We start from the raw sequence: 288,358 nt of genomic DNA, 5'->3' as shown, positions 1-288,358 counted from the left end.
GTACAGAGTTGGAGTCCCAAACCTTCCTCAAAAGCTCATTTACAGTCACTCCAACCAGCCTACCCAAGGTTGCTCACCTTTCAGGAAATCTCGGCTAGAAAGGTTCAAGATTCATGGGTGAAAACGTATGTATCTTTCAATTATTTGTTCCTACTGCAATTCCTCAAGACTTAGGGAAAGGGACATTTCTTGCCAGTGTTTCCAGGGCTGTTGTTAAGAGAGCATTTTCAGTGGTTCCATCTCAGGAAGAAGGAAGAGTTTTCGATTCTCTGCTATTTGCTACTGGAGACTTATGTCCCTTGAGGAATAACAGATTCCCGAAGAGCCAAACTTTAACTGAGACCCTTGCTACTATAAAGTTTGTAGTTTGTCCAAGAGAGGCTAGCCTCTTTAGATTAAAGATGTTTATTTGCATGTGTCCATTGCTTTAGAACATCACAGATTTCTACAATTTTGTCTCTTAAAGGAGAAGGAAAGCTCCAAGACAGTTTATTGCCAACAGATTAGCCACAAAAGTGTGAGCTAAAATGCTATATTTATTCTTCAGAATGCTTTACCATACCTGAGTAAACAGCTCTAGATGCTGTCTCTGTTTGTTTAGGATAGAAGCTGCCATGTAAGCTTGGTGTGACATCACTTCCTGCCTGAGTCTCTTCCCTGCTCACTTACAGCTCTGAGCTCAGATTACAGCAGGGATGGGAGGGGAAGAGGAGAAAACTGAGCATGCTCAAGCCCTGCCCTGGAGGTTTATGCTGAAAACAGGAAGTCTGATACAGAAGCCCATGTGTACACAATAAAAGGAAAGAAATGCTGTGTTTCTTTTGACAGAGGACTCAGAGCAGCATTACTTTGAGGGTTTACTGCTGTATTTATATAGACCTTTCTGATAAAGCTTACTTAATTTTAGCCTTTCCTTCTCCTTTAAGACCAACATTACCAATTTTGCTGTCTTCGCATTGACCTTGCTACTTCTCCCAGAACTTTTACCTTAGTTCTTGTTGTGATAATAGTCAAGCTAAAGGGTAGGAGAACATAGAGTACCTTTACCTGGATGATTTACTTTAGGGGTGAGTGATCCAGCCACATCACCATCCATCTCATAAAAAGGAGGTTTTAGAGAAGTTTGGCTGGATCATAAGGGTAGCCAAAAGTCGGATGATACCATGCCAGAAAATGGCATACCTTGGAGCTCAAATTGACACCTGTCCTTCAGGTAACACAATTTTAGGAGAGGTCATTCACATCTGCAAAGTAATTCCTGATCATTCTGGACCTTCTGATTTCAACTATAAACTTGGTGAAATGGACCAAATGGAGGATGAGGTCTATTCAGTTATTTTCTCAGGCAGTAGGATCCTATAGCTTGAAACTGTCAATTCAGATCAACACAAGAGTGCAAGAGACATCTAGCCTGGTGAAAAGTACCCAGCAATCCCTGCAAGTAGTTTCCCCCCGGGAAACCATTTTGGATAGAGGTGTTCATAGATGCCTCAGGGGCAGGTAGAAGACCTTTTCCTAGATACTGACCAATATCCTGTAGCTCAGTGTGGTTCTCCTAGAGTCTGCAGTGAAGATCAGACAATGCAGTGGCTGCAGCTTATTTTAGAAATCAAGGGGAACAAGGAGCAAGTTCTTGCTCAAACAGACTGTCCCAATCATTGGATGGGTTTAGATCCACCTTCAAGATTTAACTGCTCTGTACATTCTAAGGAGTGCAATATCTTGAGGCAGATTATCTCAGCCAGCATTTATTGGGACTGTCCGGAGCTGAATATGATGGCGATAGATCTGAACTCCAAGCTTCAGATCTTCCTCTTCAGAGTCCCTTGCGTGGGACTGTGGCAGTGGATGCCTTCTCCCAGAGTTGGGAGGGTCTGTTTGCTTATATCTTTCCTCCAGTACGGATAATATTGAGAGTCCTGCAAAGGATCTTATTGTCAAGGATGGACATGATGACCATTCTTCCACTTGGCCCAGAAGAACTTGGTATCTACTCCCGAGAAGACTGTCAAGTATGTTTGTTACTACTTCCACAAACCAGAGGTCTCCTTCTCCAGGGCAGTTGGAAGCATCCAAACCCAATCACCAACTGATGGTGTGGAGGTTAAAAGGAGGATCCTAAGAGAGTATGAATGTTTTGATCAGGTCAAACCCTTATCAATGCCAGGAAATGCAATGCAAATTGTAAATATTATTAAGCATGGCAGATATTCTCTTACTGGGCTGTTGAGATGCATCTTAATCCATAACACCATCTGCGGTGGATATCCTGAAGTTTCTTAACATAGGGCTACAAAAGGGTCTGAGTCTCAGCACTCTGAAAGACCAAGTCTCTGCATTGTTGGTGATTTGGAGAAGAGGTGGTCGAGAGATCCATTAGTAGATACGTTTTTCCAATCAAAACTCAAAATTCGTCCACCGTTGAACTGGTCTATTTGTCCAAACTGGGGTCTTCCTCTTGATCGGAGATCCCTCTCTACTGCAGGACTGAGCATTTAGATCAAGTTCTTTGTGGTTGCTTACTACTAGTTAGCTGTGAAGTCAAACTTTTGACCTCAGCCCTTCGATAGATGCTCCTTACAGGATGTTACATGAGGAGAAAGTATTTCTCAGACTATAATCAGTATAAGTTGTTTCTAAGTTTCACAATAATTAACCAATTGTATTGCTGTCCTTGGAGCCTCCAGCATCCTCTCGGGATGAGGATTCAAATATAGATATAGTCTTACAATGTTTTGAGATTTATTCAGAAGAAGAGAAGACTTCAGGAAGTCTAGAATACTGTTTGCTGTGCCAGCAGGAAGGAAAAAAGGGGAACTTGCCTCCAAGTCTACTCTTCCTGGATAGTCAAGACCATATAAATGGCTTGTAAATAGCAGGGCAACTATTTGCCTAGGGGAGTAAGGTACATTAGACACTTGGTGTGGCAGCCTCATGGGCATCAGAGGTTACCCCTACTACGTTTCTTTTTAGATTCTACGGATTTGAGGTTATGCCCTTAACTCAGGTCCTGTTTGGACAGTTAGTTCTCTTATTTTTTAGCCTGTTGGGCCATATAAATTGAAGTACAATTATTCTCCCTCCCGTGTGGTTTAATTGCTTGGGTATGACCCATTAGTGAATTTTCATGTTGACTGGGGATGGCCAGGAAAAAAGAAAATTAATATCATACTTACCGGAATTTTCTTTTCCTGGCCATCCTCCCCGTCAACATGCCCTCCCTATGGTGGCTTTATAAATAGACTGATGTGAGCCAGGAGGGGGTGGGCTTTATGGGTTCTTAAAATTAACTATCTTCTGTCCAGGCTGGGAGTAGCAGGAGATTAACCCATTAGTGAATTTTCATGTTGACGGGGAGGATGGCCAGGAAAAGAAAATTTCAGTAAGTATGATATTCATTTTCTTTTATCTGGCTGCTTTAGGAATCAGTCGTGCACACATTGTTGATTCATTGCTCTTTGGAAAAAGAATCCCAGCTGGGGTTAAAAGAGTACGATACAGGAAATTTCTCCATTTAATTATGTGTTGCATAGTGAGGAAAAAGAAAAAAAAAAGAATTATTTAGTTAAGGTTTTTGGATAAATCTGACCTACCGAAGCTAAAAGATGCTGTTTTTGGAAAAAGGTAAATTTTCCATGCAGTTTTTTTTAACTACAATATACTTTTTTGAGCTTTGGAGGATTAATCAGCAGATGGCCTCATAATCCTACAGTATTAGGACGTTAAAAACACACAATGAATTATAAAGTATGCGAAGAAAGATAATATAGAGAACTTTGCATTAAGACTTTTGTCCTTGTGTAACCTCTGAGCCAAACCATACATTTTTCTGCCACAAACTGTGTAGTGTACCTATGTAATTGGAGAAACTTTTTTGACCTACTGTTTTTATTACTAATTATTTTTAACTTCAGTAGTCAAATAGATTTTGTTGTTAACTTTTTCCAAAGGAGATGCCAGTTCAAGCTTAACAGGCATGAAATAAGGCTTTACGGGTTTAGAATAAATATATTTCTTACCCAATGTCACTTGGTAATTAAATATTTTGAAGCTTTCATTATGCCTATGTTTGCTCAGCCAGTTTTTATGTAGGAAAGGCATTCTATCTGTGGTGCAGACCTTTTTGCCCTTAAAACTTTTTTTTCTGTTTTCATGTATGCAAATAGGAAAAGGGTTGTTGTCGTAAAAACAATTCACACAATTTTTCCTTGGTGTGTGAATTTAATGCACGTTTTGCAAAGTATTTAGAGACTCTTGCTCCAGAGGAAAAAAAGCCTGCATGTATTACATTTGCAGACTATATAATACAACTTTTTAAATTATTTGTGTTTTTTTTTTTTTAAATGAATGTCCCAACAGAATCTCAGAATCATTTCCTTGGTCTTACTGCTTGAACAAGTCTTAGCGGAAATATTTCTCGGGATTTTGGTTTCCAACAGATGGAGTGCCACCATTTTGGCTTTATCATACATTAGGTCAGGGTTGTAACTACAGAGGAAGCATGTGGTTGCAGGGGTATCCAGGAAGTACAAGGCCCCCTATGCGGCCCTAATTAATGAGCAATTTCAACATATATTGGTAAAACAGGTCAACCACTGGGTATGTTGGGGCCCTAAAATTAATTTGCTGTGGGCCCAGTAACATCTAGTTACACCACTGTATTAGGTGATCATTCAGCATCATTATATAAGCCTGTTGCTATAACTATGAGCCTTACCCAAATAATGTGCTCCAGATGAGACCTTAATTCCCAGGGGTTGAGCCTTCGCAACAGCATGGAGGCAGAGTATTGTGCAACTAAAACTTTATGCAATACACAAAGATTGGGTGCTAGAGTTTTTGCTACTTAAACAGAGAACTTATTTATTGAAGAGTGTAATCCACTAGGGACTTCACATAGAGATGAGCAGGAACATGGAACAACAGTGGATAAGCATATATACTTACAGCATCAATCGTTCGTATACAGTCAGACCCCACAGGGACGATAGCATAAACAGATTCTACGGCCTTTACACTAAGTGGAGCACACTCTAACACTTAGTCCCTACTTCTGGTCAATTGGTAGCCAGGATCATAATCCCGCTCACACTCTTTGGTGGAGTCTCAGCTGGCTATTAGCCTATCGTTTACTCCTAGAGTGACCTATAGTATTGCCACCTGGCCGGTATTTTACCGGCCTAGCTGGTAAAACACCAGCAAAGGCCGGGGGCCAGTATTACAAATTTACCGGCATTGTAGCTGCCGGTAAATTTGTAATACATCAAACAAATGCCCCTGGCCTGCATCCAGCCCAGTAAAAACGTACCTTTTTGCTGCTGGCTTGAGTCCAAACGCGCGCTTTGGCCCCACAACCTGCCTAGCCAATCACGTGCCATGGATCCACCCCCTTAATTGTCGCGACCCGCCCCTTTGCAGCCAGTTCCCTGCCCTTTTATACCCGCCCCCTCCAACAGCCGGTAGAGATTTTTTTGAAAGGTGGCAACCCTAGTGACCTATGAAAGTGTATTAGCCTATCCTCACTAGACCTGATCTTGTCTAGGTTCCACTACCTGCCTGCTCAAGTAAGGGATTAACAAAATAACAGAGTGCCATCTTGTGGATAAACCTGGGATATTTAGGGGTCATGCATTGAACCAGGAAATGGGGAATTACTCCCTTTCTTAAACTAAGTGTCCACTTGGTGCCCAATCCTTTGGGGAATGCAAAGTAAATGGGGATACATTTATCAGTACCCTACATTCCCATATCAATTTTATTTAATTCTTGTGTATTAAGTGCATAAAAAGCACAGTAGGATATTAGCCATATTATTGTTATGTATTTTACTTTTTTTCCCAAATGTATAATTTTGTTTTTTTTGTTGCAGGCATTATGTTTCTCTAGCATGCCTTCCTGTCAGGCCATCACAGGGACCATTTGTGTTGTGATAAACATAGAAATATGTCAGTGTAACTGCCATGGTGGAACGGATTCTTCTAGAAGTACTGTAGACAGCGCCGGATTTGTATTCTGGCGCCCCTAGGGCGCTCCATTCTAGCGCCCGTCCGCAGCACGACCGCACGGTCCTAGCATGCTGCTTTAACCATCTATTTTATATTGACATACATTCCTTACATTTAGGGGCATATTTACTATATGGTGTAAAAAAAAATGGCAGGATAATTCACCACACATCGCCAAGCTTCATTGTAAAAACAACGGCGTACATTTTTTAGTGTTTTTTTCTTAACGTGATTTCTGCCAGAAGCAATGTAAAATAATGGCGGCAAATATGGTGCTTGCATGGCATAGAATAAAATACACCTTGATAAATTCGCCATTTATTTTACACAGTTTTTACACTGCAAATTTCGTTTAACACAGCATAATAAATATGCCCCTTAGGCTCCCCCCAGCCCTGGCAGCTGAACTGACACTACACTATCAATCACACCCTAGTGCCATCCACTGATTTGTCTTAAAGGGGATGTAAAGGAAAAAAAATAAAGTCCCTTTTTTACTTTTTTTGATTAAATAGAAATCTATCTCCAATATGCTTTAATTAAAAGATGTGTACTGTGTAGCCTGTGTAGATATTTGTATCCACAGATGCAGTGCAATCTGCATATTCTGATTATTAATCAGTCTTGCTGTATCAGCTTCCATGGCAGATATTATCTGACTTGTGCTGTTTTGATAATTTATGACAATACCTAATTAACCTCCTGTCAGATACTTTGGGTTCTGAAACCCCCCCAATGCCAGAAAGGAATTTGCCTAAACGTCATGGCCATTGGCAATAAGCATTAAAAATGCAATACCTTACAATGCCTTAAAGTAATTTTCCTTTGGAGAAGCCTGGCCAATTTAATGGCATTAACTGTAGCACACACACAATAGTTGTAAGCTGAAAGTGTCTCATTTTGCAGTAATACAGCTACTGTAATGGGATTGTTCATCTTCCAACACTTTTTTCAGTTCAGTTAGTTTTAGATAATTCACTTTCTTTTTCCTACTTGTGACATGTTTTCTTTAATTGCAGTTTAAAATGTCACTTTTCACCTTCTTGTGTCTTTCTGAAGCAGCTCTGGGGGGGTCACAGACTGTTCTAAATGGATACATTTAGTTGATACATTTCTTATGTTTGTCCCTGCTGATCAGAATACCTGAGTTTCATTACAGGCAGCTGTTAGAATTGAAACAATAGTTGCTAATATTCCACAGATGCTGCTGAGAAATGTATCAACTAATGTAGAAAATTGTAACAGTTCAGAAGCTGCATCTGGATCACTGAGCTCTCAGACTGACACACCAGAGACAGGAACATTAAACTTTGGAAAAATTGTCATAAATAAAACATGGAAATCAACTGAAAAAATCTTTATTTCTGGTTAACAACGTGGACACACTTGACCTGAAAAAAAGTGTTTGCAAGGTGAACAAGCCCAAAAGTTTGTTTAGCATAAACTGTATATTTATTAAGCTAAAGTGGTTAAATAATTCTTGGATGCTTATAGCATCAGTTCTGTATATGAAATCACTTGTATGTCAGATTATGCAAGTATATATACCAGAGTTACACTGGAATTTAAGTGAATTGTGTATCTTATGAAAAAGTACAAACTACACTGGCAAGCGTGTTCCATAGACTCCGCTTTAAATGCAAATTGTTACTTTATAAATACATCACTTTTTTTATAAGGCAATCTCAGCACTGTAAATTGTAACACAGGAAATGTTATTTCCGCACCACTTTTACACTGATTTATAACTATGCCCTTATGGGTCATGTATACACAGCTGTTTGGCATTCAGCATATTCTGATAACAGTCACTTTAATCAGCCTTGCAGAGAACACTGTGGGTATGCTTACAACACTGAATAGAAAACTGGTGCAGTTCTTCATAAGTACCATCATATGCTGACACAGGTACATGTAGTTGACTATAGCAGCCACTCCGTTAACGTTGCACATATGTACATTCCCAGTGTTCCTCTACTTGTTAATAGACACAATTGAATAAAGCCATCAGAGAGCTCTATATTTCTGCTGCAGGTACTAACCATGCCAGTGGCAAAGTTTGCACCAAGTCTAGTAATACATAGCAACAACTAACAGGTGACCATGGGTTAACAGACCTGCTGCAAACTTTGTTACTTTTATTACAGGCAGTTTGCTGCACTCAACTTCTACACCTGATAGATGCATAGCATGTTTAGTAAATTAATGGGCAGAATGGTTAGGTCTCGGTTGAAATAAGAAGAGGATAATGTCTGTGGGACTCAATTGTCATTTACCCCTAATCAGTGCCAGGCCAAGTTACAAGGACGCCCCAGGCAACCAGTGCATGTTCCAACCCCCCAGTGTGCAAGCTTGCACCGTTGAGCAGCAGTAGGCAGACCAGGTGAGTCCAAGAAAGTGTTGAAACCACCAATTTCAGATCCTCCAGGGCCTGAACTAGGGGAGCACAGGCAGAAGAGGTACATGCCCAGTGCCCCTCACTGTTGCACCCTAGGCATGTGCTTCTTTTGCCCTAGTTCTGGCCCTGTCCATAATATTAGCAGATGGTAGAATAATAATCATACAGGTAACAAAATCATACAGGTTATCTAATAAAAGACTATCAAGTACAGCGCAGCTGTATTTCCCCAATGAATACAGCACTACCTGCATTCTGCAGTACCTTGTTTATAACAGGCTAGGGGTGGGATAAGGATAGGGTTGTCTTTTACAAACAAGATCTATGCTCTGTGCCTCTTGTTGGATTTTTCATCTGGCATGAGGTGCAAAGTGCAGCCAGTCCCCAGATGCTTTTTTGAATGAGCACTAAGGGACTTGCTTTGTCTCATAGTGCTCTTGTGTCTGGGGTCTCATTAAATCTGTATAATTTACCCAGTTGAAGTAACCTTTACAATCACTCAGCAGGAAGCAGTTACTAGTCATCTGTTTAAAAACAAACATGTAATAGGGTTATACATCTGGCCAAATTTCGTGCATTTATATTATAAATGGGGGTCAAAGTCAGCCCAATATTTTCCTATAAAGTGCTGAATATATAATCTGTCTAATGTTTGGGAAGGAGAAAAAGAATGTTAACTTTTTAGCAGCCTTGGGCCCACAAAAATGGGGCCAATCTGGTCTGCGGATCTCCAGATGGACAGCCGACTATGGATACCATTCAGTAAATATTACATAACATAGTAACATAGTAAGTTTGGTTGAAAAAAGACACTCATCCCTCAAGTTAAACCTTTTAAGTCCATATATAACCTGCCTAACTGCTAGTTGATCCAGAGGAATGCAATAAACCTCCATCTGAAGCCTCTCCAATTTGACTCAGAGGGGGAAAAATTCCTTCCTGACTCCAAGATGGCGATTGGACCTTCATAACCCTGTATTCCCTCACTTGCTAAAATGCCATCCAACCCCTTCTTAAAGCTATCTAATGTATCAGCCTGTACAACTGATTCAGGGAGAGAATTCCACATCTTCACAGCTCTCACTCTAAAAAACCCCTTCCGAATATATGCATGACTTTACATTTATCAACATTGAATCTCATTTGCCCAGATTGCCAGTTTGTCAAGATAATGAAATTAATTGGGCTGGATAGTTTTGTGTCATCTGCAAACACTGATACATTAATTACAATACTCTCCCCTAAGTCATTAATGAACAAGTTAAATAAAAGTGGAACCAATACCGAGCCCTGAGGGACTCCACTAAGAACCTTACTCCAAGTATAGAATGTCCCATTAACAACCACCCTCTGTACCCGATCTTGTAGCCAGTTTCCTATCCATGTGCAAACGACTTCATTAAGCCCAACAGACTTTAGTTTAAAAAGAAATCTTATATCTTTTAACAAAAAAGTAAAACTGCATTCTCCTTCCCAAGGACTTTTAGTACTTTGCTGAACAATTGTGTGGCTATTTGTCTAAATTGTATGGGAATATAAATGTTTTATTGTTCACTTGAAGTTAAGCTGAGTTTATCATGGGTTTCAACCAAAATTTTAACTGATACCCATCATTGTGGTTTTCTGATTTAAATGTTGTTGCTTTATTGTTTGTATACAAATATTACGAGATCTACAAAGACACAAAAATATGAAACTCCATGTAATGTAAAAGCTTGCGTTTGGACCTTGGTCAAGATATACATTTAAATTACAGTAAATACAGTAAAATACGGTAAATTAGAATGCTAAAGCTAAAGCTTTATATATATATATATATATATATATATATATATATTTACTGTGCTACACTTATGTATTGTGTATTTAATTAAAATGTTAACCATCTGGCATGTCATGTTGTTTTATTGAATTGTGTAAATGTAGTTCTAATTAGCACTTTAATGCGTTTCCTAGATGGACTGGGATAAGAATGCAGGCTAGGGAGTTATATTCATGAGAGGAAACTGTAACACAATACTCACAGCGCTAAATTTATACAAGCTCAGTGGAATAACAGTTATTCCATGTGGGACATCTGTACAACTTTCTTTCATTGTGTTTCACTTATATGAATAATATTTAAACCAGTTCACTAAATGATGACCGACCCACCCAAACAAAAAATATTATGTACCACAGGTATATTCTTACCCTTTTATGCTGTCTCTATGTTTTAAAGCTGTATCTTACTCCAGGCTGAATGATGACCCCATTCATGTACACAATATCAGCCAATCTGATTTTTCTGTTTTGAGCAGTCAGCTTAGTTGCACTAGAAACATCTGTGCAAAAAAAGTCAGGAGTGGGGGTACATATATTATTTGTATGCAAATCTGTTTTTCCTCAATTTATCCCTACAATACAAAATACATTTGTATTATTTGTTATTTCTGCTCAGCATTAGTAATTAGGGGCTTGCATTTTTTTTAACAAAAGTTATATAAACCAGCACATTCTTGGTATCAGGAGACACAGAATATGGATTAGACAATAGAAAATATGAAACACTTAATTGGATGAATTACTGGATGACATTTTGTGTCCTGTTTATGTATTCAGTTGTGGTGAAAAAAGTGACAAAGCAATGAATATTGAGTGAAAGAGGCTTCCTTTGCAGATCATGGTAAAAAGATGTAACCATGCATAATGGAAGCTGTGCTGGGGGTTGGTATAATTAAATGTGAAAACCCAATATTGGGCCTTGTGGGGTAATCCTGTTGTGTTCTTGCACACATATCTTACATACTAGTATAATACTGTATGTGAATGGCATACTGGAGTTGATATGTATATATGTAAGGACTTACCCTGGTGGTCCAGTGGTTTACCCGTTGGCATGTGGCGGTGCCTGCCATGCCTCCAACTGGGACTCCCACCGCATGCGTCTATTCCCCTCATGTGCCGGATTCCTCTAGGACACGAGCGGCATGCACTTCCAGTTTTTATAGGAGCATTCACACTGGTGTGATTACGTCGGCACGCAATGGCGCGAAATTCAAACCCTATTTAAAGGGAAATCAGTGTGCAGATCCTTGACCGTTGTTAGGTTCTATTAGTAAAATTCCTGGGTGTATATTCTTTGTGAATCCTAATTGTTCTCCTGTGTATTGACCCTTGCTTACCTACTCGACTATTCTGATCTCTCCAATCCTCACCCTAGCCTGCCTGATAACTCCGAAATCTCCAATCCTGCCCTTTTGCCTGTCCACTGAATATTCTACACTCTCCAACCCTGATTCCAGCCTGTCTGACTAATCTCTGCTTGTGCTGGCCCGACCTGCCTTTTCCAAGTGGCGTTCCTCCATCCTGGTGAGACGATCGTGCCCCTTTGCTCCCCCAGAACCTTTAGCTTTGCTCCTCTCTAAAATAAGACCTGGCGGCATCCAATTAGCTGAGGGCTGCTCCTGAGGTGAAAGGCGGTGGTTATAGGCAGAAGTGAGAGCCTAGACCAGGGAGCTTAGCTTGGGTTCTGGATTTAGGGTGCCCAGTGTTGGACTGAGATACCAAGGGCCCACCAGAAAACTTTAGGTTGAGGGCCCACTTTCCAAACTATTATACCTCCTCTCCTCACTCAACCTCTTTATTCTCCTAGTATCTTTTCTCATACATACTATACTATATTCTTCCATTATTAAACCTCTTTGTTCTCATAAAGAAATAGGAAATGAACATGAAATATGCCAAATGTTTAGAAGCAGGAGGACCCACTGACACCTGGGCCCCCTGAGAGTTTTCCTGGTATCCTTGTGGGCCAGTCCGACACTGAGGGTGCCGTTCGTGAAACATTATCCAGAGTTTTTATTAAGAAGGTTATTGTTATAGTTTTTGTAGGTGCTTTCCAACAAGTCATGATATTCTGACTGTCTGTATAGCAGACAATTATTCATCTGCTTCGCTATAAATGTTGGCATGATACTATAATCATATACTTTGTTTTATTTTTTCTACATCATGTGTCTTGCATAAGCAATTCAGCAGGGTTATGATCTAAAGAGAACAAACGGATTTCAGACCACTGGCTCTTTTTTTTATTATGGAACTGAGGTAGAATCACATAACTGTAGCAAATCATAGGGGCCTATACTAGTGATGTGGGGGTCAGGAAAAACTCAACCTGCACCCAACCCTAACTTGCAAAATCTTAACCCACATCCCACCCTTACCCTTAAAAATGTTGCCATTGTAAGAACCTTGTCCAAACATTACACACATTTTCTTGCTATATATACTACTTCTGTTTGCGCCTCTAGATACAAGACAGGGAATCTTTGGAGCAGAGGGGGGTGTACTTCCCCAACCCTAACCTGCAATGGTTGGCCAAATTTCAACCCTTATCTGATCCATGTATAACTATAGATTGACCATTATTTTTGATCATACTTTGATCATTAAGAAAGGCAAAATGTCTTTGTTTATGATTTTACAGGAAGCAATGATAATAACACGTCTGGAATTGCAAAGAAACATCACTTTTTGCTTATTAATAAATATACAGGTGTTTCCTTGATTTACCAAAATATGAAAAAGTGAAGTTTTGTTATGATGTATACTATCACAATATAGCCTGTTCAGTGTGCCATTAACTCATAAAGATAATGAAGGCTTCCTTTTCTTGCTATAGTTTGCGTGGTTTAGTGGAACATGTTCATGTGTTTCTTTTTCAAAACTCTTCAGATTTAATTTAAGGAAACTGCATGTTTGGTTTTAGCAGATGGTGTTTGTCATAAAATTGACATCAGATGATAAATATATTTCTATAAATAATATGGTTTGCATTACGTTATCTTTAAGTCATAGACAGGACATCACATAATGAACAGCTTACATAGTAAAATGTCCATAGGATTTCTGTAAGAATAAGCGATTTTATACAAAATGCATATAACCATATTATAACCATATAAATAGTAGCACAGTCAAAGGGAGCGTATCACTTTTGACTAATTTTACTAAACTTTTAACACTGCCACAGATAATGAATAATCTTGTTCCTAATGTGCTGGTATGCAATTTAAATGCATAGTGATTGGTTTACTATAGATATTTGCTAAATTTTACAAATATTAAACAAAACTATGCATGCCCTCAGATAGTAGCAAGAATAGTGGGAGTTCATCAAATTTGCATATTATTCAGCACTCTGGAGTGGTACTAGCCCTATGTGTATGAAACTGGGGTGTCTGTAAGGCCGGATTTACATATTGGGTGCCCCTAGGCCTACTGCCGTTCGTTGGCCCTGCCCCCCCCCTTTATTTGTGCAACTCAATGGGGATTGGCACATGGGAAATTTAAAAAATGATTGTATCTCCAGCGCATCCCCAGTGTTTTTGAACCAATGTGGGTGTGATTGGGCAGCATTCCGCCCCCTTAAAATCCTGCCGCCCTAGGTGGCCTTTCCACAAATCCGGGCCTGCATATCTGGCTTTATGCAGATGCTATAAAAGCCTTGGCAACCCTTATACACCCAAGGCGAAACATTATATACCAATATATTGTAGACTCTCTGCAGTACCGGGCCAGGTCTGTCAGTTGCCCCAGGCAACCCAGCTGGCTGTTGGTAACTTCGGTTCCTAGCCGCAGCTGTGCGCAACCAAGGACGCGCGTGCGCATTGGCGCGCAGCTGAGGGTGCGCGTGTGTGGTCGTGCACAAAGCACTGCGACTTCACAGAGCGCACCCACTTTTCAATGTGGTAACACTTGCCGGACTAGGGGTAGGCTGCATATAACGTAAGTGCCTGGTAAAACCATTAGGCAGGGGTGCAATGAGGGTGTGACCACAAAATACATTTAGACAAATACAAGAGTCCTCTGCACTCAACCCATTATCAATATATTTAAGACATAGACATTTTGTGCATACTGCTACTGAAAAATGCCTTACCCTTTAAACAAAACAGGGATTGTTTGTCCATACGCGATGACTTTGATGTACTTATCAACTTAAATATATTAAAAATATATGGACAAACAATCCCTGTTTTGTTTAAAGGGTAAGGCATTTGTTAGTAGCAGTATGCACAAAATGTCTCAATGTCTTAAATATATTGATAATGGGTTGAGTGCAGAGGACTCTTGTATTTGTCTATATGCTCCAGTAAAGGCAAAACTATTTGGCAGTTGAGATCTGATTAGTGACCTCCCTGGCTGTGTTTAAACCCCTATGCCTGAGCTGTATAGAGTTTCCATGCCTTGCCTTCATTTCTATATTCATGGTACAAAGCTTTCCCACACTTTTCTAGCCTACAAATTATTTTCTGAAGGGCCCTACTGTGTTCAGGGCAATGTGCAATTACCCCTGTTTGTCCCCACCACCTAAAGAGAACTTTGTTTGTGTGGAATTTCTGAAATACGTGATTATTTTGCAGTTATTTCCCAGAAATCTGTTTTATTTAGCATAGTGTCAATCAATTGGGCATTCTTCTGTTTTCTTTTGAAAAATGTGGGTTTAAAAATACTTTTGTTGCTGTTATGGGACAAATAGCAATCCCCCCCCCCACACACACACACAAAAACGTATGTGTTTTGAAAAATCTGTTCGGCTCCCATACATATGGACCCATGAATATTTCTATTGTACCAGGAGATCTTAGAGAATAATGATTAGGATTATGTTATTATGAAATATAGTTTTTTTACATATTGAAGAATATCTCAAAGGTGCACTTTTCTGTTAAAAAACTCAACTCACTGGGGGTTATTTACTAAACCTCTATATTTTTCTGGTCAAGTTATAAATAATGTACCCCTGTTGCAAAATACCAGGATATTAGAAGTCACTGAGGCCTCATGCCTTTATATGGTCACGAAACTCCTCTGTGACTTGTAATATCTTTATATTTAACAACAGGCACTATATTTTCCATTATGTTAACTCAGAAACCACAGCTGTATACTAATATCTCAATATCTGAAATAGCTCATATCTCAAACTCTCCTGATTTAAATTTTGGACACTTAGGGGCCGATTCACAAAGGATCGAACATCTAGGGTTAATTAACCCTCGATATTCGACTGGGAATTAAAATCCTTCGACTTTGAATATCGAAGTCGAAGGATTTTAGCGCAAATAGTGCGATCGAAGGATTATTCCTTCGATCGAACGATAAAATCCTTCGAATCGAACGATTCGAAGGATTTTAATCCAACGATCGAAGGATTTTCCTTCGACCAAAAAAACTTTGGAAAGCCTATGGGGACCTTCCCCATAGGCTAACGTTGACTTCGGTAGCTTTTAGATGGCGAACTAGGGGATCGAAGTTTTTTCTTAAAGAGACAGTACTTCGACTATCGAATGGTCGATTAGTCAAACGATTTTTAGTTTGGATATTTCGATTCAAAGTCGTAGTCGAAGGCTGAAGTAGCCTATTCGATGGTCGAAGTAGCCAAAAAAACACTTCGAAATTCGAAGTTTTTTTACTTCGAATCCTTCACTCGAAGTTAGTGAATTGGCCCCTTAAATGTGCATGAATGGGTAGCATTTTAAAGTAGTGGGTGGTATGTGAGTTACTGTTTGCTCTTTAGCTAAATGCCCATGTTTAAAAGGAACTATTCATTTGATTTGCGGTTCCTTTGTGATGATAAGAAAGTACTTTGTAGCTTTAATTAAACCATTTGCTTTCTATATAAATACCAAATAGTTTTTTTTATATAATCTTTTGAAAGATTTGTTAAAAAAACATATTTTGTGGAACTATATAGAACAATATTTTACAGGCCACCCTATATGAATGAACAAACAAACCGATGGCAATAAAAAGCAAGCTGCAGAAATCACTGTAACATTTAGTACGGGATGGACAATTCTTATACCCAGACTCCAATTTCCCCGTTGATCTTTAGAAACTGAACAAAGCAATTTTTCAGATGATAAATATACTACTATATTATATATTCTAATACATTGCAACTATACTGATCATATTTCTTTATCAATAAAAAAGAAAAAAAAAGTATTTGCAATTGTGTCTGATTTCTGCAGTGTTACTTTCTCCTTCGTAATTCTTTGATGTTTTTAACCTATCTTTCACAGAAACTGAACTTTGATTGACAAATAAAAGCAAAGACTTTTCATAGCTATGTATCTCAATGATATTAAATGTTTCACTCCAGGAACTGGGAAGTATTATTTATTTTGGCACATTTTAGGTTTAAAAAAGGCTTTCCACAGGTCTGAGCAGTGTGCCAAAGAACAGACCTATTTATTTCTGGGCTGTTCAATAATTGATGCAAGAGGTGATTGGGCAGTCTTTTTTAGCATTCATGTTGTTACCTTACCACAGGTTGAAGTGGCGTAGTAAAGGCGACAGAGTGCGAGACATTCATAGATTAAATAGGTGTTATATGCAAAAATGAATGCATTTTCACCAGCAGTATCTAGGCAGTCAGTTACTTTTGCGATGGACTCTGACAGTTTAGCTCGCATTAGCACATATTGACCATTTTGAGGCATTTCTGTGTGTGGAAGTTTTGTTTCCATTTCTTCATATTTTTATAAATTTTTTATATTTTAGTGGGTTTCTTGGCTCTGCTATGGCTAATATAGCACAGCTTCCTCTTTACTAACATGTGCCCTTGTATCTCTATGCTGCAGTTACAGGAATAGGTTTGAAGACCTTCTGTGAGACTATTGCACATTCTGTATGCAGGATCCTAAAGGCAGAACTAAAAATCTTTTTTTCCAGGAAGTACAGAAAGTCACATGACTACTACTATATATTACACCCCAACCACATTCCACCCCCAACTGCTTTACAACATATTGTATTGCAAAATTAAAATGTATCCTTTTAGCACCACAAGCCATCAAGTGACTGAATTAAATGTAAAATCTCTTACTGAACTGCAGCAAGACCAGGCATTCATTAGGAACCGGTTTATTATACATACCATATAAAAGGGCTGTTAGTACAATATTTGGTAACAGAGAATTCTAGAGATGTGGAGCTGAAGAAAGCTTTATGATTTAAGTTATAGAGGAATGGACATTACATTATTTTGCCCTACCTAGTCCTGCACTGAAAATAAGGTCAGAAAGTGGGTACCCTGGCAAAACAAGAGTGAAGAAATATTGTCTTCAGAAAAAGAGAAGACAAGGGCTCGCCAATTTAGTCTTATACAAATGAGCTTACCATAAACCCTATCTAATTATTATATTTCTACTGACTACAGGCTTTTTTTTATAGGCTTGTGGTTAAATGCTTTTAAGTAGTGTTGGTCCTCAGTTTGATTTCCATGTAGTCAGATTATTTATGGGGTTATAAGCAAAGTGCTCTTCCCATCTAGTAACCCATACCAACCGGTCAGCTGGTAGCAAACAAACATCTGGTTGCTATTGGTTGGTAGACATTGACAAATTTTGCACTTTTTATTACATTACATGGACATATCGATGAACATTCTATTGATTAGTTAAATTTCAGAAAACATATATTTATTATGAAAATATCAGTAAACCTTTCAAGCATTGTGATATACTAATTGGCAAATATGTAATCCAGCTGGAAATTGTGTCTGAATTATTTATCTTTATTACCATTTACTAACACTGGGCAAATTTGCACCAGGGATGCAACCCATAGCCACAATCAATGATCATCTCCAGCCAATCAACTGCAGGAAGAATAATGAAAAGCATTTTGCCACGGTTGGTTGGCATCTGAGTATCAGGGACCTGCCCCAGTTCTCAGGGCACCATTGAACCACAATTAAATAAATGTCCCATACTCATGAAAAATAAGATTAAAAAGTTTATTCCATCAGTATCATAATAAAAGTACATACATACTGACCCCATATGATCCACCTTATGCGTTTCATACCTTCCAGTACTTAATCATAGATATTTATGAACCAAAGGGGAGAAATAAATCAATACCTGATACAATCTCTGTTGTGAGTACTGGCTACAATCTTATTCTGTATTGATATTGATGAATTCTGTGGCACGTTTGAACAGATTTAGAACGTTATTATTCAAAAGCCACGTCTGTCCTCCAAAGTGTAACATTAGTACAGGGAATAAAAGAAACAAAAAAATTGAGAGTTTTGCAGGAATTACAATCAACCTGCTCATGGCTTCATATTAAAACACTTGAAGTATTTATAATCAAAAACTCCAAATGCTTTTATTCCCTGGGGAACAGTTGCCTCTTTTAAGTCATTTAAGTTTATTTCAAATATGTTTTCCATATAATGTGAATCACAATGCATTCCTTATGTACTTGATGTCAATGTGTTTTCGTTTTTCATTGTATTACTCTCACCTATTTATGGCTGATAGGGTTTGATAAGTTACATGTGTACTTTTTTTCCTTTTCCTCACTCCCTATCGTTTCAATTTGATTTTAAAGACCCCATGAGAGACCGCATCCTGAAATCATAATGGCAAAATCATTTTTCACTTGCTTTCCTTAAAGCAACATGACACCTAAATTAACAACAGCATTGGAATCCTAATATAAAGACACCCTAGGTTGTGCAGTTAGTTAGTACTAACCACAGATATGTCTTATGTGAGATGAACTATCTTTGCTCTCCGAGTGTCAGCAGGTTGACTTTCCCTTCTGTCCTGCCTCTGAGCTGACAGTCAGAATTAATTGGTGCATTAGATGGTGGTCTAAAGAGCTGAAGCGCTTTGTACCACCCTTAGCTGCCTGTGAGTAGATCAAACATGCATACTGTATAATATTAATGCTTTTGCACTGAGTTACAAGACCAGACATAAATCAAAGCTATCAGTTTGCAAAATCCGCAGTATAGGATAAATCAGCGAAAAAGGCAATTTCATGTGAAATAAAACACTCTGCAAAACGCAACTGCTGCTAAGAACTGACCAGTTTTACAGAATAATCTGCTGTTACTAGTGCTATAGGGCAGTAATAAATTAATCATTCACCATATTAACATTTTTTTCCAATCTGTACAGTTCTGGCACACTTTAGCTTTGCTGGACCTTCATCTAACAACAAATTATTATTTTTTTTTTTATTATTATGTCTTACTGAGCATGGTTGCAAATGGATATTTTAGATTTATTATTCCTGGTCATTAATAGTCCATTTTGAGAAGTATTCATTTACAGTTAATGTCCTGTATTATTGACTAATTTTATAGAAGATAACATAGTTCCTTTTGGCTCAAAGCACAGCACTCTAATGTAATGTTTCCCTTTACATGTAGCTGAAGAAAAGTAAAGATGGAGAATGAGTTATCATTATTATTATATTTGGCTAAAATTTGTGAGCTTTATGCCAGCCTATTGCTGTATGTAATACAGCGTATGGTGGTAAATTAGAATACATGGACCCATGCAAAATTGGTATATGCAGTGAAGCATTAAAGCCATGTTCACTTCCCCTCTATCAAAAGAATTTTAGTCACACAGAAATGAGAAGCCTCATTGAGTATTCCTAGGAAAAAATATTTACCTACACCAAAAGTTGAACAGCAGCTAGAAGGAAACATGTTTGACGGTAAAAGTTTCCGCACATATCTGTAACCATTAATGAATGAATTACAGTAGTTGTAAAAACAATTGGTTAGCTAGCCAATAAGATCGTTCAAGGGGTAGCAACAAAATCTGCCCATGTATGGCTAGCTTTACTCATGTTGCAATGCTCACCAGCATCTTGAAGCAATAAAAATGCCCATGTGTGGTTTATCCTACATATTAAAACTGACCAGATTCTAGACGTTTTGCCAAAAATGCAAGGCTGTATTTAGGTCTGGTGCATTAGTATTTCCTATAAATTATAGAGACAGCTCATGCACAGGTGTTTGGGATATTATGTGTTTGGGATATTTGGGTATGCATGACTCCACAGCCACTGCACCACGATGAATGATAAACCCCCTCAATGCCCCCCCCCCAACTCCAGCAGCGGATTTACAGTACAAGGCAAGACTTTGGTGGTGGCTGGGGAGAGTTTTTTAATTTTACTCTTAATCTATTAATCTAGTAAATAGGCACCAGAGGGCTGCCCCTACCACCCTAATCACAGACCCGTGGGATGCCTAAACTATGCTAAAGGTTAGACTGAGCACTAGCTTGTGTTAGGATGGTGGCTGGTATATAATTCTTTTAAATTCTTGCTCACAGCCCCCTAATTCATTGTAGCCTTAGCCTCTAAATTGCTAAAGTCACTGGCCTAACATAGTATAAATATTTCATGCTGCTTTACCAACAATTTTCTCATTATTTTAATGAGAGTAATTATTCTCCTGTGTTTTATGAGTGTTTTATAGCATTCCTCCTGCTTTAATATGACACGATGCACTCTTAGCAGCAGAATTGTTTCTTTATTAAACCCTTAACAGTGTGCAAAGAATAAACCTTCTGATTTTGTGACAAATGGTTTGAATAAAAGTCAACCTCCATTTATGCATATATTGATAATAATTATATGGCATCTCTTTTTTAGTGGAAATCTAGAACACTCTACATCTGTGGCATTCTAATTTTAGTGCTGTCTCCCAGAGTTTTTAATAGCATAACTACATAAATCTCATGCATACATCATTGGTGCAAGATGGCAATGCATTAGCGTCTAAGAGGCCACTCTTTCTCTAGTCTTATTATATAGAACATGTGTTTCCCAGAAGAAAAGACAATAAACATTCTTGTTCAGTACAAGTTGTACTGTACTGACTGTGGAGACTGCGCCAAATTGGCCAGTGTTTTAAATGGTTTTAGCCAAAAATCTCCTGACTTCACGGATAATTATATGTAATGTAATGTCACTACATTGTAAAGCAAGGCAAATATTTTAATTAAGACATTTTGATCTATGTGTTTGTTTACTTAAACTGTTAAGACTTAAACAGCTATTTACAGCCCGTAAACAGAGTCTGTTTATCGGAGTAATTTCCATATCTATTTTAGGACATTAGGGGGCAGATTTATCAAAAAGTGAACTTAGAACTTAATAAATAAAAACTCATACACATGCTATACATTCCTATGGGATTTTTAGAATCAAATTTATCAAATGGAGAGTTCTAAATAGAGAGTTCTAACTTCCAATAGGAATGCATGGCTACGTTTTTATTTATAAGCGCTTAATTCAAATTTTGATAAATCTGCCCTTTATTGCATCAGATATAAGGTAAAAATAATGCTAGCCTATATATGCCAACACCTTTATATAATGTAAGGAGTGCAGTGACAAAATACTGTAATAAAGTGCAGTATATTATAGTTTATAATTTAATGTTTATTTGAGTATTAGGATCACGGTTTTCTTAAGGATTCTGCCCCTGCTATGAGCCTACGATTTTCTATATTTTTATTTACCTGGGCTTACAAGGATAAGAGTAGAAATCTAGTTGCACTCATTACTATTGTCTTCAAGATAATGTGGATGTGGTAGACCGGGAAAATGTGCAGTGCCTTTAATTTTTTTTCAATTCTTTTTATTTGAATTCTGTCACAACCATACATATTCATTTGTGCAGTAGTACAGTTACATGTCACAAACTTTACAAGGATGCGTGAATAATAAATTAACTTTGAATATTACAAAAGATCTTGTTTGTGCATTCCCCCCCCCCCCCCCGGACACACACTTGAATGATATGTAGACAGATGTGGTAGGATGCAAGATAAATAAAGTCTAGAACTATGAGTGATGCAGCTTCTTTACACTTTCAGGTTCACTGTTACACCGGCCTAAGGTGGTTGTGAGGAACATATTTTTCTTTTAACATAAAACAATAACAACAGAAAAATAAGATAAACGAATTAGAATCAGATAAGCCAATTGTTTGCCATATCTATGGCTGTATAGGATATCCATTATTAACTGTGCAATAGTGGACTTTGGGAGGCAGCTGGTTTTGTCATTAGCTTGAGGTCACTGTAGTTAGGACCAGAGGGTTGGGGCCTCACAAGCTTATGGATCATACCATGTGGTATGGCGGAATGTAGAGACCTGATATCAGAGGGGAGACCTAAAATGTAGGTGGTCCAGGTGTCAAAGAATTTACTGTTTAGGTCCATTTTGCTTAGGGATGCTTCCAGCCATTCCATATGAAACAAAAAATGCAGTTTATTTGTCACTATGTCCATGGAAGGTGGGGTGGGAGATAGCCACCTCTGTAATATAGCTTTTCTGGTTGCTGCAGCTAGCCTTTCCGATAGGGCTTTATTGGCTTTGGATATTTGTTGTGTCCCTTTTAAGTATGCTCAATTCTACATTGGATTGGAATGTTTGGTTTGTTAGTGAGTGCCAATACCCATATACTTTTAACCAGAAGGCATTGATAATTGGACAAAAACATACACAGTGGATCAAGGAAGCCTCTGCCTCTGGTCATCTTAGGCATGTTGGACTGGCTAGTAGACCCATTTTGAACCTCCGTAGTGGGGTCAAGTAGGATTGGTCTAGGAGCTGTAAGGCCATGATCATTGCCTGGATTGTATTGTTCCCATAGAGTGGGAGTGGAGTTTGGTTATGTAGGGTATGGTAGCATTTGGAATAATACCGGACCACTTCCCAAAAGGGGTATCACCCCTTTTTTTAAATGTCTTTAACCTTGGGCCCACAACAAACGCTTTCCCCCAAACTTTGTGAAGATGACCTGTTTCACACACACATATCATGAATCTAAGCATTATTAAGGTTCACCATCAGACTTCCCTCTCTGCAATTCTGGTTTGCTAGAAGTTCATGAATCTGTTCTTGTGTAATCTGATTTTAATGTTATGCTACCTGGATTCAGCTAAACAAATGAACTTCACTTTCTTGGAGAACTTAGACTTTGGATCTAGCATTTTAACTGGTAGACATGAAACAAGCAGTCATGGAGACTTGCTCATAACAAGCTTGCACTCTAGACCCTATTGAAGAATATGTTCGAGAATAGATTAATATACAATAAACGTTGTTCAAAATTATATTGTGTAATAGATACATTTACAACTTAATACGTTCCACCCAAAAATATGTTTTGCCAGAAAGGAGTATAGGGATGATAATTTCCTTCTTGCCTAACAAACAAAAATGAGGTGTTTCACTCTAAAACCCCTAAAATCCATGAGCATTAAAACTATTTGAAGAAGAAAATGGGAGGTCACATAAACGTCTCTCGAAAATTGCTCCAGCTTTAAGAAGGATTTTAGGAATACATTGTTTGTATTTACCCACTAATCAGCTGTCAGGAAGAGATAAGTGGGCAGAAAGAAAGCCCACACCACTATGGGATCATCGGCTGACACCTGCTTAAGTGTTCCAACCTTGTACCAACTTCAGGAAAAAGGACAAAGGGAAGACATGTACCTAGAAATAAACAGCCAAAGGCAGTTAACGGAGCTGAGGTATGAAAGAAAATAATTAAATAGACAAAGAAAATATGATATTCTGTACACTAGGGTGGAGGTAGGGAAGTCTTGTAACATGGCACAACATTCATATCATCCTGATTTGTTCCAAGTGGGAGTTCATTAATCACACTCTGTATTTGTCACACTAGTATATTATTCTCACATACTGTACATCTCTATAACATTTGTGTCATGTCTCTCTCAAAATCTATATATATATATATATATATATATATATATATATATATATATATATATATATATATATATATATATATATATATATATATATATATATATATATATATATATATATATATATATATATATATATATCTTTTATCTGCACTCACCTTATCTTCAGTCAAGGGCTGGGTGCTATTGATGTGCGGTGTCAGGGTTTTCCTGACCCACACCCGATCCTAACCCGCCCTGCTGCAGCCCGCGCCCGCCCGTACCCGCGCTTCCGGGGTTCTTTTATAGACCCGCGCCGACCTGCCTCGCCGATGACGTCACAATGACGTCACACAAGGGGCGGGCGAGCAGACACAAGACTATAAAACCGGAACCCAGAAGTCGGATGCCGGCATTTGAAGGGGCGGGCCGCACATCACTACTGGGTGCTCACCATTCATCTCACAGTTCCATAGCAGAAAGCACTCACGGCAAATCGGTAGCTTCAAACGCTGTAGTAAAAAAAAGGCTTTATTTGTCCATTATATCAACGCGTTTCGATCTGCAGGAGATCATCATCAGGATCTATCTATCTATCTATCTATCTATCAATCTATCTATATTTTTGCTGTTCTAAGCACTATTAGATAGATAGATTTATAATCTATCTATCTAATAGTGCTTAGAACAGCAAAAATTGCATACACTATATGCTGTATAAGAGAAAGAAATATTTCCCCCTTGGCTACAAAATAGTTTAAAGAACAATGACGGACTTTACCTGGTTCCTAGCTCTGTTATGGATGGATACAAGAGAGGAATATCAGCACAACATGTGCAGCAGGAACACATGTAGAACTGAAGTAACACAACAGATGGTGATTTATGTCATAGCAGAAGGCAACAGGTAATGTCTCAAGATTTTGTTAAATCATATTACAAATGATGCTTTCTTCTCTATTTAAGGACATTTTTACTCTTGATATTTCAGCCTTACACTTAGACGTGATAACATCTTTATGATGATTACTAAAACACATACTTAAAGTTAAATTACCAGGAAAAGGTTACAGTATTGTGAAGAAACCATTATGTACCATTATGTAAAGGGAGGTGAAACTAAGTAGGAACTACATTTTCAAAATTGTATATGAATTATTATTTTTTTGTATAATTCAGCAGATGCAACCAAATACAAGATAATGACCAGTTTACACTGAAGGAATATATTCTTGTGTTACTTGAATTAAAAAGTGGTTCTTGCAAATATAACATGTAGGGGCAAATTTACTTAGCTCGAGTGAAGGAATAGAATAAAAAATACTTTGAATTTCGAAGGATTTTTTTGGCTACTTCGACCATCGGATTGGCTATTCCGACCTTCGACTTCGAATCGATTCGAACTAAAAATCGTTCGACCATTCGATAGTCGAAGTACTGTCTTTTTAAAAAAAACTTTGACCACCTACTTCGCCACCTAAAACCTACCGAGCACCAATGTTAGCCTATGGGGAAGGTCCCCATATGCTTTCCTACCAATTTGGGATTGAAGGAAAATCGTTCTATCGATGGATTAAAATCCTTCGAATCATTCGAAATTTTCCTTTGATTGTACTAAATGCGGTAAATCCTTCGACTTTGAAGTCGAAGGATTTTACGTCGACGGTCGAATATCGAGGGTTAATTAACTCTCGATATTCAACCAATAGTAAATGCGCCCCATACTGTACATTACTACTAGAAAATTGTAATATTGAATGGGTCCTTTATTATACCTTTAAAAATAGAAATGCAGTTATCATCCAGATATACTGTTACACTTTTTCATATGAAGGTGACCAGATGGATTGAATCTGGGGCATGTCTTATGTATGTGTAACATTATTTACATAGAGCTACTATGTCCAGCAGTGCACATAATCCTGAATTATGTACAGCAGACACAAACCATTTCAGGGTTAGCCACTGAAATAGCTAATGGTTTGTTCACATATGCACAAAAAATGTTGGCATATCCCCAGAATGCTGTTGCCATGTTAAATTCCCAGGATCCCTTGACAGCCTTGGACTACATAGTGATGATTTGCAGGGCAACAGCTGGAGAAGTTACCATACTGTACATTGTAGGTGTGTCTCAGACTATTAGGGAACATAGTATTTAAAGCTATAGCAATTGCTGTTTATGACCTCTGTCATGCAGCATCTTTAATACATTTCCCATTGATTTTATGCTATTATTTATAGAACGGAGAAGCACAATATGAATGAGTCTGGCATGGATGCTTATGACAATTGAAATGATTATCTGTGGGTGAGCAAGGTTGCAAGTGACCCCCATTTGAAATCTGGCGGCAAATAATTCACAAATAATAAAAAAGAAAAAAAATGAAGGTCGATTGAAAAGTTGAATTAACGATTCTATAACATACTAAAAGTTAACTAAAAGGTGAACCACTCATTTAACTGTGTCAAATGACAAAACATGCTTTTGGGTGCCTTTCATCAGGTATCATTTTAGGCAGGTCCCTGAAATATTTTTAGACAATTCAAAGACACGGACTTCATCTGTTTGGCACCATTATCAGGTTTTTCATGAACCAATAAACCTCCAATAAGAAAGCCACAGATATACATGAAGAAAATATACTACTATACTACTATACTAGTAGGGATCTGCTCATAATCAAAGCCAAGACCTCAGCATGAAATGCAACAATGTTACCCGCAGTATCACTGTGCCCATGTAAAAATGCCTTTATAAAACCACAGTTTGCAGTGAATTTATTCTGCATGAAAAAAGATAATAACCGAAGGGCCCTGTAAATTATTCGTTTTATATTGAAAAATCTAAGACTCTCTGGTGCCCAAGATATGCAATTGTTTAGGCATAAGACTATTTAGAATACACTTGAACAATAAATAAAAGTAATAAACACACTCCTGCCAATGCCCCTGATTTAACATTTGACTCCGAGGACAACATTCCTTGTAAGACTGAAATGGACCACACATACAATCATGGGCCTCAAGGGGTACAGACAGGAGGTCTTGCCAAAAGCATAGCAGACCCCATTATTGAGGGGTGGCTGGAAACAAAAATACAAAGGTCAATAAAACCTCCAAAAAATAGGAAATGTTAATAATTTTCTCGGGCTACATATTTAAATGAACCAAAGTGTATCCTTTTAAGATATATAACATTTGAACTAACAATTCGGAGAGTAGTTATATTTGTAGACATAAACCATTTAACTTACCAGTCATATGACTGACCCATCCCTGCTAAAGCTATGCATTCTTTTATAGACTTAGGGGCAGATTTATCAAAATGTGAGTTTAGAACTCACCACAGAAAAACGCACCCATTTTCTATTCGTTCCTATTCAATGAGTCAAAGTTAGAGTTCACTAGTTATATAAATTAATTCTAAAAAAAAGGTCACCCACTGAGTTGCATATTATGTTCTAATTACCCAAAAAACTGTCGGCGTGGAATTTCAGCTTCACTTGGCACATTTTTGAGCTAAGTAGAATATAGCAACAAATATTTCATATGTCTAAAATACCATACCTCCCAAATGTCCCGTTTTTCACAGGAAAGTCCTGGGGCAAGTCCTTTTGACCTTCGCCTTGCTTCTCCTCTCATCACTTCTGCCCATTTTCATCTACAAGACTTCTCTCTCGCCTCTGCTTTTCTCTGGAACCTTCTGCCTTAAGCTGTTTTTTTCCTTCCTTCCAAACTTTCAAATGCTCCTTAAAGACCCACCTGTTTAAAGAAGCTTATTCAATGTACCTTAATTAATTAATCAATCAATGCTGTATCATACATCACAAAATTGTTTCTATAAACCCTAACCTTTGTAAAACATCCATGTAGGCCCCTCTAATCCAATTCTACTCTGTAAACACTTGTTTGTTATTCCCCATTTGTTATAAACTAAGGTAAAGCACTGCATAACTTGTCAGATATATATATTATATATATATATATATATATATATATATATATATATATATATATATATATATAAATGATGATGATGATTTTGACAGCTCAACCCGCAGTCCCGGATTGTTACTGAAATGGCCCGACTTTCTCTTTTGATCTCCTGCACTGAACAGCCAGAAAAAGATACAAAGTTTCTTAAACTTAAATGGCTTTTGGAAAGCCCAGAATATGTGTCAGGTGCACTTCGATACTTTTGTAACAATTTAAGATAAGCAAAGAAACAATTGACTATTTAAGATAATCAGGTCTCTTGGAGAAACTGTGACTTGCAGTTTAAAGGTCAATTAACCTTTATTAGAAAAACTAATAACACATGAAAAACCACAAACTTTCATAACCTGCAAAATCTTGTAAAATAAACATGGTAATTAGGGGGTGTGGACACACAAATGGGCGTGGTCAAACAATATTTTTCTCCCTCTTTCTATTTACAAAATATTGGGAAGTATGAAAAACAGAGCCAAAGGATCCAGAGATGCCCCCTTGTCTTAAATTTGGGTTTTGCCAAAATTCTTACATTCCTCCATATGTTCATCCAGGTCATGGTATATCCAGTAGATGTAAATCTAGAGCAGCTGGACCTGCTGAGTAATCATTGAAGACACTTCACTACTCATCCGAGCAGCTTCTTCAGTTCAACTGACTGCTATGGGAAGTCATTGGTATATAAACTCTTCCAATAATCCAATCACAATGGTGCCGTGTAAAAATTAGAATCATTTGATTAAAATGGTGTCTATGGAAGATGGCTTTCCCATAATTCAGAGTTTCTGAAAAACAGATTCCATAACTGTATTATTTCCCAGCACTACAGTTTCCCCAGCTTTCTAAATTGTTTCTAAGGACAAAATAAAACCTTTTGCTCTGCATGATTGCATCCACTCCAGTATATTCATTTATTTCACTGATATAGTAAAACCTTGGAAAGATTTTTCACTTGTCATCCTTTGGGATTATTCTGTCTTTAATTGAACAGTGGAAAATCTTCTTGACTATGATCAGATGAAACAAACATTTTTTAAGTGATTCCAACCAATTTTACTTGCCAAAAGGAATCATATAAGATTTCATTCAGCTGCTGATGATGCAGCATGAAGTAAGAAACAACTGAAATGCTAATGTACTTTTTCCTGCAATAATAATAATGACATACAGAGATGCGTATTCACATTGCCCCCATCTTGTGATTTAAAGTGCTGAAATCATCCATTCTTGTCTGACGCACCTACAGCTTTGAAGTAGGGCAATGTGATAGAGTTATGTTTCTCATCAAATTCAGACCCAAGCCTAGGTCCTATTTAACAATCTTTACAACTTCATGTAATCCCTGCAGGGAATAAAAAATTGTTCTTTTGACTCCACATTGTCATTTCCTTAGAACAAATGTACATTGTTAATATTTATTTGCATCAAGTGTTTAAAGATATATAATTGGGCAAGACACATAATCAGCATCTGTAACTGCTCTACTCATGGCATGAACACATGCAGGCTGGTTGAAATTCATTACTGTTTTCTAATCTCATCCTCTCAGATAAACTATTGTGAGTTATGCCAAACTGTAAGTGTAAAGTGTATGTTTGTGCTTTACCAGGACTGGATAATTATAGGTTGGAGTTAGCACAGAAAATATAATTAAAAAACTGTATAGCATTACATTTTCGTTTGCACATATGCAGTACACATTTATATATACGTGTATATATATGAACGGACGTGCATTAAAAAAAAACGTGCACGATTGGTGGAGGGAGGGGTCTGGAGGGGGCCCTGGGACAGCAGCACCGGTGGGCCCCAAGGCCTTCCAGTCCGATCCTGTTTGCATCTATTCTGTATGCTCTGCCTGGGTTGGCAGCTCTTAAGCTCATTCAGAAGGGGTCTCTAGTGGGTGTCTACATGAACTCTACCTAGCGTGCATAACATTATGAAACACATGCTAGGGAATACCAAGTGCAGCAAGGTACAGAACAGCTCTATATGAAGATCTATACGAGCTACATCCGACATAGTTACATATTCATTTAGGTTAAAAAAGACCAGGAAGTTCAACCTCTCCAAATGTACCCCTGTTCCCATGTATCACATACATAACCTATCTATATACTCACATACAGTAAATATACTACATATACCAACACCTACACTAAACTAACTCTAGATTTTAAGATCAATCACCTAAGCTACTCTTAAAGGCAATATTAGAATCTGCCATCACAACATCACCTGGAAGGGCATTGCACAACCTCACTGTCCTCAGCATAAAGAACCACCTACATTGTTTCAAATGAAAGTTTATTTCCATAAGACTAAAGAGGTGGGTTCTCATTGTTTGATCCTTTCTAGGGGAAGAATAGATCTCCCCATGTCTGTCTATAATGTCCTCTAATGTATTTGTAATGAGTATTTCCCCTTGCAAGCACCTTTTCTCCAAATAAAACAACCCAAACCTCATCAGTGTTTCCCCATATTTTTTGAGGCTGAGATTGGGATGCCTTTTTGAATAGCAGAACCACATTAGCAATTTGCCAATCTCTTGGCACCATACCAGACCTCATGGAATCCTGCAAAATAAAGTAAAGAAGTTTGGCAATCACATAGCTAAGCTCTTTTAGTACACCTGGATGAATACCATTCGATCCTGGATCTTTGTTTACCTTAATATGTTCGAGTTTCTTTTGAATTTCCTCTTGAGTCACCCATGTATAAATTGTTACAGTATATTATTCGAATTAGGTCTAATAAAAATGAAGCCTTCATTAGCTTTTTCCTCAGCTGTGTACATGGAGGAAAACAGTTCAGAAGTAGTGATGGGCGGTTTTGCGCTGTTTTGCTTTGCCGAAAAATTTGCGAAATTCGCGAAACGGTGCCGGCGTCTCATTTTTGACGCCAGCGCCCGTTTTTGACGCCGCCGCCCGTTTTTGACGCCGCCGTCCGTTTTTCCCGACGCTGGCAAATTTTCGCGGGTGTTTCGCGCCTGCCGAATAAATTCGCCCATCACTATTCAGAAGCTCCGCTTTTTCCTTTTTGCAGTGTAGGAAAGGAACAAAGCCAATGTAGGTGTAATTGCAGAGTGCTGTTTATTGACAAGACATGTTTCGGGTGCAAACTTGATAATCCTACACTTGCAATCCGAGGCTTGTGATAAGAACAGATAAAGCTGGTGATCATGAATTGTATGGGTTACAAGACTTTAGAGAAGTCTGTGATTAAAAGTGCTTTGAAAAGATATAATAACTGTGGCAATGTTTTCATTTTTATCAGTCATCCTCCAAAACCATTATTGAGTGCTCTGGGAGCATCTATCTATATCCATTCTGATTTACTTGAGCATGGATGGGAAATTACATACATTAGGGCTTTTATAAGTTTTAGCTAGGTATAGCCCAAGGTACTGGGGATATGGCAGCTATATTGTCATTTGGCAGTTTCAAACCACACAAAACATAAAATTATTACCACTTTTTATCAAGACCACGATGGGGTATTAGGTCAGGTTTGCTGCATAGCACTTCTCTCCTTCCTTGGGTCTGAGTCTGTGGACCTCTTGCCATGTAGCTCCTTGTGGCAATGGTGGGGGTTGTTTTATGTCCTCCCAGTCTGGAATTGGAATCTCTGGAATCTCTACTGTCCTATGTCCTGAAGAATGTTGCCAATTTCTTATGGGGTTTTAATATTGTGGTTTTACCTTGTCCTTTGCTATCACTAAATTCATGAAAAGAAAAACCTAAAATGGCACCGCCAAACAGTTTAGATGTGGGTGCATTGATGGATTAGCTAATTTGGGAAAATAAAGTAAACAATTAAAGCTAGAACCATAAGGAGTACCTTTATTGGTAATAACTATGCAATGGCTTTCCTTCTCCTTAAAGGTCACCGCTCACCTCCTCCTGAAAGTCTGTTTTATGAGCTTCCTCAATATCTGGATCAGTTGTTCCAGATCCTTCTTTGTATGTTAGGAGCGCAGATGAGTTCTTAAATCCTAATCCTTGCTGGATGAGTCCCCTGCACCCCAGCTACTGTTAGGATATGAACTTTCCAGATGCCACCTCTTAAATATTTGGAAAATATAAAAAACAATTGTTTCCCATATCAAGGAAATGTTTTAATACCAACAGAATATCTTGTACGAGTTCGAGTTATCCATAAAAATAAATATTAATGTATTAGCTCACTTCTAGCCTGAAGTCCAGGATTAGATTTGAATAGAATGCCAATTTTCTCTCCTAGGTACATTTGATGGCCAATTAGGGTTATATTCTGAGGGGAAAATATAATAAATGTCTGTAGGGGTCTGGGGTTGCCACCTTTTTATCTCAGAGAATTCGGACAGGTGGTGGGTTGGATGAAGTCAGGATGATTTCAGTTCACTTTCAGCACTTGAACTGGGGAGGGGGTGAGTTTGTTATTGAACGTTTGTGTTCTCTAAACTAAAAAATGTAGGAGTGGGCTTTCTCATATGTTGGAGGCAGGGTGTTGCTGTACTAAACCTCTCAGATACAATTCAATAAATGGGTGGCAGTGGTTCTTTATTAACCTACCCAAGTCCTTAAGAATGCTCTGCATAAACTCACAATATTACCCATCAGGTTCCAATAACAGAATAATGGACTTACTTAGACACAGCATTGAGGCCTCTCAAATGGAATAAAATCAGCACAGCTTCAACCCCAAGATCTATACATTTGGACCCCTACTCTTGGGCAGTGCACCCAGGACTCTAGCCTTTAATAACCTCCTTGGTATAGCTTAGACTTCTCACTCGCTATCCTACACCTATCTATTGTATCCTGGTGTGATCTATGACAGAGAATGTCCTGACAACTAACTAGGCCTACTTATGCATGGGCTCCAAACATTTTCTCCCTGTCTTCCTGTCAGGGAGCCGGGAGCTCCCTCCAGGGAGGTTGTCTGGATCAAGGAGGAAGCCCTCTTGAGGGAACAAGGTCGCGGTATCCAAAGGGTTAAACGGAGAATAGTCAGGATCAGGCAAGAGTTCACAGGCAGGCAGAATACAATCAAAGTCCAAAGTCCAGGCAAAGGGTCAGGATACAAGGCAGGAACAATATTAGGCAATAAGGCACACAGGAAACCCAGGATATGCTTCAGGAAAGTAATCCTATTCTTGGGCGCCATTCTGGCGTCTAGTTGGAGTTTTTATTTTCAAATTTGGCGCCATTCTGACGTCATTGACGCTCTTGCGCCGACGTCGGCGCGCTGACGTCATCGCCCGGCGCCGCTACCCACGTGGCGGCCATGGGCGCCGCCATTTTGGGAGCGACGCCGGCGAAGATGGACGCGCCGCCCGGAGCTCCTGGGCCTGCTCCGGGCGGCGATCGTTACAGTACCCCCCCCTCACGGGGGGCCTCTGGACCACCAGGACTTGGCTTCTGGGGAAACTTGGAATGGAACTCCCTCACCAGACGAGGAGCGTGAACATCACGGTGTCCTTCCCAGGAGCATTCTTCAGGGCCAAAGCCCTTCCACTGAATGAGGTACTGAAGGGACCCTCTGGAGATTCTGGAGTCTAGGATTTTCTCCACCTCGTACTCGAGTTGACCCTCCACTGAGATGGCAGGAGGAGGAGACTGACCGCCAGAGAACCGGTTGGTGATGGCGGGTTTCACCAGAGACACGTGGAACACGTTGGGGATTCTCATCTCTGGTGGAAGCTGGAGTCTGACAGCCACAGGGTTGATTATCTCCAAGATGGGAAATGGTCCACGAATTTTGGACCCAACTTGGGAGATGGTATCTTCAACCGGATATTCCTGGAAGAGAGCCAGACATTATCACCCACCTTGTAGAGAGGAGAGGATCTTCGACGACGATCCGCGAAAGTCTTATGAACAAGAGCACTCTTCTCTAGGTTCAACTTGGTCGCAGCCCAAATAGCAGACATATGGGCTGCGGAGTCGTCAGCAGCCGGGACGTCAGATAGCACAAAGTCTTGGGGAAAAGCTTGAGGATGCTGACCATACACCGACATGAACGGAGACCTTCCTGTAGAGGAATGACAAGCATTATTATGAGCGAATTCCGCCCATGGGAGGAGATCAGACCAGTCATCCTGGCAGAGGGATACGTGGTTCCTCAGGAACTGCTCCAGGGCTTGGTTGACACGTTCAGCTGCCCCATTCGTTTGCGGGTGGTATGCAGATGAAAACTGAAGAACAATTCCCAGGTCTTTGCATAAGGAACGCCAGAACTTGGCAGTAAACTGGGTGCCTCTATCGGAGACGATCTCCACCGGGAAACCATGCAGGCGGAAGATGTACTGGATAAAAAGCTGGGACAACTCCACCGCAGAGGGCAACTTCTTCAGAGGGATGAAATGGGCCATTTTGGAGAAGCGATCAATAACAACCCAGATCACAGTATTCCCACCGGAGGGAGGAAGTTCGACAATAAAGTCCATAGAGAGGTGCGTCCATGGACGAGAGGGTACCGGCAAAGGCTGTAACAACCCACTGGGGCGGGAATGGCTAGGCTTAGAAGTGGCGCAGACATTACAAGCAGCCACAAAGTCCTTTACATCCTTGCGGATATCAGGCCACCAGACTAGGCGCCTCAAGAGTTCAAGGGTCTTAGCCGAACCAGGATGTCCAGCTTGCCTGGAGCAGTGGGTTTGTTGCAGGATGGCCAGGCGAAGTTCTGGAGGGACGAAGGCCATGCCAATCGGAGTATCTTGAGGAGCCGAGGACTGCCCAGCCAGAATCTGGTCGGCAAATTGGGGATACAGAGAGGCAATGATCTTGACTGGTGGAATGATTGGTTCCTGTCTCTCAGGGTCACGGTCCACCGGAGTGAAGCTACGAGACAAGGCGTCGGCCTTCAGATTTTTGGAACCTGGGCGATAAGTCAAAACAAAGTTAAATCGGGAAAAGAAAAGGGCCCACCTGGCTTGTCTGGGATTTAGCCTCTTGAGGGACTGTATGAACTCCAGATTCTTGTGATCAGTGAAAATCTGGACAGGAATTTCAGAACCCTCCAGGAGGTGACGCCATTCTTCAAGGGCAAGCTTGACTGCCAAGAGTTCTCGATTCCCGACGTCATAGTTCTGCTCTGCGGATGAGAACTTCTTGGAGAAAAACGCACAGGGGTGCAATTTTCCATCAGAGGAATGTCTCTGAGACAGGATAGCTCCGGCTCCGACTTCAGAAGCATCAACTTCGATGCAGAAGGGTAGGGCAGGATTGGGATGTCGAAGAACAGGAGCGGACGTGAAGGCCTCTTTCAAGGACTGAAAGGCTTCTATAGCAGATGGAGGCCACAGGCTGGGTTTACCCCCTTTTCGGATGAGGGCCAGGATAGGTGCAATGCGGGAAGAGAACCCCCGGATGAACTGTCGATAATAATTAGCAAATCCGATGAATCTCTGGATTGCTTTGGTACTCAGTGGGAGAGGCCACTCCTGGATGGCCGACACTTTCACGGGGTCCATCTCAAATCCCTCTGGAGAGATAATGTATCCTAGGAAGGGGATCTTGGATACCTCGAAAACACACTTCTCCAACTTGGCGAAGAGAGAGTTCTTCCTCAGACGAGAGAGTACCTCCTTCACCTGGGAGCGATGACTTTCAAGGTCCTTGGAAAAGATCAGGATGTCGTCCAAGTATACGACTACGAACCTTCCTAGGAGATCTCGGAACACATCATTCACAAACTCCTGGAAGACGGCAGGGGCATTGCATAGGCCGAAGGGCATAACGAGATATTCATAGTGCCCATCCCGAGTGTTGAATGCCGTCTTCCATTCGTCACCCTCCCGGATGCGAATGAGGTTGTAGGCCCCCGGAGATCCAACTTGGAGAAAATCTTGGCCCCTTTCAGCTGGTCAAAGAGCTCGGCAATCAGGGGCAGAGGGTATCTGTTTTTCACGGTGATCTTATTCAGACCCCGATAGTCTATACAAGGCCGAAGGCCTCCGTCCTTCTTCTCCACGAAGAAGAACCCAGCCCCTGCAGGAGAGGTAGAAGGGCGGATAAACCCCCGCTGGAGATTTTCTTGGATGTACTCCTTCATAGCGGTAGTCTCTGCAGGAGAGAGAGGGTAGGTGCGCCCTCTGGGGGGCATAGCTCCAGGCAGGAGTTCAACCGGACAGTCGTAGGAGCGATGTGGGGGAAGGAACTCTGCAGACTTTTTACAAAACACATCGGAAAATCCCTTGTAAGTGGAGGGCAAAGTCTTTAATTCCGCAGAGGAGACATTCACCTTCTCGAGGGGTTTTGGCGGAAGGCAATGTTGCAGGCAAAATAAACTCCAACGAGAGATCTGCCCAGTGGACCAGTCTATGGTGGGGTTATGCAGACGTAACCATGGAAGACCCAATATCACTGGAGTAGAAGGACAGGGGATGATGAAGAATGAAAGTTTTTCTTGATGCAGCGCCCCAACTTGTACAGATAGTTCCGCCGTGAACTTTGTGACGAATTCAAACTCCAGGGGTTTGTCATCTATGGCAGTAATTCGCAGGGGAGAAGACAATGGAAGCAGAGGAATCTTCATGCGTTCGGCAAAAAAGGCATCCATGAAATTGCCATCCGCTCCGGAGTCGAGGAAGGCCCTTTCGAAGATAGACTTACTTGCCAGGTGAATCTGCAAAGGAAGGAGAAGCCTGCGTGAATTTTCTTGATACTTCTCCAGAGAACCTCGAGTGATGCCCCCTACATAAGAAACCTGAGACATACCTCGGGGTACAAAACTCTTGGCTTTGGCAGGACAGGCGTTGGCAAAATGGGAATGCCCACCACAGTATAAACAGAGACCTGCCATACGTCTTCGGAGTCTTTCCTGCTCGGAGAGGCGAGTCTTTCCTACTTGCATGGGTTCCTCCGAGGGAGACGTCGACACATGGGTCACAGGAACAGCGGGTGTTTGCAGAATCGGCCTTTGAAAGCGAGGGGCCAACATGGGAGAAAATCGTCTACTGCGCTCTCTCTCCACCTGGTGCTCTCTGAGACGAGTGTCCACCTTAATGGATAGAGCGATCAACCCTTCCAGGGTGTCAGGAGTCTCTCTGGAGACGAGATCATCTTTGATGCGGATGGATAGGCCTTGGTAGTATACAGCCTTGTAAGCGTCATCACACCAGGAAGTCTCCGCCATCAGTGTTCGGAAGTCTATAGCATACTCATTGACACTGCGGCTTCCTTGCCGGAGCTGCAAGAGACGGGCAGGGGCTTTCGTAACCCGACCTGGAGCATCAAAGACTATACGAAAAGATTGGAGAAAGTCTTTAACATCAAAAGTCAGCGGGGAATTCTTCTCCCAAAGAGACGTTGCCCACTCCAGTGGCTTGCCTTCCAATCGAGACATCACATACCCCACCTTGGAACGCTCGCTTGGAAACTGTGTGGGTTGGAACTCAAATTGAATTTGGCATTGCGTGGCAAATCCCCTGCAGGCTTGTGGGTCCCCACTGAAACGAGGGGGAGGTGGAATGCGAGGCTCACCTGTCGGGTAGCTTGTGTTCGTGGGGGCTGCCGCCATGGGGGGATCCCCAGTAGGTGGAGCAGTGGAGGACGCAGAAGGCACTTGAGCCAGCAGGACATCGAGTGCTTGCCCAATGCGAACCTGCTGGTTTTCGTAGTCCTCCATGCGGGATGCCAGTCCGCGGAGCGCTCGTCCGACATGAGGTGTGGCTTCCTCAGAAGGATCCATGGCCCAAGAATAATGTCAGGGAGCCGGGAGCTCCCTCCAGGGAGGTTGTCTGGATCAAGGAGGAAGCCCTCTTGAGGGAACAAGGTCGCGGTATCCAAAGGGTTAAACGGAGAATAGTCAGGATCAGGCAAGAGTTCACAGGCAGGCAGAATACAATCAAAGTCCAAAGTCCAGGCAAAGGGTCAGGATACAAGGCAGGAACAATATTAGGCAATAAGGCACACAGGAAACCCAGGATATGCTTCAGGAAAGTAATCCTATTCTTGGGCGCCATTCTGGCGTCTAGTTGGAGTTTTTATTTTCAAATTTGGCGCCATTCTGACGTCATTGACGCTCTTGCGCCGACGTCGGCGCGCTGACGTCATCGCCCGGCGCCGCTACCCACGTGGCGGCCATGGGCGCCGCCATTTTGGGAGCGACGCCGGCGAAGATGGACGCGCCGCCCGGAGCTCCTGGGCCTGCTCCGGGCGGCGATCGTTACACTTCCCAGTTGAAATCCAGGAAAAAAGAGAGACAGTGCATATGTGTCTGCTCCCCTTATTATACAACAGAACAGTCCCTTCTCCTGGTCAGTTATAGAATTGCCAGGAGAATACTTTAAACCAGGAAATGGAAACTGCTTCCCATCTATTATTTAGGACCACATTTAGGTGCCCCAAAATTTATAAATAGGTTCCACTTAGCTGCCTGAATAAAGGGTAACTAAACCAGTCCCTACAAAAAGATGAAGAAAAAAGGCCAGCATGTCATTAATAAAGGGTAACTAAACCAGTCCCTACAAAAAGATGAAGAAAATAGGCCAGGATGTCGTTAGCTACTTATTTTAGAATGTTTATGGCTACTAGCATTAATGCTCCAGACAATTTAATAAGGTAAAATAGAAAGCACCGATACAATAAATGTACTGTAGTACAAAAGAAAACCATTAGAATTAATACTTAAAAAACAGACAAACATATGTCATAAAAGTGATAAGGGACCCAGCAAAGAATCTTCCAAATTGGACAATTAGCATATACTGTGATTATCAGTTAATATTGCCCTTTTACATATTATACTTTGAGACACCTTTCTGGAAATATGTCACTCATTGATCACCTGACAAGAAATAAAGCAGGTTCTAACTTTAGCAGGAAGACATGTGGGAGCAAAACAGCTCTGTCCATTATTTGGCTTTTGTAACCTAGCATGTATGTGTGCCATTGGTTTGCTAGATGACCAACTTTAGTACTTAGAATGGCAGGGTTTCCATATGGGATTATGCAGTGGCAAATACTACTAGAAAAGTATATTTTTCATAAAAAATACTTTATATTGAACAGTGTTTTACATATGGGATGATTTACAGTGTATGTAGATATATATTTTTATACAGACCTGCAAGTTTTAGAGCTATTGTTTATCTTTTAAACAAATTATTTTGAAAATTAATTATATCAGTTTTAATAGTCTGTGACCTAACTTTCAAAGAAAACAAAACCTGCAGGGGGGAACAGATTCTGCATTTTCTATCATTAAAAAGAGCATTGGTAATTCCTGACTTACTTCCAGAACATGTGTTTTTTGTAATGCTTTCATTTCTTTGTTAAAGTCAATTGAGTTTGAAGGCATTGGTTTCTACAGCAGACAAACTCTTCAGAGATTAATTGGCAGATTTATTATTATGAAATCCCTAAAGGATTCCCAGGTGGGAATCAGATTTGCTAAACACTTTTGTGACAGGAGAGTGTATATAATACCTATTTAAATTCTTCATTCAAACACCAATCTGTTCTATTTGGTATTCGAGCTCAGTGGCAGTACTGAACCCTAACATCCTACTGGATGAGATAGCTCATGGTAAATAAGACGAAACTCCAGCACACGAATGCTTAAGGGTTCATAACCCGTGTTTATTGTCAATGCCAAACAGGAAACAACGTTTCGGGGGCGTACCCCTTCGTCAGGTGAGCTGTGCAGACCCCACCTCCACCTTAAGTAGAGGGCAAACCAGTGTAGGTGTGCCTTTCAATCCCAAATCCAAGGTTAACCCCTAATTAACCACATAGTTTCAAAAAAATTAACATATCAATGTACAAATTAAATTAACAGAAATATCAGTCCACATTTTTGATTAGAGAGATATTAATACACGTATTTGGTCAAAAAGATGTCAAAAAAAGTCCATATCAATCATTGGAAAAATATCACACCTACACTGAAAGGCACACCTACACTGGTTTGCCCTCTACTTAAGGTGGAGGTGGGGTCTGCACAGCTCACCTGACGAAGGGGTACGCCCCCGAAACGTTGTTTCCTGTTTGGCATTGACAATAAACACGGGTTATGAACCCTTAAGCATTCGTGTGCTGGAGTTTCGTCTTATTGAGCATTTGTTGGAGGTGCCGTCCTCCTTTAAACCCCAAGCACCGGTGAGGATACTGAGAGACCAGGTGTGCTACTGCTTCTATTTTTCTTGAACTGTACTAACCTACGGCTGCAGTGTTTGCACCCTTAATTGTGTCTCCATCGCTATGTCATTTGCCGATATTTCCGCTTCTACAGACCAGCGTGCTGATACTTTCAGCTTCACTGAAGCGGAAAGAAGGAAGATTTTGAACGCCGCACAAGCGCTACCAACGCTAACACCAGCGGGAGACGTGGAGATTTTGCGTAACTTGGAAAAACTGAAAAGGAGAAAAGTATCATGGTCGCTACACTCGTCTACCCTGTCCGAATATGTGAAGTCACAGAGGATACCCCGAGGATTGCGCCTACGCTTGAAACCGGGCCTATTCCGGGAGGACAGAGATTTCGCTACGAGATGGGAAGGCATCCTAAACAGGTGCAGTCTCGACCTGATGACGCTTACCGTACAGCAGTTGCAGAATGGCCTACGAGAGACACGCCAGCAGATACACACGGTGGAGGAGGAATTCAAAGCCATCGCTTCCACAGCCGATTGCAGCACTACCCTGACGGAACTGCAGGTAAAAATAGATGCGCTTCAACAAGAGATTTTACAAACGAAGTTAAGAAAGTTCAGGAGGGATACAAGGGACTACGAGAGGGGAGAAGTCTATACCTGGAAAACGATGAGGAGGAGCCAAAACACAAAACAGCCGAGGCAAGCACGGGAGTCGGATGGATCCTCACAGCAGTCCTCAGACTCGGAATCTATCTCTGGCACTTCCACACAGGCTTCACCGGCTTTTTTAGGCCAACGCCAAGGCACCACAAAAGAACCAGGAGGGGCAAAAAAACATCAACCTGTCACCACGAGACAACAGAAATTAAGGTGAATAATGTCTTTAATTTATCTTCTTACGAACTGTCTGAGGCTGAATTAACAGTCCTCAATAAGGGACTTAATTTTGTTCCGGTTCATGTCAACGCACCATTTGACTTTACCATTGATTTTTATAAATTCATGCGCTCACTTAAGTTAAAGGCATATTTTTCAAACAAAGAAGAAAATGTTAGAATTGAAAATGTTAATTCGAAGTTGGCATGTAAATTGCAACAAAAAAGTACTTTTGTTCCCCCTGGCAACTACCCCTCACTCGATGCCTTTGAATTCCTTGTGAGAATGGATGTTGAAAAGTACCTGTTTAACAGTAAGAGCAGTAAGGTTAAATCTAACATTACCATGGCTGAGAAAAAAGCGTTAAGCAGTCTTCAGGAAAATGAGTCTATTGTAATTTGTAAAGCTGACAAGGGAGGAGGAGTTGTAATCTTGAATGAATGTGATTATACTAGCGAAGCACTCCGCCAGTTAAATAATGAATTTCATTATAAAAAGATTGATTTTGATCCTTCAATCCGTCTAAGGGATGAAATAAAGATCTTCCTATATTCTGCAGTTATGGAGGGAATTATTACTGATGAAACATATGAGTTACTTTTTCGCAATGAGGCTAAGATTCCACAAATCTATTTTTTACCAAAAATTCATAAGTCCCTTAACAAACCACCTGGGCGCCCAATAGTCAGCAATGTGGGTTCTGTGTTACAACCCCTAGCAATTTATATTGATATTGCATTGCAAGAAATTATTCCAACTTTGAAATACTGTGTACAGGATACAGGGGAATTCTTGCTACGTTTGGGTGAAATAACTATACCTACAGAGGATTTTCTTTTGTGTTCCCTGGATGTGTGTGATCTCTTCACGTCTATCCCACACAATGAGGGTGTTGAATGTGTACGTTCATATCTGAGCTTTACAAAAACACCTACACACCAAATCACCTTTATATGTTCTTTATTGGAGATGGTATTAACCAAAAATCACTTTTCTTTCCAGAAGAAGTTTTTTCTGCAAACACAAGGTTGCGCTATGGGTGCTAATATGTCACCAGCTTACGCTAACATTTTTATGGATTTTTTTGAAAACACATATATTTTTTCCAATCCAGAATTTTCCCCACATATTGTATCTTATTGGCGTTATGTGGATGATACCTTTTTCCTTTGGAAAGGTGGAGAGGAGAAACTGTTGGAGTTTCTTGTTTATTTGAACAGTGTACATGGCTCTTTGAAATTTACTTTGGAATATCACCCTAGTAATATACACTTTTTGGATGTCGATATCCATCGACTAGACAATGGTTTTTCAACATCAGTTTTTACCAAACCAACAGACCGTAATAATCTTTTAAGTCCGACCAGTTTTCACGCCCCGGGTCTTTTTAACGGTCTCCCAAAGAGCCAGTTAATGAGGGTAAGGAGAATTACATCTGATGATGAACTGTATACACACGAGTCTGATAAAATGATTGGGAAATTCACAACAAAAGGTTACGATAAGGATAACTTATTAAAAATACGGGAGGAGGTGGGTAAGATACCACGAGCTAGCTTACTGGTAAAACAGAAAAGAACACAGGATAGGGACAAACGTGTACCATTCATTTCTACCTACGATACTAATTCTAAGTATATAAGAAAAACCATCTTAAAACATTGGAAGTGTCTCAAAAACGATGTTAAATTTGGCAAGTTATTCAGCCTACCCCCAGTTTTTTCCTTTAAACGTGGTAGGAATGTGGGTGACATGATTAAGAAGAAAGGTACACCTACCCCTGTGGAGAATACATCTAAGGTGGGTACCTATCCCTGCCTTAATTGCGGGCATTGTACCGGCATTATTAAGGGCGATTACGTGGTACACCCCTTGAGTGGTACAAAACACAGCATTAAGGGTTTCCACACCTGCAACTCTCAGGGGGTAATATACTGTTTAAAGTGCCCATGCGGCTTGGCATACATTGGCCAAACAAGCAGACAAATTAAAATACGGTTGAATGAACACAAGGCGGCTATCAGGAATTATGAACCACAGAAGGAACCTATCAAAGGGATAGGTGAGAAAAAAAGAAAATTTGAAACATTTCTGTATAAACATTTTTTTGAAAAAGGTCACCGAGTGTCCCAATTAAGGTGGCAGGTCTTAGAAAGGGTTAAGGCACCTGATCACATCCTTAAACAAAAATTGGCACAACGTGAAACATTCTGGATCTGGTTATTGCAGACACAGGTTCCTAGAGGGTTAAACGAGGAGTTTAGTCTGGCTTGCTTCTTATAACTATTTACAAAGTTGCTAAATACGTTAGCTGCTAATTTTTTTCCTGTTTTCTTACAGATTCTCCTAAGTTGATTATTGTTTCGATACAAAGTATCTAAGGAAAGGTAATATCTAATCCTTCCTTATATAGCCGTATTTATAGAGCTTTTTGTACTTTTTATGTTGCTATTGAACTTTACCTCCCCTGAACATTGAACATTTTTCATTGGACTTTTTTCATTTTTCAGGATCAATATGTATACAGATAAGGATATTTTTCCAATGATTGATATGGACTTTTTTTTACATCTTTTTGACCAAATACGTGTATTAATATCTCTCTGATCAAAAATGTGGACTGATATTTCTGTTAATTTAATTTGTACATTGATATGTTAATTTTTTTGAAACTATGTGGTTAATTAGGGGTTAACCTTGGATTTGGGATTGAAAGGCACACCTACACTGGTTTGCCCTCTACTTAAGGTGGAGGTGGGGTCTGCACAGCTCACCTGACGAAGGGGTACGCCCCCGAAACGTTGTTTCCTGTTTGGCATTGACAATAAACACGGGTTATGAACCCTTAAGCATCCGTGTGCTGGAGTTTCGTCTTATTGAGCATTTGTTGGAGGTGCCGTCCTCCTTTAAACCCCAAGCACCGGTGAGGATACTGAGAGACCAGGTGTGCTACTGCTTCTATTTTTCTTGAACTATAGCTCATGGTAAATCTGATAGCATTGGTATTTTGTTACCAACAAGTAATACTAATCAGTTGCATTATAAATGTGCCTATGTGTTAAGTTTTTTTTAAAATCTTCCATTAAACTGGCAAACTGTGCCTTTACCATTCAGAGTTGTTGAAATTTAAAAATAAAGTTCAAATTGTATTAATTTATTTTTAGTGCATAGAGTGTTATGGACAATGTAAGAGGAAATTCAAAACGAGCTTAAAGGGAAGGGAGAGGAAGCCATGATTCAGTCCCATAGTTGAGTGTGTGAAGGTACAGTTTCAAGTGAGACATGGAGGACATTAAGGGGGTGATCTGAATTCAAATTTATTTTTCTGCAATTTAAATTTTTCACACTAAGGGGGGTATTTATCAAGGGTCAAATTTTGAGGGGTTAAAACCCTCGAAATTCGACCATTGAATAGAAATCCCTCGACTTTGAATATCGAAGTCGAGGGATTTTTACCATATTCGACCATATTCGATCGATTCGAATGATTTTTAGCAATCGATCGAAGGATTTCTAAAAAAAAAATGTAGAAAAGTGCTCTGGAAGGTCCCCATTGGCTAACATTGCACTTCGGTAGCTTTAATTTGGCGAAGTAGGAAGTCGATGTTTTTTTTAAAGAGACAGTACTTTGATTATCGAATGGTCAAATAGTGGAACGATTTTAACTTCGAATCGAAGTGTCGAATATATCATATTCGATGGTCGAAGTACCCAAAAATTTACTTCGAAATTCGAACTTTTTGATATTCATTGCCATTCACCATTCACTCGAGCCTAGTAAATCTGCCCCTAAAACTCCTAAATTCGAAATTTGCTTTCAAACTTTTGCATGCATGATATTTATTAAGCTTGAAAAATGGGATTTGAAAAGCTGCAGTATCTAAAATCTGCTGAGTCCATGGGAGCTGTCTATGGCAAATGTAACACAGTTTTTCAATGTAATTTATAAAAAATATCGACCCATTGAAAATGATAAAGGGAGTACAAACTTTGAGTTATTTTTTTCAAGATTTTATTCAATCAGATTTTTTATTATTTGGATTTTTTAATAAAAAGGCAAACCTTTGATTTTTAAAATGAGAGTTTATTAGAGAATAGAGTATATTTGAAGTAGAAAAAAACCTCATTATTCAAATTTTGATAAATAGGTCTTTCTGCTTTAAGAACTGATTTAGGGTGTCAGACCAGTCCATTTTAATAATTGCCCTGATTGCAGAAGTCTTTCCTTGTTTTGTCTTGCAAATAATAGTTTGAAAAGATCTAATGGGCTTTTTCCATGAATTACATATTCTGTTTGGCATACAGAATTTAAGCTAACTCTATCTTTTTCTGGACATGATGGTTTGTTTGCCTAAGGCAAAGTAGCATATTAACCATTTGTTCCTTAAATAATATGGTTCCAAACTGGCTCTTTCAGAAGCCTACTACTAAAAATAGTTTCAGGGAATTTAAAGCTTATGTATGTAACTAGGGTAAGCAAATCCTGATTTCTCATGGAAGATGTAAGGACGTGGGATGAATGTTATTAATTATTGCAAATTAAATGCACATGAGAATTCTTATACTCTTTTGATGGTGCTCTCTATACTGGCTGAAATATTTCTACCCTGCACATTAGCTTTAAATCTACCTGCCAAAATATTATGGTCACTGATAATGTCATGTAGTGTTGGCTTTTAAGATGCAACTCATATTGTTGACAATGATTGGGGAAAAAAGAAAAGCATGCCATAGCGATAATATAAAGGCATGGACTTACATAAAGTGTGTTCCATGTGTGGCAATTTTAACATTTTAAATGGGAGGGGCTGCATCTGGACTGGGAAGCAATGATGGCATTCTTGGGTGCAACCAGATCTATGATGGAATGATCCCATGTCAGATTAGGTAAAAATAAAGATTAGAATGAGTTTGGCTAAGAGTGCAATCTCATACAACGCCATTTATTTCTGGATCTCCGGAGTCTCACAGGAAAGACCAAGAAGTAAAACTACAATTTTATACAGAATTTTCTATTGTGAAAAGTGATTGTCATTTAGGCTCTCCCTTCCACAGTAAAGACTTTCATCCAGTTCAAATCACTCATTCAGACAGACTTACCTGAAGAGACAATCTCCCATGACTCTTCTGAATATTGAAGGAGATTGATTTTACTGTTGAAAATGAAAAGTGGAGGATTAAAGCAATTGTAGTGGATAATTCTTGCAGGGATTAGACATCTAAAAAGTGAAGGTTTATTAACATAACCATGTCCAGTTAACCGAGCATTGACAAGTTCCCTGGTGATATCCAGGTAGTTCATATTCCAGTGAAAAGCAAAACATTTGATCCACTTGGAAGGAATAGAAGGCTCTTGGTCCTATTTGAATATATTTTGATGAAAAATGTACTGTATTGATGTATTTATCTGCAAACACATTCATTAAAACTTCATAAGCTAGAAACTTTATTGGCCACTTTGTATTGCACTCTATTTTATACTATTACACATACTTGTAAAGGAGAATTCACCCCTAAAGTTAAAAACCCTACCCTACATGGACCCCCTCCCTCCTCCCCCCAGCCTAAGTGTTACCCCGGGCAAATGCCCCTAACGTTTTACTTACCCCTTGGTGCAGATTCAGGCAACGGAGTTCACGTGCGCCATCTTCTTCTCTTCGGTAATCTTCAGAATGAGACTGGCGTGACGGTGCATGCGCATTTGGAGCAATTTTCTGTTTCGTGACAACATTGAATAGTTGTTTTATTTATTGTGTTTTGGGACACCTCTTCTGTGGAGTATGTGGTATTCTGCAAATCATGGGTTCGGTGCATCCCATGAATGTATCTTCAAGTTCTTGTTAAATCTCATTTCACCATTTTATCGGTAGTGTTTTCTGATTCGTTCACCTTAAGGTTGGAGTTTTTTTGGTATCTAAAGACCACCCAGGTCTTGTATGAAATATTCAACATTTTTGAATTCTGCTTTTCCTGGGACACCTGATTTATCAGAGAGCAAAGTGATTTATTTGAAATCCAAGTTTAGAAACTTAACTCCCAAGGCCCAAACTGTTTATTCTTTCGCTTTCCCGGTATAATTAGTAATCTCTTGATCAAGAAATAGCTACTCAAACACATATGCACATGAATTATCTTGAACCTAATCTGTCCATCAAACGTTTTCATGTCTTGTCATTTTTGGGGCTTCTCATAAATATTTACTATAACAAGGTGCCTGAGGGGCCAGTTTTAAAGGAGACATATAGGATAAATGAAAAAACACTATTATTGTAGACAATTATGAGTAATATATGGTGTTGCTTTTACATGGTGCTAAAGATTAATATTATCTTTATTGCCCCTTTATTGGAGCTCCCTATAGATGTTCACTGGTCCCTGTCTGTGTTTCAAATGAGGGGTGGGCGTGTCCTAATGGTCCCTACCAGAAGCACAGTAGGAGGGGGACAGCCAATCAGAGCCCTGCAGTCACACAAGCACAGACAGGCTTCAGTTCCCTATCAGGTCCTGCTAGCTGCTGATTGGTTCCTATCCTACAGTGCAGTGAGCTGAGAGCGGCCGGCTCCTCTGCACAGCCTGGGAATTCAGGGAGCAGGAAGTGGAAGAGAAGGGAGGGATTATTAGCTTTTTTGCAGAAATATTCAATAAATCGGCCTTTTTTCAGCACAATTCTTCTATATCTAAATGAGTATAACACACTGGTACATTCTTATTTTTTACACAAAATGTCTCAGTTAAAAGTTCAGCCATATTCTGACTGACAATTCATTAATGTAGGTTCAGCAAGCTATTATTTAAGGGCAACGATAAAGCAATTTATGCAATTTGCCAGTTGCATGGCTACTCCTTTATGCATTTCCTTCTCATTCAACTGGTAAAAATAAACAATCACGTATCATTTTCAGGAAACAAATATCTGTCAAATAGCTGTCAAAAACTACTTTTTATAAAAGGACAGTTTCATCCTGAATGTGTTTGTATTTTTCCAGTTTCCTGAACATTTGAATATTCAATATTCAATTTCATTTTTGCAAAGCAGAACAACAAATGAATTCCGGAATGCAAAGGAGGGGTACTTTATGTTTCAGAGTTCTCAGGATTATCGTATACTGTACAGCAGTGCTATGTGGGAAGGTACATCAGGCATCTGCCTTTAAGGCACAATGGCAGAAAGACAGGGGCAGTCCCTTCTGTACCAGTATATATATATACATGGGTATATATATATATATATATATATATATATATATATATATATATATATTTATATATATATATATATATATATATAATATATATATATTTGCAATGGGCACAATACTTCTCATGAGTTTGGAATGTGTAAGTGTATTGTGCTGCAGAACTTAATACAAGGCAATTATTGTTGAGTTCCACCAGTAGACCAATATTCCTCTTCTGTTCTTGCATAAAATTCACTTTTTCCCCACCTCCACATTTTCTCCCAAGGGGGAGGGGTGCAGGTATCTGATCTATACAGTATAAATGGCTTTGATTGATCAGTTCCTTTATCACACATCTGGTGGACAAAATCACAAGTTGGTGCTGCAACTGCATTATTATGTGCAGGGCTCGTTGAAGTATTGACAAAATATGATGTTTGCTAGCTGAGGCTACCATGACCTTTGCTGATAGGTTTAATGCCTTTTAGGTTTGTCTCTACCTCCATTCACCCCAGCTCTGTGTTCCTTTTCACAGTAGAACATATGGGCATTTAAGAGGTATAGCAGTCCAAGGGAACTGCTTCAGGAGACTAGTTGAAAGGAATTAGACTGAAACAAGGTCCATTCTTCTTCGTCTACTAGGTATGACATCAGTAAAACAAACAGCAATCCATTAAAATGATTTATCTAAACTCTAATTTTATCTTGGTTATATTTTTTTTGGTAGATTTTCCAACTACCACTTCTATTATCATTTTTAGACTCGATCAGAATACATTGGGGCTTCAGAGTTTTCCTCTTAAAACTAATATTCTTGTTCTTCATTTTTGGCCTTCAAGGACCAATGATACTTCCACTATTATGGGAATTTGCTTTTATCATAGGCTGACTGGGGTAAGTGCCCCTCTGTATATTCTATAACTAAAGAATTGGTTGCCTGTCCATAAAGACAGCTGGAAAAGAAAATAACACAACAAAAGGACTAGCAAAATAATATTGCAGAATTAATACCACACCCAGGCTAGCTGATGGACAGTACAGCTGGGACTGGCTGCAATTCTAACATTTTCTGACCATTTTATATTACTGGCACTTTCCTCTTGATTTCCTACCAATATGTAATTTACGGCATATATTTCCCTGGAAATCTTACATCTGTAAAGTATAAACCATAAAGCCGGGGCCAAGTTCTTTACAAATTAGGATGTTTGACAGGAGTGGGTAAAGTTATGCTTTAATCTGTGACCTGTATCCTGACCATAAAACTGTTTAAAGAGGTTTTACATAGTGTTACTATTAAATAATATTGCTGTCACTTGGCCAAAAAAACAAAAAAAAATGCAAATATGAAAGATACTCTGATTGTAAACATATGGCCAGTGCCCTGTAGTTCTGTTTTTTTTTACTTAAAGTTGATGTATTGTTGTCAGTGTAGCATAACATTGAGATCATAATATTCCTAATGTGTGTGAGATTTCTTTATGTGGCATGATGTCAAACTGAAGAAAGACCAGTATAATACTGCCGGACATGCAGCATCTCTGTGGCTTCTTCTTTCATTAGTGGCCAATCCTGGCAATAAGTGTTGCAAGTGAGCAAATACCATTCCCTCTGGGGTTGGAAAATCCTGATGAAGTTGTATTTGGAGAACAGCATTGGGTTACACCTCCACCTTCATCCTGAACACCCAGGGGTCAATCCTGAAGTTTATAACTAGAACGGTAGAGTATATGATTTATATGCCTGATTTACTGTGTTAGTGCAAATGTATTGCCTCCTAAAGTAATACATATACAATGGAATGCCTTCTCCACTTGTCAATTATGCTGTAGAATCTGGATTGACATGATTTAAAAGTTCAACCTGCATCACCCTGTGCATTGGGAGACTGATTGTTCATCACATTTTATTTCATCCTCTGTGCCAGTAGTTCCCAAACGGTGGGGTTACCTGCCTCAAGTTATAGTGAGAATTTAGCTCTCCTATTAGATTCCCCTGAAAGCCAAGCTTGAAGCTCAGTTAGGGTGAGATCTGAGGCAAACGTTTATTTGCTTTCCTAAATATACTTGATAAGTTCCAATGATGGACACTGATTATTAATAGTACTGTTAAAGCAGGGGCATTCTAAAAACCATAGTACAACACACAAACATCACAGAAGCTAGTGAAAATGTGTTCTAAGTTCAAAACTTATACTGGTCATATGCTATTACTTTCTACTATTTACTACTAGTCTAGATGCATTCCTAAGCTTTTAGGGGTTCACGTTAACTAATGAATTCTGTACTAATAAAACAATACCTTGTACTGCATGGTAACTAAGCTGCATAAATCCATATTGGTGGCAAATAATCTTATTTGTTGAAATTTATACTGTAAGTAGCTTTAATGTATGGTGATTAAAATTGCACAACGAACCCTTAAAAGGAAACCCCAGGTCCTGGGGTGCTGATTTTGCATAGCAAATCTGTGGTGGTAACCTGCAACCAACAACAATACCATTTATGGCACTGCAAAAAAAGACGGATCTCTCAGATATTTCCAATAAAGAACTTCAAATAGAATGGAAATTGAGACATGTGAAGCTACGGCTTTTGCATTTCAATTTACACAGTCCGGCTGCATGCCATTGCAAGTTATAAGCGCACCTGCAATATGAACACACACCTCTGAGCTGTTAAATCTGATTATAAAAATGGTTTCATAAACCAATCGCTCAGAGGAAAGGGACAAATGCTTTTGAACATGCCGTCAACTCGGAGTTACAATTATGTACACAATACAGAGAAAATCTGGATTAACTCTCATGCTCCAGAAGAAACACCTGCACGGTGTGATTTTTCACATGAGATCACAGAATATTAAACGCTCTCTGTACAGAGCTCACAATTAATCCTGGGCTTGTTGAAGAACTTGCTGCTTTATGTAGAACGAGGCAAGTAGATTGAAAGACATTGTACATTACCCTGAACTCTTATGAACCAATGATATTATGGCTGTGTTGTATGGAATATATATTCCAATTGCTGTTTAACCGGAAACTGGAAAGCAGCATTGTATGACATGAAAATTATTTAATGGTCAAAAACATCTGTGGCTAGACAGAACTGGGCAAACTTTGTGCCTTTTATTAATTGACCTTGGAATTGTAAAGAAGATATATTCAGGGTTGGACTAGGCAGATGAGACAGGGGTAAAATCCTGGTGGACCTTGCCAAACAAAGACCCAGTCCCTGCTGGAATATATATATATAGTAACATAGTAACATAGTAAGTAAGGTTGAAAAAAACCACACTTCCATCAAGTTCAACCTTTTTTTTTTTTATCTGCCTAACTGCCAGTTGATCCAGAGGAAGGCAAAAAACCCATCTGAAGCCTCTCCAATTTGCCTCAGAGGGGGAAAAAAATCCTTCCTGACTCCAGAAAGGCAATCGGACTAGTCCCTGGATCAACTTGGACTATGAGCTATTTCTCATAACCCTGTATTCCCTCACTTGCTAAAAAGCAATCCAACCCCTTCTTAAAGCTATCTAATGTATAAGGGAGAGAATTCCACATCTTCACAGCTCTCACTGTAAAAAACCCCTTCCGAATATTTAGGCGGAACCTCTTTTCTTCTAATCGGAATGGGTGACCTTGTGTCAGCTGGAAAGACCTACTGGTAAATAAAGCATTAGAGAGATTGTTATATGATCCCCTTATATATTTATACATAGTCATCATATCACCCCTTAAGTGCCTCTTCTCCAGCGTGAACATCCCCAATTTGGCCAGTCTTTCCTCATAGCTAAGATTTTCCATTCCCTTTACCAGCTTAGTTGCCCTTCTCTGTACCCTCTCTAATACAATAATGTCCTGTTTGAGTGATGGAGACCAAAACTGTACGGCATATTCTAGATGGGGCCTTACAAGTGCTCTATACAGTGGAAGAATGACCCCCTCCTCCCTTGACTCTATGCCCCTTTTAATACAGCTCAAGACCTTATTTGCCCTTGATGCTGCCGACTGGCATTGCTTGCTACAGCCAAGTTTATCATCTACAAGGACTCCAAGGTCCTTTTCCATAATGGATTTGCCTAGTGCAGTCCCATTAAGGGTGTATATATATGTATATATATATATATATATATATATATATATATATATTTATTTACAGGGAACACATTTCTATGCTTATCCATTCTTTTTTATTAACAATTTATCCTTTATCCTGCTTTGGAATTTGCATCCAAAAGCTTCTGAGTTGGAATTTGAAAATTGTATTTAATTAGTATGTCCCATGATGAGAGCTAAAATAGCTACAGGTATGGGATATGTTATCCAGAAACCCGTTATCCGAAGAGCTCGAATTTAAACTAGGGCCATCTCCCATAGATTCTACTTTAAGCAAATAATTAAAATTTTGAAAAACAATATCCTTTTCTCTGTAATAATAAAACAATATATTGTACTTGATCCAAACTAAGATATAATTAAACCTTATTGGAGGCAGAACAATCCTATTGGGTTTAATGAATGTTTCAATTGTTCATTAGTAGGCTTAAGATATGGAGAACCAAATTACAGAAGTATCCCTTATCCAGAAAACCCAGGTACTGAGCAATTTGTGTCCCATATCTGTATTAGTAAAATGGAAATAATAGAAATATTGTTAGTACCAACCTCCACCAGCTTTAGTTACATAATATGGTTTTCCCACCATCATAAGGAATCTTTAAAAATATATCCCTCCCCCCTTTAACCTAACAATTTGGGAGCATCCAGAGGCTGAGAGGAAAAGAGCAGGGAATAAGCGCAGCACTCAATATTTTGGAAAATGAAAGGAAAAATGTCAACATTTCATCTGATCTGCGATAGGAGACATCAAAGTGAAAAAAATAATACAAAGATAGCAATTTAGTTCTGGAGGATAACAGAGTACATGCCAAGCTTAGTGTTCAGGCCAATGTGGCTCTGCTTCAAATGGAAAAAAGAAAAAAAGCTTTGAAATTCCCTCAATGTGTGGCCTAGCGCACGTCTGCAATGAATTGGAGCTCGTCTGCCTTTATTCATTTCAAAATGTTTTTCTGATGCTAAACGTGCGCTTTCTACATGACTGAATGCATTAAAAACCTCACATTTTGTACTTCTCACTATGGAAAGATGAGGGACACAGACTTCTAGTGTTTTTCATTATCCTCGTACATTTTTATTAGTGGAATTTTCTCGCATAAAAGCCGGTTGTTTCTTGTATCAAACAACTAGCCCCATTAGGAAATAAGGGTTTCCTGTTTTTCTTTGCCTAAATGCAGGACTACGGGCTGGAGAGAGGTTCATTCATGGGGACAAGCAGAACACCAGTGCCTGCCCAGGCCAGCCGCACACTTCCGCCCCCACCGTACGTGTATGCGTAACTGCGCCCAACCAAGTACTGCTGTCCTTTTATAAAAGCAGGAGTAGAGGTCTGAACAGTGGTGCACAGGCTTACAGGAATGTCAGGGAAATTCCCACTGGGCTCAGGTGTTAGTGGGCCCTCCTGTTGGCCTATTTCATGGATATTGCTGAATTCTGTATGGGGGACATAGAGGTTAAAGAGATGGAAAAACAGAGTGTAGTACTGTATGTAAAGCAAGGCACTAGGAAAATAAAGTGGTTGAGGAAAAATAATTGAGAGTGGGCTTGTGGTCTAAGGTTTTTTTGGTGGCCCCCTGACATCTAAATCTGACACTGGGTGTAAAAGTGTTACTATCAGACTGTGTGTGGCAATTGTTCAGGTCTGTAACATGGAACCTGGCATTCTCCAGTGAACCAGATGTTTGATTTCTTGAAATGAATGGATAGCTGCAATGTTCACATGTAATTTGCAGTTGTATCACTAGATGGCACCAACCCCTAATGTTTTAACAAGGACTCCCTTGGGAAGTTTACAAAGGGGAGGTTCCAAGCCTAATTTATATTAGATGGCTGCTAGAGAAGAATTCATCAGCTTCACTTTACATCAAGGTTCAGACTAGAAAGCCTTATGCTGTGGGCACACGGGCCGAAGGTTTCCGCTGCTCTCAGCTTGTGTACTTATTCAGGCTGAGAGAAGAGGATCTGCCCCAAGGCCCATCTTCATTGATTTGAACTGCTTCTGCTTGTACATGCTCACACGCAGCTGAGGTGGAGCCAAATACTCAAAAGCAGATGTTTTCTGGTATACCTCTGGTCAGCTATGTGTGAGTGTGTGAGCAAGTGGAGGCAGTTCAAATCAATGACAATGGGCCATGGACCCAATCCTTTTCTGAATGCCCACAGCCTAAGGCTTTCTAGACCCTTAGTGTTAAGTGAAGCCAAAGAATTCTTCTCTAGCAACCTAGTAAGCAAGCGCTTACCCAGACTTAGGTAGAGCAGGCAGTAAGTGGACGCACAGAACATTAGTAACAGGTTAGACTTTTAAGAGCTTGCCTAAAGTGATTTTAAGGTAGGACAGTCTGCACTGGCAGCCAAAAACATTGTGGGACAGTGTCCCAGTCTTTATGCCACAGTTAAGAAACAATGGGCTGAGGCTCAGGTAAGTCCCAGTAATCAGAGGAGCTGCCATTTGGGGACAGAACTGGAGTTATGTGGACCAGAAAACAAGAGACTGATAATGGGACTATGCACTTTTGGGTTGCTGTTTGGGCAGTGGCTAGGAGTCCAAGAGTCTTGGAAGTCACACTAGGGACTTAGCATGTATGGTGCAGTGTGCAAAAACCTGAAGGGTTGCTCCCTGAGGAGCAGTACTTAATACTGTTCAAGTGAGCAGTAACTGCGGCATTGTACATGGCATACATTATAACAGGGCTCCCACACCTCACAGCTCTCTGCTCTGCACCTTGTGTCGTAATTCATTGCCTCAGCTGTAATCTGTCCAAAAACCATGCGAGACCAAAGGGCCCAATTTTTTGCTACACCAATTCCATGTTACAGTACCTCTCCAGCTGCATGTTCCTTAATAAACCAATGCCACCTGGAAAGATGAAAGAATGACCATGTGCCAGTGCGGTTCCTGTGTAAAAGCTAAATTCAAAAGCCACATGGAGATACGGCAATAAAATATTCAATAAGTCTGTACAGTATATGATACCATTCATTTTGATTCACTTTTACAGTCTTTCATCTGGTTCTTTTATATATATATATATATATATATATACACACTGTATACCTAAAACAGGGGAAAGCACCACCTTTTGCTTCAATGTTTTCAATGTTGCTGCAATATACAGGTATGTGATTCATTTATCAGGAAACCTGTTCTTTGAATAACAGAAAAGATGTCTTCCAGAGACTCATCAAATAATCCAAATAGTACAAAAATGATTTCCCTTTTCTCTGTAATAATAAAACAGTACATTGTACTTGATCCAAACTAAGATATAATTAATCCTTATTGGAGGCAAAACCAGCCTATTGGGTTTAACTGACGTTTAAACAATTTTTTGTCCAGAGCAATAAAGTCACAAAACATCAAGGGCCCGTTTTTGGGTGATTCGAAAAATCTTTAAGAAATAGCTCCCAGAATAAATGTGATTGATTCAGTGTATACCTAGATCAAGATCTGCATTTCTTGGCTGCTCATGGATAAGTCCAACTATTTTATATATATATATATATATATACAAAGAGGGCACTACCACATAAGCAACTTGAACTCATTATAATGCCATATGGTTATTTTACTGGAATTTACGATTGTATGTTGTGTATGTTCTCTGCTCTGTTTAGCAGGTTTTAAGTAACAAAACATAAACTCCCTGAGATGTTTTTAGAGCAACTGAGAGTGATCTTTCTCACTATATCGTCTGCTTCTACTCGGACCCTCCCTATGCTGCTTATCTGCTGATATAAATCATATTAGTAGTGGAACACATGTAATTGATCAGAAGCTCCTATTACGGTCTGTAAATGGATCACACGAATAAACTCTTTAATGTCCAACATATGAGGATTTTGCTCTGCTTAAGAAGGTCCCTACTGTTTTATGTTTTAAAGATGAGCCAAAAATAAGCATGTTATATACAGTAAAGAACTCTGTATTCATTCTCATTCTGCCTTCTGTTAAGCCGACTCTAATTTATTCTTTATTTGGTCAATGGAATCTCACATACAACCATTGTCGTGATTTTGTTTTTTAACAAATACTTTTGTAAGATGCAATAAAAAGGCATTAAAAAGTTCCAAAAATAGCTTTATCTGGAAAAACAATGTACAATTATTAATATTGCACTTTTTATACAAGAAACCCTAATAAATATACACAAAAGTTATACATACATAACATTTTTAATAATAAAAATAATGTGGTGCATTGAAACAACGCACCCCTTGCTCAGTGAACCATTGGCAGAAAGAAGGCTGGATTGTGAGCACTGTGTAGAGACTTCTGAACATAAGAGTTAGCAGAAAAAAATGCAAGAATCGCTCATAAAGGAATTCTGATTGGCTGTTGGGCTTTGTGAGTAAGTGTGTAAATGGTAAGTAGCACTGCAAGCATGATGTGTTCTCCAGTGTGGTTAAGAACAAAGTGGGATAAGCAAAAAGCAGCACAGACCACTATTCCACACGAACAAGAACAATACCCAACTTAATAGCCCTCCCTCTCCACTTCCAAACCACAATTCTGGCCTAAAAACCAGGACTGTATCATTATCTCCCTTACGACATGGGGCTGGTTGTGGTCTCAAATCCTTTCATATAACCTTCTATAGACCCTACAATTATGCTATGATTGCCTAACAAGAAGCAACAGGGGGTGTGATCTAACAGTGCTGGTCCAGATGGTGTGGGGGCAGGGAGGTTTACTACAGTATGTACAAAGAGATACCATCAAACTATGGCAGTATAGGTATTCCCCTGCATGTGCAATAAAAGTTTAAGGGTATAGAGACCATTTACTATATATTTAGTCCCCAAAATGAAGGACAGTAATAAACCAAACAACGGGTGCGACATTTCTATGCCCTTCTCTGCAATGGTGCCAGATGCTTCTCTGGCTTTCTGGAGGAGACCTTTTCTGGTACAGGTTGTGCTGCCCTAAACCCGTCCACACTATTCCACCCTGTTTATTTCCAAGCTATCTTTTAATGACTATACTAATCAAATCCAATGGTAGTTAAGTGCTTACTAAGTTGGTCAATGTTCTGTGCCGCATTCTCCCAGTGCGTATAACTGTGTAATGTGGCAAATTTAGCTCAAGAAGCCGTTTATTAAAAGCACCCCAACGTGCATGTGGCACAGAGGGACTAAAAGATTTAATGAGCAAAATAATTTGTAGTGAAAGAATACAGCCCATGCATCGTGGGTATAAAAACTAACTTTTTAACTAAAGACTCATGAAATGGGGGAGCTAAAAATGCTGATTAAGTAAAGAAAAGCAGAGCTCTGAGTATAAAGGCGCAATTACAAGCCCTTTGTATTCACAGGACTTACTCTTACTAATCTCCTCCTGATTTGTACATAGTACATTATCAGGGCTTAACACACTCCTATTTATTTTTATTTACAAAAAAAAAAAGACAGCAAGCTTCAAAAGTCTGTGCTTTCTATTGTACAGAAAACTATGGCTGTCAAGGTGGATATAAAATGTGGGTGCTGAATGCAACTATTGTGTTCCCCAGTACCAACTGTAACACCAGACATGATACGCACTTTTAGACCCTAAAAAACTGGGGCATTTTGGGAAAACTTCCATTTTTCTAGCTGGCAATAGCCTTACAGTGAAGCATGGCCTTCATTAGTGACTAGTTCTGTTGCTACACCAAAGCTGTGCTACTGTAACATGACTGATTTATAAAGAATGACAACTTCAGATTTACACTTATTGAGTGGGAAAACCCCCTGATAGGTACTAAAGTAATTAAAACCCCCTATTCCCCACTGAATCATGATGTACAGGTAGCAAAGTGCGAAACAAACTTAAATAATTAAATGGGTGCCCGCTGTGTTACACTTTCTATTTCTTGGTAAACTGGATTTCCTTTCTCACTTTTCTTATTGTTTTGCCTTGCTTGCAAGTAAATCTTAAGCATAAAGTGCTTGTAGGGAAGAAAATGGTTGCAGCCAGTGGTAAATACTGGGTAATGGACCAATCGTCATTATGCAGAGTATGTTGGCAGTTTGTTACGTGTGCGATTCTCCTAGGGAAACACTTGTGCATACAGTCTAGGGCTGAGTCGTCATTAAGGTGCCGTGTTGGACATTGTGCATATAAAAGCCTTTCCGTGTCTTTTTGGTATGTGTCATACAGCGCAATAACTGTATATCATGATTTCACAGTCTGTCTTGCAGTTTATTGCGTATGAATCCACCCTGTGATTTGCTTTCTTTGGATCAGAAGTTAACAGCGATTAACACTTGTTACTTCTGTACCAATCTGCACAAAGAATTCCATTGCACAAATGGAAATTGGAGACGGCACAAGAAAAATGTAAAGAAAAAAACAAAACAAAAGCAATGAAACCAATAAAATGACATGTACATCCAAAATCTTGATTGGAGTCCAAAGTTGTCCATTGTGGGTTTTTTTTTACACATTGCTACATTCAGATTCCAACAAACTCCCTTTATTTGAACATGAAGCTCCGTGGGTTTCATACTGTTCATGAGCCAACTGGTTGTCTTCTTGCTTAGTTATTAAGCATTGTCATTGAGTGTTTGTTCCATTTCCAACTCGTGGCAAGCACGTGAATGATGTTGTCAGGTATTTACAGAGTTCAGTCTTCCAGCAGAAATGGAAGAGAATCATGTCAAGCCATTTAAAATGCTGACCAGAAAATAAATAGAATCACAGGAGCATTGTAGCGTTGCCGACCTGTTATCATTGTTCTTTTTCTATTCCCCTTGAGTAGAGTATAAGAAGAATTCCGCAAAAAATGTTATGCTTTCCCACAAGTCCCGCAACAGCGTGATCTGAACTGGGCAAGTTGGCAGAGTTTCAGCTGCTTCACCTTCTCACAGTACCTGGTGGTGTCTCTGCAGTCCACTACAAGAAAAAAAAGATAAAATAAGGGGCTATAAACATTCTGCAAGAACTTATTTGCATATCTTGTTAAAGTAGAACTAAACCCTAAAAATTAAAGGGATACTGTCATGGGAAAAAATTTTCTTTCAAAATGAATCAGTTAATAGTGTTGTTCCAGCAGAATTCTGCGCTGAAATCCATTTCTCAAAAGAGCAATCAGATTTTTTTATATTTAATTTTAAAATCTGACATGGGGCTAGACATTTTGTCAATTTCCCAGCTGCTCCAAGTCATGTGACGTGTGCCTGCACTTCAGGAGAGAAATGCTTTCTGGCAGGCTGCTGTTTTTCCTTCTCAATGTAACAATGTGACTCAGTGGGACAGGGTTTTTACTACTGAGTGTTGTTCTTAGATCTACCAGGCAGCTGTTATCTTGTGTTAAGGTGGCCATACATGGATAGATCCGCTCGTTTGGCGATGTCGCCAAACGAGCGGATCTCCCTCCGATATGCCCACCTTGAGGTGGGCAATATCGGGCAGATCCGATCGTGGGCCCTAGGGCCCAACGATTGGATCCTAGCATTCGGCAAACGGGCGGTCGGATCGCGGGACCGCATCAACGAACAGATGCAGCCGCGATCCGACGGGATTTTTAAACCCATCCGATCGAGATCTGGCCGACTTTCGGCCAGATCTCGATCGGGGAAGCCCGTTGGGGGCCCCCATACACGGGCCAATAAGCTGCCGGCACAGTATGTCGGCAGCTTTTATCGGCCCGTGTATGGCCACCTTTAGGGAGCTGCTATCTGGTTACCTTCCCATTGTTCTTTTGTTTGGCTGCTGGGGGTAAAAGGGAGGGGTGATATCACTTCAACTTGCAGTACAGCAGTAAAGAGTGATTGACGTTTATCAGAGCACAAGTCACATGACCAGGGGCAGCTGGGAAATTGACAATATGTCTAGCCCCATGTCAGATTTCAAAATTGAATATAAAACAATCTGTTTGCTCTTTTGAGAAATGGATTTCAGTACAGAATTCTGCTGGAGCAGCACTATTAAGTTTCACTATTAAGTTTCATCAATAGCAGCAATGATCCAGGACTTCAAAATTGTCACAGGGGGTCACCATCTTGGAAAGTGTCTGCGACACTCACATGCTCAGTGGGCTCTGAGCAGCTGTTGAGAAGCTAAGCTTAGGGGTCGTCACAAATTACCAAGCAGAAAATGAGGTTGGCCTGTAATATAAGATGATGCTACAGGGCTGATTATTAAATTCTGATGCTAGTTGCATCAGAAATGTTGTAAATAATGTACAACATTTCTAGCTACTTCTTTAGTTAGGCTTTAGTTCTCCTTTAAGTGTACTGCCAAATACTTCAATAAAAATCTACTGGAAATAGTAATAGAAGTACAATAGGAAAAACTGTAATTCCATACCATTTTCACAAGGAGTGATGTTGCAACGCTGCCAGTTAATTGGACGAGACCTCCAGGAGCACAGGTGATCCGGCACAGACTTGTTGGTCCGGTGGTGCATGCATTCCACGCGCCTGGACTGGAAACCATAGTTACCACATGTGGCTGTGCAAAGGGTCCAGGCTGACACCCGCCACTGTACACTGCACATATCTGCCCAGCAGTTCTGGGTATTTAGTGGCCTGGTAAGGGAAAAGGAAGAGAAGAGACATTCAAAGTAGATTGTGGAAGAATGGCCACAGAAAGTTAAAATCTACTTGTGACCTCCTTTAAACTTTTCAATGTGATGCTGCCTGGAATTCTCCCAACTACAGGAACATTGCAGTTACAATGGGGGGATGTTGCAGAGAAATACATAATTCCAATATTCCAAATAATAGTATTTTCAAATGTGACTTTTAGGGTTCAGAATTAGGAAAGCCGTACATTTAATGAGAGATAAACCCAATAGGCTGGTTATGCAATGTACTGTTTTATTATTACAGAGAAAAAGGTAATCATTTAGAGAAAAAAAAAATTGTTTGCTTAAAATGGGCTTGGAGATGGGCTTCCCGTAATGCTTTTCGAATAATGGATCCCGTACCTGTATAGAATGGGGTATTACAATGGAATGTCCCCTAATTTTTGATTAACTAGTAAGACATGTTTTGTTGGAGAAAATGTTCAGCTTGAGGGATGTGTTTTTTTCAAAGTCATCTATGTGTCTAACCATGACCACTGGTGTAATTATAGATGACACAGACCCTGGATCACTCAGTCTGTTTCCTCTATAGTTGTTAGAAATGCCCCCACTCTTCTACCTACTGCAGCTTTAGCAAGGGACGTGAGTGAGCAGGTAGTCTATACAGGTATACAGGTTGCGGTGTGCACCAGATTGTTTTTGCAGGAGGACATGGTGTGTTGTAGTCTGATCGAATGGCACTGCAGAATATGTCAATAGTTGTGAGTTGGATACGATTACCAGGGTGCTCACAAATACTGCCTGGAGACTTATTTACTAATACATTTTCTAGAGAGCATTATACAATTCTTTGAGATTAAAATAGTGGGTGTTGATCTGCATTTGAAAATACGGTATTTTTTACAGGGGGAACATGGGAAATGCATAGTTTCTTAAGCTGTTGGGCCACTTCCCAGCCACATGGGACCGGATAGAGGGACAGTCTGAGTAGTAAATGAAACAGGGTTAAATGTTTGGAGACTCATTTAATTATAGTAGTCTGCCTATTATAACAAAGTTTATGTAGATTTAATTAGTTTTACAGCGGAGCATTACCAGCTACTAGACACAAAAGGAAAGAACTCTGACAGTACAGAGTTATGTCAGTGATGGATTTGAACGATAGCCACAAAATGATACATATTTTAATATATATATATATATATATATATATATATATATATATATATATATATATATATATATATATATATATATATTTTTTTTTTTTTTTTAATTATAAAAAACATAAGGTAAGGTATTACCGTGGCAAAGCTTGGCACTGCTCAGGAGATACAACCGTCCCTTCCCTTGTTCTACAGAACACCTGTCTGTGTTGTAGAGCCATTCTGGGTCCAATGCAGGGGCCATGACACTGAATTTAAAAACGAAACCAAAACAATTAACGCAAACCATTAACCTTTAGTGTTAAAAATCCTGTGGGATGATCACATTTGCCTATGATAAGATTTAACTGAAGTCTTTTAGAAGGTTAGTGTATCTAGTATAGTGCAGGTAGGAAAGGTCGGCTGGTGGACTATGAATAGTTCTACTGTTTCACTGAGGATTAGTCTGACCCTGATACAGAAATGCAGGAACTACATTGCTTAGCATATCTCGTTGAGCCATATCAACACACACGGTTTTGCCGAGTGGAGCCGAGTAGTAGAGAATCTAAAAGGTTGGCTTGTATAAAGTACTAGTAGCTAGTGGCCAGATAGAGATGAAGCTCAGTGTAGAGCTAATGTGCTTCAGTTAGCTTTATACAAACACTTTGCCCAGGTTTTACAATTTCTTTAAGCTAATGTGTTGCAGGCTATAAGAATAATGCATCATATTTGCAAGGGAAGAAAAAAAAAAACAGATTCAACCAACATAGCAATCATTTCTATTTTTCCGGTCAATATCATAAATGAGCGATTACAGCTCTCATGGGATAGCATTCACCTATTTAAATGGAATGCTAGGCACTAGGAGGCCTCTACCATTACTCACAGTCTTGGAGGGCAATCAAACAGTTTTTTTTGCTGCTGCTGTTTATATAATTTAATATAGAAATTTTAATGTATGTAAATGTGCTGGTCTTAATTGTCTGTTGCTTTGTTCAATATTTTCTGAAGACAACTGTATCTTATATAATAGATCATCTAAAGAGCACAATTCTTAAGATTGAGATGAGAAAGCATTACTATTATGTTCTAGCAAAATCATTATTATTAACACCAACATATTCCCTACTGCTGTGCAATAACAGACTTATACAAAGATAAATACTGAATGATGGAATAAAAAAGAGCTGCTACAGACCAATATGGTCAGTCTATTGCTTTTAAACAAATAATGTACAAGAAAATACATATCCCACCTTCATTAGTTATGGTTGATATACTACCACAAAATATTGTATTTGCCTGGATCAACCCCCTGGAGTAAAGTCCTGTATCAGGTTGGGTACCCACAGAATACCCGCAAAGTGGTCGGATTTCTGGCAAAAAGTCCCCAATTCCTTGGCCGTGTGGGCAGTCTGCGGGTAACCCGGCTGGGTACCCAACAAAAGTGCAGGCTTGATCCCTCCCAACGTCCCCTGTGGTTCTTCAAGCTTTTACAATTTTTTGAGAAGATTTGTAGCCGAAGTGGTGTCACTTCTGGGAAAATGTGACGTCACTTCTGGTTTCCCAAGGTTAGTTGGTTTATTGTGGGCCGGGTAGCAGGAACATGCGGGTCAAATTGCAGAATGCGGATTTGGGTTGTGGGTAGGGGGTCAGGTAGGGGTTTCAAAAAATGGACCTGCACAAGACTCTACCCTGGAGTTATTATTATGGAGTCAAGACTCCAAATATTCAAATCCAACTAATAAAGCTATTCCCTCTCTACATCTATGAATGCACAAACCCTAAAAACTCCTTGTATTAATTATGTTAATTACTAGTCTAGTGTTTCTTGTCCTTGCCATAGTTGTGGCTTTTGCTTCTTTCATACAGTCACTCTATGCTGTCATCTATGTAAGCAGTGCTGCCCATAGACACATCCAGAGCACACGTTAATAGTGTTTAAAGCATAAATTCAGTAGGCTCCTTTCAAGTGCTCTAAGAGCCACTTAGGAAGCAATTGACATAAACACGGTTTTAATCTGAGAATGTGACACTTCAGCAACAGCTGTAGCACACGAGGCTTCCTGTGAAGTTTCTCACCCTCCTTTCAAACAGCTACAGATTTATAGTCACAACATGCGCTGCCACAGGACACATGGGAATTCCATCTTCTGTAGGCTGTATCAAACGCTGCACTATACAGTAGGGTCGCTAAAAGATGTTTCCATTAATCGTAAACATCATATTTTACTATATGTGAACAACAAAATATGTGTGTGACAGAAAGAGCTCAATAAAGAAAACCCTACAATCTGAACATTGGTATATTGTGTGGTATGGTGACAAAAAGGTCCCCAGTTTCCTGGGGAAAAGTGATTGATGGAATGTATGTTGGGCCACGGATTCTCAGATATTGTTACTGAGGTGAGACCAGTAGTGCTCTTAGCAGAGAAACACTATGTCTCTCTGCAAGGTTTTTGTAATTGATGATCCGGGACTGGTCTTACTGGGAACCCGCAAGAGTAGGGTGGGGCGGATTCTCAAATCCGTAGGCCAGGTTTTCAAGAGGCCCTAGGCCTATTTAGTACACCTGATGCTGAGCAGCAGTGCTGAATGTGTGTGAGACAAACTGCTGGTGTTGCTCAGCTTCAGGAGAGAAAGAAAAACATTTATTTTGTGAACCAGAAGGTTGGAGTTTTTCTGTTGAACTGCTGTGTTTCGGTTACCTTCCCCCTGCGATGGGAAATAAATGCAGCCGCTGGAAAATAAACGCGGGCAGGAAGCCCTTAAACCGATCCTGGTGTGTGAAGTCGCCTCTTTTGCAGCCTACCAGCGAGTGAACCCCCACAATTGTTAAAGACACAGAATTTGCCCCAAAGGTGTAATCAAAGATGGCCAATCAGTGGTTGGGGAATTGAGGTAGGGGGTTGGCTGTATATACACACACACTAAGATCACACAGTCCCAAGACAGGCCAGTGCTCTGAATGTGTACAATGGAACATCTGCATAGCATATGCTACAACACCACTCATCCGTGCTTCACTTAGCAAGTGTCACGATGCCTCTACTGTAAATCTCGTTGGCTCAAGAACACAAAAGACACTAAATAACAACAAACACAATGCTTCCCAGAGCCACAGGGCAAAGTTTATAACATAAAAGCCCTATTCGGTATAGGAAAACAAAGGAATATTTTTTATATTGCTTTTGTTTTCAATTATTCCTGTTCCCAGTCTTCTGCGTGTAATATTTAAAAGCTGGCCATGCCCATTCTGTGGCCACACTCTTGTCTCTGATTGTACTTTGAAAGTGAAAAGGGAAATATCCCTATTACAGAAATTCACTCGACTGTAGTGGATGTTGAGTAAATGTTTCACAAATAGTTTTCTGAATTGTTTATTCCGCTTGTTTATCTTTTTAGGATTTATTTGTGAGGTCTTCAACCTGATATTATTTTTCTAGCTGCAAACCACACACTCATGCTGTGAGTTGGTGACAGATTTCACCTAGTCTAACTGGCTGATTCCAGCACAAGCCTGCAGTTTGCAATGCTCTACTGAAATACATAAAAAAGGAAGTAAAAATGAAACCTACTTTTGAAAAGAATTAATATTAGTTACTAGTTAATACCAGTTAAGTGGATTGTGACAGTCCCCTTTTGCATATGAAGACTTGAGCTGCTGCCCCCAGAAATAACAGCCTCTGTATTCCTACATACATATATATATATATATAGCACAAAGCTGACTTACCAATATAGATAGACCTAGAAACTCCAGTGTTCCAGAGGGCTCATGAGCTATGTCACATAAGTAAACACAAACAGTGCAGTAATCTACTCAATGGTTTAAAAAAAGTGTTAAATTATTAGGGGTGTTATTCCCTGTGTTCCCCAGAGAATGATTATTCATAATAAAATGTTTTAAACTGGGCCAACAATATATTTCATGACTGTAAGCACTGTTGTAATAAAATTACCTACAATGTTGTAATGTCTGAGCCTGTCCCTTTTAGTAACTCCCAGGTACACTTGGGCTCAAATAAAAATACATTATACACCTGCTGGAAGCTGCTTTGTTCAGGCGTCCATCTTTATATATACAGGTATGGGACCTGTTATCCAGAATGCTCGGGACCTCGGGTAACGGATCTTTCCGTAATTTGGGTCTTCATGCCTTATGTCTACTAGAAATTAATTTAAACATTAAATAAACCCAATAGGCTGGTTTTGCTTCCAATAAGGATTAATTATATCTTAGTTGGGATCAAGTACAAGCTACTGTTTTATTATTACAGAGAAAAAGGAAATCATTTTTAAAAATTTGGATTACTTGGATAAAATGGAGTCTATGGGAGACAGACATTCCATAATTCGGAGCTTCCGGATAAGGGATCCTATACCTGTAGTAAGTAAAGGACACTAAGGGGGTTATTTATCAAAATCAGAAAATAGAGCATTTTCTGAAAACTACTGTGACCAAATACAGTTTTTTCCCCCTTATTTATACATTGTTCCAAAAACTTCGTGTGCGGGAAAAAACACGATAAAATCGTAAAGAAATCAGATTTGATGCCTGAAAAACACACAATCTTCGTATTATCCCAGCACAGATCAGGATATCTTCAGGACGTCTCTCATTGATTCTACATGTACTCGGCATGTCTGAGTTGGAGTACTTTTTTATTCCAACTTTAAACACCCTATGGGTTTAATATGGGTTTAATAATTTCTGAAAAATTTTGTTAGTTCTCATCTGAACTTTGGAATCTTTATAAAGACTGGTTTTAGCCACTGATACAATTTAAAGACCAGCTAACTAAAATGTGGAATACTCTTCACTGTGCTTTTTTGTTAATGTATTGCTAATCTATAGGTATCACCAACTTTAGATGATTTATTGTCCTAGAATCATTGTGTTGGTACAACTCATCATAAACATGATTTGCTGATAACACTTCTTACCTGTCCCCATGCGGATGTTGTCCATTCAACGCACAGCTGCCTACTACAGCTTTGACTGTCAACAGGTCGCTTAGAAGAGACAGTGCAGGCATCATTTGATACAGCGAGAGGGAGTCCCATACTTGTCAGTTTCTGGCAAGTGACACGACGGGTCTGAAAACCTCCACCACAGCTCTGTGAGCAAGATGACCAGGTTGTGACCATCCACCTAAAGAGTATAAAAATGAACGTGAAGCATACAATTTAGACTGACTAATGCTCAGCACTGTACACGTTTATTTGTAATACAACATGGGTTTGTGTTACACTCACAATGACCCCATTCATGACAAAGATTAAATTGATTGTGAGTACATGAACTTCAATAAACATTATTGGTTTACAGTTATAGGCTTTAAATTGCCATTAAATCCTTTGGTCAAGATTCCATTTGAGAATAAAATGTATCTTGTGGTCTATCACATGGAAAAGTGGATTTATATTATGGCACTGATACTGAAGACACTTCGAAGAATGATGTTGTTTCAAGTGGAAAGAAGAGAACATTAGTCCACTGGACCATTTTACAGTCAGCTGGCCAAAGATTCACATCTGTATCAACTAAAGCCTCAAGATGTGAAGATGAGAAAGGCACTTCGTGATGGATCAACACATCCAAGTCAGATCACACAGAGAACTTATATTATGCAGAAAAGCTCAGTTAAGTCACTGAATTCATCCCTTTTCCATTTCTATAGCACTCACATCTATTTTGTGTGGAGCTGTCCATGATGTTTTCACTATAAAGCACATGCTCTTGCAGCCAACATCAAAGTGTTTACAACTGAAATGAACATCGGATACAGTACAAATTTTATGTAAGTATTTGTGATATATATTTTTCCTAAAATGCTGGCAACCGCCCCCCCCCCATTCCCTTAGAGATGTGTTATCATGTCAGATTTATGGTTGAATGGAAGTTCAGCATTAATTGGGTGAGTCGTGCAAGACCACTGAGTATACGGTTATAAAGATCAGTATAAAATATTTGGCTTCAGAGTGTAAGAATGCTTGGCAAATTAACTTGTTCAGTAAATACATCACAAGCAGGAGGTTTTAATAACAGAGCACAGCTGAAAAAACAAGAATAACTACCTGCTAAATTACAGCAGGCTTCCAATGACAGAGCACAATAGTAATTGTGGTCACTGACCAAAGTGCAGAAGCACCTGGTACCACATAGGTGTTATAATAACCCTTGTGCTGTTCTTGGGTATGCTCATATACTAGGAGCAGTGCTGCAAGTGCTAAAACATTTATGTGGCCCCTACTTGTTGTATGTGCAACTGCACTCCATGTCTTGCACCGTTACTACTTGTTTTTTACATTTCTCACATTGCCATCTTTATTTGGAAACCAGCCCTATGCAATGTATAATGATTAAATAGCTGGGTTTCATTAAATGAATGTGCTTACAATTCCATTGCATCAGTTAGAAGTGCATAATAGTGGCGTGGTTGGGTTTACTGTTATTTTTCTACAATTATTGCGTTGATAGGCACCGTGTCCAACATATAGTAGGCAATAGTGTAAAACACAAATGGTCTCTCATTTCATTAGAATCAAACGACCAATTAGGTGGATTGGTGCAGTTTCAAAAGGCTCCCTCCTCTAAGCTCTTATTTGTTTCATATTGTCTTCACCATCTGTCCAGTGTACACCCTTTTCTATAGCAGTGGTTTCCATAGAACGTCGATGTTACAAGCAATGGTTTTAATCGATTCCTAGAACCCATATACATGGGTAGTTCTTTAACCAAGCGTGTAACAGAATTAAGAAAGCTGTAGTGGCTGATTTATGATTGTTTGGAATTGGATGCAATGAAAGAACCCAATTGGTACAAAAATATATATAAAAATGTTTTACATTTAAATGTTATGGTTAATGCACTGTAACGATCCATTCAGCAGAGCGGAGTTGTTACAAATCGTTAATACCTCCTTGTAATTGCACTGGGGATTAAAGATTCCAGAGAATTATTTTTAACTGTTCAAAAGCATTCACTATGGGGGCATTCAGACCACTAAATGAACTAGGGCAGTAATTCTAACTATTATCTCTTTGTTCATACCTAGGTAGGTCAGCAGCAAATTGCTGGGAACACAGGGCCAATTGCTAGTGCTTTGGATAACGCATTGGATTCAAATTCATTTTAACACCATCCCATGTTTGTATGTACTATGGAGAGCTAAACTTGTAGTAATAAAATAGTGACAGGGAAGCAGAGCAACTTGTCATGATTTTATATATGCGTTGCTCTCTCATCAAACACAAACAGAGGGAGGGAGATTACTGGCATGAAGGGACCTCCTGGCTTTTAATGCAGATTTGTGGTTTACACCCATCATTTTCAAAGCCCACAGTGCTCTGAAATCAACATCTGTGAAATTTGGTGCATACATTCCAGGATTTACAAAGCAGGAGGCTTTCCTATACCTAAGGAAGGGAATACAAATGGATAAATTCTTTCTGCTGAAATATTTCTGTCAGCACATTAAAAGGGCTGACATTAATCAGAAAAAGCTGGGCTCTGTATAGACACACGATCATATATACTATATGTAACAGACAGTGAGAGAGAGGAGACATGTGATATGGACACTATATGCCAATTAGTCTGAGACCAATTTAAAACAAGTCAAAAACATGCATATATGAAATATTGAACTTGACTTTGGAAATGCAAGGCCAAATTGCCATGACTACTGTCATTTGTGACTTTACAGTTGAAAGTGTGGAAGAAAATATCATTACAAAAATAATGTGGCAATAGGGTTGGGGTTGGGAAACTGCGCATGTCTAAATTTGGTGTAGGTTGTTCTGCGTAGGGGCATCCATGATGCTCTAATAAGGTAACCTTACCTAAACATTTTTAAAAACAGTTTCTCTAGTGTCCACAGTGTTATACTCGGCAAGATAATGTAAATCCTTACATTTGGAACTTAAGTGAAAACAACAAGTAAATATAAACTTCATCTCATGGGAATAAAAAACATTTTATGTATAATCAGAGCTGTTTATTTCTGAAAGACATTTATTTCATCGAGGCAGGGTGTAGGCCAATGATGTACTAGAGCTAAATGTCCACCAAAAATAACCCTGCATATAGAGAGACAGAATGCCGAGAGAGGGTATAGTGAAAAGTGATAGATACTGCAGAAATGATATAAAATTTTTAACAAATTCTATGTAGAAAGTTTTCAGGTTTCAGTAAAATTATTATTTCAGTACAATATCCCACTTGCAAGTCATGGCTGATACATGTACACACACTATTGATTTTGTTATTAAACACTCATTAGTAACTAATCTAAATAGCGATTTGCCAATATGGGATCAGGAAGTAATGCTGATATTCTATGTTTTTTTGGGATAAGTCTGTATAGGGTTTTGGAATTGTTGACCTTGACTTATGTCTTTTTTAAATCCAACATTGGAATTCAGGATCAGCAAAAAAAACTGATGTGCCACATGGAGGGTCAATGTGAAAAAATAGGAACGTAGAACTTTGTTTTTGTTGGGCTTTACTATTCAGCATAGGTTGGGGGCTGTGCCATGTTACATGGGTTATGCAGAGGAGGGGGATATGCAATATACCATTGCTATATGGTGCCATGCTACAAACCTTGCTGGGCAGTCTCTTCTGTTGCAGGCAGTGGGCTTTATGGTTGGTCTTGGCTTTTCATAGCAATAAGACGTGTTGACTTCTTCCTTGTTCAATACACACTTCAGCTGCGGATGTTGGATTCCACGGTTACCACATGATGCAGAACATGGTGAAAAACCAACAGTAGACCACTGGTACTCATGTGATGCTGTACAGAACACACAACACATATCATTATAGGAATTAAGAAAGAATTTAATACAAGCTTTACATTTATACTACATGAAACATTTTCATTATTACATTACTTGTCCTTTTACTTTGCTTCATTTCCAGTTAAGAAATACCATACATTTTGTAAACCAAGACAGCTAAACTGTTCTTACTTAAAGTTTAATTTTACCTTGAATGGAGAGAAAAGCTCTCTGAATTACTGATTCCGATGGATTCTTAATGATACATCTGTATTCGCCTTGGTGTTCCTTGCTTATGTTTATCAGTCGAAGAACCTGACCACTTTCTAAAACTTCATGCCTCAGCCATGCACTAGTGCCTAGAGGTTGATTCTCGTGGATCCAGGTGATGTTGGGGATTATGTGGCCTTTCAGTGGACATCCTGTAGAGATAAAAAGGGACAAATGTCATTAAAATTCAGTTCCAGTTGTGATATTTACTATCTCCAACTTAATTTATTTGCAAATGATTGAAAATCCTAGCCATGCTTTATAGTATAAGCAAGATAGATAAATGATGCATTTTAGGTTTAGAGTGATCATTAAGATTGAGTTGACCAGACATTTAGCAATTTTGGGTCTCCTTTTAGTTACATTATCAGTGAACCTTTGTTGAAAGTTCTACAGAAAATGTATCCAACAGACAACTAACAAGTGCTCAAAAGCTAAGGGCACAAAATTGCCCATCCAGGTCCTGCATTTTTGGGTTCAGGCTTAGTTCTGCATCTCTCAATGTATACAAAATCTGGTGCAAGTTACAGGGTGCAGCACTGTCAGATGCAAAAGAACACCTGCCATATGCACATAGTAAAAGAGTTCCTTCTGCCCCCTCTAGACTGTGCATCTGTGAAAATTGCAAAATAAGGGGTGGTCCAGGGTCTGCCCATTTGACCCCCCCCCCTCTATGTGCAAACCTGCAATGCTGTACACAGACTGAGATGCAACCATTTGTGATCCATTCTAAGGAAGCAATCATATCATATCAATATCAGATTATTATGTTTGCAGGGGTGTTTTACGATGAGCAAGAGTCATCCCGCTGCTCTGTTCTCTGTTCACTATCTTGTACCTTGGTGGGTGGGGATGCAAGTGTAGATAGCACTATTGCTTTCTACCTAAAAGAGTTGAACTTTCTGTTAATAAATGGGCAGTTAAGCACTTATTGGACTCGTTGTAGCTTTTTCATGGTAGAAGCGCCCTATTATGTTTGAGACCATGAATAATTGCTAATCAAAATGCCAGAAATAAATATAAATAGGCATATGGAGTTCTTGATTTTTTGCTGATGTTTACTCTGCTTTATGGTGAGAATTAAATCCTGTATAACCAGGCTGCTAACATATGTACTTGACATTTTTTACAATATATTACTGATTTTTGACCTTGTATATGAATGCGCCTCCGCTGAGTATTTATCCATAACGTAAAGCTCTCATCTTGTTTATATCAGATTCCCATGCTATGAGGCGTCAGCGAATTGGTGAGGGACACAAATTATTTGGGTGTGTTGCCTGACTAATATGATTTCTGGCAACTGATAATACCAATTTAATACCAACTAAAGCTCATAGCGCTATCTCACTTTCTCTGGGGCCCTCACTTGATGCTATGCCAGGGTGTAACTGGCAGATGTAAGCACTTTTAACTTATTTATATAAATGTGCTTAAATGGAGAAAAAACATATGAAATCTATTGTTATCATAAAATATCTAGATAAAGATTTCTTACTTACTTAGAAGATGGAATGCTACAGCAGATCATGAACATTGACAAATACTTTTGTAAATGCAAAATACATTGGTATAGAATGCTTAGCTCACACAAAACACACAAAATACATTTCATAGTGTTATTCAACGCTACCGTTGGATTGCTGTGTCTATCTGTAAAGCTATTTGTTTATATGATATATATATTATCACATCTATCTATCTATCTATCTATCTATCTATCTATCTATCTATCTATCTATCTATCTAATTGTATCTGTAGCTATTCCTGCATGTCTATATAAGCAGACAGCAATGTTTTGTAGAGCTAAAGCTTGCAGAAGTGTCACAAAGATGTTAAGTCTGACTTTAGAATCCCTGCTATGAAGATATATTTATGCAGAAAGAAGAGGCACACCATGTGGTTCTTAGCAAAACATGCAGTACAATTGTGCAAGATAATCCACTTGACCTGTAATCTCACTTCTCCCTGGGATACACTTGTCAGCATTCTGATGAATCGCAAACACACACACACATTTTTTAATTTACAATATTGTGTGCTGTACACAAAACAGAGAGATACAGGAAGTATATATGTTGGCTTGTTATGGTTAGTGACAGACTATAATACATAGGTAAGGGAAACCAAAGCAAGTTACATTCTAAGGTTTAATTAAAAAAATGGATATCCATTAAAAATGGCTCCTGGTAGAGGTGTTTCTCAGGTCCATCTTAAGTACTAGGTAAAAAAAAATGATCATGCTAGTGATCAATTGATCAAGTGGTTGTTAAACATGTAAGTGGCTGTATTGATTCTTTTAAAAACTATTCAGCTCCCCAATGGAAATACTGTCAACCTGTGTCCGTTGATTAAAATGACAGGTCTGCCATTTCTAGGAGGTGTAAATTGCCCCAAAGCAGTCATTTTCACTAGGGGCAGATCTATCAAAGTTTGAGATTTCTGGAAAAAACATTCCCATGAAAAAACAAATGGTAAAAGAAAAATCTGAGGAGAACAGCCTCATTGAAAATCAACAAACCAATGTGATTTTTGTTTGTGTGTGAATTTTCTTTTGCATCCAAACATGATCATGACTATTCTGTCTGCCTAGTGTGAGTTTTTTCTTAAATATGCTAGTGGTCGAGAATAAAAAACTGCAGCCGTAGAAAAAAAGTTGCATGAGTTTTTGTTCTCTACTTTTCCCTTGAACTTTAAAATTGATACATCTGCCTCCCCTTGCATTTCAGGTGGACTATAAATATACATTATTTATAAACAGTTATGCTGTGCACTGATTCTAGACCTTGTTCCATTGCTTCAAGTGAAAGAAAATTAGCTCCATGTTATTGCACATACAAAATTAGATATATCATGGCAGTTTCATCAACTCCATATCTATTTGCATAAATATGTGAACAGACGCAGACTCTGCAGTAGCCGTGGGGCTTAGGTGTGTAGAGGGCTCAGTGAGGCCCAAATTAATGAGCTATTTCAACATATCTTAGCCCTAAATTTAATCTAGTTACACCACTGTCTAGAAGCTGCTATATTGTTCACCAGCCTGATCACTTAAACTGACTTCTTAAAATAGATATTATAGAACCAGTAGGGGTTCATAAGAAGATAATACTATCATTCCTGGTTGACAAAAACAGTCTAGGACAGTGCTTTCCAACTTCTGTGTTACCAAAGACTGGAATTTTTCTGGTCAACATGGTAGAGGGCTGATAATGAAGACAGTGTTAGCCACTCCCTGTTTTAGGCCACACCCACTTTAGACCACACCCATGTTTCCACAAAACCACGTCAACATTAATAGCACACTAAAAAACCAAATGGTTGGAGCTCATTGCAGGGATATCACTCATATGTGAAAAGAGTTAAAAGTCATATTAAGTCCATATGCCTCCTCCCTGTGGATAACACAGTATCCCCAGCACATGATTAAACACCTTAGGGGCCCCTAACAATAATTTTCAAATGCTAACAAACCCTCAGAACAGATAACAGGCTTATGTTTCACAGGCAGAGCAGGGCACACACAGGAAGCATAGGGAAGGCAGAGCCTGACACACACTGGCACAGTATGGCACACACAGACATAGTTTGGCATACCCAAGGAGAATATGGCAGGCAGAGTATGGCACACACAGGGAGCATAGGGCAGGCAGGGCATGACACACAGAGGGAACATAGGGCAGGCAGAGTATGGCACACACAGTGAGCATGGGGCAGACAGTGTATGGCTCACACAGGGAATATAGGGCAGGCAGAGTATGTCACACACAGAGAACATAGGGCAGACTGAGTATGGCACACACAGGGAGCATGGGACAGGCAGAGCATGACACACACAGGGAGCATAGGGCAGGCAGAACATGACACACAAGGAGCATGGGGCAGGAAGAGCATGGCACACACAGGGAGCATAGGACAGGCAGAGCATGGCACACACAGGCAGCATGGGGCAGACAGCATATGACTCACACAGGGAGCATAGGGCAGACAGAGCATGATGCACACAGGGAGCATAGGGCAGGCAGAGTATGGCATTCACAGGGAGCATAGGGCAGAAGAGTGCAGGAGACAGGGAAACCCATCAGGACCATTCTAAAATGTACTACATACAGTGACACAGTGCTGGTGCACCATTAGCATTTTGAATAAAGTACAATGTGGGCAGTTTCAGTCTGGGTCCCAGGTGTGAACAGTACAGGGCTTTAGGATGTGAACAATAGAGGTTTTACATGTGTGAATAATACAGGGGATTACAGTTTGAATTTGAGGTTTAAACAATGCAGGGGCCAGTTAATCTCTGTAGTGATACCTATTCAATTTTACACAAAGTAAACAGACACAACAGGTAGACTTTCATGTGGAGGGCCACACAAGGGGGGTGCGGGCCTGGTCTAGGACATGGCAGCAGCGTTCGATACAACTTTACAAAATATAAAAAATAAAGCCCTGCAACACGAATAATAGTTTATCTCTTCTATTTTTTCTTTAGAGGTTTTTCTTTTTTTGCCCTAATACTGTTCTTCATCCATATTTTTCAAATATGACTGAGCTAAACTTTACCCAACAAAAGGGCCAATAATAAAAAGGTTATAATAAAATATGAGGCCACTAAGAGATATTACTTAAACTTTCCACATGAGGTATTCATTATTATTTCAATATGATGACACATGATTATTATGTCTTTCAAATAATGCTGTTTTCCATTTGTGCTTAAATAACTCAGTACATCTTGCTTATTATAAATTACTGTTCCTGAACTCTGGATTATTTTATTTCTATTTTAATCTTTAACTATCCTGTTACTGTATGAAACAATACTACATTATCGTTCCCTACTCTTTTAAGAAAGATTAATTAATCTGGGTTAGTAACAAATCATCAGAATATCGCGCATTTACTGACCAACAATAAATAGTGAGGCAACTATCTACCTAATATTTTTTATTGACCTCTTTGGTTACACAGATGAGTCTTTCTATAGAGCATATGTTATTTACTTCATTAACCCATTATCTTGCTGGGCAAATACCTACCATAATCATTACTCATATAGTGCTGCTACAATTATAGGAGCTATTATTTGTAAAACACCTTATCCAGAATCTATGAAATACTGCTATGCTGTTTCCCATCTTCATTTTTAATAATGTACTTTTTCCCTATGTATTTATGTAATTTAATGTTAATTTACATTTAAACCCCAAAAAAATCCTAATGCTGTTCTAATGGTTTTTTGAGCCCTAAATGAAATGATTTGCCTACAGCCAAAAGATGTTGACACAGGTTATTGCGTTACCAATTATAGTTTTGTTTTCATTAAAGTATTTTAAATCATCAAAGCACCCTAGTCTTCAATGATCACCACAATCAGGTTTATTTTTAAGGATTTTTGGGCATCCAATGCTTCAAGCCCCAAAGCCCCAATACCAGGTTCTGTCAGCCTGGAGGAACAGGGTATAAATATGTTATCACTTATTTATTATTACCATATACAGGTATGGGACCTGTTATCCAGAATGCTCAGGACCTGGGGTTTTCCGGATAATGGATCTTTCTGTAATTTGGGTCTTCATGCCTTAAGTCTACTAGAAATTCATTTAAACATTAAATAAACCCAATAGGCTGGCTTTTCTTCCAATAAGGATTAATTACATCTTAGTTGGGATCAAGTACAAGCTACTGTTTTATTATTACAGAGAAAAAGGAAATCGTTTTTAAAAATTTGGATCATTTGGATAAAATGGAGTCTATGGGAGACAGCAATTCCGTAATTCAGAGCTTTCTGGATATCGGGTTTCCGGATAAGGGATCCTATACCTGTATTTGTAAAGCACTAACATATTCTGCAGCACTGTAAAGCATTTAAGGTACTCCAACATATGACAACATTTCAAAAAGCCCTATTGACTTCCTGTATCTCAACCTTGTTGAACCCTGCAGAGACAAGTAAGAAGTGTATATTGTTCTTTCTACAGTATTTCACTCTTTGTGCAGATAATATTATGCTACATCATCAATATTTTTTCTATCCATTAGGTGGAAGCTAATTAGGTAATGTTTCACAATGGCTGGTTTAACACCTGGAATGGCTTTGCATTAAATTCATCTTTTTAACCAAGATAAGACTCATCAAGTATAGAGATATATCTATACATTTTCAATTACTCCCAGTAAGTTGTGATTTCCCAAAGAAAATTACTTTCAAGCACATTGACATTATATAAATAATCTTAGTATAATTATGTCCGAAGATATTACAGGCAAATCCACATATTATATAACTTAAGAAAATCACAAAACTTTTAAATTCCTTGTAAATTAGTGAGGTCACTGGAATGTGTTGTTATTAATTCCTAAGAATCCTTCAAATTTGCATGTGCTTTTTTCAACACCATGTGTCTACGCATCAACAGAACCACTTGGTATGAATATTTCGCAGAAAAACAAAAACTATGACTACAGGCAGTGAATGCACCTTAGATAGTGAAAAGAGGTCTAGCTCTGTAAGGAAGTATCCATGCTTAAATTGAATACTATAAATGGCAATGATTGATTATAAGGTCTTGTGTGACTCAGCTCCTAACATGAAATTAAAGAAACCAAGTTGGCTTTACCATCTCTTTTTAGTTTCAATTCCCACTATATATTTCAAATTGTGTATAGGATACCCATCTAATACTGCAATAAAAGTTATTAAGAACATCGCAATTGCTAAGTAGCCAATTTATGTGTGGTTTCTCTGTGACCAAATTAATATGGCAGAAGGAAACAAAATTTATGTTGAAAAAAAGTTCCAGATCATTGTAGAAGAAATAAACCCTGAGAAGAATAATTATGCTTAATTTTATGTCATTTTGAGTGGCAAAAATGGAACCACTTCTGGTTCACAGATGTTGCCCAGGCCACAAGAGAGTGTATTATCCAAGAACAAACAAGACCGATATAATGATAGCATTGATATTAATTGTCCCTAGAGAACCTATGTAAAAACATGATATTTTAATTTCCAGCATGCTGGATCTACTACAGTTTGGGACAGGTGTGTTAGGAGTGTTCCTTAGGCAGGATAAAGATCTAAAGAATTAGGACAAATTTGTTCCCCTCACATTTTTTTTTACACAAAACTAGAGTACTAAATGTGCATGGGACAAGCATTGACGATTCTGACCGAAATCTTGAATACGTCTCCACAAGGACACTGACTGGAATTTATAAACAAGCAGTGTATTTTTAAGAACAAAAACACACAATTATATTGCTTTGGATTGCTAACATTTCATTAATGTGTAATGCAGCTTAACTTTCCACGTTCAACAACATAACAACCCATAACTGTCAAATATCAAATTTCCTTCCTATACACACAGTCATGGGAGATCCCTGCAGAACTGGAGAATGCAAACCAAAAAGTTATCAATCACTGGAAGGACCACTGTCTTAGCCACTTAAGTAAATAAAGCTGTACCTATGTATACATACACGCATAAAACAACTGTGAACTCTAGTTATCAGATATGAAAATACAAGGTTTCATTTAAAAAACAAAATGTATGCTCCTTTACCAAATTATCATGAGGATTGTAAAACACCTAGTAAGGGTAAAACATATTTTAAAAATAGATTTAAGTATAAGGCCCCAATCCAAGACAAATAGTCTACATTAGGTCAAGCATTGGGTGTTTTTAGAAATAAATGAGCACATTTCAAATCAGTTGTCTCAGGCACAAAGAAGGTGGGACTGTTGGTCTAGCATAGCAGGCATTGAATGATGCAAAGTCTAATGGGGGTAAGTAATATGTTTCGTTAGAACAAAAGACCTGTGCAAGAGACGCTTGTGAACTTTTTGACTGATTACAGACCTCAACGACTTCATCACAAAGTTTGCGATCAAATAGCTTTTGCTTGCGCAGTGTATGTGATAAAGTCTCGCAATCACAAAGCGCGGTTTGCAACAAAACTTTTAAAGAAATGCCAGAACAGGTATTAACCTTTGCTTAGCGATAATGCACAATGTAATATTCACCAGCGGATGTATTTGCATTGCGAGCAGCACTAAACATCTGCAGAAATTCCATTTTAAATAACGCTTGCAATTTTTATTACATTCCCCCTTTAGCCTTTTATTATTAGCCCTTGATGTGACTGGAGTGAGATTAATGTTTTGGAAAGGAAGACTTCATTTAGTCTTGACAACTTTGAAAATTGTGTGTGCAGGTTCCAGCTTCGCTTAATTCAGGATACATTAAGATGTTAGGCATCCAGAGAACAGTAGCATTTTACCCAAGAAAAACAGATACTTTCATTAAAACCACCTCAACCAAGCTGCCAGAAAAAGTAACTCTTTTTACCAGCATGGCGCACAAGATTTCCACCTGAAATGGAAAAGTCTGTGTAATAATGACAGCAGTGTGCCATACCCAAAACATTAGCATGCATTAGTATAGGAGACAATACATGGCAATCATTCTACATTTTTATGTATTGGGTCTTGTACTCCACAAGTTAACTGGTAGGATTATAGGAAAACTCTAACTTAAGTCAATAGAGACTCTGTGGAGCACCTTGGAAGGGGTCATAGCAGCGCCCTTTCTAAGACAACTGGAAATTCGGCTTTCTAGTGCAACAGATTGCAACTGTGCACTCTGTACTATCGATGTGCCCACCTCAGACCCCCTCCTAGCCAGGAAAAGGTAAGCGCTGGGGGCTAAATTGCAGGTGCAATGAACTCTCTTGCACTAGAAATCCAAAATTTTCAGTTTAAAACCCAGAAATTCAGCTCTTAAAGGTACCGGGAGCAGCTTTTTTGCCTCTCCTGGTAACCTGGTCGCACCGCCACCTGAGATGAGTTTTTCAACTCACCCCATTGGTGTAGCACCCCTGGGTCATAGAAAATTCGCCCAGTTTGACTACTCAGCACTGTGAGTCAGGAACAAGACTATTACAGTTCTGTTTGTTTGGGTTCCCTTTTAAAATTTGTTCAGGGCCCTCTTAGGTCATAGAAAGCTTACAGATATATGGGAACATTGATGTTATTCAGAAACAGTTTCAAGAATGTCTAGGGCAACAAGTACTATTTACCCCAGATCTGACTCTTTAACAGACCAGACTACCCACATTTCACTATAACTGTGCTTCGGGCTACCACCCCACTTAGTTACTTTCAACTAGTTTTGTAACTATAAGAAATCACATCTATTCAGATATACTTAAACAAAACTGTGATTTCCCTGGAACAACACAGTGCCAGTGAGGACTTCCAATTAGTTTAAGACTTAGCTACAACTAAAAATAAGTTCAGCCAATATTGATGGGATTGTACAACTATGCTGAAATGTTGCATTCTTTGTGCAAGCCAGATGCTGGCAAAGGAACCTTGCCTATGGCTGCATGACACTACTGGTTGCAACTTTCCAGAACTACTGCCAAAAGTAGGGGAGTTAACAAGTCATTCTTTAAATCTCTTTCTGGCAGCTAGCTGTAACCTATAGCAGTCAATAATAATCTTTGACTTCGTTGGCAGTTTTAATTGATTGTGTTTGCCCCTATATCAGAAAAGAGTTGCAAAGAGAGAATGCGTTAAACGAAAGCAATACTTATTTTTAGCTTCTCTGTGCCCACTGGAAACCATATAAATAAACATCATGGCTGCTCTAGGCTTAGCACTTATTTGTACAGATGCACATTACTATCGTATCCCTTTAAAAAGCTGGTGATACATAGTAATATGTTTTTTGTTACTTTTTGTTCCTGTTGGATTTATGTTTAGCATTTCATGCAGAATACATGCTTCAGACACTCTTCCAGACAAAATCATTTAGTGTAATACAAAAGGGATTAGGAAACACATCTTTTCTTTTATCATTATATTCAGCGCATCATTTATAAATGCACCTTCTAGTGTTTCCAACTGTCTTTTAAAGTTTTTAATAGTCCGAAAAAATGAGGGTTGGCATTAGTTGTCATCCACGCTTGTTTGGTATTAACTACAGTTATGAACAACTTTAATACTGCTCCAGCAGATTGTTACATTACTTGATGTGTATCTGGAAAAAATATTTTCCTTAGCAGAATTTTTTTTTATAATTAGCAGTGTATGTACATGACTTTAGCCCCTGTGTTTCCCTGGTTTGTCACTTCTTCCCTACAAATATATCAGTGCTGCTACAAATAACTGTTGAGGTTTGGGAGCTTCAACAGGGCACGAACAGTAATTGAGCTTGAGGTTGAATCCAGAGAAATGTCTATATTCTTTGGCTTTTGGGAGAGATGTCCACAACTCAATGTAAGAATTAATTCTACATACTCTTTATTTATCAGTGGAAGCACTTGCATCAACATCCTGAAAGTGACATGGTCAGCACCATTTAGATAATGGTCTTAATGGTCTGGTCAATACTAGAGATGTCGCGAACTGTTCGCCGGCGAACTTGTTCGCGCGAACATCGGGTGTTCGCGCTCGCCGGAAGTTCGCGAACGTCGCGCGACGTTCGCCATTTTGGGTTCGCCATTGTTGGCGCTTTTTTTTGCCCTCTCACCCCAGACCAGCAGGTACATGGCAGCCAATCAGGAAGCTCTCCCCTGGACCACTCCCCTTCCCTATAAAAACCGAAGCCCTGCAGCGTTTTTTCACTCTGCCTGTGTGTGCTGAAGAGATAGTGTAGGGAGAGAGCTGCTGCCTGTTAGTGATTTCAGGGACAGTTGAAAGTTTGCTGGCTAGTAATCGTTTTGATACTGCTCTGTTATTGGAGGGACAGAAGTCTGCAGGGGTTTGAGGGACATTTAAGCTTAGGTAGCTTTGCTGGCTAGTAATCTACCTTCTACTGCAGTGCTCTGTATGTAGCTGCAGTGGGCAGCTGTCCTGCTTCTGATCTCATCTGCTGACTGCTGCAATAACAGTAGTCCTTGTAAGGACTGCTTTTATTTATTTTTTTGTTGTTTTACTACTACTACTACTACTACTACTATAAGAGCCCAGTGCTATTAGTCTAGCAGTGTTGGGGAGTGGGACTGGTGTGCTAATCTGCTGCTCCTAGTAGTTCAGCAGCACCAACTTTAATTTTTTTTTTTAATATTCATTTTTTTTTTATTTTACTTTTTTTATTTTACTACCGCTGTAGTAGTGTATAAGTTGACCTTTTAGGCATTATTTGCCCTGTAGGCATTATTTGCACACTGTTTTCTTCAACCCGCCATCGAGCTGTGTGACCTTGTTCACATTCTGTCTAAATATCCATAATATTACCGTCTCCAGAAAAAACACCGGAGTCACTTTTTTCAAGCAGCCATAATATATTTTACGTAATCCGTATCCACCGCTGTAGTAGTGTATACGTTGGCCTTGTAGGCATTATTTGCACACTGTTTTCTTCAACCCGCCATCGAGCTGTGTGACCTTGTTCCCATTCTGTCTAAATATCCATAATATTACCGTCTCCAGAAAAAACACCGGAGTCACTTTTTTCAAGCAGCATTCATATATTTTACGTAATCCGTATCCACCGCTGTAGTAGTGTATACGTTGGCCTTGTAGGCATTATTTGCACACTGTTTCTTCAACCCGCCATCGAGCTGTGTGACCTTGTTCCCATTCTGTCTAAATATCCATAATATTACCGTCTCCAGAAAAAACACCGGAGTCACTTTTTTCAAGCAGCATTCATATATTTTACGTAATCCGTATCCACCGCTGTAGTAGTGTATACGTTGGCCTTGTAGGCATTATTTGCACACTGTTTTCTTCAACCCGCCATCGAGCTGTGTGACCTTGTTCCCATTCTGTCTAAATATCCATAATATTACCGTCTCCAGAAAAAACACCGGAGTCACTTTTTTCAAGCAGCATTCATATATTTTACGTAATCCGTATCCACCGCTGTAGTAGTGTATACGTTGGCCTTGTAGGCATTATTTGCACACTGTTTTCTTCAACCCGCCATCGAGCTGTGTGACCTTGTTCACATTCTGTCTAAATATCCATAATATTACCGTCTCCAGAAAAAACACCGGAGTCACTTTTTTCAAGCAGCCATAATATATTTTACGTAATCCGTATCCACCGCTGTAGTAGTGTATACGTTGGCCTTGTAGGCATTATTTGCACACTGTTTTCTTCAACCCGCCATCGAGCTGTGTGACCTTGTTCACATTTTGTCTAAATATTGATAATATTATCGTCTCTAGAAAAACCACTTGAGTTACTTTTTTTCAAGCAGCATTCATATATTTTACGTAATCCGTATCCACCGCTGTAGTAGTGTATACGTTGACCTTGTAGGCATTATTTGCACAGTGTTTTCTTCAACCCGCCATCGAGCTGTGTGAGCTTGTTCACATTTTGTCTAAATATTGATAATATTATCGTCTCTAGAAAAACCACTTGAGTTACTTTTTTTCAAGCAGCATTCATATATTTTACGTAATCCGTATCCACCGCTGTAGTAGTGTATACGTTGACCTTGTAGGCATTATTTGCACACTGTTTTCTTCAACCCGCCATCGAGCTGTGTGACCTTGTTCACATTTTGTCTAAATATTGATAATATTATCGTCTCTAGAAAAACCACTTGAGTTACTTTTTTTCAAGCAGCATTCATATATTTTACATAATCCGTATCCACCGCTGTAGTAGTGTATACGTTGACTTTGTAGGCATTATTTGCACAGTGTTTTCTTCAACCCGCCATCTAGCTGTGTGTATTATCGTTTCCAGAAAAACCAACTGAGTTTTTGTTGTTGTTGTTGTTTTTTTAAAAATAATGCCAGGCAAAGGCAGGCCGCCACGCAGAGGCCGTGCTAGGGGCCGTGCTGCTATGCAATCCTGTGGCCCTAGCAAATTGCCCAGTTTTAAAAAGCCAATGACCCTGAACTCCCAAAATGCTGAAGAGGTAGTTGACTGGCTTACACAGCACACCCCATCCTCTACCGTTTCTAACTTTACCACAACATCCTCCTCATCCTCCACTGCTATGGCCACCCCACGTAACACTTCCTCCACCACCGGTGCCCCTTCTTCACTGGGGTCAGAGGAGTTATTTTCCAATGAGTTTCTTGAACTGAGTAATGCGCAACCATTATTGCCAGAAGAAGATGAAGGAGATGAGGACCTTACACCAGATTTAATTCTGGCAGAGAACACGATAGAGATGGACATAATGAGTGATGAGGAGGAGGTCCCCGCTGCTGCTTCCTTCTGTGATGTGTCAGAAGAAATTGATGCATCTGAGGAGAATGATGATGAGGAGATTGATGTTTTGTGGGTGCCTAGTAGAAGAGAGCAAGAGGAGGGTAGTTCAGATGGAGAGACGGAGAGTCAGAGAGGCAGTAGGAGAATAAGACTTAGAAGAAGCAGGGAGGACAGCCCGCAGGGATCAGTAGGGCAACAACATGTATCGGCACCTGTGTTCAGCCGGCCAACGCACCCGCCATTGCCGCCAATACCGCCAACTCCGCCAACTTCTACTGTTACCGCCAGATCGCACACTTCCAAAAAGTCAGCAGTGTGGGATTTTTTTAATGTGTGTGCCTCTGACAAAAGCATTGTAATTTGCAATGAGTGCAGTCAGAAACTGAGCCTTGGTAAGCCCAACAGCCACATAGGTACAACTTCTATGCGAAGGCACATGAGCGGCAAGCACAAAGCACTTTGGGAGCAACACCTCAAAGGCAACAGGCAAACTAAAAGCCACACTCCTTCTGGTCCAGCATCTTACTGCTCTACCTCTGCTCTCCTTGACCCGTCTGAACCACCCTCCACTCCGCCTTCCACCTTGACCACCTGTTCCCATTCCCAGTCATCTGCCACCAGCCAAGTTTCTGTGAAGGCCATGTTTGAGCGTAAGAAGCCAATGTCTGACTGTCACCCCCTTGCCCGGCGTCTGACAGCTGGCTTGTCTGCACTCTTAGCCCGCCAGCTTTTACCATACCAGCTGGTGGACTCTGAGGCCTTCCGCAAATTTGTAGCAATTGGGACACCGCAGTGGAAGGTACCCAGCCGCAATTTTTTTTCTAAAAAGGGAATACCACACCTGTACCAACATGTGCAGAGCCAAGTTACCGCATCTCTGTCACTTAGTGTTGGGCCAAAGGTCCATATGACTACTGACGCATGGTCCTCCAGGCATGGTCAGGGCAGGTATGTCACCTACACTGCCCACTGGGTGAACTTGGTAATGGCTGGGAAGCAGGGAATGGGTAGCTCAACAACAACAGTGGAGTTGGTGTCACCGCCACGGATTGCACGCGGTTCTGCCACCACCTCTACTCCTCCATCGCTCTCTACCTCGTCTTCTTCTTCTTCTTACTCTGCTGCTGGGTCCTCCTTCTCCTCCTCCACACCTGTGCACCCCCAGCTCCCCCTAGGCTATTCGACGTGCCAGGTACGCCGTTGTCACGCTGTCTTGGGGATGACGTGCCTGGAAAGCAAAAACCATACCGGATCTGTACTCCTGTCATCTCTGCAGTCACAGGCCGATCGGTGGCTGACCCCACACCAACTGCAGATCGGAAAAGTGGTGTGTGACAATGGAAGCAATCTGTTGGCAGCGTTGAGACTAGGCAATTTAACACATGTGCCCTGCATGGCACATGTGTTAAATTTAATAGTCCAACGTTTTGTCTCCAAGTACCCAGGATTCCAGGACGTTCTCACCCAGTCCAGAAAGGTGTCGGCCCATTTCAGACGTTCCTACACAGCCATGGCACGCCTTGCTGACATTCAGCAGCGCTACAACATGCCAGTCAGGCGTTTGATTTCTGACAGCCAGACTCGCTGGAATTCAACGCTCCTTATGTTGGAACGTCTGCTGCAACAACAAAGGGCCGTCAACGAGTACCTTTTTGAACTGGGTGGTAGGACTGGATCTGCACAGCTGGGGATTTTTTTCCCCCGTTACTGGGTGCTTATGCGCGATGCCTGCAGGCTCATGCGACCTTTTGAAGAGGTGACAAATATGGTCAGTCGCACCGAAGGCACCATCAGCGACCTAATACCCTTCGCTTTCTTCCTGGAGCGTGCCGTGCGACGAGTGACAGATGAGGCTGTAGACCAGCGTGACGAGGAGCTGGAAGCGCACGATTTCTGGTCGGAATCACCAGAACGAACCCAGGCACCTGCTGCAACGCAGGGAGAGGTGCCAGAAGTGGAGTCAGAGGAGGAAGGTGGCTTTGTGGAGGAGGAGGAGGAGGACCAACAGGAGCAGGCTTCCCAGGGGGCTAGTGGTGACCTTTTGGGGACCCCTGGTCTTGTACGTGGCTGGGGGAGGAGACCGTGGATGATGCAGTCCTTGATAATGAGGAAGCGGAGATGGATAGCTCTGCATCCAACCTTGTGAGAATGGGGTCTTTCATGCTGTCATGCCTGTTGAAGGACCCCCGTATCAAGAGGCTTAAGGAGAAGGACCTGTACTGGGTCGCAACGCTACTAGACCCTCGTACAAGCATAAAGTGTCAGAAATGTTACCAACATACCACAAGTCCGAAAAGATGCGGCATTTACAAACCAGCCTGCAAAACATGTTGTACAATGCTTTTAAGGGTGATGTCACTTCAGGAACTCATCAACATTCCAGGGGCAGAGGTGCCAGTAATCCTGCCACGAGCACACCTGCAAGGACAAAGCCCTTTGGCCAGTCTGTAACGTCAGACATGCAAATGTTTTTCTGTCCAAGGCAGCGCCACAACCCTTCTGGATCCACCCTCAAAGAACGCCTCGACCGGCAGGTAGCGGACTACCTGGCATTAACTGCAGATATCGACACTCTGAGGAGCGATGAACCCCTGGACTACTGGGTGCGCAGGCTTGATCTGTGGCCAGAGCTGTCACAATTTGCCATGAACCTCTTGTCTTGCCCAGCCTCAAGTGTGCTCTCAGAAAGGACCTTCAGTGCAGCAGGAGGGATTGTAACTGAGAAGAGAACTCGCCTAGGTCACAAAAGTGTCGATTACCTGACCTTTATTAAAATGAATGAGGGGTGGATCTCGGAGGGTTACTGCACGCCGGAAGACTTGTTCTGACTTCTATGCAGCTGTCCTTCTCTTCAAGCCTCATGACTCCACACACAGCTGTCCTTTAGCGTCCTCCTCCTCCCTCCGCCACCGTTACAAACTAGGGTGCAAACCCTACTGGTTTAATTTTTTCTGGCCTCTGTGCTTCAGTGGCTGCGACCAAAAAAAATGCCTATTTTCTGCATTTATATGACATAATTTTTCTGGCCTCTGTGCTTCAGTGGCTGCAACCAAAAAAATTTATATTTTCAGCATTTATATGGCATAATTTTTCTGTCAACTGTGCTTCAGTGGCTGCGACCAAAAAAATGCATATTTTCTGCATTTATATGGCATAATTTTCTGGCCTCTGTGCTTCAGTGGCTGCAACCAAAAAAATTACTATTTTCAGCATTTATATGGCATAATTTTTCTGGCAACTGTGCTTCAGTGGCTGCGACCAAAAAAATGCATATTTTCTGCATTTATATGGCATAATTTTTCTGGCCTCTGTGCTTCAGTGGCTGCAACCAAAAAATTTATATTTTCAGCATTTATATGGCATAATTTTTCTGTCAACTGTGCTTCAGTGGCTGCGACCAAAAAAATGCATATTTTCTGCATTTATATGGCATAATTTTTCTGGCCTCTGTGCTTCAGTGGCTGCAACCAAAAAAATTTATATTTTCAGCATTTATATGGCATAATTTTTCTGGCAACTGTGCTTCAGTGGCTGCGACCAAAAAAATGACTATTTTCAGCATTTATATGGCATATTTTTTCTGGCCTCTGTGCTTCAGTGGCTGTGGCCAAAAAAACTGGGCAAACAATGCCTACAAGGTCAACGACGTTGACCTTGTAGGCATTGTTTGCCCAGTTTTTTTGGCCACAGCCACTGAAGCACAGAGGCCAGAAAAAATATGCCATATAAATGCTGAAAATAGTCATTTTTTGCCATACGTTGACTCAACGTATATGGCAAAAATGACTATTTTCAGCATTTATGTGGCATATTTTTTCTGGCAACTGTGCTTCAGTGGCTGCAACCAAAAAAACTGGGCAAACAATGTCTACAAGGTCAACGTATGGCGAAAAATTACTATTTTCAGCATTTATATGGCATATTTTTTCTGGCAACTGTGCTTCAGTGGCTGCGTCCAAAAAAACTGGGCAAACAATGTCTACAAGGTCAACGTATGGCGAAAAATGACTATTTTCAGCATTTATATGGCATATTTTTTCTGGCAACTGTGCTTCAGTGGCTGCGTCCAAAAAAACTGGGCAAACAATGCCTACAAGGTCAACGTATGGCAGTTGTTTAAAGAGAACAGTAGATTACTAGCCAGCAAAGCTACCTAAGCTAAAATGTCCCTCAAATCCCTGCAGACTTCTGTCCCTCCAATACAGAGCAGTATCAAGCAGATTACTAGCCAGCAAACTTACTATCATCTGTCCCTGAAATCACTAACAGCTCTCCCCCTACACTATCTCTTCCAAGCACACACAGGCAGATTTTTCAGATACATTTTTGCCCTTGATCCCCCTCTGGCATGCCACTGTCCAGGTCGTTGCACCCTTTAAACAACTTTAAAATCATTTTTCTGGCCAGAAATGTCTTTTCTAGATGTTAAAGTTCGCCTTCCCATTGAAGTCTATGGGGTTCGCGAACCGTTCGCGAACCGCTCGCATTTTTGCGCAAGTTCGCGAATATGTTCGCGAACTTTTTTTCCGACGTTCGCTACATCCCTAGTCAATACAGTTTGGCCATTTGCAAATATATCCATCTCAACCATTTGTGCATTGACATCCGTCATTTACCATAAACATCAGACACACAACAAAGACTGAAAGACAGAAAGAAAGATGAAGAGATGGGGAGGCAAAAACAAAGAACAAATCAGAATACGAAATCCTTGCTTACTCTGAACTTTTCATGTGTTTACAAGCAAAAAAAATTCTAAAACCTTGATGTAGCCAAATATTTTGAACTTTACAAAGGATAGCTCCTGTTGGCTTCTACAGCAACTCAGCAGCTTTTTCGATGGCATAGTTTTACATTAGAGTTTTTCATGGTTTTTATGCTTATTAAATATCAAATATTTTGTGTTTTAAAGTTTTAAAGCCATTCTTCACATGAAAGATTTTTAAAGCTAAAAAGTTTGAAACAAAAAATAGGAACATTAATAAATTGGACGCATAAAGCTTGCTAACAATATTTTACAGGGGATAGTGCAAACAGATTTTTTTTTTGTAGAATATTGATTTCTCCTAGTCTCAACATAAACACTTCACCAACCAAAGTACTTTGCAACATATATACCTGATGTGTTATGGGTTAGTACAATTTAACCATGGGATTCTTTATTCTGTCGTCATTCTGCAGGAACTAAGTTAATACAAAGGGTTGGAAATACATTGACAAACCAATATATTGTATCTAAAATGGCCTTATGTTAAAATATTTGCTTTTTTCCTGTATAAAATAACAACTCACTGATTGATTTTTTAAATGGACCATTGGCTAAAAAATCCCCATAGAGACATTTGCTTGTCTCTTTTTAGACAAGTGAAACAAGTTGTTGATTCAATGCCAACACAAAATCATTAGGACAGACTAAAGTACAGAACAGCTTTTACTGTGCATGGAGCTAGGTGCACCATTAATAAACAGATGAGGTGCACGAAGAAGCTCACATGCAATAAAATCTCTTTGCCTGTGATTTATTAGATGTTCCCTAACATAGCAAATGGTTTGAAGTGTCCCATCTGCGGGTTTCATGCCAGAGAGGTGTAAACTGAAATCTAATCCTGAGCAGCATGCTATAAATCCATGAGAAACTGACACAGATGTCTGTCTCTTGCAAAAATAACAATACAACAAAAGCACAATAAGCTGAAGGAAAACATACCAAGATATGTTTTCTTTCAAGTCCAACCTCAAGCCTTCAAGGACTTTCCATTTACCTTTCAGGCTTTCATCTAAATTTGACTCTCACGGAAAGTTCCTCAGTAAGCCCTTTTTGGTGGAAAGACAGGCCTGAAGGCAGAAATTTTCTCAGAAGAGAAAAAAGCAGAGGCTAAAGTCTCATTACAGTTAAAAAAGGAGTCAACTAATAATGTAAGAATAATACAGATAGCCTACTGTATCAAAAATATTACTTTTTGCCCAAAAGTAACATGATAGAAATATACCCCAGTCCAGTATCCCTTATCAATCAGAAGCGATTTGCATGAGGCAAGGCGAATATTAAAGTAAGTGTCTGATTGGTTCCTGTAGACCAGTTTACCAGTTGTACAAAATGTTGTTTAGTAATATAATTGAAGTTGGAAAGTTTGTGCAAGGTCTAGTGACCCATATGAACAGACCAGATAATTTCTTTTAAACAGTTGACCAATGAATGCTACCTGAGGAGTGTTGTTATGGACTAGTTCTCGTGCACGCTTTACAACTTTTATTACTTTCATCCTTAAACATAATCAAGTTTTGCATCTTTATAAGCATTAGCAACAATATAAAATGTAATGTTTTTATAAATTGTGAAGAACACGGACAATAAATTATAGGTTTATATAACATGAGCTAACAGGTGCAATAATAGACACCCATTAAACCAGTGTGTAATTGGAAATTGTGTCTCTATATTTTTCTTTACAATCTCTTGCAACAAGGTGCCTTCTGTAGTGTGTTGCCCAAGGTGTTCACTACTAAGTCTACTGAATACCATGCAAGAACAACTTGCACCAAAATACACCCTATTTATCACTTGATGCAACTCTTTCTGCCTCTGGTATCAAGTGCAAAGCTGCAGTGCAACAGTCACAATTATTTCCGAGTTGTAGGCATTGTACTTTAAAAAATTGAGATTTACAATGAGCCTAATAATATTGCTCTTCAAATAAAATGACTGGAATCACCAGATTTTGGGACATACAGTATTACTTCATTTGATGATAAAACCGTATCTCCTAATTCAATTCCTAATTCCCCATGACTTCTACTGAGTTTTTATGAGATTTCTCATGAAACTGCATTTGGGTCTTTATTTTAAAAACCTATTTCAATTATGTACTGCCACTTACCTATAAAAGCGAGTCCTCCAAGATTTACCATGAGATTGTTTCCTGTAGGGGATGCCATGACAGATAGGGTGCCTGGCCCAAACTCAGCAAAAAGTGTTTGTAAACGTTCCACTCCATAATTTTTATTGTCTGAAAAAATTTGAGAAGTCTGGTGAGCTTCTATTTTGAGAAAAAAACAGATGCACATAAATAAACCTTACATGTGAAAAAATGTTTGCAATCACATTAAGGTCAAACTAGCCTGCCAGAGGATTTCATAGTGTCTCCCGGGCCTAGTGGATCCCAGCAAATGACAATTCTTAACATACAGTATAAGTGCGAGTTCCTCAATGTCAAGTTCTTTGGTGGTCAAGTTCTCTGCAGGTTCAGTCTTACACTAATCCACATGTCACACAACTGTTACTTACATAAGCTTCATACATGGTATAGGTAATGCAGACTGGAGGGACATTTGTGAACCAAGAGTAAAACTTGCCAGTTGCTCTGTGCCCTTACCAAGAACCTGTAGCTGAGTAGATTCTGCTACCTCCCCATGGACATTGACTGCCTTACAAGTGTAGAGCCCTTGGTCAGACTTTGTTACATTTCCAATGGCCAGAGATGCATCACTATGATGGGAAACAGAGTGGAGTCTGCTTTTATTTCTGTACCAAGAAACCTCAGCTTCAGGAAGACCTAAACACAAATGACATGGCACCTGCTCAGGGTCAATGACATAATATACAGTAAAGCAAAAGTGGCAGTAAAAAAGGATTGGTAAATCTTTTGATTTTGCAGACTTTAACCTATATACTTGAAAGCTGAACCCCAAAATGCATTTATACCATTACTATCAATGTAAGGTAGAAGTGTACTGTGCAAAATTATCCACATACAGGAATGGAATCCCTAAACTCCCTTATCCACAGAGCTCTAGCATATGGCAATACCATTTTCCTCATACTGTCCCATGTAATATAATTTTTAATTCTTATTCTATAATAACCCAACATTGACTTGTATTTGCTGTAAACTTAGCTAGCATGGAACTCTACCAGTGATCCCTCTAAGTACTTGTAGGTTATGTGTATCAAACTGACCATTGTTCTGCTTAAAAACTATGTGCAGCAAATTGGTTGGTTCTGAGCCAATACTTGACTATATGCGTGCATGCAAAATTGTCTATGCAGACAGGCTGCAAGACTGCAAAAGACAGCCAGGTACTAATATCAATATCAAATACATTTACAAATAACTTTAAAATAATTCTCATTCATAATGTACTTCTACAAAAAAACACTGATATTTTCTGCATAACTAGGACCCCATGCACCATCATACCCTAGAGCAGAGAGGCTATCACTGACCATAAACTGCACTTCAATTATTAAAATACACTGCAAATGTGAAGTCCATAAAAATTTTACATTCTTTACAAATAATAATGTTATAATGAGATCACAGCAGATGTTAGGATGAAAAAAAAAACTCTGTAAAATTGCATTTTAAGAGCAAAAATCTGCAGCTGCCGTTTATCAAAGCCTGTCAGCAGACTGTCTATTCTACTGTCTCTTGGCACGGACAGTAGGAGCCAAACGCCATATTTACACATCGCAACTCATCCTTCACTTTCTGGTTTATCCTCTGCTGTCTACAGGAAGCCCACAAGAAACCTTCATGTCTGCTTTTATTAAGCGTGTGCCAGGATAATCCCACCACTAACTGACCCATCTCGGGTAATCTCACTACAAGATTTCCCATGTAGATAAATCAGGAGCAACACGCTAATGTTTTATGTAAGCTCTGAAAGACTATACAGTATATAAATTTATATTTATAGCAATAGAGACTCAGCTTCACCTTGTTTATTTTAAAGATACTTTGTCACACAGATAAAACACAGAACAGCCTTAAAAGTTATTGATGTTAATCATAGTTTAATTGCATATTGGTCTATATTATGCATGAAACCCTCCCACTGTCACACAGTACGGCTGTATAGTACAGTATTGCTAATTGGGTATGATTTTTATTACAGGCCCCGGACAATAGCGTGTTACAGTGGGAAAACTATAATGAGGTTCTGCAAAATAGGGACTGACATCAATGTTCCTTTCCTAAAGATTCCCACCAAGCTGTCCTCCTACACAATCTGGGAAACATCACGCCAAGACAATCTCCTCAGACTTGTTTACTCACACTGTCCTGGTCTAGCTGTGTGGGTTCTGACCTGCTATAAAACTCTAGGCTAAAGTCAGAACTCATGACCCCTTTTATGCTAAGCTCCAAAACTATGTATTCATTTAGAGAACCTGTTAACAAATATATCTAGTATGTGAAATAACAAGGACAGTTTAAAACCTTGAATCCAAAATTGCAGTAGGCAGAATCTGTATTTTCTTCAAAAGATTTCCTTTTAATATAATAGATTAGCTAGTGATAACAACTTATTTAGCAATTACTTCTTAGACAGCTGTACATATTACTATCCAGACAAAAAAAAGAGATAAATCTATGAAAAACTCTCTAGTGAGAATTTTTTCTCTGCTGCATACAGTAAGTCATTTTTGAAAAAATCGCAACTTTGAATCCAAAATTCCCATAATCTCCTGACAGTGTCATAAATTACTAATATCATAAAACACAGAAATTGGCTCATAAGCAAACTATATAATGCTGGGTGAAAGCTTGGAATAATTATTATAATTATTATTATCTTTTATTTGTGTAGCACGGCCAATATATGCAACACTTTAATGATTGTGCTCAATAATTTATACCAGTATTTTACCGCAGCTTTTCTACACTAAGGCCTTTCTTGTGTATGTAGGTGGGGTATTTATGTTTGTCAAGCTTGTGCTTAGCCTAGCCTTTGCTGGTATGTTCCAGGCCATCCTACCTGCAGGAGCATAGGCATCTGTAAACTTTATAAAGCTGTTTATGTCAGTGTATCTATTGTTACATTCACAAATGTTAAGGCTTACCTGCAACTTGACAGTGGATGCTAACATTTGTTCCCTGAATAGTCTTCACCACACTGCCCACATCAACAGAGATGGAAGGAGATTCTGTGTTGATGACTACAGATTTAGAAGTTTTTATTAATGGTTTCCCTAGACAAGAAAATGTATTGGTTAATTTGAATTCACAGACAGGACAGGTAAGCAACAATGATATCAAACAATGGGCCAAATTCAATTCAATGAGAATACATTATGTGGTTTATCACGTGATAACTTATGGGCGAGATTTAAGAAACAAAATCCTTTATCCTAATTCAGTTCCACTTTTTTCCCCAATAGACTTGTGATATACAGTAAGATAAGTTTCTCTCACTGCATTGCATCTATGTAAAAAACCTGTTGAGTCAGGCAAAGCAGAATGTAAAGATACAGCAGCTTAATCAGTCACACAAAAAGCTGTATAATAAAAGTTATTTTTATGTTAAAAATGAAACCCAATTTTTTTTAACACACCCATAACTAGTATATACTTATTTAAAAGTTTCAGCTTTCAATCATATATTGTCGGCCCCTCTTCTATGCCTTAGAGGTGAGGCAGGCAATCACTTTCCATTCTGCACTTGCTAGATGTCACTGCTCTCTTCATATTGCCCCTCCCTCCTCACCATCTAATTGTGTAGCCAGTACAATTCCAATTCTGGAAGTTTGGCATGCGGCAACGTTTGCCTTAATAACACTTTTCATACAATGGCTGCTGCCTGCTTGCTGTGATTGTGAATTCCAAGACTAAACAAAACAAGATTTAAATAATTTATTTAGTATAAGTAAAGTTTATTTTGCTTGACTAACAACAACAAAAATAAGATTTGAATTATTTCTTAGGTCCCCTTCAATGATATCATTGAACCATGTGTCTGAACTTATAGAAATCCAACTGCCTCAATTTATAATCACAAAATCAGTGTTTAAGGGTCAGACCCTGTTCTCAAATAGTACATAGCACAGAACAATCACTTAAGCTCCATTAGTATAAGAACATCAAAGTAGTCTTTGTGCTCAAGGCCCATGCCCACCTAGTAGAGTATCACTGTGTCCTGTGTTAAGTGAAAGCATATACTGTATACAGAGACTCACTGAGTTATATTACTAGTCTGGGTGCAGCACCTCAGATCAGTCACTCATGGAAAGAGCTGACATTTATGGTATGTTTTATTTAGAAAATAAAGATGTCTTTTGCTAGAGAATATGCAGCAGCTGTTATGATACAGGAAGTCACTCTGAAATGTTACTCTGGGGTATACAGAGCCATTTAAGCAATCAACTGCAGCTTTTAGTGTAAACAATGTTTCCTCAATATGTCCCCATATTTAATTCCAATGGCACCCACATACACTTCACAAAATAGATTCAAAACTGGATTCCTAAATACATGGATAATGTAAAACACCCTGTAGTCCTCTCTAATGGCAAGATATAAATATCGCCATATCTCCCTGAGGGTTTCTGGTGAGTGGAGAAGATTTACATATTCCAACATCTCTTAGATAAGTAGAGAAGAGGTTTTCTCGTAATAAATACAACGACCTTGCAAAGTTATGTCTTTCCAAATTTGCATTTCACTTTGTAGCACATGCAAGGCCTCATTAACAGATGATGGGGCAGGATGCATTGTGTAAAACGTCATGTATTTTCATATTTCTTTTGCCCTGCCATCAACACCTGTGTGTGTGTAGGTCCTTGCACTCCAAAATGGAGCAGAAGGGCCTGTTCTTTCTGTATGAATACAGAGCTGCCTCTGTTTGCCATTGCTATATTCATGAAGTACAGGCTGGGGGAAGGCATGTATAACAATTGGTAAGGACCGGGCTGCCTTGTTCATCCCATGAGCTGCACTAAATTTCTAATCCAATGGGAAGTGCAAATTGCAAGTGCTTATTGAATGCAATTTTTCGTTCCCTACTTTGTTTTGGTGTTTTTTTGTGCTAAATCATGATTTACTATAAATTTAATTATCAGAGGGTAATTTTTTAAAAACTATGTAAAATGTAAATCATGATTTTATTGTCCTCCTCCTTATTAACTGGTCAAAGAGGTTAGCACATCAAACGTTTACCAAGATAAAAACAAAATAAATGCTGGAATAGTTTACAGGAACAGTACAATAATGGGTGAACAGTACAATAATGGGTAGCCACAATCACAGAATAATATATGTATGTTAGGTTACAGCAAGATGAGTGATGCAGTGCTGGTAAGCAGGATTCTCATTGGTAACTACATTTGGACCACCTATATTAGTGGTTAAGGGGGCACACTGGAACAGTTTTATGGATGGCTTACATCTGCTTTAAACAAGAAACAGGAACCACAAGTCATTGTTTCTAGGGCTTGGGGTGGTGAAAGGTTGAGCCGAGGATAGTTTATTAACATACCTGCTAGAGTGATCGCAATAGACACCGATGCATAACCCAGTGAGTTGGTTGCATTGCAGGTATAGAATCCAACATCTGCTTCAACTGGTTCCAAAATTTGCAGAGAGTCGTCGGATTTTAAAAGGATCCTGGTTGAGAGACACAGCACATTAATGGTTAAAAGGTTAACAAGTTAGCATGTTGCTTGCTAAATAAGTTATATTAATATAGCCCACTGACTCATTTTCTGCAAATAAAATATAGTTTTCTAATATTTATTGTCCCGCAGTTGATTATGAAAGTAAAATGTATTCTGCTCTTAAAATATTCCTTTTCTGTATATATGCATTTATGCACGAGAGGGAAGAACAGGTACATTCCTGATTCCATTGCCAGTACATGCCCACATGTATTGATGCCAGTGTTATAAAATATAATGAAGACCATAGTATAAAAATACACTGAATATCAGTAATATATAGTACACACAAAGATGGACAGGAATTCGTGTTCTATGAAAACATACACTACTTCTATTTTGATAAGAATCTCACCAGGCAGATCTGTTATGATCTAACATGGAGTCGATAACATGAGCAGCTAAATCAACTTTTTTGTTTGGAAATAGAGTAACATTTTTATTTCAATAATAACTATTCATGGCTGCGTGTAACTAGGCACGATAGGGGGTGAAATTTGGCACAGGATGTTCCACCAGACATACTGTTGGGGGATGGGGGGGCACTTAAAACTTGAAAACTCTGCTGGCCCCATATTTAGAAGTTCTGGTATAACATCATACACACACATACGGTAATAACTTTTTACATATAGCAAACTTACAATTTAGAGAAGAATACATTTCACTGCATCTTTTGTTTTAGAAAACAAATATTTTGGCCCCAATCAAAGTAAATATGTATATAAAAACAACTATTTATTTTGCTGAGTGACCAAATTATAGTATACTCTATTTCTATAATCCAGTCAAAAAATGACAAACAGGTTGATGTATGGGATTGGGAATCAATGCAATTTGGAGTAGTGTCTAGAGGGCAACCAGAAGACCAGTTAGGGTGAATTTGGGCAGAATGATTTTTGGCTCTTCCAGATACATCTGGAAGCCCACCTTAAAGAGATACTGACAACAGACATGAACCTTTTTTATATCTACAGTATCATAGCATTAGCTTTGAATGCTATTTATTATTTTGCCATAAAATTATTCATTTGTTTGATGCCTTTACAATGCCTTTCTAACCCCATTGTTCCTCTATGATGAGTCTGTTAGCATTAGAAACTCTAACTGACAGGCTGAGAAGGGACAGTCAGGTTGGCAAACCAGTCAGGTTTAGAATACTTCAACTAACAATTACTTATAAAAGCAGAACTATCAACGATAAACGATTAACATGACATATAGGTAACTTTTAATGTACATTCATATTTCAAAAAGATACTTTTTAGTGTCAGTATCACTTTAAGTCAGGAGATTTTGGGTATGTCTACATGGTACTAGTTTTTCTAGAAAATATGGCTGATAATGTTGTAATGAAGGCTTAATACATCAAATTCTGACTGCATCAAATTCTGACTGCTTGTGTTTTTGCCAAAGTTACCAAAAATCCTTACTGTTTTACTATTTGCACTATGCATAACTTGTAGGTATTTATATTATATATTTATAAATATTAAATTGGCCAAATCTTTGTATTGAAAGGCAAATGCACTACTTAACACTCAACTAATGCAAGTGGTTTATTAAGCTGGGAGGAGTTTATTGACAAAGACCAGTTACTATCTTTTATCATCAAAAGTGTGAGCTTCATTGCTTAAAATGTGCATTTAAGAGAGCTTTTTTTTCCTATGACATAAGTTTTTCCTCTTATTTCAAATGAATTATAAAAGCAAATCAATGCATGCAGAAACCCAGTAAATGAATCCACCCGGAGCTCTATTTATCCCCCCTACAGCATGAAGTAAGGTCTTAGCTGCCCCCTTTTTTTGTGATTTAGAAGTATGTCACTACTCAACATAATTATCTGTTCTTGTAACCTAAACATAGTGTAAAATGTTAGAAAAAAATATGGTGTTGCTCCATAATAATCATAATAAAGTTATTCTATTACATAACTATGCGATTGCCATTTGTTTCATGCTCAATTTCTTAACATAAATGTTTTTCATATAATCCAGGGCCGGCCATGCCCTGAAACGAGCTGAAGGGGGTCAATCTGTTTTCACTGATGATATTTCAATAGTTCCTGAATGTACCGTGCATAGATCTCTGACAGCGTAGGACTAAATAAATCATGACATCACAACTGCTTCAAAATGAATCCCAGACCTGATTTAAGGTCAAGTATTTGTATAGCTAATCCAATAAATTGTTTTTAGATAGCTAACTAACCTTAGGACTGTAATTTATAAAGAAAGGATGATTGAACACTCTATGGCAAGCTGCAAACTAAACTGGCTAGAAAGATTCTTATGCGTGCTCCTAATGGTATACACATATATCTATATATATGCAGACGCTTTTCAATAAATCACATGCCACCCTCCAACAGTGTGGGTCCAGAAAACTACTTAGGAACACTATTTGCACAATTTGTAGGATACAGATAAAGAACAAAATAAAAATAACAGACCCAACAGAGATAACACGTCTATGAATTCCAGCTACTGTGAAAATGGCAAATATTAAATACACTCGGCTAATGCTTCAATGATCGGATTTCCCTTGTGTTCTGTGCAGTATAGATTTACAGTGCATGCAAGGCTATCTGGAAGAAACCATTGGAATGCATATGTGACCATGAGGATATTTTTTTCCAGCTGCTCCAGCTTAATCTTATCTCACCATTTCCAGTTTTCATACAAAGACAAGTCCACATGAAAAACAGCTTATTGTCCCTTGTGCGCTATGAAGCCCAGTAATTTACAAAAAATTCTTCTAGAGATGCTCACGCAAACTACTATGATGGAAGTAAATGTAAAACAGATGAAAAGTCTGTACTATTGGTCGTCACTTATTCATACTATATTGAAAACAAAACATAGGATGAAAAGGATAAAAACAAGGTTCAGCCAGTAAACACAGCTTAGATTTCAAGGCCTTTTTTCTCACGCACAAGTGGATTATTTTGCCTGAGCATGACATCCCCCCTCCCAAAAAAAACAAAAAAAAACGGTATTTTGAAGGTCAACACAGAGACCATTGTGGAGTTACATAAAAGTTTCCTTGTGTTCAGTTAAAGGAAAACTAAAGCTTAACTAAAGATATAGGCTGGAAATATTGCACATTATGTTTTGGGTTTCTGTATCAGCCCACGGCAACTACAGCCCTTTAGCAGTAAATATCTTAAAAGATGCCCCAGTAGCCCCCCTACTTCTTTTTTGCTGATTCACTGCACATGCTCTGTGCTGCTGTCAGTTACTGAGCTTAGGGACCCATTCACAATATACAGTACACATAGAATAAAAATGTCACAATATAAGGCTGATTAGTAATTAATATAGATAATTACTACATGGCACCACAGAAACCAGTGCAATTAACATCGGAATTTAATAATCAGCTCTTTATCATCAGCTTATATTATGTACAGACAAACTTTCATGTTCTGCTTGATAATTTGTGACGACCCCTAAGCTTAGCTTCTCAACAGCTGCTCAGAGCCCACTGAGTGTCGCAGGAACTTTCCAAGATGGTGAACCCCTGTGACAAGTTTGAAGTCCTGGATCATTGCTGCTATTGACAAGCTGACACTTTAGGCTGGTGCAATAAGTTCAGTAATATATATATATATATATATATATATATATATATATATATATAGCAATTTTAGCAATTTTTTGTGGGTAATGAAAATACTGTATGTAAATAACTGAAAATTGAATTAGAAAACGTTAGCCTAAAGAAATTATTTAATAGTATGTTCATGCAATAAACAACCTTAAAAGTGTATAATAACAACCATGCAAATATATCAGTGTTAAAAGTGCATATGTGGTAAACTTACCGATTACTGTATTTTACTTCCTCTCCATTCTTTGCCCAGCTAATAACTGGCTTAGGGTTCCCACCTGCTTCACAATGAAGCAGGACGCTGAGTGTTCCACTAGCCAATGCAACCGTCTGTCCAATATGGGTGACAACCTCAGAAGCAGAAAACTGTTGAGCTGCTGATATTTTTCTTAAGATCACTGGCTTCCTGAGCATCTGCCGAGACTCATGAGATTCAGAGAGTTCTGCTTCCACTGATGAAGACCTCCATGAACTAGATAATCCAGAAACAGGTTTATAAAATGAATGTTCTGAGGTTCCCGGACCAATCTGTTTTAGTTCAGTTTTAAACACAGGGGATTCATGGTTTTCTGAATGGCTTCTCATGTCCTGAGTTAACTGTAACAGAATCTGCCTACTGAAATTATCCTGGAGTTCAATAGGTTGTTGAGATGATCGAATTATGTCATCTAAGCGCTTAAGTTCAGTGACAAAAGTATAGGGCAAAGAATGCTCAATAACATGGTCCTCCTCGGATGATATATTTCTCTCAAAAGATTCTTGATGTTCTGGTTGATCTGTGTTTCTGTCAGATAACACTTTTAATGCCAAGAGATGAGAAACAATACTATCATAAACACTGCTAGGATCTGTTATATGAACTTGTTTTTCAGTCTTACTTCTGTTAAAGAGATTTCCATTTTGTTGCTTCTCAGGCCGATGGTAAGCTTCATTTTTCCTCCCTTTTTTCGTAACTTCTTCTTCTCTAGTCCTGGAATGGGAAATAATCTTGTTGCTATCTCCAATGAGTTTAATGATAAAATGTTCTTGGCTAGGTCCTGCCATGCATGTATAAACGCCAGTGTCACTGGGCCTAAGATGATGTATTTTGATGTAGCCATGAGGTGCAACGGTAACATGCTCAGAGCTGATTAAGTGCTTTCCATCCTTTTCCCAAATGATTTGTGGCTTGCGAAACCTCCTCACAGGACACCGTAGCACAAGAGAAGTCTTGGGAAGTAGATAAGCATATCCACCCACAACAAACTGCAACTTCTTCTGTCTTTTGGTCTGGATGTACAGCTTCTTTAACCCTGTTATCTGGGGGCTGTGTTTCTGACCATGCTTGGGTCCTTCAAAACAAAATGGAATTGTGTTTGCATTAAGAAAGAAAGGGTAAATATATTGTAAGTAGAAAAGATTCATCCTTTGATTAAAAGGATGATACTACTGTATAATTTACAAAATGTCCACTGCTACTTTGTTTTGCTATCATAGTGCATTAAGTCCAATATAGACCTACAACATGAGCATGTCACACATATTGGTGTGACATCTTATAATGTGCAATATACATGGCACATTTAGTACCATAAATACAGACATGCATCATTTCATGTTGAAAACTAACTGCAGTAAGCAGATTTTTATATAAAGTGTCAATATTGGTATTTTGTGTGTATTATTTGAACTGCATTTTCAGTGCTGAAAATAATTATCCGAATACAGCTTGTGTGGTATGAATAAAAGGGAGCAAGGATTTTAACAGTTTATAGTGTTAAGCACTGATGCTGAGCAGTGTTGAGCACTAATACAGTGTACAACTGGTTATCAATAATCATTTGCTAAAAACTTTCCTTTCAGGAAAATCTTCATGAGAGTCTGGAAAGTTTGGATAAATGGGGATACTACTGAACTACAGGGAATGCCTTAGGATCCCCCAGTCAGTATTTAATTAATTCTCCCTTAATGGTGCTCTTATTCCAACATGGAAAATCTAAATTGCTGGAATGTACCATTTAGTGGAACACCTCCTGCACTGTACATAGCCTTCTATTTGTCTTCAAGAGATAAAAACACCCAGCACATTATGATATTGTTATTGGCTCCATATCGGTGGTGCTTATGTAGCCATTTCACCTGAATGAAAATCAGATGTCAAGCCAATAGTTTATAATTTTAGAAGATAAGAAGTATAAAACAGTAGAATTAATTACTTGTGCAAGTTGCTAATGAGCAAGGTCTGACCAAGAGATTGATAGATGGGCACATAGTAGTATTCCCTACAATGTATTCCCCAGTTTTCAGCTTCTTCCTACATATGGCATTTTGAATTTGTGTTCCCTCTCCACAGGTCACCGAGCACTAAAAATGAAAACGAAAAGCACAGTTTTAAAAAAACAAGCTGGATACATATCATTTTAATGGAATGCATTCTAGTATCATCTGGATGTTATTAGGTCATTCAAAATAAATATTTTATTTTTAAAGAATGGGACGATATATTGCCATAAGTGATGATTTACATATCAAGCACTTGTATAGAAATGGTGGCAGCACAGGAATAAACTTGCTTCATGAGAACTGCAGGGAATCTAATTTACAGGTCTATTTATCATGCTCCTAAATGGCCATAACAGAAACATCATATTATCTTACTTAGCTGCGCTGTAAAATGTCAGTTGTGTAGTTGGCGCATAAAGCAGAATTATATCAGTAGGAATAAATGTTATCTGACATCTCTGCTTTTTATCTCTCTGATTCCATTGGGTAATGACCTTATATTTCTGGCCATGCTCAACTTTTATATGACTATATTAGTTGGTAAATATAATAATCACAAATTGATAGGCAGAAAAAAAAGACATGCAAATATACCTGAGACCAGTCAGTTATATGCCACTCTGCTGGGCAATCTTCATTCTTGCAAAGCTCCTGAGATGGTGGTTTTAAAGAGGAGCAAAAGGTTTCTGGTAATTCTAAAATACTGCCATCAGAAAGTCGCTGCTTGCATAGAACCTCCCGTGTGTGAATGCCTCCGCCACACGTTTGGGAACACTGCAGGATATATAATAAGGGAGTATTTATATAGACATTTAATATGAACGTTACCGTGATGCAACAGAGACGTATACAGTAAACAATATTATCAGTAAATATGAAAAAAAAAGAAAATTCACTATATTGCTCATTTGTCTAATTTTTGTACCCTTAGGGGCAGATTTACATAGGGTCGATTATTGAGGGTTAATTAACCCTAGATGTTCGACTGCTGAATTGAAATCCTTCAACTTCGAATATCGAAGTCGAAGGATTTAGCGCTATTCCTACGATCGAAGGATCGAAGGAATAATCATTAGATCAAACGATTCGAAGGATTTCAATCCATCGATCGAAGGATTTTCCTTTGATCAGAAAATTGTTAGGAAGCCTATGGGGACCTTCCCCATAGGCTAACATTGGCCTCGGTAGGTTTTAGGTGGCGAACTAGGAGGTCGAAGTATTTTTTAAAGAGACAGTACTTCGACTATCGAATAGTCAAACGATTTTTACTTTGAATCGTTCGATTCGAAGTCGTAGTCGAAGGTCGAAGTAACCTATTCGATGGTCGAAGTAGCCATATTCGACCATTCGAAATTCAAAGTATTTTTTCTTCTAATCTTTCACTCGAGCTAAGTAAATGGGCCCCTTAATGTAAGAGTTATAAGAAACATGAGATTGGGAAATACAGTTTTGACTTGACTTAAAAGGGATACTACTTTGGTTACAACAGTTTTCCCAAACCATCAGTTGGGTGTACATTTAGGTAATCCTAATGGCAAAATATCAATTACATTCTTTCATAATAAGGAAGTTAGATAGAAATTTAGAAAGACTTTTTTTTATAAAATCCTAATTACAATCCCACTGGAATGCAGTTTTTTTTGTCCAGAGAACCATGGGGACATTAACTTGGCACTGGCAACCAAACTTATTGAAAAAAAAGCCACACCATGGCTTTTTAGTCAAACATCAATGCTTTCTGGCCATCATGGATAATACCTGATAAATAACATAAGGTGTGTTTTTGTAAAGTTTACATTGTATAGTTTTCATATTTGGAAAGAGTCATTTGGAATGACTATATCATCAAAGGGACCTCAGCCAAACTCGAGCATTTGTAATTACCTAAACAAGCTTAAGTAGGGTAAGCATAATGGCATGACAGTAAGACAAGCTCATTTCTACATGTGATATGTGCCAGTTACTGGATATGTACTAAAAGTTCTTTTTTGATCAGTAGTTAAATCTGCGTGCCATGTCTATTTTTCTGTCAAAAAAACAAACAAACAAATGGCAGAAAAATATAATAAAAATTCCTTATTACAAAGGAAATGAAAGCTATTTGAGATGGCTGGACTATTCTAAGAATACGTAAACCATTTTTCCATAATGTCACGGTCAGTACTATGATTTTGAGCAGATCCCGAAAATTAAACAAAATAAAAACACTTCAATGACTTGTTAATGTTTTTTTACAGAGAGGTCCTAGTCATGTATTATTTCAAAGTGAGATGATACTATAGAATTTGTTTTGGAGTTCAGCCAGCATGAAATTGATTCATACAACAGAGGATCATTTCCTATATAATAAAAAAAGCAACAATTGGCTTGCCAAGAAAATTTGACTTCTTATAATAACTGTTTTGTCGTAAAATGAAAACATTTTCATAACACTGGGATACAGCAGGGACTCTAATACACAGGCTACATTGCAGTTGCAGATACACATGTTCCTTCCTCTTATTTGCAGATAAGGGGTGGCAAGACTTTGTTAAACATCTGTTAGCATACCTTAAAATCATCTCTAATCCTGAAAAACGAAGATACTGACATGAAAGTCTGTGGGGTTCGAGATGGACTGGAGATATGGCAAAATCTAACTGTGCATGACATGGAATGGGGTGTGTGTGTGACTAAAATGGCTTCATTATAAATTTGTAATCAATCCAGCCATTGCTGTGTGTTGTTGCATTACTGAAACATTTTATTGTGAAGGGATGGTAAAAAGAATTAAGTTATATGCATATTTAAATATTTATTTCTAATACTATTGAGCATATCAAAACATGGCCTGCTAGCTGTACTCACACAGAATGAAATATCCAAATACTTCAACCAACATCTGTTGTCTATTTTATTGCACTACGATGGATGGATTTATAGGTAATAATAACTATTTTGCATCCAATGGGGTATATTAAAGATGTGATGAGATATTATTTATTGAAAAGTTGCTTTATTGAAGGTCTATATTTTTTTCCTGCTAAACAACTGCCATACCATGGCTAGCAGAGAGAACTTCACATGTTATTCCTGGTAGTGTGCAAGAGGGTTACGCCATTTAATTTCTCCTGCTTTGTTTAAATGTCTGGCACTGTATCCCACAATATAAAAGGCTGCTGAAAACAAGATAAACCCATTCTGCTGGCAAAGGGCCACAAAATAACAATCTTTAAATAAATACAGGTTTTAAATTTATATGGCTTCTTCTTTATCATCCTGAAGGCTATAAGCTTTGATTATAATAAAAACTCCTGTGCCAAGAAAAGAATGGCTTTTACATTCATCTAGGCTGTCTTTCCTCCTATTCATCCTCCCCTTTTTTTTACTAGGGGATGAAAATTTCATTTAGAACTCTTTGTAGTGAAATCAGTTAAAATGTGATCTTTCACCTGCTCATGGTGAAGGGATTGCAGTAACAAAAGACAAAAAAAAAGAAAAGAAAGAAAGACACAAGTGTGGATACTCTGCCTTTAAACCTATTCCACTTCTTGTAAAAGATTTATAGGAGCAATTGCAGCAAAATTAGTTATGAAAATAGATGGTTATACATGTGTTATAATGAAAGAGCATGAATAGATGGGAGGGTTTTGTGCCATGCAAAAGGATTCTCTCTACTGCATGCTCAGAATAATGAAGAACATATGTATTACTGAAGGGAAAGTAACAGTGGCTCCAAATACTTGACTTCTATTCTATGAAAATATATCAGCCATGGAAGCAATTATGTACACTATACTGTGAGGAGGTCACCGTGTGTCCCCAAACCTACAAAGCTCTAAAATAAAAATCAAATTCAGAGACGGTGCCAGTATTTTTGCCTTTATGCCATGCATTACAGTCACAGTCACTCAAGTACCCGAACACACAAATTAATTCTTAATATGTATATGAATACACATCAAAACTTATGCACACAACCATTCATGCACATTTATCTGTTTCGCATATATTTGTACCTAAGCATATAAGACAGATATTCGCATCACCTGCTTCCATTCTGAAGAATACCATGCCGGCGGACAATCAAAACGATTACAGGCCTGAACTAAGGTCGGCTTTGTTTGCCTGCAAAAATCATCTCCCAAGACTACTGTTTCATTTGTCTCTCTTGAAAGGAGATGAGAGCAAAATACATCTCTGGTTTGCAGGCCCACCCCACAGGTCAGACTGCAAGCACTCCAGTTTCCAATCTCCCACCTGTTAAAATAAAACAGAAACACACTGTAAATGATTGAATAGTGTTTGTGCATAGCAGTGGAATATATTTTATGACTCCAGCAACACTGTTAGCAATCATTTGGAATAAATCAAATAATAATAACCATAATACTATATTATATCAGTGGGTAACATTTACTATCAGCAGATTGATAGGCTGCTATGTGTTATTAGATGTGTACAAACTTGAGCCCTTTTATTACATTCCAAATCTATAATAATATGTTTTACTAACTACACCGTTATTTATTTTATTAGACACAAATGACATTTTTCGCAACTTCTTTGTATTGTGACTTCACAAATGCTTTTCATTTTTGTGACATCACCTGCTTTTAAATGATAAAAGACTTAGAAAGACTCATTAGAGTGCACCTGTATATACCGTATGTGAACAAGGATAATGTATATTTAAAAGACTTGTGTCATCTTATAGATCAGGGGACTCAGGTGGAATCTCATATCGGGGATGTTCAGCTTTTACCTTTCAAACTTTATCTAAAGCAATTAAGGATGCACCGAATCCAGGATTCGGTTCGGGATTCAGCTTTTTTCAGCAGGATTCAGATTCGGCTGAATCTTTCTGACAAGCTGAACCGAATCCTAATTTACATATGCAAATTAGGGAAGGGCAATAGCGTGACTTTTTGTCACAAAACAAGGAAGTAAAAAATGTTTTCCCCTTCCCACCCCTAATTTGCATATGCAAATTAGGATTCGGTTCGTTATTCGGCCGAATCTTTCGCAAAGGATTCGGGGATTTGGCCGAATCCAAAATAGTGTATTCGGTGCATCCCTAAAAGCAATTCCTCCAGTTAATTTGGGGGTGATTTCACAAGTCTTAATGAGGGCAGTTTTGACATCCCTGTTTTACATCAATAGAAACCTTAGTTAGTTTACATCGATTAGGAATTATTTAGCAACTATATACAGATGTGTCTAAATCACTTCTCACGCTATAGATAATTGCTTATGAAAAAATCTAACCTCCTCAATTTGACTATAATCTGTAAGATTAGTAAAGTCTACTTTTAGTATACATACTTTAATTTCTATACATTTGATCTGCACTAAATAGAATGCTGCTGCATTATATGAGCATTTCTAAATTGGAAATAGGAGAAAATAGTTTGTGAGAGAGAAAGAGATGATATTTCAAAATGTCAACCTTACACCACCCTTTAGCAGAGGCGTTAGCCCTTTGTAAAAGTTTTACTTATGTGACCCATAACATAAAATGATTTTTACACACTGCTTTACTCTGCTTTAACATCTACAGTATTTGCAGTGCTTCTGATGTTACCAACAGATCAACTTATGTGTATAAAAATTGATTCACAAGCCAGTTCTGGAAAGATTTTGACAAACAGAATTTATGTGCAGTGCATAGGAATGGAAAGGCTTTGTTACATAGAAATATGGTGCAACATTGCTCCTAACAGTAACCTAGCAAACTTGATTATAACAGTAGTAGAATGATTAAAGCCAAAAGTTATTATAGTTTACACAATTGTGCTTGGCCTGTGGGTTAGGATCCCATTAGTATACATTAGAAGATCAGCTTTGGCCAATGTCATTCTTTAATCAACCTCTCATTGGAGGAAATTCTCTATACTGTTGTAAATGTTGGTGGATGTTAATATCTGCAAAGAGGGCTCTAAACAAAACCGTAATCTGTAGATCTTTCAACTGGTAATAATAAAGTCTTTGAACACAAATGAACATCCAACAAATTATTAGAAGAAAAATTAGGCACCATAAAGATTTAGGCTTGAATTAAAATCTCCTGTTGTTTTGCAAGCAACTTCTAAAGTTCAATGTGTTCAATGTACAGTACTATAATGCTTACTGAAACCTCTTCCTTGTCCCTTGTCAGTGACGCTTTTACATACATTTACATTTCTCTTTTAAGCATCACTGTCCCTGTAAACACATGCTGGCAATAAGCAGGCTAAATTAGAGAAAATTGCAGCCAATTGTTCAAATGGATTACACCAATTTGGAAATGGAAAAAGCCTGACAGCACAAATGATCACAATATGATGAGAAAACCACTTAAAGTGAAAAGACAATTACTGGGACAAATTATTTCAAAACTACCTGGCAGTATACTACTTGTACTTCCCATATATGGAAGTATAAGGCATTTTGACACAACTACCTTAAATGGAAGTGGGTTTTATATGCAACTGACTGTGGGGAATTACAGGCTGTGCCCCTTGATCTAAGGCTTATTTTTAAATGGATAAGGGATACAATTCTACATCCGTGTGATCCCTGATCTGAGTTGAACCAACAGACCAGTGTAAAAATTGAGACTGGTACATTGGTGACATTGAGAAACTGTCCTACTGTGTACAAGGTGAATAGCAAAGATTGGATTGTTTCCATTTTAATCTTAATATGAAATTATAATAGAAGAACACTTTTTGGATAAAGTAAACCCTCTTTTTCAACTCGAAAAAAAGTTTTAAGTCATCATAGTATCCATCATGGGAAACCAAAATATAACTTCCTTTTTATGAAAGAGAGAAGCTATAAGGGCTACTATAAATACTCGTGTGCAGTTGTGGTCCCTGTAATTCCCCACAGTCAGATTCATATAAAACCCACTTTCATTTAAAGTAGTTGTGTCAAAATGCCTTATACTTCCATATATGGGTATGGGATCAGTTATCTAGAAAGCTTCGAATTATGGAAAGGCAATCATAGAGTCCATTTTATCCAAATTTTAAAAAATGCCTTTTTCTCTGTAATAATAAAACAGTACCTTGTACTTGATCCAAACTAAGATATAATTAATCCTTATTGAAGGTCGAAACAATCCTACTAATTCAGGTTTAGATCTTATTTCAGTAGACTTAAGGTATGAAGATCCAAATTATGGAAAGATTATTCCTTATCTGGAAAACCACAGGTGCAAAGCATTCTGGTCCCATACCTGTAGTTGTGCTTGCACCGCTCAGTTCTTCCTGGCTTCTGTTTCAATTCGAGAGCTGCGCTGCGTACTTGCATAATAAAATTCTTTAGCTACTACAAATTTACGAACAGTGCTGGTTTTAATGCAAGTTTTCTATGTGTCACATTAACTTCTACTTCTACAATCCTCCAGAAGAAGGGGATCACTGATATATTGTGCAAGTTCTCCTCCTGCTGCTTAGAGCTTCCTACGTCACTCACAGGAGAAAGGTTTCATACATACAGGAACCTATAAATATGTATGTATACCCCATAACAAATCCTACAGTGAAGCCTTATTTTTGTTAATATGCTGTTTGCATAAGATGTAAATACTTTCATATTTTGTAAAGACACCTTTTGCAGCAGCAGCAGTTTAGGTCTCTTGGGGTAAATGTAGCCATTTTTGCCTCTGTTCTGAAGTGACGTTGGCCTATTCTGCTGGCAGATTTTCTGCAGGTTGTTTAGGTTAGTCAGATGGTGCTTCTACTCCACAGAAGTGTACTGACAGGCCCTGCTTTTAATGGCAATGTTCTATAATATATCACAGAAAATCCTGTAACTGATGCACTTCCCAGGGGATGTAGGCCGTTTTGTTAGCTTTCTGGCATTAATAAAGGTAACCTGTTCTACAACGTAAGAGCAGGAACACGATGAATAATCAATACAGTGTGGATTTTAACAGTGGTGATCCAATCATACAGTAAGTAAACTGGTGCTCTGTATTCCCATAATGATATGCAGATGTGTGCTAGAAACCAGGGGATAAGACTCTGTAAAATCTGCTTGGTGATGTCTTCAAAGTTGTGTCTATAAAGATTTTATTGATTACAAAAAAGCCTTTAGCATGTATTAAGCAGAATCTGCTTTTACTAAAGTAATCCTGCTTCTATTATTGTACTGCCAGCAGTGTTAAAAATAGAACAAATGTGCATACAATTAAACATATGTAAAAAATCATGAATGTTCATTAATCTAAACAAACACTATTATGGCCACTTGTTTGTATTTCAAGTAGCTGAATATTAGGCATCCTGATTAAGGCTGTGATGCAGCTGTTGTTCTGCAGTATCTCAGCTGAAGTGACCACAGGTCAGTTCAAAAGTGGCTGTTCATGGATAATGTCTTATAGTCAAAACACTGCCTCAAAATGAATTACTGTCTTCCTTTGCACGGAATGAGCGGAATCAATTGTCCCTCGTAAAGAAGTTTATTGGAATATAGCAGATTTTCCACTTGGTGCTTTCCCATACTGAGTGCATTCATTCTGATTTTTATATTGTTAGAACCATTGCCCCTTTATAACATGGCAACAACTGCATAATCAAACAAATACATTGTATAGACCAAAGTTAGACTGACAAAAGCCAAACAAAGAGACTAATATTATGGGCCATTCACACAAATATTAGAGGTAGTAAGTGATATACGGTATTGGTGATGGAAATAAGTAAGGGATATTGTAAAATTTCCTAGAATGTAGAAGATTTTTGTGGTGCTCTGGCAGACCAGTCCAACCCTCTTATAGTACCATTATAAAATATCTGCTTTACATTAAATTGCTTCAAGCAATATCCTACATTGTTAGTAAAAGACATGTTCGACAACTTTGCTGTATTATAATTCAACTATAAAAGAAAAAACTTTCAGCTCAAATTACCATTAACCACTCTGCTTTCTCTCATCTACTTTCTATAAAAGTCTGGTGCTGTACCACCACAAGACCATAGATTTTCCACTGGCTAGTGGCAGTTGACATTGTAATGACAGCATTGTGGTTGCGCTTGTTAACATTAGAGCTGGGTTATGAGACAATGGCTAAATTGCTGTCTTATTGTGCCACTTAGCTAACAGTAAAGGCATTGTGCAAAGAGCCCACCATATAATTTGACAAAATTTACAAGGCAAATGGAAAAAAACAATTAAAGGAGAAGGAAAGGCTTGGTGCACTTGGGGGTGCTAAATGTTAGGCACCCCCAAGAGATGGTATTGACTTACCTGAAACCCCAGGTGGTGCTCCTATCAGCAGAAAACTGCACAGGCCCGGGGTTATACTAGTGAGCACCACAGAACGATCCACTTACGGCTTCTTCTTTCTTCAAATTTCCTGGGGCAAACACATGCGCATCTGACCAAAATAGCCGGCTTTTTAGTTAAAGATCTGCTGATAGGAGCACCAGCCCTGGGTTTCAGGTAAGTCAATACAATCACTTGGGGTTGCCTAAAATCTGGCACCACCAAGTGCACCAAGCATTTCCTTCTCCTTTAAGGAAGATGTATTATTATTATTATTATTAATATTAACTATCTTTCATGCAGGTAAACTTGAAGGTCACTAAAGGAATGAACTTCTAAAAATGTTTTTTAACTAAGCATTTAAGGACCTTCATACAGAACCTAGTGGTGTGGTTCCCATCTTGGACAGTCTATTCATATGAAGCGATGAAAGGAATTCAAGAATTTTTGTTTTGGGTTTACTATGAATAAGCTTTATGTTTCTGTGATGTATTAGACATTAATGAGAATTACCAAGCAGCAGTGTTGCATGTAGAAATAAAAATGAAAAGCATTTTTATGTGAACTTAAAGGAGAACTAAACCCTAAAAATGAATATGACTAACATGCCATATTCTATATACTGAACTTATTGCACCAGCCTCAAAATTGTGAGCTTCTCAATAGCAGCAATGATTCAGGACTTCAAACTTGTCACAGGGGGTCACCATCTTGGAAAGTGTCTGCAACACTCACAGGCTCTGAGCAGCTGTTGAGTCTTCAATTATCAAGCAGAAAATTAGGTTAGCTGTAATATAAGCTGATGCTACAGGGCTGATTATTAAATTCTGATGATAGTTGCACTGTGCTATCATGTAGTAATTATCTGTATTAATTACTAATCAGCCTTATATTGTGACATTTATATTCTATGTGTACTGAATATTTTGAGTCGGTCCCTAACCTCAGTAAGTGACAGCAGCACAGATCATGTGCATTGAATCAGCAGAAAAGAAGATGTGGAGCTACTGGGGCATCTTCAGAGCTAAAGGGCTGTGGTTGCCTTGGGCTGCTACAAAAGCCCAAAACAAAATATACAACATTTTTAGCCTACTTCATTAGTTAAACTTTAGTTATTCTTTAATATTTCATGAAAACAGAATACCTCACTTTTGCTGCAATATGTAAGCTCACCCGCCATATCAAGGCCCCTAATTATACACTAGCCTTTAGATGTACCAAATATTGTAATGCATTTAAACCTAAAAGAGCTGCATAGAATTTAAATTATATTGATGATGGCTTAACTCAGCAAAAAAGGTTGTAATCCAAAATAGGCTGTAGGATTCATTTACCAAGGTGTGTCAAAGTGACATTTTTTTGTCCATAATGAGAAAGAGAACTCATTTATGCCTGTGAACTATGCATCTCGATCAGAGCATAAGGGCTAGGGGTAAGGGCTTGGTGTTCGACTTTGCATCCCTTAGCACTCTTCAATTTTTGTACAGTCATTGATAGATCTGGGCCAAAAGAAGGAATGATGTATAATTCATGAAAAAAAAGCTAATTCTTTTCATTAGTGTACACACAGATAATCTCTAAAATATACATGAAGAAATCGAAATGTTTAGTTAGAGATATGGTTTTTTTACTAAAAATTATATATCCTTCATAATATAGTTCTTTTAAAGAGGCAGTATAAGTCCCATGTTCAACATATGATCAATGAATAGGGCTTGTGCTGAACATATTATATGGCTATTCTTTTAATCACAACAATTCTATTCATTTAAATCTTGTGGAACAAAGGGGTAAACTGTCTCTTTAAGTCAGAAGGTTTTGAACAAATGAATACTGCGATTCATACCAATATAAAAACATCCATTTATTCTCCAAGAGAAGAAGATAGAAATATATCTTCTGTTTCCATTTTTGTGACTGACATGCCATTCACTATTAGTACATTAGGTCATTCTCACATCCCTGTTCATCTCTATCCCCCCAAACAAAAATCAACAGGGAATGCCTAACTGAAAGCATTTGCCGGTACTTTAGAAGAGCTGCCATTCCAAAGGACTTTTATCACATTCCAAAGAATATAAGCTTTACCCATTTGTTAGGATGGATTGCTGGCAGTGACACACTGAAATAATAGCATAAGCATACTCAGTCTGACAGAAATTATGTGGTTAGAGTCACATAAATCTGGGCCAACATGAATCTTACACTTAGATCTTTATTTTTTCACTGAAAGGAATATACTGTACTGACACAATTACACTTGCTTGTTCAGAACTTGTCTATCTTATACGGTTGTGCAATGGTTAAACAGTCTGCTTAAGGTCTTGTGTATTTTCCAACTGTTAAGCTGATCACAGATGCCTAATATGGCCTTTTCTAAAAAAAACATGTAATTGTTGCTGGCACAGACAAATTATATCATGTATATTGTTGTAGGTATATGATCCAGTTATTATCACTCTACGCCACATACTCTGGGTTCTCTAAAGCTGTGGAAGTTTTACACTGCCTTCTACACTGGTCAAGGTATCCACCAGCTATACTGTCAGGTAAGAATTCTGACCACTACCTCCTACTACTAAAAACTTACGTACACTGGAACATGTTAGAGAAAATATCCAACAATGTACAGGAGCACAATTATTATAGTCAGGAAAGGTAAGTGTTTCAGAGAATACAAAAATCTTCTTGGGAAGGGAGACCATGGGACCTTCATTTGGTCAAAGTGAGGTGGATCTGTAATGGAGTTATAGAATTGAAATGTTTTTTAGAGATTGTTGTAAGGTGGGTAAATATGTATTATAGAATTAGTCTTGAAATAAGCAAGCAATCTACTGTTACATACTCAAAAAATTTTATGATTTGTTTTATTAATACCCATAAAATGGGTAGATCGTGACTGCTCAGTCTGCTTTTTTTTAATGAAGTGGAGGTATACTATAGGGGGCAAAAAACAATGTTTTTTGCACCAATCTGATCAGGCATGTTTGAACTGAGCCTAGGTGTATAATTCAGTATGTAAAGGACAGCGTCAATTTATCAATATGTGATTCATAGACAGATTTACTGAACACCAATCCCCCTTTCATCAGTTTGTTAGGCCAAGAACAGAATGCTTAAATAAATTGCAAGTGGCAACCTTATGGGCAGAGACACACTCTCAGATTCGAGGAGATTAGTTGCCCGGCGACAAATCTCCTCTTTTTCGGGGCAACAAATCTCCCCAAACTGCCTTCCTGCTGGCTAGAATGTTAAACGCCGGCGGGATTGCACTCGGATCAATACGTTTTCCAAAGTCGTCCGAAGTTTCAGGGCAGATACTCACCCCAAATCTGAGCGTGTGTCTCTGCCCTAAAGCAAAGCGGTCATTGACTTTCTGCTATTAATCACCTTCTCTGGAGTCTAAGAACTCCATTGCCCTACAAGTTAAGTTACAGAAAAAGATAAGAAAACAAGGAAAAGAGGAAAAATGGCTGAAAACTTAAAGGGGAACTCCACACAAACATAACTTAAGCTTTTTGAAAAGTAAACAATTTCAAGCAACTTATACATCAATTAAAAAATATGCAGACTTTTCATGATTTTTTAATGGTTTGGAACAGTTTCCTAAGCCTAGCCCCCTGCAGATCTGTCTGTCTGATACAAAGTAGCCATAGTCAGACAGCTCAGCAAAGTAGTCACTTTGCTGAGCTGTCTGACTATGGCTACTTTGTATCAGCAGTCATCAGTCCTTAGCCTGCGTCCTCCAAACCCCACAATTCCCCGCACACGTGATTTCAATAAGGAAAGGAACATCACAGTGCAATGCATTGTGGGTTATGTAGTTCCTGCATGCTGTCTGTAAGCTGTGGAGAAGTTGTTACAATTTGTAACATCAGTGTTTTAGTTCCTCCTTCCCTGCCAGGATATCAAATGATGCAGAAAGAGAAGAACTGTTAACCAGCTGGATTTCAGCATAGAAAATGGCATTTATTTATACTTTTTGAAGAAACAGGTAACTGTGATGGGTATATTAGGGGTTTCTGTGTTATGTGGGCCTCTTTATCAAATTTTGGTTTGGAAGCCAGAGTTCCCCTTTAAAACAAACAACACATCACAGGCAAAAGTTGTCACAGAGAAATAAATATATAATTTGCAATAAAATCTAAAAAAAAATATCAAAAGCATTACATCAAATTAAGATATAAAACAGCCAATATGAACATGTTAAAGTCCATGTAATAGCAGCTGCATCGGCCTAAATTTAAATGCAGCTTTCCCAAACAAATATAGAAATAATGCACATTGTCTTTAGATAATAAATATAATATGAAAAACTATACTCTATTGTCCTATATTGGCTGAGGAAAGCACATGTGTTAAACTTGCACCCTTGACCTAAACATGTGAATATATATTAATATCATTTTTTATTCATACAAGATGTGTATCTGTAGATATCCCCAAATGTAGCAGAGCATAACCGTAACGTCTTTTAGGATTGCAATGTTTTGTGGAACCCTAGGGATGATGTCTTCAAGTATTCTTTCATCTGCTTTATCTCATCATCAGCCCAATTAGCATGCTACAAATTTAAGAGCCCTGACTTTCTTGTGCCTTTTTCTCATCCAGGGTAAACATCTTAAGAAACTCTAACTGGCATTACCCCAGGACCAAGGAGGCGGCTCTCCATGCTATTCCTGAGTACAGAAGCCTTCGTACCCTGCTGTTCATTAATTATGGACTTCTGAAATTCCCTGCTCAACAAAAAAAGGAAAAAAAAAATCATTTGAAAAAATAAAATAAAAAAAAGTACACGAGAGAATAAAGCAGTAGAAAACGCCTGGCATTTCCTTCATTTCCAGCCATCTGGCTTTCATTTCACACATTATTTCCCCCTTCCTCCACTCACACATCTCACAAATTCTTTTCACACAGTAACCCACGCTGAGTGATTGAATTGCTTGTTCTTCTATTTCTGTATGCGGTGGATGTCTGTTTAAAAACACTTTCCAAATTCTGTTCCTATTTAAAGGGTATTTTTATAGGTTCTATTCTGCTGAGCAATAGTTTTTTAGTGTGTGCGCGTGTGTCAGCGCAAAAAAAAAAAAAAAAAAAAAAAAAGAGGACTGAAAAGTTGTACCATACTTTAAAGTGATATTTGTTTATGAATATACAGTAGTATAGTGAAAGTAGTACTTAGTAGTACTCTTAAGCCACGTCGTTTGTTTTAGGTTCTTCACTGCAGTCAATATATTTCAGACAGTGCTTAAGAATCCATCCACATCCTACCTGCTTAGATTATGCAGTGCTCTAAAATATAGGAAGGGAGAAGAAAGTCATTCACAGGCACGTTTCCCATTTCCAGTTGGAGCAGGTGCCAGAAGGATTTGTTACCTTCAAAATGCACTTAATCCCTGTGCACACTTTCAGTGCCAAACATGGCCTCATTAATCCATGAGTGATGATTCTTAACAGGAAAAGAATATCTTAATCACTTTCTTTTTTACATCACTGATTTCTCTCAGCAATCTTTATGGCTTAGAGACCTAAGTGAGGAGCCATACAAAATTGCACAAACACTATGCAAGTTACTATGCATACTTTTTTCACTTTGACTTTAAATGTCATCACATGTTTATAATAGAGTGTTAGGGCAGAGACACGTGGTCAGATTCGGGGAGATTATTCGCCCGGCGACAAACCTCCCCGAACTGCCTTTCCACCGGCTAGAATGAAAATCGCCGGCGGGATGGCACTCGGAGCCCTTTGTTTTTCAAAGTTGCCTCACGGCGGGAAGGCCGTTCGGGGAGATTAGTCGCCCCGAAGAAGAGGAGATTAGTCGCCCCGAAGAAGAGGAGATTTGTCACCGGGTGACTATCTCCTCAAATCTAACCGTGTGTCTCTGCCCTTAGCAATAAACACAAAAGATAAAAATGAACCTGACAAAGAGATCCCTGTCATTCTACCATGGTCTATTGTAATATAGTTGAGTACTTAAGAAGAAACAAATTCTTCTTTAAACCTTACAACAGGCCATCTATAGTAGCAGGCTGGTACATTACTAAGGGCAGGCAGATAATGTATTATCTTATCAAGACGTGATGAAATTATCATGTTTGTATAGCAAAAAAAAGAGGATTTGTAGTCATTTGCATTTGATCAATGAGTAATCCAAGAGCCAGTTGTAGGATAAACAAAAGCATTTTCATGGGTAAATACTATGTTATACAAGACTATATGATGTAATAAAGTCAGTAGAACAGCTATGGCTTGGTTGCCATTAAGAAGGAAACAATTAAAAGTGAAGGCTGAAATTTATAAAACATATCTAAGGTCTTCTCAGTGAATTGTAACTGTAGTGTGCCTTGAGTTTATACACCCTTTGGGTTTATATGCCCTTTGCCAACTGGGTGTGGCAGCATGAAAGAAATCCAGATAAAAAAATATGATGAAAAAATATGATGCTTTAGTTTTTAGTTTGATTTCTGGACAAAGTATAATCAGATGAAGTGTGATTCAGTTAATACTAAGTGTTTGCAGTTTTATTTCCATTATGATTACTGCCAGTGTATTCCACAGAGGTGTACAGCTGGAAAACAAAACATACCACAGCTGAAGTATGTAATAAATTGGAGCTGGGTATATTTTATTTAAAAACAGAGCAACTGTAGACATGTGCAAAGAATACTAGAAATCCATACAAGTACAAGGGAATATAGTTTAGGTGGTTTTTGCAATATGCAAATGATAATGCTAAAACAGCTCAACAGTGTGATGACTTGAAGAAGGAGAAATCACTTATGTCAGAGGTACCCAAAGGTAGCCCAAAATCTAGACCAGTAGAGCTTCAATTGGTGATCATCTGGAAAACAATGGTCCTCCATTGTTTTTTTCCCTGGTTAAATCTATTATTTTCTTAAATAAAAAATACTTAAGGAATGACTGATTAGAATTATAGATTCTTTCATAGACAAACTGAATTAAGTTGTAGAATGTCTTGAGAAAATTGATAGACATAGAGCATGCATTTGTGCAAATTTGAGAACCACTCAACAGAAATTGTAGCTTGAACTAAGGTTATTGACTTTTATGCTGGTCGCCCAGGGAACTGTAAGGATCAAATCCAAATTCTTAGCATGATCTGCACTGAATAGCCACATTAATGTCTAAGCTGCACTGTTATGATTATTCAACTAGCAGGATGAATAAATGAAGTGCACACAATTTAAAGATACAGAGCATGTGGCATCCTGGTCACCATAATGTCTTAGAGCTGATGGGAGAAGCATATTGTCTTGTTTGCTCTCACCAAATAATCAGCATCGCAATTTTGCACTTCATTAACTTATGTTGGTGGCATAACGATGGCTTCCAGCCTCTCATATACATTATAATTCAGCAATGAGCGTTTACAACTTGCTTCTGTGTTACTGTGTTCTTCATATGACTTGGACAGTGAATGCTAACATCAAAGTAAACAAAATACTACAAGGGAGAAAACCCTTGGAAGAAAGAAAACGTCATATTACCATTGAAGTCCGCTGTGAAACGCGTTACACAAAAGCCATGAATATCTTGTAAATGATATCCTTCTAAATGGTGACTAGTGATGTCATCAGTTATAAACGGTGAGTAGTGATGTCATTTTTGTCACATGACTCACTTGTCTATTATAATAAATAAATGACCCCTTGTTACATAATATGAGAATATTAGAAGTAACCTCACAGTTCCATGACCTGTATAAAATCACTCAGCCTTCGCCCTTGTGCTTTTATATGGTCATAGAACTCCTCTGTGATTTATAATATCCTTATATTTTACAATAGGGGGTACTTTATTCACTATATATTTATATATGTATAGTTTCTTATTTTTTTATTCTTATTAATGTTTAGCCTGCTGCAATGCTTGGCCGCATACATTGCTATCAAGTCCCCAGCCATTAAACACTGTACATTTATTATATGGAGAGCCCACAGTAGTGTCAATTGATAAATATAGAAAAAAAGGAACACATTTCATTTCTAATGAGTGAATATCTTAACACGTCCCTATAATGTAGAAAAAATGGAATACAACAATATATTTGTTAAATTAAAAATATATGATTTCAGTTACGGTTGAACAATTACTACTGTCAGCATTCACTAAGGATTTTAAGCCAAACATATAGAGAAATAAAGGTAACAATGAACTTACCTTGGGGGACAAGCCTCCATATTACAGGATTTCAAAAGAGGTGGCGGGCGCCTGGAGGCCACACACAGACTCTCGCCTACTGTCACCCTTGACTGTTTGTTTAGGCAAACCACTATGGCTTCTTGCAGGCCTACAAAAACATACAAGTCGTGATTAAAAATTCTGTAGACTTAAATTATCTACTACGGTATGTGTTCCATTTACCAATGGATTATGAGAGCAAATAAAACAAGTGGGATCATTTTAGCGCCAATCTGAGCACTTCAGTTAAAGCTGTGAAGGTGACCACAATAGTTAACTATGGCTGCTGTATATTAGACTAGAAATCTATTCAAGCTAAAGTAATAAATTGGCACAACTGTGAAACATAAATCCTTACAGTACTAATGCATCTCAAACTGCATGGCTTTTGCATTAACCTGGCACCACATAAATGATAACTACTGTGAGGGAGGGATAACGAGTAGGAAGCTCAAGGGTAAGTGCAAGATTCAATTTCTCCTCTGCTTTTGGCAGGCAGAAAACTTTAACTAAAGCCAAGTGGGGCTGAAATGAAAAGTGCTGGTGCCAACAAGACCCTAAAAACGTCACCAGATTACATAATGGGCAAATTTGGGTTAGGATAATTTAATGCAGAATAAAACTGTGTCTTGAGAAAAAATACATTTTGCAGGGTTCATATGTTTGGTTTTAATCAGCAGGATATATACTTACTTGGATTGGAAGACAGAACAAGGATCAGCTTTAACACTTGCTTAAAAGAACAGTAACACTAAAAAATGAAAGTGTTTTAAAGTAATGAAAACATAATGCAGTGTTGCCCTGCACTGGTAAAACTGCTGTGTTTGCTTCAGAAACACTACTATTGTTTATATAAATAAGTTGCTGTGTAGCAATGGGAGCAGCCATTCAAAGGAGAAAAGGCTCAGGTTGCACAGCAGATATCAGATAAGCTCTGTAGAACAGAATGGTGTTATCGGTTATCCACTATTTAACCTGTGTCATATAGCCTTTTTTCAATTTCCACCATTGCTGCAGCTTGTTTATATAAACTATAGTAGTGTTTTAAGCAAACAGATCAGTTAAAGGAACCCCACACAGACACAGGGAGATCATACAAACTATTTGCAGTGCCAAAGCTGAGATCAAAGTCTGGACCAATGATTTGACATATTTATCAAAGCAGATTAATATATCAGTTTGAAGGAACTTTGAGTAGTTGAACAACATTCAAGGGGTGTTAATAGTTTTGCAGCTCTAACACCCCTCTCCATGCAAGCATTACAGATTCGGACAACTTTTTTTCATGTTTGAAAGGGCTTTAAATCCCTGTGGCAATTTTATATCACACTTCAATCAGCATACTATTCGGCATATTTTCAAATAATTTGGGCAATGCAATTGTATTTGTGGAAATTTTATATCCACTCCTCTCCTACATAATGGTCTATGAAGAATATTATATTGTAAAATAAAGATTTGTGTGTGTATGTATATATATATATATATATATATATATATATATATATATATAATATCAAAACAGGGGGGTTGTGGGAGCACTCTAAAGGCTTTAAAGTATATATTTATAAGTATAATAAATGCTATTGCATATGTACCCAAATAGGGGTTATTTTGTTACAAAGTTATGATCATAAAATTGATAAGCCACCATACCACGTCAAGGTAAACCCCGAATGGCGGTCCCTAACTTGTTTTATTTTTTATGTGCATTTTAGCATTACCTGTAATCAATATCCATTGAACGCTGTTTTTTCACTGAGGGCTAAATCCTCCCCAGCCAGCAATCAGGCTTTTAAAGGAGAGATATTCCCAAAACAAACGCCCAATTTTAAAAGCATAGGAACACCACTAGTTTAAAGTACATATGCAATAGCATTTATTATACTTATATATATACTTTAAAGCCTTTAGAGTGCTCCCACAACCCCCCTGTTTTGATATTGTATATTTAGCCAGGAGCTGTGGCATAGCTTCAGTGGTTGTAGCACCCCATACCCCCCCTTTAAACTAGTGGTGTTCCTATGCTTTTAAAATTGGGCGTTTGTTTTGGGAATATCTCTCCTTTTAAAGCCTGATTGCTGGCTGGGGAGGATTTAGCCCTCAGTGAAAAAACAGCGTTCAATGGACATCGATTACAGGAAATGCTAAAATGCACATAAAATATATAACAAGTTAGGGACCGCCATTCGGGGTTTACCTTGACGTGGTATGGTGGCTTATCAGTTTTATGATCATAACTTTGTAACAAAATAACCCCTGTTTTGGGTACATATGCAATAGCATTTATTATACTTATATATATACTTTAAAGCCTTTAGAGTGCTCCCACAACCCCCCTGTTTTGATATTGTATATTTAGCCAGGAGCTGTGGCATAGCTTCAGTGGTTGTAGCACCCCATACCCCCCTTTAAACTAGTGGTGTTCCTATGCTTTTAAAATTGGGCGTTTGTTTTGGGAATATCTCTCCTTTAAAAGCCTGATTGCTGGCTGGGGAGGATTTAGCCCTCAGTGAAAAAACAGCGTTCAATGGACATCGATTACAGGAAATGCTAAAATGCACATAAAATATAAAACAAGTTAGGGACCGCCATTCGGGGTTTACCTTGACGTGGTATGGTGGCTTATCAATTTTATGATCATAACTTTGTAACAAAATAACCCCTGTTTTGGGTACATATGCAATAGCATTTATTATACTTATATATATACTTTAAAGCCTTTAGAGTGCTCCCACAACCCCCCTGTTTTGATATTGTATATTTAGCCAGGAGCTGTGGCATAGCTTCAGTGGTTGTAGCACCCCATACCCCCCCTTTAAACTAGTGGTGTTCCTATGCTTTTAAAATTGGGCGTTTGTTTTGGGAATATCTCTCCTTTAAAAGCCTGATTGCTGGCTGGGGAGGATTTAGCCCTCAGTGAAAAAACAGCGTTCAATGGACATCGATTACAGGAAATGCTAAAATGCACATAAATATAAAACAAGTTAGGGACCGCCATTCGGGGTTTACCTTGACGTGGTATGGTGGCTTATCAATTTTATGATCATAACTTTGTAACAAAATAACCCCTGTTTTGGGTACATATGCAATAGCATTTATTATACTTATATATATACTTTAAAGCCTTTAGAGTGCTCCCACAACCCCCCTGTTTTGATATTATATATATATATATATATAGATTTGCTCATAAGGATCCGCACACCAAAATTCTTTCATCAAAATTCAGTGCTTTATTCAGTACATAGATCCGACGTTTCGGCCCACATTAGGGCCTTTTTCAAGGCCTTGAAAAAGGCCCTAATGTGGGCCGAAACGTCGGATCTATGTACTGAATAAAGCACTGAATTTTGATGAAAGAATTTTGGTGTGCGGATCCTTATGAGCAAATCTATATATGAATTTTTGGACCCTGCACCCACAGGAATTACACTAAGTCCGGTCTACAGAGTGCGGTCGTTTCACACAGACTATATATATATATATATATATATATATATATATATATATATATATATATATATATGCATTTTTGTGCCTATAATGGCTACTATGATTGCTACAATCGATGCAATAAAATATTGTGGTTAAGTAAACGCAAGTGCTTTTCTTTCCTTCTTGTTTGCACACAAGCTCTTGAACTCTAATCTACACAAAACACCTTAATGCAATAAAGTTTTTACATATAATACACGTTTACTCATAATTTGTGCAGGATTTTCAAAAATTCTGATAGTTTTCATTTGAATATATGTTGTTTTTGGTAAGGCAGTTAAGAAATAATGACATTCCAGAAACTTGAAATGTGTCAAGACGATTCTTAATCTTTCCTACAATCACCTGGAGTAAATGTTTTTCAGTCACTGGACCACAGCTGTTCACAGTATTGTTCAGAAAACTTTTATCACAGTCATAAGCTGTGATAAAAATACAGATGGAGGACACTTAGTCTGTACCCCAGGCATGTAGGTGACAAAACATTTCTTTATCATTTCTGTTATAACTTGCACCAATGGTGTATTTTATAACATGCATTAAGTACTTATCAATTTTTTGTAACCCCTGAAAAAACTAGTTCAAAAATATAAACAATCAATTTTTCTTTTACAATTATATATTTAAATAAATACACTAAACACATTATTTTATATATACATTTTCTATGTATAAACTAAAAACAACAGTTAAACGATAAAGCTTGGCATTGCTTGCTGCATCACAGCCTTTCCTATCATAATAAGTGTTTCTTATTAATAATGTTTTTTATAGAAGTCGTCTGTTTTATGGATTTTCTTGGCATCAGGAGAGGAGCCATAATTTTACCAATTAAGTCACAACTAAAAGCTAAGCTGTTTTTATTAACTATACTGTTATATTAACTAGAAAAAAAAATTGTCTGCATTTTGAATGCTACCTTTGTCATTCAAAGACACAGTAGTCTGTAAGTTGAGAAATTGAATCCCTCGAAGCTATTTTGATCAAGGAAGTATTTACAGTGATTATGAGACCACCCAACTTGGTTTAGGACTTAATAACAAAAGCATCTCAATATAGTAAAATGTTATTAAAAATAAGGTTAGTTTTTTCCCTTTACTCTGATGAGGTTTAACTATTTTTGTACAAAAAAAAAGTGTACAAAGTAGAAAAATCCAGTTAGAAATATCAGTGACAAACAAATTCCTAAAACAAAAAAATAAATGGCAAAATATTAGGAATTGATGATCATGGGCATAAATAGTTCAAGCATGGCTGTATCCTTCTGATAAGAATGCATATATTTGCTTCTTTCTGGAATGTAGTTGTTCCAAGTTGACAAAGTGCTGTGATAAAGAACGTGTTCTATCTAAGACACAGCCAGACACAAACATACACAGACACAGCAGGGAATTATTGCTGCTGCTGTGTACATGATACTGTAAGTGATGTTGTATCATACCAGGATAACCACAGGTTATGCACATAATATAACACAAATAAAGATATAAAAATAGATAAAAATAAAATGATAATATGCACTTAATCTATAAGCACTCAATTTAAGATGAGCAAAGAAAGCAAAGAGTAATATGGCATCCCTTTCCTGCTGTATAATAGCATTTACATGTGATTATTACCTAAAAAAATAAATTGGTCCATTACCAAAGGCAGTTGTTCATTTCAAAAGCATATCCTTATGCCCTTTTACAAAGGTGAAAAGTAAATTTAAGGGATATTTCCTAATAGAATTGTATTGTTTTCTCCAGTGAAGGTTAATTGTATCTTAAGATCAAGGACAATGTACAGTGTTTTATTATTACAGAAAAAAAGAAAATTATTTCTAAAAATTAGAATTATTTATTTAAAAGGGACTCTATGGGAAATGGCCTTCATGCCATTTTGAGTTTTTTAGATAATGAGTTTTTGTATAAGGCATCCAATATCAGTATTAAAGGCATGATTGGTGATAATTAGTAGCCTGTTGTTGTCTCCATAACGTTTAAAATGTTGCTAGAGCCTTGTTGGTATGATGGATTAGTAAAAGTAAACGTTGAAAATGTATCTATGCTTTCTTCTCTGCCTCTTGACTAAGATAAAAGGTATTATCTATTCTTATCAGAAGGGGTCTTGCACTCTACCCTCCTGATGGGGTTATACGCCTTGAACCTCTGGCCTTGCATCTTGGATACTTGCGGAGTTGCGCCTCCTGGGTGGATCACTAGAAGTGCCTAAACTCATGGTGGAACCTCTGGGTGAGTGTTGAAGGCTAGAGACCTAAATCACTTTTTTAAAATCATATCTCTCGTACTTAACTTTTTACAATTTTTATATTTATTTTTCACTGAGACTTTTGTAGTGCAGTAGACACATTAGGGTTCTGCCCAAAAGACCAAAGGGGAGAGATGTGTGGTCAATCAGGCTCTTCTCTCCTTGCTCACTGCTCAAAGAAATCCTGCAGAAAGCTTCACCCTTACCCTTCTTAGCTTTGAGGGGAAGGAGGGTGTGAAGATGCGTGCCTCTTTTGTGACTTTTCACCAGGGGGTCAGTAATTAGAGCCCTCTCTAACTTCTGTAAAGAACCCTAGAATTCTGGAAAGCCTACTGGCCACAGGATGGGGGAAAAGACTTGGAGCCTTTCCCTTTTTTGCAACCTGCATGTGCACCTTGTATTGTTTTCACTTATGCACTGAGCACTTAGACTAGACTAGGTCTATAACTATGAACCAGGAATTTATTTTATATATATATATATATATATATATATATATATATATATATATATATATATATATATATATATATATATATATATATATATATATATGACTAACATGGGAAAATGACCATACTTCAAAAAGGATCAATTCACCCGAAGGCCATATCATATGAAATAAAAGTAATTTGGAAGCAAGACCCCAGAGTGCAGCAATTTCTAGGCCTTTAAATAGGTCATTAAATAGTTCTGATAAATAGTGATGGGCAAAAAATTCGCGAAACAGCGCCGGCGTCTCGTTTTTGACACCGGCGCCCGTTTTTGACACCGACGCCAGTTTTTCACGCCGGCGTCAATTTTTTTTTTTCGACGCCGGCAAACTTTCGCCAGTGAATTATTGCGTCCGTTTTGCAAATTTATTCGCCGGCGGCAAATCGCGCAAATTCGCCACGAATTCGCACCTGGCGAAAAAATTCGCCCATCACTACTGATAAAATAATGATCAGTTATAAAAGCTAGACACGCAGAGCATACCTATATGTAAGAAGGAAAAAAAGAATTATATCTTTCGAAAGAACTGCTTTTTGGCCCCTACTGTTCCAGACGAACTTTTATCAGTCTGCATTAAGCAGTAGTTGAATCTAACGTATTAACAGTTACTTTTCTTGAAAATATTTGTCAGACCCTAAAAAAAGGAAATTAAAAAGGAAAGGGGGGGGGGAGAAGGAAAGTACAGGGGTGCGTAAAGATATGAATCATGGCCAGTCTGACAAAACCTATATGGATCTTCAAGCTATAAGAAGGATCTTGCAATGTTTCTATCTAACAGAATAGCATAATTGTTACATGATATTTGATGACAGCAGTGGGAAATATTGCAACTAACAGCAGGCTAAATTACTAACTCATTCCGTCTGGTTGCTACCTCTGCAAGGTGAAAGGTTACATGTGAGAAGATCCAATTTCACCTCCTGAGAAAGTAAAAACAATACAATTACCTTGAATAGTCTCACTGCTTTGGCTATATTAACTACTAAAAGATGATTCAAGTAGAGCTCCACATGAGAACATATATTTGACTTCCATCCACCCTATCTGGAAAAACCGCTTGCAAGGTAGCAATCTTCCCAAAAATAAAAAACGAATACAACTCAGTTTATAAACCATCACATTTCACATACTTTTTTAAATTTGAGTATTGTTTCCTTTATGTCACTGAATGCAAAAAATGTATTTTGAAAGTAGTCCTTCTCTAAGTGAAATGATGTTGAGAAGATTCAAACAACAGACCTACAGTTTGGGTGTCCAGTTTTGTGAACTGGAGCAAACTTTGTCACCTGTTTTCACATGCATTTAAACTGCGAAGAATTTTGTTGGCCATTTGATCTATGAGCTGAATGTTGTATATATAATACCAGAGAACACCACAGCTTCATTGTAATCAGCTTGAAAAAGGAACTAAAATGTTCTGAAAGCTTGCTATAATAATATTAGTTAGCCAATAAAGGTATCACCTTTATATCACGTTTGTTATTTTTTATTTCAAAAGGGTTGTCCTGTAACTGCAAAGAGTAAATATCAATTTTAAAACAGAGTAGAGAAGAGTTTCTGTTCCTCAGTAGCTGTAGTATTTGTCTCTTTTTTCTATATTTTATGTTCTTTGGGAGCACTTTTACTCTATGGATAACTGTTAATTATTTTACCCAGAGAGAATTTACTGGACACTTATTTAAAAACAAGCATCATTATTGTAACATTATTAGTTGTGTAAGAGTTACTACAACTGGGCAACCTTTTCGACAATTTATAATACAGGCTTTATCTCAAGGTCCTCTTCCTCTTTTGTAGGTAGTGAACTTTGAGGACTCTATCACTCATCCCTCGGTCACCTCAGTACTGTCCATGGCCTTGATGTTTGTGCTTTGATTCTTACATGAGAATGCACAACCAACACTTTTTGTCTGCCCAGCAGTTAGAAAGGGGAGACGAGACTACTGACACCATAGGGGTCAAAGGACTAGAATGGAGTTAAAGTACAGAAGGGATGCCATAAATCTAATTTGGCCTCTGCTCATATTGCAGTCTTTTGACATAGTGTTGCAGCAGATACCTTTAATCGAGGAATTTTACTTAATATTACACTCTGTTGATTACTTTTCCCATTCACATTGATCTCTCTAGCACTATTCTCATGTTTTACAGAACCCTCACAGATGAGTATTTAAAGTATGCCTTAAAATCATTACACTTTCCAGGTAGTATAATTATTATAATAACTGCATTGGTGGTTCTTATCCTATGATGTTCATTGGGTTCTTCATCTGCTCAGTTCCATAGCTGCAAATGTATATGCTCTTTAGACTTCTGAATTGTACAGTAAATGCACAGAACATCTGTAGTGCCTGCTACTGTAACTTGCAAGGATGTACAACTTTAATTTGATGCTGAAAGATTCTCTTGGGATATAAAACTTACTTTTCAGGAACCAAAGAGGTGTCTGTGTATTAGTGTCTTACTTTTACATCTAGTATGCTAACAGAAGTGTGAGTACAGACAGAACATTCACACTTAAGCACATGTGAGGAGTGCATATTGCAAACACTGAATGGCAGACAATTCTTCCAAGGATTTGGAGCTTGTCAAATCAAAGGAAAAATGATTAACCTACCAAGAGAATGACATCAAAGATATCTCATAAAAAGTGGATTTTCAAAAGGGTTCAGTAACAGCCATTTTACAGACTTTGTGTCCCGTCTGGGAATACAACTTGCTGCCTTTCTAAATTAAACAAACTCTTATGGAAGACATACTGAGGAAGATGATCCTTCAAGAATACAAATCCAGTTTCCACGGTTGAATTTAAGACAGGGAATAGAGGTCCTTTACAAAATCCATAGGTCCACATCCAAGATGTACATTCCCTTTTAACCTCTTTATTGCTGGAGGCATTATTGTACTCTGTTATTTCAGCAAAATTGAATGATTTGTTAAATTTTATGCACAGGAAATGTGCTGCATTATCAACCAGAGACAGTAAAAAGCTCCTCGTCATTCTAGAAAGGCATTTATTTCATATCCGCTTTGCAATAAAGCAGTAATATGGCCTTTTTTTTAGTATAAATTACTCTCAGATTGATCACATCCTGACCAGGTTTGTGTAAAAGTGAACACCTTATGTTTTCCTATAATTTTTCATTATGTTGTATAGCATTCTACACCTGTCATATTCTTCCCATGCCATAATTTGTAATTGTTTTCTTAAAGGGATACTGTCATGGGGAAAAAAACATTTTTTTCAAAATGAACCAGTTAATAGTGCTGTTCCAGCAGAATTCTGCACTGAAATCCATTTCTCAAAAGAGCAAACAGATTTTTTTATATTTAATTTTGAAATCTGACATGGGACTAGACATTTTGTCAATTTCCCAGCTGCCCCTGGTCATGTGACTTGTGCCTGCACGTTAGGAGAGAAATGCTTTCTGGCAGGCTGCTGTTTTTCCATCTCAATGTAACTGAATGTGTCTCAGTGGGACATGGGTTTTTAATATTGAGTGTTGTTCTTAGATCTACGAGGCAGCTGTTATCTTGTGTTAGGGAGCTGTTATCTGGTTACCTTCCCATTGTTCTTTTGTTTGGCTGCTGGGGGGGAAGGGAGGGGGGTGATATCACTCCAACTTGCAGTACAGCAGTAAAGAGTGATTGAAGTTTAGCACAGCACAGGTCACATGACTTGGGGCAGCTGGGAAATTGGCAATATGTCTAGCCCCATGTCAGATTTCAAAATTGAATATAAAAAAAAATCTGTTTGCTCTTTTGAGAAATGGATTTCAGTGCAGAATTCTGCTGGAGTAGCACTATTAACTGATTCATTTTGAAATTTTTTTTTTTTCCCATGACAGTATCCCTTTATCCCTAGATGTTTTTAACAGTGTTGTAGATTTACATTAGCCAAGTTTCGAATAAAATTATACGCAACTGGACTTGTAGCTGTGTTGTAATTCTTAGTTGGGGCTTTTATAAATATCTGCATTATTCTGTGAATTGTATTTTCAGGCCCACATCAAAACTTTTTTTTTGTATACTAATTAATATCTTCGTGGCTGTATGAGGATAAGTATAAGGCAAATTACAATGGGAGCAATGTAATAAAAAGAGCAACGTTTGGCAAAGGTCTAGTAACTCATAGCATTTATTGAAAACAACTATCTGCTTTTATTGCTTACTAGATCTGTGCAAGTTTTGTGCATTTTACATTACCCAGAATAACTCCTAACCATAATAATCTCAAATGTCAGACTCTTACCTCCACCACAGGATTCTGAGCACTCTGTGAATCCTTCATACTCCCAGTCATAAAGTTCTTCAATATCCTTCAGTCCTCCATAATTCATCTCATCCTCATCGGGATTATAATCCATAGCTTCACCATTGCAAGGCCCACTGTAGCATGTTTGTTGTGTTATAGGTTTGGCTCCTTCACACTCTTCAAGTGGAAGATCAGCAATTGTCTGTGCAAATGTCAACAAAACCTGGCACTTCACCGTCCGATGCTGGATGCCTACTCCACAAGAAACACTGCATGGAGACCAAGGCTCCGGAATAAACCTGAAACACAGAATCAGTGGAAAATCGTATTATTCATTCTACTTTAAAAGCAGTACTAAAGAAAAGTTCAGGAGGTATTAGACCTTTGTAAGCATGGCTTCCTTGTTTGGATTTTTTTTCCCATCCATCTTCAACTAACTTTTGTATTAGTTTAGTACAACTCTTTTTGCTATCATGAGGGCACTGTGCTTATGTTAATATACTTTTAATGATACTCTTTAAACTACCACTTTAGACATTCCAGTATAGGATTTTGATTGCTCACTGTCACAGTCTTAAAGTAGGAGTTTGTCCATAATAAAATCTGTGAAATGCCTGACACCAGTCAAGAGCTGAAGTGGGTATAATGCTTTGCTTCCAATATTAAGATGCCATTTACACAACTAAAATGTTAAATTGCAGTATTGTCATGTACACCTCCCATTTCTGTATGATAGTGCCTTCTTATTATATGATACATGCTTAAAATATTAACCTTCTTTAGTTTATAAACAAGGTGCACATGTCTCAGATACTGTATTTTTGAAAAGACATACTAGTTCTCATGTGGAACAGCTGCTACTAATTTGGTGCAGAATTATGCTTCTGGGAAAAATGGCAATTGTGAGCATTTTAATATTATAATTACCATCTGTATATGTGTTGTGCTTAGACTACTATGCCTAGCTGCTAATACTTTGATCAATTCAAAAGGTTTGGATAAGGCTCAGCAGAACAATTTGGATTTTTCTGATCAGACAGTCACAAACTCTCAAGTAAGTGCATATAATCTATCAAGAAAGCACAATGGTGCCTGGAAATCAATCAACAAAGAAAGAATTAATACCAACGAGATGTGTTCACAATATAAATTGCTAAATGATTTTAGAAAACTCTATGGTACGGTAATTTAACGCTTGTATTACACATTGTAAATATTGCACTTCTTTTAGCCATGTTTTACTATGTTTCCTTAAACAATTCAGGCTGATTTGTCTGTTGTTAAACAATTAAGTGTGAAATATAAAGCACAGACAATTCCAGGTGCAAGAAAAAGTGATGTCAGACTTGCTCTGGACCATAGCTTACCATCAATAATGGTGCCAATCATCAGGTCAATTAACTGAAAATTACAGTTAAGGTTATGTCAAAGTTGGAGATGAGGGGGGCCATTGAAATGCAGGTAGATTGGGGAAACAATTAGTAACAAATGACTTAAATCATCCATGTTCAACATGAAGCCCCCAAAGCACAATTTAATTGAAACTCCCAGGGCCTTTAGTGCACAATGCAATTATATGTAGAGCAGGAGACACTGAATCTGAACCAGAACCAATTACAGAGGCAAGAATCTGTTAAAAAAATTTTATTTTTAAATAAAAATTATTTAATTTGAGAAAGTCATACTATTCGTTAACAAACCAATATTTGTGTATTCGTAATATTAGATCAAATAAAATGGAAATATGTTAACATTAGGGCGCATATTTATCAAGGGTCGAATTTCAAATTTGAAAAACTTTGCAATTCGACTTCAAAAAGACCAACTGAAATTTAGCCAACGTTTTTTTTTGGCCGAATAGGTTGGTTTTCAATTGATTAGGTCTGTATTTGGCTGAATTCAAATCGTACGAATTCGAAGTAATGCGCATTTTATCGATTTCAAATCAAAGTTTTCCCCCAAAAAATGTAGATTTTTCAAAGTCCACCAATTGACAGGTGGACAAATAGGTTCTAGGAGGTCCCCCATAGGCTAAAACAGCAATTCGGCAGGTTTTAGATGGCGAATGATTGCAGTCGAATTTTTCAAATTCTAATCGGATTTGGACTATTCAAAGTCGAAATACACAAAATATAAATAGAAATTCAAATTTTTTAAATTCGAAAATTCAACTCGACCTTTGATAAATCTGCCCCTAAGGGATACTTTTATAGCACAGGTGCTGCAATTACTGATAAAATTAGAAGTTTACAATATATGCTAATAGTTTTACACAATTAAAAAATATTTTCATAAATCTTTCACTAATCTTATTTTCTTTTATTTTTGAAATAATTCTGGGTAGATTTCTACAAAATCCATTTTTATAATATTATATAAACATTTCTTATATCTGTGACTTAAGCATATGTATCATGTAGTCATGTATCATTTAAACAATGGGAATGCAAATTTCTTACGACCATGACCAGAATTCTCTATTAAAGCTTGCATCTCACCCATAAAACCTTGACAGAAGTGCTACTCTGTGACAAAAAATGAAGAGATTATAACATTTTATTACAATTCTCTATGTAAACACAATTTTTTTGCAAAATAATGTTTTCAAAAGGTACATTTTTATATAAAAAAAATATTTTAATGTATTTTTTTCCAGAATGATGGTGCTTTTCAGGCAAAAATACACACTTTATGGGTCATTTACCATACCCTTGCAGATGCAAGAACACTTAGGGGTAGTGTAGGACTGGGACACCTAGGGCCCACCAGAGAACCTTATATCAAGGGCACCACAGCTAGACCCCCTAAAACCTTTTCTCCTTATTGAGAAAAACTTGGTACCCCATATTTAAGAGGTTTATTGTTCAAATGTAAGCAAATAATATAGCCTAGAATGCACTGTTTTTCCCACTTCCCAGTTCACTGAAGTTTATGAAATGTCCTGGTACCCAGGCAGGCCAGTCCGACACTGCTAAGGGGAGCAAGCAGGGCCGGGCGTCTATGCATCGGCTATCTACCCTAGTTCTGGGCCTGTGCAGAACAGAGTGCATAAGGGATGTGCAGAGTGCAAGGAGCACATCAAAGAATCAGGAGGCCCTGGCCTATCCCTAACTTGAGCATCTGAACAATGTCCACGTGAGGGGTGGGGGACACATACTTGCCTCCTCCCACATGCCCCTATTGGATTGAGCACTGTATAATGCAGCAGATACCACTCAATCCAAAGGGCAGGCCACAGAGCTCTGCTAATTCTTTAAATACCCACTGCTGTGTGCAAACCATGGCCTCTTGCAGCCTTGGGCATTGTAATTTACCTCTTTTACCTCTTGATGGCATTTAATTAAATTTCTGTTTGCACTTTGTCCTGTAGAAACATAAACTACCCATTGAACCTGATTAGCTTGTTACCATTAAGGATCAAGAAGAATTTGCCAGCTTGCCACATGATATATCTAAAAATAATAATCAGCATTTGAGTAGCCTGTCATCTGTATTTATCTAAAGAAAACATATGCCTTCGGCACTTGGCTGGTATTCACGTGTCTTCTTTTTATTAGGCTTAAGACGAACCCTACTGCTGACTGTAAAGCTTTAACAATCATGACAACCAAGGAAAGGGACGGTCAAATTTACATTGACTGGCACTAGCGTACATTGCTTGTCAGCAGTTTTTACTTTATTTATTTTAACTTTCATCATTTTTTATGTAGGTTTTAGAAATCTGTTGCTTTGTGTCAAACAGAAGGTCTGAGCAAGCAGTATTTCTAAGGTCAGGAATGCTAAAGTGAAAGATTGATTCAATTCACTGGTAACTTAAGAACTCCTAGGCACATATTACACCTTTTCTTCTCCCCTCATCTCTTCCCTTTTCCCATAAACTACTCGACTTAGTAAAATTGCTAATTTTACCTTCACCCTTGAAGAAAACTGAAACCTTGAAACTTCTAATCTCTTCCCTTTTATTTTACCTTGACATGATGTCTTGCTGCCAAGGATACCTTTCCAGGTCATAAAAAAAATACATTTTCAAATCAATCTTATCTTCAGCTCCATTAATCTCAGCTTTCACATCCTTAACTCAAACCTGTAGCTATTCCACAGCTTGCATAGCCTTCTACAGACTACTGACGTGTCAATTATTAGAGCATGACAACCAGGCTGAGAAATACCTTACTTGAGCCCACCAGTCCAAAACTATTTAAAGAGGGAAAAATAGGGCTATGCAATTTGTCCATTGAATGACACATAAACACACAGTTCTAAGCTCTCTTACATGCTTTATACATGTTAATTTTTCATATATAGGAATAAATGCCAGCTAACAATATTACAGTGCTCACACACACTCAGTAGACATCTATAGTTTAAAAACAAGTGCTGCTTCAACTAACTTTCACCAAACATATACAGTATAGGGAAGACACATTTACACAAACTGGTCTTCTGCAGGACCTCATATGAAGTTTGGCCAATCACAAAGTCATGCCTGTCATATGTATTATAATAATACTAACCATTGCAATAATGGCAAATGCCCTAGCATATACCAGAAGAGTTTAAGGGGCACATTTACTTAGCTCGAGTGAAGGATTAGAATGAAAAATACTTTGAGTTTCTAAGTATTTTTTTGGCTACTTCGACCATCGAATTGGCTACTTCGACCTTCGACCTCGACTCGAATGATTTGAACTAAAAATCGTTCGACTATTCGACCATTCGATAGTCGAAGCACTGTCTCTTTAAAAAAACTTCGACCACCTACTTCGCCACCTAAAACCTACCGAGAACCAATGTTAGCCTATGGGGAAGGTCCCCATAGGCTTTCCTAGCATTTTCTGATCGAAGGAAAATCGTTCGATTGATGGATTAAAATCCTTCAAATCGTTCAATTCGAAGGATTTAATCGTTTAATCGAACAATATTTCCTTCGACCGTTCGATCGAAGGATTTACGTTAAATCCTTCGACTTCGATATTCAAAGACGAAGGATTTAACTTCGATGGTCGAATATCGAGGGTTAATTAACCCTCGATGTTCGACCCATAGTAAATGTGCCCCTAAGTGTAACCTATTTCTTTTTTAAACATTTGTATTATTTTTTTTTTCATGTACAAGGACAATGCATCACAGGTATTACATGAATTGTGATTATCCATAAGCATTAGTAAATCTGTGTGCCTTGTAGATTTAGAAAATGGAGAAAAGAAAGAGAAATTGGAAAAAAGAAAAAGTAATAACTTCCTTCTAAAAACATAGTTAGAACATCTACAGGATAGAGCTAATGGGAGAGAGAGGGGCAATTGGGGACTGTTTTTAATCTGTCTTAACCTATATTATATCATGTATAGCTCCCTATAGGATCATCTATTGCCCAAAGGATGAACATCCACATGCTTGATTTGCTTTTGCAGCTCCTGGGTAGACCTCTGTTCAATGTGTTGGATAATTTTCTCAGTGTGCACTTTTAGAGTCCCCATATTTAAACACATCCCTACCTAACCCATGCGTCTTTTCAAACTGCTGACTAGTAAATGCTACCTGCTGATTTTTGCTGTGGGTTACTTTTCAAGTAGCAAACTTTAGACTGTTTATTACTGTACCCCAATGGGCCTATTTATCTTGCTGTGTAAAAAAAAACAGTGACAAAATACATCACACATCACCAGGGATCACTGTGTAAAATAACAGCATATTAATCAAGCTGTGTATTGAATTTCAGTGATTGCTGAATTCTCTTTAGAAACATATCAATATTAGGCTAATTTTTAATTTTATCTTCCATTTTGTTGTTCTAGAAAACTGAGGCGAAATAATTATTGTGGTTACTGCTTGTGTATAATACAATAGCAATAAGAACACATTTTCATAATTCTACAGTGAACTAATGTAAACCATAGTATTTCTTTTCAGTATTTCTTATTCATTTAAAATTGCAGTCATACTCATAAATATAAAATGATAGTGACTGAACAGGGGGGTTATAAACAGATTACAATGAAGTTATTTTGTATTCTTTCTTCAACTCCTTCTGCAGCAGTAGTACCCCAAGGAATGACTGACCATTACACAGAAAAGACTGAAGAAGCAGTGTTTAGGAAAGAATGAAGAGAGGAATGTGCTTCTGGGGCCATGGCCGTGAGGTATCATTGCATCATGACATTAGCATGTGTCACAATCTGTTTCTGAATAAAGTTGTAGACTGGGAAGATATACATACATACATACATATATACAAGCACATTGAATTTGAGTATAAGTGAGGTTAATATGGAAACAGGTTAGTTCACATAACTTAGTGCTAAAGTTTCCATCTTAAACTGACTGTTATGAGGCAATATATCACAGGAAATTCTGCTTTCTGTGGAATCTAATAACTTTGCAACATAACTCAGATCCCTCTCACCATGTATGATTTTGCAAGCTAGATAAAAACTGTGTGCTGCCTTGAAAACCCAGAACCAAATGTCTAGCTTTCAGTACTTAGAAGTGAAGGTTCAGTATACCAAAAATAAAGCTCAAGATTTTCTTGCACAGTCGATATACATTTTCACAACTGGACTTAATAAATCCCACAATGCCTAATTTACTGTGTAGAACAAAATGAAAAAAAAAAAAAGAAATTACACTAGGGTCTTTGTTTAGCTGCAGCCATAAAACATAACATGCAAACCCTGGATCATATGCCTATTCCTTGCTAATCTGTGTTATATGGGAAGCAGGGCCTAAGTAGTGCAGTAGCTAGGCACATGTGCTTCATTTGCAGTCTGATGCAATTTATATTAAGCAGCTCTACACAGCGATTCTATCCCACTGAAAGGAAAATTTATTTGTGTAAATTAAGATTTCAATATCTGCCCTGTAAGCTTTTGCTTAGGCAGAGCAGGGAATTCTGCAGATCAAAGCAGTAAATCGTACCCATTAATCACAGAGAAAGGGAAATAGTTATAGCCTCCATTTTAATAATGGAGTTTCTAGTTTCCCTGCAGAAACACTGTGGTTTCAGTGTTAAGTACTGTAGTGTAATTTGCTTTCAGTGACTTTCCCCAAAAGTTTCCCCAACAAATCAAATCACCACCTTCAAATCTGCTACAAATTTCTTTTTTTTTAAACTTCACATGAAGGGCAAGCTACATAAGACTGATTTACTACACATTCATGAGCCTTGCCCTAGCTGGTATTCAGTAAAGAGCCTGGAGCCTATTAAGCTACATTGTTTCATGTAAGTTTTCTCCCAGTAACAAATCAGATGATGAGTTAGTTATACTATTAATTAACTTGCTCCTACTGTTTTAAATAAATCTAAACTGCTCCAGCAAATTTATAGATAAAAACATGAGATATTCTATTTCCAAACTCCGATTGATTAGACTTTTAAAAAAAAGAAAATAAATCTGGCAGCTAAAAAACAATGCAAATTTCTGAACCCCAGGGGAAGATTGAACTAATGTAGTTTATCTGACTACGCACATGAGGTGCAAAACGATACATCTATATTGTCAATATTATATTTATAATAGAGTTTAAGGGGAAGTATAAATCCCTTAATTGTTAACAAAGCCTAATTCACCTACCAACAATATTGGCCATGTCTAACTATCCTTAGAGCAATAGAAAGTGCTTTTTGACTGTCACTTTGTATTCCATTTTCCTGAACTGCTGCTTGCCACCTCCATTATACATTAAGGAAAGTATGCGGCCTCTGACACAAATGGAAGAGTACTACTACTAAAGAAGAATATTCTGTACGGACATCCACATTCTTATATTCATGCTGTACTCATAGACTAAAAAGAAAGCAACTGTTAACATTTAAAGGAGAAGGAAACCTAGTTGGCACAAAAACCCTCCCCCCCTCCGGTGTGTTGCCCACCCTCCCTCCTCCCCACTGGGCAAATGCCCCTAACTTGTTACTTACCCTTCTGCGCAGGTCCAGTCTACGGAGTTCACTGACGCCATCTTCTTCCACGCAATCTTCTTCCTGCTTTGACCGGCGCATGCGCAGTAGGAGCATTTTGTCGGTACGATCTACTGCGCATGCGCCAAAGGTCACGAAGTGAAATTGGAAAACTTTGTGACTTTTGGCGCATGCGCAGTAGATCCGTTCCGGCGAAATGTTTCTACCGCGGATGCGCCAAAACGCCGGTCGAAGATCGTGTGGAAGAAGATGGTGCCTATGAACTCCGTGGACTGGACCTGCGCAGAAGGGTAAGTAACAAGTTAGGGGCATTTGCCCAGCGGGACAGGTAGGCCAGGGGGGAGGAGGGAGGGTGGGCAACACATGGGAGGGGGGGGAGGGTTTTTGCGCCGACTGGGTTTCCTTCTCCTTTAAGGGCATTTTAATCAAAGTTCTGTGTACCCTTAAAATCTGTACACTTACCTCTAATGTATATATTCTTTATTATTGTTTTTTTTTAAATAAAGAGAGGGAGGTAAAGGTTGTTGGTAACCGATTAAGTGTTAATTTGGCAATTGGCAGAAGCATTACTCATATTTTCACAAGTGTAGCGATGCCTGCAACCGGCTGTGAAACTTCCCGTAGACTTATACGGAAACTGGCTGTCTGCGCTGGTGCAGGTGGTATTTGAATGACCCTTAAGAGTGTACTTTTGGACCCAAAAACCATAAGTGGCAGGTATATCCTATAAAGTCAATGGCAGGTGGTCCGAGCAAGATATATTCATATGTTTAAAACTTTTATTTAAAAAATGTTTCTCATTGTATAATCTTCGCTGCTACCTATAGAGTAACCTTTGATTTCAACACCTGAATAAAAAATTGATGAAAGAACTAGTTACTATTATACTTACGAAGGTTCTTCTGATACTGCAGTCACTTCCTCCAGCTCTTGGGCTTGCTTATACCATGGCAACTTGGCTTCTACAGGTACTTTCTCTGCAATTTTAAGAAGAAGTGGATTAGGTGCATTTTAGGCAAGATATTGTTTGCACTTTGCACTATGGCCTTTCATGTACAGTCCAAGAGCTTTGAGTGGGGTGAAGTCTTATTGTAATTTTTTTTCTCTGATTGTAATAATCTTGGAGATGAAGAAGATTAGGGTCACCCTGTAGCCATTCATCACATTTGTTATGTCCACAATTTAAAATTTTAACTAAGCCAACTGCCAACTCAAATAGGCACGGCAACTCCTATATGAAGCTAAATCCACAGATCTTATTTTTTTCCAGTATACATCTGGCTTCTGTCTAAAGTAGCAGCAACTAAAATTTCCCATGCAATCTAACAAAGCACGTGTTAAAGAAATAAAGAACTTGGATGTTAAATATGTACTTGTTGTAATACTTCAGGAAATCTAGAAAAATAATCATGTCCCCCTGTTTTTTTCAAACAATAGGAGCTATAAGAGGGAAACATGATACAAGAGATGGTGTCTGTGAAGACAATCAAGTTCCGATGAATAAAACATCATGGTAGAGCTGTGTTATTTACATGGCTACTTGTTCTGTTCATGTTCTATGGAACACTCAGTACTTCCACACAGTGTTCAGTAAAGTTCCCCAGAAACAGTCTTATCAGTTCATCAGCATCAATGCCATGAGTTTCACATTTAACTGATGAAAAACAGGACAACGTTTGTCAAACACTCAGTCTTACCCTCCAATTCATTTAATTTTTCTTTCAATTGAATAAAAGTGTTTCATTGTTTCATTGGAACGTAAGGAACTGATACGCTAACAAAGGCAGCTGATCTTTATCTAGGGATATCAGAAAGCATTTTTTCTACAGTTTTCTTACACATGGACATTTTAGCCGGTACTGGACCTCTGATCTATTGGGATATTACAATGAATATAAAATATTCCCCATTACCTTCCCTCTCACTACATTCTGTTACTGTAACTAAGGCACAGGAGAAACACTGAATATGAATCTTGTAGAGAGCAAAATAGGGTTGATCAATACAAGTTGTAGTAAGGCCTACCATGAGCCCTGTGTCCATTTTTTATATCCAGTATTCATAATGGTCATTACTAAGAGACAGATGTTGGCTTTGCGCACATCGCAACATTTGCCAGGCGTAAATTCGCCTGGACAATGCTAATTCACGAAGATCCGAAGTTGCACACAGGGTACCGAACGCTTGCGAAGTTGCACTAGCGATAATACGATCAGCAGTTCGAAGTTACGCTAGCGTTGGCTAATTTGCATACATTGTGCAGTTAAAGTACAATGGACGTATATGTTGCAGCAAATACATTACACTACACAAGGCCGAAGTGTTATATTGCTCTACACATGTGCCCACTGTATAGTTTATGTGCCATATGTAAGGAAATGTAGGGGGAGCCGGGTACCCTAAAAAACATTTACGCACTTTTGCAGCCTATCACCATGATAAAAGGAAAAGACGCCAGCGTTTTTTGGGACTTAGAAAAATTTCCAATAAAATTTCAAGTAGTCCTATCTACTCCATTGCACTTTGCCTGGTCTGAGGTGGCGAAGGCAAGTCTGGTGATAGAGGTAACGGTCAGTAAAATCAAAAACTTTGAATTTGCATAGTAACGCTCTTTCGCCATAGCGTAAATTTGCCTGGCATTAGAGTGCGAAGTTGAGCCAGAGTCTATGTCCTTCGCTAGCAAAATTACGCCAGCGATCGTTAGTAAATCGTAAAGTGCCGAAATGATGTCACTTCGCCCTGTAAATTGTTTATACTTAATTAAGAGGGAATTGACCACTATGTGAAAAACATACGGAGACAACACAAAAAACCAAATTCAACATTTTTAATACAGTATACAGAATCCCCAATAAAATATTTGTCTGACTAGCAAACCAGATCCGAAGCCCAATCTGCATATTCAAATTTAAGAACAATTCCACCACCTATTACCTAAAAATTATTGTGTTTGGTTATCTGTAAAAAATCCTGAGATTAGTGATAATACTGAATTAAATCCTGGATTCAGTGAAATTCCTGCGATATACTCTACTGGTATTAATACGCCAAGTATAAGATTGAGTATAAGATTAATGCAGGAATCAAACCAATTTCTGTTATGGGTGATTTTTTCTATGCTCCTTTTCGAGATTATTTCATATTCCTCAAAATGAAAATGAATGTAGGGATTATTTGAGCAAAATGTTAAATTTTTGTATTTTTCACCTTCTATCATGTTCTATTTCTTATTATACACTTAACTATTCAGCACAGGATCTGTGAACAGGCTAAAATAATGCACGCTATACCATTCGTCTTCTTGCATTGATTTCAGTTATTGATATATAAACTAGAAGAATGCTATTTCTTCAGTTATAACTATATGTTGCAAAGGGAAAATTGTACCCACAAAAAAAAGAATTTTTTTTGATAGATAATTTTCTGTTACATTCCACGGTATCTCAGTAGACGTTGCTCAATAGAGGCAAATTAGGCACAAAGTAGAACATCACAGCAAGTTTTTTCTATCATATTTTTAAACTACCTTCCTACCTTTAGCCTTGTAGCAAGGTATGTGTACAGTACATTCTTCTTTGATGTGAGGCTTTGTTTTGGAACTGCACCCTCCTGTATGTATGCCTCTGTGATCAATACAGAGAACCACACGATACCTCAGTCCATGCCCACACGTAACAGTACACTGTAAAGTAGAATAAGACATTTGCATCATTCATGGGTCAACAATTACCTTCATTTAGAAAAGAGATACACATCAATGCTAGAGTAAGCAGAAAGACACATATACATTAAACAAATTACAAAGCTGCATTTTATTAAATATAAAGGCTTCAAATATTATTTTTACACTTTTGCAAATATATATTGAAATCTTGCTACCCATTAATATCTTAGCTGGAAGAAAGGGGGATGGATAGTAAAAGCAATTTTTTGACCACAATACCGATGCAGCAAACAATGAAAAACTACCTCTTTTCTTATCCATCCATCATACATTGTTAGGATCAATTTCCAAATGTTTAGGGTCTGGAAACAGTTCTCAGGTTTCCAAAGGCTGAAGGAAAATCACTCCAGAACAGCCAGATTTGTGTGGAATGTCTTAGTGAAGCTAAAAAGCTTTGTCATGTACCTTACAGCACCTGATCAAAAACAGGCAGGGACGCAAAAAAAAAACCCAAGTAGGATGAAGTCTGAAAAGATTGTAATAACTGAAGTCTTCTCCAAATTGAGCTGCATGAGAATAAGTATCGCATGCACAAGTTTTTATTTTTACATTAATACAGGTTTGGGTATTTAGTAAAGTATATTTTTTACTTTCCCTCTGGGTTTTTTAAAAGAAATTGCTATGAGGTTGCGAAAACCATTATACTCTGTTTCAGTTCCAGTTTTGTCCTGAATTCTATCATTTGATCAAGCTGAAAATTTGTCAATTTTATAGTGCCAGTTTTTTTTTTAATAATGGATGTAGTTTAGAATGGTTACCAAGAATAGTAAATACACAAAAATTGTTATAACATAAAATGGTCACAAAATTATTTTTTTACAAAGGAATTGTTCACTTTTTAAAAAACATCAAGTTTTATAGCATATCTCAATAACATCCTACATGTCACTTTGGGGCCAGAAACTTATTTTGGCAACTGCCAGTGCCCATTTTCACATGACCCTATCCTTCAAACCGTAACTTTAGACTTTACAATAAACACTTTTGTGAGGCGTTGTAAGCCTAATGCTTGGATCCTGGAACACTTCAAGTTCAGCTTACACTTCTGACATAAGCTGTACTAGCCATAGCATAATAGGGACAATTTTGAAACTGATTCTTGAGTTTACAAACAAAAATTTGCAATTTAGAAGGTTTTTTTTAAAAACCTTTTAATGAAAACAAACAGGGATGATATATTGGTATGCACACAGCTCACAGAGACTAACTGAACACCACCTTGCACAGCCCTATCCTTCTCTGGATAAATGAATATACGTTGTGCCACAGGCTTAACATTAAAAGGAACATTATTATTACATCTGACTAGATCACTTACACATCAATTCTAAATACAGCAATTCTAAAGCATCAGTGAATATATTTTTGAAAAATGTACTAACATTGAAATCACAGTAAATGAGTTGTGTTTTGATTTTTGAAATTAATTAAGTGGACCTCTATGGGAACAGGGATATGAGCAAATATGAGCTCCTTTGGTAGCACTGGGGAAATTTGCACCTGGGCGGTAACCCATGGGATTCAATCAAAGTGTTGCTTTCATGGTTCTAGCTATTGATAGATAGATAGATAGATAGATAGATAGATAGATAGATAGGCAGGCTATGTATCTGTCTTTAGAGACAAATTGTCATATTGATAAAACACTATATAAAAGTTAAAGCCTGGGTGCATACAGGATTAATTTTGTGCAAGCCCTCAGTGGAGTTGGAGTGTTTGACATTTTTTTTAGTTTATGTCCTATTACTGTATTTGTTTGTTCCTTTCATGCTGTGGGATCGATATTAGTGATGGGCGAATTTGCGCCGTTTCGCTTCGCCGAAAAAATTCGTGAATTTCGCGCGAAATTCGCGAAACGGCGAAAAATTCACGACGCCGGCGCCCGTTTTTGGCGCCGGTGTCCATTTTTGCCGCGAATTTTCGCGGCCGTTTCGTGAATTTATTCGCTGGCGGCGAAATGCGCAAATTCGCCGCGAATTCGCGCCTGGCGAATAAATTCGCCCATCACTAATCGATATAATAAATCATTAAAACACTGAATTCAACACAAATAAATTGCAATCCTCATATAGTCGTTGCTGCTCTTTTTTACATTACCACTGCTATGCTGAATTACACACATATATATTGTACTGGTGATGTACTTACCGGTGACCATTCCTGAGCCAGCCATTTAGGGCAATCAAAAATATTGCAAGGCTGTACAATAGGCATCTTTGGAGTATACATGCACTTCCACTCTTCCACAGAGCTTATCTGTCCGTGGATATCTTCCTCAACACAGGAAACTGTGCGACTCTGTATCCCCCCACCGCAGGAAGAAGAGCAGGCTGTCCAAGGAGTACTTTCCCACCTAAGCAGAAGAAGAAAATTAAGTTAAAGGGATACTGTCATGGGAAAAAAAATTTTTTCAAAATAAATCAGTTAATAGTGCTGCTACAGCAGAATTCTACACTGAAATCCATTTCTTAAAAGAGCAAACAGATTTTTTTATATTCAATTTTGAAATCTGACATGGGGCTAGACATATTGTCAATTTCACAGCTGCCCCAAGTCATGTGACTTGTGCTCTGATAAACTTCAATCACTCTTTACTGCTGTACTGCAAGTTAGAGTGATATCACCCCCTCCCTTCCCCCCCCCCAGCAGCCAAACAAAAGAACAATGGGAAGGAAACCAGATAGCAGCTCCCTAAGACAAGATAACAGCTGCCTGGTAGATCTAAGAACAGCACTCAATAGTAAAAATCCATGTCCCACTGAGACACATTCAGTTACATTGAGAAGGAAAAACAGCAGCCTGCCAAAAAGCATTTCTCTCCTAAAGTGCAGGCACAAGTCACATGACTGAGGGCAGCTGGGAAATTGACAAAATGTCTAGCCCCATGTCAGATTTCAAAATTGAATATAAAAAAATCTGTTTGCTCTTTTGAGAAATGGTTTTCAGTGCAGAATTCTGCTGGAGTAGCACTATTAACTGATGTGTTTTGAAAAAAACATGTTTTCCGATGACAGGATCCCTTTAATGAGTGACTGTATTGTAAGCACTCACTTATAAATTATATTGTGAATAAAGTATATTATAAGTTACAGAGGATTTTAATACAGGTCATGCACTTCGGAAGTATAACATAAGGATGTACTATAAACTAAAAAATATAAGGATATAGTGTTAACACATATTACTGGGTTCATTAAATAAAAGTTCCCTGATATTTGCATGTGTTTATCATTATTAGTGATGGGCGAATTTATTCGGCAGGCATGGCTTTCCGCACTTCGCCGACTGCGTTTTTTCTTTGCGAAACTGCTGCGAAAATTCACAGTGGAAAAATTAGCTGCAACAGAAAAAGTTGTCGCTCGTAATTATTTTGCCACCTACTGACTTTAATGCATTTGGACAAAAGAGTCGCGTGTGTAAAAATTGCCAGCCCGTGTCAACATTATTCAGATGCCCATTGACGTTAATGCCTTTGGACAGAAGAGTCGTGCGTATGAAAATTGCAATTGCATCAAAATTGACGTTGAGAGTTTTGCAGATTTTTTGACAAAGCAAAATGGGACAGATTCACTTATCACTAATCATTATATTCTACCTCTACATTGTTTTGCAATCCATGTTGCATAACATAAAGGAGGTTATTTCTAAGCTGTAAGGCTTCCAACCTTTATTGAAAGTTTATCAGAAATTGATCAGTATTGCTGGCCTAACACTGACTTTTCACACAACTCAAGACTTTTTAGGGTTGAACAGAATCAATTTTTGGTTTGATTTTAGTTGTTCAGTCAATCCCACAGGGTTATGGAAGATAGCTCATACTACAGGTTGATCCAGGGACTGGTCCGATTGCCTTTCTGGAGTCAGAAAGGAATTTTTTCCCCCTCTGAGGCAAATTGGAGAGGCCTCAGATGGGTTTTTTTGATGGACTTGAGTCTTTTTTCAAACTAATTTACTATGTTACAAAGACATTTGATTTAAGTACAACAAAAATATTTTAAGATAACAAATCTAAAATATTGATGATACAATATATAAGTGGTCCGATCCTGAATGATTAATAACAGTGTAAGGGGGAAATAAATATTATATGGGATTTAAATGACAGGAAAAAGGAGTCATAGATATGTCCTATGAATAAAGAAGGGGCTTTCACAAAAAGCTCCACTTTATTCTAGAACAAAAAAGATCACTTTTTGAGTTTGTTGATTAACTGTACAGTAGGGATTTCAGAAAGAGTATAGGGGTCTGAAACAGTTATGAATTACATATCCCAGCATCTATTGATAGCTTTCGGCTGCCTTTACATAAAGATTAAAATAAATCTTCTGCTATTCATAACTTGCTCTAAGACACAATAAGACCAGTATCTCCAGAATGTCATTATACAGGCGATAAATAAAGGCGTGCACACAAAAAGAAACACCACCACTGTAAAACGACTAAAGTATGAGCAAAAGGCACAATACACTTGGCTTTCAAATTCCAAGAAAGCTGCACAGGGACTTTTTACGCTTTAGATCATTATGGCAACCCTGACTTGAGACCTGTAAGATGAGATTTAAAACTAATATTTTCACACTCGCAAAAAGCCTGCTTGGAAGCTCGAGTTGTTAAAATAAGAGGGGGGAAAAATCATTTCAGGAGCTTGGAACAGTACAGGAATTATATTACTTTAAAAACGGTTCCTCATCTCAGGATCTAAAGGCCTGTGATTGTATCTAACTCCTTCTCAGCCACTGAAACATTCACCATTTCCATGCTTGTGTGCTAAACTTTCTCCCAGCAGACCACTGGTTACAGATTTAGCTGGGAAGGAGATGAAGTTAAACATGATGAACCAATTATTTGAAGTTTACAATGTAATCAAAATATAATGAACTAGCCACAGCAAACCAGTCCAGGGATATCTGTATGGAAACAAGTAACTCAAAGCATATTTTTACAGACTTCCCTTAATAGAATTATTAATTGGCACACTTAACAGATTGATACATTTATGAGATTTACAGTGGTTTCCCTGGTAAACAGGAGCGTAGTCATCCCATATATATTATATGTGTGGGATGTAAACTAGTTTTCAATGATTTTTTGCATGTGAACATTTTTGCAGATGTTAATCTTGTTGCTAAAACAGTTATGCAACAGCTGAAGCATCCAACATTGTCATATTGATTTTTATTCCATGTTAAACTGTATTAAATGCAGTAAAGAAGCCATTTATGACAAAAGTACTTAAATCATGAATTATTTTGTGTTGTTTGTAAAGTTTAAAGCAGTTGTTCACAAGAGTGATACTCTGAGACATTTTTCATTCGGTTTTCATTTTTTATTATTTATGGTTTTTGAGTTATTTAGATTTTAATTCAGAAGCCAGCTCGTCAATTTCCATCTCAAGCAATCTGGTTGCTAGGGTTGAAATTACTCTAGCAACCATGCACTGAATTAAATAAGAGACTGGAATATGAATAGGAGAGGGCCTAAATAGAAACATGAGTAAACAAATTAGCAATAATAATAAATCTTTAACTTTACACGGCATGTGTTTCAGATGGAGTCCCCATTTTAAAGCTGGAAAAAGTCAGAAGATGCAAAATAATTAAAAACTATAAATAATAATGGAGATCAATTGAAAAGTTGCTTAGAATTGCCCATTATATAACATGTTAAAAGTTACCATATAGGTTAACCACCCCTTTAAAGTAAGAACACAAGTTGAAGTACTGTATTTAGCAGTTAAAGGACAAGGAAAGGCTAGTTAAGAGTCATCCTCTTAAGAGTTATCCTCTGATAAATCAAGGCCTTAGGATTTACTTTCCACGCTTTGTTTAACTGACCTCTAGGCAGATTCGTGACTCATCATCATGACTGAATGTGAACACTCAAACATTCAGAAATGTGATAAAATGTAACACATTCCAGTAGTTTTGAGTAGAGGAACAGGCCGCATGGAAATAGGGCAGCATCAGCCATATTTCTGGCTTGTGGTTTTTAGATGGTCTGTCACTTAACATACCTTGGAAGTGGATGATAAAGGTCATAAGGCATAATCTGCTTGTATCCATCACTGTGAGGAGTGAAAAACAAATAAAATTAACTTTAAAATGCAACAAAAAATATGATATATGATAAATACGTTATAGAAATACATCCTTGTACTTAAACTTTTCTTTAAAAAAAGAGATATGTGGTGCTTATGGCAATCTTAAAACATCTATGAAAATATCAAAAAGTGCACAGTCTATTTTAAATACAGGATGTAACATAAATAGTGATGACATAATAGGGTTTGGCCAGGTCATAGCCAAATATCAAGGAGGTCTCTACATACGTAAGATAATTTTACTTGAAAAAGAGAGAACCTGAATCACTGTTTATGCCAGCACTATTTGCACAGTATGCACTTTAATATATACAGGTATGGGACCCGTTATCCAAAATGTTTGAGACTTCATTTTTTTCCAGATAGGGGATCTTTCCCTAATTTGGATCACCATACTTTAATTTTACTAAAAAAACATTTAACCATTAAATAAGACCAATAGGATTGTTTTGCCACCAATATGGATTCATGCAACTAAGTTACCATAAAGTACAAGGTTCATGTTTTACTATAGGTATGGGGCCCTCTTATCTTTCCTTAAGTTGGATCACCATACCTTAAGTTTACTTCTTAAATAATTTAAATATCAATTAAACTCAATAGGATTGTTTTGCTTCTAGCAAGGATTAATTATATTTTAGTTGGGATCAAGTACAAGCTACTGTTTCATTATTGCAGAGAAAAAGGGAATAATTTTATCAGAGATGGCCATCCTCTAATTTGGAGCTTTTTTGCATAATAGGTTTCCGGATAATGGATCCTATAGCTGTATTACACAGAAAAAGGAAATGTTAGTATAGACCTAACAAAGCTATTGATGACTAATTAATTTAATACTTTTTTAAAACTTAGTTAAAAAAAACTATAGTATACTATAATATAAGTATATGTCTACAAACATGTCTATCTATCCATCTGTCTATCTAGATATCTACTTATGTGTGCATGGGATCTTCTATCCATAAGTCGTTATCAATCCTGTTTCTCAGCAATAATAACATACGTGTCATGCAAGCAGGTGCAAATAGTAAAGGTGCAAGTGTGAAAGGAAAGGTTAGCACAAAAGGAAAAATAAATAACATTGCTCATGTTTTTCAGAAACTAAATGTACACATCAATTATTTGTGCTTTACCAAAAGCCACAAAGGCTGTCCGCTTATGGCTTCAATATCATCTAGCTCTGTTTAATCTGCATACAGCTCTGTACTCTGTACTGTAAGAAGCCAGTGGAGATAGCAAGAGGTGTGGTACAGTATAGAGACTACATTATACTGTAAACCTAATCAAAGGTATTGCATGAGATAAAGGTGATGACAGACTGAGAGGAAAGGCAGCCTGTAACATCCTGTAAATGCCGCCAGCAAAATGAACTAACATGAACTCTGAGATTAAATGGGAAAAATTTGTAATTCTTTTCCTGACCATAAGCATTTATCACTTTGGACTTGGTAAAGTCTACAAAGTAGGTCTTTCTCCACTGAGATGCAAAATAAACATAAACATGCGATTAGCATGATTTATAAATAATAATCATACTAAAAAACAACCTGATTGTAATAGTTTCTCCTTCCAGTCTTATCAAAGATGGATTAGGCCAGAAAAATGTCCCTGTGTACTGGCTAATGTTAAACCAGTTGTCAAAAGTCTGCCAACTGGAGATTGAGCAGCTTCCTAAATTCTTGCTAAAGGATCTATAGCCAAACAAAAGCCAGTGCTAAAGAAACAGCATTCAGAACAATTTGACAAGAATAGGGCCACTTCTTGCATGCTTTCAAAATATCTGTGCTGAGCACTAGCAGTTCCAATACATAACATTTAGGGGGTTATTTACTAAACCTCAATTTTTTTCTGGTCGAGGTATTTTGGGCAAAAACTTTTAGAGGGGAAAAAACTAGAATTTTCTGGGATTCCATATACCCCAAAACTGCTAAAAGTTCAAATCCAATCTGTCGAGGTCATGCAGAATACAATTTGAAGATATTGTGATCTGTGCTGGGTTTTGACCAATAATCAAAAAAATTTGGGCATTTCAGTCTACAACATGAAAAAAACAAGCGATCTGGGCGTCGAATCTGAAAAATTTATACAATTTGAGTTTTCTCTAAATGTTATTGAGTAATTTCCCGAACCTTATTTTTTTCAAGTTATTTATTGGTAAATGATAAAATCATGGATGGGAGTTTGGTCGAGCATGGTTTAATAATAATATGAGATAAATTTGAGTTTTAGTAAATAACCCCCTTAAAGTCCCATTTAGTGTAGTATTTTATGCTATGATCCCAGAAATTATTTGTTATATTAATACAACAGGTGCATAAACCTTTGCTTGTTTTGTCAATCGATGGCTGACATTGCCTTACTACTAATTCCATGAATTCTTTCTTAGTTTAGATAAACATTAAACTTTCATTAAAGCATCCAAACAAACTAACGGAAATTAGATCTTGAGAAATCCGTGTTTCGTAATCCGTCGACAACAGGGACACATTAAGGAAGTCCTTTCCTTAGGGACCTGCTTTTATTATTTGTCTTGTCCAATGCTGCACTACTGTTGAACAATGTTAAGCTCAGCATACATAATTAAAACTAAGGAAGTAGCCACTCAAAACAGATAGAGGTCAAAACAGGGAACTATTACAGAATTGCTGTCCATAATGACTAAACATTAAGGACATGATGGTTTGTTGAAACTGTCTCCTGTGGAACATTTACACTGTGCGATGGTTGGCGAGATTAACCTAAAACATACACAATTTGTCTGACCAATGCTGCATATGGGTGCAACTAAAAAGACATTTTTTGTCAGACCATCATGCAAGGATACCAGATAAGCTGGAATTGAGAAAAGCCATGCATCCCTTCGGTTATCCTTGAGGGAATTACACTCTGCATTTAGTATTTCACTGAACTGTCATGAAAGCATAAGCCTAAGTCCTAAGTCTAAGTTAGGCCTTTCTGTGGACATGTTATATGAATAAAGTCTTTTAACATTTTTAAACTTGGCCTGTACATTGGAGGTTCTGAATGCAAGTCCTGCTTTGTTTCCATGGTGTTCCGCTCCCCTTGGCTGAAGGTTTGAGGTATGGCACCAAAACCCAATGTTTGTACTTATGAGCTTTACGGGGGTTATTTATCAAAGCCTGAATTTATCTCAATATTTTCTGCTATAAACTCTGATCAAATCTGCTAGAGTTTTTCACACTTATTTATTAATAGTTTTCCAGAAAATTTGCTTTGCGGGAAAAAATTTCACAATTTTTTCTGATTTTTTCATCAGAATTTCATGATTTTTATGGAATTTTCACCCGAAAACTCGGAAAACTTCGGGGTATTGCACGTAACCCAGTGTACATCAAAAAAATCATTGGGACTTCTCCCATTGACTTATATGCAACCTCGACAGGTCTGAGATCCGGATTTTCAGATTCAGACTTTTCCATCCTCAGGGTTTAATAAATTCTGAAAAATTCATAATTTTTTTAAAAGTTCTATTTTATATATAAAAAAAAATTACAAATTTTGCGTGTTTTTTGCATTCTGAGTTTAGCACATTACCCCCTTAGTGTCCTAAATTGTATTCACAACATTTTTTTTGTTTTGCTTTATAACAGAAAACTAAATTCTAAGCAATGTCCCCATGTACATTCATTCAAAACTTTTATGTGCAAATGTACAGTCAACTGAAAACAGCATTTATTTGTCCCTTTTTGTTCTCTGGACTTCCACCTGAAACACTGAAGTAGAAATCAGAATTATTCCATGTTAGTTAATCAGCTGGCTTCTGTTACATTGTTTTAGGGATCAAAACTACTTTTGCAGAAAATGTGATCAGACACTGCTTTTTAAAGGAATTACATTTACAAATACATTCATAACAAAATAAATGTAATAATTACAAAATATTGTAGAAACTTTCCTTATGCAAGAAAACTGCTGCTTTGCCTATTCTATTTGCCTATTTCATAATAACTTAACAATTGTTGTTCCCCTACATCACCTTTGATGCAGGACTGTTTTAATACTTAAACCAATTGTTCAGTATTTTAGCCAAATCCATAGCAGAATTTTCCCCAAGGTCCTTTCTTCCTTTGATATGGTTTGCTGGACTGGGCTATTTTGCTCCCTGTTGGCATTTTGTAAAATTGGACAGCACTGAGCTAGAGTTTTTTTCTGGCATGATCAAATAACTCATAAGCCCATTTCAGAGAAAGGAAGACGCTAATGTAATTCTTAAAATCCCCATATTAGAATTGTATTCCCACTCATTGAACAAAGTCAAAAGGAAAGAAAAACAAATTAAGCATCCCTAATCAAGCAATTATTCATGCTGTTTAAGCACGCATGGTCCAGAAGAAAACATACAAGTTCATGGGCAGTTGTTGTCAAAGTAAATGAGATGCTTTAGGCAACTAGTGTTGATTGTTTGCTTTTTTATATTCCCAAACATCTGTAAGAGTTAATGGTTTGTGCACATCTCACTTAGGACTAATAACTTCAGTCATGAGAAAACTGAGAGGTTAGCTTCACTGGTCCCAGGCACTGTTATCCTTACAACAGCATTTTGCCCTAAGAAATCTGGGTATTCTAAGCAGCTTTTTTTATAACTAGTGGTGATAGCTGGTAGGTTATAAAAATAGAAAAATAAGGTACAAAATTCCAACGTGTGGTTTCTTTGGTGTTACAATTACACATGGAAGGTTTAAGCTTTTTAAAATGTTTTTTTTCAATAATGTTGGGAATTTGATACAAAAGCCAAACACACCTTCACTGTTGGAGCCTGTGAAGTGACTATTCTTTCCGTTCATGTTTTTCTTTCCTTTGAGTATGCATCCCAGAGTGTGGATGTTATTTTGTTACCACTATAAGCAACCAAATGCAGGAAATATCTGACATCTATGGTTATCTCCCTTTTTGAAGCATAGCAGGGAGCCAGATACTTAAATTAGGTCTACGTAAAAAGATGAATAGGCAGTCTATGCTTACAGATCTTATAGAGACACTACTTTGCTAAAATGATAATGGATGTTCTTATATTGGGGATACAATTGCTTTGTAAGATATTAACATACATCTGGTCTGACACAGCAAGGATGTACTACATCTTTATTGTTGGCTTTTAACATCATTTTGCATGGAGATATTTAGGGCATAACTCTTTCCTCTTTAGAACTTCAATTTACAAAATAAATTAGAAAAAAACCTGCATTCTTAATGGGATTGAACTAATGCCCCTGCATTCGTTCATCCGTCTTTTGCTCTCTTTCTTGTCTCCTTGCCCTCATCTTCTGTTCCTCGCTCATTTTCTTTGCTCATTTTCTTCCCTCCCTGACCAATTTATGTATCCTCAGAATGAAAGAACCAAAATACACCACCAATATTACGCAATATGGTGGAAAGTGGGGCCAAACTTGAGGTCAGTTATGCAGATGGGGGCATGCAACCAACAAAAAATATAAACACTTTTGTAATAAGAGGACAGAACTAAGAGAAAAGAAAGTCAAAATAAAGTCCAGCCCATATAAAATAACTTATGTACAACTTTAGCTAAGTAATAATAATAAAAAAGGAACATGGTTGTATGCTATAAGACAGAAATAGAACAATAACTGAAGCCCATTTTTTATTATATGGAAGAACATGAAAATGGAAAACATATTAACATTTTATTTGCAACTGCCACACCTTTCTTCCTACTTAAACAAATGCAACACTCAGGGGGCCCATTTACTAACAATAAAACAATTGAAACCACAAAAACCTTTGCCAGGTAAAAGTTATCGAGATCCTATATAAGTTAATGGAAGCTGGACTGATCCTATTGGACTGGTTTATATCAAATTTTTTTCCATTATAAATTGTCTGAAAATCTAAAATTTTTAGAGGTTGTAGAGGTATTCGTATTTTTTTTTTTTGATCGTTCAGCATAATTTTTGGTTCTTACTTTTTTTATTCAGAACTTTTAATAAATGTCATGATATTCATTGTTTCAGAGAAAGCGAGTTTAGTTGTGGTTTAATAAACCTCTTAAACCACTACAATGTGACCTTTGATAAATAGGCCTCCATTTGTGTGCTTGAGTCAGGCAATTTTACTTTATATAAAAGGAACAAATTAAATGTTCTCTCCAAGTTGGTAAATAAAAGAACAACCCATTTCACATATCTAACAGCAACGACATTGGTGCAATGGTTTGGGGCACTATCTATAAGAAGTTTGTATGTACACCCCTGTCGGCGTGGGTCCCCCTCCTTCTCCAGTTTCCGCCCACACTGCAAAACATACAGGTAACAGTAAGTTGACTGGTTCCTGATAAAATTGGCCATAGTGCACCAATGTTATAGTGACTTATAAGCTGCAATGGAGTTGATGTGATAATCTCTGTAAAGTTCTTTGCAATATATGGGTGCTAAACAAATAAAGAATAGCAATAATAATGTGCATGTCTTCATTTCTGAAATGTAGAATTCATACTATGCTACCTTATTTGTTCGGGCACATCATGCTTTTTTTACATGACAGAAAGAAACACATTGGCTGACCTTGCCAAACAGGGGTCCATATTGCACTCTTGGAGCTTTGGTTTTGGCTTGATGTTTTCAGGATAGTAGTTGCAGTACTGATCTGCTACTACACGCCCACTCCTTAGATCGTAACATTCAGCAGAAGTCAGCTGGTAACCTGCAATTAGAGTCTCTTTTACTTTCTCTTTCAAGAAAAACACCTTATATGTGTTTCTAAAGAAAATCACGCAACAATGAATTCCCAGTTTAATTTTAAAAGATACAGTGATTTCAGGGTGGATTAACATGCATGGAGTATCCAGATGTTGATATTGGAGCATTAGGGGGGGGTTATTAATTTAAAGGAAGATACACCCTGAAATGTAGGTGTGTCAGCACAACTAGACTAGTGGGTTTTTTTCATGGCTAAAGAGCCTATAAAACACACATCCAATCAAAAGGATAATGGAATAAGATTGTGTATTATATGAAAACCCCAAATGTTTAATTTCATAATTTCTAAATATAACTATACTGCAAAATGCTTGAAATCGATTAAAAACAAATGAAAAATTCTTACAGCCAGGGTTTAGTGAGTCATTGTTATTCCATATTAATTAACAACATTTTATAATTGTTAATAATTGTGTTTATTTGCTCACTTGGTAAATTGTGTCCAGGACAGTTCATATGAGATATATATATATATATATATAGTATGCAGACTTCTCAGTAGTGTAAATAACTTGCTCCATGTTAAAGTTACCCTAGTATGGTGGGCTGTAACTGCAGTAGGGAATTTAAGCTTTAGATTTCACAGGGCTGAAACTGATGCAAGTTATTAAAAATTCCCTCTGTAAAGTTTGCAGACAATGTTGGAGTTTAATAAAGAATAACAACAATCTTTATTTTACTTTCTTTGAATTTCTCCTGGTGTTCCATTCCAAAAGCATATCCACTTTATAAAGCATCTTAATAGCCTCAGAATAAAAAAAAATGGTATAAATGAATCAGTTTTTCTGAAATCCACATGTGTGTTATTAAATGGTAAATCTATTCCACCAAGAGCCAGCACCATATTAATGAGCAATTTCACTTAATACAGGGAAACTGGTGCAGCAGATATTTTCTGCTCCTCTGCTGCTTAGTAGAAAAAGCACACCAGTATCACTGGGCTTATTAAAGTTAAATTATTAGAATGTATTTTTTGTGACCTCTCTAGTATTACTTTTGCAATACTTCCACTCCTACGTAAATCAATTGTGTGCAATTTAATATTAATTTGAAAGCCCATTAGAAATACATCATTTTACTTACTATTTACTAATATCCCAGTTGATTGTGTAATATAATAGTAACATGAAAGCATACCACACATATTTTTGCATAACGCTACTTATTACTTTGCAGGCGTTGAAAGCATAGCACACATATTTTTTCAAATCATGACTTATTATTTTGCAGGATGTCATACTATTAATGTAAAAGTTTAATGTACCTACCTTTTGGCAAATACAAGGTCCTCTATACTCAACCCATTACCAGTATATTAAGGACATTGAGACATTTTGTGCCTTAAGCTACTAAAAAGTGCCTTACCATTTAAACAATGTGGTCACAGCCTCATTGCAATCCCCCCCCCTTAATGGTCTAAAAATTAGTGGTGAGCACAACTTTCCCTTGTTTGTACCTAACTGTTATAAAATAATTTGACATGTATATAATATGCACTGTATTATGTCTATTGTTTTTATAACTAGAAAGATATAGAGCAGATTATCAACCCCATATTGATCCCATGCATTGTGGAAAAATAAGCAGCTGTAGAAAATAATGTTATACGGGTATTAAATCTATAATCTATTGACATTGGGGTTACCTGATATAAGTTTGAACCCATGCATAAAAGCTACTAGCAAACTTTTAAACATGGGATAGTATTTTTGTATGGATTTATGCTAGCTTAATTATCATCAATTACGAGGCAATGTCTAATTAGTGTAGAGGAAAAGCAAATCCATAAAAAATGAGCAATTGCTTGTCTAAATAGATTATTTTGAAGATTTCTGGATATTGAGTTTTCAGATATTATATACCGTACCTATACTGGAATTTGTTTGGATGGAATGTATTCCTACTTTGCAGGAAAGTTAAAATCTAAACTTTATATTATAATTGAATTCTCACAAATCACACTAACTGAAAAGCCTCAGCCAATACGAATATCTTCCGTATATTGTGACAAAAGTACTTTTTCTATCAAAGAATTGTATTTATTTTTTATTAAAACAGTTCATAATACAACCTTTTTATTACCTCCTCCACATGAAGCTGAGCAGGGGAAAAAGTCTGTCTCTCTCCATCGATGTATAATGGGTTGGTAGAAAATGAACTGTACCACACTGTCGGCTGCTCCAGCGTAATGGACCTAAAAGAATAATGATTGGCAGTAAGAAGATGTTCACCTAAACTTTTTGAAATCTTGTAAATTTAATCTATTTAAGAAACTTTATCTGTATAACTTTATTGATATTTGATTAAATGCAGATGTAAGCCTTTGTACTTGTGAAACATGAAACCCAAGGCTCTAGAGGTGTTGCGTCAATAAAGTTATTTTGTTTTTAACATATTTTCCTGGTGACTTACATGTTTTTTTGAGTGCTCCATTTATATGTTGATAAATGCAAATGATTACCAAACCATTTATAATTTGCCATGGATTACCACCTCTCACTGGCCCTGATTAAATTAGGTGCAAGATTAAGGAGGGGTTAGGCAGTGTCGGACTGGCCCACAGGGATACCAGGAAAAATCCCGGTGGGCCAAGGTGTCAGTGGGCCCTCATGCTGCTAAACATTTGACCTATTTCATGGCCATTCCCTAGTTCTATGAGATCAAAGTGGCTAAATAGATGGAATAATAGATTATAGTATGTAAAGAAAAGGAGAATAGATGAGTGAGGAAAGTAAGAATAATAGTACTAAGAGTGGGCCCCTGGTCTAAGATTAATTGGTGGGCCCCTAGTCAAAGGTTTTTGGGTGGGCCCCTGGTGTCCCAGTCCGACACTGGGGTTAGGCATTTGACTGGTTGCATCCCTGTGTGTGAGAGAGAATGCAGCTCTTTATTGGTCATATTAGAGTGGTCTGACCGTGGACATTTTTAGCAATTAAAAATGGGAAAAGATGGCATATATGCCCAGGTTAGGAAGTAAGATAGAATACGATCAAAAGACAAAACAATACACATTAGGGACAGCAGTCTTTTTTTTTTTTAAAAAAAAGGGCAAGACAGCAGAATATGGCCCAATTCAATTGGGATCCCTCCCAAAAAAGGATTTTACTTTTATTTGTGCCATATTGTGAGGATTTTTTTTTGGTTTTCAGCATGAATAAATCATGACTGTGTTATATATTACATTGTATTTTATTTAAATAAAATCGTATTGTCTTTTTTTGCCAGCATGCGGCAATCTTCTTTTTTCTTTCATTATATTGCTGGCTATTTAAAAGCCAGTACAACCTCTAGTTTACTTAAACATAATTACTTTGTTTAACTAGAGGTCTTTGATTTCTGAATACACAGACAAACCAGGGAGGCCAAATTATTAACCTGCTCTCTTTTCCTTCCTTAAACAGATTTTCTCACTTCTCCACCTCCTACAATAACCAAACAGCCCAGCTGGGGAAGCATTTTATATACACTGCTCACATGATGTGAACATGTATATGTCACCACCCAGCTTGGCATTAGTGGCCTTCTCTAGGTGTAATGGGCCAAATATTTAGAACTGGAATCCCAGACTTATTTCTAAATGATTGGCAGCCTCTCTGAAAAGCAGTGGCAAGCCTGCATTAGAACCTGAAAGGCACAAATATCTGAGGAATGTGCAGAGCAAACATCTGCCAAATGTAACACTGAGCTTTTATTGCATAAAAATATATATCTATGTATCTGGAAGAGTGAAATTGCACTTTAATGTACAATTAGCTAAAGGCACTTATGATATCTTATCATAAACATGTTTAATACTCATTTGTCACTCTCATTACATAGTGACAGCAGACGCAAGATCGCCATTAATTCTAAATTAAGAACTATGTTTTGTGGTTCTGGTTGTTTCTGGTGGGAGTTATTTCAAGAGTAAGCAGTAGTGGTCTGTCCTTTCATACTTTACAGATAAAGAAATGTCACAGTTAACAGTTGAGAAACAATATCTACGGAAAACTCGTGTGGGTGGCTAAATATGTTTTCCAAGAATATTCTCTCTCTTTCAAGTAATCTTAGATTCTGAAATGTTTAAATATAAATAGATAAAAATGTCCACCTAGCAGGATCTCATTGTTGCATTCTTAGATTGTTGTACTGTCAACTGTTGATGGAAAGGTTAACCCCTAAAGGAATGACTGCATAGCTGTCACGACTGTAGTCTCACCGTAGATAAATTTGAGTGTCGGTGATGTGAGCCTTTATTATGCAAAAGGTATGTAATCCAGAATGTGGTATAATGAGAGCTACATTGCCATGTATTTAAGCAATTTATACAACATTCTCACATCAGGAACATGCAACACTAGACCAGTATTTTGGATACTTTCTTAATGTGGTAGTAACCAGATGACTGTTATTACTATGGTATTATGCACTGTAATACTACTACATACATAAGGCCTGTGTTGATTGACATATTAAGCATGTAACCCTTTAGCAAAGCAAGGCAAGTTGTGAAGGCAAATGAAATATATTTTAGGTAATGCATTCTGTTTTTCATTGATAGTCACAGTATTAAAAAAAAAGTAAAAAAGCTCAACACATGAATGTTAATAGATAGTATGGGACTCTATACTCTGAGAATTTTTCTTACAGAAATAAAGGATATGCATTTTTGCTGAAGACTGTTCTAATGTATGTCTGGAAGTGATGACAAGCATTATACAACATATAAATATTATCATCATTTCAATTCCCCTGCATGCTTTATTATTTCCAATCTTGGCAAGGCTTTGTATTCACCCCTGAACTTGTCCTTGTGCTCTCCCACAATGCCTAAGAGTCTCGTGCATAGAGGCTCTCACGTTACACTCACTGTTTAATATTCTCCAGCATTTCAAGCAGGAGAGTGAGACAAATTCTACTTCTTCTCTGGGGCGCTGAATTTCAATCAGCAATTAGATGACCTTTAGTGTAGCTCTCTGGAAATGGTTTCTAAAACCAGAGGAATAAAAAAAAGTTGGCTAACTGTGTGTGGGCAAGCAGAGTATTTGCATAAAAACTTGAAGACAAACTCTGAAAGGCTAGTATTTGCCGTCTTGATTTTTAAAATTTAAGGGGGAATGTTGTTAAAAGTCTCAAGCGTTATTTAAAATGGCGTCCTCTTTAATGTTTAGCACTGCTCACAATATAAAATCAGTTGCTGGCAAATATTACATTAGTGTTAAGCAAAGGTTTAGCATTAACACCTGCTCTGGAGTTAAGTTAAAAATGTTGTAGCTAAAAAGACTGTAATTACAAACACTGCGAATGTTTGCAAAACTTCGCAAACGTTGAAGTCGTTGAGGACTTTAGTCAAAAAGGATGCAAAAAAAGGTTGCTAAAGTTTGCACGCGTTTTTTTTTTTTTGCACAAGCGAAACATGTTATATTCCCCCATATATATTTTTTAAAAAGCCGGTTCGAGGTTGTCTGAAATAACTATTTTATTCTATGTAGGGATGGACCGAATCCACTATTTGAGGATTCAGCCAAATCCCAAAGCCTTTGTGAAAGGTCCAGCCTAATACAGAATCGGAACCCTAATTTGCATATGTAAATCAGGGAAAAGAGGGCAAAAGAGAACTGTGCACTGTATGTATGGTTAGAAATTTTATGACTTTTTTGCGTTTGGTTCGGATTCGGTGCATCCCTAATTCTATGATGTGCCTAAGTGTTTTCTCAGATGAACATGAGTTATGGCTTTATTTTCTGTTATCAAAGAACATGCTTTATATTCTCAACGTCCTTTGTATTGTGTTGTTTATTTCATTATTATACACAGCCATTTTCTTATTTATCATGGTTAAAAAACAAATATATTCAAGAGGACTGAGGAGGAGAAAATAATGTAAATAAAATGGTTCACTTCATTTATCATAGGGATCTGGAATATCTGAATTTTTAGCATTTATTGGACTATAAGCTCCAGAAACCTTTGGCTAATTACACAATGGTAATTTTCTCTGCTGGGGTAGAGAAAAGCCCATTCACTACTTTCCACATCTTGTATGCGTGTCTACTGATTTGGGTTCAGCTTGTAGGAGCAAATTTAGTGGATTTTGTTGAGAAAATGCATACTTTTCATGTTTATTCTATTTTTGTGATGCATTGAACTGGGATGTCAAGAAAGAACTGTCATCACAAGAAAAGGTGCAATGCTGGTTTAATTGGGCAACTCGCTAGGTGCCTAGTCAGTTCCCCATAACACTGCTCATTACATGAACCTACCATTTTTCATTTTTATGTGAATTTAGTTTCAAAGCTAAGGTGCAAAGTGATTTAACTATAACAACATGAACTCTATATATTATTTCCTGTCATTAGGTGGTCGCATTTTTTAATGAGTGGGCTTTTTCATCAAGCCAACCTGACTTGATGAATGATACATTGCATCTTTTAAATTTAGCATGTAATTATACTGAAGAGCTCTCATATATACAGAACATACATTTCTTGACCCCAGAAAAACCTTGGACTCTATACAAGACTTACAGCTACATGTCTAAAGCCAGCTGAAGGTCTTTATGACCTTTGCAAAAATGCTTTCTTTTTTATTGTGATTCCCAAATGTTGCTTTTTTTTCTTGTGGTTCTAATCGAACGTATATGTTTCCTACAGCAATATGTTTTAGATTACCTTAAACAATCCAAACAGCATAACTGTGCGGGAAACAACTCAGGTCTAAGTGCCAACTACTTTCCATAGCTGAACTACTGTACCTAGCAATTCTGTGGTTGAAGAACAACATGATGAATTAGGCTGTAGCTCTTGTTCTTTATCACATAAGGCACATATTGGTAACTGCTAAGGTTTCTTTGGCATTGAAAAGGCACTGCTTAAATTCCCAGGAGGCTGGAAACAATCTGCCTACCTAATCTTGAATGTGGACTGCTTTTTGTCCCTTTTCTTTTGCAAAGAACCCTCCAACAGCACAGTTCTCTCACGTTTTTTTTTCTCACAATTTTATTGCATAGGAAATCATCTAGGGCTCTTACTAAATTCTAGATTCATGTGTTGTATCCATTTAAAGCATGGAGGTTCAAGTATATGTCTTATTGGTACCTTCAAAGCTCAGAGAGTCATGAAACTCCAGAGCAGTTGTTAATACAACCTGAACAACATAAATGAGTACTGTAATTACAAATGTGTTTATTACAATTGCAAAAACAATCTCTTTCCAGTCTTTAAATGGGGGTCACTTAAACCAGCAGCCAAAAAAAGTGTTGCTGTGTGTGGCTACAATTTTATTGTCATTGTTACTTTTTAATACTTATCTTTCTTTTTAAACCCTCTCCATCATTCATCTTCCAGTCTCTCATTTAAACAACGGCATGGTTGCTAGGTTAAAGCACGCTTACAACCAGTTGCTCATACTCCACACTGAAGGGCTGCTGAACAAAAAGCTAAATAGCTCAAAAAACACAAAACTTTATAGGTTTACTACCCCTTTAGATTTAAATAGGTTTATTTGCAACTTACCTTTACAGAGAAGTCTGCAGAAAGAGGGCCGGCCATTCTTAGGATTTCTTTATCAGGAAACCTCTGAAAGTCTATACTAGTGTTATCCACAAGGAAGGAGCCAGTGTTACTGAGGCTATTCTCTCCTTTTACACCTTGCAATGTTTTGGTTTCTAAATCTGGAAATATAAAAGACACAGTGAGATAAAATCATAAAAGTGGGAAACACCTGATTAAGAATCAAAGTAAAAGGCTGTCTTTACTTGGGTTTCCATTTAAGACTGGTGAATAACAACAAAGTTATAAATAGTGTTTTATACTTTTAAAACCAATTTCACAGCAATTAACTTTAAACTTTAGAATGAAATCTTTGAAAATGTCTGTGTCCTACTAGCACAGTTATATAGGTTTGGGTACAAAATTCTGGTCATTGGCACCTCAAAAGGCCATCTTGGTTTTAGTTTCAAAAAGAGCTTGTGTTTAGGACCAGCTTAGCCAGGATCCAGAAAGCTATACATGCTGGCATTTGTGTTACAAATTCTACTTTCAGGTATATAATTAAGCCATCAGCTTTTTGCCATTAATTGTTTTCTTGTTTTTTTGCTTAACACTGCCATCTTATCTTATAATGAAAGCAAACTGGAGAAAAAATATTGTTACTATGAAACTGCTAATACTTATGTTCGAGGTTTTTGTCATGGGCCATGACTACCGACTACATGTTATTTGCTACATGTAAACTGGGGGAATATTTAGCCTTTGCCTTGCAGCTATCTGACAGACTCAAGTGATTACAAGGTGCTAATCCCCAGAAAATGTGCTATTCAAGAATGCCAAATGGGAATGAATGCATAAATCGAACAGCTGCCATTACAAAATTCAGTGTATTTAGATTCCATCCCTGCCAGAGAGGTTTGGTCCTTCTAGCAGAAATTCCACAACTCTCCCTCCCTTATGCCATCTGCCTGATTTAATTACTGCCCTCTTCTTCCTCTATTTGCAGGTAAATTTTTTGATAATTAATGGCTGCTCCTCTTAGGAAATTTTATTAATGCATATACATTGACTTACAGAAAAATATTGATTGACATCTTATAATGTTCCACACACAGTTCCATATGGCATTCAACCTTCTGCTGTCAAGTATATGATTTCCATTCTGCTTTACTCACACACCATTTCCTTCCTCACAGAGATCTGGCAGAAAAGTTACACTTTGTACCAATTGTGTGCTGAGAGGATTCCGTCCACCCCCCCAACACACATACACCAGTTTTGGTTCAAGTAAAAGAATTTCCCTCATGGAGTGCTCCGTTTATCTTTCAATAAATCTCTCTTCAAGTTTTTGAGACGTTTACTGTCACTAGCCAGAATATCTTGTGAAGTTTTTGTTTACGTTTCCAAAATGTTTCAAAATAAAATACCCCCATCAGTAATGCTGGGGGTTGTGTGTCCTGAGGGAATGGGATACCTGCTTGTATCTCGACCTCCAACATAGTTGTTCATAGATCTGGTTTCTACAGATCACAGTTTAAACAATGTGTTGTCAAATAATTTAGCGTGTTGGTTTTCCCTCACTTTAGAACAACAAAGCAGTGCCTTAAAGAATGTTCGCTTTTTTTTAACATATTCAAAATCTCTTTTCGGATCATATTAATAAAAATCTGCAATGCAATCCCACTGAGAAGTGCAGCTACCCATAGCAACCAATCAGCAAGTCATTTTGATTAGTCTACTACTTTTTTTAGCAAAAGATCTGTGGTTGATACGGGTAACTGACTGGTGCAAATTGGCCCTTATAATAGTAGCCTCACTTTTGGATAATGATTCTGTATATGAGTTCCAATATTTATAAATTTATAGTATGCACAATATACTGTAATGTTAATGATTGTATCTATCTGATGTCAGAGCTGAAATATTCCAGTATTATCTACATCAGGAGTTGTTGAATTTTTTTTAGTGCAAAGCCCTCTTGGAGGTTCAGCATTTAGAAAGGGCCCTTTACCTTATAACAAGTTTATAGAAAGGAAAATATAGCTGCATTAGACTTTTGGCTATAGTTCTAAGAAAACCTAGGGTGGCAAATAATATTTTAGGTACTCTCCCCAAATGTCTTCCCAACTGACCTTCAGATTGAGCAACTCACTTACCCAGGACTCCCCAGGGGAACAGCACTGGGAGTCACTGATCTAAAGTACACCAAGAATATAGAAAAAAACACCAAGTCCCACACAGTGTCCAAATAATAATGATCCCAAGTCTCCCAGTACCTTTCAGTGTCAGATAGAATGTTAAATACTTTTACTTACACAAGTGATCCGGCCCTTTCAGTACCAAACGGACATGTCTGCTTCCATAGGGGATAACGACCACAGTATCATCCGCTAACAAGGAAATCAAAATAGATATTACAATAGTGCTCACTCATCATTTAACTGTATCATTTTACAGTGCTCTGATTTCATATCACCCTCATTTAACGTTTTCTGAATTCTATCACAATGCACAGGGGAACCATTGAGCACTATCTTTCTCTTACTGCTCCATCTTGGCTGCTGTGATGGTATCTGAAGCTCAGGACTGCTGCTCTACAATCCATCAGTTTCCTTGCCAGGAATATGGTTTGTTTATTTTGTTTCCTCTCACTAAACTATGTATGTCCACAGTTAATAAATGTATATGTACTGTTTGTATATATAAAATATCATTATCTAAACTATGATGACAGAACTTGTACAGAACATAAACTCCATTTTATTCTGCTCTAAAAAAGATAAGAAAAGAAAAAAAAAAAAAACATGGCAAGTACAACTGCAAACACATTTAAGGCAAATGCATTGAGACCTGGTTATGGATATAAATGATATTACTTGTTCAACAACAGATGACAGTGACCAACTGAAAATGTAACCCACAGAAGATGGCGAAATGCAGGAAACTTCAAAGGCTACGGCTCGTTCAATGTTAAAAATATAAAAACTGCAGGCAGATATTATTTCGGATTAGCTCCCAAATCTCAAATGCTTTATCTCATTAAAGGGATGGTTTACCTTAAAGGTAACTTTTAGCATGTCATAGAATGTCCAATTCGAAACAACTTTTTAATTAGTCTTCATCCTTTATTATTTATAGTTTTTCAATTATTTGCCTTCTTCTTCTGACTCTTTCCAGCATTCAAAGGGGGATCACTGGCACCATTTAAAAAATGGAATGCTCTGCAAGGCAACTAATGTTTTGTTCTTGTTCAATGTATTGTTCTTTCTACTTTTTATTACTCGTCTTTCTATTCACGGCCTCCAGTGGCACAACTACCAGGGGAGCAGGGGGTGCGATTGGGCCCCCCGGCAGCTCGCGCACCACTGATTCCAGGCTAGTTAGGTTACTGAGGCCTCTCCTATTCATATTCCAGTCTCTTATTCAAATCAATGCATGGTAGCTAGGGTAATTTTGACCCTAGCAACCAAATTGGTGACATTGTAAACTGGAAAGCTGCTGAATAAAAAGCTAAATAACTCAAAAACCACAAATAATAAAAAAATGAAAACCAAGTGCATTTTGGTTTGGATTACATGCCACGCATAGTATTACAAAGGAAGAACAAACATTAGGTAATACATAACCTGTGAATGTCAAGCTTGCTCAGGATTCCTAAAGTCCAAGCTTAGTTATACAGGGACTGATGCAGAATTTTTGTCAATTATTATTTACTTAGAGGCAGAGTTATCAAGGGTCGAAGTTAAAATTCCAATTTTGAATCTAAAAATTTGAATTTTCGAGTTTATTTTAGTGTAATTCGACTAGGGAATTGTTAAAATTCGGTTAGAGTTTTTAAAAAAATTTAAATTTCAAATTTATCATGTTCTGGCCCTTTAAAAAATTGAATTCCACTATTCGCCACTTTAAACCTGCCAAATTGCTGTTTTAGCCTGTGCTCGCCCTTACTTATAGCGGTATAAACATATTGCTATCAATTATATGAGCATGACACTATTACTTTAAGAACCAATTATTCAATCACAAGAACCATAAAAAAACTATTCCTATAAAGGTCCCCATAGACGCGACGATTCTTCTTGCCGAACGACCGATTTTAGGGAAGTCCGACCAATCCTTCGAAATTATCGTGCGGTTAGTGGTATTCGAACGATCGTACATCTTAAGATTTTTCGGCCGACATCTGTCAGGAAATTGATCGGCCAGGTCAAAAAATATTTGTCGGTCCCAGTGCAATCTATCTATGTTTGCAGGGCCAAGCAGGCAGCTCCCCTTTGTTTTCCTGCCAAATTGGTCTTTTTAGTTGATGGTAAATTCGTACGATCGTACGATCGTTCCGAGAAGATCGTGGTCTCACGATCAGGATCTGATCTTTTAAAAATCTTTACATCTATGGCCAGCTTAAGTGTGTTCAGAGGCAAAGGAACAGTTACAGGCAGATTTCTGTAGTTAATGATGCTCACACATCTAGTATATAGCCTATGGCAGAATTCTAGAGCATTCTCAGTTTACACATACAAAAAAAAGAATGTGGTTAAAAATTTAAACATTTCTTTTTGCTGAGTTGGAAACACAGATTCTGATCACGTAAGGAAATGGCATAATTAAAAGCATCTTTTTCTAAAATACTCTGACACTGAAAGGTCAAAAAGCATCCTAAAAGAACCAGCGCTCTTGATTTCTGAGATAGTCAGTATGTGCACTTGTATTTACAAGGCTCCCAAATGAGTTCTGCTGGTTAGAAGTTTTGCAGGTTTCATGCACTCGTCCAAGACTGGCTTTAAACTTTTTACACTGCCCCTGATTGTAAGCCACTGCATTTGTCTTGAATTACGGAAACATAAAAACAGTGAGCTGTTTGCAGGGCTTATATGAGTCCCTATGTGAAACAGAAGCATGCCAGCCATTCACTCCATCTTGTATGGTGCACAGTGAGAAATAAGAGCTCATCAAATTTCCTTCCCCTTTTCCACTGTAACATTATGGGGCAAATTTATCAAAATGGGAGTTTAGAGCTTAATAAATAAAACTCAACCATGTTCTATTTATTCTTATGGGGTTTTTAGAAACGCATTTATCAATGCAATTCTAAAAATCCCATAGGAATGAAAAGAATGTGGGTGAGTTTTTTTATTTATTATACTCTAAACTCCCATTTTGATAAATTTGCTCCTTAGGGTCGAAGTGAATTTGAAGTCAATTTTCGAATTCAAAAACTTCGAATCTCGAAGTAATTTTTGGATACTTCAACCATTGAATAGACCAAATTTCGATTCGAATTGAAAAAAAATTTGAATCTTCGACCATTCGAAAATCTAAGTACTGTCTCTTTAAAAAAAACTTTGACTTTGACACTTCGCCACCTTAAACCTGCAGAATTGCTACGTTAGCCTATGGGGACCTCCTAGAACCTATAGCCAGTATTTGGCTAAGTATTTAGAAGTCAAAGTATTTTTTTTAAAAATCGTTCAAATCGAGCGATTTAATCGATCGAACAAACAATTTTTACTTTGATCGAAATGGCTGTTTTCGATCGAATAAATACTTTGACTATCGAAGTATCAAATTCGATGGTCGAATTTTGAAGTTTTTTAACTTCGAAATTCGACCATTAGTAAATGTGCCCCCTAGTGTTTGAGATCTAGTGCCAAATGCATACACATTCCAGGTCTGCAAAATTTGCTGATATAGTTTAACCAATTTAAGAATATATGTTTGCGTTTTAAGGGCAACCACATGGGAATGGCACATATCCTCCTGAGTAAGCATGGCGCACCACGTGAAACGTGTAGTGGAATTAATATTGTGGACTTTTAATGAACAATTAAAAAGCTATACTTCACTTTATGGTGTTCCTATCTTTGTTTTATCCGAGGTTACGAAGATTGAACTAACTGTGTTTGGACTATATACCTCTTAAATCTGATGAGTAGGTATTCTCTCCAGAGAGGTTTCTTATTACCTTTATTAGTGGGGTTACTGACACGGTGGATGTGTTTTTTGCACTTTTTACTTAGCACATACGTATCTGGATATTCTGCACCAGGAGTTTTATGTTTACGCTTCCCCACAGAATATATTTTCAAGCCTATGGGGCAAATTCACTAAAGCGCAAAGCGGCTAAAGCTAGCGCAAATTCGCCAGCGTGACGTCATTTTGTTACTTCGCCGATTTACTAAATTTGCTAGCGAAGTGGACCTACTCTAGCACTACTTCGCACCCTTACGTCAGGCAAAGTCGCGCTATGGTGAAGGGACATAACTACGCTAATTCACTAACTTGCGCATTTTACTGAATGTCACCTCTTGCGCCAGACTTGCCTTCGCCACCTCAGACCAGGCGAAGTGCAATTGAGTAGATATGGTTTGCTTAAAAAAAAAAGTTTAAATATTTTCTAAGTCCCAAAAAAATGCTGGCGTCTTTTCCTTTTTTTAAGGGTGATAAGCTGAAAAAGAATGTAAATTTTTTTGGGGGTACCCTCCTTCCCCCCTATATTTCCTAACATATGGCACCTAAACTATACAGTGAGCACACGTGTTATTTTTTGGGGCAAATTTTTTTTCAAAAATTGATTATACCCTGATGCTGCAAAAAGCCAGACCTTTACAGGTCATCAATAAGTCAATGGGAGTCTTATTGGAGATATCGCGGTTTGCACTGGGTTTAGCCCGATAAATTTGGGGTTTTCAGGCAAAACCCTAAAAACATGGAGAGATTCAGGAAAAAAGTCAGAAAAAATTGTATAATTCAGGTTTTCGCTCAGTTTTATCAGGTTTTTTCCCAATTCCCAGTCCAATGTATTGAAGTTATTTTATTAATAAAGAAGGCAAAATCTACATATGTACCAGTGGACAAGTCACTGTAATAAGTTAGTCATACTGAGGATAGTGTTTTCTGGAGTAGGTTTAGGAACCCCTGGTCAATCTGTACACAAAATTCTTCATTACAAAGTAAAATCACTTCATCTTTTATGAATTCAACTGAAAATAATTCTTGTGGGGGGGGGGGGCATTAAACAGCGGAAACCCTGAGCTGGTGGAAGACTGGAATCAGCTACATATCAGCATAAATCTAATGCCCCACACTTATTGAAGAAACTGTTTCTCAAAACAGTTATATAGTTTAACAAAACAACAGCTCTGAAATAACCATAAAATACATACAATAAAAATGATGATGGGTTTGGAATGGTCTTCAAAGAACTCAGTTCTGACAGTAACTGTAGGAAACAATGCAAAGGCAAGAACAGAGAATCCTGACTACAGGAAATGTTTAAAATATAGTATTTCTTCCAGTATTTGTATTTTAATAGTATTGACTAGCGTTTCCTAAAACTTTTGCAGATTCTATATTTACTGTTTTACATGAAATTATTTAAAAAAAGTATCAATCATTTATAACTCTTTGCACATCGACAAGGCATTTTTTCTATGCAGTAATTTCAGTTTTAGACAACAATAATGCATGTGAAAAATATATACTTTTGCCCACCAAAGAAAAAAATTACAGGTTATATAAATAGTCATTCTAGGGTCTATTTGAAATTATGAAATGGAAGCATCAACTAATATTGCCCATGCACACCTTAGAGTAAACTTGGGGTTGCAATGCAATACATTTTCAAGAGTGTCATCTAAATGTACAGTACTTATAAAATAATGAGTAAACACACACCTAAAACATTCTAAACCCATATAAATATAAACTATATGGCCAAAAGTATCTGGACACAAAGATATTGATATGAAGTTGGTCCTACCTTTTTTGCTATAACAGCCTCTACTCTTCTAGAAACACTTTCGATTTCATTTTGGAATCTTGTCGGCATGGCTTTCATTACCCAATTAGCTAATTAGCATTAGTGAGGATGCCAATACTGAAGAGAAATACAGCAACTTCCAGATTGGATCCCATTAAAAGTATCATTTATGAGTATTCATTAAAAAGGTATAAACATGATCAGCACCTGCTACTACCTTAGTGATGGGCACTGATATTGGGGGTCAGACCTCGCACAGGTGTTCAGTTGGGTTCATTTGGGGTCCTACTTCTCAAAAACCAGGCGGTGCAACAGGTAACTGTTTCATGAACAGGCAAATGTAGGTCTCCTGGCACTCTAGGAAATAACACAGGTTCACAGATATAAAAGTAAAAATAAACTTTTATTGGGAACAATTTAAATATCTCCAGAGGTCCTACAGATCCATACTCCGCAGGCACTTATCACTAAGTGCCTGCTGAGCATGAAACGCATAGGGCCTTGGGAGAGGTCTTTATTTTATTTTTTTCCAATGAAAGTTGTTTTTACTTTTATATCTGTGGCCCTGTGGATTTCCAAGAGTGCCTGTTCATTTTAGGTCCTAGCCCAAAGCATGGAAGACAGTGCCAGACCATTATTCCATCACTTTAAAAATACTATTGGTATTCAGGCAAGTTTACACTGAACCAGAGGACAAAAGCACTGACCTTTAGACCACTCCAACTGAGGCTTGCCATTGTACATGGCGATGTTAGGTTTGTTCCTGCCTGATCACCCATAAAAACCCTTCAATTGGCCTCACTCCCCCTGTCACTGCTTCACCCTAAGGAGTTATTTACTAGATTCAGTTATTCAGGTTAAGGCATGGAAAAAGAAGACGAGGCAATTGTAAAGCTTAGTTAACTTTAAAATACTTGAAGCCTAATGACTGTCAAACTTTCTAGCAAGCTTAATTAAAAACATAACATGGAGAACAACTGGCACAATTTAATAGTAAAGAAATCACATCTAAGTAAAAAGTAACTCCACTTCAGTAACAAAAACAACAAAAATTAAAGTAGACTCCATGGCAACATGCAAAAGATATTCTCGGACTTCTCAAGTAATCCTTATGGAGGGAAGGGGAAATAAGGTTTCAGTTTGTGGAGATCAGGACCATTCATTAGGTGTTTATCCGACAGCCTAATTATAAAAAAAATGCAATTCTGCTGCCCCCCTTTTAGGTAAAGTGATCTACTAAGTGACCACAACAAACCGTAACCATATAAAACAAATCAATAATGGAGAGATAATGTATCACCTATGAGACTAGTAATAGGAGCACATACAGTAGCAGTCCTATTTTTATTTCAGACAAATGGACCACTAACTTTTAAACTAAAAACCGAACATAAACTAAAAACCGAACAGTTTATCATATACCTCATGCCTTTTCCGTAACATAATAAGGCATAATAAAATATGAAAAGACTTCATATAGTACTTTGAAGCAAAGCCTTAAAAGGCAAGAAGAGAGTAGGTAGAATGCCAATGGAAGCCTCATATTCTATGTAAGGTGAGTGAGAAATAAGGGCTATGGGTTTAAATACATAGTTACAAAGATCTTACAGCCTATGAAAGGTACATAGCAGTTGGAGCTGACTTACTAAAATAGGTAATTAACTGCTTCAGTGGGGTTGCCCATAGTTTTGCTTACTTGCTGCTTTTGGAAACTCTTGCAGTTTAGCACTTATATCAGTACGCTAGCCCCACTGTCTTTATCACAACAGAAGTCAAACAATAGCTTTACTAATATTTCTAGGTGTGGTGGTGGTGATTTGTAAAAGCTTTGCTCCTTCTCACATTGCCTTGCAGAGGGGAAACACAACATACAGCTGTGTGGTTTAGCCATTCCTGTGGACAATCATTTTTTTACAAAGATTTTCTCATTACTGTTTTGTTAGTATACATCCTGTTACTTTTAAATATTTTGCTTGGCAAACAGCCTCCAGACAAATCTGACCCTGCGTTACAACTCATTTGAGAATAAAAGGCTAATTAAAACATACATATTATATGTAAGTTATTATCTTGCTAAAACCCAAGTAAAACTGAATGCAAACTCAGCAGAACTTGTCTGTTCACATCAAAACAATGCTTGTGGGAATGCAAACAGATGTGGGAGTCCATCGGCGCAAGCCCTTGGAAAGATTACTAGGAAAAATATTTGTGGCTAAACACACCTTGGATGGCAACAGTTTTCCTCAGTCACACTTCAGCAAAAATAAGTTGATTTAGAACACAATTACAGCCATATGGATACACAACACAGTTGCTTTTTAATGGCTAAAACACAAACCGCAAACCTAAGCAAATGAAAGGCTCCCTAAAAAAAGCCTACTACATTTATTCATCTTGCCCAGACTTCTAACCTAAAAATCTATTTGGTAAAGCACTATCATGGAAAATAAAACCATCCCACTTGTAGTATCAAACATGCCATCCTTAAGCTATATAATCTCAATGCCAGTTAGGCAGTCCTGTCTTACATTTTATTTTATGTGCTATGGCTCACAACCAATATACTGTACCCTCTAGGGAACATTGGCAGCGCACACAACAAGTAGTGGCATGAACAGCGCATTTTGTGTGCAAACATATAATTCTGTACTTTACTAATGTGTGAGGGCACAGGCCTTTAAGAATGGTGCACCAAAGATAACTTTTGAGCATAACGACTATAAGAACTGGCATTTTTATTCTCCATTTATTTCTCATTAAACTAGACTACATTTCCCAGATTGCTGTTTTCTATAATATACTGGAGAATGCTACGAGTTATAGGCCAGCAACACCTGGGCAGACAACAATGGCAATGAAAGGCTTATGTCATATCCCCTTTTAAATGTCATCCTAAAAAAGTATTCCAAACCCTATTTTATGATGTTAGTCAAGGAAAATAAACTTCACCTTCCCTACTTAATTATCTTGTTTCTTTTAGTTCTGGAATTCACAATCCCAGCAAGCAGGCAGTTGCCATTTTGTGGACACTGCTATTAAGGCAAGCATCATATAATGCCCAAATACCTTGTTTATGCTCCAGAATGCTGAACCTGAAGCACATGCACTGGATGTGAGGAGTGCACTGACATCTAGAAAGTGCAGAATTGAAAGTGATTAGCTCGCATAGAGGAGGGGCAGGCAATATACGATTGACAGCTAAGAGTTTTAAATGTGTTTATAACAAGTATGGATGCTTTAATAGTAAACATAAAGTAGGTTTCATGTTTAAAATTGAAAATTACTTTTATTGCATAGCTTTTTTATGTCTGGGTGACAGGTCCCCTTTAAGGGCACATAATAGTTCTATAACAAGCCTGCTATCAGAATAATAACTGCGCATGTGTAACTAGTTGATATAGGTTCTGCACTTTATAAGAGATGCACTCTGCCAAAGTAAATGTGTCCAAAATTATTTTTCTCAGTTCTATATCTGTAATATTTTACATTCCAGCTGTTGCTAAATTACAACTCCCATGATACCAGCCGACAGGATCCTGGGAACTGTAGTTCAGAAGCAATTAGTTTCCTTTCTATCAGAAACCTCTGATAGACATTAACCGTAATACAGCACTCCAGCTCATTAGTACAGTGTATGCAGTTATTACTAAATCCTCAAGAGTCACTTATAACACAAGGGAAAATGCAAAGCTGTAAATGTAAGATTTTGTAATCTGGAGCTAATAATCACGTAATCATGCTGCGTTAGAGGGACAGGATCTGACATGCAGTTTTATTCCATACTATTACAATGTTTTATTATTTCATAAAAAAGAGCAATTTTCCTAATAACATTTACAAAAAAATTGCAGAGGAGCAGGAAAATATGAACTCTCCAGTAAATAAAAACTCTCTAAATGTAGTTAGTCTCAGATGCCCATTTATCAAAGTTTATGAAAACTTGGGAGCTGGGGAATTGTAATTGCCAGCTGGCTGTATCACTGCTGTGTGTATTTCCTGGGAATTCCATTAATTATTGCTTGTACCTTAACTAATTGCCAACTGTATCCACCTGTGCAAACCTACAGGGCCAATTCATTCTTTGGGAAACAGCCAAGGAAATTAACAGGGCATGAATACTTTAAGTGCAGAGCACGTTAACTATACAGACATGTGAAAAATTAATTATCTTCATGCTGTCCTTAAATTGCTGCCTTTATTTTGAAGGTACCTAATGCACTAAGCCCCCCCCCGGTTAATAAAAGGTACAATATTTGCCCTGGCGCAGTAACCCAGAGTTGTTTGCTTTTAAATAGGTGACCAGTGAATGCTACCTGCTGATTGGTTTCTATAGGCGCTAGACCTGTAGCAAACTGTGCACCTTTTATTACATAACCCCTATTGAAGAGGCTTGGTCAATTTCAAAAGAAGCTAGTAGCAGAAAAGTAACACGTTTCTTTGTTTACGAAAATATTAAGTAGATATACATAAGGACATGTTCCTGAAAGCAATAACTAGGTCCATAGTCCCTGCACTGCAATACTGGTATATCAAACAACTAGTAAAAGAATACAACCCCCATCATCTGTCTGTCAGCTTAAGCAACAGAAAGTATGAGTTGTAAACCTACAGCAGCTGTAAGGGTATGGATTTCTTGTCTTTGAGATAACACAAGTAATTAAAAGACTGGTAGGTCTGGTATAATAACTTACGTTTATTTGAAGAAAGCTGAGATTTGTAAGTTCCTCGCACCAAACGGCAGGTAGACCCTTCTCCATTGCAGACACCACAGTTATCTTCCTTTGCCGTGCTTCCTAACTGGTGATCACAGCCAACAATCTGCCAATATATATATAAGAAGAAATTGGTTTCAGGAATTATAGCCATTTATTTTTAAGTTACATGCCATATCCAAAGGCTGTCCAACTACAGCATGGGTGCATTTTGTGTCTGAGCAATGATATCGAACCAAGTGTTCTACGTAAGTGGAATGTCTTTACCAGGATATGCTAAAATATATTCGGCTTGGATTTATTGAAAATCTCAAGTCTTACTTCATAGGCTTCCAGGGTAATATTACTGAACGCAGAACCAGTCCACAATAAAACAAGAAATGAATGCAAATAAAATGATGGATACATAAAACACACACAGCTGTGCCTTCCAGTGCACCATTAATGCTGCTGTAACACAAGGCCTGATCCTAGTATACATAAACCTAATGGCTACTGGGGACTTAGCACTGGCACTGTTATGAAAAATTACACTCCAGGCACTCGATTTCAAATAAAAAAATGAACAGCACAAATGAAAGGTTACTTATGATTTAATGCCGCTGAGATATGTATCAACTTATCTATGTCATGTGAAGAGTTCAAAAGGCAGACAGCCTAACTACAGAGCATGTATGTAGAGGGAGAATTCATTTTTAAAACTCACATTTAAGAAAAATGGTAACAACAAAATTTTTTTTTTTGAAACAGTGAGTTTTATTCTTCTACTGTGATTAAATGCAGAAAAATCACAAAGTCAGGGTCAGGTTTAACCTGCAAAATGTATCTATAGAAACAACTGCTCCATGGTTTGCATATGTTTGAGTTGTTGAACTCTGTTGAAATCTGATTATAATAACTAGGACATTGGGCAGGTAATTTATAAATCTCTGGAAATAGAAGAAACATTTGATCCATATGTTTGTACATTTGTTTTTATTACTACACGATGCCCAAATAGAGTTTGCACCAATCGTATTGAGCCAGCTGAGTCCCTGTTGTTCCCATGTGCTCTCAGTGGATATCATGTTACAAAATCCATCAACACACATCCAAGTGGATGATGCCTTGATACAAGCTCTTGACACATACTTGTGTGAGTGCAGGTGCAATGTTGTATCTAAACTACAACAGAGTGAGCTGATGTATGTGGAATAAGTGACATCACAATCATGATTCAAGCATTCTTTGTTGGATGTAAACCTTCCCAATAACATAAAAAGTTATTCTACACAAACCAAATTTGGAGTCTTGAGGTCATTTCCAGTAGAGGATTATTTCACCCCCCTGGACATTCTAGCCATTGTCAACGTAAAAGCCCCAGTTACAGCCTTGAACTGTTGATGTAATGCTGGGAGTTGCAATTAAATATCACCTACAGTGTCACAAGGTTAGACTAGGGTATGTGCTGGGTGTGTTACCACTGAATGAAACCATTGTAGTTCTCTACCAATAAATTTGTAAGGTTACGTTTTAGTGACGATTGGGCCTTCCCAGCGGGTGCAACGCAATACAATGCAGTTTAAACAAAAATGCTTGCACAAGGATCACTCCATTCTCTTTCCCTCTTTCACCTGTGTTTGTTGGTCTATTTCAAGGAACAAAAATCCAATTGTATGAATATACACTGACAGTCCGTACAACAATGTAAAAGCCAAACAGCAACTGTTGGTGGCACATTCCCGTGGGACATAAACATTTAGGTCTATGTGCGTACTTTCCCTGTGTTTGCATTCCCTGTTAATGTTTGTTTGGCTGCTATTTTGGGGGGATTGACCATTCCCTTATTTAGACGGAGCTTCACTTCTTTTAGAGTCAGGCAGTTTCAGACTTTAGGCTACTACTGTTCCTTGACTGACCCCAGCTAGAAATGATGAAGGAGGATGAGGCAGTGATGCAGGGGGGATGCTATTTTTTTTTTATTTTCCTCTCAGGGCTTAAAACTTTGCAAATGTTTGCTTATTATCATTCCTTTTAAGGAATGAGCAATTTATTTAATATGCTACCAAAGCATGTTCAATCAGCCTAATGCCAGTTTTGTGACAAACAAATACAGTTTACATAGAGGTTGAGCTTCTATTTGCCTTTTAAAACTCTATTTCTGTCAACAGCTACCATATAACGAGAATGGATAGTGAAATAAAATAGATAGAAAGATAGATAGAAAGATAAATAGACGATAGATAGATCTTGTGATTCAGTTTTTGCCACTATTATGCTCCAATTTTGTCATTTACAGACAAAACATAGATGCTAACGTTAATAGGACCCTTAGGGGGTTATGTAATATAAGTCAATTAGTTTGCCCAGGAGTAGAAACCCATAGCAACCAATCAGCAGGTAGGATTTACTGGTCACCTGTTTAAACCCATACATCTTATTGGTTGCTATGGGTTACTGCTCCTGGGAAAACTTGGGGCCTTTTATTACATATGGGGATCACTCTATCTGAAAAAGCACTTTTAGAAAAAATGATTTTGCCCCCTACCTATTAAAAGCAAACACACTGTAGAGCTAAACACTAAAGGGCTATGCAATGCTCACAATTTTACCATTCTTTCCCAACAATGCCAGGCATTTTGGTTGGTTGCTTTTACATGTTCATCTCTGGCAAGCAGCACAAGCTGACCACTAGCTACATGATTGTCAACAGGTAAACAAACCTCCAACAAGACCCTGTATTTTTTAACACTGTACAACATGGTTGGAAGGATTTGGGGTGTGCAAATCTGAATATGGCCTAAAACATCCTGATTTGTAAATAAACAATGCTGATAGATAAGGAGAGCTCAATGGCTGGATATGGGGCATCTCTTGAGTAGTGTGAGTAAGGTGGGACTCCTTTGGTCATAAAATATGTCAGTGGTCTTTTGTACACATTATTGTTAAAGGAACAGTAACACCAAAAATAAAAGTGTTTTAAAGTAATGAACAGTGATGAAACTGATGTGTTTGCTTCAGAAACACTACTATAGTTAATATAAACAAGCTTCTGAGTAGCAATGGTGGAAATTGAAAAAGGCTATGAGGCACAGGATAAATAGTGGCTATCAGATAGCATTATATTCTACAGAGCTTATCTGCTATCTGCTGTGTAACATGAGCCTTTTCTCCTTTGAATAGCTGCCCCCCCCCCATGGCTACACAGCAGCTTATTTATATAAACAATAGTAATTATTCAGTATTCATTATGTTGGGGAAGTACACATAATGTTTTTAACCTTTTTAGGGGTAGGGTCTGTTTCAGGAGAAAGGAATGGATTTGTTAACTGTGAATTAGCATTATCTTCACACACTACCCACATATTGTAATGCCTCTGGCACAGGACAAACACATGTATACATATTTTGCAAAAAAGAAAAATGGTTTAGCTAATGGATTTGTGATTTTTTTTTTTAAAAGAAAAAGCATCCATACTCATCTTATTGAATGAACTTTATATGTCACATTTATTTGATTAAAATAGCAAAACCTTGTAGGTAATGGCAAGCATTTCTGTGTTTCATTATTTTACAAATAAGTGGCACTGTCATTAAAATCTAGTTTTCTGAAAACAAACAAGATTGTAACAGCTAATCCTGTTTGGCCGAATTAATATTGTTCTTTGGCAGTATGGAGTCTATCATAGCTGAGGCCCTACATCTAGATGTTTTCATAGCTGAACACCTGGCAAGCCACGTTATATATTTAGAGTCTTCTGTGTTTTCTAAATACACAGGCTGAATGAGCCTCTGCTCATAATTTACACATTCTGCTTACAATAAAAAAAGGTAAAAAAAAAAGGAAATCACAACTGTTGCCTAGTTCCAACACATAGTGGGCTTTAAAGCACGCATTCCAGTACACTTCACTTGCAACTTATGTGAACTGAATAAAAATGAGCCCCAATTATAATCAGAGTTTCCTGAACAGATGTCTGGCTAAGGAACTAATTTATGAATTAGATGCTGTCCAAAACATTGCGGGGGCCAGTGGACCTCCTCGGGCCTAAAGGCCAGGATTTGACCCTGAATTTATCAAATAAAATCTATTGAAGACGAGAGGCCACCCACATACAATTATCACTTCTCATGCCAGAACATTTGCAAGGAAACAATATATTATCAAATAACACTTTGTAGGGATGCACACTGTTTCTGTAGCAGCAATATCTAAGATCATCTATACATCATTTTGGAAATTTTAGGAGAGACACGGTTTCCAGAGGATTACTTTTGCTTTTCAATTAACTACACTGAAATTACAAATTGTACTTGTATCCAAGTGATGCAAAAAAATAAAAAAAACTTCAATAAATGGAATTAATAAAATGTTAGTATAAAAGTAAAAAGTAACTTAACTAAGCTAAAATCTTCCAATGTTTCTCTATTAAAGGTTCTAGCATTCACAAATTCACACTCATGGATTAAAGCATGCTGGCAGATGTAGTCATGCATAATGCAACATTTGGGAAACAAGGACTTAACAACTCTGATATAAGATGTTTAGTGGGATAAGGCCATTGACATGTTAATCTATATGCATAAGCTGTTTTATTTATATAGCACCAACATAAAACACAGAAATTTACAATAAGCTTGCAATCTAATTTACCTACCAGAGGCAAACACAGGACCACGGCATCTGCCAGTATGTTTTCAGAGTGTGACCAGATAAAATCCATACAAACATGGGGTTACCACAGAAAATAGTTGGGGGTTGAACCCAAGACCCCAGTATGGTGAGACATAAATGTTGCATCAAAAACTGTTGGCAGTCGGCAAATGTTAGAAATGCACATCTACCATTTTATGATTGAATAATAAATCTTTAACAGTAAAATAGCCTTGATCGAGGACTGAATTCGTATATTTATTTTTATATATCTTCACCATTAAAATAGGTGAATCTACTGTTTAAATGGGACTGAGCAGAATAGACCAGGAAGATTAAATGTTATAATTTATTTACATAACGCTGACACATTTACAGAGTGCTTTACAGAGTATGTATTGTTATTTTCTATATTTCACCCCCTGAGATCAAAAATTATTTTACACGTTAGAAAATTCAATTCCAACTGGTATCACAGGTAGTAAAACCACAGAGAAACAATGGGCACATTTTCAGCAGAACAGAGCTTTGCCTTCAATAATCTACCAGCAATAGCCTGATCAAAGCTAGTTGCAGATTGGTTGCTTTAGTTTCCTAACTACATATTTGGCGACTCTTGGCTGAATAACTTGAGTTTGTATGTTAAGGATGCATTATATTAACAGTTTGAGACCGCCCCCCCCCCACCCTTTACATGTGGTTTTATCTATAGATATTACATTAAAAGTATGTACATTGTCACACTTAAAAGACATTATAATGTTATGAATAATCTGAGGCACTTTAAATGTATATCAGAGAATAGCTACAACAGCAACATCTCCCACAGTGACAATGACACCTCTTTCTTTACTTACAGTAGCAAAAAAAAAGATTTGACAGATGGCCAGTTCAAAGTATTTACATGACCCTAAGCATTTTAATGACTAAATGCACCTGTGTGGAAACACCTGCTTTTGATATTCTTCGGATGCCTCTTTTTCTCATCTGTTTCTTTTGTTATGGTTTGCAGTAGTTTGCCATTAATTATAATGAGTCCCATACAAATACAATGTTTGGAACAGGAATGATTTGATAGGATCATTTATTTTAGCTAAAGCACATGATTTCTAGACATTTGACTTTAAAGTCCTTACATGACCTAAAGAGCTAAAGATTGGATTTGCACTTTTTATTCTGTCTTTAGTATCTCCATACCAACTTTCTTGAGTCATAACATCCAAAAATGTTTTATTTTGTATAAAACTGTATAAAACAGCAGAACAGTGTTTGCCGTATTATGTGCATTCATGTACTACAGAAACCTCAAACATAACTGTTTACAAGGCAATCTTGTGTTTGTTTTATGGCACATTCCTTATATTGTGGTTTTTGCTTTGCATTTTGGTTATAATTTAAAAGCCAACAACAAAACTCAGTTTTGCTTGTTAAGCACTAAAGAGTACTGTGAGATTTATATGCCAAATAATGATAATGCTAACGGCATCTTGATTGCTGGAAAATTACGGAAAATCATTGAATAAGGCCATTTGTCCAACACACTGGAAATGCCCTGCAGCTTCAATAATACTAATAACAGTGATTGTTAAAGCACTGCGTATCTTGACAGCGCTATATAAATAAATGATGATGATATATACATATAAACTGACATTAATTCATTAAAAACCAAATAATAATATGAATGTGAACACGCTAAGAAAAGACGGGTGCTATCCTGTATATCAAGCAGAACAACTCTTTTAGTTCTGTAATAGCGCAAAAAATAAAGCAGGCCCCATATATATATATATATATATATATATATATATATATATATATATATATATATATATATATATATATATATATATATATATATATATACATACTTCAAAAGGATGTGTGCTGTTTAGCTTTGTAAACAATTTAAAACAATATTAGATCATTATATTTATGTATTAGGAAACCAAATATAGCTTTATGTTATTATTGTAAGGTTACCATGTTAATGTTTGCCTGGACAGCATCTTAGATAGATGAGGGTGGGGGGCCGGTGAGAGCTCTGATCCAACTGGCACAGGAGAACAGGTTTTTTTTCCTATTGAAACACATCTCAGAGTAAATTCTACTGTGAATTCACAAAGAATTACAAAAACCACAAGTTTTGCTGAGAAACTGCCCTGGCGAAAAAGTTCCCTTGTCCCTAACCATAACCAAAAGTATGAACAGAAATGTTATTGCTTATATTACTTCTATATGTTGAGATTAAGGGTTATTTATCAAAGGTTGAATTTTAGAGCTTTATGAGCTTTTTTTAGACTTCAAATGAACTTAAATGAACTTGAATGAACTCAAAACTCGAATGATTTATAATTTAAGAAAAAACTTGAAAGCAACAAACTCAAATCTGTGTAGTCGGGGTAAAAAACTCAAATTGATTGAGTTTTCAGTGGAAAAAAAACTCGAATCACAGGAACTGAACGAGTTTTGAGTGAAACCCACCAAAAAAAACTTCAAGGGACCTTTGCTATTGACTTCTACATGACCTCAACAGGTTTAGATGGTATTTTTGAATTCAAGCTATTTCTAGCTTCTGGGTATAATAAATCTCTAAAAATATGAGTTTTTTTCATCCAAAAGATACATTTTTGAATGAAAAATACCCTCGAAAACTCGAAAGAAGTGGCCTCTGGTGCGGTGATCCTCTTAATGGGAAAAAGGTCCACCGCTATCTGTTTAAAATGTCCTCTAATCATGTCCACTCACAAGCATCTTTTTTCCCCAGAGAGAACAACCCCAAACATAACAATCTACCGTCAAAATTTGTTTGTTGCATTTTTGTTAATTATAATTGTAATCTTCCATAAAGTACTGCTACTGGCTAGTAAATGAATTAAGCAACCATTGTTAATATTTATCATCTACTTTAGGCAACAGTTATATTTTGCATTTTAATCTGTATACATTAATATGACATAGGATACATTCTTGTACCAGTGTGTTTATAGACTAAGGGGCAAATTTACTACAGGGCGTATCTTCGCCTCTGAAGGCTCTGCCACACACTTTGTGCAACTTTATCAGACATTAATTTGCAGCGCATCCGCTTATTCATCAAAATGCAGGGTTACGACGACTGCTGGCAAAGTGGCACCAGCAAGCATTTCATAGCGAACTTTCGCTAGTGTTAGTTTCTGCCTAGTGAAACTTTGTCAACACACTTAGGACAATTTGAATAGGGTGGATACATGTAATTTATGTCATTATTAGTGATGTTGATGAAATTGCTTTTAGTGGCCACTTATTATTAAAAATGTCCAAGGAAGCAAACTAAAGACAATAGATCTTCTATTGTTCTAGATGTGAGCCCACCCTAAAACAAATGTGGCATGACCTTCAAATGGTTAAAAAAATGTAAATATATATATTTAACAGTTACAATTTTTAAACATTCATACTTTCATACTTATATCATGGATCAATAGCAGATTTGGCCCAAGGGAATTGCAATCTTTCTTCTTTTGGCTAGAAAATTAAAGCAACACTAAAATCCATTAGCCTTCGTAGAGAAGAGGGCACAACAGTGGTTATATGGCATTTTAACTTTTGTGCCAGATAATGCAAAACAAAAAAATACTTGTTACAGAACTAAAAATGGAGGGTAAAGCTTTCTACACAAAGTCAGCATGGAGCTTCTTTTAAAGATGACACAATGTTAAATTTGACATCTATTGATCTGACTGTATCTACAGTACAAAAGCCTGTTAAAAGTGCAAACATCTTGGATGTAGAACTGCTCCCCTTGACTTCCTCATCTGCATGATGCACTCTCCAACATGGTGCATAGGCAAGTGAAATTGCAATATGAGTGCTGACATAGTCTGTCCAACATGACAACAATGCCTATATGGTCATACAGTAAAAGTGCCCAAACAAATATGGGAGTCTATGTCCTGCTTAAAACTGCTTTTATCTCTATACTTTGGAGTAGTTCGCCATTGTTTCAGCTGTACAGTGCCCAGCACTCTCAGTTAAATAGACAGGCCTAAAGGTGGTCATAAACTATAAGATCCTCTCGGTTGGTTCCCAGTATGCCCACCAACACATGGCGATATCGGGTTAATCTGATCATTTTGCCATAGGGCCAAAAAAATCAGATTATAATGATGGCAATGGGCAACGACAGGTTGTATCAACTAGCCGATCAGGGAGACCCATCGGAAGACAATAGATCTTCTATTGTTCTAGATGTGAGCCCACCCTAAAACAAATGTGGCATGACCTTCAAATGGTTAAAAAAATGTAAATATATATATTTAACAGTTACAATTTTTAAATATTCATACTTTAAAATATGAAAAAACGCCAGCATTTTGTCTTTTTTATGACTTTTCTGCATACAGGATATGATGTAACTGACAAAAGATTGAGGAGGATGTAGCTTCATCTTATCAGTTTGCCAGGTATAACCCGGTAAAGCAGACTCTGGCAAAAGGGGTAACATACTAGAAAATTCACACTCTGAATTTGCAGAGAAATTATTGTTTGCCTGAAGGAAAATTTGCCTAATAAAAGGGTGTAAAATTTTGTTAGGGCTGAGTTATTTTGCTTTCAAATTGTCCTCTACGCCTGTTAGTAAATAGGCGATGTCCGCACGGATTGTCTTTCTGGCAAATTTTTGCAAGCGACGGCCACTTCACCCTTTAGTAAATTTGCCCGTATGCGTAGGCCAATGTATGAGGCCAAAATCAACCCTATAATTTTGGAGGCATAGATATAGGAATTCTGTATGCATAAATACAATAACTGCACTGGTTGTTTTAATGTGTATTGATTACAACTTTACCACTTTCATTCCCACATCTTTTTCCACTGAAATAAACAATGTGACATGGGACTGGTGATGAGCATTCCTTTTAGGTCATTGTGTTTCTACAAGGATAGCATTCTATGCCCCAAAACAGAAGAAATAACGCAAATGTACAATAAAAATTCTGCTAATTTGTATAACTAGATTAGGTGAAATAGAAGATGATTTCATTGAACCAGTCTTAATATTACAGGAAAAAGTGAGAGGTAAAATATAGCACCCTATTCCTCATATGCAATCACAAGTCCAGACAAAAAAGGTCCCTGTTCCATACTTCATAATGGTCTGCTAAGAATGGCTTTTGCTTCCTTATTCTATTGCAAGGTGACACTTGACTGAAGCTGCCAAAGAAGCTTTGCTTGATCAGTTATTCACAAGTTAAGTTAACTAAAGAAGCTTCAGTTATGGAGGAACGGAGACGGAGATCCCAAAGACACAGCATGGAACATGTTTTGTTTTTAATATTCACTCTCTCCCACTACGTCTCTTTGTTTAACCTGGCTCCTGCACTCACTCGCAACTCGCCTTGAAGAGGAAGAAGGAGGAAAAAGGAAAACACATTACCGATCCAAACGAAGCTCAAGGGGCCATTGCGGAAAGTGGTGGCGTAAGAGGTATAAGCCCCATTGGATTTAAAATAAGCAAAGGACAATGTTTGAGTATATTTCATACCCATAGCTCATGCAATAAAACTTTGATTAGACCAGAAGAATTTTTTTTCCTATAGAAAAGGGCCAGTGGTATTGGCTCAATACACAGAAATGATGCCAAAGGAAATGGAGCAGGAAGAAAAACAAACAACAATTCGGGGGTTTATTTCCATATTAAACAGTGGTTCAGAGCTCCAGGGAATCTCATTTCACAGGAATCAATGCCCAGATAATCTAGGAACTAGAGGGATGCTGACAGCCATACAAAATCTACAGAGGCAGGATGGCTGAAATCTATTCTAAATGGCATTTTTTTTTAAAAAAATGTGTTTAAAGTAAAACTGCAAGGAGTTTGTGTCTCAAAGTCATTTTCTTCCCTTGGTGATTAGGACTCCAACAGTGAACAAGTCCTGTTTTATAATAACATTTATTGGCTATCCAGTAATTTTGTCCATATTTTCCCTATGTTACGCGCACAATTACTTGAAATCTTAAAAAAAAGGGGATTCTTACAGATCCTTTTTACATGTAAAGGGAAAGCTATTTAGATATTGTGTTTCTTCTTTTGTACAACACTGACAATTAGTTGGAATTTCAACTGTGCTGCCATGCATCGTCCACAACTTAAACCTGTGTCTATGCAATTCTACATGACTGGTGCACGTGGAGCAGAATAAAAATACAAATTCAAATTACTGTATATAAATATATATATATATATATATATATATATATATATATATATATATATGCTAAGAAGCTATACAAACTCCAAAATTAATCATCATGACTTGTAATAAGTACTCTAACAAATGTTATTTTACTGATGATGATGTTGATCCCATTGGGTATAACAAAATTGCATGGTAATAAATGACATTATTCAGCTCTGAATAAAGGTAAATGTTTCTATGAGAAAAGCAGAACTTTTGTAAAGAAAGATTCATTGTCCAAGTTTGAACTTGGAAAAAAGAAAACCGTATTATTAATTTGATATTGTTGGCTTCTGAAGCGGAGTTTAAACTAAATAATTAATGTTTTATTCCAATACCATGAAAAATGCATAGTGGAATTTACTGCAAAAGCAACAACAATCGAAAAAAATTATAACCTTCAGAAATTAATAGTGTAGGCCACATTTTTATATAATGGATCAATAGCAGATTTGGCCCAAGGGAATTGCAATCTTTCTTCTTTTGGCTAGAAAATTAAAGCAACACTAAAAGCCATTAGCCTTCGTAGATAAGAGGGCACAACAGTGGTTATATGGCATTTTAACTTTTGTGCCAGATAATGTAAAACAAAAAAATACTTGTTACAGAACTAAAAATGGAGGGTAAAGCTTTCTACACAAAGTCAGCATGGAGCTTCTTTCAAAGATGACACAATGTTAAATTTGACATCTATTGATCTGACTGTATCTACAGTACAAAAGCCTGTTAAAAGTGCAAACATCTTGGATGTAGAACTGCTCCCCTTGACTTCCTCATCTGCATGATGCACTCTCCAACATGGTGCATAGGCAAGTGAAATTGCAATATGAGTGTTGACATAGTCTGTCCAACATGACAACAATGCCTATATGGTCATACAGTAAAAGTGCCCAAACAAATATGGGAGTGTATGTCCTGCTTAAAACTGCTTTTATCTTTATACTTTGGAGTAGTTCGCCATTGTTTCAGCTGCACAGTGCCCAGCACTCTCAGTTAAATAGACAGGCCTAAAGGTGGTCATAAACTATAAGATCCTCTCGTTTGGTTCCCAGTATGCCCACCAACACATGGCGATATCGGGTTAATCTGATCATTTGGCCATAGGGCCAAAAAATCAGATTATAATGATGGCAATGGGCAACGACGGGTTGTAGGACCGCATCAACTAGCCGATCAGGGAGACCCATCGGAAGCCTCCATACACAAGCAGACAAGCTTCCGAATCGGTCTAAAGGACCAATATCCCCATCTTTAATCTGCTGGTGTATGGCCACCTTAGGAACGGTTCATCTAAATTGGAAAAAAATTGTTTTTGAAATGTCATTCTGCTGGAAACCGGTGCTTGCTGATTGCAATCATTTGCTGAAAAATCAAGTGAGATTAGAAACTCACTCATTTCTTCATCAATTGATTGACCAACCATGAGATCTAAACTGCTAGCTATAAGTAGTAGTAATAGAAGTAGTAGTAGTGACCAATGTCTGTGCTTACATTATTGTCTATTAGAAGAAAAATACTTTAAAAGTGATGTAAAATATTATAAGATATAATAAGATAAAAGGTTTAGTTCCTATAAATGTAAATACAGTGATGCCTGCAGACATTTTCATCTTCATACTAAAGTTTTTGTTGTTCAGTGTACAGCACTAAAACTAAACTTAAATATGCCTAGCTATGGTTGGCTATATGTGTATAGAATATGTGTATAGAATATTCCTAATATTTCCACAAGCAGTTAGATGATCAGAGATTAAGCCCTTACTTTTCCCCAGTAGAATAAGAACATTAACACAATCTTATCAGCTGTAGAACAAGTCTGCATTCATACACTTATTAAACCATGGCAAAACAAACCCACACTGGCTCTGTGCCATGGCTCCCAAACGTTCTCTTGGACATAACATTTTACAATTTTCTTACACATGGTTTTATAAATGACCCTTTCTCTGGCTCCTCAAACTAAATAAATAATCAATCTTGCAGGCTCCTAATCTTTCCAAAATGTTATCCACCTCTGCTTTGAGCACACAATGGTCTTTGTCCTTGAAACATGTGGTGACTCCTGTTAAGAGCAAGCTGAATACCAGATCTTTGGATCCCACAACAATTTTGTTATTACAGGCAAAAATCAAAGGACTTATTTGCTTTTTCCCCCTGTATTCAAAGTGAAATGTTATTCTTATTTCTCAAACTAGTCACAAAATCTGCAATAAAGTCAAAGTTATGCTCCTACCTGGCACACACCACTGATGCACATATCCAGTGATTCGGTGTAACATCGGGTACCATCGAGAACTTTGGGTGCCAGTTCCACAACAAGAGCTGTACCCTTTGCTTGACACTTTAAGGAGCATGGGTTCTCTGGGTCATTGTGAACTGGAAGCCACTCACGATACTGCCCCTGATACTTGACATCATTATGAGCAGAGCACTGTTGAGCACGAAAATCTCCTGATTCTGCTGGACAATCCTTAGACAGAAAGTTAAAATGTTAAAAAATGATTGCTATTGTGACTATAACCAAAAGAAAGAAATCACTTAAAACACTTAATACACGCTACATCATATCAGCTGAAGGACCATTGTTTCTTCAAGAGGTGAAGACACTTTGCAGAGTTGATAATAAAATGCAAGAATGGATACAAGGAGAATATTTTGTTTTAAATGTGGCTTTTAGATGGTTCAAACATACATGGCTTTGAGAAGGTTCAAAGAAATAAGTATATAGATACACAAAAATCCATATTAAGTATCTCCATCTTTATAATAGGGGGTACATTATTCACTAGAATGTTCACCACTATGATATGATAAAAATATCCAACCTTTCTACAACTTCTGCACCAATGTGGCAGCAGGGTGAGGGATATGAAATGTATATTTTATTTTTAAACTGCTACCAGTCAATCCCAGGGTTAAGCATGATCCCAGTGTGATTTCAGCTATAGTACTTTTAATAGCCGAAGCATGTTACAGAAGTATATGAAAACTAACATTCTTACAGATGGTGAAGTCAGTGAATTTTATTATTGTCCTAATGACAACTTGCTAGCCTGGGCTAGCTATGCTGGATCAGTTATACACAAAAAATCAACCTTAGGATCACAGTTTGTAGATGATTTGGGGAAAACCGCTATATATTTTTATTTTGGAACAACCAACCTACTGGATCCCAATCAGTATTAGTGGCTAACTCCCTTTACACAACAACTCGCACTCCAATGATCAGTTAAAGGCGAAGTGCATAGGGCAGCTCTTTAATGTGATAAAGGAAGGTGGGCCTGGGGCACATCTTGTAAACAGAGCCTCTGACATAAATTTAGTATTTGTGAGTCATTAAGGAACATTATGTTGGAATAATATATTTGTCACAATAACCATGAAGAAGTAACCACAGTGTCTCCAAAGATGGTTACATTTGTTCACTTAGTCATGTATTAACTCATATTACTGTTTTTTATTATTAAGGGATACAATAATCTGTCATAAGAAGGAATTATTAAATGGTAGCAACTGAGAAAGCATATGGCAATTTATAACAACAAAATAATATATTGGAAAGATACATTAGAGGCGTAGGTGTCATCTTTAATACAATTCACTTATCTATCTTTGTGTGCTTCTGTGAAACAAATTAATGTATACAATGTTGTTGGTTCTGACAATGAGTCATTGCACCTCAGAATTTGCAGTGTTTTTGGCACCTGGAGACCCCCCAGGCTTTCAGTATTTCTGTACATGGACACAGGTGGATTAATGAGTGAATGATTCATTATGACACATGGACCCATGGTAATGGCATTCAGCTGTGTCTGTGCGAGTACATCCTGAAAACCTGCGCTCTTTGGGGATTCCAGAGGACTGGAGTTGAAGAAATCTGCACTAAAAACACTCTGAACGGAGCTTATTTGGCTTCTTAGAGGGAATACAACACTAACAATTTGCACCTTAAGCAAACTCATAAAGTTTCACAATCCATATAAAAATATTTATTCTTTAAAGCAATGGAAACATACAAATGGAACCATTTCACACTGAGGCAGAATGACCTTTACTGGATTGGATCTGTCAACCTGATCTCCATGAGTAACAAACAGACTAGGGTTTACCAAGGGACCTGAGGCTTAAAGATCATTTTGCTGTTCATTCCTGAAATATGCCATTTGAAGTCTCAGCGAAAAGTTAGGGGGTAGCAAATTATCAGAAGTATTTTAATATAATCATTCTTGGCATATTAATAACAGACAATAGTTTTCATATTTGCAAAATGGCATACGGCAGGCATCAAGCATGAAATGCATTACCCGATAAAAAAAATCAAATAAATTACTCTCACTTAAAGGAGAACTAAAGCTTAATTAAAGAAGTAGACTAGAAATGTTTTACATTATGTTTTGGGTTTTTATACCAGCACAAGGCAACCACAGCCCTTTAGCAGTAAAGATATGTGTCTCCAAATATACACCATTAACTCCCTATTTTCTTTTCTGCTGATTCACTGCACATGCTCTGTGCTGCTGCCAGTCACTGAGATTAGGGACCAACTCAAAATATTCTGTTTATTCAGAATAGAAACGTCATAATATAAGGCTGATTAGTAATTAAAAATAAATACAGATAATTACTACATGGAAGCACAGAAACCAGTGCAACTAGCATCAGAATGTAACAATCAGCCCTGTAGTATCAGAGTATATTACTGAAAAACCTAATTTTCTGCTTGATAATTTACAATGACCACTAACTTAGCTTCTCAACAGCTGCTCAGAGCACACTGAGCATGTGAGTGTCACAGACACTTTCCAAGATGGTGACCTCCTCTAACAAGTTTGAAGTCCTGGATCATTGCTGCTATTGACAAGCTGAAACTCTAGGCTGCTGCAACAAGTTCAGTAAATAAAATATGGCATTTTTAGCCATAACCATTTTTAGGGTTTAGTTCTCCTTTAAGATAAGTATATGGCTGCTGCAGAAACAGAGCACATTTACCAAAATCAATTACATCTACCTCACCGATATCTAATAATAGTGACTTTTATTTTCTCTGTATGTGGAATTGTTTGTTTTAAAAGTGTGGGGGATAAAGTAGTGATTTTCAGAGATTATGAATATCCGAGAAGGTCTAAGATTTATTATGCTTAAAATACATCTATTTGCTCGTATAAAACAGAAGTGGAGAAGTAATTCTTTCAATGCAGAGGCTAGAACTGTTGAATTGTCCTCAAAGTTTTTGTAAAAAGACACTTATTTGTGCAGTAGTTTTGTAGAGATTGTAGTTCTCCTATGCACAGGACATGTTTCCAAACATTCCCTATGGCTAATATAAATATTAAAATTGTCATGTGTTTATTAGGATAAATAGTCTTAGAAACTGGATCGATCATGGAATGAGATGAGCATTATACATTCAGTTGACCAAGAAGTTTGTCAAAAATGCAGAATGATGTACTGACATTTTAAGTGAAAAATAAAACTTACCACATTACTGCAGGTTCTGTACCTAATATTGCGACCTTCACAGCTTCTGCACAAGAAAGAAAAACTTTTTAAGGAAGGTATTGTTATATTTTCATGGCTATTAGGCTGTACACTAAAAGTGGCACATCACTATGGATAAAAAATTCAATTTAAAGTTTTTCCAAAACCTTATGCAAAGGAACAAAGAACAGAAGCTTTAAGTGTTCTGTAAAGCAGAAATCCAGAAGTGAAACTGAAAGATGTACACTATTATATTCCATGATAACCCATCTATTGCTTGCACAAATCTTTTTACCACTTTTGTTTTGAACTGCCAGTGGTAATGACTATGTTTAAACATATAAAAATAAGCCTCCTTATTAAATAGGCAGACCCAACAGGAACAACTTTCAGTTACATGCTGATGCAGTCCCCACCTGATGTCATTTTTGAAAACTTTCTAATAGATATCTGGCCAATCAAAAAACATATACACCATTACACACAGACCATTGTCGGTCCACCTGACTTGTGACCAGTCATATGCCAAATGTGCCGAATTGGTGCACAGTTTTGTTTTTAAAAAAAACAAACTTTCTACTGATATCAGAAACCACAAAACAGAGTTTTTATTAGACTACAGTTATGGGTTCCCACAACATTTTTTTACTAGTCCAATTTTTAGTCAACTTTTATTGACATCATCAAACAAAATATACCTTCGTAATCTTACCAAAAATTGTCTTGCTTTCTCGTTTTAAAATCAGAAAAAACATTTCCTGCAGTAAAGTCACATTATATGAAAGGAATCTCATTTCAGAAACAACTAAACTGCATCATAAAATATATTATTGTTGGTGTCTCTGTGCATTCCACATATGAGTATATATGTATTGTATATATACTGCACTGCTGGTAAATCCTTATCTAATTAAAAAGAGAAAGAAACAGGGCTAGCCGGCACTCAAAGTAATCCACAGGGCCACAAAAATAAAGTAAAAAATTATATTTATTAGTAGAAGTTAAAAATTATACATCTCCATGAGTGCTGGATAGCCCTGTTTTTTTCTGTTTGTACGTATTGGTTTGCCAGTCCCTGAAGCTGAGGGTCTGGGGCTGATGCACCTGGACCACTGGCTGTACTTTCTTAGCTCTTTATATTTATATTGAAGTACCTTATTTCTTTTTCTAGTTAAAAAGAGACACAAAGTAGCTTTCCTAGTTTCCCATTCAATGCCTTTGGTGTAGTACAGACGTGACTAGCCATCTCAAGACACTGAAAATAGAATGCTACCATGTTATCTAAAGATAAAGCTTACATTTTAAGGCATACTTTGAAAGCCCTAAGCCAAAGCATCTTCTCACTGCAAGTTCAATTACAGGATAACAGAGAAGAGCTTGAGAAATGAATTTGTGCTGCTCTACAGGGAGCAACACAAGTGCAAATGTGAAGTTTGGCACACCTTCTATTTCTTCTTAACTTGTGACATGTATTTTTTTTCTCCACCGCACCTTAAGCGCAAAGAGCTTTATCTCAGTTGATTTTGAAATCTCATAAGTCAACTGTTCAAGTTTAAAAATTAGCTTGCCAAAAATAACAAAAGCAGCCTACATGAAATCTATCAAACTGGATCTTCTGACAATGATACATGAATACTTTCTACTTGAAAAAAGGCACCGGATAAGAGAACAAATTCCCCACGCAGCTGGAATTCTGGTTTCAAGCCACAGTTGCAAGCACACTGTATACTAGACTAATATTAGATTAGGGTACTCATAAGCAACATAAAAGAAATAAACATGCTTTTATTAGGTGTAGCTGTAGCACACAGTGGGTTTTGGTTTTCAAAATGACTCCTTTACAACAACTAAGGAAACAGGAAGGATTAGATGCAGTATTTCAATGGGCTCTGAGTCGCTTTGAAAATATCTTTTTATGGTTATGGGAGTATTCAGGATAACTTCTCTCTGACATATACACCTAGCCTGTTTTGTCATACCACTTGTAGTGTAACCATACTCTGACACGATGACTATGAGATTTTTTTTTATCCAGAAACCCATTATGCAGAGAGCTCCAAATTACAGTAAGGGCATCTCCCATTTTATCCAAAAAAATAAAATCAAAATTTTTTTTAAAAGTTTTCTCTGTAATAATAAAACAGTACCTTGTACTTGATCCAAATGAAGATATAATTAATCCTTAATGGAGACCAAACCAGCCTATTGGTTTTATTTAATGTTTACATGATTTTCTAATAGACAAGGTATGAAGATCCAAATTACAGAAAGATCCGTTATCTGGAAAACCCCAGTTCCCAAGCATTCTGAATAACAGGTCCCATACCTGTACTAAAATTATGACATCATCAGTAAAGACAGTTGTTCTTTTGGAGGTCATATAAATGCCCATTAAGGGTTCTATCTGGCATGTGGGTCTTAAGCTGGCCATAGACGCAAAGATCCGATTGTACGAATCGTGGATTCGTACGATTTTCGGACCATGTGTGGAGAGTCCCGACATTTTTCGTCCGTCGGAGATCGGTCGTTTGCTTGATCGAACAGGTTAGAAAATTTCTGTCGCCTGCCGATAATATCTCTGCGTGTATTGCCGATCGTACGATTTTCAGTGGGAGACTGTCACTAGTGTTGTCAGACATAAGTATCGTACGATTGCTGTCAGGGGCAGAACATTGGGTGATCTGTTCTTATTTGATCGGAATGGTAAAGACTTTGATCTGAATGGTTAGTGGAGGGTCGGGAGATGGGAAAGTCCGATCGTACGTTGAATCGTACGATCGGATCTTTGCGTCTATGGCCAGCTTTAGGCTGGAGAGCCTAAATGTATTATATGCAGTGGACCCTGACTGCATTGACAACACATTCCTTGGTTCCCTGACTCACTAATAAACCAGAAACCATCTGCAGAAGGCAGCAGGATTGGCATACAGATATTCTTAAAGACACTTGTAAGTAATTCGGGGTACATGATGCTGGAGGAGTATCACTTTATTAACAAAAGTCCTTGAAAATGTTTAGAACGAATATATGACAAAACAATCAAAAAATTATTAAAATTACCAGCTTATTGCTAATTGTGTACATTTAGTTAGATAATAACCCAGAACAATGGTAAAGCAAACCAGCACAATATCCCAATCATTGTTGTAAATGAAGTACAGTATAGTATTATAAGACCTTATATATGTATGCACACTTACAACATTGGACTGGGGTGTCCCGGGTCTACCAAAAAACCTTCGACCTCTAGCCCACTTTCCAAAAAATTTTCCTCCATTGCTCACTCTACTCACTCACCACTTTAACCTCACTTTTAACACCCGCTTCCAGCCCATTCGGCAACTACCTGCTCCAAACAATCAGTTTTGCACAAAACAAACAAACACAAAAGCAAGGAATACAAATAATATATGGTACTGATATAATCTTTCCCATTTCTCTTTGTTTCTCACCAATTACATATGGTGCTTCCAGGAGAACTAAAGAAAAAATTAAACTTGAATAAAATATGTCACCAGAAAGCTTAACTAAAATCAGAAGAACATTATTTTGTTCATTTTGTTTTTGTTCTTTGTTATTTTGTTCATAAATCCCATACATGATAAATATGGACCCCATTAAATTAGTGCTCCTCTATGATCTACTTGTAAAAGGGCAGTTGTCTAGTAAAAATGAAGAGAACTATCTTTCATGGAAAATTAGTACATTGAATATGAATGAAAAATGCAATAATACAGGGTTCCTGATGAAAGACTTCTGTGTACTCTATTTCTGTTCCGCACCACAAAAACAACCTTTGGCAACAAAGTCTCCATTTGTGACACAAGCATACCTTTCCTGAATATTTTGGTGCCAGCATGGAATGTTGCTGTCTGCCTTTTGAATTTGAAAAAAGAATATGTAGGAAAGCTATGAATATTTATTGACAAGCTGCAGCCTGTACTTTTACTATTAAATAAAAAAAAGACCAACAAACTAATTGAAATATTATGTTTGAAATAAGTTCAATGATTGTGTAGAAACATTGAAATCCAGCCTGACAACTGCTCCTTATCAGTTTTAGCAGGGGGTATATACGATTTTAGATTAAACAACGTCTAGTTTGGGCAAAAAATATTCTTTTTTTTTTTTCAAAAGAAAAAGAATGACAACAGAATGATACAGATGTGACAATTCTTGTGTACTGAATGGGATGCACTGAGAATTATCCTCCAATTCATACTTGAATGTTAAATAAGTAATATATATATATATTATGTATCTGTATGTGTATATATATATATATATATATATATATATATATATATATATATATATATATATATATATATATACATATAGATAGACAGATAGACAGACAGACAGACAGACAGATAGACAGACAGATAGATATTAGATAGATAGATAAATTGTGCAAGAGTGTAAAAATGAATATGAAGAAAGAACGCACCTGCTGAATCCAAGGTCCTGCATTCACGCATACCATGGAATCAATATTTGTTCTATGAGTCTGGCGGAAACACTCTTTAGAGCCTACAGTTACTCCTACAGGAGACATTTACAGTTTTTTGTTGGGCCAAGCCTTCCAAATAACATTACCATATGTGGCTACCTGTTAAAATACTCGGGCGTAACTTGCCAAGCATCTCACCCTCAGATATATAAATGCAAATACTTCTGTAAAATGTAAAACCTTCATTTTACTTCAGTATTTTTGAGTTTTAACCCTGTACTTTATGTGAACTAAAAAAATGGAAAAACATAAAAAAGGCAAATAAAATGTGGAAGTAAGAAAAAGGAAGGAGGACACTAATGCATTCCCAAATATATATTCTGCACAGAGGGTCATAAAGATCCCCCAGTTTAATAGAACGATTTTCAGCCAACTGGATGCTTATGCACATGGCAAGGTTCCCTAGCAGTAATGTACAGCTGCACAAGAGCTGTCCTGCAAATGACTGCTGTATTTTTGTCAGACCTTTTTCTTCTACCTTGGACAGAATAACTCCCACACACACACACATTCACCAATAAATCTTTTAAGTATTTTAAGATATGATTTGGCAGGATGACATTCATTTTTACACTTTTCAACCATACACGCCCTCAGCTTCACCCTGTACTGAAGTTAATGTAGGATTTCCTCTAGGAAGCAAACCATGGTGGATTTTGACCTTTGAGCTTGCTCACTAAAACATCTGCAGACAGGGATTTCTCATTTGCTTTAATGCTTTTTTTTTATTAACATCCCTTTGCCATGTTCCTTTTAATGGTACATTTCATTTTGTTCTTTGCAAGTCCTTGAAATACAGAGTAACCGCTTAGCTTTTACACTTTTTCCCTCCTGTAAAAGAATGGAGTTCCTGCTTCTATCCATAAAACACAGAAATCGAAGTGCTGCAGGTTTCCTTCCTCCGTTTTGTTAGGCTTGGTAAATCATTTTAGAGCTAACGTTGCTGTAGATCACTGCAAAATTCTGGTTACTGCAGACTATTTGACTTCCATGCTATAAAAATCAACCGGACTTAAGGACACACCATAATTACATCATTGTGTGAGTACAGTAATTTTAATGTCAGCTACCATACGAGTTATGTTTCCAACACTAGACTGCAAAAATTACAGTAGGAAAATGAGACCTATGGGTTTCATATGTCTGTCTGCTTTATGGCTTCTAGCCTATATCTGTCCAGTTTGTTAAAATCATGTTCTATTCAACATTGTTCAATGGTAAGTTAAACTTTTACTGGTGGTAAAATGTTGACTGTGGGAATAAAACTTTATGCTGCTGCCAGAGACACTCAACATAAGCATAAGCATTATTTAATGCCAAAAACACTGATGGTATAACTCAGTTTACAATTCCTTTGTAAGTTGAAAATTGGGATAAGTTATTTTTAAATGTAAAATAATCACTTATGGAAACTGAATAAATATTAAGCATGTTTTTATTTGGTGCAGTAACGGACAGCTGGTGAATCCTACTTGCTTGAAATAATATATGCAATGTGTGGGACTATACATGAATTTGCCTAAACCACTACTGGGAATTGTATGACAATGGCATCACTGTGCCCTGTGTGACTATACAAATTGTTGGATTGATAAGGAATGCTGAAAAGGCACTGCAAAACATTTAAAGTAACATTACTGGGAAAAGCATTGGCTCCATCCTATGCCTAAGACTAAACAGATTGTCATAAAGTACATACAGAGCATTTTACCAGTTGGCAAATACTCAAGTTGCCAACTTATATTGGTAAATATGTCCCTTAACTCATGACACTTAAGTATCATTAAATGGTACCCTTCATAGTGATAAACTTGTTGAAAGGCAGAAATATATCTGACATGCCATACAGTTAGTGTTAGATGAAAACTTTGATTTACTTTAATTTACTATTATTACTTATCTGTTTATGTAGGCCCTCTCCTATTCAATTCCCATCTCTCGTTCAAACCACTGCATGGTTGCTAGGGTAAATAAGAGCCTGAAATGTCCACAATGGAAAGCTGCTGAACAAAAAGCTGAATAACTGAAAAAAACATAACAAATGAAAAAAGACCAATTGCTAACTGTCTCAGAATATCAATGTCAACATCACACTAAAAGATAATTTAAAGGTGACCTACTTTAATTAGACCATGGATCTTTTTGGGACATCATAGATAACAAGCATTTGACTAGTTTCAAGCATCCCAATCCTTCCCTTTGCACATCTCACTCATGTGGCCAAAGCAGCATCTTAAATTAACCAAATGGTGATCAATACATTCTTATATAAAAGTCTTTTCAATTAATTAGATTTTATTTTGTGTACGCTTTTTTTCTAGAAGAACCAAAAAGTCTTGAGATGTGTCAGTTGATGCTATACCACTGCAAATAAAATGCCATATGAAGAGACAGACTTAACAAATGTAGTGTATTATCACTTCTTCCCTGCAGAACATATTTGTTTAGAACCTTTGTGCATTTGGAGTAAGAAAATGCATCTCCTAGACATTAATATCTAATTTAGATGCATCTAATCACTGCATTCATTTATAGTGTATTTCAAAACTGTCAACAGGGTAAAATAGCCCTTTCTATTCCAAAACATTACATGGCAACTGTGGAATGTCAACAGAAGCTTAAAGTCTTCCACACATCTTTGGAAATCTCCCCCACAGAATCTTCTCATTGATTGCTGATTTGCTGAGATTAACATCTTCACTTACCACAAGGCAACAAGAGGCAAATCCAGGCTGCCCAAATAGAGTCAAAAGGCTGTGTAAGGCTCAAAGTACATCGGTTCTGCAGATTAAACCTATCCCTGTTTTTGTAGCCACAAAAGCTTAGCACTTTAGAACGAGAGAACATGTCTGCACATCCAAGGGAAACAATTCTTGACAGTTCAAGAAATGTGATACTAATCAGAGAACTGGCAAATAAGGCCTGGAAGCTTACTCATTTTCATATTCCATTCATACCATAGAGGTGTTTAGGATTAAGATCATCCTTTTAGGCACTGTAGCTTTTATTACTCTTTTTCCACATTGTGAAAAATATTTTTCTAATATTTCCCCAGGAAATGATTCATCAAAAAGTACAATACAGCCATTTATTCTTTCTTTTTCCTTCTCTTTCTTTTTTTCTATCGCTTTCTGGATGGTTAAAAATATGTTAATCAAAATATGTTAACCATTTTAAAAATGTAAATAAAATGACTCTTTTTCAGATCAGGTGTCTGTGTCTTTTAGGGTTGTTTCTTTTCACTTCATAGACCAACTCCAGAGCCTCCCCTCCAGAAATACTAGAAAATATACACAAGGAGAAGACATCTAGGCAATAAAGGCAATTAGGACACTGGTGCTCAGCTTCTTTCTATAATGACTTAATGTCCCCTGGGAAATCCCACCTGCTGTGTTCCCATGAGAATGCCACAGCTGATACGCGCTCATTTAGCTACAATACTACTTCAATCACTGTGGGCCCCTGCAGAATATTTAAAAGAGATTCTTCTGGTAAGGCTTTTCAAAGTCTTTCTTGTTAGGTTTAAGCAGCCCTATCTCTAAACATCTTGGACCACTGCATCCCCCCCTGGTGCTGTTGCTAACAATAAGCTTCCTATATGCAAAGTGCAAATGTAGAAGGTTGTTTTGCTGGTCATAATTTATAAAACATGCTTGATTTATATCACAGTGAATTTCCAAAATGAAACACAACTATGCTTTTCAGTTACCTCTGGAAAATGTAAACGGGTATCGTTTCTTCATTTTGACATTTAATTAACATAATGAATAAATGATTCTGAACTACCCTTTTTTTGTCGCCATCTAAAGGTTCCATGTAATGACCATGTAGACTTTTGAGTTGTCACATTTTGCATTGATCTAATTTACCCACCCACTGATTAATAGGTGACCTGGCGACTTTGCTTAATTAAGTGTTCAATGCCTTTTGACTATAGACAGAAATTGGTTAATTTATCACGTACCCAGAAAAACTCTGAGGCATTTGTGTCAAGCTGAAAACTGAATGGGGTTTCCTCCACAAAGCCATGAACATGACTTTCTTACTTGCTACATAAAGAAAACACTGTGAAAAGTTAATTCTGCAAATAGATACCCAGTATTTTTTTAAACATTTGTATTACTGTGGAATAATTTAGCAAACAATACAAACTACAAACATTCCAATACTGTTATGTCTAACAGGAAAACAAACTGACAATGCCTGTGGGCTGTGAGCTTAGCCAGCTCATAGCAAGTGCACCACAGGATGTCCTGCTCCCTGACACTGTGGAGAACTGAAAAGTAACTGCACAACCTTTGGATTAAACATCCCATCAGCATGAAGATATCCAGATCCCTGGGTAGAGATGTCGCGAACTGTTCGCCGGCGAACTTGTTCGCGCGAACATCGGGTGTTCGCACTCGCCGGAAGTTCGCGAACGTCGCGCGACGTTCGCCATTTTGGGTTCGCCATTGTTGGCGCTTTTTTTTGCCCTCTCACCCCAGACCAGCAGGTACATGGCAGCCAATCAGGAAGCTCTCCCCTGGACCACTCCCCTTCCCTATAAAAACCGAAGCCCTGCAGCGTTTTTCACTCTGCCTGTGTGTGCTGAAGAGATAGTGTAGGGAGAGAGCTGCTGCCTGTTAGTGATTTCAGGGACAGTTGAAAGTTTGCTGGCTAGTAATCGTTTTGATACTGCTCTGTTATTGGAGGGACAGAAGTCTGCAGGGGTTTGAGGGACATTTTAGCTTAGGTAGCTTTGCTGGCTAGTAATCTACCTTCTACTGCAGTGCTCTGTATGTAGCTGCAGTGGGCAGCTGTCCTGCTTCTGATCTCATCTGCTGACTGCTGCAATAACAGTAGTCCTTGTAAGGACTGCTTTTATTTATTTTTTTGTTGTTTTACTACTACTACTACTACTACTACTATAAGAGCCCAGTGCTATTAGTCTAGCAGTGTTGGGGAGTGGGACTGGTGTGCTAATCTGCTGCTCCTAGTAGTTCAGCAGCACCAACTTTAATTTTTTTTTTTTAATATTCATTTTTTTTTTATTTTACTTTTTTTTATTTTACTACCGCTGTAGTAGTGTATAAGTTGACCTTTTAGGCATTATTTGCCCTGTAGGCATTATTTGCACACTGTTTTCTTCAACCCGCCATCGAGCTGTGTGACCTTGTTCCCATTCTGTCTAAATATCCATAATATTACCGTCTCCAGAAAAAACACCGGAGTCACTTTTTTCAAGCAGCCATAATATATTTTACGTAATCCGTATCCACCGCTGTAGTAGTGTATACGTTGGCCTTGTAGGCATTATTTGCACACTGTTTTCTTCAACCCGCCATCGAGCTGTGTGACCTTGTTCCCATTCTGTCTAAATATCCATAATATTACCGTCTCCAGAAAAAACACCGGAGTCACTTTTTTCAAGCAGCCATAATATATTTTACGTAATCCGTATCCACCGCTGTAGTAGTGTATACGTTGGCCTTGTAGGCATTATTTGCACACTGTTTTCTTCAACCCGCCATCGAGCTGTGTGACCTTGTTCCCATTCTGTCTAAATATCCATAATATTACCGTCTCCAGAAAAAACACCGGAGTCACTTTTTTCAAGCAGCCATAATATATTTTACGTAATCCGTATCCACCGCTGTAGTAGTGTATACGTTGGCCTTGTAGGCATTATTTGCACACTGTTTTCTTCAACCCGCCATCGAGCTGTGTGACCTTGTTCCCATTCTGTCTAAATATCCATAATATTACCGTCTCCAGAAAAAACACCGGAGTCACTTTTTTCAAGCAGCCATAATATATTTTACGTAATCCGTATCCACCGCTGTAGTAGTGTATACGTTGGCCTTGTAGGCATTATTTGCACACTGTTTTCTTCAACCCGCCATCGAGCTGTGTGACCTTGTTCCCATTCTGTCTAAATATCCATAATATTACCGTCTCCAGAAAAAACACCGGAGTCACTTTTTTCAAGCAGCCATAATATATTTTACGTAATCCGTATCCACCGCTGTAGTAGTGTATACGTTGGCCTTGTAGGCATTATTTGCACACTGTTTTCTTCAACCCGCCATCGAGCTGTGTGACCTTGTTCCCATTCTGTCTAAATATCCATAATATTACCGTCTCCAGAAAAAACACCGGAGTCACTTTTTTCAAGCAGCCATAATATATTTTACGTAATCCGTATCCACCGCTGTAGTAGTGTATACGTTGGCCTTGTAGGCATTATTTGCACACTGTTTTCTTCAACCCGCCATCGAGCTGTGTGACCTTGTTCCCATTCTGTCTAAATATCCATAATATTACCGTCTCCAGAAAAAACACCGGAGTCACTTTTTTCAAGCAGCCATAATATATTTTACGTAATCCGTATCCACCGCTGTAGTAGTGTATACATAGTTACATAGTTACATAGTTACATAGTTAAATTGGGTTGAAAAAAGACAAAGTCCATCAAGTTCAACCCCTCCAAATGAAAACCCAGCATCCATACACACACCCATCCCTACTTTTAATTAAAATTCTATATACCCATACCTATATTAACTATAGAGTTTAGTATCACAATAGCCTTTAATATTATGTCTGTCCAAAAAATCATCCAAGCCATTCTTAAAGGCATTAACTGAATCAGCCATCACAACATCACCCGGCAGTGCATTCCACAACCTCACTGTCCTGACTGTGAAGAACCCCCTACGTTGCTTCAAATGAAAGTTCTTTTCTTCTAGTCTAAAGGGGTGGCCTCTGGTACGGTGATCCACTTTATGGGTAAAAAGGTCCCCTGCCATTTGTCTATAATGTCCTCTAATGTACTTGGCCTTGTAGGCATTATTTGCACACTGTTTTCTTCAACCCGCCATCGAGCTGTGTGACCTTGTTCCCATTCTGTCTAAATATCCATAATATTACCGTCTCCAGAAAAAACACCGGAGTCACTTTTTTCAAGCAGCCATAATATATTTTACGTAATCCGTATCCACCGCTGTAGTAGTGTATACGTTGGCCTTGTAGGCATTATTTGCACACTGTTTTCTTCAACCCGCCATCGAGCTGTGTGACCTTGTTCCCATTCTGTCTAAATATCCATAATATTACCGTCTCCAGAAAAAACACCGGAGTCACTTTTTTCAAGCAGCCATAATATATTTTACGTAATCCGTATCCACCGCTGTAGTAGTGTATACGTTGGCCTTGTAGGCATTATTTGCACACTGTTTTCTTCAACCCGCCATCGAGCTGTGTGACCTTGTTCCCATTCTGTCTAAATATCCATAATATTACCGTCTCCAGAAAAAACACCGGAGTCACTTTTTTCAAGCAGCCATAATATATTTTACGTAATCCGTATCCACCGCTGTAGTAGTGTATACGTTGGCCTTGTAGGCATTATTTGCACACTGTTTTCTTCAACCCGCCATCGAGCTGTGTGACCTTGTTCCCATTCTGTCTAAATATCCATAATATTACCGTCTCCAGAAAAAACACCGGAGTCACTTTTTTCAAGCAGCCATAATATATTTTACGTAATCCGTATCCACCGCTGTAGTAGTGTATACGTTGGCCTTGTAGGCATTATTTGCACACTGTTTTCTTCAACCCGCCATCGAGCTGTGTGACCTTGTTCCCATTCTGTCTAAATATCCATAATATTACCGTCTCCAGAAAAAACACCGGAGTCACTTTTTCAAGCAGCCATAATATATTTTACGTAATCCGTATCCACCGCTGTAGTAGTGTATACGTTGGCCTTGTAGGCATTATTTGCACACTGTTTTCTTCAACCCGCCATCGAGCTGTGTGACCTTGTTCCCATTCTGTCTAAATATCCATAATATTACCGTCTCCAGAAAAAACACCGGAGTCACTTTTTTCAAGCAGCCATAATATATTTTACGTAATCCGTATCCACCGCTGTAGTAGTGTATACGTTGGCCTTGTAGGCATTATTTGCACACTGTTTTCTTCAACCCGCCATCGAGCTGTGTGACCTTGTTCCCATTCTGTCTAAATATCCATAATATTACCGTCTCCAGAAAAAACACCGGAGTCACTTTTTTCAAGCAGCCATAATATATTTTACGTAATCCGTATCCACCGCTGTAGTAGTGTATACGTTGGCCTTGTAGGCATTATTTGCACACTGTTTTCTTCAACCCGCCATCGAGCTGTGTGACCTTGTTCCCATTCTGTCTAAATATCCATAATATTACCGTCTCCAGAAAAAACACCGGAGTCACTTTTTTCAAGCAGCCATAATATATTTTACGTAATCCGTATCCACCGCTGTAGTAGTGTATACGTTGGCCTTGTAGGCATTATTTGCACACTGTTTTCTTCAACCCGCCATCGAGCTGTGTGAGCTTGTTCACATTTTGTCTAAATATTGATAATATTATCGTCTCTAGAAAAACCACTTGAGTTACTTTTTTTCAAGCAGCATTCATATATTTTACGTAATCCGTATCCACCGCTGTAGTAGTGTATACGTTGACCTTGTAGGCATTATTTGCACACTGTTTTCTTCAACCCGCCATCGAGCTGTGTGACCTTGTTCACATTTTGTCTAAATATTGATAATATTATCGTCTCTAGAAAAACCACTTGAGTTACTTTTTTTCAAGCAGCATTCATATATTTTACGTAATCCGTATCCACCGCTGTAGTAGTGTATACGTTGACCTTGTAGGCATTATTTGCACAGTGTTTTCTTCAACCCGCCATCGAGCTGTGTGACCTTGTTCACATTTTGTCTAAATATTGATAATATTATCGTCTCTAGAAAAACCACTTGAGTTACTTTTTTTCAAGCAGCATTCATATATTTTACGTAATCCGTATCCACCGCTGTAGTAGTGTATACGTTGACTTTGTAGGCATTATTTGCACAGTGTTTTCTTCAACCCGCCATCTAGCTGTGTGTATTATCGTTTCCAGAAAAACCAACTGAGTTTTTGTTGTTGTTGTTGTTTTTTTAAAAATAATGCCAGGCAAAGGCAGGCCGCCACGCAGAGGCCGTGCTAGGGGCCGTGCTGCTATGCAATCCTGTGGCCCTAGCAAATTGCCCAGTTTTAAAAAGCCAATGACCCTGAACTCCCAAAATGCTGAAGAGGTAGTTGACTGGCTTACACAGCACACCCCATCCTCTACCGTTTCTAACTTTACCACAACATCCTCCTCATCCTCCACTGCTATGGCCACCCCACGTAACACTTCCTCCACCACCGGTGCCCCTTCTTCACTGGGGTCAGAGGAGTTATTTTCCAATGAGTTTCTTGAACTGAGTAATGCGCAACCATTATTGCCAGAAGAAGATGAAGGAGATGAGGACCTTACACCAGATTTAATTCTGGCAGAGAACACGATAGAGATGGACATAATGAGTGATGAGGAGGAGGTCCCCGCTGCTGCTTCCTTCTGTGATGTGTCAGAAGAAATTGATGCATCTGAGGAGAATGATGATGAAGAGATTGATGTTTTGTGGGTGCCTAGTAGAAGAGAGCAAGAGGAGGGTAGTTCAGATGGAGAGACGGAGAGTCAGAGAGGCAGTAGGAGAATAAGACTTAGAAGAAGCAGGGAGGACAGCCCGCAGGGATCAGTAGGGCAACAACATGTATCGGCACCTGTGTTCAGCCGGCCAACGCACCCGCCATTGCCGCCAATACCGCAAACTCCGCCAACTTCTACTGTTACCGCCAGATCGCACACTTCCAAAAAGTCAGCAGTGTGGGATTTTTTTAATGTGTGTGCCTCTGACAAAAGCATTGTAATTTGCAATGAGTGCAGTCAGAAACTGAGCCTTGGTAAGCCCAACAGCCACATAGGTACAACTTCTATGCGAAGGCACATGAGCGGCAAGCACAAAGCACTTTGGGAGCAACACCTCAAAGGCAACAGGCAAACTAAAAGCCACACTCCTTCTGGTCCAGCATCTTACTGCTCTACCTCTGCTCTCCTTGACCCGTCTGAACCACCCTCCACTCCGCCTTCCACCTTGACCACCTGTTCCCATTCCCAGTCATCTGCCACCAGCCAAGTTTCTGTGAAGGCCATGTTTGAGCGTAAGAAGCCAATGTCTGACTGTCACCCCCTTGCCCGGCGTCTGACAGCTGGCTTGTCTGCACTCTTAGCCCGCCAGCTTTTACCATACCAGCTGGTGGACTCTGAGGCCTTCCGCAAATTTGTAGCAATTGGGACACCGCAGTGGAAGGTACCCAGCCGCAATTTTTTTTCTAAAAAGGGAATACCACACCTGTACCAACATGTGCAGAGCCAAGTTACCGCATCTCTGTCACTTAGTGTTGGGCCAAAGGTCCATATGACTACTGACGCATGGTCCTCCAAGTATGGTCAGGGCAGGTATGTCACCTACACTGCCCACTGGGTGAACTTGGTAATGGCTGGGAAGCAGGGAATGGGTAGCTCAACAACAACAGTGGAGTTGGTGTCACCGCCACGGATTGCACGCGGTTCTGCCACCACCTCTACTCCTCCATCGCTCTCTACCTCGTCTTCTTCTTCTTCTTACTCTGCTGCTGGGTCCTCCTTCTCCTCCTCCACACCTGTGCACCCCCAGCTCCCCCTAGGCTATTCGACGTGCCAGGTACGCCGTTGTCACGCTGTCTTGGGGATGACGTGCCTGGAAAGCAAAAACCATACCGGATCTGTACTCCTATCATCTCTGCAGTCACAGGCCGATCGGTGGCTGACCCCACACCAACTGCAGATCGGAAAAGTGGTGTGTGACAATGGAAGCAATCTGTTGGCAGCGTTGAGACTAGGCAATTTAACACATCTGCCCTGCATGGCACATGTGTTAAATTTAATAGTCCAACGTTTTGTCTCCAAGTACCCAGGATTCCAGGACGTTCTCACCCAGTCCAGAAAGGTGTCGGCCCATTTCAGACGTTCCTACACAGCCATGGCACGCCTTGCTGACATTCAGCAGCGCTACAACATGCCAGTCAGGCGTTTGATTTCTGACAGCCAGACTCGCTGGAATTCAACGCTCCTTATGTTGGAACGTCTGCTGCAACAACAAAGGGCCGTCAACGAGTACCTTTTTGAACTGGGTGGTAGGACTGGATCTGCACAGCTGGGGATTTTTTTCCCCCGTTACTGGGTGCTTATGCGCGATGCCTGCAGGCTCATGCGACCTTTTGAAGAGGTGACAAATATGGTCAGTCGCACCGAAGGCACCATCAGCGACCTAATACCCTTCGCTTTCTTCCTGGAGCGTGCCGTGCGACGAGTGACAGATGAGGCTGTAGACCAGCGTGACGAGGAGCTGGAAGCGCGCGATTTCTGGTCGGAATCACCAGAACGAACCCAGGCACCTGCTGCAACGCAGGGAGAGGTGCCAGAAGTGGAGTCAGAGGAGGAAGGTGGCTTTGTGGAGGAGGAGGAGGAGGACCAACAGGAGCAGGCTTCCCAGGGGGCTAGTGGTGACCTTTTGGGGACCCCTGGTCTTGTACGTGGCTGGGGGGAGGAGACCGTGGATGATGCAGTCCTTGATAATGAGGAAGCGGAGATGGATAGCTCTGCATCCAACCTTGTGAGAATGGGGTCTTTCATGCTGTCATGCCTGTTGAAGGACCCCCGTATCAAGAGGCTTAAGGAGAAGGACCTGTACTGGGTCGCAACGCTACTAGACCCTCGGTACAAGCATAAAGTGTCAGAAATGTTACCAACATACCACAAGTCCGAAAAGATGCGGCATTTACAAACCAGCCTGCAAAACATGTTGTACAATGCTTTTAAGGGTGATGTCACTTCAGGAACTCATCAACATTCCAGGGGCAGAGGTGCCAGTAATCCTGCCACGAGCACACCTGCAAGGACAAAGCCCTTTGGCCAGTCTGTAACGTCAGACATGCAAATGTTTTTCTGTCCAAGGCAGCGCCACAACCCTTCTGGATCCACCCTCAAAGAACGCCTCGACCGGCAGGTAGCGGACTACCTGGCGTTAACTGCAGATATCGACACTCTGAGGAGCGATGAACCCCTGGACTACTGGGTGCGCAGGCTTGATCTGTGGCCAGAGCTGTCACAATTTGCCATGAACCTCTTGTCTTGCCCAGCCTCAAGTGTGCTCTCAGAAAGGACCTTCAGTGCAGCAGGAGGGATTGTAACTGAGAAGAGAACTCGCCTAGGTCACAAAAGTGTCGATTACCTGACCTTTATTAAAATGAATGAGGGGTGGATCTCGGAGGGTTACTGCACGCCGGAAGACTTGTTCTGACTTCTATGCAGCTGTCCTTCTCTTCAAGCCTCATGACTCCACACACAGCTGTCCTTTAGCGTCCTCCTCCTCCCTCCGCCACCGTTACAAACTAGGGTGCAAACCCTACTGGTTTAATTTTTTCTGGCCTCTGTGCTTCAGTGGCTGCGACCAAAAAAATGCCTATTTTCTGCATTTATATGACATAATTTTTCTGGCCTCTGTGCTTCAGTGGCTGCAACCAAAAAAATTTATATTTTCAGCATTTATATGGCATAATTTTTCTGTCAACTGTGCTTCAGTGGCTGCGACCAAACAAATGCATATTTTCTGCATTTATATGGCATAATTTTTCTGGCCTCTGTGCTTCAGTGGCTGCAACCAAAAAAATTACTATTTTCAGCATTTATATGGCATATTTTTTCTGGCAACTGTGCTTCAGTGGCTGCGACCAAAAAAATGCATATTTTCTGCATTTATATGGCATAATTTTTCTGGCCTCTGTGCTTCAGTGGCTGCAACCAAAAAAATTTATATTTTCAGCATTTATATGGCATAATTTTTCTGGCAACTGTGCTTCAGTGGCTGCGACCAAAAAAATGACTATTTTCAGCATTTATATGGCATATTTTTTCTGGCCTCTGTGCTTCAGTGGCTGTGGCCAAAAAAACTGGGCAAACAATGCCTACAAGGTCAACGACGTTGACCTTGTAGGCATTGTTTGCCCAGTTTTTTTGGCCACAGCCACTGAAGCACAGAGGCCAGAAAAAATATGCCATATAAATGCTGAAAATAGTCATTTTTTGCCATACGTTGACTCAACGTATATGGCAAAAAATTACTATTTTCAGCATTTATGTGGCATATTTTTTCTGGCAACTGTGCTTCAGTGGCTGCAACCAAAAAAACTGGGCAAACAATGTCTACAAGGTCAACGTATGGCGAAAAATTACTATTTTCAGCATTTATATGGCATATTTTTTCTGGCAACTGTGCTTCAGTGGCTGCGTCCAAAAAACTGGGCAAACAATGTCTACAAGGTCAACGTATGGCGAAAAATGACTATTTTCAGCATTTATATGGCATATTTTTTCTGGCAACTGTGCTTCAGTGGCTGCGTCCAAAAAAACTGGGCAAACAATGCCTACAAGGTCAACGTATGGCAGTTGTTTAAAGAGAACAGTAGATTACTAGCCAGCAAAGCTACCTAAGCTAAAATGTCCCTCAAATCCCTGCAGACTTCTGTCCCTCCAATACAGAGCAGTATCAAGCAGATTACTAGCCAGCAAACTTACTATCATCTGTCCCTGAAATCACTAACAGCTCTCCCCCTACACTATCTCTTCCAAGCACACACAGGCAGATTTTTCAGATACATTTTTGCCCTTGATCCCCCTCTGGCATGCCACTGTCCAGGTCGTTGCACCCTTTAAACAACTTTAAAATCATTTTTCTGGCCAGAAATGTCTTTTCTAGATGTTAAAGTTCGCCTTCCCATTGAAGTCTATGGGGTTCGCGAACCGCTCGCATTTTTGCGCAAGTTCGCGAATATGTTCGCGAACTTTTTTTCCGACGTTCGCTACATCCCTATCCCTGGGTGCAAAAACAGTGCTGCGTGGAATTATGCAGAGAATATATAACATTGTGAAGAATGTTTAAGAAGATTAAATTTCTATATTGGATCATAAAGCAAAAAATCTGTGATCTGCTGAAATTTGAATTACATTTACTTAACAGCCATTACTTTGGGGTAAATAAGACAGTCAAGAGCTTAGAAAGATCTAATAAAAGCCTGATATCTACTCCATAGCATGTGTGTATTATAACTGGATAAGGAAAGACTCCAGGATACTCTTGAAAGCACCTGCCAAGTTCCATCTCCATCAAAGAAAACTTACATACAGCGAAACCTCAATTTTAGATACACTGATTTTCATTATTTCCTGCATTTGACACTGTTTATGTGTAGTCCCACCAATTTAGAATGTACGTATTTCAATTGGTGCTTTTCCCTAATTTTATGCCAAAATGTTGTTCTGATGTTCCCATAAGTGGCTATTTGTCTTCTGTAAATGTAAAGTCTGCACCTTATACAGTCACAAATTGCTTATCGCTTTAGGTTGTATATGTGTGTCAGAGAGGCCTTGCACATGCCCACAGTGTAACATTAATACTACAATGCTTAATGCTTTGTATATTTATATATAGACCTGGGGTGGCAGGATTTAAGGGGGCGGCATGCTGCTCAACCACACCCACATTGGTTCAGAAACACTGGGGATGGGCAGGAGATACGATGTTTTTTAAATTTCCTGTGCGCCGATCCCCATTGCTCTTGTCCCAATGATGTAAATTTGAGCAAATAAAAGGGAGGGGATGGGGCACTGAACGACAGCGGGCATAGGGCCGCCCGCTATATAAATCAGGCCCTTGTACATATCTATACCACCTTTCTATAAAAAGCCTGCTGACCACATAGGTACTCCAATCCTAAACCTGCAATACTACACATCTGTAAGCATCTAGTGTAAGTCCTGGAAAGGGTAATATTTATAGTAGTGCAGCTTTTTCCATCAGACCATCAGAACCAACAATTGTGCAGGTTTGCCCTTCAGGAGACAACATTGTCAGCCTGGCTAAATAAGCAGCCAGATCTTTTCTACATTAGCAGGATATTATTGCTATTTATTATCCTACTGTTTTACTCTATCCTGCAGTACAGGTTCGGGACCTGTTATCCACAAAGCCTCAGGAACATTCTGGATCATGGATCTTTCAGTAATTTGGATCTTCATACTGTAAGTTCCTAGAAAATCATGTAAACATTAAATAAACTCAATAGGCTGGTTTTTTAGCTAAAGCTGGTGTCACATCTGCTCTTTTGTCCAAAAGTAGAAAGACAAAAATTAATTGTATAAAAAGCACTCTCTACGTTATATTCAGACCTGGTCCAATGACTGTGATCTACTGCTAATATAATTTAAAACAATTCCTGTCATCATAGGTAATTATCTCAGCAAACCTTTTCATATAATAATCATCTTATAAAATATTTTCCCTTTAGTGATTTATTTCCTTACTCATATCCAGACAGTAGAATTTGTATCAACAAATCCTGCTTTTAATGTGTTCTGCTGTGTGTCTAACTTTCATCACTTACGTCTAATACACCTCCCACACAATACCAAATTACTGCAATAATATTATCCTATTTTATCACAGGTAGACTACTCTTTACACAGGCAGCTAACTATATTATATAGTCAACAGTGAGGTATTTGATGGCAAGGCCATATGTTTCACAAGCTTAGCCAACCGTCACTCCCCTAACAATGTTGCTGCTTTACTTTAATGAATGATTAGACTAATTTAATTTCCTTACCTCGCTTTTCTTGGAGGCACACTTTCTGCAATTGTTTCAGGCTATGTTGTAATATCATGATATAATCTGGGCTGGGATTATCTTTTGTTCCCTTAGGGTTTCTTTGTTCTGAGAGGGTCAATTAACAGTTTAATATAAATTTTCTTCAAGTGTAATAGCAAGATCAGTGGAGAATATAAGTTAACTTAGCCCAAAGGAATCTATTCTTACAATGAGCCACATTTTCATATATAATTTGCAGCAGAGATGACATGCTCTTCTCTGCTAAAAAGAAGCATAACAGATGTCTGGAAGCCATGTTTTAGTAGCCACAAACTGAAGCTTAAAAATCCAAGCCATAGATATTGGAAGTTGTAGTTCAAACACAAGGACGCCGTTTGTCAATAATAAAGGACAAATTACAGGGTTATAAACTAGCTTATAGCATTTTCCTTCTAAAACCAGGTACTTTCATGTTTGGAGATATGCATTTCACATGTTATTGCCCAGTAAAGCATTCTACCCATTTTACAAGGTTATTTAAGATAGTGGTCCCAAAATTTCACTGTAGTGCAGGTGTTATATGATTTTATAACAGGTTAAAAAATTTTGGTAGATTGGGCCAATAATAATTACAGCAATCAGCTTTTTGTCTCAAGATTTGGTCTCTACTTAAGATTTTTGAGGATATTGGTGACCCACATATAAAAAACAAGACTACTCATTTTTAGACCCGATCCATTGGCTAAAAACCGCTGATTTCACACTCATTCTAACATGAGAGATATGAAGAGAAATTATAGTGCAAGTTAGTGGAATTCTAAATTGAATGTTATTTCTGGTCTTAAGATGAAATAAACAAACATATGTATTTATGGAGGGCTGAGGCTGATCCAGACCAGACTTTACTATAAAAATAGCCAGACACTGATATTGATATCAGATCGTTTGTCTTTAGTAAGGCCAGAGGTTTGTGGCCAAAATTATCACAAATCAGAACGTACATGACATCATCAGTGAAACTATAAAAGTCTCTACTGGTTGTCCGCCAAAGAGCAAAAATATTCAGTGTAGTGTTCTATCAGCATATTTAAAGCCAAGACCGATCTTGGAATACACAACCCATCAAGGCTCTACAAACTAGCAAGCAACAACGACGTCATACTTCTAAATATTGGGAGAATGCTTGGGAGAACAAAGACCCGGAACATATTTTAGAGCAACATGTCAACTGCAAGTCATATACTTATGTCTCAGTGATAATTATCTGCATCTACCTAATTGAATATATATTTTCTATGTTATTAGAAGAAATCAAAGCTCCAGAAATAAAAGTTGTGCGTGGCTTCTCTGCCTTCTTTTTGCAATGTGGTCTAGTCCAAAATGAGTACACATGGCACCTATGCATCACACTTCTCTTATATACTAATTTCAGATTGGCTCCTGCTGCAGATAGAAGACAGCAGTGCTTGCCACTGATTTGATTCTTTAGCACTGCAGTTGGGAATGCCTGATGTTGCCAGGGGCAGGATATACTGTATCTAATGAATGGTAGAAAGAATAAATACATCTATATTGCCTATAATACCTAAAGTGGCTAACTGGAGAAATATTTCAGAACAATTCTGTGGTCTTTTTTCAGGGTTGTATATACATTTTGAGTGTAAAAGTTTTCTGTGTAAAATAAAAAGCAGCTGCTCTGTAATCCTTCAGTGGAAAAAAAACCCAATTTTTTTTACCAGTGTTTTATACCATGGGAATTTGAAACCTACATTTTTCCTATTGATGTGATTAGGTTACACCATAAATATATAATAACCACGTATATTACACCATAATATAACAGCCATGTAAAATACGCAAACAGGCGGTGTAAAAGAAAATAATCCTCTTTATAAAGTCGCCATTTTACACCACCTTTTAACATGTTTTTTTCTACAGTAAAGAACTTTACACAGCATTAAAAATAGGCCCCATAGTGACATTTTTTTCACAGATGCACCTATATTTATTTATAGGATGGCATGTTGTGGTTTTGGATTATCAAGGTCCAACCATAATGAGCAGAAAACTTTGAATATCCAAACTAAAATGTTAAAAAAAGTTATATGTAACTTACTTGCTGCTAAGACACCTTCTTAAGGAATATGAAGCTCCACCCCCACAGGTCCGAGAACATTCACTCCAGGAACCCCAAGCATCCCACAAAGTGTCCCGGTCCTCTTCTGAACGAGCAGTACGAGAGCTCTATATAGAATAGAAAAAAATGCACACTTAGTAATATCTATATATACAGTACATGGTGGTATGGATTATGTAATTATTTTAACATGACTAGATTCAAAAGCAGATTTGAAGGCAAAAGCATAATGCTATAATAAATGGCATCCATGGTAAGGGATTAATTGCTATATGTTACTAGAGCTATAGACATGGCACTTTGGTAGGTCAAATTAATTTTACACTATGGGTTCACAAAACATGGTTTACATCTGTGACAAGGAAAAAAGTTTGCATTTCAGTATTTTTTTCATCAAGGACTTCAAATTGTACAATTTAGTCTTATCTTAGGCAGATTAAAGTGAAAACAACTGACATAAATCAGTCCCTGAGGGGTCTTCACAAGCATTAATGTACCACACTGAGTTAAGTTACATGAATTTGTTCCTAATCTTCACCACTAATACTAATACAAAAGTTGACAAGCACTAAAATGGTCACATAATTAGTTTTTAGCTAAAGAAATACATTCTAATGGTTTAGTTGAGATGCATAGACAGATAAAGGAGCACACTTGTGAAATAATGTCACCCAAATACCGTATATACTCGAGTATAAGCCAACCCGAGTATAAGCCGAGGTACCTAATTTTACCTACGAAAACTGGGAAAACTTATTGACTCTAGTATAAGCCTAGACACAACTACAGCCCTGTCTCCCAGCATTCTGCCAAAGCGACCCCCCCAGTGATCAACCGGACTTCTTTGCAAAGTTGATGGTGACAGAGCATTGCCAAACGGATTACTGTGTGCATTGTCCCACTGTCCCACTACCATGTGCAGAGGGTGCTGTTTGATATTGCCATCACTGCTAATCGTTCGTATAACCAACAGAGGGCGCTGTGTGATATTGCAGTCACTGTTATTCTTTCATATAACCAACAGAGGGCGCTGTGTGATATTGCAGTCACTGTTATTCTTTCATATAACCAACAGAGGGCGCTGTGTGATATTGCAGTCACTGTTATTCTTTCATATAACCAACAGAGGGCGCTGTGTGATATTGCAGTCACTGTTAATCTTTCATATAACCAACAGATGGCGCTGTGTGATATTGCAGTCACTGTTATTCTTCCATATAACCAACAGATGGCGATTTGTGATATTGCAGTCACTGTTATTCTTTCATATAACCAACAGAGGGCGCACTTTTATTCTTTCATATAACCAACAGAGGGCATTGTGGGATATTGCAGTCTCTCCCCAAGTGTACTGTTGGTATAGGAATGATTAATCGGGTCGGGTACCACTGACCCGAGTATAAGCCGAGGTAGACCTTTTCAGCACATTTTGGATGCTGAAAAACTCGGCTTATACTCGGGTATATACGGTAGATGAGTTGGTAGCATCATATTTTATTTCATACTGTCAAAAGAAAATTTAAAAACATTAAAAATTTTAGGAAATATAAAAATGTCAAAGTTTTGTCTTGTGAGAGACGGCAGATGCTTAGGTCTGTCTGCTAGGCGGCATTTGTAGTTAGTAAACTTAGCAGGCAATAAATACGACTTACAGGTTGAAGAAATGGGGAAATTGCCAAGAGGCCATTAAAAGAGCCCATTAATAGCAAATATATATTCCACAGCCAGATTCACAAATTGCAGTGCTGTCTAGCCTCTGTTTATCTTTAAAAGTATTAGGAATTATCCTCTGTAAATCAGGTACATCAAATTAAAATAAAATTGCCATATGGGGTCTTTTAACCTTTTCATACCCATTTAAAAGGAATGTATGATACATGCTGGAAATGTATTGATTATTTATGGCTAATAGGGGTAGAAAAAATAATGGAAACATCAGACTATAAATATAAATATATATTTACTAATAAGGTGTTGCTCTGTCCTTTGTCTTCATAAGTGCTCCAATTCTTCCAAATTAAGCATGAAACCCAAATTATTTTTTTATCGAAAAATCCATACCAGTTATAAACTCATTTAAAAAGCTCAGCTGTCAATCATATATTGCCTGCCCCTCCTCTATACCAGAGACATAGGGGCGGAGCAGGCAATTACTTTCACTTTCCATTCTGCACTTCCTTGATTTCACTGCACTCCTCACATTGCTCACCATCTAATTGGTAAGCCAATGCACAGAAATGGACATCAGATGCCCCATTATGGTGCATAAACAAGATTTTGGCATGATAAAAAGTGTCTGCCTGCTTCATGTGATTTGATTTCTAAGACTAAATATATAGATTTAATGTTCCAAATAGTGTTACAAGTTACCAGCTAACACCTATATTCTACTGCTCATTGATTTGGACTCAATACATATGGTTAAACCCAAGATAAGTTAGTATAGTGTAGATTAATTCTCTGATTATTAAGGCCAATGTTTCTCAGAATTTGTCTGTCTGCTAATGCAGTGCAAATGTATGTTCTCCCGGGGCTTGCATGGGTTTCCCCATGCTCTATCAGTTCCTCCTGTAGCCCAAATACAAACAGGAAGGCATGGGCGTCCACAAATAGGGCCAAGGGCACTTGCCCCCCTGGACTTGAACTTAATAATACATTTTATTATGTTGTCACACACACACACTTTTTTTTTCTTTTGTTTTGTTCTTTGTTATATGAGCACATTTCTTAAGATTTCCATTAAAGAGCTGCCACAAGATTAAGCAAGGCTTAAATCCTGGGGTTAGCACGCCTTCAAAAATGGACCATCCCAAAGCTATTCAGCTAAGTTTGCTGCCTATTCTCATGCAGTTCTTTCTTAGCTCTGCCCCTTCCCTCAGTAAGCTTCCTGCTCCTCCTCTGTGTGAGGAAGAATAAAATCGGAGCAGATGGGAATCTGTGTTTGTGTGTTTGAGAGTATAAACAAACTGGTGCAAGTTGGGTATTAGTTTGCCTACAACCATTTTCTCCAGGGCATTTGCCACAAAGCAGATTGACCCCCTTCAGTTCCTTGTCCTACTGTCTCATTGAATCTTTTAACTCTATTCACTTCTCATATTTGATATTTTCATTTTGCTGATTTACTCCACAATCACCTTTCAGTTTCTAATACCCATACCGTCTCCTCACTTCTCTATATATTTGTATATCTATAAATATCTCTATTTGATTTATAATATTAATATATAGCTATATCTATATTAGATGTATAATATTAATATATCTATATATTTGTATAGCTATATCTATAATATTAGATTTATAATATTAATATATCTATACATTTAAACCTCAGCCCCTCTCCTGCTCCTGTCCTTCTTCTACCTCTTTGTTTCTGCTTTGAAGGAGCGCTCTTCTTCCTGTATTCCCCAGCGTTTGGTGGCGCAGTAGGAGGCATTTACCGTTAAGGATCTACTGCGCATGAGCCGAAAGTCATGACGTTTCCGAAATAAGAAATCGGAAACTTTGTGACTTTCAGGCGCATGCGCAGTAGATCCTTACCAGTAATAAAGGAAGAAGAGCGCTTGGGAGAAGCCGTGGCTGCCGTGAACTTCGCTAGAGAGGACCTAGAAGGAGGAGTAAGTAACTAGTTAGGGGCATTTGCCCAGGGGGGAAAGGTGGGCCGGGGGGGAGGAGGGGCCTACGCAGGGGAGGGATTTTTGCGCCTAGGGGGTTGAATTCTCCTTTAAGCCTACCTTTGCCTATTCCTCCCCATAATATAAGTACTGTACTATCATGCCTTCTATTTAGATTACTCATCTTTTAACCCTTTGTCTTCTAAACCACCACGCCATAATAATGCAGCTTTCCCCTAGCTAACGTAATGTTTAAACATATGTCATTATGTTAACCCCTTTGCCAACCACCTAGAATGTAGTTTGTTGGCAGCCAGAGTAAAGGACATTTGCTATACACCTCTTCCTGCTGTTGTTACTTTATAAAGGTGATTAATAATCAGTTTGTCCACTCTCAGTCCACATGAACATTTTTATTTCTCTTGAATGTAAGGCATTGCTTTGGTTATACACAGACTAGCAAGCTGGCTATTTTATTTGATGGACTGACTCACCTTGCTAAATGTACATGCCAAAGGTACAGATGTGACTAATAAAGATGGCTGCATTAGCGCAGAATAATGTGTGTGTGTGTAGGTATAATGCTGGGTAGCTTTGTGAAAGAGCAAAAAGTCAAAATGTTAATCGAGACAGCAGACACCCTTGACCCTTACTAGGCTGGGTTTTAAAAAAAATAATCTAAATTATTAATTAACTGTGTGTTGTTTGGTATTTTATGCAAATCCTATGAATGCACAAGTGAATACAGTTAAGCTGGTCATATACTGCAATATCTGCTCGCTTGGAGAGGTAACTAAATGAGCATATCTAAGCCTGATGCTGGGCCATCCAAATGCTGGGCCAAATTGGAATGATCCAATTTATGGTAAAGTGTCAGTAACAGAATGAGAATGCAATACTTATGCAATTTGTACTACTTTATATATTATAGAAAAGCTTTGTGGTAATATGTGCTATTCCTTTGCCTCCTTGCCCCCCCCCCGGAAAATTTTCTGCGGACACCCATGCAGGAAGGTTAATTGAGATTGAGACCTTTACTCTTTTACCAATAAAGGTATAGGACGTGTTATCGAGAATGCCTGGGACTTGGTGTTTTCTGGATAAGGGATCTTTCGCTGATTTGGTCACCATACCTGCTCAGACTGTAAAAGATTACATCCCTATCTAGATCAACTATTATGTTGCAATATATTATTGCTACCCAGAAAGCTCTAAACTATTGTGTTACCATTTTCCATAGTGCTGTATGAAAAAAGTAATTTTTTGCCATATTCTCATGTACCTTTTTCTCTGTAGTAAAGATAAGACATCTGCAATTATCTGATTTTAATTAAGCCAACACACATGTATGCTGGTGGCAAAAAACCCAATTCAACTGCATGTTTTAATGCTAATATATTTTAGTGGCCTTATGCATGTTGATCATGTAGAATGTCAAGTTCTAAACATTCCAGATAATATATTCCAAACCTTTCTAATGTATGTCAACGGTGTACACACATTCAGAAAATGGATGGGCAAAACAGTTTGCACAACACTTGAGAGTATTTTCTTTCATGCATTTGCATTCATACAAAAGAATCCACTGATGTGTAGATGAAACGAAAAGGTTTATTCAGTCCCATAGTTTTCTGGTTCACTGACCCGTCAATGAGTTTGCATGATCAGTTTCCTCTTTTGCTGAATGTTATTGCCTTTTGGCTAAATAACATTAAAAAGTGCCTGCATTACTCTAAAGTTTCAGGTTTTTGGTAGTTTTGTGAGATATGTGTGTATTTACTTTGCTCACCTTTTTTTCTTCAGACGCGGCTCATTGGGATCATAGTTTGGACTGAAGACCAAGTAGCACTAGGCAAGCCCTGTGTAAACATCTCAAGTATCTTAAGTATTGCTTTTCCAAGTATATTTGCTTTGAGGAGAAGACATTGAAAGCCTGCAGGTTCTGTTCTACTTTTAGCTACCCTCACAAGAGCTTGGCAAGGCTTGTTATGGTAAATAGTTCCATGAGTCTTCATGAGTTAGTAGTGGCGCAACAATAAGATCTTGCCATCAAGTTTCGACTTACCTCACCAAAAGAATCTATAATAGACAACCATTCATTTTTTACGGCGATTCTCTTTAATTCAACTTTTGCATAAAGCACCATATATTGTGCAAAGTCCATTCTATGAATGCAATTAACTGTTCCCACCAAATATAAATCATAGATAAATTGGACTTGCTTGTAACAATTTAACACAATTTTCCCCTTCTTCATCCCAGCAAACCAATATATGCTTAACCTTGCGCTGACCTCATCACTACAGTAACCACCCACTGTGAATTCAGAACCACCAACATATAAAGCATGTTGAGGAATTCAGGTCTGGCTTATTGATCTCTATGGAAATTTACCACCAATAAATACCAATGCTGAAATTTCCTTTGTGTGGCTCAGTGTTGGGGAAAAAAAGCCAGTAAATAAATATTGCTAGCAGTTTTTATTCCATTTTCTAAGTGCATCACTGCTAATAATACATACATATAGCACAGATGTGTTGTTGGTAAAATGTATCATATTTCTTATAAGACTAATGTATGTTTTGTCTACAATATATAGTTTATATGTCATAGGAAGTTATATATGCCATTTTCTGCTGAAATATTTATTGGCATTGAGAGGCATTCTCAATGACACAAAAGCCATAAAAGCTAAAGGTATCTTATAAAATCATCATAGGGGCCCCAAAACTCCTAGGAGATGACCAGTTTTACAAACATATATTAAAGGGTCGACTGGGCCCTTTCAACTCATGGGTCCCCAAGATGTCACAGGGCCTACTTCTGTTATTTATATGTTATTGGAGGTAGTTGAGTGCATAGTGAATGCCCTACCTAAGGGTAGAAGTATATAAGAGATAAGGCGTTTTTTGTGCACATAATGAGATATTTACAATAGATTTAGAAATAGTTGTATATTAGATCTGAATTCCAGCAGGACCAAATAGTTCAAGCAGATTCAAGTATGACTACTGAGAGTATGCAGTAAGCACTGCCATTCATTAATATTCTGCATACTGCAACTTATGAACAATGGTTAGAGTAATATTGCCCTATCTAAACCCATATCTGACTGCCTTCAATGGCAAATGTAAAGAATCCAATAATACAAATCAGATTTATTAACCATCAAACATAATATCAGATTGGAATTGGATCAAAGAATGTCTGTGTGCATTATGCCTGCAAAGAGAGTATATTATGTGCATTTACTGTAATTATCTCTTCCACGCAAAAAAGAAAAACTGGAATTATCTCAATGAGTTTGTTATCGAATAGCAGTTAAGACTCCAGACCCATCAACAGAATATATTCTACAGGTCTTATTTCACAGAACATAAACTATCCTATAAACCCATGCACGTCCTTTACTGGAAACATGTGGTTATTTATAGAAAGAAAGAAATACACATTTTGAGTCAACATATTAAGGTTGGCGTGTGGCCAAATATTAAAACCTTAAAAACGTAAAGCATGAAGGCTAGAAACAATCCGAAAGAATAAAAATAAGTCCAGGCACCTTTCAAATGTTGTCACTTGGATACATCAGTGATGAGAACAAAAGGGGTAAAGAAGGATTTTTTACTCATTATAACTCATAATTCTTGCCTTCAGACGTTACCTCTTTCACAGTTGGTTTAGGAAGGCAGTTTTTTTTATTCTTCATAAACTCAGTCCATACATCCACTTTCACAAAATAATTCCCACAAAGTAAATCCTATAACCTTCCTCTTACAAGCTATTATAGACATATTATTTCTCTGTGGTTTCTGATAATGTCAGCGTTGACAAGACAGATTGCCTTATTACAAACCAGTTACATAGGCTTTGTGTAGCGTTATGATCCCACAAACACTTATGAATGCACTCGGTGAGCAAGAGAAAGGAGGATTTGGTTTCATTAATAGGGGGGAATTGTTAAAAACAAGCGCCACAGATCTATGAAGCATAACCAGGTAATAAAAATGTTTCATACTGGAGCCAAGCAATAAACCTTGGCTAGCAGACCAAGCTTCATATAATTGCTACAGTTAGCAGATTTTGTTCCATATCTTTCCCAGAGGAGATAAGTTACCAAAGGAAGCAAATTCATAACGATCATTCTAATCTAGATATGCAATGAAAGATATACATGCTCACATTATCTATGTACACATAGGGGCTGATTTACTTAAACTCAAATTAATCAGATTTTTTTATGACAACAAAGTTGACCAAACTCCCTTCCACAAATTGAACTCATTTATCAATAATTTTTCTTGTAAAAAATTAGTGACAAAATGTTGCAACAAAATCGAGTGTCAATTTATATTGTACACTTTATGCTCCGTAAAGTAAATTATATCTGCGAAAAAGTGACTTTTTCAGGTTAGAGCAGGGGTCCCCAACCACTGGGCTGTGGACATACTTGAACTGGGCCGCTGAGCCGAGTCCAAATTTGATGCAGCGTGACTAAAATTGTCGCGGCTTGCACTTAATTTCATGTTGCGTGTCCAAATATGATGCGGCACACGCGAAATTTAAGCGATGAACACAGTTGACGTAACCCCAGGTCCTTGAAAAAAAATTAGGGCTTTACACCGGTCCCTGGGGCAAAAAAGGTTGGGGACCACTGGGTTAGAGGACGAAAACCCATACTTTTTCAGATTATCCAGCACAGATCACAATGTCAAGAAACAATTTCAGAGACATCTACCATTGACTTCTACATGACATTGACAGGTTTTAGATATTTTTGGATTCTAATTTTTAGCAGCTTTGGGGTATGATAAATCTCATAAAATTCGAGTTTTTTTCAAACAAACAAACTCCTAAAACCTTGCCCAGAAAAAAATGAGGTTTAATAAATGGGCCCCATACAGCTTGGGTTATTGGTTCATGTTCGTAAATGCTGTACAGCAGAGATATCTAGCATATGGGTCTTCAGCTGTTGCAGTGGGTTGGCGATTCTTGATCTATTGCGCTTTAATATTATATGCATGTAATTATGTCTATATATAATATATGTCCTGGGGTTTTCTGGATAAAAGGTCTTCCTGTAATTTGGATCTTCATACTAGTAGTCTGCTAGAAAATCATGTAAATATTAAATAACCCCAATAGGCTGGTTTTAGTTTGTACAATGTACAATTTTAATATTACAGTGAAAAAGAAAACAGTATTTAAAAATCTGGATTATAAATCTGAGAGACTGACCTTCTGTAATTTGGAGCTTTCTAGATAACAGATCCCATACCTGTATTACAGTTATCAAGTCATATAAAAAAAGCCTATGCAAACCTTGGCATCTGGACTTTGGGCCTCTAGCTGCACATCCCAGCAAAATTCTTTCTATAAATTTACATCTTCAATATCCCAGATTACATAAAATAATAGAGCCTATTGCATGTTATGATTAAAAAAGAAAATCTGCTAAAATTCCACTATATATGCATGCACTCCAATATATGTGATTTAAAATGTATAATGGTTTTCAAGCTATCTGAAACGTGTTGCTTATAATTTCTGCATTCCTGGTTCAGACTCCTAAAACACTGTAGCAGAAACCATCTTTAGATTAACAAACCTGGAGAAAAACTGACTTTTTCTTTACTGTTCGAAGAGAACCAGAGACCGCAAGGCGGCAAACCTATACTGCTTTCAATTTCAATGACTTTTATAAACAACTTTAAAACATTAAAAAGTTGTTGCATTAATCTGGAATTATTTTTAAGGTGAATCTTGAATCAGGAGCTGATATAGAGAAAATCTAAAAATGTCAAATGCAAACTATTTCTCCCTATGTTATACTGGGATTTCCAAACCCCTTACATCTGTCTTTATGGTCATTCAGATGCTATTTTACTTCCCGCTCAATGCGTATTATTTTTACACATCAGTATAAATATAACATACATTTTTTAGGAGCCAGTTAACTTGCATGTATGTTTTGGACTGTGGACTGTAGTACCAGATAGTGCCCTGGCTGGAATCAAAATTCAAAAACAGTTCTAATTTACTCCCAGGATTTCAACTATATTATATTTTCACATAAATAAAAGTCTGAATCCAAAATATTCCAGCTCTCGAGGTCATGTAGAAGTCAATGGCAGCGGTCCCTTTAACCATTTGAAGATGTTTTTTGCCTTCATGTTTTTGTGTGTTTTACAGTGGTTTGTGCTTGAAAACTCAATAAATTAGAGGTATTCAAGGTTTTTTTTGCTTATAAACTTGATAGATTTGAGGTATTCAAGTTTTTTCCCCGATTGCATTTAATCAAGCTTTGTTCCTAGGTAAGCAAACATTTGAGTTGCGAGTTTATCGAGGAAAAAAAAACCTCACAAACTAGACCTTTGATTAATAACTCCTACTATATTAAAGATCTTAAATTAAATTTTTTCCTGATTTCTTGTTCCCTCTTTAACATGTCACAAAATACCACGCTCAATCATCCCAATAAAATCCAATAAATAAGATAGGTGACCTGCTTTCCAGATACCATTTGAATTGGATCATGTGAATCACATGTTTCTTATTACAAGACCAAAGGCAACACAGTTAGACATACTGTAGTTTGAGAGGGCAATCGGCGTTCAGCTTGTTTTATTAGCTTCTCATTTAGTTTTAGATAACTCTCAGATCTTGATTGCATTAAAAACATTAGCAGTTGTTTCTTAAGGAAACGTGCAATCCATCTCTATGCATTAAAAGGAACAGCATGCATGCACAAATAGATATGTCATAGATATGGGGAAAAATACTGTCACATATTAACAAAAATAATTTATTATCATAGATAGGATGAAATGTGGCCTCTAAACGGATTACAACTACAGACATATTGAACTGAATGAAAAACAAATATTGTGAACATTCTGGCAACTTTTCTAATCATTTAATTGCTCATGCCTAAATACATCCCTAAAGACTTATACTGACTGTAATATCAATCATTTCCTATCAGGCTGTCAAAGTCATTATGCAGTTGAAAACAACACATAAATAAAGCAGGGTAATTAAAATGCAAATTAAAAACATAAGCAAGACCAGTCAAATTCATCATTTGATATAATTAGTCTATTAAAATATATTACACAATTTCTGCCTATGCAAACCACCCAGGAATTGTTCATGATTTAATCATTAATAAACAGATTACAGTGGACAGAAGGGACAGCCTATTGGTGTCCTCCCTTTCCATCTCACTTCTCATTTGTTCTAAAGTTAAAACATTTTAGAGACCTAATTATTTTGTTATATTTTTTAAAAAAGTTGTACATTTCATAGTGAAATTGAATTATGACCAACGAAAAATTATGTCAAGAATGTAATGGGTTATATTTTAGAAAAAAACTGCATTTTAGGAAAACATAGTTGAAAATATAGTTAAATACTACATATAGAAAAGAAATTATGTATCAAAACACAAAGAACTGAACAGTCCAAGTGTTCAAGTCATTAGCTTAAAGGTGAACTGTCACCCACACCTGAAAATCTGTGTAATAAAAGTCCTTTAAAAATTAATCATGAAACCCAAATTCTTTTTATATTAAAACAACCATACTGGTTTTAAACTAATTTTAAACTCTCAGCTGTCATTCATATATTGCCTGCCCCTCCTCTATGACTTAGGCATAGAGGCGGGCAGACAATTACTTTCACTTTCCATTCTGCAATTTCTAGCTGTCACTGCACTCCTTACATTTCCCCTCCATCTCCAACATTTAATTTTGTAGCCAGTGTATGGGCATGAGCATCAGTGCACCATTTTGGTGTATATACAAGATTTTGGCATTATCTAAAGCTTGTCTTAATAACTGTGTCCACAAAATGCCTGTTTGAAGTGATTGTGAATTCCATGACTAAAAGAAACAAGATTTAAATAATTTATTTAGTGTAAGTGAAGTTTATTTTGCTTGACTTAACATCATAAAAAATGATTTGGAATTACTGTTTAGGGTGACAGGTCCCCTTTAAGATGTTATGGTGCAAATACACCTTCAAAAATTTCATCTCTGTGTTGCTACAACAACAGAAAATAATGAGCGTGGCACATTATGGAGAATGGTTTAGAATTCATCCTGAAATGCTTTTTTGCAGCCATATTCTTGACTACTTATTGAGCGCAGAGTGCAAGTTGGATGTATTCTTAAGGGTTTGAAAACAGAATGAAAAGTGTCTACTGTAGTTAGCATATTAAGACAGGGATTAACAATTCTTAATAAAACACAACAGTTTTATTCTGAAGTCTAATAAACTTAAAATTCCAAAAAAGCTAAGAAAACAAAAACATCAAGTCAATAGAAAATATGTAACATTTGCTTAAGCAAACACTTGGTTTTGTGTTTCTAAAATGTATCTAGAGAAAAGATACATTTCACTCAACATTCACTCAAAATCGGAATTTTAGTGGGTAACAGCACAGGCCCTTGTGGTGGAACTCCCATGGGTGCATGTGAGCAAACGCCCAGAAACATTAAGGGGCCCCTGAATGAAGCAAGCTCCCATAATTATGTGGGTCTGGGAACAGTTTACACCAGAGCCCACATGTTCCTGTTCTGTTTCTAACAATGTCCTAAATATTACTGTTAAACAATGCACTAGTTTATGAAAGCCCATTCTCTAAATCTGAGAAATTCATATGTGACACATACACGTGTTTTCATTAGAAACATTTCTGGAATTGATTCCACAATTTTATCATAAAAACTGAAACTCTCCTTTGGGATTTTCTTAGCAATGTTTGAGCTGTTTCTAGTTTACATCTAATCATTCTTGTTTTTTTTGTTTTTTTACTTTAATATCACCTCATTCAGAATTTCTTTCTTTGTGAATGAGCACGTGGTATTCTCAAAAGTGACTAAATGTTGGTAATCTTTAGGATATTAAAGTGTTGGTTTGTAAAAGTGCAGTCATCTCATTTTCAGATTAGCTGCACACCTTTTCAGTAAATATGAAAAGCAAAATGCAGGTTAAATATACTTCTTCAGTGAGCTAGTTTGAAAAAAACATACAAGTTCATTCATTCCAAAACACCCTTTAAGTAGTTCCAGAGAAAGGCAAACAAAACTTTCAGCAAGGAAATGCCAATTCATCCCAAGGCCTTTACGCCTCACTGATATGTGACTTAAACACAGCTCTAATGTTCTGGTGACATCTGTCCATAAGTACCAATAGTACTCTTTGCAGCCCAGTTCTGTTTTAATGAGGATGGGATATGGAAATGTACTTCCAGGACTTAAATGGTAAGAAAATAAATGAGAAAGGTAATGTTAAATATATGAAGAACTATGTTTATGCCATCAGCACTTACATTTATTACATGTAAAGAGAGTAAGTAATTTAAGGGGCAAATTTTCTTATGGTCAAATATTGAGGGTTAATTAACCCTCGATATTCGACTGCCGAATTGAAATCCTTCGATGTCGAAGGATTTACCGCAATTCGTTCGATTGAACGAATGATTTTTGTTCGACCTAGAAATTGTTCCAAAGCCTATGGGGACCTTCCCCATAGGCTAACATTGACTTCGGTAGGTTTTAGGTGGCGAACTAGGGGGTCGAAGTTTTTTTTAAAGAGACAGTACTTCGACTATCGTATGGTCGAATAGTCGAACGATTTTCAGATCGAATTGTTCAATTCAAAGTCGTAGTCGAAGGTCGAAGTAGCTAATTCGATGGTCGAAGTAGCCAAAAAAAACATTCGAAATTCGAAGTTTTTTTTATTCTATTCCTTCACTCGAACTAAGTAAATGGGCCCCTAAATCTTCGCAACTTTCTCTACTCTTCCTGTTCTTCAGGAGAAGTCAATTTCAAACCAAAATTCTACTTGGAAGCCCAATGAACTTTTAAAAGAAATAGTTTATGAAAGGTACAGATTTTTTTAAAAAAATACAAGCTTCTTTAGGTTCTATTAAAAAAACACAAAGTCCTTTAGGCACTATATTTAATAACTAGAACAAAGCATCCATAAAATGAGGTATAAAATCATGAAACTGGTAAAGCTGGCTAACCACTGGTTGATTATTACGACTTATCAATCAGTGTGCTGATTCAACGGTCACTTGAGTAAATGGCTAGACTGCACTGATCAGATCACAACGCGACAATGTGTGACAGCATACTGTCTTGGGTTGTCACACAATACATGTGCAGATGGTGGTCATCAGTCAGCTTAGTTTCCCATTCTGCCAAATTAGTCCTTGGCCTAAACTTGGGGCATCAAATATACAAAAGTTTTCATACTTAAAGGGGGTTATTTACTAAACGCCTAATGCAAAAATCACAATTTTTTTTTTATATAAAATCGGACTTTGAAAAAATCACAAATTTTTCGGAATTTATTAAACCCCAAGGATGGAAAAGTCAGAATCAGAATATCCAGCACAGAAAAATCACCAAAATTGAATTTTTCACGATTTTTTCCCGCAAACAACATTTTCGGGAAAGTGTATTGATAAATAAGTCCAAAAAACTCATGCAGATTTGGTCTGAGTTTTTTTCAGAAAATATTGAGATAAATTCGGACTTTTATAAATAACCCCCAAAGAGTTGGAAAGATCCAAGTTCTATGACAATATTCTCATAAATAGGTTTAAAAAAAAAAGATAGAAGTTCATCAGTTCGAAACCACCCTTTAAAGTGGACCTGTCATCCAGACACAAAAATCTTTATAATAAAAGTCCTTTTCAAATTAAACATGAAATCCAATTTCTATTTTTTATTAAATCATTCATAGCTACTGTAAGCTCATTTAAAAATCTCAGCTGTCAATCAAATATTGTCTGCCCCTCCTCTATGCCAATTACTTTCACTTTCCATTCAGCACTTCCTAGATATCACTGCTCTCCAGAGCCGGGCCACACTGGGTGGGCGCCCTAGGCAACCTGGGCCGACGCTGCGCCGGCTGTGTGCGCGCATGCGCAAGTTGACGCTGGCGCACATGCGCAAATTAACGCCGGCGCAGAAGCATCAATCGCCCGCAGGAAGACGGAGAGTGAGAGGACCGGACATGGGGTAGGCGACAGAGCAGGTACGTGCCTGGCGCCCCCCCAGCTTTGCGCCCTAGGCACGTGCCTACTCTGCCTACCCCTAGTTCCGGCCCTGCTGCTCTCCACACATTCCCCCGTTCTCTTTACCATTTAATTGTGTAGCCAGGGCAAGGAAATGGACATCAGGTCCCCCATTCTGGTGCACAAACAAGATTCTGAGATGATGCAAGACTTGCCTTAATAACACTGTCCACAAAATGGCTGCTTCCTGCTTGCTATAATTATGAATCCCCAGACTGAAGGAAACAAGATTCAAATAATTTATATAGTGTAATTTAAGTTCATTTTGCTTGACTAATGTGATACAATAGGATTTCGAAAAAAAATTTGGGTGACGAGTCCCCTTTAAGTCGTTCCAGAGGAAGGTAAACTAAACTTTCGACAAGGTAATGCCAATTCAAAACATGAAACTAATACTTAAATCTTTAAAATATAGGATACAATAAAATCTTTCCCAAATTGCCATTTCCTTTTTAAACTGTATAAAGCGGAGCACCATATGATAATAATGGTGTGCTGGTTTCTGTGAAGGGACTACGTAGAATCCGTAGATGTTTATATGGGTGGCCAGTATATGAAGTACTTGTATGTACACAGTTCCTTTTTAAATCCTGTTTTAATACACAAACTATATTATACAGGTATCTCAAGTATGTGTTAGAAAACTGCAAATGAACTTCTTAGTTAACACCTGCATGGATAAAAGTGTGTTTCCTTTATTGTAAAGTGTTGACTTATATTGTTAGTGTAATAAAACTCCATAGCCATAAAATGCTAAATCTTTCTAAGCCTCTTTTCGATTCTAAAATACTTTAAAAGTGCAGTCTTGAGTCTTATGATTGGACAAAGAGGAGGTCCAGTGGCTGACTGCTTGGCTCTCCCTTTCTTAGTGTGAAAAGTTGCTGAGAGCAATGCAAAAAAAGAACAAGGTTGAATAAGCCAAAATGGGTTTTGGCAGGCAAATTAGTCAATACCTCAGCGTGTTGAACCGCTCGCTATAACATTTATTAGGCACAATAATGTTGAAACATTTAAAATAACACATCATAAAATGTAGCAACCTATCACTGTATAGATTCACATATGATACACATCAAGAGAGAAGAAAAAAGTAATGGAATTAAATGACGTTCAATGGGGGCTGGGTACAGCTGATAGCAATATGGCAAAATAATATTAAGTGATATTGGAATAGAATATATATTTAGTTACACATCCTAGTATATTGGGGAACATTAGGCTGACTCCATATAACAATTATATATATGGAATATTTGTTTGAATCAATTAACCACCATGATGGCCTGTTGTCTATATAAAAGCTCTATTCCCAAGGAAAACCAAAAGGGTGAAATCAGACAACAATTCCACTAAGATTTAGGAACATGCATGAATGTATATTGAGTTCAATGCATAATCTACCCACACACAAAACAATGAAAAACAAAGGCCGGCTTGGCATGTGCATCAGGTTTTTATTAAGATGCAGTGAAAGATGGTATTAAGATTCACGTTGAAAGAAATGGTGGGATTCAAAAAATTATATCAGGCTTATTTCATCGCTGAAACAGAAATGTCCTCGGTGTCTAATGCACTCCGGTATCACCGAGGTTGATCTCAGTTAAAACAACGTATCAAGGGACTTCAAACAAAATGGTACACAGTTGTCATGAGAACCCAGACACACACCCCAATTCAGTAGCATTTTTGCAGGAAAGAGGTTCGCCACAATTTTATTCAGCAGGAAGACAAGCCATCCATATAGTTGAAAGTAAACTATGAAACTTAAATAATAAAAGGAAATTATTACATAGCAATAGATAGGGATATGGATTGCAAATCAAAATCCCAAGATCATTAATGCTGGCAGCCAAAAACTGTACAGATATGGGACCTGTTATCCAGAATGCTCAGGACCTGGGGGGTTTTCGATAACAGATCTTTCCGTAATTTGGATCTTCATACCTAAGGCTACTCAAAAATCATGTAAATAAACTCAATAGGATGCTTTTGCTTCCAATAAGGATTAATTACTGTATATCACACAGGGCCACAATACACCCAGCATGCAACTTGCTTGCAAGGTGAAGATGGATAAAAACTCATTTTACAGAATTATAGCACATCCCTGTTTATGCTTTTAACATATGGGCATATGAGACAGTAAGAAATACAGTCTAATGAGAAATAAGGGTTTTATTAACCGCTAGACAGTATCGAGTTAAGATACATTTATCATGAATATGGAAAGTTGAAAAAAAAAAGTTGCAGCTGCAGATGAAACTCAAAAGCAGTTTGAAAACAAAAGTGTGCCATCTGCACATACTAACCCAGGTGGCATACACATTCATTTCTCTTTCTCTGGCTCCATCAGAATTTGCATGTGGTTAAGCTATTAAGGGTTCCACTGCTTGCGTTGAACAAAGGTCCAGGGCTTCTTAGACTGCTCTAAATTGTCTCTCCTAAATCCTTTGCACCTTCTGAATTTACCAAACTGCAATGACCGCCCCAAACATTTTTTTTAATATCACGTATTTTTCAGATGCGTTTGCTCAGTTAGTAAAGCACACACTAAAACGTTGTTTCATAAGGAAACATTTTACTGGTTTAGTGTTGCCAAAAAAAAAAAATCATTTTATAGGACACATTTCCAGTTTCTTTTAAGTCCGTACATACACAGTAAAGTATGAGAATAAAACCAGTTATACAGGTATGAGACCTGTTATCCGGAATGATTGGGACCTGGGGTTTTCCGGATAACGGATCTTTCTCTGATCTACTAGAAAATCATGTAAACATTAAATAAACCAAATAGGCAAGTTTTGCACCCAATAAGGATACATTATATCTTAGTTTGGATCAAGTACAAGGTACTGTTTTATTATTTCAATAATTTTGGATTATTTGGATAAAATGGAGTCTATGAGACGACTTTCCGTAATTTGGAGCTGTCTGGATATCCGGATAATGGATCCCATACCTGTACATTCCATACCTGCCTACTATGTTGATTGGTTGCTAACTGTAACTCCACTAGGGCAAATTTGGTCAGAGTTAATAAAAGAGCTACAATAAAGTTCTACATTCTGTGCCTTCCTTTGTTCTCCTGGCCCTCAATACATTAAAGCAAAGCATCAAGTCAATGCTGCCCGTGCAAATGCATGTGAGAATACGATCTCCTGTTCGAAATTCACATGTCATGTTTCTCTAGTTTGACACATACAGGGTACCCAAGAGAGACGTGCTTTGATACATAGAGACATCTGTTAGTGCACATGGGGATGCGTATGCTTCTGCAGCCACGGTGACTTTGAACTTAGTAGCATTGCTATCAGCGAGATAATTCTTTCTAGAGACACTCAATGAATCATCAAGTTCCATTAGCTACTGTTATAGTTGTGCAAACATCAGTTATGCGCAGCATGCCTTATATCCTCTATGATCTGCCCCCTGTATTTGCATTCCTAGCATGGCTGATTTGAAACTCTTTATGGTTATAACAGTGCAGAAATATTCTGAGCACAAGAATATCATACATGTGTGTTTTTCTTGCTTTATGATAGGTCATACGTTAGATTACAGGGATGCCGAAATTCTCAGCCCTACAGGTTTGCATGGCCTTCAATTTGATCCAGGTAATCAAATCTGGACCAGTGCATGGGAGGCCAAACTGCATTGATCCTGCCGTGTGCTAGGGGTTATTCTAAGTCAAATTAACAAGGTATTTCTACTACATGTTCTAGGGGCATTATATATAAAACAGGCACCTACTTATCCTGCCATGTGTTCTAGGATTACCACTTTATTGATGTTGTCATGTGTTATTATGAGTATTATACATGAAACTGAAGCTACATTTATCCTGCAAGGTGTTCTGGGGAGTATGGAATTTGAACTGTGTCTTATAGTGTATACTGTAGTATTATAAAATAAACTTGAACTACATTTATCCTGCAAGATATGCAGGGAAGACTTGTTCTGTGATGTGGGTATGGAATTGGCCCTGGGATACTATGAAAGAATCTGTACACGTCTTTAAAGCCCTTGTTCAATGGATTCTCACTGAAGACACCCCCTACACATGAAATTAAACTGGGATTTGCCACTTTAGCAGCTCTTTCAGAGTTCTCAAGGTCCTAGGTTAACACTAAAAAATGTCAAAATAGAAAATAAAAGTCCATTGCAAGTTTAAGACACCAACAAGTTCTGTATTTTATACATATATGCATGTTATTATTTCTAAACATACAAAAAAAGGCATGGAATGTGAATGTTGTTGCTGTATAACATAAGTCATATTTTAAATACTCATTGCTTATAGGTCAACTTAGGTTTGAAAATCATGTTTATCCATAGTCAGTCTTAATCAGTATTCGTGCATAAGGATTTTTTTCTTAGTATTTCTCCTATAGTGTATACTTATGTAGCAAACATTTTTCTTCTTTTTTTCCCTTCTTTATCCTGTACCTATCAGACCCATATTATTGCCCTCTGTTCAATGATATATTATTTCAATATTCTGAAATCTATAAATCGAGTCAAGTTGGTACTGCTAGGATGTAGGTGAGACTTATGGAATATTTCCTAGAAGAAGAGCATCCAAGCTCTACCTGTAAAGGGCTGCTGTAAACGGGAATCCCAAGGCATTAATCTGATTATTTTGGTTTAAAAGTAAAACACAGATATTATTTTTTTTTTTAAAAAAAGGACACAAATAATCTATTTATGCCTCAAAAAAGACTCAATGAAGCAATAAAATTTAATAAGCCTCAGCTACAGTTTGGGGACACATACTGTATAGATTAATGACAGATCCTTTTAAATATTTAATTTGTTTGGGTGAAACCTAACAAAATGAGACCTATTGTTTTACATACTACCAGTTGTATCCTCTTAAAGGGGACTTCTAACCCAGGCATAAAAAGCTGTATAATAAAAGTCCTTCTAAATTAAACATGTAACACAATTTTTTTTTAATTAAAACATCGATACCGGTTATCTACTTGTTTAAAACTCTTGGCTGTCAATCATATATTGCATGCCCCTCCTTTATGCCTTAGGCATAGAGGTGGGGCAGGCAATCACTTTCACTTTTCATTCTGCATTTCCTAGATGTCACTGCACCACTTACATTCCCCCTCTGCCTTCAACATCTAACTGTGTAGGCAGTGTATCTTAGTGCCTAAACAAGTTTTGGCATGATCTAAAGCTTGCCTTAACAACAGTGTCCACAAAATGGCTGCTGCCTGCTTAATGCGATTCCAAGACTAAAAGAAATAAGATTGAAATAATTTATATAGCATAAGTGACGTTTATTTTGCTTGACTAACATCATAAAATAAGATTTGGAATTATTTATCAGGGTTACAGGTCCCCTTTATTTGGTCAAATACAACCACTTAGTCTAATTAAGGGATGTCTAACTGCAAGTCTATCTTGAGGCACACATTGCTTAAAGTATACAGCAAATCAAATAGTAGGTAAAACTATTGTGATACAATTTCAGTATTTTCTGCATAAACCTTAAACAGTGAGCAGGCCACACTCTCCTTTTTCTACTAAGAAATAACATCAGAGCAAAATAAGTACAAGTCTGGGAAACATGGAAAATCAGCTTCATACGGATATATACAAATAAAAATACAGTAAAATGTTCTGCTGGATGAACAACTAGAAACAAGTCCCTTTGGTCTGAGAAAGCAGAGCTCAACTGAGCCCCCTTGTGTCTATAAACAAAGGAAATCTAATAAAATTGAACCAAATAGGTTCCTACAGTATGTGAAGTCAAGGAAACACGGCTAAGGAATGCCAGGACATGAAGGAAGAAATTTGAAAGTATGGAAATTCATAGGTCTGTGGAAATATTACAAGAATTTCACTAAAATGACGTGGCTACACATGTCCTCCTGAATATTCTAAGGAAATAGAGGCTGGCTGAGATACAATGCATTGGTACCAAACAGCTTGGCCAATAATGACCTAACACAATGGACCTCTGCCCAGATGTTGCCAACACCCACAAGGAGACATTTTAAAGGAACAGAATACTTCAGTACAGAAAGTAGTTTTCAACGATAATACAATAATAGGGTTCTCTGTAGGGTCCCACAGGGTTTTGAATTGAGCCCACTTTTATTCAGTTTGTCCAATAAAATTACTTTTAGCACAAAGTTGATCCAGGGATTAGTCCAATTACCTTCTGGAGTCTGGGAGGAATTTTGTCCCCAGAGGGAAATTGAAAAGGATTTAGATGGGGTGTTTCCCCTTCTTCTGGATGAACGACCAGCTCACTTAGGGTGGGCTGTGGCCATGTCCAGTTCTGCCCCTTTGACCAAACTCTTACCATATCTTCATCATTATTATTATTTATATAGTGCCAGCAAGTGAAGCAGCACTTTATATTTTATAAAAAACAGGGTATTACAACAATGTATTACAGGTATCCAGTAACCAGTTATCTAGAATTATGGGAATACCATCTTCCATAGACTCCATTTTTATCACATGATGTGATTTTTTAAAAATGATTCCTTTTTTTTCTGTAATAATAAAACAGTACATTTTACTTGATCCCAAATAAGATATAATTAATCCTTACTGGAGGCAAAACAATCCTGTTGGGTTTAATTAATATTTAATAATTTAACAGATTTAAGGTATGGAGATCCAGATTACAGAAAGATCACTAATACAGAAAATAACCCCAGGTCGAGAGCATTCTGGAATACAGGTCCTATACCTGTGCGATAAATTTTACAAATGTGTTACAAAATAAAAATGGGATTAGAGGCTCCTGCTCAAAAGATCTTATGATATAACAAGGTTAGCGATACCTGTTTCTGAGGTGTATATGGATGTATTCAAGTGTGGTAAAATGCTTTTCAGTGCAGGAGTTAACAACAATTTCAGTGCAAATAAGGATTAATTATATCTTAGTTTGGATAATGTACAAGGTACTATTTTATTACTACAGAGAAAAGGGAAATCATTTTTAAAAATTTAGATTCATTTATTATAATGCAGTCTATGGGAGACGGCCTTTCCCTAATTCGAAACTTTCTGGATAATGGGTTTACGGATAACGGGTCCAATACCTTTACTATGTTTTAAGCACACAAGATTGGATTTACAGGCATTTTTTGCCTTTATGGATATTCACAGCCAAAAACAAAAACGGAGTAAGGAGACTGCAAGATCTCAAAGAGCACAAGTACGCAATTTACCAGCACAGTAAATGAATCAACTGCATTCAAAGAGATGATGCAAGTGACCTAATCATGGCGTGTATATGCCTTTTTGGAAAGCCCTTATGCCATGGCGGAGGTCCAAGGACTTATCCATATTTTATGTACACTGGCTCCACTTAAGCTGTGGTTATGTAGCAACAAAGACTCTCCAGAAACAAAGGGGAGAGTGAAATGCCATTTGGTGTCCAGGGCAAGGTCTGATGTGTTTGCCTAGTGCATATAAAGGGGATAAGGGAAGAAAAATATCTTTACAATTATACATGTACTTCATTAATTTACACAAGAGGGAGCAAAGGAAAGAGTCGAACAGAGGTGAGGCGAATTTGGGCTTCGATAAGCATGCAGATGTTAGGGGCAGGTCATGATGTCAGCTGGATTGCATTTACAGAAAATCACAGTCAGATTGTTTTTATTGGCTTTTTATTAAAAAAATGTAACAGAAGGAAAATCTGTTAAAATGTCCATCCGGCAGCACAATGGAAGCAACTCTATAAGCTGTTTTGGGAGATATATTATTGATAACTGTTTTATGGGGTACCTAGAAATAGTTTGCTTGTCTCACACTACAAAAAAATTGCAGAACACCAGGTGTAGGATTATCGTTTTTTTTTTTTAAATGAAATTGCAAATGGGACAGATAATGGGATGTTTCCGGGCCATCGGGGGGCAAATGCTCACTGCAATGAGTGAGTCATCTTTAACTAACTCATAATGGGTCATTTCCTCACGGGATACAAAATAGCTTAAAAGCAACCTTTGACTTTTACCAAGGAAAGAGCACATAAATATTGTACACTGGGCAAAGCTATAAATAATACATGTAACACAAGCAGAACACAATCATTGTCCTCTTTTATGGAAATATTAATAGGTGAAAGTACATTGATTTGAATAATAAATTATTTCCCTTCGCCTCTGTTAAAAAATGTAGAGGATCTTGAGTACGGCGTCATATATAACTAAAACAACATCACTTTTTTTAACCTTAATGACAGACCCAGTGGTTTCCCTGCTTGGACATTTCCCCCAGCATTAAAAAAATTCCCCCCAAAAACATCCATACTGCCTATATTAAGTTTAACGGAAACTTCCTACACCAGTGGAGATACACTGAGGAAAAACTTCATGGTGCATTAGCTTTTTCTGCTGTTCCGATTATTTGGACTCTTTGAACAAATCGGAACACTAAAGGTGACCATAACAAAGATGAACTCTTGTACTTCTAAAAATCCAGGGAATGGTGAGACTGAGGGATCTAAAAGCAGGTAACCCTGGGTATAGTTGAGAGTGTTGTAGTCATAAGAATAAGGTTTCAATGATTAGGCATTGGAGGAGCAGGGAGCAGCCAGTCTCCGCTGCCTCCAATTGCAGAATGGCAGACATAAATCATGGAAGGGACACCTGAAAATGGATGATAATAGAAAATGCCAGGCATAGCAGCACCAGGTACAACCTGCTTTCCACATAGCATAAAATTGTCAGTTTCATTCCCCTGTATACATAATTCTACACAATGATAGAAGTCAATGTCCTTTTAAATTCGGTTTCTCAGCTTGGTCTTATTCTGCACTTTGGCATGCGTATATTTATTGGGTACTATATATAACGGAAAGCATGATGCCATGTCCAAGCCCCTGTATTAACTGGAAACTAGTGACAAATTGTTTCCTAAAGCATGAGGAGAACTAAAACCTAAAAAAAAAGAATATGGTATATATGGAACTGTACCCCAACATGAAGTTTAGCAACCCTATAACAATAATGATCCATTCCTTCAAATCTGTCCACAAGAGCTCCCCATCTTCTAATTTTGCTAAAGGGAGTTGTTCACCTTCCAAACACTTTTTTCAGTTCAGTTGTTTACCATAAACAAAGATGTTTTTCAATTGCTTTAAAGCTTTTGTTTTTTTTACCATTTTCCCAAAATATATGTTTAAAGTTTAATTTTCCTGTCTTTAGTGTTTCAGTCTAACAGCTCAGTGATCAGGAGCATCTGGACTGTTACAATTTGCTACATTTGTTTGATACAATTGGTTGATACACTTCTCAGCAGAGTCTGTGGAATATTAGCACTGTATCAATTCTAACAACTATCTTTAATGATATAGATATATATATATGAAAATTGAGCATAGGACTGGCCAGATATGGGATGACTTTGACGTAGTTGGCCAGCTTAAATATATTGCAATATATGGACAAACAATCCCTGTTTTGTTTAAAGGGTAAGGCATTTTTCAGTAGCAGTATGCACAAAATGTCGCTGTCTTAAATATATTGATAATGGGTTGAGTGCAGAGGAATCTTGTATTTGTCTATATGTTTTTTGTGGTCACACCCTCATTGCACCCCCGCCTAATGATTTTAAAAACTAGTGGTGAGCACAACTTTCCCCTGTTTGTTATAGTTATACAGGAGCAGTGACCAGCTCCATGTTGTAGCTCCCACCCCCTCCAACTATAGTCAGGTGATCCCACTGGTGTCTAATAAAAGGGCAGCCAAGTTTGGGAGTTTTACTTTGAAAGCAGCTAGTAAGTTGCAGGTAAAACGTATTCGTCCCTTTTATAAAATGTATAATTAAACCATAGAATTCTTAATGAATCAGATGAAAATTGAGCATAGGACTGGCCAGATATGGGATGACTTTGACGTAGTTGGCCAGCTTAAATATATTGCAATATATGGACAAACAATCCCTGTTTTGTTTAAAGGGTAAGGCATTTTTCAGTAGCAGTATGCACAAAATGTCGCTGTCTTAAATATATTGATAATGGGTTGAGTGCAGAGGAATCTTGTATTTGTCTATATGTTTTTTGTGGTCACACCCTCATTGCACCCCCGCCTAATGATTTTAAAAACTAGTGGTGAGCACAACTTTCCCCTGTTTGTTATATATATATATATATATATACTTTACTGTGGGCAGCACTCCGCTTGTAAAGCTTCAAGTGCACGTTAAATAATTTAAATATTCCAAAAAAAGACCAGCAACTCCAATATATATCTTGTGAATAAATTCAAAGTTACACGAACAGCCAACATGACGTTTCGGTCCATACTGGGACCTTTCTTTCAACTTGAGAGAAAGGTTCCAGTATGGACTGAAATGTCACTTTGGCTCTTCATGTAATTTTGAATACACTTTTAATTTATTCACAAGATATCTTGGTGTTGCTGGTTTTTATTTGGAAAAAAAATGTTATATATATATATATATATATATATATATATATATATATATATATATATATATATATATATATATATATATATATACACTGAACTAGTTTAGATCTGAAGATGCTGCCAATAATGCATTGTAATGTGCTATAAAAGTACTCAGGCTCATGTCTCAGCTGGCCTTGCAATGAAAGGGTTAGCATTACACACAAACTTGGTTCCTCTCAGACGCCTGCAGTCTGAGTAATTTGGAAGCTTCACAACACAAGCCCTTCAAAAAGTACAAACTAATAAAACCTACATTTTATGGTCAGTTTCTGTTTTTAACTCCGGTGTGTGTTTTTGTGACCATTTGACTGTGTGCTTTACAATGTGTGCACTTGCATGCTGTAATGGTGGCTGGACTCTCAATTAGAAGCCTGTTCATGTGGGTGCCATAGAGATGTTAAATAGTGTGGCCTGAGACATCTGCTCTCCATACACAATGTAAGCAAATGGTAATCTGAAAAGCCCAATCAATGCAGCAGACCTAGATTATACATTTGTAAAGGATATTTTTTTCTAAGTAAAACCTTGATTATGGATGAATCTGGTTATCGCTTTAAATGACAAGAAATCTGTAAGAAATCAAGCTGAATCATGTTATCAACAGCAGTGCAAGTCAATATGTTCACTAACACTGGGCTGTCAAATGGCATCTCATGAAAAGAGGTCATTGCACGATTGTTCAAGCTAGTCCTGTCCCATGATGCCATGTCACTGGAGAGAGCCGCTGAGCACTGTCAGTATGAAATTCTTGATTATATAGAATGAAGCATCACTTAACAGGATTACATAAAGTCCTAAGAATCAAAGCATGTCAATTTCTATAAAATTCTGTGAGATAGGTATCAGTTATTCAAGACAGATAAGACCGCTGCTGTTGTTGAAAATAGCACAGAGCACTGCTCTCAAATTCCTGAGACAGGCATAAAAGAAATGCAACTAATTTCTTTTTCGCCTATAGAAACAGTTCTTGCCTGGTGTTTGCTCTCAAGGGTCATCACTGATAGATAAATTAAAAGGTTTGATCTAAGATTCCAGAATTGAGTATCCTTTGATACTCAGGACTCCTTCCTATATCTCCATTGACCTTTAGTCCATGCCAGTTTCCTTCCTATTAAGTTCCTGGGAGCACTGTGTAGGTCACGAGACTTACTATTCTGTTGTTCTGTATAAACAAAATGGAAGCACTTTTAGTAGTGTGGTAAAATGCAGCTGGCAGCAGTCTAAACAGAGTACTTTTTGGTAGCTGCAGCCTTGGGTGCTGGAATCCCTAGTCCAACACAAGCCACAGAGGGATACATTTCAATTCCAAACAGCTGGGTTAACGCAAGATCTGGAGACTCGTACTTTTTGTTTATATTGAGATTATTCATAATCACAAGGACAAAGAGTCTCTTGTGACAGTACTGGGATGCAGCGCAGTAATCAATTTAAGCAATATTCAAAGGGTCTCCTTAATGTAACCCAGAGATAGGACCAGAGCCAAAGTCTGATCAAATGAGGTTTATATAGAACTGCTGCTTTAAATTACCATTTTCTTTTGTTTTTCCCCCAGTGAGCACATGTGCGGAATGCAAGCCAACTCTAGTTTTAGGACACTCACTGTCCTAATCAATGGATATTTTATTAGACTTATTCTGTGCATTAATATAGAAAGAGACATTTGGAGGGTGGTGGGGTCAGCATAAGTTCTATGCGCAAGGTTACATAGAGTTAACACAAATACCACATAGCCTGTTTAATACAGTACATTGCATTTATGTTAACCTAGTGTCTCTAGATTTTAAAGATCAATAAAATCAAAGTAAAATGTTTTTGGGGAACATAATAAAAGTGCAAAATGCAAACAATTTTCCCTCTGCAAGTATTTAATATAAGTATTTCTAACTAGGGATGCACCAAATCCAGGATTTTGTCAGGATACCGTGTCAGAACTCTCAGGGATTTGAACTCTAGCATGTGTTTTCCTGGGACAATTTACCTTCCAGTTGAGCCACTGGAGGCTCTTATGGCTGCTTCGGGCCAGCCCTCCTACCTATATTGTATTTTCTGTCTCCTCCCTGGTCTCCTCCCATCTCGTTACCCTCATGTGTTTCCTATTTCCAATTATGTACCCTTTATAAACCAGTCCCTGACCAGTGATCCTTGCTTGATCATCTGAGCTCCTGAGCTCCATTCACATCCTCCATAATTTTTCAGCCAAGATCATGATAAATGTTACTGTTGAAGCTGAAATAATCACACATTTGCAAACTTTGAGCAAACTCCAGCAGCACCACAATGATAAAGCACAGAGCTACAGATAATTATGAAGTATTGCAAAGATGGAGGTAACAGTGGGAAAGAGTAGGATGAATCCAGTAATGCTTTTGGATTCATTCAATCTGATTTGTCAAAAAAAATAAGGCATAGTAAAACATGACAATCCTAATCCCTGAAGTTCTTGAGGCATGCAACATAAAATATATTTTAAGACAGCAGCATTACCATAGGCTGATATAATGTGCAGATTCCCTGTCCCTGTCCTATCTGCACACTGGGGTAGGACAGGGTACCACTACAAACGAGGGCTACTATGTAGAACAATGCAGTTAAAAAATCCTCTCCCCCCTTATTCTACAAATTTTCTAATCCCACTCATTTTACTATTTAAAGAAACTGAAACACTTAAGGTTAAGCGGTGGTTCCCAAAGGGGGTACTCACCAGGGGGATCCAGAGTGTTGGTGGAAGAAACCAGACTATATATCATTAGATTTAGAGAGAGAATGCTGTCCTGGATATTCCTGAAAGCCCAGCATGAAGGTCAATTAGAGTGACTTTTCTAAGTATGAACACAAAACAGAAATACAATGCTCAGGCAGGTGCACCTCTGGCTGTTAATAAGATCATGGACAGGTAATTTTACCTAGGGTGTGTTAGTTTAGATCCATAAACCTGTTTAGATCACATTTACTTAAACTTAAATGGGGCAGGGTATGGAGTCCCCACTAGTAATATTAATACAGCTCTGAAAAAAGGGGACTCTCTTGAATCCTGGAAAGAGTCCATAGGAGGGCAACTAAGGTGGTAAATGGCATGGAAAGTCTCACTCTTTAAAGGCGATGGAAAGGTTAAAACTAAGTAAGGTCCACCAAAATATACCAGTAAACCCTCAAAATAATGCTGCTCTGAGTCATCTGTCAATTGAAACACAGAATTTCTTTCCTTCTATTGTGTACACATGGGCTTCTGTATCACACTTCCTGCCTTCAGCTTAAACCTCATTGCCCTGGGCGTGAGCATGCTCAGTTTGGGCCTCTTCCCCCTCCCTTCTCTGCTGTAATCTGAGCCCAGAGCTATAAATCAGCAGGGACTCAGGCAGGAAGTGATGTCACACCAACCCAATATGGCAGCTGCTATCCTAAACAAACAAAGATTTTCTTACTCAGGTATGGTAAAACATTCTACAGAATAAATATAGCATTCTAGCTTGCACTATTGCAGCTAATCTATTGGCAATAAAATGCCTCCGTAGTTTTCCTTCTCGTTTAAGAAAAGATGGCCAGATTGGGAGTGTTTAGATTGGAGAAGAGGCAATTGAGAAAATATATAACTGTATAACTATATACAGGGACCATACAATAAACGTATGTGTCTATATTCAAACTAAACAATTGTAACCTTGTACTATGTTACTATGTACACTAAAGAAGTGTACATAGTAAGTGCTTGCAAAGTTTGCAGAGTTCTGAATCTCATTGATAATAAGGTCTGTATATGACTATATTTTCTGCCGGCAGAACAAATACAATGTATGCCAGCAGCCTAAGACCGACCCTACACTATCCTGCTAGTGAGGTTACCTTATTGGTTGACAGATTAGGTTGCTCAAAGCTTCTGGGGTCCCAGTCTAAAATTTGGATTAAATGGGAGTCCTATGGAATTTAGTGCCTGCCCCCCTCAAAAAACCATAAAAACACTACCTGTTTTGCCACTGGGCCAGCCAATGTACCCAACAAACAAAATGCCCCTAGCTTCATATGGCAATAGCACAAAAATGCCAGCACCTGCACAAGCATTTTGCCACTGCCTTTTTCACTTGGTAAAGATTAACCAAGCAAAATACCAAGCAAGAGTAGTATTAAAAGTATATACTAAGGCTAATTCCACATGTGGAGATAAAAAAAATGCTACTGTAGTGATCAACAAACCACTGCTTGTAATATTAACCCAAAATAAATGGGAAAGTCACTGTGAAGTAAGGAATGCTTTTCAATATATAGATGTATGTCTGAGGATGCTGGGAGCTGTAGTTTCAAACAGCTTAATAAGTTGTTATGGACACACTGCACTAACCCATAAAATGCTGCACTAATTTGGGTTAACTCCCCCTCACAAGAGCCATTAGGTTTTAATTGAATATTCAACTCTGTCACCATAACCGAATATCCAGCAGTTGTGCAACAAGCTGGCTTTATTTATTCTATATGATATGCACAATCACTTCTAACTACATAAACACTCTTAATGCACTTGTTTGCTCTTTACTATACTTAAAGGCTCCGTCTACATATTTAATTTACACTGAATTGTAACCTGTAGTTAACACCACTTAACAGTTATTAGATAGCATATTAGCTTGCTGGTATTCATACTTGGCTCCCTCTCAAACCTTATGTCCTTCCTAAGCACTTAACGCTGTGGGGGATCCACAGATAATGAATAGATGTATTGCAACAAACGTCCCAGGAAATAAATATTAAATACTACACGCATACACTGCGTTTGTTAAAGACTTTGACGACTAATGTAGATTTCTGCACGCTGTGAAACTACAAGTTTCAGCACCCTGCAGCCAGAGTCTGGGATTTGTATTTTAAAAAAGTTTGAAAGCAGCAGGTTGTGCATAATAAACAAAACATTATGTGAGCCTAAAATACACAGCAATGCTATATATAGGCTGTGCATTGTTTCTGGAATGTAAATCAATTTTCAAGCAAAAAAAAAAAAAATTTGCACCTGTCCCATATATCCTCCGCCCTCACATTCTTTGAAAAGAAAACACTCAGTAGCCATGCTTGCAATAAATAACTGGAGATGCCTGCCTAGTACTTGAGATCGCTGGAAGGTAGCCAAACTCCTCCAGAGGAGTCTCCATATTAAACGGAGTTGGTTCAGGTCACAAATTTAAACTGTCCAATGATAGGCCTACCAGCTATTTTGTGCCTCATACAGAGACCTCTCTGGCACTCAAGGGGTCAAGGGGCTTTGGTTATTGACATGCAGCTGTGCCACCACATTGACACAGCTCCTTGTGCTTCCCGGAGAACAGAACTGTAGTCAGCCAGCCGTCCGCATTACTTGAACCCACATGACACACCATCGGAGAAGGCTACATAATACCGGTTTTCAGCTCTCTGCAAAGTGGCTCATTTATTTGGTTTCCTTTGCTAGCTGGACTATCCCTCTTGGTGATTTCACACTCAAATCTAAAGCATATTATCCTGCTGTAAATGCAAGAGTGAACATGGGAACTTTAAACCGTACTCAGTGAGGCCAGATAGATCCTTCCTGGCTGAAGAAAGGAGTGTTGGCTTTTCTCTGCATTAGCTAAACTGTCATATTCACAGATTTGGTAAATCAGGCAGTAACTTGTGGTTCTAGAGGGAATAAAGTCAGAGCTTGTCATAATCTAAAAGTACAGGGAGAAAGAAGGGAAGCAGCTGAATCCACTTACAGCCAGTGGTAGAGACTCCTGTTTCTGGAATATATGTCAACCCTCCAGCATCTGTAAATCTGCAACTTGCTGACTTTAATCCCCAGTGGCAGGGCAGACACTAGGGGGATTGCAGGTATGAGACCCAGTTGTAGATCGACCTTTGAAACCCAATATTTTGTATTATTTTCTATGACATAGGGGTCCAGGATTTTGCAACTGCACAGGACCCAAGAGCAAAAATGGAACATGGATGTATTATCTGCAGTCCTCTATAGAGTGTTCCAACTAACAGCCAGTGGGTGTCAGGGGGTGCCAGGAGTTGTATATCAACAACATTGGCCCAGATTTCCAGCATCTGTGCTAGAAGTGATATCTCAAGTGCTCTCAGCCTTGAGTAAGGATGCCCTATACAAACACTTTAACTGCCCAAGCACTGTGCAAAACCCCCTCAGCTATTTCTTTTCATAGGTTAATACACCACTTATGCTGCCTTTTAACAATATCTCTTTCCTATCAGTCATTTTTGGCTTTAATATTCCTTAAAAAAATATTTTTTAGTGAACAGAACAATAAAATAAGTTCGGGGTGGGAGATACTCATGCAAGCAATATTAGGTACATTCACTGAATTGGGAGAGATGATAACTGACATTTCTTTGTGACAGATATGGGCCATAGGAACAGCTCTTTAGTGTTCTTTTTCCATTCCAAAGAGAATATTAATAGATGGCCAGTTGTGGTGCTGCCTCTTGTATGGCTCAGCAGAAACACACAGAGTCTCCACTACACTCAGCACAGCGCTACAGCACCTGCAGGAGTTCATACCCTTCCTCAGTTCCCACGGGCAAAAAAAAAAATGCACTCCTGCGCCAACATTTCATGCCATGGACATCTTAGCCACAAACGTCACTTTCTTGTGACACATTAGAATGTTAAATAAATAAATAAATAAATCAGCACAAAAACTATTGGCAACTATATCATTAGTAATAATGAGATTATATTTTATACTAATACATTATTCTATAATGAAGGCTGTGTTTCCAATGTAAAGAAGAAAAAGCTAAGATATATTAGTCCTGGCGGGTAAATGTCCTTCATAACTAAGGGCACCGTACGAATACCTGACAGAGAATACTGATATCACATTTCATTATAAACTGACCGCACTTCATTGCTACATGGGTGAAACAGTAGAAGCTATCTATGTATGGGTCCTAAGCTGTCACCACACACAGCACATAAATGCACAATTCACAAGTCAGGCATGCAGTGCAGATAAGTAATGAGAACAATTTCTACAAAAATACAATGGGAAATCAGCATACCTGTCTCCAGACTAAGCTTAATTGCCTTTACTAGGGCATCCCAGGAAAGTTTGAAGCAGATATTCCCCCACCTGTGGCTCCAATCCCCTCCCCAAAATATACTCTATACACCAATAATGCCGCTACTTTGTACATCTACAGCTTAAAATCGTGCATAAAGCGCTCAATGCTGTGCAGTTATGGCACGGGGGGAAGAAAGAGGTATTTACCAGAATGGAGCAAGCCAGAGCCAGGAGTAGACTGCCAGTGACTGCCCCACGGCACCATTCCATGCTTGGATCCTTGCCGGGCTGTGAATGGGACAGTAAGTGAGCTGCTAAGCGCTCCCCTGCTCTGCTGCTGTCATATCCAGCACTGTCCCCTGCCTATCAGCTTCCACACACACCGACCCCTCTCACATTTCCTCAGCCAAGGGGCGTGTGCAGGGAGGGGGGGCGCAAAGGAATCTCTCTACGAGCCGGCAGCCAGCCAATCAGGCTCCTGCTAATCAGACATGCAGAATAACAAAGCCGGGGTCCAGTGAAAGCACGAGTGGAAGGAGAGAGAGAGGTGGGGGAAGCCAGGGAGAGGCAAATGACTAATAGGGGAATGCCATGCTTCCAGCGAACGCTTCTTGCTAATATTGTGTGGGATTTCTGCCACTGTGCACTCTTTCTGGCAACATCAAGTGACTTTTTAAACCTCAGTTTTAATCGAACCAATTGTAAAGAAAAGTTGGTGACTGCGGCAACGAATAGTCCTTCGGTGACCCAAATCCAGCTATCCAATATTGCCACATCTAAATGAGTGATGCGAGAACTGCCGTTCAGCGAAAGAACTACATTTCCCATGATTCCTCACATCAACCCAGTGCTGAAAGTGATGCTGTGGGACTCGGTCAAGGCTGCTTGCATAAATGGGGGGCATATGCCTAAACGTACCCTTTTTGAATTTGCCCAAAGCCCCTCCATCTGCAATAACTTAGGAAACATTTCTAATGCTTTCTTTAAATTCCTAATGTTTTTTTTTTTTGAGGATAAAAGCTTTACATTAAAATCAGCCGTCTTTACCAGAGACTTTTTCTGTGGCGACCCATATGAATGCAGATTCTGTTAGCTCATTTTTCAGTACTGAGTACGAGGTCTATGGGCTGCCTTTTTCTTTCTGGTGTAAGAGATACTGACATTGGTGGCTATATAAATCTAATGCCCCCTGGCAACATAATTTTTGAATAAAGAATCGGGTAGACAGGACTAGGATTCAAAATAGGCCCTGGAATTTCACGTACACAGAGGCCCAAACAGACCCCCCACCAGCCCAATGAATAATGACTGTCTATGACCTCTGGCCCATCTTTAAAGATGGCACTAACTACAAATAGGAATGCCTGATTGCGTTAAAACCCCAAAACCTTATACCTCTTTAGCACACAATTTTAGTCCTAAACAATGCACACGCAGGGCACTGTATGGAGGGTGCACTTGTTTCCAATACAACACATTGTAACGTGCTAACATATTCCATAGTGCTGTATACATTGAATTTACAAGATTACATCCAAAAACAACCAAATAATCAATACAAGAGGAATAGAGGGCCCTGCTCAATTTGTAGATTTGAAAGGTTCCATAGACAGTCACTATTAATTGGGTCTGTGAGTGTTGTTTATAGGGATGCACCGAATCCAGGATTCGGCCTTTTTCAGCAGGATTCGGTCGAACCAAATCCTAATTTGCATATGCAAATTAGGGGTGGGGAGGGAAATCGCGTGACTTTTTGTCCCAAAACAAGGAAGTAAAAAAAATTTCCCCTTCCCATCATTATGGTGCCGTGGGGCAGTCACTGCATATGCAAATTAGGGTTCGGATTTGGTTCGGTTATCTGCCGAATCTTTCACAAAGGATTCGGGGGTTCGGCTGAATCCAAATGAGTGGATTTGTTGCATCCCTAGTTGTTTGGGCCTCTTGGAATGTAAAGTACACAGAGTTTGGACATGATTACCTGGATACTGTTGCAGACAGACCTACTTTATACAAACCACGGGCATGGCAGGACCCACCAATGGGATCTCAAACCTGGGCCCACAGGTTTTATAAAGTATTAGTTGTAGATTATAACTCTTAGATGGCCTCAACAGCTTGGACCTCTCTCCTGTGAATGAGGGCATATTATCAATTAGAACTGAACTGAGTTGTAAAAAATTTTAACTCAAGCAAAATACAGCAGAAAGAAAGATATAGTTCCCTGCAAAATAATGGCTACTCAAAATCAGATGACCCCCCCCCCCATATCTTACATCTTCATGTGAGAATATTTTGCTAAAGTGTGTGCAATCATACACGGTAATGGGGATTCATGGAATGTTTATTTCATGTTATTATTGCAACAGGCTGCTGAGCTCATGTGCACAGTATAATTTAAAGTCAGTAAGGTTAATACAACTACATTGCTGAAACTGTATGTAGATTTCTCATTCCCAGTCCCCTCAAAAATGTAAGTCTGGTTTTATAACCCTACACCAGAATTCCAGCACTCTGTTGTCCAGAAATACGGGTCACAGAAAGAATGAACATTTTTTTCTGTAATTTTCTTTGCTGTGGGTGAGCTGGGGTCAGGCTTTGCATGGTTTTATATTAAAGGAAGTGCAGATAACCGACCTATAACACTGGAGATGTATTTGAGTTTTTTGACCTGGAGCCATTAATTAGGGTCACCAAAAGGGGGAGATATTATTATGAATTACATTTTGTAAGGCTTGCTGGTCCCAGCTAAGGAATGATCACAAATCACAAATTATCTTAATCCGGTGAGTTTACACTGTGCTTTACATCCCTTAAAGGAAACAATCATTACGACTCAGAAAAACATACAGGATGTTAGAGCCCTGTGCTTTGTCCACTTTGCAGGATTTACATTAAAGGAGTGTAAATCACAGAAAGTTTTTGTCTGCTTTTCAAACTGTTTCCCTGTTTTTGCTTCCTTGTATATTTTCTTATTTTGTGTTAGTTTATTTTCAAGAATTGTTCTTTACATCATTCAACTTCCTCCTACAATTCTATTGTTCTGCAAGTTAAAGGGACAGTTCGTCTGTCTAATTTTTAGCACGTGCAGAATGATATTCTGCAAAAATTATATTCTAAGAAACAGATCAAACCTAGGGCTCAAATCCTATCGCTATTGACCATAGAAACAAGGTAACAAAGAAACTGCAGAACAAAGATTATACAATTTAACAACATCAAAAAAAAGTCCAATTGCAAATTTTCTTAGCATATAACATTATAGTAAAATCAAATTTTGGAATGAACTGACACCTTTTATGAACCAGCAAATGTAGAATCTACAGCGTCAACACAAAAGCATGAACATTTCCAAGCTTCTCTTTTATCTAGCAATGCACCTCATGGCTAGATCTGATAGAACTGTGCACAAATGATCAAAAGATACCAGGAAAAAACTCTCAAAGAGTTTTTTTTAAACATACTAGAAATAACACTTGCTTAAAATGACCTAAATGCTGAGGGTAGAAAGCATAGGCATTGTGAAAAAAGATGGTAGCTGATTTTTTCACAGGTAGAAGGAAGAATTTTATGGTGTAATAAGCAGTTACAAAAATAGTAATAAAAGTGAGTTAAGAAAAAGGCCAGACAAGCAAATTAACCCAAAAAGTGAAAAAGGAAAGTCAGATGGGGCTTCTGTCTATGGTTCCTGGAGTAGCAGAAACAAAGTACCAAAGCGAAGACTGTATTGTAGGAAATAAGGGCTAGGCATTTAATGATATGGGAAACAAAGGCCACCTGTCAGGTAATTCCCATTAAAGTAAATGGGAGGAGACTGGCATTTGGGTGGTTCTTTGTTTGCCTTTAGTATGAATGTGCTTTTTCCCCATTGTCTATCAAAATGCAAAGTATCACCCTCACTGTCCACTCTGCACTGTCCATTTATAAAAAAAAAATTCCAGCATGAGGTGCACACCGCAGCATCAGGTAATAATGGGTAAGGAAAGGTTCCCATTGCCACCTGCATCCTCTCCCACTTATGCAGATATGCAAGTTAGGGGACGGTTTGGGGCAGGGGCAAGTTTAAATGTGTGCCACCACCTGCACCTCTTGAATAGAACATTACTGAATGCAGTCAGTGCCAAACTAACCCCAAATAAAATTACAAATGATTGCAAACTTAAAGGAGAAGGAAAGGTGAAATCACTGGGGGTGCCAAAAACTATGCACCCCTTAATGATTATATTCCCTTACCTGATACCCCAGGCCACTGCTCCTGTAAGCAGAAAACTGCACCTGCCCGGGTTCCTCCCAGCGAGCAACAGAGAGCACCCCTTCTTCTGCCCTGTGGCCGACCCATGCACAGCAGAGTGTAAAACGACAGCTTTTTTGTTAAAGTTCTACTGCATGCACACCCATGTAAAAAAGAAGAAACAGGATGAGGATCACTGAGAAAATCCCCGGGGCAGTATAGTTTTCAGCAAACAGGAGCACCAGCCCATGGTATCAGCTAAGTGAATACAATTACTGTGGTCCTAACTTTTGGCTATAGATCACATAGCCCCCACTTTGTCAGAAAAGGAGATACAAAAGCCTTTTATTAAAATGGATCTATAATGGATCTGCAGACCAATATACTTTAATTGCTTTACATCGTGTGCAAGTTGTAGTGGATGCAATTATGCTTGAATTCTGGGGGAAAAACAATAGCATCTAAGGTGTTTACGATATTTGATTGGTTGCTGTTGGCAAACGGGAAGCAAAGGCACAGGCAAGCACTGAACACAGGTGGAATGACAGGTGGAAAAAAATGTAAAGATATCTCTTTAGTCTGCTTTTTATAGGAAGGCAGCCCCTCTTCTATAGCTTTTTCTCTCTAAGGGGACATTTATTTGGCTTCAATGCATTAGCAGCGTTCACAGGTCAGGAAGATGAACAGAATAATTAATACTGAAGGCTTTACAGTGTCAATGAATGCTGCCTTGTCTGGCATGGTATTAAAGTAATAAGGAAGACAAAAAATATAAATATACTGTGACATACTACTTGATGCCAACTGCACCTCACCATCTGCTTTTTACAACTCACATACTGCTTCCAGATTTTTAAGTGCTTTACAAAATGTTTTCCATGGAAATCAGCACACTAGCTAGCAAGTTAAAGGGACGGTTTTCCTTGGCAATATAAGAAAATTTAAGGGACACATGGTAAAATATGACTTGTTATAAAATGAAAGGGATGTCCTGTGCACGCTAAGCCATGTCTTCATAATTTAAAGTCCGTTCATGGGAAAATACAAAGAATACTCTTTATTAATAAATACAGCAAGGTACGCTTTCCTTGTCAGTGGTTTTCCAATAAATACTCACTGACAGTCCTTGCAGCGCAAATTTCTGTAGAGGAATCTCTCCTCTAACACAGTGGAAGGTCATTACTTCTCAGTAGTAGGGTGAGCCTGCAGTTCACATGACACAATAGCAAGCTTTTGTAAGCAGGACAAAGTATAAATGTAAAAACACCCAGCTGTTCTACAGGTAGGTACAAGGGGGCATAGTTAAAAAACATTTTTAACTGAAAAATATGTTTTAACTGAAATCCAGAACAATAATGTAATGGAAAACTACACATTAGCATGTCATTTATTACTAAATGAATGGCAAATAAGGTTGACTGAGGCACTGTCCAAGTGCTATAATAATACAATTAAGCACCTTGTATAGGTCTACGGTACAACTGTTTGCTCCACCTCCTTTCTTTTAAAATTGCATAAAAAGATTAATAGTGAATATTTACTGATTTTCCACTGTTACAATACAATTTCCACAAATAGGTTCACATATTTGTAACTTCAAGAGGGGCATTATTTGTAAGTGAATTAACTTATAGCATTTCACAAAAGAAATACATTGCATTTTGCTGTGTAATACTTTTGTTGAACAATTAATATATTACAAATGAATACCCTGCTAATATGCACATATCAAAAGTTCTGATATAGGTTATTTTAGACTTTTTGTGAAGATTTCGCAAACAGCCTATTTTCACAAGTGCCATTTTTTGCAAAACAAAAAAAACCCACAATGGCAATCTTATCTATAGCGAGCAATCACTTCAGAGTATTCTTCTGTTATTGTGGTCTACAACAAATTAAAAGTTCAATAAAGCCATTCATGTTTGTCTATATGCCCTCATATTTTAGTGTCTTTACAAGAGATACATTGAAGATATAGTAGATTTCTAATAGGTTACATTTTTCCCTGTCAGGTCCATTATCATATGGATGAAACAGTTTTGCTTAGACCTTGAATAATCCACTGTATCTTAATGATGTGTTGTGAGTCTGCTACTGGGAAATACATATTAATGCCTTTATAGGAATTGTCTAATAAATTTGGGCAACCAAATAATAATTCTCATTAATAAAAAGATATATAGATTTATGCTTAATTAATTAAGCAGCCATACAACTATACTGTACCTGCTTGTTGACACTACCCAATTTTTTAAAAACAGCTTTGAGTAAAATAACACTTGTTTGAACAAGATAAAGGCTTCAGTTTTTATTAGAAATAACCTTTAATCATTCTAATTCATTCTTTTTGTAAAAGATATAAAGAAAAGGAAAAGTCAGTTTGAAAAATGGTTTTCTTTGAAGACAGCATTTAGTTTTAACGAGCTTTCTGAATAGTCAGTGCCTACTACCTAATTAACCACAGCTAATAAATGTTATTGCTATGGGTACTGTTTTATTAGTCCCTTATTGTCCCTGTCTTGCGGATACCAGATGCTCACATGAAAAAAAAAAAAAAGACAAATGACTCCAGATTTCAAAGGAAATGGGGCTTGCAGCAGGGTCACTATTAAAGCTTAAGAACGTTAAAATGAAAAAAGGAATGGCTATATACTCCACATTGAACAAGGTGGCCTACTGCATGCTACAGGAAGTAGTCTACTTAAGATTCATTAAACTTTTTGTGCTAGACTAATTGCCAGCCCTCGTTATTATTATATTAAATCATTGTTAATATACCTCTGAACAAAACAATATTGTGCACCCGGGGCCCACTGGGTTTTTACTTTTAGTGTCCCACCAACCGAGTCAAAACCTGGGGAAAGAGCAGAGTAGAAGTAGACGTAAGGTGTTATGCCCCATGACATTGGAACATTAACCAGAAACAAGCAGGTGCACTCTAGGCAAGGCACAAAGATTCACAAACAGACAACAGAGAATTGCAGTGCTGACTTTCTCACTGGATGTGACTTTGCAGTTATAACTTGGTATGCAAATTTCAAGCCACTTAAAGGGATCCTGTCATCGGAAAACATGTTTTTTTTCAAAATGCATCAGTTAATAGTGCTACTCCAGCAGAATTCTGCACTGAAATCCATTTCTCAAAAGAGCAAACAGATTTTTTTATATTCAATTTTGAAATCTGACATGGGGCTAGACATTTTGTCAATTTCCCAGCTACCCCAAGTCATGTGACTTGTGCCTGCACTTTAGGAGAGAAATGCTTTCTGGCAGGCTGCTGTTTTTCCATCTCAATGTAAAATGTGTCTCAGTGAGACATGGGTTTTTACTATTGAGTGCTGCTGTTCTTAGATGTACCAGGCAGCTGTTATCTTGTGTTAGGGAGCTGTTATCTGGTTACCTTCCCATTGTTCTTTTGTTTGGCTGGTGAGGAAAAGGGAGGGGGGGTGATATCACTCCAACTTGCAGTACAGCAGTAAAGAGTGATTGAAGTTTATCAGAGCAGAAGTCACATGACTTGGGGCAGCTGGGAAATTGACAATATGTCTAGCCCCATGTCAGATTTCAAAATTGAATATAAAAAAATCTGTTTGCTCTTTTGAGAAATGGATTTCAGTGCAGAATTCTGCTGGAGCAGCACTATTTATTGATTCATTTTGAAAAAATGTTTTTTCCCATGACAGTATCCCTTTAAGCTATGTTATTCTGTAAAGGACTTATTTGTGAGCACAGGATGTTCATGAGCTAATTTTAGAATTAGTGTTGGAGACAGTAGAAACATTTATATATGGGCTGAAACTCATTTCTACCTTAATTAAAGAGACTGAAGTTAAATACTTAAAGACAGCTTTGGTGGGTGGTTAGAGTTTGAACCTTATCAGGGCATTAGCATGAGCTATTTTGTAATGATGTACTCATTTTAGCACAGAGGGAAGATTCAGAAGATTCTTCTTTGATACCTAGTATAATAATTGCATTTTTTTCTGAGCAAAGGTGTAGATTTATCATTTAGGAAACCCACAAAATTTTATCCTAAAACAACAGTGATTTTAAACCAACAATGCACATTTTGGTCGAAAGCAGAAAATGAAATAACAGCCTGAGCACTATTTGTCCCTGATAAATAATGTATCGTTTCAATAAAGATATACATGTAAATACTCATAAGGAGGCTTTTTTTTTTTAGCATTTTGTATAATATTTTTTATTTTGTTTTGTCTGCAATAAGGTTATAGCTGAAAGAAAGCAGAATAGTTTCAGAAGAAAATATAATATTTTAATTAAAATCTAATGCTGTGGCAAGTATGCCTTTTCAGTTTTGTGTAGTAATAGATAGGTTAAATTTAGGCCAGATGCACTATTCTGCAGATATTTTATAAAATACGATTTCTTAGGTAGGATTTTCTTTCCCTGACTTTTTGGCCAGACAATATATATTCATTGTAATACTAATCTGTGATATCCATTCGTATCCCCCCCCTCATTAAACCAGATCAAATCCATCCAAAAAACGGGAGAAACCAAAAGGTCTACTTTCAGCTGTAAAGCCTTCTCTACCTCAGCTGAAGGTTAGCAAGGGGAACGAACAATTCAGAGTAAGTCAAGGAAACAGATGAAAACTTTAACAGGTTCACCATCTGACAGTGACCTACCTGATAAAAACCTGTTTTTGTGGGTTTAAACAGGAAGCTATAACCCCCTTTTATATTCCCAGTGGACAGTCTCTAATCTCTTTATCCCTAGTGCATAACCCCACATTCCATTTTCCACTGTCATGAAGCTTAAAGTATAAAGCCAAGCTTGTTCTCAAAATCTCAAGGGTAAAACACATCATACCAAACATGACACTGGAGCTATCAAGCTTTCATCTATGTCTCGTCAAGTGTTCTTCTTTACCATTAGAGGAGACATGAAAATATCATCAGATGTCCATTGAAAAGTACCAGAAAATAAATGTATTATTCTAAACCTAGGTGGTACTGAGCACTTTTAAAGAGTGAAATTTGTCATAAACAAGAATAACAATTGCTGGATTATTATTTAATCTCTTTAATATGTTTTCTTTACAATTGACATTTTCATATATTTTTACCTACTTTTAACTTTTTTGAATTGATTAACTGCAAGCCTTTTAACTCACCACTGGCATTTTATAGGTGGAAATTATCATGTAAATAATAGATCTTTATTTCCAAGGGAAAAAATGTTCTGATAACCAGGATGCTAGAAATGTCAGTCTTAGTACAGACAACTTCTCCCAGCACCCTCAAGGTATAAAAAAATATATTTTTAATATAAATGTGGAGGTTGGGGAAAAAAATTGTTCTTGACTATGTAAAAGCAGAGCTAGTTATTTTCCTGGGACAAAGTTATGCACTTCCAGGGTGCTTCAAACAGCTACTATCAAGTAAATAGCACAATGTTGGCATTGAATCCAATGCACCTCTTGCACACTGTGTCTGACACAACTGTATCTTATTTGTAAAAACAGGTGCAACTGTGTTCTATTTGTTAAAATGGATGCAACTTTGTGTGTGCTTTGTCGTAAATCGGACGAGGTTGTGGTCATATTTTCAGTCTGCCTGCCGTCATATCAAGTATTCGGCATGCAAAGTGATATCAGGAGGCAATGGTAACTCCAGGGTTCACACAGCTCCATATGCTCAAGCGCAACAGCACTCCATTTGGAATGAATGCAGAAAGGACTGATACCACTGAGCTTGACTATACAGAGGTGTGCAGAGCACATTTGGACGCATGTACCTTTAATGAAAGTAGTTTGAGACACAACTCACTGTAGGAAAAAGTGCAAATTGTGAATGGTGGATTGGTGGATGTAAATGAGTCCTTTTGCCTCTGTTTCAGTTTAACCTGCCAACTGAAGGGAGCATTTAAAACTCTGGATATTATAATAGTAGGCAGGTTGTTATTTAAATACTTTTATTTTAAAAAGCAAACAATGCATATGCATATGTTTACATTGTGCCATTATTGTTTATTTATGAATCATAGGTAGGAGAGATCCAATTGCTCCCCTAACCTGGAGAATGATAGAAAATAAAGAAAAACACGATGTTACAGTAGGCTGCAGTGCAAGAAAGTTGAACAAATTGGTACCTTAGCTGGGAATATTGTTTTGAAGGCTGCCTGGACCAGATTTGGTTGAATGAGAATCTTTCTGGATCAGTAATTTCATTTTTAGTAAATTTTGAGCCAGGGTAAGGCAGTTGTTAGATACTTCTTGAGGGAGTTCTGAAAAGTAGATATCTGGAAAAAGTGTTTATTGCAGTATTATGGTATTTCCTGAGTTTAGATACATCTCTGTAAGTGAGCGTGAAAGGATTTTCTAATTGACAACTTGAGAACAGCAGGTTGTTATCTTTACTTTAGATTGTTAGATTTCATGAAGAAAGCTTTATTGCTCTGTGTATGGGTTGCTGTTCTTAAAAAATAAACTTTAAATAACACCTCTAGACAGGCTGAACGCTAAATTGTGTATTTACAAAAAGTAAATAATAGCCCAAAGCTATTCAAAATGTAATGTAGAGTATCATATTGTAAATCAAGATATAGATATGGAACTGACTTTGATGCCTGTGGGCCTAAACACTGTTCCATAACTGCTATAACTATGTGCACCAGTTAGCTATGATATGAAAATTTGGGAAAATATATTATTTATAAGTATCGTTTACAATAATGTTCTGTAAGTGTTCAGTAAATATAACTGCAGACTTTATTTTGCACAGGGAGCCTCATTTATCTGTATATTTTTTAATTCATATGAGTGGAAACTGCCATACCATAAAATGTAATCCTCCGACTCCAATGGCATTGAGTGCTCCAGTGGCCAAATTATTGTGGCAGATCGTTTGCTTGGGTTAAGAAAGCAATTACTTTTGAATTATGCATATAGTCAGGCACAGCAGTATGCTTATTTTAGTCAATAAAAGCTACACAAAACATTTATTGTCTCCAAATCCATAACTGCCTGCTATAATTTCCCTTTAGGACTACTTTTTGCAGTAAGTCACACACACAAAGAAAAGTTGGATTGTGATGTTGTCGGTGGCCTAGAATTATAGGGCATTTCATCGGAACCTTTCACACCATTTAATCTCCATCACACTGTCATTTTCCTTTACTTATTGAAGACAGTGCAAGTCCACCAGGAAAAAAGACTGATGCCTGAGGTATTACCTTGGTTTACATTTGTCTCACAGCTTATTCTTTACTTTATTGTAAATAACATTTATGATACAGTGATGTAATGTTGAAAATCACTGAGTGAATTATGCTTTGTTCCTTTCTCTACCAAGGAAGTACGATAATATCTGCATGACAACATCTCCCAAAAGTGCACTGAAATGTCTCAATAATGTAATTTTTAATTTAAATTGAACTCATTTTTTAATTATATGTTTCACTTTCTTAACCTCCTTGACCCATACAAGACATTTTTGTGGCATATGGTTTCCATGTGATATGTTATTGTAAAACAGGACTTTTAGATTTTAAGCTCAGGTTATAAATTCTAAGAAGGACAATGCAGACAGCAAGAAATTGATTGCTTCTAGTTAACTATATATGTAAATGTATATACATAATTTTATTGATACTGCATTAAAAGACATTCTTTAAATTATTGAAAATATTGGATGTAGAAGCAGAAGGAAATGATAACATAAGGCATAGGACATCCAGTCTTACATAGCCTGTAGCTTGAGTAGTAATTACACATGATGCACCAGATGTACAGTATAAAGTTCCATTCATCTTTTTTAATCAATATGCAAAGAGAGGTACAGCACATAACCCACCCAAGGCCTTTATACGAGCATAGGTCAAAAAGTGACCCATAGCAACATGTAAGGCAGTTCATTTAACTGTTTTTCACCAACCAAGACTACTACTTTCTCTTATTTTTTATATTTTATAATAAAAATATTTTATAACACAAGCTATTGGCTGTGTGTTGCAGTCATTGTAGGTCCTGCTGGGATGAAGGGTGAAATGCACACATGTTAAAATTTACATTACAATGCTTCATGTAAAAAACTGAGATCAATTTACAGGTATTGGATCTGTTTTCTGGAAACCCGTTATCCAAAAAGCACCGAATTACATTACAGCCATCTGCCATAGACTCCATTTTAAACAAATAATGAAAAATTAAAAAAAATGATTTCCTTTTTCTCTGTAATAATAAGACAGTACCTTGTACTCCAAACTAAGTGTCATGTTCGGCACCCTATATCCAGAACCCAAGCTAAGCTCCCTGGTCTCGGCTCTCACTTCTGCTTATAACCGCCACCTTTCACCTCTGGAGGAGCCCTCGGCTATTTGGATGCCGCCAGGTCTTAACAGAGAGAGGAGCAAAGCTAACGGTTCTGGACGAGCAAAGGGGCACGATCGTCTCACCAGGATACTGGAAAGAAGAACACCACCAGGAACAGGCAGGCCGGGCCAGCACAAACAGATAGAATGGTCAGACAGGCCGGAATCAGGATAGAGAGCATAGAATAGTCGATGGACAGGCAAAGGTCGGATTGGAGAGGTCAGAATAGTCACAGACAGGCACGATCAGGATTGGAGAGTTCAGAGTAGTAAATCAGGGCAAAGGTCAAACTACAATAGATTAGTCAGGATTCACAAGGAATAAACACCCAGTAACATCCAAATAGAACCTAACAACGGGCAGTGTACTGAAATCTAAATTCCCCTTTTAAACTATTTGAATTTGGCACCATTGCCATTGTATGGGACCATTGCTTAGAGGAAGCCGGCACAGGAGAGAAGGGAGCAGCGCAGCCGGTGTCCACGCCGAGGATGCGGCGGTGGACCCCGCTGCCCACTAGACCACCAGGGTAACTTTTTCTTACACTAAGATATAATTAATCCTAAATGGAGGTAAATCAATCCTATTGGGTTTGTTTAATGTTTAACTGATTTGTGTAGTTGATGAAGAGTATGTTTTATTACGGAGAGTACGGAGAGATCCTTTATCTGGAAAACCCCGGACCCTGGGTATTCTGGTCCCATACATGTACCTTGCTAACACAAATCATCACAGAGATACCAAGTGCAGTAGCAAGGCAACATTATCCTTATTACCAGTAGATTACTAGCCCGCTACTACCATGTGTCCTTTCTTTTTTTCTGCTGCATAGGCATGTATAGGTAACTTAAAATATCTCAGAGAATAGCAGCAAGCCAACTTTCGAACTAATGCCTGGCAGGCACTGTATATAATTTAGTGAAAAATTGTCATTTGTAATAGTCATCAAGAGCCCTTGTGTCTTGGAAAGCCCCTGGAAAGCCATGTTTGCAGCAGCAACAACAGTACTTGCTTTACGTCCTCCTCCGACACTAAGGAGCCTATTGAATAGCATTAGATTTCTATTCTTTCTCTAAAAATTCTACTAAAATCCTAATAGGAAACGTTGCCAAGTAAAAGCAGGTGAGGTCCTAGGGGAGCTGCACTGATCCTATTGGACCTTTTTTTAACCATTCCGACTTTTAGAAGTTTTCAGCTTTTTTTTGCTAGTAATTGCCAGAGAAACTCTAATCCTTAGAGACCATATAGGGTTTCTAATCGATAGTGCATTGTTCAGTGTTTTTTTAACATTCGTACTTTTTATATTCAGATCTTTTAATAAATGACATGGCATTCGTGGTTTTAGAGAAAATTTTAATCGTGGTTTCAAAAACCTCTAAAATCACTATGAGAATGTTGATAAGTGTGTCTCCCCAGATACTAGACAAAAAAATAAGTAGATACAGTAATACCATATTACTGTTTGTCGGGCCCTTAAAACTTGGCAAGAGCACCTCTTTTGCAAATATATTTTAAAATTGTGAATGACTGAGCACTTCTGCTGGACTGTCTCCTAAACTCCATGCAGTCACACGTTGTTTTTACTTTATTATCACTTTCCTGATATAAGGAATTCAAAAGGAATTATGGACTTGAACGAAAATCAGACAAAACTTGCATCATCCTCATAAGGCCAACTTCATTCTTCACAGGTTTAGGCTCTCTGGGCGGTTACTAACCACAAGAGCCTGCATCTTTTCATAGCCATTGGCAGTCAGCTGATTCAGGAAGTTGCAGTTCAGCAGCAGCTGGGAGTCTCAGGTTGACTATCTCCATTATGTTGGATGCTGTCACATAAGCACAGATGTTTATATCATTAGCACAAGTGAATCCTTCCAAAGAAGTTAGTCTGGCTGAGCCACATGTCCTGCACTGCTGGAGGTTTGAAGCTTAATGATGAAAACACCTGCTTCATTGCTGATAAAATGCTTATTTAACATCAGATATCCACCTTTTTTCCCACAAACTTCATAGTGGATTAATATCCATGTTTAATATGGATTGATGTTATCATTTGGTAATTAAGAAAAAAAGAATGAAGCAATCTGGAAGGGCACAATTTCATTTCTTTGTCCCATTAATTGCTTAGGTACTTTTTTAAAAATGTTAAGAATGTACAAATGCGATTGTCGGTGATTATGGAACTGATAATATTTAGAATTCCATATTTCACAATAAATCTACCTGACCACCTGAGATAATGAATATCCTATCAGCGATTAAAATGTTGGCCTTAGTAACAGTATTTTCCACCTTTGTATAATCTAAAAAGGTCTCCATCATTGTTCATAAAGTATTACTACAGAGCTACTTACTAATTATGTGTAATGAATGCTGTTAGATCCCACACAGTCCATTGACTCGTTTATCCTAATGGTTATTAGGCAATACTGTGACATTAGTATCAATAAAATACTTCTCTTTTCTTGTTTTATGGATCCATGAGCTGCCCAACTGTGCTGCAAAGAAAACTTAACAAATTGCTCTATACAATGCCATGTTGTCATCCTTTTGTGTTTTTCCATGTCTCAGAAACCTCTGGGATTTATACTCCCTACAGACATCCTTTCTGTAACACCCATCAATGATTAACTGTGTAAGTCAGTTAGCTTCCGTGACAGTCAGTGTGATTATCACTTAAAAAAACCAAATTATTTTATTATCTTTACTACTTGTTTCAGCGTTTCATTGGGTTTTCTTGAGACAGTAAGGGTTAGTTCACATGAGGAGATTTTGTCGCCTTGTCTTCTGAGCGACAATCTCCCTGAACTGCCTCAGCGTTTGTTCCCATAGGCTATAATGAAAAGTCACCTGCGCTAAAGGACACGCGGCGATGCGTTTTCCATAGTCGCCTGAAGTTGTAATGGAACAACATCATTAAAAGTAGACATCGCATTAGTAAAGTATGGGCACTCCTGCAGTAAGTCAAATAAATCACTGTTTAAAATGGAAGACGCCTTTAATTACATCAGATAATCAGACTGTACCCAAGCCCACAGTACAAAACTGTGCCATTTGGAGTGGTGGCAGCCTTTAAAATACTGATACCTGCAAAAAGCAGGATTTTACAGTTTTCTCTAAGTCTTTACTGTAAGAACCTTCTTCCCTGCTCCAAAGAGTTTGACATAAAAAACTGAAAGGTTCCATGCAGAGCCTGACAATAGTACAATTCAGGGAAAAAAAAGAAAAGATTGTGAAGCTAGGCTATATGAACAGAAGAGTTCTGGTCTGGAGAAATCAGAAAACCCTGCTTTTGCAGTGTTAAAAAAGAATGTTACTGTTCATTTATATATGCAGAAATTTGAATGCATATGGGTTTTGTTGCCCAGCAGAAATGGGACACTTATGCCCTACCTAAAGCAGTGATCCCCAACCAGTGGCCTGTGAACAACATGTTGGACCCCTTGGATGTTGCTCCCAGTGGCCTCAAAGCAGGTGCTTATTTTAATTCTTGACTTGGAGGCAAGTTTTGGTTACATAAAAATCAAGTGTATTGTCAGACAGAGTCTCCTCTAGTCTGACAGTCCACATAGAGGCTACCAAGTAGCCAATCACAGCCTTTCTGCACCCACCCTGGAACTATTATTACGCTCATGTTACTCCCTGGACCCCACCCTAGAGGTACTTAATTCAAATGGTATCATTTGGAAAATACAGGAAACTATTATATTGCATACACATATCTTGGTATCTATTGATATCTCATCACAAGAAGCACTAAGTTGGCAAGTCTCATCAAAAGAAAGATGCAAAATTAAGCTAAATTAAGTTTATACATACTTTATCTAGATATCAAAAACAAAGTGTATGTGCCAAAATGCTAAGTTTGTGCCAATATATAGATATGCAAAGCAATTTATAGGAATGAGAGCTTAGCAAAGTTATAAAACCTTCTATATATCTATAACATAAGGAATTTTCACCCCGTGTTTCTGTAATATATATATATATATATATATATATATATATATATATATATATATATATATATATTTATATACAGTAACTATGACTTGTCTGTCCATAAATTCCCTCTGGTCAAAACAGACTCTGAAGAAGCCTCATCTCAGTCTGTTACATTCTTTTGTTACATTTCTTTTCTTACCTGCAATCATCCAGTTTATTGCTAGTGCTTATCATAATCCCAATTCTTTAGCTATCTTTTCAATTTGACTCTACATTTCCACTGTCTTGTCTTCTCTGTCTGATACTCCAGTCGCCCTCCTTAAGGCAATATTAACGAATGTTCAAATGACCTCTGCTTTGCTTTCTTATATTGCAGAAAGGTACTATGAAAATCGCGATTGAAAGAAAGGAAGATACTATTTTTGAGATGTATTATATGCTTATTAACACAATACTTCAACACTGTGAAATACTTTTGAACTACTCTGTTAACTTCACATACACAATCAATCATTCATTAATTAATCATATAAATAACAAATTCATTATTTGGTGTATATATAGCAAGAGATATCCTACATCAGGCACATTTATCTGTTATCAGTTATATTTTTGTATGAATCTGTAACTTTTATGTATGCACTCTTTTACTATACAATACTGTGGAATATGTTGGCACGCCAAAAATATGTGTTAATAATAGTAAAAATAATAATAACTAGAACACGTAACTTTAATGGGGGAATACAGCTAAATGGTAACTGGTGATTGTATAAGTAACTAGACCTGTAGCAAACTATGGGCCAGATTCAATTCTGTGAGAAAAAGCTATCTCATGATTTATCACGTTTTAATAGAGTTTTCATGTGATAAACCATGAGATAACTTTTTCAATCTCCAATTGAATCTTGTCCAGGATTTTTCAAATGGTAAACCTTTTTCCCCACTGAATTTAATCTGGCCCTTTGCATCTTTAAATGGGTTATACACCTTTGAATAAACTTTTGGTATGATGTAGACAGTGATATTCTGAGGCAATGTGCAAATAGTTTTCATTTTTTATGGTTTTTGAGTTATTTAGCTTTTAATTCAGCAGCTCTGCAGTTAGCAATTTCAGCAGTCAGGTTGCTATGGTCCATCTTACCCTAGCAACCATGCACTGATTTGAATAAGTTAGCAATAACAATACATTTGAAGCCTTACAGAGTATGGGTTTTTTTTAGATAAGGTCAGTGACCCCCATTTGAAATCTGGAAAGAGAAGAAGAAGAAGACAAATAATTGAAAAACTATAAAAAATAAATAATGAAGACCAAATGAACAGTTGCTTAGAAATGGCCATTCTATAACATACTAAAAGTTAATGTAAAGGTGAACCACCCCTCTAATTACATAAACTCTTTGTGGGTCATGGGCCATGGCATGTATTACCAGAACATGTGCAATAGTCATTTGGTAATCAAGTGTGTGAAACTCGACAGCAGACATATGACAACATTTCTAGGGAAAAATTCCACGAATCAACATTTTGTTCCTGTTAATAATGCAGCCTCATATTTATTCCTACAGTTAGTGTGTCATTTAATGAATAGATAGCTCACACTGTTTGTTTAAAAGGGTCTTTTTACTCTTTTTACAGATATTCCAGGACTTTAATTGAATTTACCCACATTTTAGGTCATGTATAAAAAAAACAGGTGCAAAGTTAAATAAAAAAAGCACATTTCACATCCAGCAATGTTTACATAACACTTGTGCTCTGCTGAGCTGCTGGAATGGCACACATGCTTTATTGCAAGTTGTGGCATGCAAGTGAATGTGGCGTGACAAAGCCTTAATTAAGGGGGAGTTAAAGGATAAGGACCTGTTTGTGTATCTTCCCTTAATCCTTCATCTGAAGTAGCTTGCACTCATGATAATCAGTTGCTCACCATAATGCCATATTATGTCCAATACTGAATTATTCAAAGGCCCGCCATTATTCAGACTTTAAAGAATGTGATCTCCAATGCGACTGCTAAAAGGGCCTCCAATATCAGTTTTGATACTCAAAGCACAAGCAGATAAAACAGAAGCTAATTTTTTTATTGTAATGGCCAAGAACCCATAAGCAAATTAACCAACCTCATCTTTCTATGCTACCATAGCCACATGATCTTTTTGCAGAGGTTAGTGGTATTGCAGATTTAAGAAATGCGGTCCAATACACTGTCTTCCGGAACAGCTGAAAATGTTTTGCATTTCCTTTAAAAATGTATGTTGCAGAACTTATGCACGTAAAAGTTTCTGACTGCAAAGGGTTTGCATGAAAAAACATTTTGCACAACATGCTGCAAAAGTTGAAATAAAACAGCTTTGTGAAATAGCTGCATTCAGAGCTCCCCCAAACCATCTGACATCAAAATACTGTAGCAAGTTTAAATAAACTTAAATAAACATTTCATACAAGGCTGGATTTAGTGTTTGACAAAGAGACCATTTGCCTGTGATCTCTTGGGGGCAAACGATTTATAAAACCACAAAGGGCATATGTTATTTAACATTTGTTAGATATATGTGTATATACATGAGGGAAGCCCAACATGCACTTCAATAAGTGTTCTTGCACTACCACTCCCAGTATCTCAGTGACTCCATGAATACAAGATTGAAAGACAAAAAAAAGCTGTTAATGTAGACCTATGGTCTGGACTTCCTCAATAAGCTTCCTTCCTCAGGAAGCTCATTTCCTTTTATTTCTACTTACAAGGAGAGTTTGAAACTATATACACTCACACAAGAATTGATTTATTTTTAAATTGGGGTAGAAATCATTTCTGGGGGGATTAAGTTCCTATTTATTGACTGCCATTTAAACAGTTCTGGACGAAGAAGTAGATCAATCTAATGGCTCATCCACTAGGGCCAGTTTCATAAGTATATGCCAGTTAAGTGAGCAGTAAAAAATCACAACATTTGAAGGAATCCTACAGACCATGTCCTGCTTGGGAATTAACCCAGGATTCAAAATTTAATTCCGGTGTTAAAATGTAGTGTTAAAAATAGCAATGCTAATCACTGTGCCAGCAAATTGCTGATATGTCTGAAGTCTGAAGCAAACGTTGCAATATTTATACATAGGTTTTGGGTAGGCAATGATGTAAAATAATATTTAGTGGAAACACTTAAATATATTTTTGGGACTTTGTGCAACATAGTGGTCATCATTATGGTGTTGGTGTTCTGTTTCAGCCAAAGCACTGTCTGTGTACAGGTTTGTTCAACCACATATTCAGGATCCAAAAATAACATCAACATCAAGTTAAATAATCTGATATTCTACAAATCATACAGCACAACAAACTGTCAGGGCAGGTCATAGAAACAGGTGTAGATTATGAATGATCCAAAATAAATGCAGAGTAATCCAAACCACCGTAAAATATTGTATGTGAATTAACAATGTAAGTATTTTGGCAATGGTAAAAATGCTCTCCTTTGCTCCCTCTTTCCTCTGCTTTCTCACTTGTTGTTTCAGACATGTGGAATCATACTGGGACATTGTGATACATTGACTTTCATTAACCAAACAAATGGGATAATATTTATTGAATAATCCCAGGCAAATCACTATTATGTATCTATTGCCATATCCCATCACACATTTAGGGGGTTATTTACTAAAACAAAAATTTTTCTAGTCTGGCTTTTTGGGGCAAAAACTAGAATTTTTCGTGGAAAAAAAACCTTGCATTTTTTGAGATTTATGTATGTATGTATATTTTTATTTGTATAGCGCTCCTTGAGGGAAAAGCACTGTACAGCAAAACAATAAATAAATAATATAGATAAATAAAGGGGAGGTTATTGTAAGTAATGTATCAGTGTTTGCAGATGACAAAAAAACTATCCTGCCCAATAATTTCCATCCAGGATGTGGCATCCTTGAAACAGGATCTTGACAAACTGGCAATCTGGGCAGCTAAGTGGCAGATGAGATTCAATGTTGATAAATGTAAATTCATGCAGCTGGGATGTAAAAATATCCAAGACACTTATACCCTTAATGGGACTGCACTAGGCAAATCCATTTTTATGATGAACTTGGCTGTAGCAAGCAATGCCAGTCAGCAGCATCAAGGGCAAATAATGTCTTGAACTGTATTAAAAGGGGCATTGATTCACGGCAGAAGGCGGTCATTCTTCCACTGTATAGAGCACTGGTATGGCCCCATACAGTTTTGGTCTCCATCGCTCAAACAGAACATTATTCTATTAGAGAGGGTACAGAGAAGGGCAACTAAGCTGGTAAAAGGTATGGGAAATCTTAGCTATGAAGAAAGACTGGCCAAATTGGGGATGTTCACACTGGAGAAGAGGTGCTTAAGGGGTGATATGATAACTATGTATAAATATATAAGGGTATCATATAATAATCTCTGTAATGCTTTATTTACCAGTAGGTCTTTCTAGCTGATATGAGGTCACCCATTCCAATTAAAAGAAAACAGGGGTTTATTATAGTGAGAGCTGTGAAGATGTGGAATTCTCTCCCTGAATCAGTTGTACAGGCTGATACATTAGATAGCTTTAAGAAGGGGTTGGATGGCTTTTTAGTAAGGAAGGGAATACAGGGTTATGCAAGATAGCTCATAGTACAAGTTGATCCAGGGACTAGTCATTTTGGAGTCAGGAAGGATTTTTTTCCCCCTCTGGGGCAAATTGGAGAGGCTTCAGATGTTTTTTTTTGCCTTTCTCTGGATCAACTGGCAGTTAGGCAGGTTAAAAAAAGTTAAAAGGTTGAACTTGATGGACGTGTGTCTTTTTTCAACTATCTTACTATGTTACTATGTAAATTAGTATTAACAAACAAGGGGTCAGTGCAATAATAAGTAACAATAAGTGCATTATTAGAAATACAATTCACATAAATATAAAATATAATTACAACTACAAAGATTAAGTGCTCAGTGTCAAGGAGACAGAAGGATGGAGGACCCTACCCGGTAGGACTTACAGTCTAAATGGGAGGGTAATTTACAGACACAATTCGGAAGGGTATTAAAGTGCTGTAGGTTACAGTGTGTGACACGGTCATATAAGTGCCAGTTCACCGTTCAAGTGTAATCCAGGTGTAGTATATTCTGATGCTGCAAAAAGCCAGAATCCGCCATCTGAAATCTGTCGAGGTCATGCATAAGTCAATAGCAGATGTCCCTATCCCAATTTGAGGATATCGTGGTTGCGCTGGGTTTCGCCTGATAATCTAAAATTTTTGGATAACCAGAAAAAATGGAGAGATTCGGTAGAAAAGTCAGAAAAAAACGTACAGTTTGGGTTTTCGCTCGAGTTTTTCCTGATGTGATTTATTTGAATTATGTTAATGATAAATAAGGCAAAATTGTGGATGGTTGTTTGGTCAAGCTTTGTTTGATGAAAAAATTAGATAAATTTGGATTTTTGTAAATAACTGCCTTAGAGATACAAAGAATATTTAGTAAGATGTAAAGCAACATTTCTTCATCAGCTCTTTACAGAGATTATACATCATTGACATCAGTCCATGCCTCACTGGAGTTCACAATCAAAGGTCTATATGACTCTATCCCATTCACTATAGTGGAATGGAAACACAAACTACTTGCACATAGTACCTGAATGTATTCAAACTTAAGAAACTAATATAATATGACAAACATCTTCCTTCTCCTGTTTCATTGCCCTGTTAACTCACCTGTTATCTCATCCACATCTCAAGCTGCAAGGCAGCAGTGCAAATCATACCTATTAGTGCTACATCAGCCACCTCGCTGGTTTAAAACTGTGGTAGCTGTGCAATTTGATTTCCTGATCTTATACAATAATCAGGCATCAGATGGGATTTTCTGCTGTTTAGGAGTTTGGATCTAGAGGAAATACAGTTCATGTCTACAGCAACAATTACACAAGGATCATGTATGTACACTTTTATTTATATAGAGCTACTTAGGTATGCAGTGCTGTACAGCAGAACATTACATTAATAGAACAAAAAAGTTAATACAATAACAGATACAAATAAATTCAAAGCACATGAAAAATCGAATTTTTCAGATTATCAGACAAAAACCATCATGGATCATGATGTCAAGAAACATCTTCATGATGTCAAGAAACATCTTCAGGGTCATCTGCCATTGACTTCTACATGACCTTGACAGGTTTTTAATGGAGTATTTTTGGATTCTTAGCAGCTTTGGGGGTATAATAAATCTCTAAAAATTCTCCTATACAATATCAAGTTTTCCCCTTTAAAAACCCGACCAGAAAAATTTGATTTTTAATAAATAGGCCCCTAAGTGTTAAAGAGACAAGATGATGGAGGTCCCTGCCCGTAGAGATTACAAACATCATTCTCACATTGTCTCATTCAGTGTGTATAGTGACATTTTGCTTTAAGAATCCATCATTGATATTACTGAACTACAACTCTCAGTATACTTTAACCCTTCATAATTTATTCTGATATAGTTCAGCAATCTTTATGTGCAAGGCAAGCGGATAAGAAATTCATATATCTACTTATAAGGATCTGTTTCATTGCATGTTTGTTGTATACACAAATTGTTTCCCATACCTTACTTGGTATGAGGTCCTCCCCCCAATGAATACAGAGGTCCGTGGGCAAATTGACTTTTTTCAGTATGGAATGCATTCGTCAACAAGCATATTAAAATTCGATCAGTCATAATGTGACAAACATCTTCCTTCCTCCTGTTTCACTTCCATGTTAGCTCACCTGTTATCTCATCCACATCTCAAGTTGTCAGATAGCATCACAAGGTTATTGAATCAACACATTCTACAGATACTTTGATATGCATTCTGACTGCTTTGGAATGCCCTGTCATAACGAATCCATTAAATAGCAGGAAAGCAGGAATTCTACACTCATATGAAATATGCATTCTAACTGCTTAGTTTAAAGGCCCGCTGAAAAAATATGATTGTTTCGTTTTTTCATCGCTCTCTATAGCAGACACAGCATTGCACGCAACCGTTTTATGAATGCAAGACCATTATAAAAGCATGCAAATTGTCTTACAGCTTGGAATAAAACGAGTCTGCCAAATGGTACTTTAGTAGTTTGGTCTGTGATGTGACCCTCTTCAATTTCTGTATGAAATAAAATTAAGACGATGGAAAAACAAATGGTGATTTCCAGACAAAGTCTACAAATGTGTACTATAACTGAAACACACTATTTTACAACCACAAAGGTTCAATTGTAGGATATGGTATTATGCATCTTGTGATAGGAAAATGTGGGGGAAAAAGAAATATTTCAGCCTGGCTGAAAACGCTCAGGAGTATTAACACTGCAATGTGCAAAAATGGCTTTCTGAGATTTTGGTTTTATAGCACAAAACTGGTTTTGTCGAAAACGATATTGACCCATGTTTACATAACTGTCCCCTGCAAATGCAAATTATTTACATTTGGAGACCTGTTTTAAAACATCCATCCATAAAAACATTCATTGCACACAGACTGCATTGTAAGGTTGGGTTAAACCCTTGCATGTTTACTATACTATAGTGCCCTATAGGGTGTTACAGGATCTTTTTAGAAGGTAGATAGAAGGTAGAGAGACGAAGCAAAAGGAATAAGGAAGTAGTATGCAAATATGCCTTAGTATCTTTTTTACAATATCCTTATGTTTTCCTGGGTTTTACATTCCCTATAATAGAATGTTATATCCAGTTAAAGAGCATACTTTATATGCAGGTGGAGATAGCACATACCACCTCATAAATGCAGGTACTTCACTGACGAGCACAGGCAGTGTTGTATTCATTGCGAGAGTACAGGTCCTTAGGGTAGATTTATCAAGGGTAAATTTCGAATTTGAAAAACTTCGAAATTCGAATTCAAAAAGACCAACCGAAATTAAATCGTTAAATAAAGGTTTTTTTGGCTAAATAGGTCAGTTTTCGATCAAATAGGTTTGTTTTCAATCCAATTCGAATTGTAGTAATAGCGCATTTGAATCATACGATTCAAAGTTTTTCCCACCATTTGACTCGAAAATGGGTTCTAGGAGGTCCCCCATAGGCTAAAACAGCAATTCGGCAGGTTTTAAATGGCAAATGGTCGAAGTCAAATTTTTAAGGAGACAGTACATGATAAATTTCGAAATTCGAATTTTCTAATTTATTTCAAATTCAAATCGAATTTGGACAATTTCCTAGTCGAAGTACACAAACATTAGCTCGAAATTTTATTTTTTTTCGAATTTTCACTTTGACCTTGGATAAATCTGCCCCTTAAAGTTACAGTCATGGGTGTGCCGGGATATAAAAAAAATGATAGGGGTCTTAAGTTTGCTACTTGTCTAATAACCCACAGCAATCAATCAGCAAGTAGCATTTAATGATCAGCTGTTTGAAAATAAATATTTGATATATTTCTATAGTTTACAGACTATATTACATTACTTTTTATTACATTACTCCTTACTTTTTATTATATTACAGACTTTTTATTACATTACTCCTTGTCCAGGGTCACAAGAAGTTGTCTAGAGAATGGTCTCTAGGTGTCCAACATTGCATGTGGATCAGTCATGTCTTTTAATGCTAGATATAACATATATAAAAGATGACCAAACCCCTCAATACCTTTATTTGCTCATAGCATACCTCCCAACTGTCACAGCTAAGACCGCAGTCCTGGATTGTTACTGAAATGTCCCAACTTTATCTTTGATCTAGGGATGCACCGAATCCACTTTTTTGGATTCGGCCGAACCCCCGAATCCTTTGCAAAAGATTCGGCCGAATAGCGAACCGAATCCGAACCCTAATTTGCATATGCATATGGGAAGGGGAAAACATTTTTTACTTCCTTGTTTTGTGACAAAAAGTCGCGTGATTTCCCTCCCCGCCCCTAATTTACATATGCAAATTAGGATTCGGATTCGGTTCGGCCGGGCAGAAGGATTCGGCCGAATCCGAATCCTGCTGAAAAAGGCCGAATCCTGGCCGAATCCCGAACCGAATCCTGGATTCGGTGCATCCCTACTTTGATCTCCAGCACTGAACAGCAAGAAAAAGATACAAAGTTACTGAAATTTAATTAAATAAGAGGCTCTTGGCAGAGAGCCCAGAGCGCTCAGCACCTCCACTTTGACACATTTGTATCAATGGACATATAGCAGATGCTTAAAGGAGAAGGAGCTTAATCAGAGTAGTCATAGCCTGCAGTTTACTTTATACTGTATGTCTAGATTAGAAAGGACCAGTAATGTCTAAAGACAGGCATAAGAAAGTCAAATCATATGTGTATTTTCTTACCGGTTGTGGTACATAATTTTTTACCACATGCCCACTGAGCATTTGGGGAACAATCATAAACGGGTGTTACTGGTAAACACATTAGCAACTGAATGCATATCTATTTGTATCTATATGATACATATTGGTGGTATATTCACTTGATACTACTACCAGAATCCTACATGGACATAGTAGGAGTTAGAAACTCTGGTTCACATTTAACATTTTATATAACACTGAAACATGTTATTGCAGTATAACTCCACAGAGTTTATTATGATGCGTGGCTCATATCAAATAAACTTTAATCAAAAAAGGAAACTGTTAAGCAGAATAATAACCGATTAGTTACATCTGCTTATAAAGAAAGCCATGTGTCCAAAATATTTATTCTGAAATGTCTGTATATCTCCAAAACATAGGATTACCATATGTGTTCTGATGCTGCAAACACACGCTTATTATAGGGACTTAACCATACAAATAAAGGTAAGGATTATATTCAAAAAAAGTAATAGATAGTTTCTTACAAATTTGATCATTTACAAGATGCATATATGTGTAGACTAAAGAAGAGAAATATTTTTGTTGGGCTTTTCCAATGATAAATATTTTGCATTGTCTGCATAAGCCATGTGTGTGCCTGCTGTACAAGTGAGTATTAGTACCTAGAACACAGGAAATTAACCCCAGCTGACAAGTATGCATCAGTAAGTAGACCCTGATGGTCCTTCACTACAAAACATATATCTATCTGTCTATCATCCATCTATCTAAAATATGAGGTGGCAGAAATTTTTTTTATTTTAATGACGCTGACTTCATTGGATATCAATTTAAAAATCCATGACTAATATTAGGTTCATTGGCTCAAATGTCATTGCAACTAGTGGGACAGAACCACAACTGAGACAAGCAGATTGCTGTTGCGGGAAATGTTTAGATGGTCACATTGCCCAATGCACAATTAGCCTAACCCATTCAGAATGAGACAACAAAATTACATGTAAATAAGACAGCATGATTATGTTCATTGATTAAAAAGAACTTTGTAACTAGACCTTTTTTTATTCGCTGTACACTTCTTTTGTTTATCAATACGCCTCTTGGAAATTATGTGAAAAAGTAATTATTTTATTTAAAAAAAATAAATTGAAATAAAACTTTTGTAATGCCCCTGGTCCAATCAATTAGAATTCAAATCCTTTGTATATAATTGGGGTTTGACACACGTCAGTGCTTTAATTACTTAGAACAACTTGAGAAAAGGAACCTCACTTATATCAAGTTACAACTTAACACCGATTACTTAATCAACAGATATCTCAATTATTCTCTATTCACTGTGCAAAATGAATCAATTATTTCTAGAATATAATAAATATCAATTGATTCACTAATGGTCCATTAGGACTTATTTAATCATAGTAATTAAAGTGCAGTGCAATAAATTATATATCCAATGTAGTCAGCGTGATTAAAATAAAATCTTTTTCTGCCACCTCATATTTTAGATAGATATTAAAAAAATATTAAATTAAAAAAATAATTACTCAAGTTTTGAGTGATTCCCAATATACAATTAATTGGTTTTTATAGTGAATATGCTGAATAGCTTATCAGTATTTTAAAGTGCAGTGCAATAAATAATCACTTATTAAAATTCACAGTTCATAGTGTAAAAAAATGAGAAATTAGAGAATTAATTGGTAGCCTGTAAAATTAATTAGAATGAATTATTTAAATCAACTGCTCTCATTGCATGAAATATTAGGTAGGGAAATGAAATAAAGAGGGGTGGAGTTGTCCCAAGTTCAACTGCCTGATTGTTTGCTTTCACTATAAAACCAATTAATTGAATATTGGGAATCACTGAAAATTTGCGTAGTTAATTTTTTATTTAACTTAATTCATTAATTTCTAATCTATTGCACTGCATTTTAATTACTATGATTAAATAAGTCCTAATAGACCATTACTGAATCAATTGATATTTATTATATTCAAGAAAGTGGTAACTTGATATAAGTGGGGTTCATGGGGACATGTGACTCAGGGTGTCGGGCCAGTTATCTTATCAAATAAGTGGTATTTATGATACTATGCACGATTCAGCTGCAATGTATTGCCTTTTAAATCAATCTTCAATAAAAAAAATGATATAGTGTTATAAAAGACATTTGACATTATTTTATTAAACAATGATTTTGAAGGTTAAATAGCCACTGAAATTTTATAGACCTGTTGATCTCTACAGAAACACATTGTCACGGTCCAGAAAAGAAAATTTCCAGATCAAATCCATCCAAAAAACGGGAGAAACCAAAAGGTCTACTTACCCCATACCACAGCAGAATGTGTTTGAAACATTGAGGAGACAAAATGCATAATGTTAATTTGTTTCATATTCTACTGGTTTAGAAACCTAAAAAAATAACCAATAGTTTCCTGTAAAGATAGCCTATGCCATATATTTAGATCTGACTATGCCATGATTTTATTTCTATCTAGTGTTTCATTTAGAAGTCAGGGGATGTGGGTTTTTTTTTAATTAGAACATAAGATATAATATATTCTATAAATAAAACTAAATGGGAATATCAGAGATCATAATTGAAAAGGCCTTTATAATGTATAATTACAGGTAGCTGAATCCTCTTGTGGCTGAAATCTCATACTCATGTATTTTCCGAACTATAAATCTTAGTTAAGATTTCTCCTCAAGTGAAATGTGTAAGTAATATGTAAACTGAACCAGAACAATCAATGCGTTTGTTTAAATAATGGTGAGGAGGCAGACTAGAAGGTTTCTTTGTCTTGAAGGGTAACCTTTAGGGTGTACTATCTGTTTGGCTGCACAGGGTGGCATTTAAAGCCACCTCTATAAAGGGAGACTTGTTCTGTATGAATGAAGGATATTGTACATTATTGTAAAAGTATGAAGTAAAAGTAAACCTGTTACCCTGCACATAATAGTTTTACACTTATTGTTTATTTTTGTGCTTGATTCCACGTTCCGAATACAGTATCAGTAACTCTAAGGGCTACTCTAAACCTTATTCCATTCATATGCATTTGATTGTGCAAGGCTTTGATCCTGCATTAAAAATATTATGCTGTGCTTGGTGTATTATACGTACTGCAAGATCCATTTGGAGATTAAATCACAAAAAAAGCCTCAAAGCAGTAACATTCATGGAAATGTTAAGGGCTGTGCTACATATAAATCCTTGTTGAGTGGTATTACTTTACAGTCCACTGAATTACTGAAGAATATAGACATTGGGATGGTGTAATTAAAATCTATATTTGCCCAGGTGCAGTAACCCATAGCAGCCAATCAGCATGTAGCATTTACTTGTCGCTTCTTGAAAAGCAAATATCTAAGGGTTAATGTACCTAGGCAAAGTTAGTGCATTTTATTGCATATGGGGTTCAAAGGGAATTGTAATAAAATGTGCAAAGTTTGCTACTCGTCTAATCACCAGGAGCAACCAATCAACAGGAAGTATTTATCTGGTCATGTGTTTAAAATCTCACATCTTATTTGTTGCTATGGGTAACTGCAGCTAGGCAAACTTAGGGGCGTGTTTATTAACACTGGAGACGAACATCAGAGGTCCATAGCAACTAAACAGCAATTCGATTTGAACGGTTACTTCAAAATCTAATGTGATTGGTTGCTATGAGCAACACCAAAGTTAATAAATAAGTCCCCTATTGTCTTTTATTACATATGGATGAGTCAACCTTTATGGAGCTTTGTTTACTGCTGCAACTGGAGTTCCTAGCCAAAATATTTTTCTGATAGCGGCTATAGGAATGCAAAAAATGTAGAATATATATAAACATGAATTTCAACAGAAAATTATGTGAGGTTAGTTACCTGATCCGTTCTACATAATCAGATTGATTAAAAACTATTATAAGACTGATAGCAGGCAACCAATATGCAGTTTCTACTATAGATTACCACTTTACCAATTCTCTGCAGACTTAAAGGAATAGTTCAGTGTGAAAATAAAAACTGGGTAAATAGATAGGCTGTGCAAAATAAAAAATGTTTCTAATATAGTTAGTTAGCCAAAAATGTTATGTATAAAGGCTGGAGTGAACAGATGTCTAATAAAACAGCCAGAATCCAACTTCCTGCTTTTCAGCTCTATAACTCTGAGTTAGTCAGCGACTTGAAGGGGGGCCACATGGGACATTTCTGTTCAGTGAGTTTGTAATTGATCCTCAGCATTCAGCTCAGATTCAAAAGCAACAGAAATGACCCATGTGGCCCCCCCTCAAGTCTCTGATTGGTTACTGCCTGGTAACCAGGGTAACCAGTCAGTGTAAACCAAGAGAGCTGAAAAGCAGGAAGTAGTGCTCTGACTGACATGTTATACATGAAATCACTCCAGTCTTTATACATTACATTTTTGGATAACTAACTATATTAGAAACATTTTTTATATTGCACAGCCTATCTATTTACCCAGTTTTTATTTTTACACTGAACAATTCCTTTAAAGGGCGGTTTACTTCTAAGTTAACTTTAGTATGTTAGAGAATGACTCTTCTTTTTTTATAGTATTTTAAAATTATTTTCCTTCATCTACTGACTCTTTCCAGCTTTCAAATGGGGGGGGGGTCATTGACCCTGTCTAAAAAACAAATGTTCTGTAACACTGCAAATTAAATTGTTATTGCTACTTTTTATTACTCATCTTTCTGTTCATGCCCTCTCCTATTCATATTCCATTTCTTAGTCAATTCAATGCATGGTTGCTTGTGTAATTTGGACCCTAGCAACTGGATTGCTGAAATTGCAAACTGGGCAGGTGAAAACCTGTCAAATACCACAAATAATAAAAAATGAACCATTTGCAAATAATATCAGAATATCACTCCCTACATCATACCAAAAGTTAATTTAAAGGTCAACCAAAAGTGTATGATATGTCTATACTAAAGAAGAGAATTCCATCTCCAAACACTACTACAACTTTTTAGCCACTAGTAAGGTAAGTCAAAGTAAGTTTAATATAACACAATTGGAGCCCTAAGGGTCAAGCAATGGTAGATTGGACAAGTCTAAGCCTACAAGTTGAATCAAAACACTTTACATCGTCTAGTCTAGGCTAAATTTCTGCCAAAGATCTAGTTGGCAGAAATTTAGTAAGGTGTCACTTTGAGCAAACTTAAGCATTTAATGCAATTCTAAATTAGATTATTTAGTTCTTTCTGATAATTTTTTAAATTGATGCGACAAGGTCTTTAACCACTGTTTAGCATTCCATGGGTTGAAGGTTTTTATTGCATTCACACACATACACACATTTGTGTATATATATATATATATATATATATATATATATATTTTGCTTTTGTTTAATAGTTGATGTAAAGATGTACTCAGGGGCGTTTCTGCCATGAGGTAAGGTGAGTACCTTACCTCATGCAACATCTCCCCAGAAGTTACCAGAGGCCGCAAAAAGTCGCTCCTGGTAACTTGAACAGCCGAATTTCAGTTTTTTAAACCAGAAATTCGGCTTTTCTAGCGCAGAGAGCACAATTTCGCTCTCTGCGCTAGCGATGCGGCCAGAGAGAGACGGTATTTTCAACGCTGCCTCAGGTGGTGTTCGCCTGGATGTGCTTGTATTAATAACCTGAAATCATGATGTTGCAAATAAATTTAAAAAATATATAATAATCTTTAATGTGATAAAAGACGGTAACGGGAAAACTAAGTTAAAGTTATGCCTTTCCGTGAACAAATTTTGCTTTGCGCGAATTTAATATACCTTTAGCGAACCCGGAAACTGTTTAGCGACCACTTCCGACAGTGAAAGACCGTTTGCGAATTTTATAGTTTGTGCCAATACGCAATAAATGTAATAAAACTTCTTACTGAAAATGTCGTTATGTTTGCTCCAAAAGATTACAACACCTTCAAGTACTTCTTAAGAGTGCGCAATTAAATTTCGCAATGCGCAATTAAAATTCACGATGCAATAACAGTTTAAGGAACAATATTACATTGCAAGATGTCGTTTTTTATTGGTGCAAATTTTTTTGCTCTTTGACTTTAATTACATTACCCCCATAGTATTGTTCCTGTACCATCAGTGACATATTTTAACACTAAAACTCGTTTATTTGGTACACTTTAACATTACTAGCCAGGATTTATATGAAATGCAAAAGAAATGAAATGTTATTATTTTAATGATTTGCACATTTTGTATGAAACTGCCAGCATTCATTGTTATTAAACTATATTTTCAAATGTGTCTTATTCTTTTTGAACGATTTAAGGGGAAAAGGAGAAAACAATATTTACCTTTGTATGGTATATGCAAAATTCCCAGTGGTGAGATTAACAGTAGGGGGAAAATAAATATCATTCACATTCCTGGCCTGTTGGAAACAGCTCTCACCTCAGCTGGTGAGGGAACATTTTATAAATTAGAGTTAGCAGATGGCTCGGAATCATCAGGGACAAGTTAAGCCAACTTGGGTTTAGGAGTTGTGTCCCTACAGAATTGAAAGATTAACACATAGTTGAAAAACTAGCACAAAACAAGTACAACTTGAGCCAGTGTTATGTATGCCACAGGGGTTGTCTGCCGTGCTTAATTGCAAACAACATCTTTTAATTTGCTCTGTTCAGAGCAAAAGAACAAAAACCTTATAAAAAACTAACTCATTAAAAATCAGTTTATTGCCATAAAAATAACAGATGCAATGGCAGACCTTCGCTGCGTTTTTCGTTGGATTGTGTTGCAACGACATAACAGGCATCCAGATATAATGGAAGAGAATGAAAAGTCGCAGGTAAAAACTACATTGCATCTGACACGACTGTCGGATGTGAACGCAGAAAGCGCCTTCATCCGATAGTCTTATCATGTGTTTCTTATCTGCAACTTTTAGTTCACTCCCATTATATATCTAAAATTAAAAATTGTACACAGTTCAGAATGTTATATATATATATAACAGTGGTTCTTTAAAAATGGCCAATGGGCATTTCTGATTTATATAATTATATATATATATATATATATATATATATATATATATATATATATATATATAATATAATATATATATATATATATATATATATATATATATATATATATATATATATAATTATATAAATTAGAAATGCCCATTGGCCATTTTTAAAGAACCACTGAAAAGGGGCATGATTTTTTTTCGTTCAAAATACCAAGTTATATACACATGCTGTGCAATGACTCAAACTACAAAATTGACTTGCAGGTGGCTGTATTTTTGTTTAAAATTATTATTAAATATGCCCAAAGGAAAAATTGTTGCTCAGAGAAAAAGTTGTCTGCACTGCACATATTTTCAATTAATTGTTTTTTAATACATTCTTTATTGTATTATCACAATTATATTATATAATAAGTAGGTTAAACCCTGACAACATTCATTACAAGTAAATAAATGAGGTCAAAGGGTAAACCAGTTACTGTAGTTGTTGCCTCGGTTTAACATGCTTGTTCCAATTGTGACAGTCTCTTGCTAGAAGCCAGCTGTCAATTTTAAAAACAACTTTGACAAGGGGACCCTGCATACAATTTTACAGTCTAACAACTCACTTTCCGCATGCTTCGCTTTGCCTCTGCAACTGAGCTTTAGGCAGGGTTGTAAATCTGGATCCTGTTAAGAAACATTTTAAGAAAAGTTCAGTTCAACTTAGGGTGCATTAGGCATGAAAGTCCCATTATTAAAGCAAACACAGTAGTGCAAAATAAATCCACTCCTTTAATTTGTTGGGATGCAGTGCTTATTCTTTATTCTGGAAGTTTCTTTGGAGGGATACAAGTCTGTCTACCCATGTTGGATAATTGTGGTCAACTGTTCTCATTGCTGAGCAATAACCATTGGATAACAAGAAAAGTATTGTGAGGGAAAAGCCTCTATGGCGGGAATACTGTGTAATAATATGCTTACAGTTTACTGCATTATAACCTAAAAACTCAAACAATTTTCAGATTCTTTGAGGCCATACACCCTACAAAATAGATTGGCCTGCTGCAATGAAAAATTGCCTGGAGTTTGCAGGGGGAAACTATGTTGCTTCATCTTCAGCGGATAATATGTCACTTCCATTATTATTAGGGTTAGTTGGTGTAGTGGGATGGGGCTGGGAGTTGAGTTAGAGTAGTGGGCAAAAAACTATTTGTAATGAAAACTTTATACATTCAGATTCGGTTTGCTGAACCTTTTTTTGTATTAAAAAATATAAGTTGCAAAGAATATTAATGGTTTAAGTTTATAAACAATCATTATAAATAAATAATCGTTACTTGTGCGTGTTAATGTAAAAGAAATTACATTAGAATAAAGACATGTTTTTCATCAGCATCTTCAAATGATATAATAGTGCTGACAACCTAAAATGAAGCTGACCAGTGTCTGTAGAAAAGCAAACAGCCTACACAAATCACCATATAGATGTTACTTTTAGGTGTTATTGCTGTTTAGCATGTCTGTGTAACATTACACAACCAAACCCACAGATAGAGGCTATAGCTGTGTTTTTATTTATCAAATTTTGTTTTTTTAACAATTAATTGGACCCTCAGCCTGTACAAATTAAACAATATCATATTTATCATATATGGTATCTTATTTACCATTTACTGTCAAGCTGATCAGAGGTCTGCTATTTTCAGAAAATTCTTAGTAAGTTATATACTTATTTATCCTATCAAAAAATGCATTCTTAGTTTTGACTGGTACACACTATATGCAGTGGTGCTGTTCTTTGACAAGCTATGGAAAGATTGTATTTTATGGGACTGCAAGAGACAAAGCTATCAGTACTGTTTTGAAATGAAACAACTTTTGGATAAAAAAAAATACTCAAAAAAATGATCTCTTGTTATTAACTCGAAATGTCACAACATGCCTTCAGGTTTTCTCAGCTTCAGAACTGTCTGTGAGTCAGACAGAATGGGCTCTCACTCTACTGACTTTATAAAGAGAAAGGCCAGCAAGGCCAAGCTGAAAAACCTTTGCCCAAACAAACACGGGAAGTTGTTACTAAGAAAACAGTGACTACTGAAATATAGAGTGCATAATACATTCTTAAGATTTCCGTTGACATGTTTTGATGGAAAAACCTGGTATAACCTTTGTCCTTCTGTCACTGACACTTGAGGGCAGATTTATCAAGGGTCAAATTGAAAATTCAAATTTTCAAGGTTTTTTTTGGTCAAAACTACCAAATTCAACTAGGGAGACATCCAGGGATCAATTTGGAGTTGTTTGCAGTAGTGCTGTGCGGGTCAGGGTTTTCCTGACCCACACCCAACCCTAACCTGCCCTGCTGTAGCCTGCGCGCACCCTCACCAGCGCTTCCGGGGTCCTTTTATAGACCTGCACCGCCGATGACGTCACAATGACGTCACAGTGACGTCACAAAAGGGGCAGGGCGAGCAGACGCGAGACTATAAAATCGGAACCGGGAAGTCGAATGCCGGCATTTGCGGGTATCGGGTCGGCCCGCACATCACTAGTTTGCAGCCTTCGATTCTATTCACCCGAGTTTGAAAAATTCTATTTTTATAATAAATTTTGATTGGTCGAATTTCAAGTTTATAAAAAAACTCACATGAATGCAAAATTCGACCCTTGATAAATTTGCCTTTTGGAGTGGAAAGGCTTACATAAAGTTCACTGTGGGAAAAAACATTTTGCTTAATGCTAGTAGCATTAAAGGGGAAGTAAAGTCTAAAATAGAATAAGGCTAGAAATGTTGTATTTTGTATACTAAGCATAAACATGAACTTACTGCACTACAAGCCTAATCAAACAAATGATTTATGCTTTCAAAGTTGGCCACATGGGGTAACCAGCTTGTAACTTTGTTATACATCTTTGCTAGACCAAGTCTGTGCACATGCTCAGTGTGGTCTGGGCTGCTTAGGGATCATCATAAATCAAAACAGCACAAGTCAAGTAATATCTGCCAGAAGCTGATACAGCAAGACTGATTAATAATCAGAATAGGCAGACTGCACTGGGTCCTGTGTTGTCATGTAATCTAATGTGGATTTTATAGTTTTTGTATTGTTTAATACAAACTTTCCCAAACTCTGCAGAACCAGTGGCTGCAGCAAAATAATCCTCCAAATACAATCCCAGTTTATCTGTTTAAATCTGGCTCCATGATCTGTGTCCCTGCAGCTGGAGTTGAAAACAGTAAAGAGAATGTAAAGGCAAAAATAAAATTGAATACAAATCTGTACACAGTCACTGACTGCTCTACAGGGAAACAAACAAAGCTGCTTGCGTTCTGCATGGCTGGGAAGTAAGGCGAGTGCTCCCCCTGCTGTTCATAAGTTTGATTGTTTCCCTGCAGAGCAGTAAGGGACCGTCTGAAAATTCTTATCCACAGCAGTAACTGAAGGGAGAATGTCACTGCATACAGTCAGGTTTCTTTTAAAGACGGTACACATTTTTTAATTAAAGTATATTGGAGATAGATGTATTATTCATTAAAGAAAGTAAAATTCGAATTTTATTGTTTTGCCTTTACATGCCCTTTAACAGACTGTCCTTAAAGGCATGCTGTCATATGAAAACATTTTCTTTTCAAAACACATCAGTTAATAGTGCTGCTCCAGCAGAATTCTGCAATGAAAGCAAACATACTTTTTTATATTTAATTTTGACATTTGACATGTGGCTAAACATATTGTCAGTTTCCCAGGTGCCCCCAGTCATGTGACTTGTGCTCTGATAAACTTCAGTCACTCTTTACTGCTATACTGTAAGTTGGAGTGATATCACACCCCTCCCTTTACTCCCCAGCAGCCTAACAACAGAACAATGGGAAGGTAATAGCAGCTCCCTAAAACAAGATAACAGCTCCCTGGTAGATCTAAGAACAACACTGAATAGTAAAATCCAGGTCCCACTGAGACACCTTCAGTTACATTGAGTAGGAGAAACAACAGCCTGACAGAAAGCATTTCTCTCCTTAAGTGCTGGCTCATTCTGAAAGCACATGCCCAGGTAAAATGAGATGGCTACCTACACACCAATATTACAACTAAAAAAAATACACTTGCTAGTTCAGGATTGACATTTTATATTCAGTTTAAACAGTGTAATTTAAAAATAAAAACTACATCACAAAAATCATGACAGAATCCCTTTAAGAATTATAGCTGGATCTTGCAATGACAAGATGCAATGGAAACTGAAAGGGCATATCTGTAAAAACCATAGGTATCCTTGAATGCATCTTCTCCTTTGGCCCAGACTGTCAAGATGCTTGCTTGAATAACATAAGGCTAAGGTTGTACCATTACATTTTATATTATTTTATTTACTGTCTACTGGAACTGTTGTTATAAACAACCAAAGCTGTGGTATAGTTTTGCCTTATCCCAAAATGCATCAATGCATAGTTCTCCAAAATATGTAATACTGCAATGTCATTGGTCAGATATGTAGGGGGTCTGTAACCAACCAGGCCAGGATTTGTGGAATTTTATGAGGGCAGCCCATCCACACCCGCATTGGTTCGGATGCACTGGTGATTCACATTAGATACTATTTTTTTTAAATTTCCTGTGCACCAATTTGTAGTACTCCGGACCCAATGCTAAAATTTGCGCATGTGCACAAAGGAAGGGGAGGCGATGGGGGCGATGAACAGCAGCAGGCCTAGGGGCAACTGCTATGAAAATCCGTCCCTGTACCCAACATTGCCAGGCAACCCATCAGAAAGTAGCTTTACTAGATAAACATTTATCAGTAAATGGCACCTAAATATTTGGTGTGATGGGTTACAAGGCTTGGGCAATCATAATGCCTTTTATTACATGTATGTGTTTAGTTAGTTTTACAAAAAACTTTATTTTTATAAAAAAAAATGTATTACTTCTCAACACATATATGCATGTGCTGGATATGTTTTCTAATTTGTCCTTTTTAGTTTTTTGTTTTTTTTATGACAGGACATACAATTTTAAGAAAAAGATAGCAAGGAGCTGTTGGTGGCCTAGGATTGCATATGATTGTGGGTTTCACTGAGAAGTGCTCCTGTCACCACAGAATCTGCTTCCTCTCACTCACACCATACAGGCTGTCAAACAGCAACATATGGTCTATTGGGGATGATTAACCAGTGATAACAAACCAATACAGAGACATGAGGGAGAACACCAATCAAGCATAAAACAAAACACACAAATCGATTTGCTCAGGATAAATGCCTGTTGGCTGTGTGGAAACCAAATTTCCTCACAATAAATAAGGGAAACTTGGTGAAATAAAGAATATCTTATCTAGCTGATGCAATGGAAAGGGGAATTTTTACATCCATGTAATGTCAAAGAGCATAAATTATCAGCTCACAAGGGTTTTTATCAGACAATGGAAGAGTTCCTCTTGAGTTGTTAGGTTGTAAATTCTCTACTATAGAGTTTCATATCTAGTGGAATTGCTCCGGACTTGGATTCAAGCTGTTCCATTGAAATCATGCCTCGTGCTACCGTCCTACATTTATCTTGAGTTACAACTGGATGTAAAGCAGCCACATGATGCTGCACTTAAGCTGGCATTTATGAGATGTTTTCCATATCAAGGTGCACGTCCTCTGACTGCCAATCTGAGAGGAAACGCTCATTGAACAGCAATTAATATGTTTGATAATATTAAGCTACTTTATCTGACTTGAACTTCAGCTCAAATATGTAAGCTCCTTTTTTGGCTATGTGTCAAAACTCTACAATTCTTTTCTCAGGGTTCTTCCAGGGTATTAATATCACTCTTGAATATGAGTAACTGAAATAAAAAAGAATGCATGCTGTTTATGAATGTCGTTCACAATAATAGGAGGGAACTACTTTAGCATCTCTAATTCCCATGGGGTAAAAAATAACAGATAAGAAGCTGCTCAGTCTTTAAGCTCTTCAATGCGAAAACGTTTCCAACATATAGATAAAGAGCTAGCATGCCTTAACATTGCTTTATGCTGGACAGCAAGATCCCATGAGATCCCATCAAAGCCATAATACTTTGCAGTCAGTCCTTTCCTCAGTGGACTCAGTAATAACAAACTATTGCATATGGCCAAAAGTATCCAGACATACAGTATTTTTAACGGCAGATATAAATTCCCTTCGCCACCACACAGCAGTTATTCCAAGAACTATCCGAAACAAATTCAGAAATAAAAATGTCCTCTATATAAAAAAAATAAGAGAAGGATGTTATATTTTCTCAGTAGTTCATAGCTGCCTCTATACTGCATTCTCTGCAACTGCTTTACATGGAATATAAAATGCAGCTCCCCTCTGCTATAAATCCACTAGAAAATACCACTGCCAACAAATAATGACTGCTTAAATCAATGTTACAGGTTGATGACTGTAATATAATAAGCACAATGTTAAAAGTTTTTTTTATAGGAATATTACTTGCGTTTCAAACATACATTGACACAGTCATCATAATTGTAAATTTTCTGCAAAGCATTACAGGTATTTTGAAAATGAATTGCACAGAATGGGAGTTATTTGTAGCTTGCCAGAGTGATGCTTCAGCTAACGCCCTGTATCAATGAAATGAATAAACCAACAGAAAAAGAATCAAGTTTCCAAGCCAGTACAATAACAAATGCACTATATGGCGAAAAGTACCAAGACACCTGCCTGTCCAACATCTCATTCCCAAACCAAGAGTATTTTTATAAAGTTGCTTCTTCCTTTGCTGCTGTAACAGCCTCAACTCTTAAGGAAATGCTTTCCACCCTTGGAGTATTGTTGGTGGGATTTGCTTCTGTTTGACTACAAGAACTTTAGGAATGTTGATCAGTGACCTTGAGAATCATGCCTGTCTCACAAAATCGCACACGTTTTCAGGGCTCTGTGTGTCCAGCCATGTTCTTCAACTCCAATCTCAACAAACCTATTCTGTATGAACCTCGCTTTGAGCAAGGGGGAATTGTTATGTTTAAAGAGGAAACAACCTTCCCTAAACTGTTACCAAAAGTAGAAAGCACACAATTGTCAAAAATATCATTGTATGCTGTAGCTTTGAGGTTTGTTTTCAATTGAACAATGAACCATAGCCCAAACCATGGAAAACAGCTTCAGAACATTTTTCCTCCTCTACTAAACTTTGCTTTATGCATTCAAGTACAGTAGGTAGTGTTCTCCTTTATCTACTAAAAACCGTGGTAAAGTGTTAGCTAGTATCAAAAATATCAAATAAAAAAACAAACAAATACAAAAAGTTTTGTAGAAGTGATACCTGTATCGGCTAACAATAAAAATATATTGCACGCTTTCGGAGCACCAAGGCCCCTTCGTCAGGCAAAATACAAATGAAAGCTGGAAAGGCACAGCATATATACTGTTAGATCAGTGAAAGGTATTCATGGGCAATAAATTAGGAAGTTACAGATAGATAGAGATCAAATGTAGAGATAATACAATGAATCAGAGTGGGTTTTAAATAGTCCAGGAGTCTGGATTCAGTCAGGTCAGATAGTGTGACATGAAACCTAACCCTAAATGAATGCCCTGTCTTAATGTGTTAAATAACTCCATACATTTGAATTCATAAATCTTCCTTTCCCGTTCAGTTTTAATGTTCCCTTTTATCAACACCAAATCATGTGATACACCAGTGGGGCATCACTTCTGCAGTCAAAATCACAGTCTTCAGGACATGAAGGTCTTAATTCTAAAAGGGAACTTTAACTGATCTAACAGTATATATGTTGTGCCTTTCTAGCTTTCATTTGTATTTTGCCTGACGAAGGGGCCTTGGTGCTCCAAAAGTTTGCTATGTACTGTATTTTTATTGTTAGCCAATATAGGTATCATTTCTATAATACTTTTTGTATTAGTTTGTTTTTTTATTTGTTATTCCTGTGTCTACCAAAACCCAGACTTTTCCATCAGACTTGCCTGAAGGTGTAGTATAATAAATCATTCCATAGGATACATTTTCACCGATCCAGAGTATAATAGCAGTGACCTTTACACCACTCCAACTGAGGTTTGACATGGTGATTTTAGATTTGTCTCGTATGCCCCATTACAATCCCATACTTTATATTAATAGTTCTTGTGCTGATGTTGCTTCAAAAGACAGTTTGGAACTAAGCAGTGGCAATTAAGGATATATCTTAGATGGCATGTCTGGATACTTTTCGTTAAACAAATGTCTGCCCATTTAATTTATATTTTCATAGATGTTTTAAATGTGGTTGCAGTCAATCATTTATAATTGTTACAGTTACCAATTCCACTGGATTTTTAGGGCCCTCAATTGCAGATCTTGCTTTGAAAATAATTTGCACTTTATTTGAGAAGAGGTTTGATTTCATATCTGTGGGGTAATGCAGCTGAGTACCAGTACCACCATGATTCTTTTCTTGCAGGATGGTGTGAAGTGTAGTTTAAAAACAGCTGGATAAACCCATGATAAGTGTTGAGAAAATCTAAACATATGCAAACTATGCACCCCCTTCTGCTTTAAAAATCGAAATAGGAAATGGCATTTTAGTTACTGAACGGATATGTGTTTTACAATTAAGTAAACTTCATAACAAATCCGAAGGCACCCCCTTTATTTAGAACTTTTGCTGTATTCATTCATTTGTAACTACATGAAGTCAAGCCCAGCGTAGTGCTACACAAAGCAGTCTGCCTGTCTACTGGCCTCAAAAGAACTCCGGTCTGGCACACAAAGTTTATTTCCATCAAAAGTGTGCTTTCCAATCCCTAGAGTCAGATAATAACTGTGGAAGCAGAAGTCATTCAAAAGTTAATTTTGGCTAAGATTGCATGGCTGGAAAGTTTCTCAAGTTGCAGGTTAAAAGTGAATCTAGAGCACCATCCAGGACTGGCACAATTTAAATAGACATCTGTGAAAAATGGACATGCATGTTACATTCAATAGACTAAATGGAGATCTCTGTTTAATTGTGGAATGTTTACTAAGAAGAAATCTAGGAAATTCCCTTCTTGTCCAGCGTGGAAACCTTGGCCACATTCTCTTGGACCCAAAGACAGCACTATAGAGGTATTCCCACCATGCATCTTACTGGCTCTTGAACAGCTGCAAACCAATTTTCCATACTAATTTGCACACAAAAAAACACATCTCATTTAAAAGAGAATGTTTTATGTGTATATATATATATATATATATATATATATATATATATATATATATATATATACTTTACAAAGAATATGTCTGCTGACCGACTAATGCGATATACTAAAATCAGCACAAGAAATATTTTAAATACCTTTTGAGAACATGCATAGTAAACTGTAACTTTAGTATAGACTATGCCAGACCTCATGGATGCAAGTAAACAGATCAAGAGAAAATGGAAATGGCATTTAGCAATCTAAAAACAAACCTGGTCCACCAGCTGTTAATATTCATACTGTTGGATCACTGAAGAGTTAAAGTGAAGTTACACTCTCAGACATTCTTTGCGTCAATAATAAGTTATCATTATTAGCAGGTAGCTTAGCATTGAGCAACCAACTCTCCTCCGTGATTACTTTTCCTGGTCACCTAAGAGCTTTGGCACAAAATACATAAAGACTGTCTGAGGTCTGTAAACCTCATGTTACTTTAAACATCTGTTGGCAGGTGCTTAGCTAAATATACCATTCTGGAAGCTACCATTTGCATTCCCTGCAATGTTAACCACCCTGACTAACAGGGCCCTAAACTGAGTCATATTACATTACCTGTTCTCTTGGACAGTTTCAGGTTGGTAAAAATACTTTTCCTGATCGGAGATTAAACCTAAAGAGTAAATAGTTGGATTTCAGATTTTAAGAACATGTTGAATTGCCTAGTTCTTGAGAACATATTTAAGTACAGAAAACCACAACATTTAGAGTTACATTCCATCTTAAATTGAGTAGAAACTAATTTCTCTGGATGAAGCAATAAACTAACACACGGAATATGGCCATGAGCCAAGCTTGCTCCTGAACATGGAGTCACTCAGGACCTTTAGATCACCAGAGAAACACCCTGGAAAATTTAAT

The 288,358-nt window shown here is 37.6% G+C and overlaps 1 protein-coding gene across 1 annotated transcript; it reads right to left on the bottom strand.

The window, feature by feature from the left end:
- Positions 1 to 56,243: 56,243 nt before the first annotated feature.
- adamtsl1.2.L (ADAMTS like 1 gene 2 L homeolog) lies at positions 56,244 to 245,899 on the bottom strand. Its single transcript, XM_041563588.1, has 29 exons — positions 245,685 to 245,899; positions 213,275 to 213,402; positions 191,062 to 191,107; positions 187,817 to 188,053; positions 174,715 to 174,841; positions 164,580 to 164,654; positions 162,289 to 162,446; positions 156,878 to 156,989; positions 154,601 to 154,739; positions 147,975 to 148,025; positions 144,110 to 144,314; positions 141,772 to 141,919; positions 139,130 to 139,214; positions 130,320 to 130,621; positions 119,804 to 119,933; positions 106,414 to 106,624; positions 102,980 to 103,159; positions 102,319 to 102,466; positions 100,338 to 101,454; positions 96,334 to 96,461; positions 93,923 to 94,051; positions 91,455 to 91,634; positions 90,960 to 91,088; positions 70,834 to 71,046; positions 70,449 to 70,638; positions 66,785 to 66,992; positions 61,994 to 62,103; positions 60,470 to 60,690; positions 56,244 to 59,053 (listed from the first exon to the last, which is right to left on the bottom strand). Exons 1-29 carry the CDS (start codon positions 245,745 to 245,747, stop codon positions 58,947 to 58,949), a joined length of 5,277 nt encoding a protein of 1,758 aa, XP_041419522.1. The 5' UTR covers positions 245,748 to 245,899; the 3' UTR covers positions 56,244 to 58,946.
- Between the last annotated feature and the right edge of the window lie 42,459 nt (positions 245,900 to 288,358).

The sequence above is a fragment of the Xenopus laevis genome, chromosome 1L, assembly GCF_017654675.1.
Source record: "Xenopus laevis strain J_2021 chromosome 1L, Xenopus_laevis_v10.1, whole genome shotgun sequence".
Taxonomy (NCBI): Eukaryota; Metazoa; Chordata; class Amphibia; order Anura; family Pipidae; genus Xenopus; species Xenopus laevis.
The sequence above is the reverse complement of the archived record's forward strand: the minus strand, read 5'-3'. Positions and strand labels throughout refer to the sequence as shown.

Excerpts from the sequence above, each read along its gene's own strand:
- adamtsl1.2.L (XM_041563588.1), bottom strand. The coding sequence starts at position 245,747 with ATGGAATGGTGCCGTGGGGCAGTCACTGGCAGTCTACTCCTGGCTCTG. Across the intron at positions 139,215-141,771 it reads ACCTTGCTACAAGGCTAAAG|AGAAAGTACCTGTAGAAGCC; the intron begins GTAGGAAGGTAG and ends TTAAAATTGCAG. Across the intron at positions 66,993-70,448 it reads AGAAGAGACTGCCCAGCAAG|GTGGATGGTCACAACCTGGT; the intron begins GTTTGTAGCATG and ends TATACTCTTTAG.